This window comes from Erithacus rubecula (assembly GCF_903797595.1).
Source record: "Erithacus rubecula genome assembly, chromosome: 12".
In the NCBI taxonomy this organism is placed as follows: Eukaryota; Metazoa; Chordata; class Aves; order Passeriformes; family Muscicapidae; genus Erithacus; species Erithacus rubecula.
The window spans coordinates 12,146,200-12,434,557 of NC_136664.1; the positions used below are offsets into that span (position 1 = coordinate 12,146,200).

The 288,358-nt window shown below is 41.1% G+C and overlaps 6 protein-coding genes across 12 annotated transcripts in view; 2 read left to right on the plus strand and 4 right to left on the minus strand.

Annotated features, from left to right (window-relative positions):
- Window positions 1–17,921: 17,921 nt before the first annotated feature.
- BRD7 (bromodomain containing 7) lies at window positions 17,922–31,229 on the plus strand. Its single transcript, XM_079315805.1, has 17 exons — window positions 17,922–18,056; window positions 18,369–18,577; window positions 18,978–19,107; window positions 19,506–19,563; window positions 20,679–20,823; window positions 21,915–22,025; window positions 22,353–22,537; window positions 23,304–23,427; window positions 24,009–24,084; window positions 24,614–24,721; window positions 25,223–25,355; window positions 26,110–26,221; window positions 27,265–27,321; window positions 28,153–28,264; window positions 28,411–28,554; window positions 29,625–29,768; window positions 30,710–31,229. Exons 1-17 carry the CDS (start codon window positions 18,008–18,010, stop codon window positions 30,772–30,774), a joined length of 1,962 nt encoding a protein of 653 aa, XP_079171931.1. The 5' UTR covers window positions 17,922–18,007; the 3' UTR covers window positions 30,775–31,229.
- Window positions 31,230–34,605: 3,376 nt separating this feature from the next.
- On the minus strand, window positions 34,606–93,168 carry ADCY7 (adenylate cyclase 7). The gene is made up of 28 exons (XM_079315802.1): window positions 93,054–93,168; window positions 75,100–75,247; window positions 65,596–66,131; window positions 64,120–64,320; window positions 61,899–62,060; window positions 60,970–61,119; window positions 58,612–58,760; window positions 58,193–58,304; window positions 55,765–55,892; window positions 55,362–55,520; window positions 50,435–50,567; window positions 48,951–49,133; window positions 47,615–47,658; window positions 46,898–46,978; window positions 45,939–46,011; window positions 45,028–45,125; window positions 44,324–44,408; window positions 42,671–42,808; window positions 41,629–41,691; window positions 40,956–40,994; window positions 39,877–40,034; window positions 38,629–38,710; window positions 37,916–38,071; window positions 37,069–37,215; window positions 36,522–36,629; window positions 35,665–35,779; window positions 35,017–35,141; window positions 34,606–34,901 (listed from the first exon to the last, which is right to left on the minus strand). Exons 3-28 carry the CDS (start codon window positions 65,764–65,766, stop codon window positions 34,755–34,757), a joined length of 3,207 nt encoding a protein of 1,068 aa, XP_079171928.1. The 5' UTR covers window positions 65,767–66,131; window positions 75,100–75,247; window positions 93,054–93,168; the 3' UTR covers window positions 34,606–34,754.
- Window positions 93,169–105,304: 12,136 nt separating this feature from the next.
- Window positions 105,305–144,580, minus strand: TENT4B (terminal nucleotidyltransferase 4B). Its single transcript, XM_079316109.1, has 12 exons — window positions 143,867–144,580; window positions 123,422–123,545; window positions 118,249–118,295; window positions 115,676–115,796; window positions 114,545–114,652; window positions 112,457–112,585; window positions 110,962–111,175; window positions 110,524–110,650; window positions 110,324–110,427; window positions 108,509–108,696; window positions 107,765–107,929; window positions 105,305–106,546 (listed from the first exon to the last, which is right to left on the minus strand). Exons 1-12 carry the CDS (start codon window positions 144,415–144,417, stop codon window positions 106,367–106,369), a joined length of 2,058 nt encoding a protein of 685 aa, XP_079172235.1. The 5' UTR covers window positions 144,418–144,580; the 3' UTR covers window positions 105,305–106,366.
- Window positions 144,581–145,357: 777 nt separating this feature from the next.
- HEATR3 (HEAT repeat containing 3) lies at window positions 145,358–168,680 on the minus strand. Of its 4 annotated transcripts, XM_079316111.1 has the most exons (16): window positions 167,768–167,919; window positions 166,305–166,477; window positions 165,722–165,809; window positions 164,733–164,845; window positions 162,912–163,021; window positions 162,027–162,167; window positions 160,989–161,272; window positions 160,630–160,720; window positions 157,501–157,658; window positions 156,399–156,481; window positions 156,000–156,136; window positions 153,432–153,520; window positions 152,519–152,662; window positions 152,241–152,417; window positions 151,208–151,346; window positions 145,358–149,410 (listed from the first exon to the last, which is right to left on the minus strand). In XM_079316111.1, the coding sequence occupies exons 1-15, from the start codon at window positions 167,885–167,887 to the stop codon at window positions 151,227–151,229; spliced, it is 2,028 nt and encodes a 675-aa protein (XP_079172237.1). In that variant the 5' UTR covers window positions 167,888–167,919; the 3' UTR covers window positions 145,358–149,410; window positions 151,208–151,226. The 4 variants fall into 4 exon arrangements, with proteins under 4 accessions (XP_079172237.1, XP_079172239.1, XP_079172238.1 ...); XM_079316113.1 differs by lacking the exon at window positions 167,768–167,919 and adding an exon at window positions 168,515–168,680 and having other exon boundaries at window positions 145,358–151,346; XM_079316112.1 differs by lacking the exon at window positions 151,208–151,346.
- A 31-nt stretch (window positions 168,681–168,711) lies between these two features.
- Window positions 168,712–174,561, minus strand: CNEP1R1 (CTD nuclear envelope phosphatase 1 regulatory subunit 1). 2 transcript variants are annotated; one of them, XM_079316116.1, is made up of 6 exons: window positions 174,426–174,561; window positions 172,263–172,334; window positions 170,859–170,932; window positions 170,417–170,526; window positions 170,241–170,295; window positions 168,712–169,993 (listed from the first exon to the last, which is right to left on the minus strand). In XM_079316116.1, exons 1-6 carry the CDS (start codon window positions 174,448–174,450, stop codon window positions 169,952–169,954), a joined length of 378 nt encoding a protein of 125 aa, XP_079172242.1. In that variant the 5' UTR covers window positions 174,451–174,561; the 3' UTR covers window positions 168,712–169,951. The 2 variants fall into 2 exon arrangements, with proteins under 2 accessions (XP_079172242.1, XP_079172243.1); XM_079316117.1 differs by having other exon boundaries at window positions 174,246–174,522.
- A 55,332-nt stretch (window positions 174,562–229,893) lies between these two features.
- The window catches only part of ZNF423 (zinc finger protein 423), a 228,128-nt gene continuing 169,663 nt past the window's right edge, over window positions 229,894–288,358 (plus strand). The window contains exons 1-3 of one of the 3 annotated variants that reach the window (XM_079316105.1): window positions 229,894–230,032; window positions 230,619–230,872; window positions 270,100–270,159. In XM_079316105.1, the coding sequence (XP_079172231.1) occupies window positions 230,833–230,872; window positions 270,100–270,159 (100 nt within the window). In that variant the 5' untranslated portion in view covers window positions 229,894–230,032; window positions 230,619–230,832. Of the gene's footprint in view, window positions 230,033–230,618; window positions 230,873–249,098; window positions 249,117–270,099; window positions 270,160–288,358 lie in introns of those variants that run through there. The other 2 variants (XM_079316106.1, XM_079316107.1) reach the window with 2 other exon arrangements.

Here is a 288,358-nt window from a genome sequence, read left to right on the forward strand (position 1 = left end):
ATGAAATACCTATGACTATGAAATACCTATCACTATATAATCTCTCCAAGCAAATTGTGTAATTGACAAATGTATAGTTATTCACAACAGCTCTCAGAGAAAAAAAAACATGACTAAGAACAAGGAATGATCAAGTCAACTTTCTGTATCACCTCCTCCAGGTCATTAAGCTTGGTCCTGCTTCTAGGCCAAAGTCATGCTCCACTGGTCTTCTATTCCCAATTTCATTCCTGCTCTTGCTTCCTCTCATAAAACCCTTCCATTTAACTACTTCTTTCATTTCATTTCTGATAATGACAGTGTCATTATCTTTTGTCTTCTATCTTGTGCTTTTGGATTGCAAATCTTTTTTCTCTGCACTACCTCATTCTGATTTCATCAGAACCTTACTGCACTAAAAGTCATCCAGTGCAAACTAGCTGAAAGTCTGACCCTTCCTTTCGGATAGAAGGTTAATTTTCAATGATTCCATCATTCTTCCCAAACAGAAGATACACAGAAACCAGCAGATCACTTCATAAAACACCACTGTTTAAACTGAAACTTCATTTGTCATTTCTCCATGTCAGCAATCCACAGCCACCTGCATGTAAGTAGCTGGGGCAGCAATTGAAAACAGCAACTAAACAGGGCAGACATCAGGAAGAAAATAGGTAAATACCCCAGATTCAGTAAAAACAAAACTGCCATGGAAACCAGCTGCATCTGCATCCAGCATTTGCCTCTGCTAGAAAGATTTGAAATAGGAAGCTATTTCTGCTCCATTACTTTTAGAAATAAAACTTCTAAAAGGGACATGACCTTTAAGGATTTTATACAAGGAACTGCAGAGCTCAAGCTCATTTACAACCCAGGACTAAGTCTTTATAGTGGTATGGCAGTAACTCCACATATAAAAACATCAAAATACTTCATTTCTACAGCATTAATCATACTTTCCACTAGCCTTGAAACACAGCTTTCTTTCAACCAAAACAGCATCCCCAAAGTAATACTACATATTTTAACTTTGCTGCTATGATGAGAATAGCAATTACTAACTATGCACATAGTTTCCACTTATTTAGTAAAAATTACTCTCTCTTTTTAAAGCTAGTATTTTTTACTGGCTTGTATGACAGCAAATATACAAATGAGACCATATTCACTTCTCATGTACGTTAAATCACCCATTATGTTTATCTGAATTGCAACACTCTCTTGTCATTAAATATTCATATCTCACTAGACCTTCATTCTTTTCTTCACTACATTAAATAATTTTTCAATGACTGCTTCACAGTGCAGTGTATAATATCAGGATTAAAGCATCAATAATTAGCACTGAGTATAGAGAAAAAATTTCAACAAAAAGTCCAAAATAATGAAATAATTAAAATAAAGGTTCAAATTACCTCAAAGGAATCACATCCAAAAAAAGGCTGACATATGATATTCTAGAAGAATATAAACAATGCAAATAAAACACAGACACTATTTTGTTCTCCCAGAAATAGCTAAGAAAGGCAATCCCTAGTCATCGGCTGGTAAACACTATAATACCACCAGCTCAGTCCCACTCTGTCTCAACAAGGTTCTGCCCCATCACCCTCAACTCTTTAATTTTGTATAAGCACAAAATGAACATATTAAATGCTCCTCAGATATACTGGATCTGCTGGGCACAGTGACAGCCTCAGAGAACTGGTGGTCCCTGAAAGCACCTGTCTCACTGCACATAAACACAACAGGAACTCCATGCAGGGCTGCACTTCCTATTTACTCTATATTTCACTTATTTTTAACCCAGGCATATGTCAGATCACACAAGCACAAATCTATGGACAAATGAAGCCATCTAAATTAAAAGCTTTAGATTTCTACTGGGAGCTGATGCAATCACATTTTGAATAACTGAAAATACAAGTAGGTAAAGGTGCAGGAAAATATTCTGAGCAATAGCAACTCAAAATATAAAAATTTGAAGCCCCACTTTGGTTTGCATTTAGATGGCAAGGTATTTTGGAAAAGGACCATCTTTCTATGGGTAATTATAACACCTAGCACCATGAGCCCTTGATTTATATAGTGGCAAATCAGCTACCAGAGCACACATCAGACAGACAACCCTTTAATTGTTATACCCTTTGTTAACTGAAGCAAAACAATATAACTGGGGATATTAAAATCAACATGGAGATAAGATCCAACATGCTGTTAATTTGGTCCAACAATCACAAAGAACAAGAAATTGTGAATTCTAGATAATAGTGTGTGAATATAGATCCACAAAGTATATTTTCACAACTACTAAAAGAATGTGGATCTGACAGTGAACTAAGACAATGAAATATGGAACTTCAATTCCACTTAGAAGCAGTAGTTCCTATATTATGAAATTTAAAATCATGTCAGATATCCTTGCATTTATATCCAAATCTCAGCATTTCTGGAGAACCAATGCTCACCTAAATGTTGAATATTATTCTCAAATAAAATTAGTCTAAAGAAAGATAGCACAATCCTGACATTCCCTGTACACAAAAGCCTCCCAGTTATCTTCCCAAGGTCCTTAGGTACATGAACAGGCATTTGAGCTCTTCAGTGGCCTCATGGATAAGCTGTTGTTACACTGATGATCAGACAGCTCTCTAGGAGGGAAAATTGACCTAGTGGTGGTCTTCTAAGCTGTCTGCAGGCTGGCAGGTACTGGAGACACGGGACATTATGAGAGAAGCTCAATGGCCTTTTTTTATGGTAGCAGCCAAGAAAGGCAGCCACCCTTCCCAAGGGCCCAAAAGTTCTAGGAGCTGAGCCAGGTGGACTGAGGTTTTCCTTCACGTTTCAATGCTAAAATCAGCCTGAAGATTTTTGGCAGTCACATTCAACTATATAAAGGCAACTTGAGGCAGCCAGAGGCAAAAAAAAAGTAGGCAGCTGGAGAGTCAAGGGCACAGGAAGAAAGGCATGGTAATACATCCCTGCAAGAAAGTAGGAGAGCAAGTGCACTCTCTGAAACAAAGGACTAGGAACTACAAGCCAAGAAATTATTTGCTGTAGTTTGATCCCAGCTGTGTTTAGATATGCACTACTATAGGTATCTTCTGTGAATAAGGAACAGCTTTTATGTGTCCTCCCATATGAAAATTTCTTCTCTTAGCAGAAACAGTCCATAAAACTCTAAACAAGTAATGAAGCTCTTTGGCTATTAATAGCCTACATTTATGAAGTACCAGTTGTCATCAAGAATAGTCAGTGAGCCAGTCACTCCCAGAATCACAGACCCATCGTTAAATATCCAGCAAGTGGTCATGTGAATAGTAAAGGACAGTGAAACACAAATATACATTTGGCTAAAATAAATAGGGAAGAAGGAATATGACCAAATTCGTTATGGACACCAGAAATTTCTACATCTCTGTTTTAGAATATGTTCTTCCTAAGTACCCATGTAGATGGCACAATATCTATATGTTCTAATGCATTTAGGTAATCTATTTTAAAGGAGTGTGTGATTTGCCATAGCACCTGCAGTAGATGTAACACAGAATTCTGTAACACTGAGAGGTCACTTCAGCATTTTCTTTCAGGAAAACTCTTTAATCCAAAAGATATAATTTGTTCATTCTGATAAGTCAGATATTTTAGGGACTACTCACTAACAGTGGAATTTACCAGAATTTCCCTTTCCTGCAAACACTGCCCAGTCTTCTCTCCTGTGCCTTTACATTATGTTGAGCTCTAAAGCAAGAATTCTTCACAAAAACCCTTGTTTGGTGGATATCCTTATAGCCTCTGCATCAGGAAACATTTGGAGAACCTGGAACTGTTCTTTGAAACTAGAGTGCTATCTTGCATTTAGATAATTGTGTGAGTCTTTTGTATTCTTAGGGAATAACTTTCCCCTGGTCAAACAAACAAGATACATCACTTCCAGTTACATTGACCAGCTGAGTTCTACATAACCAGTCCTCACTAATAAATATTATTCTACCCAAAAGGATAATCAGTAGGACTAATCTGAGAAGGAAAGTTGATATTATTCAAATTATTAAGTAGAATCTGTGCTAAAACGAAAAGGAACACAACAACCCAGAAGTCCAATGTAGCTGCCAACATTTTTCTCTTTTGTATGTCCTCCAAAGAATGACCCAAAACTGAACCAGGAAACCAACATAACAGCATGAACTGATGTTTCTTTCATCTAAAATGACCCAGAATGCCCTCCTGAAAAAAAAAAAAAAAAAAAAAAAAAAAAAAAAAAAAAAAAAAAAAAAAAGTGGGGGGAGGAATTTGTCTTCCCACACTACTGCGAAATCTCTGGGTTAAAAATCCATGCAAATCTAATGCAATGAAGAAATGTGATGAAAATGAAATTAATGTACTTTTGTACATTTGAGGATTTGGAAGAATCCCCCTTTCTTTTGAACATATAAAATGAAAAGATCCACAACACCCAGAAGGCTGTGAATAATTATTTTTACTAACAGGACTGCCAGAAATTTTTAAACACTTACTAAGCACAAGATTTCAAGATTTAAAAAAAATTTAACTTTTAAGTTTTTTCCCCAGATTCCTTTCCTCAACAGACTTCACAAAAAGAACTTATTTCAATTTTCCCCTCTATTAAAAATAGATGACATTAATAAAGCCAAAGAGGAGTCATTTCTATTCATCTAAATTCTGCAAAGAAGCATATTTATGCAGATGGATTTGGAAGCGAACAGTACAAATCATTCAGAAGTGTGGCTGCAGTGCCTCAGGTTTGGCCTTCCTTGGATGTAAATAGTAAACTCAATTCTGATGTTAAGTTGCTGATTTCACAGATGCCACTCTAACAGCATATTCTCACAGCTGATACAAAATACATCTTCCTCTTATTTCTTGTGAGTTTTCAGTAGCTGAAGCTCTGTATCACTCAGTGGCAAACAGAAGGTTACAGCACAGAACTCAGAATTATTTATAATGAAAGCCAACACAAAGATCAAATTGTGTTGTTTGCATGAATCCTAAAGTAACTTCATTTCTAGAACAAAACTGAGTTTTGATTGAATTTTGTCTAAAATACTCAAGGAGTTGTGTTAACAATTAACTATAAAAGAGTGAAATTGTATTTTTCCCCTTGTGGGCTAAGCTATATTGTTCCAAGGAGGAGGTACTTAGCTGTTGATGAACTAGAGCGTTACTGAGGAGAAACAATCTATCCTGTTTCCATCTTCTTACATGCTGATAAGCAAGTATGTCTATCAACCTGTGATCTCTAGGACGTGTTGGTGTGGGCTGGGAAATCCCCAACCACAAAGACTGACAAGGATTCAAGTACTTTTACCTTTTGTAAAACCTGATCTCAGTTCTCTTACGTCGTAGCCACCATGGTGGTGTAACAGTAACAGAAGCTCATCCTGGCTGCAAAGTGCCTGGAATCTCACATCCACAACTTTCTTGGTATAAGGAAAATAAGATAAAGCTTATGGTCAAAGATGTTTCTAAAACAAAGAGGTTTTAGACTCTAATAGAGTCTTTCTGACTCTAACTGAACAAGTTTAATCAGCTGTCTGTTGGCTAAAAGAAGTCATGACATTTACACCATTGCTCCCTAATTTAGTCAAACCGAGCCAGGTGCTTTTTCTTTGGTTATAATTGTAAAAACTGTGGTTATCTAGTGGTCTGTACTGCAAGACAGGCAGAACTCTGTCAATGAACAGCGGTCAAAGAATTTAAGAAAAATTGTTGTCAATATTTAAGAACAGCCCATACAATTTCTTTGTTAAAAAATGAAATGTACTTGAAGCATATTCAAGGCAATTATTCACCTCTAAACTAGGTGAAAAGACTGGGACTGTCATCTGGATTTAAATTCCAAATTTACTCTAGAAAAACAACTATTCTGGTTTATTAAATTGGTTTGTGAGGTGTATAAACAAGCATCCTTGATAGAATGATAAAGTTCTGACAGTCTGCAATAGCCTGGGGAGACTATTGGTTACGTCACTGTGTTAAGGAAGTGTTGTACTTTTGTGAAACACTTTAATACAGTGATATTGACAGGACCAAGAGAGCCTAAGGTAAATATTGTCTCCCTTTTGAGAAAGCTGTTTACTTCATGGTATCTTCATCCTTAATAAATGCTTAGACTCACTTTATGAGTTACAGTTTTTTCACCAAATAAGGATTATTTTAATCACTTCAGTGAAATACACCATGACACCTCCAGGCAGGTAAAAAGGTGTTCAGGCATTGTTGAGTCAGGCATGAATAAGCAGCTGTAGAACATCTGTATGTTAGTTTTGAAGACCAGAGTCTTACATAATCTTTATATATTCAAACAACAGGATAAACCAAGAAATGGTGATTTATCTACCTAATAGTTTGTTTTTTTTCTGTATTATTTCTGTATTTGCCTACATGGGAAACTGTAGAAAAAGCAGAAGATAATTTCAAATCAAGTAGAATAAAGCTGTTCTACTTCACATCCTTCAGTTTTTAGCAGATAAAAACATTTCACAGAACAGGCTGTTACTTTTTGTTTTTATTTAGTGTTATATGTCTTTCAAGATCATGTACTGAGCAACAATCTAAAATAAATTAATACACTCAGCAAGAGATGAAAGAAAACAAAAATAATGAACAGGCAACATGGTGTAATACTTGTTATAAAATGAAGAGTTTGTGAGATCAGAGGGAGGAAAAAAATCAGGTTTAGGTGAGATTTGGGGTCAGAATTTACCTGTCCTTTGATTGTCTTTTCTCAACAGACCTGCAGCCCCAGCATATAATGTGTGCATAAGACAAGGCACCTGTATAACTGGAGATGTTCTATCCTGCCCTGGCTCCCTGTCCATAGTGGACCTCTGTGCCTTAGCTCTGACATTGACTCCTCATTGCACCACTCCTTGGAAAAGCTGATTAAATATGGAGCAGCTTAATGGGCTCAATGGACTACTGCATATACTAACTTCATCTTTATTGCATAGCATATAAAAATACAAATTAAAATAGTTAAGCTGTATGTAGGAAATACCATTAAATTTTGTCGTGTACTAAAACCATTAAGAATTTCATGCAAGAAATCTCAAAAATTGCACAACAAAATTGCACCAATTCCTTTCTGCTCCTACTCTTGCAATGTAAGAGCAAATATCACAGCCAACATTGCATATAGTTCTACATTTGAATTCTGAACCCTGATTCTTAAAGTCAGGCTTAACTGTTATCTTGAGCTGGGAGTAGAGTTTCTAAATTAATTCCTATTACTTTTGTCTGTACTCCTTCACTGTTTATTCCCAAGGTCCCATGGCAGTTTGTAGTTGACCACCAGGGGCCAAGGCAGAAAGCTGTTAAAACAGAAGCTTTTGTAAATCTTAGGTAGTGTCTCCTACTGCTGCTGTGGTAATAGAGCAAATCAAAAATATGACTGCAACACAGACCAAGAAAAAGTTCTTCAGAGATTGTGAGTTAATAATGTCTCATCATTTCTGTCTTCATTGCTGCTCTGTTAGATGCAGCAATACAGGACCAAAACACTACTTTGGTACAGATCTTTATAGATACTTAATACCATTCACCTTGTCTCATCTATGTGTACTCACATCAAGCACAAAGCTCCTGATTTTTGTTCTTTTTTGGCCATGAGGTTGGCTTAGCAATTGACCTCTGGAAAATGTTCTAGTTTTCACCATATTACCTACTGCTGTACCAGTATTATTCCCTCACAATGTTTTACATCACAAATTATGTCACAATAATAATGAATCAAATCAAAACACAGAATGACAATGTTTACCTGATGTGAACATGCTCTGAGAGTGAAATTAGACTTGCTAAAATGCACATGCATTAAACTCTCATCTTTTTTATACATCATCCAGTGTTCTTAAGAATACTTAAGTACATACTATGAACAAAGTGTCATTCAGCACAAAATGAAACCATGCTGCACCTGCTACAAGTTCAGTGTCCAACAAAAATTAACTTTTGCATGTTGTGGAAGAATCTCTTATATCATAGCTTAACCTTATGGATTTTTTTTTCTATTTTGTCATATATTCCTTCCTAATCAAACTTTTCTCAATGGTTTTCTCACAAATGTTAACAGAACTCCAACTTTTCCAATTATCTGTGTGTTCTGCCCCCATTTACCAGGGACATGGTTAGCTGTGGCCTTCTTCCTAAGCAATGTTTTCTTAAAACCTTGCTATTTTCATCCATTTCTTCCCTGAGTAAAGTAAGTCTGTGAAACAAAGTCATTTTAAGCATATTACCTGTCAGGTTTCAGTCATTGCTATATAAACATGCATTTGCCTTCTTATGGTTGCTCAAATGAGTGGTAAATTGAGTCAGGTAGAACTCAGATTCTAGCACTTTCTAAAAACTACAATTAGACTGAAAAGAATTTCATGATCTTGCAACCTGCTGGTGAAAACTCTCATTTAAATTACAGTCTTGTTAAATTCTCTTCCTTCACTCTTATAAAAGCCAAACATATAAATGGGGGGAAGGAAATGAAGTAATACAAATTATACAGAGATATGTTTAAATGGAATTCATCAGTACTTCAGTTAAATATCCCCAAATAATCAGAGTATTTTTGGATGTTAACATCTTTAATAATTTTGCACATCCAGAATAGATTCTATGACATATAAGCAACCTGACCAGCTAACAAAACATTAAGATTAAAAAAAACACTGTAAATTTTATCTTATTTCATCCTGTAATTCTTCTCAATAATGTTTGTTTATAGCAATAAAAAAGCTAGATAAGAACATTTTAGGATGATAAAATAAACCTAGTGCTATTTTATCTTTAGAAGGAGATCAGACTTGCAAAGAAATACTCATTAGTAATTTGAAAACCATGTTATGCTATACTTGCATTTAATAAGGTAACGATTTACATTTATGCAGTACCTTTTATCCCAAAGCAATTTACAATTTACAGCCAGAGATTATCACTTCATCTCCAGTGGAACTCAGCAACTGTGAAGTGTTGCTCTGTACAATTCTGGTAGGTAACAATAAATATAAGGTTTCAGTTGAATAACTGTGACTCTTACATTTATGCCTCCAATTAAACAAAAATATTAAAATATTTTTCTGAAGCTGCATTGCCCTTTTTACCTGCCATCCACTTGCAAAATGAGAAACAGGTTTACACGAAGCAGAAAAACATTTGCCCATTACAGATTATCTAAAATAAAATAATATTGCTGGTCCAGCAAGACATGGGTAGAACTTCTTCCTGAACTGTTTCCTATGAACAAGAGTATTTAGGAGTAGCTTGGGATCAGAAACCATATTTAGAAATACCTCTGATGCTCAGACATGTCAATATAGACAATGTTTAACAGAAAAAAAAAAAAAAAAAAGAAAAAAAGATAGATACACAAAGCATTCAAAGTGTAACAAGTTCTACTTTATCCACTAGAATAATCATATTACCTTAAAAGAAGTTGTATACTTCCATTTTCTCTTAATTTACTCTCTGGAATGCACTCTTTCACCTTATAGCCTGTATCAACAAGGTTGAAAAATTGCTCCTTTAAAAAACAAAGAAACAAAACAAAAAGCATTGAAGGCAAGAAATTATATGGCTAAAAATACATTGGTTTTAGGGTAAAAACACTGACTATCTTGCTCTAAGGTTAAACAAAATCAGATTTTGTTTTCCAAGAAAATTTGGCATGAGCATAACTATGACTGAAATTCAGGCTTTTCTGTACAGAAAAACAAGGATGTGAATGAAATGCACAGAAAATATAAAACACAGATTAATGTGAAAACACCTTCTTGTTCCATCAGCCTGTGGAACCACTTGACATGAGATATGGTGAAAAACAAAACATGAGCTTAAAATTTCAGACACCAGTGGATCATTTCATTCTCAGCACACAAGACAAAGTCCCTCAAGAAATACATGCCCAACGTTGGGATGTAACATCCGGACCTGAGAATGCCACCACACTTTTAAATTACCTAATGCAACTCCACATAAACGTTCATAAAATGTTAAGCAGTTTTTAGAATTTGTAGTCTCCTTTGGAGACGCAATGACCACAGAAGGGAAAGAAGAGTTTACAAAAACCTACATAAAAATCCATTCCAGTTCCAGGATCAGATTGTGATTCTTGCCCTGGGGCCTCCAGAGGGCTGTGGCTCAGTTGACCTTCTACCAGAGCAGGGAGAAGGAAGGCACTGCAACAAGAGGCAGCTCTCTAAGAACCTGTTGGTGACAGAACCAGAAAGATCACTGACCTGACTGATTTCATTTCACAGAGTACACAAAAGTCCTGCAAGAGTGGCCATATTGTCATTTCCATGTTTTAGATTAATAGAAAGAACAAGTAAGGCACTAATTGATCATCTACTGTGAAAAGATCTGGAGAGATACTTAAAGCTGCAATGTGAATACCCTGTCAGAATAAATCATAAAACATGCATTTCCATATATATCTCAGAGCAACTACTTCATGCAGTCTGACATGGCCATTTTGAATCGATCACACCCAGTTCTTCTCGGACACTCATGCATAAACACTTGCTACAACAACATTAACGAGCAATGACATAAGGAATTTTGGTCTAACCAAACAGACTCCATCTGAACAGCTCCATGCTTAAACCCTTAAACTCCTTTCCTATCTCCCTTAAGAAAAATGAAGGGTTTTTTTAATTTAAAGGTGAAAAATTTGATCATATAGCTGTCATTTCATACACTTTTTTCAGTAAACTCTCTCAATAGAAGTGCAGTATAATAAACAGAAACATAATTAGGCCACAGTGGAGCTATGTTCCTCCTCACAAACTGCATCCACCTCCCTTTTAATTTCACATCAGGCTAGTTAATTCGCAGACTGAAAGAACTACAGTTGCTTCAGAGTTTTAGCAAATCAACCTAGCCAGACAAATCTCTCACAGTTTTCACTTAATTTCATTTTCTCTGCCACTGTCACTTTTGGACCTCAGCCAAACTTTTCTAAAAAGTGTGCTCTACCATGTGGGTTTAGAATGAAACAAAAAAAAAAAACCAAAAAACAAAAAAAAAGGCAGGTGCTTAATCCAAAACTTCTTAGTAATTTCTAAGAGATTTATGGTTTGCACCAGGTCCTAAACATTTGCATATTGAAATAATATTATTTTGGTTACATATCATCTAAAGGTTCAAGTGACCTTACAGTACCTTCTTCTTATGCTGTTCTCCAAGTTTTCACTCAGAGAACAAAATTGCAGAGTATATCACAGGAGTTATAGATGCATGTTACAAATTGAGTTCCTATCCACACTACATCTTTGGGTGAAACTCCACTTGGATAAATATTCCACCTCTAATTTACACAAAAATTTGTGGACTGCAGAAGGTATTTCAGAAAAATGTGATCCAGGATGTCATTATCCTTAAGAAAAGGCATTATAAGCAGCCACCAGAGTACACCTGTACCAATTTAAAGAGTCAGCCTCTCCTTATAAACAACATGTGAAAGTCTCACTTCTACTACACATTCTGGATTGCCAGGAAGATGTAGCAAAAGCTAAGACAAGGTCCCAAGCACTTTAGTACCTACTGGGACACTACTCTGGTTGTTCTCAACACGAGCAGCTACTACTAAAGATGAGAACTGCTACTTCTTTTAGTACCTAAATATGGTACAGTCTTCAAGGAGAAGCTACATCAGATTTTCAGTTTATTCAGGCCAAGTTGAAGTTGTTCTTAAGTTTTATTTCTTTCTAGGTTGTAGACTAAAAAGACAAACCAAACTCAAGCCAAATACCAGTCAAAACATCTTTATTTTTTCCTTCCTCAATCTGAAAATAAAACTTTACTGTTAGCTTGATGTTTCTGTCAAACAGGAATGGAAATTTCTTTCATTTTCCCTCAATTTTTCTTTCCCCCAGAAAAGAAAATTCTGTTACCACTTCAGAACAATAGTTTGACTACCACTGACATTCCTTAGGGGACCCCATTTAGCAAAGAAACTGTTTACTTCTGCTAGAATTTGCAGAGTGGCACTATACTGATTCTTTAATCTTTATTTTTCTCCCTTGACATGAACACCAGTGCATACAATGTAAAATTTAGTCTTTGCACAAACTGTACTGTAGACCCCATGGCATCTTGTTGAGCTCAAACACTTTCCTTGAAGAAGTTTAAACTAAAGATGACAGAAAGCTGAACCTTTAATTCTTCTTACTACATGGAGAAATACAGATAGGCCCCACCAAAGTGCCCTTGCACACATCACCCTCCCCCCCCTTTGGTGCTCCCTGCACAAGTGTCCATGTGTCTCACCTGCATTTGCATGGGGCTCTTGGTGGCCATTCTGCTTCCTGGTCACAGCCTGTGCAGCTCAAGGCATCCCAAAGCTCCTGCCAGCTCCTCAGTCAGTGTACAAAATAAAAATACCTAGGGAGAAGCTGCTGCACCTCTTGGGAATGTGAAGGACACCAGACTCCAGCAGATGAAAACCAAAGCTGTTACACAGTGGGGGGACACTACAGATCCCATGTGGCTCTCTCCATTTTAAAATTATGCAATTTCCACAGAGAACTGTATCAGGATTTCTGAACCAACTAACAGACCATTAGTAGCTTGAATGCAAACACCTTCACAAAGAGCTGAGCTAAACCCAGAATTTATCCTACAAAATCTGCTTGACTACTTGCATGAAATTAAGTCTTTAAAACGCATCCACTCATGTAATGTCTTGTACAGTGCTTAATCAGATAATAAGCAAACAAAAATGGTCTATTATGTAAATTTCTTTCTCTTGAACATGACAAGTTGCTTTTCCTTTGCATATTACACCACCAAGTGGCCTAATGCTCTTATTTTTCATTCAATGTGTTTCCTCTAGAGATACCACAACATAAAACAAAATTCAATTTAAAAAGACAAACTGCTATCTAAACAAAAAAAAAAAAAAAAACCAAAAAAAAAACCAAAAAAAAACCAAAAAAAAACAACAACAAAAAAAACCCACCAAAAAATACAAAACCAAAAACCAAAAACCAAAACCTGGAGTTTCATCTAAGAGATTCAGCTAGACACTAGTTTTAAACTTTCTTCTATAGCTTACACGTGCAAATTTAATAGAAGTACAAATTTCATCATCTTTTTTCCTCTTACAGCAACTTAAAACTTACTAGAGAAAGTTTTCTCTCCATATTATTTAGGTAATACACATATCTAATGGAGCATTGTGATGTACCTGCTATGAGCACAGGCATTTTCAGATATTTTATTCAATTTAAAACACTACAAAAGAAATTAAAATACGTACTGAGGGAAAACAAACATTTAGGACTTGGACTAAAGTCTGGCCAAGTATGTGAATCAAGGAAGTTCAGAACTGGTAATATCTGAATTGAACAAGCAAATCTTGCATGTATTTGAAATGAGCAGAACTACACACATGAGTGGGGGCAATGGATCAGGCTTGGAATCATGAGTAAATACAACTTGGTAACATCTCAAAAATTATCAGGTTGGACCCATCAGTTCAACCCAGAGTCCATACCTTTCATCCTTAATTCCAATGCCCAGTCTTATGCTGCTACCAGATGGTGTGGTTTTAACTAGAAATCCACTCCATATTTTCACAGAAATATATATATAAATATACCTATAATCTACTGGTCTCTGCCAGTAACATCTCTCCTTCCTAAGGAAATTACCTGCTGCAATTGCTAAGACAGACTTCAGTTCCAACTTGCTCACTGCTCAGATTTCCTCAAAACTTCCATTTGACCAGGGAAAAGCAGGGATGATGGAAAAATCCCATTTGTCCATCAGGCTCCTCTCATGAGGATCCAGCTGAACCCTGTTTAATTTTCCCAACCTCTGCAGCAATAGCAGCCAAGAACCAAAGTCATAAATGTTTAAATTTCATGCAATTTCATGCATGTCTAGCAAAAATTTTGCTATTTTAGTCCAGAAGTGTGCAACAAGGTATTTTTTCAAGTGTACAAAATCACTTCAAAAGAGAGCTATTAGATGAGGTGCCAGCAGGATTTGGTTAAAGTCACAGGAAAGATATTTACAAAACACAGACTTGTACAAATATACACACACACAGATCTTAGAGCATAATCCTTATGAGTGCTATGTGGACAATAAGATAATCATCCCTGTGACTGAATTACAACCTTGTTATAAAGTTTATTACAGTCATAAGGATCTTGGGGTAGGAACAGATAATTGCCTGTTTTCATGAGTAAATGAATGAAACGCTTCAGTGTAAAACTGAAAAAAGAGAAAATGCATCCTAATGGTGAGACTGCCTATTGAAATCAAGGGAAAAAATTCAATCTGTCACAGTGGGTTTTGTCAGGACATGGAAAATGACAACGTTCCTTTAGTACTCACAGAATCAAGAAAATAGTCATATTGATCACATTTTCAGCTAATGAGTAACTGATTTAAAAGTCATATTAATAACTCAACAATCAAGAAAATATTGACTACATTCTTTACTTCAGCCATATGTGTTCAGGTATTTTTAGAATGGTGTGTTGGAGTAAAATACTGGTTTAAAAATTAATATTGTCACAAAAACTTTATTTCAATGTTTCCATGTGTCACAGATTAGAAACCAAACCCACTTATGAAAAACTCCCAGTGACTTTAGCATCCCAGGTTTCTATATGCTTGTGCAGTCACCTGATTCCAATGGCACACTCTCCTCCTGTGCCTTGCAGCATCTTTCTGCTCTGACCAGGATCTACCTCTTCCTCCTGAAGCAATGATTAAAGCAATTAGGTTTCACTAAGATTTTTATATCTCTGTTAACACATTAAATTATAATGTCTATACTAAAGACAAACCCACAAATGACCCTGCTTACTGCATCCTCCTTTTTTCATTTGGGGAAAAATGAAAAACAAAAACACAAACAAACTCAAATGAAAACAAAACAAAATAATCAAATTAAAAATGACTAATTTAAATAATTATGGTATTTGATGTCTAGCTAAATGAATATACATTAATATGATCTCATGCTTTCCATAGGTTTCAATAAAAGTCATTTACAAGATGGAAAATGTATATATGAAAGCACTTGGACATCTTGGAAGTGTTGAAGGCTACACTGGATGGAGCTCTGAAAGGTGTCCCTGTCCATGGCAGAGGGGGTGGAACAAGGTGGTCTTTAAGGCCTTTTCCAACCCAAACCATTAATGATTCAATGATCTATTTTAAAACATTTTCTCTGTTAGTGTCTCACAGTGATTGTTATGGGCTGATTACCCATTAGTGTCTCTCATTCTTAAATGCTAGCTGCTTTAGAAACTTGACACAAATTAAGAACATCACCCTCAGAAAATAAACAATGAATTTAAATTATTCATTCTGCACATTCGTCCAACAAAATGAGACCTTGCCTTTCTATTATCAAACAATGATAACTCTTCATTGGCTTACAAATGGTGTTTCAGACACTATGCCCAGCTGGGGTATGAGGGTTTTGGAGGGGGAAGAAATACTGATCTTCTAATGGGAAGGCAGAGCTAGGGACAAGGATGGCAAAGCCAGTGTGTATTCTAGATGTGTGTGAGGACTAACTGTTCAGAATTATCCTTCTCTGACCTAGAGGATGCTATTGAAGGACACACATAGCTGCTCTCAATATTGGCCAGATCTCACATTACTTGCCTGTGTGCAATTCTCTGAGATTTTATTAAATTCAGGACAAGATTAGTCAGGAAATTTCAGAATAACAATTGAACAAATTATCTTACCATATGACATCTGAAAGAAAAACCTTAGAAAGTCTGCCAATCTTCTTGTGGGAACAGAGGATATAGCAACATTTTTTTCATTCTATAAAACATGTCCTTTAAATATTTACTAGTCTTGTATTTTCTACATGTGGCCACAGCCCAAGCAAAAGCCCTCTACCTCTCACTAAAGTATGCTTAAGAACATTCACTGCATATGCAATAAGAGTTTTAAAGGATCCAGATGTGAATTAGAAAAACAACTGCATCCATTATAACTGAATTTCAAACTACTGGAGTAAGACCAAGCAGGAAAGCTGTGGTTTATTCCAGAGCACCACCCACACAATTCTCTGAGTAGGATACCAAATGACAGTAATGTAACCAGCAAAATGCAAAACAAAGCTGTCACATCTGATTACACTCCCAGTGACAGAATGGACAACAGACAAGAGATTATCTTGATCTTCACAAGCTCTCAAAATAAACCTTGTATTGCTGTACAGCCATACATATCATAAATTTCTAATTAACAACTTGTTTTTTTCTTTTTGGCTATAAAACATCACATATGATTCAACAAACTTGAGGAATACTTACAGGATTATTGTGTGGGAATAAATTAAAGCTTCTCTTTTGAAATAGAAACAGTTTATTTTTGCACTCCAAACTTCAGTGAGGTGAAATTTCAAGATGCACTATTGAATAGGTCTTGGCAGAAAATACCTATACAGTTCTGTTGAAACAGCTTAAGCAATAGCAACAAATACACTATTAACTTTGAAAGACTATACAATCAGAGTTGCATTTAATTTTGAAAACCAGTTGCTTGCTTTGGGAGCACTCCCAGGCAAGGCAAATGGGCAACTTCCAACATTTCTAGGAGGCCAGAATATCTAAGTTAATTTTGACCTGTCATGAACAATTATATATACTTTCCTTAGAGTTTCAACCTGATTATAAAGTGTTTGCTTTTGAAACTAATTTTTAGCAGTAGTTTAGGCACTCAGCAAGGCTGAGCCTGTCCCAAGGATAGGCAAGACAGGGAAACCATTGCTGCTGTTTGCCAGGGCACAGGAGAGACACATCCCTTGGATGGATACGGACTCTTCATACCTCTGCCAACCATTCCTCGGGTTGACACATCCTCTGCTCTAGTCACTGGTACAAATTGAGGCACAGGCTCTCAGACCCCAGGAACAGCAAGGCTCAGGGTCTGTGCTGAGCTGGAGCAGCGGCAGCAGCCGGGTCGGGGCCACATCACAGCCAAGAACCGGCAAACCTCGCAGGCCTGCGGCATCCAGGTGGGTGCAGAGCAAACCCTGCTGCCAGGACAGGCTGCCACTGCACCCCTCCTGCTGCTGTCACCTCCCCCTGGCACACACATCGTGACAGGGACATTCCGAGGTCTGCGAGCACAGCAGGACTCAGGCCGGGTACTCGGGCGATGGAGACACCGTCCCCGTGGACGCGCTCCCAGAGCCAGGGCTGACACGCTGGCGATCAGTCACAGTGACTCGATGGCCGCAGAGGTCTTTTCCAGCCTCAAGGATTCTGTGCCCCCGTGAATCCTGCTTGTTCCCAAGGGCGGGATGAGTGGACACAAGGGGCAGGGACAGGCCACAGCCCTTCAGGCCGGGAGCAAAGAGCACCGCGCTGCGTGAGGGGAGAGGGCGCGGAGGCTGCGGCAGGAGCGGGACAGGTGAGATTCAGATCAGATACTAGAAAAAAAAATAAATCACTATTCCAGTGGTCAAGCGTTGGAACAGGCTGCCCAGGTCAGCGGTGGAGCCACCAGCCCTAGAGGTGTTAAAGAGGTGCGTGGGGTGATGTGGTTCAGGAGTTATAATGGTAGCGCTGGCTTGACAGGGGGAACTTGATAACTTTAAAGGTCTCTTCGAGCCTTGAACAGTAGGATGCCTTGAGGGTTCTGGAGAGGCGCCGCTGCCCGGGGAGAGGAGGGGGCTACTCACAAGGGAAAGTGCCTCGAGCTCGCCTCTTAGAGGCGCGGAGAGGATCGCGGAGCGGGTTGGAGGGTCAGGGACAGCGGCTCGGGGATGGAGGCTCAGGGACAGCGGTTAGGGGATCGGGGTTGGAGGCTCAGGGGTCGCGGCTCGGGGATGGAGGCTCAGAGACAGCGGTTCGGGGATCGTGGCTCCGGGACGGCGGCTCCCGATCCCGCCGCTGCCCGCTGCGCCTGCGCGAGACCTCCAAAGCAGCAGGGGGCGCTGCCGGCTGCCGCCGCGGGCCGCGCGGGGCCGGGCCGGGCTCCGCCTCAACAGCGCGGCCTCTCCCGGGCGGGCCGCGCCGGGGCCATGGGGAAGAAGCACAAGAAGCACAAGTCGGACAAACATCCCTACGAGGGTGGGTCCCCAGGGGGGTGGGCGGGCAGAGGCCGCCGGGCAGCGCGGCCCGAAGCGGGCGCGGGCCCCCGAGCCCCCAGCGGCGGCCGCCCCGCCCCGCCGGGCCCAGCGCCGGGGCGGTCTGAAGGCTCCGCGCTGAGGCGGCGGGAGCGGGGCCGGGGTCGGGAGATCGCGGCGGGCTCGGCTCCGCGCGGGCGAGAGGCGGCTGCAGGGGCTGGAAAGGAGGAAGAGGAGCGGCGATCGCGCGGGGTTGTTGAGGACGGGAGTGTGTTCTGTTTGGTACTCACACAGCTTGTTTCCCTGCTGCTTTAAGAATACGTAGAAAAGCCACTGAAGCTGGTGCTGAAAGTTGGAGGAAATGAAGTTGCTGAGCTCTCTACTGGAAATTCAGGACTTGATTCCAGCCTCTATGACGACAAATCTGAACATGAAAAACACAAGGACAGAAAAAGAAAAAAGAGAAAGAAAGGAGAAAAGCAAATTCTTGGCGAAGAAAAGGAGAAAAGAAAGAGAAAAGTTAAGGTACGTGTTCATGCTACTGCATTGTAGCAGAAAAAATGTTTTGAGTTTCTCAAAGTTTCAAATCAAAAAGTCGGCAGATATAACTGTAACTTTTATCCTTAAACTGGAATACATTCAGACTTGGTGTGTGAGGCGTTACTGTCTCTTTTTTAAAGCATTCACATCAGGTAGCTGTCACATTTTCTAAAAAACTAATTCAGTGATACATTGCATTGTATGGCTGAATTATTTCCATGTCCAGCAGATGGAGACAGTACATAAAGAATACAGAATTTTTAAACACAAGCTGTTCTTGTTTTTTAAACGTTGTGAATTTGGTTTGAAAAATCTAGAGAGCGTTATGTGTGGTACTAATACAGGGTTTGCAGGTGCTCTTACATTTCCATAACAATTTTTCCAGGAGGATAAAAGGAGGCGAGATCGAGACCATGGAGACAGTGAGGGAGAACAGGAAATGAAATGTCAGACCCCCATCAGAATGGAATTGTCACCAGAGAAGCCACTGACGAGCACTTTATCAAAGCAGGAGGGTAGGGGGAAAAAAGAAATTTCTTTTGCTAATTCATGGTTTTTGCAATTGACTCACATTTCATTTTTCTTTGTTTCTGTAGTGAGTGACTTGATGTTTTGTTCCATCTCGGTGTTTTTCTCCATCTTGTGCAAAAGTTGGGAATTAGGTTGCTGTACATTCTTTTGCAGAGTGGTATCTAGTACTTCTGTCAGAGTGAGCAGAATGTCAAGTAAGGGCAATGAGAAAAGTAGATCCTCTGCAGGTATTGTGGGGTGTGCCATTGTATTATTTTCTTTATACTGAATTCTCAAGGTGCATCTGTTTTGTTTAGTTGTTTTCTAGTATCTTAGATGTTCCATACCTTGTGCAGTCAGTTCTGCCTCACACCTCTTCTCCCTTCCCTTGTTTTTGGTCTAGAGGTGGAGCAGACACCACTTCAGGAAGCTCTGAATCAACTCATGAGACAGCTGCAGAGGTAATGTCTGTGCTACAAGCTTGCAGAACTGTGAAGTGAAAATAACATCCAGTAAGGGAAGGGGTACACACAAGGCTGAGTGAAAATATTATTGCTAAATATATTGCTAAGAGTGCTATTCTAGGAGTTTAAGTGCTAGTTTAAGAAAATATACTTAGAACTCTTCAGCTTAGGCTTCTTGAGAACACCTCTAGTTTCAAGTTCATAGCACTTGTAAAAAGTTTACAAAACCAGGAAAATTTTCCAGTAAGGTGATGCTTTCTTTTGGGGAACATTTTGGAAGGAAGGCACAAGATATTATAATTAACTTGCCCAAGTTTATTCTACCTTGAGTTCTCCTATTCTAGCATTATTTTCTATAAAAAGGAAGTATGCACTTCTCTTACTGTTTTACTATCCAAATGTCTTTTGGTTAAAACAGTCAAGTCTGCAGTTCTTTCAAGTAGTCTCATTTTTATCTTTTTTTAGATAATCTTTCTTGATTTTAAGAGTATCTGCATATTGTGCAATAGTGGTTGAAAGATCTTTCCCTTTAGCTGTCTCACCAGGCTGAGCTTGAAACTTTGCTAGTTTTTTTTTTCTTATGGTAAATTTTCAAGACCTAGGTGTGGTGTCAGTTTCAAGAAACTGAAGCTATCAGAAAATGCCTGTGTTAGTTTTGGCTCCCTTCTTGTGCATTTAAAAAGCAACATTTTTGATTTTGAGCCCCATTTCTTCCCTTCTGATAATTTCTGAGTAAGCGATGAATGACAAGAATATTTTTATGACATATATTTCTTTTCTTTTTTAAGTATATAAATGGTATAAAATGTCTGTATTAAAATCTAAAACCTTAAAAAAGGTCTGAGTATTTTTCATCTTCTTTGGAAGACAGGTAGTTATCAAAATATAGAAATAACTTCTGAAATACATTTGTAGTACTTTTTTGGCATATGGGTTTGCATATGAGATCTTTTCAACCTTGAAAGGGAAAGATTATGCTGACACAAGCCATTTCTCTCTTTATAGTTCTGATTTCTTTTCAGCTTAGTTATTTCCTTTCTGTTTAATTCCAAACTCAGTATGTTCTTTGTTATAAGTTGAAACATAAAAAACTGTCTTTCATTTCTTAACAGAAAGGATCCAAGTTCTTTCTTTTCATTTCCTGTGACTGACTTTATTGCCCCTGGCTATTCCATGATCATTAAAAACCCAATGGATTTTAGTACCATGAAAGAGAAGATCAAGAACAATGGATACCAGTCCATAGAAGAATTAAAGGTAATGCTTTGAATTTTGTTTTTGACTACAAAGATGTATTAAGCTCAGTTGACTTGAAGGCTAGTATTTTATAGGAATAGAAAAATGCCAAAAAGAGCCAGTACTTCTGCCTGAAGAAATGTTTCTTGAATTTTTGTGAGCAAGTAAGTTCTGACAGTAAAATGTGCATCTCAGAAAGATGCAGAAGTTTTCAGGTTTTATGCAGGATTGCCTGGAATCTGTCAGTTTGTCCTTCAGCTGTTATTTTAGATTTATTACTTTTTCCAGGCCAGTCTGGTCATGGAGTGAAGGCACCATGAGCTTGGTCCTGTTGGCTGTCCTGGTGCTGTAGTGTACTTCAAGTGGCTTCAAGGGCCTGTTTTGAAAGCCTTCTAAAACTTTAAAACATGTGGAGCCCAGCTTTGTTTAGTTTTCTTCATCAGAAATACTCTAGTTTTTTACTGGGCTAGATGAGGACCTGAGAGGTGTAATTAACAATTAGGCAGATGCTAATTAACAGTACTGGTTGTATTTTCTTGCACATTCTTCTTTATATCTCCAAAACTTAAGAATGTAACAGCTGTTTCTGGTTAGTTTTAAATTTTAACTTTGTAAATAGATGAGAATGTGATAAAACATATTCACCTTTAGAGTCTGCAGCAGGTATGGAATGTGGTTTCTAGCTCACTTGAATTTCAAACAAGCATACATTTCTTCATTGTAACTAAAACTTTGGGATAGTCTTTGTAATAATTTAACTTTGAACTGCAGCTTTGCAGTGTTGCTTCACTTTGTTTTAGTGACTACTGATTGGCCAGGAGGTGGGTAGTTGTAGCTAAGAGGTCTTCCCTTAAAACTTTAAAAACTACAAACAATACTGAACACTTTAGAGTACTTCAAGGATATTTGTTGGGTTGGTAGATCCAAGTATGAAAACAAAGTTACATATTTATCCCTGTTTACATTTTTAATAGATTTCTTAAATTCATTCATTAAAAGTATGCTTCTAAGTTTTTTTCTCTAAAGCTCAAGACACCACATTTGCAACAAGAATATCAGTATAGTATGCTGTAAAATTAACTTTCATTCCAAAATTATTAATGTTTGAACAGGATAACTTCAAACTGATGTGTAATAATGCAATGATTTACAACAAACCAGACACCATTTACTACAAAGCTGCAAAAAAACTGCTGCACTCAGGGATGAAGATACTTAGCCAGGTAATAAAATCACCAACCAAAATATTAAAAAATATACTGCTTTTTTTGATCCCTGTTTATCCCCTTTTACAGGGATCTCTTGAAAATTAATAAAACCTTGCTCGGTATTTGTCAAATGTTTGTATATTGGAATTGTTTAGTACTGCTGTCAGATCAGTCATTGTAGAAATAGTTGCAGAATTGTAGAAATAGTTGTAGAATTAGTATTTCACCTTTTCTGTTTATATTTGCTAGTGTAAGAAAGAAAAAACTAAATTTGATTCTCTATGGGTAGGTTACAAAAAAATTCCTTGAAGCAGCAAGTAAAAGGATTTTGATGTTATTTAGGAGAGAATTCAGAGCCTGAAACAAAGTATAGAATTCATGGCTGACCTGCAGAAGACAAGGAAGCAGAAGGACAAGGCAGAACTGCAGCAAACTGGGGAAGAGGAAGGTGGTTCTGGGAAAGACAGAGGAGAACCTATGGATGGTGACACCAAAGCATTCAAAACACCCAGCAAAGAGCACAAAAAGTGAAGTATTATCTGAGTCATTATGGGATACACCTTTTAAATGCTACAGAAACAAGATGACTTAGTGGTTCAGTGGATGTGGATTTCTCTCCTTCTGGTACTGCTTAGACATTTTCATCTCAAGGGATCAACACTTACATCATCATCTACTAAAACCAAATAAGTTTAGAATAATTTATGATACAATAATTTTTGTGTGTAGGTAACCTTGTACTGCTCATCAACTCCATTCCTTCAATTATGTTTTATTTTATTGTCCATTTCATGGAAATTGTATAGTTATGGGGCAAGCTTGCAAACATGTTTTTAAACATTTTGGTACAAAAAGCCACATAGCCAATTTCAATTACTTTTTGTTTGTTTACATAGTAGTTGTATTTGAAACATGCAGCTGCCTACCTACAGAAAGTGTATTTTCTGATATAGCTTTTCATATTTAGAAATACTAGATATGAAGATGGTAAATAAATATTGGATACTAAAATTAGGAGTATCTAATATACCAAGAGTACCTTAGTTTTGTGGGAGACCTTTACAGAGATCTAACATAAGTTTACATCATTTTTACTAATGTAAACTTTTGTCACATGCCTTCCCCAGCTGTATTAAATACAGTCATATTCAATAGCACTTTTTTGTTTTTAGTTGTTTTGCCTACAAAACCAGGTGCAGAGTTGGCTAAAACAATGTTGTCACAGTACCCTGTTGTGTTATTTAGCCCATTGGTGTTCCAGCTAGTCCCTAAGTTGTGTGGCTGTATTCACAGGAAGGATAAAGATCTGCTTGAAGACAAATTACGGAGCAATAGCTTGGAAAGGGAACAAGAGCAGATTGATCGGATCGTCAGGGAGTCAGGAGGCAAGTTAACCAGGCGCCTTGCAAACAGCCAGGTAAGCACTGGGGGATTTGCTAACTCCTTTCACTGTCCATAAGCCAGGTTTCCTTGAAACCTCACATCTGCTTTTACTTTTATTGATCATTTATGTAACATCATAAGCTTAAAAAAAAAAAAGTACTATTTGAATGCATGCTGAATTTCATCAGCAGAGTAAGTTGAGGTAAAATTTTCAAATAAGTAATAGGATAAAGGATGAATAGAAGGCTCAAGAAAATAAATATGACCTGAAAAAATCTCATAGTTTTGAAACAGACACATACCTGATCAAAGGTTATTAATGTTGCAGGAGAAGGAACTCAGTTTGGTAATACTATGGCTGTTTCATTTTCTACATTTTTTTGTCTTTTGACCTCTGTAGAAACATTACTATTTATCATAATATCTTAATTATTTGTGCCTATATCAGTAATAAAGTTACCTAGTGAAAGTAAAAATTTAGAGCAGTACTCACTTCTGAGTGACTGATTTCTTCTTATTCCTGCAGATAGAACAGTTTCATTAAATGTTTTCATTAGTTTAAGGACCAGGAATTTCAAGTACTGTGTAAATTAAAATAGTCTAATCTTATTTCAGTGTGAATTTGAAAGAAGAAAACCAGATGGTACAACAACTCTGGGCCTTCTTAATCCTGTTGACCTTGCTGCAGGAGGTAAGTTGGCATGGTTCAGGTAACAAGCCACTTCACATACCTGGCCCTCTGCATCTTTGCAGAGGCAGATGAGCAAATCCTGGCCAAGAACTGAATGCCTCTTTCCAGTCTGATAAAGATCTGGATTGGAAAAGCTGCAGCTGAGGGATCACGTAGATGGGCCTCAGCTGTGGCTGTTGTTAGAACAGCTGGTGGGAGCCCTCAGTGCTGTTGCTTCTCTGGTTTTTGGAAGCTGCAAAAAAATGCTTTTGCTGCTGAAGAAGAAAAAACTTTGGCTGCTGGAGAATTTCCCAGGATCCTATTCTGGTCCATGTACAGAGCGCACTGTCTGCTGACCCAGAAGGTCACAGATGTTTTAGAATAAGGAACTGTCTGGGTCCCAGATCATTAGTATGAAGCTTTTGGATAGGAAAGCACACTTTGAGAACCATGTCCTGTTTATTTTGAGTTTTTAGCCATGGGTATTAAATGAGTTTAGTCATCTTCTTATGCCTTCTCTGTTTCTGTGTTTTGAAACCTCCTATTGCAGAACCAGGCTACTGCCCTGTAAAGCTGGGAATGACAGCAGGAAGGCTTCAATCAGGAGTTAATACATTACAGGGCTTCAAAGAAGATAAAAGAAACAAGGTTACTCCAGGTAAGTACTCATTAAAATAAAAACAAACAAATCTTTCTTCTTATATAAACAAAGTGCACAACTTTGGAAGGAAGGATTTCTAAAGATAAAGCACATTATGAGGTGTCCCTGCCCACAACAGGGGAGTTGGAACTGGATGATCTTTAAGGTCCCTTCCAACCCAAACCATTCTATGAGTCTTTTTATCTATTTTACAATTAGAGAGAGGTATTTGGTAGCTTTAAAAGAGAGGGGGAGGAGCCTAAGAACCTTTTTCCAGCATCAGATCATTCATGTTGTGCTAAAGCACAATGCTAATGACATATTTGCAAATTCAAATGCCTTTTGTTTAGATCTTATTAAAAGTTGTTACATTGTGAACAGGTGGTGTTCTGTGAAGGCTTGTTTTTACCTTAAGAAATACATTCCTTTAAAGTTTCTTCTTGAGGATTGTTTTTATCCTCTTCTCATTTCTGATGCATGCAAAGCAGGGTAATAATTAATACTATTGTTATTCATTAGTGACATACTTGAATTACGGGCCCTTCAGTTCCTATGCACCAACATACGATTCAACGTTTGCCAACATAAGCAAAGAAGATTCTGACTTAATCTACTCAACATATGGGGAGGACTCTAATCAAGGATCTTCCAGGTAATGCAGCAAGCAGGATGCACAGTACAGCTCCCATGGACAGGAGCAGTTATGTACAGCTCTGTGCAGGATGGGCTGGCTTTGCTGTGGAGTGACGGCCTCGCTGTCTTTAGGGCTCACAGGGGTTTGTTTGTATAAAAACAAATACTTCAGTACAAGAATCTGCCTCTAAAGTAAAATTAGCCAAGATGGAAGAATTTTGATGCTGCTGATTCCTAGGAGTACACTGTCTAAACCTGGATGCATTTATAACTGAAAGATTCATGTTCAAAGCCAGAAAAAATATTGAGTTGTACAAATGTTTGTACAAACTGGGTTTTTTTCACATTAATTACTGCCTTGAATGAGATGCAGCTTTGTAAAATTAGTTCTATTGATTTATTATTCTTGATTAGAAAAATTTCAAAACTCTTTTTTTAAAGAGAATTTCACAAGAAGCAGGCACAGTGATATAAATTTTTAGGAAAGGGAAGAATACTTTAGTATAAACGTGAAGGGCCTATGCAAGCTTATTTTTGTGTTGATGCAGCTGCCTGTGACACTACATTTTTCCAAGTGTCCCATTCAGGATGGATTCCTCAGCTACAGAAGGCAGGCATGATCAAACTAAAGCAATCCATTTTGATCAGACCCTGTGCTACTTTGTGTGTTTTTACTTTGTGCTGTACATATTGGCTTGACCTTACGTAATTTTTTTACATTAAATGTTTGATATGAATGTAGTTACCTTTAACTACCATCTTTATTCTTTCAGTATTCAAGATTTTTTTATGAAATCCCAGGATTATCCTCTCTTAATGGCTGATAGTTTGCTTGATGTTCTAACTAAAGGAGGACATTCTAGGGCTCTCAGAGAACTAGAAGTGGTAAGAGTGGATTTGTGTACTATCTGGTCTTTGGTTTTAGCACACAAGCTCTAAAGTCACAGAAAGATGATACTGATCTTATTGATGGGGAGTATGAACATAACATAGAGATATAATTACCCATTCTTTGTCCATTATCCTATACCCATTACATTACCACCTGTTTCAAGACTAATAAGCAGTTGTTTAAAAATGAGGTGATCATTGACAGGCTTTTTTTTCCATTAAAACTGTATCACATTCCTAGCTGCCACTGTTTAGTTCAGGTGAATTAGTATGTAGTTTTTCCCTTCATTTGGTAAGCGTGCTTTTATAAACTCAAACATGTGCTATGTAAAAATACTGAACAGTGACTCTTCAAATTCTTAGGAGATTCCAGTCCTGTCCATGCCAAACATAAAAGGAATCAAAGGGGCTCATTTGATAACCTTAACTTAATTGACAATCTAAGAATTATTTGAAAATCTCCTCAGAACAGTTCCTGTTTACTAAAAGTCTTGCTTTGAGTTTCAAATCAATGCTATTGAAATAAACAGATTGTAGCCTTTTACTAATGGGTCAAATATTACGTAAATTAATATCAGAAATAGTTCATGGACCTTTTTGCCTCAGTTCACAGTTTTCCTTAGCATTACAGGTTTAGCTCTTTTCTTGCACTCAGTAGTGGCACTGTCAGGGTTTGGCCACTTTCTCTTGGCAATATTAAGAAAAATATAGTTGCATACAGAACAGAAAACATTTTAGCCCCTAATAACCACCCTTCCTCTTCTTTCTATACCCCAGTAAATAGTCTCTGATGTGACTTCGCTGTGAATTTTGCAAAGAGCAATAAAACCTGAGCTGAAAAAATGTATTTCAGTAAATATTAATACCCCAAGAAAGACCCTAAAAAATTTATAAGCATTATAACTTGCTTTACAGTGAAAGCACATTATGACATTGCAAAGGTAGCTCCCTTTAGAAATACTGCATCTTGTAAGATTTTACTTTGAATTTAAAAGAATATTTTTAACACCTTCTTTAAAAATCATTTCTTTGTTCAGCCAGTGGAGGAGACTGAAGGCCCACAGGAAAGAAGTGATGCAATGAAAGATGTAAAGGTAAAATTTTTCTGTATTAATTAACTTCTCCAACCAACCTGTCCAAGCTCACAGATATAAAATGGTCTAAAACTTTCAGCCCTGTACAACAACACTGAGTCTTTGACAATCTGTCAATCTTGTGAAAATGGTGTGTCCCTTTGTAGGCATGAGGAGAATAAAGTTCTCTGAAACATTAACTTTTAACTGAATGTTAAGAGAACTGGAAGAAAATGATTATATATTTTTGTTTGTGATTGTTCAGAGCTATAGCTTTGTTTCTGTCTTAATCTGGTTTTGTTTAACATGAATTTGTAATGTAAATCTAAGATGCCACATGATATATAGCAGTCTGAGAAGTTCTCACTTTGAGCCCCTGTAGGCAATACATTACAGACCTCAATTCATTCCATTTAAACTTTGCTCAATTAGAGAAAGCAGTTCTTGGGCCAGGGCTGCTCTCCTGAAGCATCTCCTCGTCTGCAGCCCTGGCCCAGACTCCTTTTGAATTTTTGCCTCAGATCATTGATAAAATCTCCTTTATGTGAGCTGAAGGAATTTTTAAACTCTTTTTAAATTGGGATGCTGATATCAAGTTACTGCATCATTTCTGCATATCCCCAGTGGTTTTGGCAGATGCCATTTTCTATTTGTGTATGAAATAGAATAGTAAACATTAACTGTAGAACAGCAGGTTTTACAGTGTCTTCTCAGCTTTCCCTCTGTATGTACACTTATTTTTGTAGAGCAGACTAACCTTACATTTGTGTTCTGATCTTCCCCAGACAATTTTGTTGTTTCAAGGCTGAGCTAAGTATTATCTAAATTATTACTTGCTTAATTTTTTTCCAGATTATGGAAATTGATATTGCTGCCAGGTTGGACACTGCTAATAGTGACAGACTCACAGCTCTAAAAGCAGTTACAAACTTTGGCATGCCTATGGAAGAGTTTGATTCTGAGGGTGAGTCTTCTTGGTAGTCATAGTTCTGATATATGTCCTTAACTCCTTTAGTTTCTGAGTTCCTTACTATATTTCATATCATAAAATAAGTAAATAAACTTTACTTAGATCTTAATAGTCAGGACTTTGTTTTTCTCTTTAACCAGAGGCTGAAATCTTCCAGAGGAAACTTGATGAAACAACAAAGCTGCTCAGAGAACTCCAGGATGCTCAAAATGAACGACTGAGTACAAAACCACCCCCTAATATGATTTGTCTTCTGGGTCCATCTTACAGAGAAATGCACTTAGGTAAATACACTTTTTCTGATTATTCTTGCAGAACTGATGAAGTCCCAGCTGGTATCAACTCTAAGTAAAAAAAATCTCAAGGGCTGTAGGGCAGATTATGTGCCCTGTTAGGCCTAGAGAATGAATTTAAACTCTTTTGGATGTAAAGCCAGATTAAAATCTTGAACAGTAATTACATGTATTTCATCTTTATTCCTTAATGTCCCTAGAACTCATAGAAGCTTCTGTATGCCAAGGGGCAGACAATAGCCAGTAACTCCCTGAGTTTTGCAGTGTCTTTCAGTGGGGATAGCACAAGTATTACCAAGTTCTTATTGCAAGGGCAGCTTTGGTGCAGAATGGATCTGGTTATCAGTCTGTTGAGTTAGAGTAATTAATACCAGTCATACATTCTTTAGTTATTTGAGCAAACCTGCTTGTCTCACAGATCAGCTACACAGCCTGTGTTAATGGCAGCCCTCTGAGATAGGACTGTGAGCAGAGTGCCTGTTTGGCAAGCAAAACTGGCTTTTGCAATGCTATTCATGGTCTAAACTAAACCACACTGATGTGATTAGATAAATTCTCCATTATTGAAGAAATATGACCAAGTTCATACCACACCAAGTCTAAATTAGACCAAATACTGTCTTTTTTAAGTTTTGCTACTTACAGCTTCCTTCTTGAGGGAAAACTGCATTTGTAGCAGCAAGAGCAGTATCTATATCCAAAGCTTTGTGCTGAATCCCAAAATCCAGCTATTACTAACACCAGTGCTGTGTGGGTGCCACCAGCTCTCTCCCAGCTGTTGTGAGTGTGGCCCAAGTTTCATCAACTTACTTTTTAACTTCTGGTGTTTCCTGATGGCAGCAAGGCTTGGGCAGCAGCTGTTTCATTCCTCCTGTTCTTCTTAGCCGTCTCTTGGTTGTCCAGGATGCTTTGCTTGGCTGCACACAGCACAACACAGCTCTTCTGGTCTAGAAACATTATTTAACACAGTTCCCTTTGTACTAAATAATTAAACTGTTTGCAGGGTGATCCAGCAAGTTGGTGTCTATACATAGCACATAAACACATCTTATCTTTCCCAGCGGAGAGAGTAACCAATAACCTGAAAGAACTGGCCCAGCAAGTGACTCCAGGTGACATTGTCAGTACCTATGGAATCCGGAAAGCAATGGGAATCTCAGTTCATCTCCCTGAGACAGAAGACAGCTGGGTAGATTTGACAGAGGGTGAGTATACAAAAAACATCTTGTAGCATCTGTTCAGCTGGAACAAAACCACATCTGCAACTCCTTAGATTGGCTTATGGCAGAACTTGCAGTAGTGTGGTTCCAATTTTGAGTTCTTCCCTGCTTTTTAAATTCTGTTTCAAATGGAAAGTTGCTGCCTTTGGTGTCAGTCCAAAGCAAATCTTTTGTGTGTATGGAACTTTGGTTCAGCTACATGCTTTCTTTACAATCCATCTTAGAGCACTGCCAGATTTTAAAGCTCAGTTAATTCTTTCAATTTTAGTTTTTCCATTTTGTGTGAAGTTGCAAGAGAGGAGTTGAAATTCCTCACTTGCTAAAATGAGAACGTTGTGATTCCTCTTCTCCAGGCTTTTGGCTGTGCACTCCTTTTGCTTAGTTTGGCCAGCTGTTGTGCTTTGGAAGCTGACAGAGCGAGTTCAACACACATTGTCCAGCCAGAAGTAGTGGCTGTTTTTTGCTGGTTTAGAGGGTCAATAGAGTCTCAATGCCAGACCCTGTCCTCCTTCATTTATAACATGCAGCATGAGAGTGCCCAGAGTTGGGGTATAAGGCAGGAAGAATTTCCTGTCACAAAACGTAATTTACACAACAAATTTACTCAATCTGTGATATTGAAAGTTTTCATTCAATAATACTTTAACTGAAAGAGCATGATTATTTCAAGGAACTCATTCCTATTTTTAAGGAAATTGCTCAAGAAATTTCAGTTTCAAAATTATTGAGCCTTTTCTTTTCCATAACGTTACACAGAGGCTTTGTAGCATAACCAGCTGAAACAGAGGATTTTCTGGGACTGGGACTAGCTAACAAAGGGCTACCTGCATAACTATGAAATTACCTGAGGCATGCTCTGCTGTATATGCATGTCTTTACTTGAGCATTCTGTGGTCAGTGACCTGCTATCTGTTATAAACTTTCAGAGTTTGAAGAGCCTAAAAAGACCATCACTGTCCCTGAAAATGAGTGTGGTGCAGTTACAGGCTGAAGATTCTGTTCAGCTTACAGCTGTTTGTTTGATTCTGTTTAAGAACCAGGTAAACGTCCTTCAGGTGCATTCACCATGCGTGTTTGTGTGTTAAACTACTTTTGTTTATTAAATTTTGGAACTGATGGCTTTTGGAGGGTTTGTATTAGTTAATTCTGCTATGTAAATGCACTAAATTATTCTTTTTGCATTCTCTACTATTTTTAAGCTCCTCTGCCACATTTAAGTTTTCCTAAATTACCAAGTGTCTGGAAAAGTCAAGCTGTAATGAAAACGTGCCTCTATATGGTGCAGGGACTCAACCAAAAGTTTCTAGAAGCAATGTATAGACTTGTCTCTGAGTCTGGTTAGTGCAAATGTCATTAGTGTCTGAACATGCTATTTCCCCTTTTTAAAATTACTGTGCAACTCCCATGGACATGAGGAAGAGAAATAAACTTTTTGTATAAAACTGATGCAGTGTGATGAATTTAAAAAAGCTCAGCTTTGTGAGACTTGGAATGTGGATTAATCTCCTCTTAGAGAAACCTTGCTGTGTACTTACAGTATCCTAAAACTGGAGGGCAAGCTCAGACCCAAGACCAGAAGTGAGACTAACAAACCCACCTACTGTCAGCAAGTAAAAGTAGCCCTTCAGTCCATGATTCCAGTAAAACCCTGGAGTCAAGAGGAATGAGCTGTAGGGTTCCAGCCATCCCTGCTGTGTGCAGTGACAGGGAACTGAACTAAGGTAACTTACAGACCAAACAGCATTGTGAATTCCATCCTCTTCCCTCAGTCTTACAGCCACCATCATTCTTGCTTCCTTCCTCCCTTCCTTCCTCTCTAGCAATGCTGCAGAAAGATTTGTTTTTAATCTTTCAGAATTACTAAAATACATGGCAAAATTTTTAACTGTCAGCCTGGGTTTTCTACACTAGATTCAGTCATCCCAGAAGAATTAATAGTCACCACTGGAATTTTTTCAGTTCTAGGTAATAGCAGCTGAATTATTACTCCAGGGAATGATTTTTTTCCATTACTACATAAATCATTTTCAAGAATCAGAGAAGATTCAGGGCAAATGTGCCAGCCAAATCCTTACTGGCTCCTGCCATAGTGTCTCATTGCCCATCACTCACCTTTTAGATGGTGCAGAAGGTGGCTGCTAGGGACAGAAGTATTGATATTTCTCATCAGCTGTTGAACACTTGCCTGTCACTCTAAGCATTTTCTACTGACAACATTTTTTAAAAAGATAAATACCAAGTTTAGTTTATTAGTAAAAACAGTCCCCTTAAGTCTGCAGCACTATGAAAAATACACCTCCTTCTCATGGGTATCTCCATCAAAATAATTGCAAAACCAGACGTGTTTCAAGAAGTTTTTTATTTCATAGTAAAAACAAAAGTTTGTTCTTTGAAACAGATTCCTAGTTCCAGATGTTATTAGTTCTTCAAATCAGATACAGTGCCATTTTTTCCATTTAAGAAAAAAAAAAAAAATGCTGCAAGGAAGATTTTTCCACCAAGATTGTTTTCTCAATGTTAAATTTCACAGTTCACTCTCAGAAGGACTGCTGAAAACAATTATTTCAATACAGTTGCTTGTTAAATTGAACATTTTCTGCGGTTGAATACAGCTCTCATATTATACAGTTCCAGTTCTGGTGAGAAGTTAGTCATCCTCTTTTTCATTACACAAAGTTTCTAACTTCCCCAAGAAGACTGTGCACAGCACACCAAGTGAACATTCTTTTTAAACCTGCAACCAAACCCAACTCCTTCCCCTTTGGAAGCTGCAGCTCTTCCTGCCACTTCTGCAAATGAGGTTTGAGTTGAAGTTACACCCAAACAAGTTACCAGCCTGACAGGCAACATCATGTAAACAAAAGCATTTCAAAATGCTGTTACAGGCAGCAAATGTTGTTTCATAGATAACTTACATCTACAGTCTGCTAGTTCTGTGAATGGGAGCACTTCAGAGCCAGCTCTATTTATAGGCATAAAGCACATTTCAAAATAGATTCATGAGACAAATGGACACTTTACCTAACATGACATCAAAGACTGCTGAAAGGAGCCTTTGACACATACATGGTCCTGTAAAACAATAAATATCTCAAAACAAATGCTTGCTGAGCACCTGTAACTACAAATACATAACATACAAGAGTATCAAAAGCTGTTTGAAGGTTTTTTTCAACAACACTGACTTGCACTAACACAACAGCAAATATGACACATCCTTCAGCAGAGCCCATGTGTGAACCAGACAACCTCAAATTCAGGTTTTCTTACATGCTGTTTTCTGGTGGAGACCTACTACACACAGATAAGATCTACAAAATTGACAAAGACTACAAGCATGATTTTTAATCCACAGTTGGACAATATTTAGGTTTGTTTCTCTCTTGAAACATAGTCACTTCTTCTTCTAAAGAAATTACACAGTAATTAGAAAGCGGCAGTGATGCACAGGACTGTTTAAACACTTGTCCAGGATAAGTTGGTACTAAACCCAGAAGCATTAGGAAATGCAGTTTGTAGAGGAGTAAAGCTCAACCAAACAGGTGTTGTAATCACCATTCACTGTGCTGTCCAGCCCTAACATGTGGTATGTGGGGAAAGGGGGAATCCATCCTTGGTAATGGACATAACTGGGCACATGATGTTAGCTTTACAGACTACTATCATCTCCAACAGCAAAAAGACTAAGAGAAAGCAGTAGGTAAAAAATGCCAGTAGAGAAATTAGCAAAGGCCACTAACAGTTTAAAAACCTTACAAACTAAACTTATTTACACCATGTCCACAATGATCTTATGAATGCTCTGCTCATACTTCCAGTGTTGGGGCTCTGCTGAAATATTTCCATTGTGAATACATTTTTTCCATATATCCTTTTGTAACCTTCAAAACCTTATGCAAAAAACTGCATTGTCTTTAAAAGGCATAGAAACCAGCCAGTGGCTAGGCAAATTGCAAAATAAGAGCAGAAAAAAATTAAACAAATCCCATCACAGACACAGTTCTGTTTATACAGTATCTACTACTGTTTCTAATACTATCCTAGTAATTCTGTTCTTCAGCTTCCTAGCAATTCAGAACAGATTCTTTTTTCTTCCTTAAGTGCCCTCAAGAACACAGCACAGAATCAGAATTCCTGCTGGGATCAGCAGCAGCAGCTGCTCTCAGAGCCTGTACCCTGTGCTCCTCACCATCACTTGTACTTTTTGAAATTTAAAGTAAAAAATTTAAGATTTATCACGACAAACATAATGCACATGTAGATACTAATTACAGAGAAATACAAAGGAGAACATATAATGTAAACACGCTGAACTAGATGAAAGTTATTTCTGAGCAGCTCTTGGTCAAGAAAACATCTGCATAACACAAGGTACTGCTGTGGAGGAGGTGAGGGTGGTGGTGGCCCCATACTGTGCAATTCAGGTTTTTTCCCAAAAGAGCTCAGCACAGTTATCATGTGATACACTTGAGTGTCCTTGCATTCCTCTTCCCATTACTCAGCTGTGAAGTCTGTTCAGCATTAAAAGCAGGATAGGCAGTGCCCTCAGTATCACTGCACATGTCAGGACAAACACAATACTGTAAGCAGGTGTGTGTCAAGCAGGCAATGGAATGTTTTAACATGGGAATGAGTTCTACAGTCCATCCACACCTGTTGTCACCGGAGCTGTTAAGACTCCCAGTGCAGTAAGGAAAGCAACTAGCTGAAAATGCTTCATGGCAATTCCAGGTAAATCTTCAAATTACTTCAGGCAAAAGTAGTCTTTTTCAGACTGACAGTTGTGTATCTTCTAGGAACTTCTCAGAATTCTTTATTAAAAAAAAAAAATCTCTCATCTTGAGATGTAGAAGAGATACGAACAGTACATACATCTTTTTAGAATAAAGTCCTTCACATAAGGAGGGAAATTCTACGTCTTCACAGAAGGGAGACAGATCTAAGTCTATTTTGATTAACTTCATTGTAGCCTCAGTTCAGTCCCATGCCTTGGAATTTGGCTGTCTCAGTGCAAACAAAGTAAGTCCTCAGTTCTCCCTTGCCTTTGACATTAATGAGCCCCCTACATTCACACGAGTATCCCAGCTCCTGTAGTATTTTGCTTGTTTCTTCTGTGACCTTTGTGTGAAAAGAATTGGAAACTTGTGAAATTCTTCTGATTATTCACATTAAAGCAAAATTCCACAACCAATTAGAAATAAAGCCTTGGACATTGCAAGGCTCACAGTTTTACCTGGATCTTGCCAAGCTCCCCTGTGCTCTCCATTCGGCTGGCAACATTAACAGTGTTGCCCCAAATGTCATACTGAGGCTTCCGGGCTCCAATCACACCAGCAATCACTGGGCCATGATTGATCCCTGTACAAACAAGCAGGTTTCATTACTGAGGTAGAAAGGGATATGACTTCCAGCTTCACACTTAGCTGTAGCTTCAGGGGAAATAAAACATCCCAGAACTGAACTCTGCAGCACCTTTCTAGTGATCAGTATTAGTACTGTTCTATAAATATTCATACTGAGGCTCAGGAGATGTGAAGTGACTCACTCATTGCAAAATGGGAAGTCTAGAGCACAAAGCAAAATTCTTCCTCTTCTACTTTTAATATATAGAAATGAGCACTTGAATGAGAATACTGTCTTTAGTCAACAGTCACTAACAGGGTACTTCACTCTTCATCTGTATCTTTCATTTCCTCCAAAATCATCCAGCTGGACTCTTCCTGCTGCTCCCTCCAAATGATGAGAAAAAGCCCATGTGTGGAGGAGCTTGGCCTGTCAGAAAAGCTGACCAGACAATCCTGCCTGTGGCTATTCAGCACTTGGACCTACATCATTCTACCTCATTTGTCACTTGTCTGAGCTGTCCCCACACAGAACTCACCAACACGCAGGCGGAAGTTGTTGAAGGAATGTCGGTTGATGCCATCCAGTTTACTCATCAGGGCAATCCCATACTCCACCATAATCCCAATGTGAGCGTGCTGCCTTTCCCTGTCCTGTGCAAGTCGTAACACATATTCATTACAAATTACAACACAAAAGGCTGGGTCAGGCTGCTACTCCAAAGCAGTACTAGAAGTGATACAGTGTTAATAAGGAGAGCACTCATCCCTTTAAGTGTAGAACTGCAGAATTTCAAAACTCCATTAAATTCAGCTGCAATGGCTATGAGGTAAAAATCATGATATGATTAAATTTTATAACAAATTAATGTCTGTCCTTTGGGGTTTCAGCTTTAATTTTACATATTTTGGTTATATTATTATATGCATCTTAATGTCATACATAAACCTGCTATACTGAAAATGAGCCAGAGAAATCAGTGTTAATTCATCTGGCTGACAGCTTCAGACCTAATGTGGCACTTGAGGATTCTCTTTCTGTGCCTGTTCTCAGGTATCACAAACAGCCAGTTCTGAGATGGCCTTCTCTTTGGCTCCCTTCTTTGACTCCCCCATTATTAGAGTGCTTCTGTTATGCATCTAGGAATGTAAACTATTGAATCAAAGGTGAAAGATGTAATACGTATGCTGGGATTAGACTGAACACCTTAATTTGGAAATAAAATGGAACTAGGAGTTAAATAGTGAATTCAGCAGGACACAATACAATTTTATAATTTTTTCCATATTTTAGGAAGTCACCATGATTTACTTTTTCATATCATGTTACACTTTGTTACTTTGCACACACCTATGCACCCACAGAGTACTGAAGGCAGATTCAGAGCCAACATACCTGGTTGTTTTCCTGGCCTGGTGTAACACTGAGACCAGCTGCTGCCATATAAGTGCTTCCAATTGTTTTTATTTTTTCAACACCACTAAATTTAGGTTTTAACAAGAGCTGTTTGAATGGAAAGAAAACAAAATCTTGAGACTTTAATACCATATTTCAGTGTAGTATTTAACCAGAAATCTTATACTATCTACCAGAAGCATTAAACATTTCTAGCAGTACTGTCAATCACATGAAGATTACATTAAATACTGAGAATTGGTTTCACAGCTTTGCTCTACCCACTCACAGGAGAAATGAAAGCACTGAAGTGCTGAAATAAAGTCCTTAAATTCAGGACTTTCAAAGCATATTTCTAGTGGATTAGATGATGTACTTGAAAATCCCAACCAGATGTGAAAATAGGTTTCAGGATTGCAAGGCTGAAGTCAGAATACTAGTATAGCCTTGAAATGGTTTCCCCCCCTCAAATGCTCACAGATCTAGTGAAACGTATATTTTGCAGTAGATATGTAATCCAGTGCATTTTTGACAGAAGCTTAATTACCTCATCAAAATCAGCAATTATTTCATTTAAGAGCCTCAAGCATTCCAAGCCTTCTTTATTGACATCACATTCAGTGTAAAACACCTTAAAATCTGGTACTGATGCAAACATGACACAGACACAGTCGTAGGATTGATGGTACCAGTCCTAAAGGAAAGCAATAAACCCACACATGGTCAGCAGCCACATTTCCCCACAGGTACTCACACATAACTGTTTGTAACCAGTAATCAAATTACAGCTTTCTTAGGAGGTCAACCACATCTCTTACTCTACCAGAAACATTAACAAAGTGGATTTGCCTAAGACAAAGCTAAGATTCCTTAAAGATATCTTAAATATTTTCATCTACTTGGACATTGTCACTCTCTGAGACACACATTGTTCTCTCTGATGACATGCTGGCAGAATGAGATTTCTTTAAAAAACAAACAAACAAACAAACAAACCATTATCAATGAACTTCTCTCTAGGAGATACTATTTGCTCTACTACTAATTTCCCTAAAAACTGTGACCTAGCCTCTCTCATAAAATATAGTCTTTGGAAAGCAGTAAATCTCATTTAAAATTATGGAATTTAAATTAATTAAACTGTGCCAAACTTAAACTGTGTCCTGAAGTTGAACTAGTAATTCTGAGAACAGATTTCAGGGACTGACACTAAAAGTTTCCATTTTTTTTGAGGCCATCTGGTTAACAGGTTCTTGGGTTTGCAAAGGTTTTGGAATACAAACAAGAGGCAAAGATGGCAGAAGTTTACAGTCTGTGTTCTTTTTCACCTCATGTGTAATATATATCACAGAAATCCAATTTGCTGTCCTTCACACAGGAGAGACTCAACACACCTCATTTCGTTTTTCTCCAATGAAATATGCAGCAACGTGTGCTGGAAGTACATTTTCCAGCAAAAGCCTGTTAACATTCTCCATAGTTTCAAATTGTTCATGTTCTTTTTTAAACTTATTCTTCCACAGACAATCCAGTCGACAGTAATAATCAATCTGCAAAGAGATAAAATATTTCAAATTAAATCCATAAAATAACTCACAGAAAAATATTAGGCAATTTTCTCAAGAAGTGTAGTTGCAATAGCTTCTTCAGGGCCTTTTGAGTCTATATAGAAATGAAAAATGTCATTTGAGAGCAAAGGTCAGAAAAATATGAAGCAGCCCCTAAGACCAAATGTCATTTGGTACCATCAGGTGTATTTACCAAAATGACACTTTAGTGATATGATTATTTTTATCTTGAATTGCTATGTTGATTTAGAATTAATACTGTTATATAAATACAGATAGATCAAAACTGAAAGAACCAGGAAGTTCTCATGTCTGTGATGCAAACACTGTTGACATCTAGAAAAATGTTCCCATCCTTTCACAGAAATTTCTTTTCGCTACCAAAAATTAATTATGTTCTCCGTAAGACCAGAATATTAAAAAAAAATAAAAATAAATACTAACTTAAAGCAAAATTTCAAGGAACAACATTTCTGCATTTTATTTAAATGAACTTGCTGCAAGTTAAGGAACTCTGTGATTGTTTTTTAAATACATACCTGTTTTGCAAGTAAAACTAGGGTTATGTAAAACAGAACCAGATATAAATTAGTCATTATCCTTGGCTCTTTGATGAAAAACCTGAAAATAAGAGAGCAATACAAAGTCATCTGTATGCTTTAAGAAAATCTGCATGATGGAGGGCTGGGGTGGGAGGGGAGGAGAAGAGGGTGTCTGTCCAGGCTTGCCCCACAGTGTTCATTTGTGCCAGTGGCTGGCTGGGGACAGCTCCTGTCCTAGCAATGAGAAAGGATTATCAGCCAGCCCAACACATGGAATGATGCCTTTCACAGCACACACTGGATGTTGAAACCTTGTTCAGCAGCTCTTGTAGTGAGATGCTCAAGTAAACATGGCTTTATCTTAATGGAGCCATCTTAATTTCCACCAGACTGGGTTTCAGCTCCCGCCCCACACCACCTTACAAAAACACAGCCAACAAAACCTTGAGGCAGGAAAAGAAACTTTCTTATTTGTGGAAAGGAAGACAATAACAAATTAAAAACTTGAATTCCTAAGACAAAGACAGCAGTTAAATCATACCTGTATCTGAATCACCACTCATATTTCATAGTGAGATCAGTCTTACCACATCAATTACTTTCTACAAATGCAAATTAAATTCTCATCATATGAATGATTAAGTTCACTCAAGCTTTTTTAAGGTGTGCTGACAGGTTACAGCCCCTGCAAAATAAATTTGTTCTAATCTTCAGCTATAGGACTATGCTGAGGAACCTGAGTAATACTTAAAAACTAACAGTAAAGCCTTTGCATGTGATTTCAGTATTTTCAATTTCTGCAATTAGATCAGGTAAATTGTTGTTACTTTTCAAAATATCTGCACTTAGGTTAGTTCATGAAGAGTTCACCATCCTATTGCCTACCAAGGTCTCTCTAGCACAGCTTGAGCCTCAGGCTTTTAGCAAGGTTTTTCTTCATAACTTAAGATCAACCTTACTATGCCAATAATATTCTACTCTCTAGTCTTTAATATAATCGAAGGCTTCTAGGCATCTCAGAAGCCACATTACAGAAATTTTTCAGACAATATACACTTTTTTAAAAAAGAAAAGGTGACCTGGTCTAATAGGATTTCCATGTTGTTAACTTCACAGAAAGGTTTGCAGTGTTTGGCTTGCACGATTTTGATATTTCAGTATTCATATATTCAAAATATGTAAGTGCACAAAACTCTAGCACTTCCTTAAATGAAATATTAAAGGATGATAAACTTTCCAGTGCACCTGGTACTGTTGCTGTAGATGTCTTTGTGCTGCAGGGTATTAAAAATGATGAGGTAGACAGTCACAGCAATGGACAGGAGGAGGACTTTGAGTTCGAAGCTCATTTGAAGAAACACCGAGCAGGCAATGAACCCCAGTATACAGCAGTAAGCATAATACTGTAAGAGAGGAATGTAAAGAGCCTTCCATGATTCAGAACTTATGTCTAGGAGATGTTCATACCACAGCAAATGCTCTGAGTTCATGGTCACTCCAAGGAATTGCAATCACTTAAAGCTTTACTTTTAATGGTGTTAAAAGGATAAACTTAATATTAATCTTAGCTTACTTTTTAATTAGTTATGGGTAATCAAAAATATTTAAATGAAAAAAAAAATCAACATAAGTAAGCAATGCCAGATAAAACCTGAAGCATTGAGAATTTATCTCCTGAAGTTTCTTAATTAAAGCAATTACCTCAGCTTCTGCTGCTCAAGAATTCATGTCTCTCTATGCACAAAGCAGTTTTCCTACCTGTTTACCCATCTACCACAGAACTGTGAGATTCTTGGCTAAATAATTAACATTTCTGCTGAACTGAATGAAACCCGAACAATTTATGAGGCAACTCCTAATCAGAGCCCACATATAACACATTATACCAACTCTGTCATCCTAAAAGCATTGAGTCTACCTCCAAAAGACATCAAACACCCTCCCTCCCTCAAGCCAAACCTCTGTAAAAGGAACTATTATATAGAGAACACCAGCAGAGGTCTGTCAGCCACTTAAGCCCTTCTACTCTGTAAACACACTGGACAAGTACAGCTCTCATCTTTCAGACTCAAATATTATCACCACCCTGTTCTGCTGATTTTTTCCTTCGTTTTAGAGCTGCTTCTAAGTCTGAAATTTCTACAAACTCCAAAGCCATACTTTACTCAACACAGCAGCAGCAGTTAATAATCTTAATTTCATGAAGATTTTTTCTGCTGTCAGATATCTAAAAAGGCTGCCTTTTATACAGCAACAGAACCTGCCATTTGTCAGTAATACACACAACATTCAAAGATCAGGCTTAAGATGCATTCACTACTTACAGTTTCCTCTATGCAGGAATGAGTTGTGTTTCCAAAAGTCTGATTTACAAAGATGCAAAAACAAAAAATTGCCAGGTGAGTACAGCGTTCATTTCGTATGTGTAACTTATCATCTGTCATAAGCACCTGGATGAAAAGCTCCTCACACAACCTGCTGCACATAATTCAGAAATATGTCCATCATCTAATGGGATAGCCAGGTGACAAAGGAGCATCCCAAACATTTGGATCAACTCAAAATAGAACACAACTTTAGCATTAAAGACATAGAAAGTAAAATAATACTTTTGTGTCACTAGTAAGTGATGAATTTATCCTTTCAAATAAGCTGAGAGACCAAAATAAACCAAAACTTCTTTTTATACATGAATACTATAGACTTCTGAAAATCCCTAAAGGATGCACAAGAAAGCCATATGTAAAAATACAAAATATCCCTTAAAACTGTCTTGTGTGATGAGCAAGTATTCATGTACAGCAATTCAAAAAAATCCCAAACCCTATCTTTATAAATAAAAAGAAAAAAAATTAAAATGTTGCCATCCCTGTACATGACAGGGATTTTGATGATTCTTATAGGTCCCTTCCAATTCAGGATGTTCTATGATTCTATACCCACCACCCAAGACTCATTTCATTTTAATCCTAGAAATTAAGATAGTACTCTACTCACACAGGTGGTAGCATTCAGGTCATTTGATCCAGTAAAGTTGGCAGGCTTGTTCTTTTCAGTAGTCTTGATTTATTGGAGGGGAGGAAAAAGTTGTTGTATTAAACACATATGCATACACAAGCTGCAGTAAGGTTAAAATTTACTTATTTTCTAATTGGGGGTAAAGTTTTATGTTATGGCTATGTTAATTTAGCAGCTATCTGGCACAAACATGGTTTTGTCTCAGCCTCCAGTTTCACAGCAGCTGTTGATGTTTTCTTTCAGGCTGTCTCTGGTGGTGCTCACATGGCACCACTGTGAGTCAATTCAAGGACCTAAGCCACCAGAAATAAACACCTTACAGAAGGAAATTAAGCATTTTCTGCAGTATTGCTTTCAGAATGAACTCCCCATGGAATCAGAGGAATGGTAAGGCAAACAAACATATGGGATCAGAAGGACATCAGTTTTAGTAGTTAACTATCAGTTAGATGGAATTGTTAACACAGAGCTTGTTTAAATAAAAAACACAGCACAGTTATTCATATATACATACCCCAGGTGCAATATAATACTCAAACTAAATTTAAAAGCCAGATGCCATTTCCACCTTACTCCAGCAGTACCTATCCTCACTGCCTTTGCTTTTAAAAGAGAGCCAAGTTATATTCTTCTCTCCCTTATCCCCATTACTACAAATACTACTGAGTGCAAATACCACAGTGAACTGCTTAAAGTGCTCCCTGCCAGTGCCAAACATATAAAGCCACATTAAAAAACAGGAAACATCTTAGTGATGAGGGTTACAATCAAGAGTGGTTATAAGTGCCATCTTGAAAACAAGAAAAGGTGATGTAAACACGTGTATCACGTGTACTTTCAGTTCCACAAACTAGGAGCTTTTATTTTTAATGCTTTTAATTGCCCTCATGCACTATCAACTCATGTTGCAAATCAGGCATTAAAAAAAGCAGCAAAAACTGGTACTTGATGAAAAGAAATGCAGGAAGTTACTTAAACTGTGGATTTTACAATAAGTTGATCAATTAATGTGATTACTTACCAAATTAAAAATGGCTATAATGAGTAAGGCAGCTATAGTGATGACTGCTAAAGGCAGCCTAAGCAAAGGCATTGTTTCCACCTTTTCTGAGACAGCACACAGATGGTGCAGGAGAGGCCACTGCACTGAGCAGCACTTCTGAAAGCACAATTAATTCATTTCAGTAACAGGGATAACACTTTGATACAGGGGGAGAAATATTTCTAAAGATAAAGCTGACCTTTTTTCTGAAGGAGAGTGTCAAGAGCCTTCACCGGAATTCTAATTTAGAACTTTGAATCTTGTCATTCAGAGTCAATGTCTAACACCTTTCCCCAACTGAAAATAGAGACAATTCTTCCTTTTTTCAAAGGGGTTGAGTGCTAAAATTTTCTGAATTTGTGCTTTAATAATACAGAATTATGGTCTGCTTGAAAGTTCTAGAAAAAACGTTAATAAAAATGCAGTAAAAGTGTCCTATTTTTTGTATTTTTAGTTATAGAGCTATAATGTTATATTTGGAACTAAATTTTCAGATTACTAAATCAAAACCAACCCTAGATAGTTCCCATTCTTGCCATCCCTATATCCTCCAGTTGTTGCTATAGAGAAATACATCCAGTAAAACACATAATTTTAATGACTGCAAGCATTATTCCAGGATGCTGTACCAAAACACTCCCAGCAGTCTTGGAATTTTCTGTCTTCTCCATGTGTTTCTAAGTACATAGAAAAAACACACGAATGGATGTACACACCCCTCTCTCTCCACAGACATATATGCAAAAATCCATCTATAAACACCATACATACATAAATTCCATAAATCTGTCTAACCATACAATTAAATGAGTCATAAATCTTTATCCTATGTCCTGAGTGCAATTTTCTCCTATTTTTTTCTTTCCCCTTCACACAGCTTGACTGTGGCTCTCTAAGAGACTCCTCCTTTCCCTGGAGAGCTCCATCCCCTCACTGGGGTGCTGCAGTGCAGTGGTGCTCTGGCACAGTGCAGGTTTGATTCTAAAATCCCTTCTCTAAAATCCCTCCCTCTCCCTACCCTGCCCTCAGGCAGTTCTTGAACTGAGGACTTTTTTTTTTTTTTTTTTAACTCTGTATCATTGAACTCTCCATCACTATGGGCTCTCTCTATCACTCTATATTTTTAAACAGTAATCACATGTGTTTAATAATGCAAAGAAAAAGGAACTACAAGTGCAAAGTGTCCTAATTGATGTAATAGTGAATTTGGAATTCTAACAGCCATGAAATTGTTGCCAATAAATTATTCATGTTTGTAATTTTCATTACACTTCATAAATTATTATGAAAAGTGATCTTCGGTTCCAACTTGTTTCAATATTATTTCCAGCACAGAGGATAACAGTATTTCCAACCAAAATTACTATTAATGACAAACAAAAATAAAAACACATTTTAAAAACCAACCCCACGTCCTCCCTCCTACCCATCTATTCTTGCACCCAAATAATTCTGAATTACTGTGACAATTTTCAGACATGAAAGTCTGTCTGAAAGCAAATCCATTTTAGGCAATGGAATGTTCTCTTAACCTGAGGTTCAAGGCTTTCATCAGCCTAAAAGGCAGACAAAGTTGCTGAAATATTTCCATCCACTTTTGAAAATAGGAAGTGTTTTTTAAAAGTATCTTACCAGACATTTCTCAGCAAAGCACACAAACAAAACAAGCATAATGATGACTGCAACAACTCCAAAGGAAATTCCCAGTTCTGCAGTTCTAAAAGGAAGAAGAAAGCACTTACAAAACCAAGTTTAAATATGTTTTTTCTTCAAATAGCACTGAATAACCACAGCATCACACAGGTTATGACTGCTCTGTTGCACAATCACTGCTTTAAGAGATTCTGCTCCTGATGGCCTGAGCCACTGCCCAGGGCATAAACCACATGGAAACTGCACTACAACAGCCACAAGAAACAAATGTGCCATAAAATTCAGAATCATCACCTTTCTCAGAGATGCAGCAAGCACCCCAGAGCTTGTAGCTCTACAGAAAGGATCACTAAGCAGAGTTTAACCAGTTAAATCCTATTTTCCTACTGCCCAATATCCTTACAGGTAACTGTTCTTATAAAATAGTATTTCTTACTTAATTGACCACCTCCCTGTGTGAACTAAGCAAGCAAAATATTAAAGAAATATTTCTATTTTATTTTCATACTTGTATCTTGGTTTGTATGTGCCACCAATGTGAATGTACTCCTTCATCATGGAGTAAATAAATGTATGTTTCTTAAATTTAACCCCTCAGGAACCCCAAAAATTTTCATGCATACCAGGTTCACTTTAGCTGTTGCTTAATTTTACTTATAAAAAAATAAAATACCAGCACTTACTTTGGCATCATTAGCATCTGGATCACAAATATACAGAGGAACACAAAACTGGCACACACAAAGTAACTCTTGAGTTTTAGAATAGGAATGGTGCGATACTGAAACAGAGAACAAAGCATCAGGGTCATTTCAGGGGTGGTTTTTCTTAACTTTATTACATCCTTGAGATGACACATATATACAAGTATTGTATACAAGTATCCTGTATTATTAAAATTACACCCAGGACTGAAACAGAACAAAATAAGACCACCATAAAAAAAACAATCACTTGAACATCTTTCAAAAAGAAAAGCCCAGTCCATAGGTTAACTTCCAAATTTCCAACCAAGAGGGAAATCCAGGCAGCATTTACATCAGCATCACAGATGCCCGTGGTCAAAATCCTTCTCAAGAAAGGACACACACAGAAGTAAACCTGAAGTGTGTGTATAGAACCACACCAGTAACTACATCCACAGCATAGTGAATTTAACAGCAGTTATTCAAACAGAAAAACTACACTGCACCTAACAAATATCAGCATTATATCTACAATGAAACAGCCACAGAAAACAAAGTGTTTTCATTATGGATGCAGAATTCATTTTTCTTTCATTCTTTAAATCTCATTACTTTTGAGGGAAGTAGCTTATTTAGAAAAGTTATCAAACTCCCACTAACTTCCCTATGGCAAGAATCTGACCACAGATTAGAGATCAATCTCATTTAAACTCAGAATTTGTGTACTCAAGGAAGAATGACCAATTCAAACAACTCCTGAAATCTGCTTTCCAGTAGTTACCACAAACCTCTTAGGATGTGCAGTCACCTCCAGAATCCAATTTCAGAATGAAAAGTTTCAAATGTATTCTTACATTGCTCTGAAGAGCAAATCAAAGACCAAAAAGGTTATTTTGCATCTTACCAACCTCTTTTTCAAGACCAGGTTCTGCAAAGATCAATGAGAATCCACAGAAGTCATCTGATCTTCCACACCACGGACTGGAGAGAGAGACAGGGGTTATGAGGAGCACACAGAGCCAAGGACAGGACACAAAATCATCACTGCACTTGAGACCCCACAGCCACTCTCGACACACACCTGATGCTTCTGAAAGGTCTTTATGTTTCATAGCAGAACTAATCAGTGGTTATGTTCTTATTCATCTGACAGGCAGATCCACAATACTAACAGACAGCAACATCTGACAGCTACATGACAAATGGTAGCTCCAAACCTTCCCAAAGGCTTACGAATAGGAAAGTGTAACAGCAGATGTTAGAGCCTCCAAAAAATTCCCCTAAATAATATCAGACTCCTATTAGAAATATCTGAGGTACAGCCTCTCTAGAATTTAGATGAAATAAAGAGTTTTTCTTCTTGAATTCAGTGTTTTAGGAATTTTTTAAGAACTTATATATTGTATTTTAAATTAAAACAAACAAAACAAAAAAGAAAACCGAACCATCACCACTGCGTATGTTTGTCTGCTTTCAAATGCACATGTACTACCAAAGGAATTACCTGCCCCTGACAGACCATTTGCCTTCAGTAGACCAGACACTAAAGCAACTTTATTACCCACAGAATTGTTTCGAATTTATATGTAGATTTTTGTTCAGGATGGCACCCCATTTCATGAAACTTCTTTTTTTAATAAAGAAAATACTGAACAGCAAAACTGATCACTGACTTCTTGCTAAATAATGCAGTAACACTCTTATATTCAAATTAAATCCAAAAAGAAACTAAATAAAAAACAAAGACAAAAAATTGGCAAGGCAAAAATCCTGATAACTTTATACATAAATTTTATATCTAGACTTAAATTGAGAATGCAAGCTAATCTCAAAGAAAAGATGAAGAATAAATTAAAGTACTGCATACGTAGTTGAACTGAGGCCTTCAATGGTTGACATCATTTCATCATAAATATCTTCCTCTATCCTTCCCTTCTGAGATGAATTTCTGAGGATGAAATAAAGTCTGTGTGACAAATGCTACTCAGGAACAAGTAATGGATACAGAGCACACTTTCTCAGCACACAGTGGGGCAAGCTTACAGGGAAAAGTTAAACCAGAATACTCCAAACTAAATTTAAAAATATGCCTATGCACACTTTACTAAGCATTTCTCTAGTTACTCAAATCATGCATTTTTAAAGACTTGACAAACTGAGGGAATGTTCCACAACTGAAAATCAGCTCCTCATTTAACTCAGTGCTGCAGGTACCATCATACATAACAATTCTTTATCACACTCCAATGGCAAACATTAGCAACACTAACCAAACCCAAATCTTTAAACTGCTCTTTAGGGCTCTCCCTTCCCAATTCTCTCCCACTCTGCTGTAGTTCAGCAAGCAAAATGGAATCTGAATGACTGGGGGGACAGTAAGACAAGAAGCTCCTTGTAGAGTCTGCTAACAATAATAAACATGAGCTGAGAAATCTTCTAAAGGTCAAAGATTTAGCTTAACCTTCCTAAGGCAGGACCACCATACACATGGTGATTAATCACCTAAATGATCACATCCTTACAGCACACTGAACTGCAAGAGCAGCACAGGAGCACAAATAAAAAAGAAAAGAAGATACTTGACCTATCAGAAGTTCTCTGGCGTCCAGTAGAACACAAAGGTATTTCCTAAATAAAACAGGAATTAAGAGTAAGTTACACACTTTTTGATTAGCAAACAACTATGGCAAACAAGCATCAAGAGACTGCCATAACCACTTTTATTCAGAAATAAAAGAAATAAAGAACCATTCTCAAACAGAAATCAATCCTTTCCAGCAACATTTTCTGCTTTAACAAGTGAGAGGTGTTTTCTGAGAAAAAAAGATTGCTAGAAAGTAATTAAACAGATCTTCCCTCTCATTTTTTCTCTACACACCAAAATAACTAAGCAAGCACCAGCAGAGGCAAGCAGACTGAAAACCAATTCCACACAGCTGAATAGCTGTGGTTCCAGGACCACACCTGAAAGCATGCATATCTCCTACTTCCAGCTTTCAGGAAGCAGAGATGGAAGGAAAAATTAGTTTTCTTATACTTTAAAATCTTAAAAACCTTAAGAAATCTTGATCTTAAAAATTCTTTACTGATAAAATCCAGATGCAGAGCATCCAGAGCATATGGAGGGACAATTTATTTTCTATACATTTCAATTAAGTATTGAGTACATCTGTCTTTTTTTTTTTAAACCATGTGTACCAGGCAGCATCTCAAGATGAAAGAATAATAAGAAAAATAGACAGTTTTGCTTTGAAGATATGCTGTGATTATAGCATGGCAGAGAGACTGGCAGTCTGGGTCCGGTTAAGTTATGGCAGGAAGAGCTGCTGCACAGGCAGCCTGTCAGCTGCGTGTGCGCACAGACAGCAGGAGCAGCTGGCGAGAGCAGGCGGCCCGTGCCCCGCGCGGCTGACCTTGCAGCGCCGGCCCCGGGAGCCGCAGCCGCGGCTGACCTTGGAGCGCCGGCCCCGGGAGCCGCAGCCGCGGCTGACCTTGCAGCGCCGGCCCCGGGAGCCGCAGCCGCGGCTGACCTTGCTGCGCCGGCCCCGGGAGCCGCAGCCGCGGCTGACCTTGCAGCGCCGGCCCCGGGAGCCGCAGCCGCGGCTGACCTTGCAGCGCCGGCCCCGGGAGCCGCAGCCGCGGCTGACCTTGCAGCGCCGGCCCCGGGAGCCGCAGTCGCTGCTGACCTTGCTGCGCCGGCCCCGGGAGCCGCAGTCGCGGCTGACCTTGCAGCGCCGGCCCCGGGAGCCGCAGCCGCGGCTGACCTTGCAGCGCCGGCCCCGGGAGCCGCAGCCGCTGCTGACCTTGCAGCGCCGGGCCCGGGAGCCGCAGTCGCTGCTGACCTTGCTGCGCCGGGCCCGGGAGCCGCAGCCGCGGCTGACCTTGCAGCGCCGGCCCCGGGAGCCTCAGCCGCCGCTGACCTTGCTGCGCCGGGCCCGGGAGCCGCAGTCGCTGCTGACGCTCTCCCTGTGGCTCAGGTGCGCGAAGGGCCGCGCCGCTCCCCACGACTCCAGGTAGCGCGTCATCCGCACGGACGCGCGCATCTTCAGCCCGTCCGCCGCCCGCGTCTTCGGGAGGTGATTGCTTGACAGGCATTGCTTGGACTGACAGGAAGAAAACACGAGTGCAAAACAGAAATTCAGACAAATTGCAAAGTACTGGAACTCTGTATTGAGTAGTGTAAGACTACAAATCTCGCTGATTTGTGGGTTCTGAACATATCAGCAACATGTCAGCCAACCTCAATTCCTTTATCTCGTTTAATTAATGTGAGCTAAAGCAAATCACAGCACGCACAATGAATTGCTTCAGCTGCCTTTGCGCGACTTCAGTTGCAACACTGCAACAGTCAAACTTCCAGGTTTATTGACAGTGATGCAAGGGCTCACACGATCTTATGAGCAAACACAGTTTCCTTGCAGTCAGCAATACAGTGGGGAAAAAAGGTGCCAAATTCCTAAGATGGGGTGTATCAAAACAGTGGTTAGAAGATCCCACAAATTACAGACTCCACATTAGATTATATCCCTGTGTCACAGGTGCTGAGTCAGGCAGTACAGACAGGGTGTACAGCAATACCCTTGCAGAACTACAGGGAAGCTGAAACTGCAGAATAAACCAAGACATCGATGACTGATTATTCTCTAACATTTCACAAGTACCTTCAAGGCAGCAGAGACCATTTTAATAGACAAAGGTCCTCATTCTGAGAATAAGTGCTGTGCGCAACTGGGGGAGGGGGTTGCAGTTTTGAAAAATGTAACCAAGGTAAGATTGAATTCTTGCTAATCAAAAGTGGCTCTACGCTGTTCCTTCCTGTAGAGACATGCTATTTCCTGTAGGAAGGAAAGAAGTTTCTCATCTGCATTCTTTTTCCATTTGAAACATTTCACTCATTGACCACAAGCCAATTCAAAATAGCAATACTCCAAAATACTCCAAGCTTTAAAGGAGCAACCCATAGTTGCTAACTTCACACCCTGAAATGAAGGTTAATCTTACTTTTCAGATAGTGAGGAAGATGTCTGGTGCTATTTTACAGGAATGTTTTAGCTGAAAGTGATCACATAGTAGAGGAATTCTTTCATTCCTTCATCCTCATTTTTTGACCTGGGTTTTTGAGACACTTCACACAAATACATAGCCAAATATGTCTTTTTACTCTAAGTGAGTCACATGAGAGGTTTCAGCATAACACTTATTACCTTTAATGTAATAGGCATGTCATAAAAAAAGCAGGATGTGCTTTCAGAGCTGAACTCTCAAATCCAAACTACTCAAGTGACTCACATCATGCTTTAATTCTGTTCCTGAATGAAAAAGCTGCATGCACCACAGAAATCTATGTACTTATAATGTGTGTATATACATGAATAAACAGATATGTTTAATAACAAATACATACCCTTGGATCAACCACTAAGTAGGTTTTGATATTCATGGATTCAAGGTAAGGATCCCTCAGGTGTCCATTCCCTTCTTCTACTTCATAAGCTTTGCCTAGGTGATTTAATGTTGCTTCAGTGATGTGCACACGGCTGAGAATGGGAGAAAGAACAAGAGACCCAAACACTCACAGAAAGGTCACATTAAGCATTTCATTTACATTTCAATGGCCACTGCTGACATTTCTGCTTTTCAGACATCCCCTGCTTTGGCAGCCAACTGAAAAAAAATCTGCCAGTACTTAAAATTATATTTGCAATCTTTTATTACAGTACATCATTCATAGGAAGCATGCTAAAAAAAACCACTTCCCATAATGAGATAGTATTGGTATAAAATTAAATTGAAATAAGCAGGGAAATAAATGAAACAAGAAGAAATATGATCAAAGGAGATCTGATGACTCACAAGACAGGCAAGCTCACAGGCAGGTTGTGAGAGCTGCAGGGAAAATTCATGAACAAAACACAAGCAAGGACTGCTTTGTGCTAGAAATGCACCAGGGTGGGGGGAGACACAAAGTCTGGGAAAAGAAAACTGGGGAAGATTTTTTGGTAACTCTGAGGAGAATTCTGAAAGTCTGCCTTTGCTGACTTAAACAATCCAAGGAAAAGGCAGCACAGCAACAACAGCAACACACTTCTGAGGAGAGCAGCCAGTATTTTTCTGTACCTAGTCATATTTCCCCTTAAATGTTATTTCACTCAGTATCCCAAATCATGTATGTCCACATAAGTTATGAGTAACATCTTGCCATATAATTTCTCACCAAGAGACTGGAGAGAGTTGATAAAATAGCATTTCTTAAGTTCTACTTTCTCATTGTTCATCTTCCCATGCTTTTCTCACTTTTCTTTGGCACAGAGGGGTTAGACACTGTCCTACAATTCATTAGCTCACGGCTGGGAAAAGCCCAGTTCCAGAATGGAAACTGGCAGTGTGCAGCACTGCTGCTTAACTACAGAGAGCAAGGGAATCACTGTCCCATCCACCTCTCCTCCCTGAAGCTGACATAAGTTTGCATCAAGGTTATGTGTCCAAGACCTGAAAACTACTGGCTGTAGCTTCTAAGAAGGAGGAAAAAAAAAAACTTTGTCAGTACTTTTCTAGCCTACAGTAAGAGTTTAATTGGTGAGGGTACGTGTTTTTATTTGTTTACTGGTAATTCTCTCAAAAAAAAGAATTTTACTTGTTACCTTGACTACACACTTTTGCAATTAAGGTGAACCTTCAAGTCTGAAATTTTAAAGTTGGCTCTAAAGTATCATTTTCTTCCACAGAGACTGTGGCATTCTGGGTGATGTCTGTGCCCTGAGCCTGCAAACACAGCCACGTGCTGCAGCAAGTTTCCTGTGCTTTTCCACTTACTCCAAAAAGCAGCACATTTGTTCACTACCCACCATTTTGCATTTTACCAAGCTTCCTCTCCCTCAAATCACACACTGCTGTAGAATATTTCCCATCTTACTGCAAACTTCTCTTCAAATCAGATGCCAGTGATCTCTCAGCAGTCACTAATTCCTGACTGGATTCCAGGATAAGCACACAACCAAGAGCTGCTCTCCCAGGCAAGCTGGAGCACGCACTGCTGCCCTTGCCATGCCAGCACAGAGCACCCAGCACACTGCACCCAGTTTCCTGTGCTGAGAGAAGAATAACACATGCTGAGCTTTCAGGCATTTACACATTAGGCAGAATTGCTTGTAAGTGCATTTTTAGTTTTGGTTCTGCTCTCCTTTCTGCTTTAGTAGTGTATTACACTGTTATGAATGTAAGCAGTTTTTTATAATCAGAAGGAAGATGAACAAAGATACTCTGTCACTGGAAAGAAAATACTTCTAAAGCTAGAAGTTTTCCTGCATCCTTTCAAAAGTCTTTAGTATTCCTTCATTTACAGAAACTTAGATATTTTTCCTATTTTAAACATAACCTGTAGCTGGCTCATAAGGACAAAACTGCTTCCAAAGGAGCAGGACTAGCTAACATTGGAGTGAGGAATCCCCAAAAAATAATTTCCCTACAGAGCAGGGAAAAAATACAAGGTAACATTTGCATAGTGAATATTGCCCCCCTTCAACCCAGTCAGGCACAAGTGGAAGGTGTTTCCTCTGGCCAGTTTTTAAGCACAAGATGAGTGAGTACTACACAGCCATAGGTAGAAGAAATAATAAGGATAATGTTTCTGAATCAGCATGACAAGCTAAACCAGCTTAAGTCCTTACCAGCTTATCAACTATAAACCTGACAACCATAAGGGAATAATCAGAGTTTTCAAGATTAGGCAAAGGTCCTAAACGTGACTAACAAAGTGTGTTTTTGTGCCATATTCAGAGTCATGCTGTTTGCTTTACCTACAAAAGAAACTTTACAACTCTGTATTCTTGTTTAATCATGCTGAATCAACACATTAAACCCTTCAGCCTGGCTGGTGGTGTAACTGTTAACCTAGTTCCAAGTGGTTTTCTTTCTGTTTCAGTTACCAATGCAACAAAGTACTTTGATATACATAACCCCTTATCACTAGATAAATCACTTTAATTTTTAAGTTACAAACATATACCTAAAAGCTACCTGAGGTACAAAAATAATAAGAAAAGCTAGGATGTCATTGGTTAGAACCACGGAATAAAAGAAACCAATTTGCACAGAACTACCATGACACAAAAAAGCCCCACCATGGTCTGATTTGAGAATGAAAAAAGGAAAAGTCTTATAATGGCCTTTTTTACTGCAAACTACCAAAAGGAAAAAAAAAAGAGGGTTTTTGAGATGAATTCTAATCCTTAAATTTAACTTCGAAAACAGGAAAATAGTATATTTCTTAAACAAGGAAAATGCAAATGTTGGTGTTTCTGAAAAACATTTGTATTTGTTCTGCTCAATAAGCATCTTAAAAAGGCTAGAAGAGACCAACCTCAGACCCAATCCTTGTATCACTGAGGAGCACAGGTCGAGTTCTATTCCTGCTCTGCCTCAATCCTCCCATTCAGCACCATTCCCTCCCCTTCACTGTGCCCATGGCAAATGCACAACGAACAACAGCTCCAGACTCTCCTTGCTGGGATACTCCCCATCAGGATGCATTTTAATTTCTGAGTTGTTTGTGGGGTTTGAGTGGTAGGGGTGCTGAATATAGAACTGATACAAGTCAAGTGGGATTGATCAATGCATTAGCAGAAACACACGGTAAAGACAGCTTGGCCTTGTTGACCTAAGGAGCACAACTGCTCTTTAGCTAAACTCACAGATGTAGAATTATCCTTGTATACAGCATGGATTAACTAAGTCAACATATAATGCATGTGTTTCTCCCATGAAGGGAACGGCAAGAAGCAGTCACCTGCCTAAGAATAGAATTTTATAGCTCATTGAAAACGCCATCAGAAAATCCTGACATTTTACAGCTCTGCTAAGTACACATCTGCCCTGTTTCCGCCATCCATCCCTTGGGGAGGCTGTGTGTCCTGGCAGAGCTGCAGCCCCCAGCCCCGGCACTGCCCAGCTCACCCCAGCACTGCCCAGCTCACCCCGGCACTGCAGCACTGCCCAGCTCACCCCGGCACTGCCCAGCTCACCCGGCACTCACTGCCCGGCTCACCCCGGCACTCACTGCCCGGCTCACCCCGGCACTCACTGCCCGGCTCACCCCGGCACTGCCCAGCTCACCCCGGCACTGCCCAGCTCACCCCGGCACTGCAGCACTGCCCAGCTCACCCCGGCACTGCCCAGCTCACCCCGGCACTGCAGCACTGCCCGGCTCACCCCGGCACTCACTGCCCGGCTCACCCCGGCACTCACTGCCCGGCTCACCCCGGCACTGCAGCACTGCCCGGCTCACCCCGGCACTCACTGCCCGGCTCACCCCGGCACTGCACTGCCCGGCTCACCCCGGCACTGCCCGGCTCACCCCGGCACTGCCCGGCTCACCCGGCACTGCAGCACTGCCCGGCTCACCCCGGCACTCACTGCCCGGCTCACCCCGGCACTGCACTGCCCGGCTCACCCCGGCACTGCAGCACTGCCCGGCTCACCCCAGCACTGCCCGGCTCACCCCGGCACTGCAGCACTGCCCGGCTCACCCCGGCACTCAGTGCCCGGCTCACCCCGGCACTGCCCGGCTCACCCCGGCACTGCAGCACTGCCCGGCTCACCCCGGCACTCACTGCCCGGCTCACCCCGGCACTCACTGCCCGGCTCACCCGGCACTGCAGCACTGCCCGGCTCACCCCGGCACTCACTGCCCGGCTCACCCCGGCACTGCAGCACTGCCCGGCTCACCCCGGCACTCACTGCCCGGCTCACCCCGGCACTCACTGCCCGGCTCACCCCGGCACTCACTGCCCGGCTCACCCCGGCACTGCAGCACTGCCCGGCTCACCCCGGCACTGCAGCACTGCCCGGCTCACCCCGGCACTCACTGCCTGGCTCACCCCGGCACTGCAGCACTGCCCGGCTCACCCCAGCACTGCCCGGCTCACCCCGGCACTGCAGCACTGCCCGGCTCACCCCGGCACTCACTGCCCGGCTCACCCCGGCACTGCAGCACTGCCCGGCTCACCCCAGCACTGCCCGGCTCACCCCGGCACTGCAGCACTGCCCGGCTCACCCCGGCACTGCAGCACTGCCCGGCTCACCCCGGCACTCACTGCCCGGCTCACCCCGGCACTCACTGCCCGGCTCACCCCGGCACTGCAGCACTGCCCGGCTCACCCCGGCACTCACTGCCCGGCTCACCCCGGCACTCACTGCCCGGCTCACCCTGGCACTGCAGCACTGCCCGGCTCACCCCGGCACTCACTGCCCGGCTCACCCCGGCACTGCAGCACTGCCCGGCTCACCCCGGCACTCACTGCCCGGCTCACCCCGGCACTCACTGCCCGGCTCACCCCGGCACTCCGGCAGACTCCATGCGGTTGGCCAGCGACACATCGTGTGACCACACGTCGTACTGCCACTTCCTCAGGCCGATGACCCCGCACAGCACGTTCCCGGAGTGGATCCCAACCCTCATGTTGATGTCCACGCCCGTGGCTTCTCTCACCTGCCTGGGAAGGCAGCAGGGGAATAGAGATTTGTCATTTTCTCTCCTCATTCTGTTAAGGTCTAGTCTCATCATACACTTGGTGTAAAGACAAGACAAATTTATGACCATTATGAACTTATGATGAACTTCTGAACTATGCAACTACAGCTAATAAATACACTTTGAATGTTGACAAGAAAACAAATGACTTAATTCAATCTCTACACAGTATCTATATTTTAAACAGCCTTCTGTGTAATACTTACTTTATTGCTTCACACATGTCAAGCCCCATTTTAACGCAGTTCCTGGCATGAACTGGTAAGGACACAGGCAGGCCTGAGACACAGTAGTAACAGTCTCCCAGGATTTTTATTCTCATGCATTCATTCTCCTGCAAAATTACATCAAACGTTTTTAACAGGAAAAAATTTAACTGCAAAAAGGTTAACAGTTCCAAAGGCTCTGGTTTGAGAAAGTCAGGCTTTGTTCAATCCTTGTTGAAACAAAGCTTATTTCTTTTTCCCCACATCTGAATGCCTGGACACCGCTCATTGGAAGAACAAAAATGACCACTTAAAGCATTTCTGAAATAAAACCACCTTTTTAGTTTTTCTCACCCTTTTTTGGAACTGTGTGCAATTGAAGAAACTATAAATAAAATAAAACTGTCACAGAATTTACCATCTAAAGGATGAAATCCATTTACCTATCTTTTAATCTTCATCTGAATTATGGGCAGTTTCCCCTTTATTTTTAAATAGCTTCATAAGTAACAGTGTGAGGTGTCATAAAACTTCCCAGCACTGAGGGAAAACTTAGAAATTCAGATGTCCAAGCTGGTAGCTGTGCAAATACAAAATGGGGTATTTTTGTTATTTCAAACCTGACTGAAGAGGAAGCTGGCACATGCTCCAATTTCCTATTGCTAATAAAAAACCCACAAACACTAAATGGCAGCAAAAAAATTTCTTCCTAACTGTGCAACAGACGATACTGATGCCAATGACTGGCAGGAGAGAGCAAAAAGCCTCTGATACTGTCTTTTGTTAACAGTTTACTGAAGAATTTTAACTACAAAGGTTGCAAGAAAGCCAGGGCTAATTCTGCAAGGCTGTGTAGTGCTTGACCGACGAGCAGAGACAGCTTAATTTGGGCCAGCCAATAACTCCAGCTGTTCAACCCTACCTGCTGTTGGAACACAGTTCCTAAACCAACTCCAAAATCAGCCCAAATGTGTGGCAGTTTCCCAAACTGAGCTGTTCTCCCTCATCAGTTAAAGCCTTTAGAGAACATCCATCATTCTCTTAATCCATCTCAGTGGGTTCTGAGCAGTGCCACAAGTGACAAGCTCAGAGGGATCAGCAGGGAAATCCAGCCCTGGATTAGAGCTGCCGCACTTCAGCATCCAGCTCAGTGTCCAGCTTAGCCATCAATTTTTATTAGGTAAACTGGAGCTTGCAACATTTGTACATTATGGAAAAGATGACAGAATACCCTCTAGCAGAACAAAAATAGCACAAAAAGCAGGAACCTCTTCTCAAAGCTCAACCACAGAGTTGCAAAAGACCTTGACTCACTAAATCCAGACATTGCAATGCAATTTGCAGACAGGAGTGAGAAATTAAAATGCATCACTCAAAAGCCAGAATTTTTTCTATTTTTGTATTTGCAAAACAGTTACAAAAACCTGACCAAATGTGTCTAACCTCAGCTTCGACTTCAGCGTTAAAAGAAATTTTGCCATTTGGCAACTAAGGTGACATAACTTACTGTCTTTATGGCTACTTTATAACAATAACGTTGCAATAGATACAGTATAACTTTCATTTGCCGGTACTTAAATACTTATCAGCAATTGAATTCAGATAAATGCAAAGATAAGCCATGTCATTTAGTCAAAAATTATACTAGCATCTTAGGTTTTAATCAGTGGTGTATTAAAGAACTTATTCAATGATATTCACATGGGTTTAATTACAGCAATTTCACTCCTCCGCTACATTAATAATTTTAGAGCTTTCCAACTTTTTGAGACGAGTTTTTAGGATTTAACAAACACAGCACAAACATGTAGGTGACACAGTCACTATAATGTGAGAAATAAAAACCTGAGTTTGTGATTACAGATGCAAAAAATTGACCTCAAGCAGTACCTGCAAGTGGCAACAATGTCTATCAGGCTGAAGGGTCAGTACCGAGGGTATGCCTTAATAGGGACCATTTTAAACTACTCCCCATTTTTACACTTTTTTTAAGTATCCATTAGTAACAGGAAGCTTTCTGTAGCTCACTCCTGAGCTAAAGAACTCTTTGCCTGATGCCTCTGAATTTATGAGTTTAAATGTGTGTCTGAGAGTTCTCCATTTGTGGAGTCACACAAACCTTCGAGATGAACATCACAAAGCTCTTCAGTGGAGTTTGTACACAGAACCTGCTACAGCCCTGCTGCAATCACTTATCACCATCAGGTCATTTCCTAATTGAAACAGATGAACCTTCACATCCAAGAACCGGAATTACAGCAGTAACTTTGGTTTTACATTTTGTTTTAACGTGATTTTGCCAGTTAGCTTTAAAGCAAAAGCAGTCTTGCCTTCCTGACTTCAGGACTAACACTCAGCTGCCTCCTGTTGTGCAAAAGGACTTATTTTTCTGAAGGCCTTTATCCTACAACACAAACTGTAAACCTACCTTTGCAATCTGATCAAACTTTCCAAAGAGTTCATTCAGCATCACCACAAGTTCCTTAGGAGAGCAATCACTGGCAAGGCGAGTGAATCCTACAATGTCTGCATAAAGAATGCTAGAAAAGAGCAAAAGGAAAAAGCAGGAAAAGGGAAATATGAAGATACATCAATTCTACAGTCAGCATAACTATTGAAATGCATTTAACAGAAAACACTTCTCTCCTCTTTGGGAAACAACTCCAGGAAAAAGGGTTCAAGCATCTCTCCTGATTTAAAAGACAGCACACAAGTTCAACACATTATCTTCCCATAACAGGAAAGAAGTTCACTTCAGCCTGAAAGTCTGCCTTCAAATTTTAATTTCACTGGACCATATGTACTGAAGTTTATATTAATACAATTATTTCTAGGGTTTCCACTTACCTAACATTTTGGTGCCTTTTTACATATAGGCTGTGGAAGTTGTTGTCATGCATTTGCCTGTTATCATTAGTCTCCTTCAGTCGCTCAATAATTGCCAGCTTCATTTCCATAGAGATATGAGCAGGCAGGATGGACAAAAGCAAATTTTCCTTAAAAAGGGGAGGGAAGAATAATTATGCAAAATTATTAACACAGTAAGTTTGAAACTGCAGAATTCTACTGACTGCAAGAAGGCATTTAAAAAAACCAAAACAGAACAAAAATGCCTTTGTTCAAATAGCTTTTCAGTAATGCATGTCAGGTTTTCCAGAAGACATTTTTACATGCTGTTCTCCGAATTACTGATTTCACAATTATGTTGCTTTTTTTTTTTTTTTTTTGTTCCTTGTGTGAACATCAGGTCTAGGTGTGACATCCCTTTGTAACCAGGAAACAAAAACATAAAATATGCCAGTATTCAGTACTACATTTTCAGGATAAATTAAATTTTATTTTGTCCACTAATGTCAGTATTATGTTGGCATTGTCAAATAAAGCTTCTGTAAAAGCTCAGATTTTGTACCTAACAATCTATTCAGTATATTAAAAATATTTGTAAATCTCAAACATTGGAAAAGCAGCAACAGATACAAAAGTGTCAGAGACATTCTGCTATAGTTAAACTGAAGCAATGCCACTGAAATGAATTATTTTGAACTGAAGGAGAAAGAGACTCCTCCAAATCCACTTCCATTGTTCGACTATTCAGGGCACCATTATACACTGGCTCTCACTCAAAGATGACCCTGGGCAGAAGAGGATGGCAAAAAGAGAATACTTGGAGTGAGGATGGAAGAAGAAATGCTGTGTAGAGCAGCTACAAGGAGGAACTTTTCAGACAACATCAACAGCAAGATTAACACATTGTGCAGCCAAGTAAAATGCTAAATGCTGTTCCCTGGGACCAAGTCCTTGTCCCCTTTTCCTCAATACCCAATGCAGCCATGTGCAGGCAGCAGTGAGCTGCCAGGGTTATTTAACCAGTGCCTGCCCCCAGGAAGAAATACCATGGGATCACAGTGGGACAAGACTGTCCTTGAGCATCAAGTGCTCGTCTACAGAAGGCAAAGGCAGCAGTTTAGCTGGAGACTGACCCCAGAAATAGAAACGCCTCCTTTCCCTCAGCTACTGTTTTGGTACTAGGAGAGTCAACCCTGAAAGAACTTAAACCGACAGCAGAGTCCCAGGGGATATAGCACAGCCATTGGGAGGCTGACACATCACACAATGAGGAACCCTGAACTGCAGCTCTCCCATCTTTTCAACAGAGAAGTGGGTGGCAGAAAGGATACTCAGAATTGCCTAACAAATTGCAACATGGATGAAAAGAAAGCTGTCATAGACTTAAGCACATTTACACTCAAAAAGCAACCATTAAAAAAAACAATCCCAAAACCAAAATCCTGGACACCCATGGAAGTGAGCACATTGCCCAGGAAATGAGAGCACACTGCCTGTGTAAGGTGATCTGAGGCTTCCCTGGCGGCTTCGTGGGGAAATCCTGCCAGGGATTGCACATTTGTCCTCTCATCTCACAAGATTAGCATCAGAGAACAGACCGCATTAGCAGTGTGGCATTTTCTTCTTTCCAGTTTGATCAGGTCAGTCACTTTTCAGCCCCTTCTTTTTATCTAATAACTGGTGGGCAGAGAACATGATACACATCAGCCTTGTATAGCTCTTTTTAACCCTATTTATACCAGAAACAGTGCCCCAGTTTCAGCTTCGGTATCTCTCTACAATCCTTCCTCAGTAAGAAATTCATGTTCCTTGATTGCTCTTTGAATACCACTGGAGTTTATGGAAATAAGTATTTTAATCTATTATATTACTTTTTTCCCCTTCACATCCAATTTTCTCCTTCTAGCAAAAGAAAAATAGTCTGTGAGACAATAAAATGTAAGGGCAAATAGTACTTTAGAATTCAATGAAAAAAAAAGGTGACCAAGGGAAGCATAAAACTAACTGTTAAAGTTACCTTACAAGTAATTTCAGGGCATTAAGGGTATGTCTTTTTAAATTACCTTAGGCCACTCCCAGGAATAGTTTATTCTCAGAAAAAAAAGGAACTAAAATGACTGGCAGTTAAGTTCCCGTTACAAATACTGTGATTTTCATGTAGACAAGCCCCAGAAAAGAGCTTCCTCCCTTTAACTTCCTTCTTTTGTTACAAATGGCACAACCTTTATTTTTGACACTAGGTGGGTATCTCAAAGATTGGACCAAGCCTTTCAACATGGATTAGTCATCAACCTTGTGAATTTATAGAGACTTTGGATATGAAAACAAGAAATTCATAACATGAACTAGCTCACTCACTTGTTGCCTCTTTTCAATCTTCAGTTTCATTCGGACCTGAATGCACTTTAAGGTGTATCTGTACAAATCCCACGAAGCAACCTGCATTTGGCGTTTGTGAAAGGCACCCATGAAGTTGCCACAAAGGAAAATGACAGCATTGGCAAGGAGCTGCACAAGAAGAAAAATATTTACCTACTGCAGGGCATTGATACTTCCTAACACACTTACTAGTCCCACAACAAACCAATCAATTCCAGACCATACCTCATTTCCTCCTACCCCATTCCATAGCAAATCACTGTTGCTGTAACCCAGGATGGACCTGGCAGACATAATCTAACTTTCACAGTCACAGGCAGAATAATGAAACAGAAAATCCTATGATATCACTTAACATTTATTTGCAGGCACCAGTGTTTGGTTTGCGGCAAAGCAGTGCACAAACTCCTGCATCAGCACCCCGTGTGGAGTCTGGCACATGCCTGCACAGAATGAGCTGGGGTGCTCCTTTGAACACACCCAGCTAATGAGTGCTGGGAGCCCTGAACCAGCAAGCAGCACTGCCAGGCCCTGCTGACACCCCAGGGCAGCAGGGCCCTTTTGATCCACCCTCTGGCCAGTGCCTGGTGAAGGCAGGCAGACCCGCCCCAGAGAGCACAGATTGGGAAGAGTGACTGTGACTAAGCTGGCATGTTTTAACAACTTAGTTTAAAAATTAATATAACAACACTGCTTTTTCCACTTAGGTCAGAAAAATAAAATGCACTATAGACTTAAAAAAATTGCCATTTTACAAAAAGCCCAAGGGTTTTTGGGCCCAAGCTCTAAACTCACAGCTTGAAACATCAATGTGGAATTCTGGAACTTTTCTGAATAAAACAGTTATGCCAAAAGCAAAGGGTAACTTGACTACGGTATTTCATTGTGTAACCAAGATATTTCCTTACCTGAAATGGAATGGATTCCTCATTTTCTTGAGAAGTCAGACTTACCACAGTTAGAACAACAACATGGGAGAGAGCAGAAACAACACTAATTATGACAGCACCTCTCATCCCAAAAGGTAGCATGGTATAAACTGTGAAGATTATGAACAGAAAGAATGGCACCTTTGGAAAGAAAAAGAAAAAATAAAAAATAATCACATGTTATTAGATACATGTTATTAGGGGAATCCCAAAAATCGCTACAGAAACAGGAGCAAAGTAGTAGGATTCTTGCTCAACTTCAGGCTGAACAATTAGATATTGATGTTTCAAAATACAGTTAAAACCATAAGGACAGTGGTAGTTCTAAGAGTTTTGAGGGATTAACATCTATAGGTTCATAGACAAGATGGGTTAACATGACATATCACCTCTAATTTTTTACACTTGCCCTTGCCCTTTATCCTGAACTTATCCCTTACAGCTGGAGATACACTTTGGGTGCACTTTGTACTGACACATCAGGAACACTGTGTTGCAAAGCTTGCAATACTGAATAGATTCAGATTTCTCACCTGCTAGAAGATATTTTTCTAATTTTAACATCACCCAGTCACATGTGTAGGTTTGCTAAGTGTTTGATAAAACCCAAAAATCCAACCAATACTTCCTGGTCCTCCCACAAGAGAATAACCTTTATTACCACTAACCACGTATTTAGCTGCACAGATATTTTATAAAATGCAGAGCTAAACTGCTCCAGATTAGTGGAAAGGTGTGTAAAATTTACTTGTTACAACTGTTAGCTTACACATATATAGAAACTAACAACCCTGATCAGAGGAATATATTGAAGGATTCCCAGCTCATCTTCATCTCATCACAGCTACTAAATTTGTGCCATTCCAGACAAGACAAGACTTCCTTTGAGGAAGTCTCGAGGTCCAAGTCTTAAATATTTTCCCAGAATAGATCGTTTGACTGGGACAACAATAATCAGACAAACAGGCAAATAAAAGTTTTCATTCAACAAAAATATTTTTCTATGTATATCTTACTATTTTAGCTGGAGTAAAAACGTTTTTTTCTGCCATATTTGCAGCACCCATCACACAATGTTCAGAATGCTGTGTGATGGATTTATAAGCACAAGCAAAGGATGGATAAGCAAAGGCCATACCTGCATTTAAACAGTAGTTTTAATGAGAAACAAATTCATAACTTGAGGTGAAAGTCTGTAATAAATCCATTCACTTTTCAGAGTAGGGCGTTCTTATATTTCAGACTTAAAATCAATATGAATGAATTATTACCACATGATGTCACCATGTTGGCTTGCAGCACTGAAAGCAGCAAAACCAAATCTTGCTTTGTTACATATTTGCATTCATAGTTAAGAACAATACATTTGGGGTGGGGGGGGGTGTTCCAAGGTAATAGGCACTTTCTTAAGTCAAAAAAGACTGAACAGCTACTGTAAATGTACAGTTCTGGATCCAGGCCACAATGCAAATCAGATTTTGATTGTTTAACTGATAATTTATATCTTTCTTTATTCAAATAAAAAAGGGAAGGGGCAGAGTCTGTAAAACAAGATAAAAAGTCATTTTTATTTAATTAAAATTCTTCTGCTTACATTATGAGATCTTAGGAGGAGTTTCCTACAAATTATGATATTTTTGACTCCATGAAATCACCCATCTTCTGATCAGAGATAGCAAGCAATGAAGTTTAGCCACACCCAGCAACGCCAGGATGTGTCATTAATCCTTATTGTTCACTTCACCTCTCCCACTAACTTAAAAACCTGCTCCCTAGGGCACACCCAATTCTGGAGTCCTTTATACATTTCTTGAACACCTCTTTGACCCAAATAAATTAACAAAGTAAGTATTTTTAACAAAACAATTGCTCAGAGATGAATCACAGTAATTAAAATTTCGTAAAAATCCTAAATAAAAATCCAATCCAATTACAACTTAAAGATGCAATTCCCACATAAGTTGCTGCAATTATCCAATTTTTCCACTGAAGCGTATTTTCACTACAATATAGAATACCAACTAAAATTTACTGCAATAAATCAGTAAAGCCAATTTTAAAAGTTAACCTAAATCTCAGAAGAGTTATTACGCACTTACAACATACTGAAAGACTAAAGCACACAAACACATTCATACAAACACATCCACAACTGACCACCACGTCTGTGTAAGTACCTGAATGAACACAACATACACACCTGCTCCCACAGATGACAAACACTTCCTTTTTCAAAAAGGGAGACATATCCCACAGTGAGGAAGCAGATCCAAATCATCACTCCAAACAAGGACAGCCACCTCCGAAAGAGGGATTCCATGCACAGCAGTAAGTACATGACTGCAAACACAGCCAGGGCAGCACACACAGCAATGATGAAGGCAAGGTGGGACTGTGCTTCCTGCAGAACAAAACAAAGGGTTACAGCTGGTCCCAAAGCCCCCTTTAGAAAAATGCATCCACGCTGCCCTGGAAACAGTTTGGATACCTATGAAATAAGTTAAGCGGGGTTTTTAAGTAGACTAGCTGCAGCACCACAAACACTTTCTGATATTCACACATACAGAGATAATAGAATAAATACTATTATAGATACTCCTTCTACCCCAGTTCCACCATTATCATTTTCCAAACTAGCTCACAAACCCCAGACCACTAAGTTTTATCCACAGTGCAGATGCACCCAAAAAAATGTATTTTGAGTTTATACTTTGCTAAAGAGGAGCGCTCTAAGTTTTACAGAAGATAAATTGTTCAAAATAGTGTTGCTACTTTTTTCCCTTCCTAAGAAATAAAAGGTAAAAGGGATACAAGTGCAATTGGTAAGATTTGATTTGCTACTAAAGAGAGACTTGAAGACCCTTTATCATGAAGCACAGTGTTTGGAAAGAAAAGTTTGAAAATTTTGAAAGCAGTTTTAGAAGGCAATGAAGGATTATAACAGCTACTTTACTACTTTTTTACAACATTATCTTTAAATTAAGCTCCTCTTCTTACCAGCTGTCAGCTGGGCTTATACAACACCAAATTTCTTTAGAGAAAATCAAATTACACTACATAACAAAAAATCTTTAAGCTGCATCTTCTCTATACCTACACGATCACTGCTCTTTGCTAACTAAATATTGATTCCACTGATCAACTACTGCACTGGGAGGTTCATGTCATATTTTTATTAAGGAAAAAAAAAAAAAAAAAAGGAGAAAAAAATAAGGAAACTAGTACCTACAAATCTTTAAGAAAAAAATCACCTCAGGAATAACCTGATGAAAAAAAAAAACAAGTCACCACAATATTTTATATTTCTTAGATTACTCTTAAAAAAATATGAGAAATGTAGGACATTTTAGCATGTTCTTGTTCCTTCCTTGGCCCTTTTAGTACTTACTATCATAGCTAGCATTCAATACAGATTAGGATTTTTTCCTAATGTATAGAAAGGAAAAACAATCCTTATAGTAACTGTCCTTACAGCTGACAACCGTCTCGTCTCTTCCCATCCTTTCAAAAACATACACACAATTACATGCACAGTTACTTGATATCTTCCAGCACTGCAACTTTGATACCAAGTGGCTCAAAATAATATATATAGCCAAAAATGTTTAGCATGCTGTCAGTGCGACTCCTTATCATCTCTGAAAACACTGAACACACACAAAAGAAATTTACTCACAGCAGTTACAAAAAAGATGATAATCAGAGTGGTCCAGAAGAGGATGGCAATGAAGAGCAGCAGCAGCAGGAGGGGATGCTGCTGGCTGGTGTAGCGGTACTTCTCGTAGAGCGGGTCTGATATCCTGCAGTCATCGCTCTCGTTGAAGAAGTATTTCCCTTTAGCTGGCATCTTCTCCCAGGCTGGCTGCTATTTCTCTCAGTTCCCAGAGCACACAATGACACAGCTGAAGGCACTGCTTCAAAGAGAAGTTTTGTTGCTTCGCTGCTGCCTCTGTGATCTTCAGGCACACCGAGTAACCCACGTTCTCTGGTTTTACTTCTCATGAGCATTAACTTCAGATTCCCAATGCAATCAAAAGCAAGAATTAGCCTCCCTAAAACCACAGGCAATTCATCATCAGCCCTAAGCATGAAGCTCCAGATCAACTTGCATTGGTGCAGACAGACGTTTTCGGCATGAGGTTTTTTCAATTATTACTTTGCAAGCCTCTAACTCCTTTCCACAAGCTTGAATCTCACTTCCTGGGATGAATCCTACAGAGAGACAGGATCAGTAAATTCATAGTTAATCATACACAATGTTCTCCAAGAAGGAGGGAGTAAAAATAGTTGATTCCTTAAACTTTCCTTGAACTTTCTACCTGCATGCTCTGACCAGTGAGCAGAGGCAGTGTGCTGCACTGGCTGGGAGCCCTGAGCCTCGTGCGTGGGCAGTGGTGCCCAGTAGTGCTCGCCAAGAGCTGCTCTGCTCACCTGGCTCTGGCAGCTCAAACATTTTCATATACAAATCTACCACATGGGGTTTGTTTTCCTTTTGAGCAAACGACACAGCTCCTGTGAGAGTGCTGTGTAACTGCATGCTCTCAACTGTTTGGAAGTTGAGTGCATCTGTGTGTGTGTATATATAATCTTTAACCACAATACACATGGCATTCTTTCTCAAAACATGCATCTTAAAAATTAAGAAATCCTCTTTTATTCATTTCACACTTTATTACGGCATAGAAAAATGAGAAAAGAATACAGCTGTCTGAGCCAAAATTCATTAAACTTTTTTAAAAAAGATACTTAACACCTAGTTCTGTATATTTCATTCCACTCTAAGTAATACTGTTTCCAGGGCAATACATGTGTTCTGCTAACAATGAGCAGTAAGGAACAAACCATATCGTTCATTTCTAATGACCAGTGTTTTTCAAATAGGTTCAAGAATATAGCTCATTCAATGCCAAGAGCCATAAAAAAGAAGCACAGGGATGTGATGGAGGGAAGCATGATGAACAGGATTTCATAAGTCTTATTAAAACTTGATAACAGCACCACAGCTTCTTTGCCACTTGACTGCCGTCACCATGGTGCCCAAGGTCACTGCTCCAGGGAGAAAGAACCCACTAAAACCCACTTTTTTTTTTTTTTTTTTCCTCAGAAAAGCCAAATCCCAGCCAGTTACTTTCAAAAACCAAATGCTTAGCTGCATACATACATTCAGATTGCTTTCACACTAAAAGCATGAAAAATTTTCAGAAACCATACTGAGCAATTCTGCCTCTGGTAAATAGAGCCAAACCCTAAAAAATTATCAAATTATTAATGAGAAAGCAGGCAAAACCAGCTTTATCAACAGTGAGACTGGACAAAAAAAACAAAAAAGTACACTTTTGCAAAATGAGAAACTATAACTTCTTTGCCAGAACATATCACAGACTTGGGTTAATCACAAAAAAAGACCATACTGTATCACTCTTATCCAGTAATACTCAGAATAAACAGATACATATATTAACATATTAATATGCATATATGTATAATAAGCAAATAAAATTGAAGTTTTCCCATTTATATCTAATGGTATACCTAATATCTCACCTGTACTGGTTATTACTGAGCTTTTCATCATAATTCAAGTCATCCCATTTTTCACTTTAAAAAATTATTTTGGTGCTCCTACCATTTGCATGTGCATAATAATGTTCTTGAAAAGAAGTGTGAATCTCAGAAACCACTGACACTTAAAAAGGAGAGATGAAGAAGAAATTGAAACATTTGCATCATGTTTTACCGCATTTTCCAAGTCAAAGGTAACTGCACAATTACTTCACTTGGGCGAAGCCAGTTTTTTCCTGAAGAAGAAACCCTCAGAAGGTGTGCACAGGGGCAAGTATTTCAACATGATTTTGTCTTTCAGTAACAAAGACAACACGCTCCACACTGGAAAGGTTTGGCTTCTGATGCACCAGAAGGGCAGACAGCTTATGAAACAGCCTTAGGAATTCCTTTACCATGGGGCTGGGGGTGCAGGAGCCCACTGTGCCTGATGTGACTGACTGTGTGAAAGAGATGACAGGCTTGCTGTCCCAGTTCCTCCTAAAAGCATATTTCAGAACTAAGACAATGAAGTTCTTCTTTAATATATTGCAGAAATATGATTTTAATGGTAGTTTTTATGATATAGAGATATTTTGAGAGTGACCTTTATTTTTCCGATTAGCAAAATCAATTTTCAAAAAATAACTATTAATTGTTAAGCAGCAATACATTCACAATTATGTGGAACAAATTATTCTGTCTTGGGCTACTTAATATTAAAATCCAGGAAGAATTACTTCACAGCTTGCTTTCTGTAACTTCTCCTGGCTATGTCAATGAAAGAACAGTACCAAGGACAATTCTACAAGATTATACTCTGTGGCTGTGCTTCAGTTATCTGATGCTCAAAAAATGAAAAATGGGTGCAGTGTCAGCTTGGAACTATCTCTGAATATTACTGAAGAGTTTTACAGGACATCAAATTGAAGAAACATGTCTTTTCAATAGTCTAACCCATTTTAATAAAAAAGATTGCTATCGCATTGATTTGTTTCTTCCTGGCTGATCTTCCTAGATATCCACTGCAAGTAATTATGAACAACCCCTGGGTCATACAATTTTCTTCTCAAAACTCTACTAGGTAAAGAAACTCCCCAACAGTGCTTTATGGATTTACCAAGAATCTATAATGCACTGCATAAATGCTACTTCAAGATGAATGATTCAACTCCAAATTAGTTTCAATTTCATCTTGTGTGCCACTGCCTCTTTAAAAGTACCCACTTTTTGTGTCTTTCCTCCTTTGAATTTTTTTCAACAACCTTATGGAAAGGTAGAAGGTAGATATGAGAGGGAGAAAAAGATTCTGTCATGGATGGTATCACACACTGGAAAAAAGATCAACTCGGCATGCTCCTGTTTATATGTTTAAGGATCTTGTGAGCATTGTGCACCATAGCAACACTTTTACTCTTTTTGGTCATTGTTTCTTGAAGAGTTGATAGGACACAGCAAGAGAGGTGTAACCTTGAAACAGCAACAGGCCACAAAAACCAAAGAACACTCCCAGAAGCACCAGAGGCAAACACTGAGCCAAATGGGTACTGGATCTGGGCTGCTGCCATAAAGCCATGTACCTCTGATCAGCAGCTTATCAAGAAAAAGCCTAATTTCTTTAGAGGCCTTCATTGTGTTTGGATGAAAAAAAAGAAGCAATTGTCAATCAGGTCAGGATATACAAGAAACAACCCTGGCAGTGTGGGTTAGAACCTATGGGGACAGCCACCAAAGACACTAATATGATTTTGTCAAATCTGTGTGAGCTTCATAACTATTTGCAAGACAAGTAACATGAATAATTTTTGCCCAGTGAATATGTAAGAACACTGGACATGTGACAGGTATAAAAAAAACCCTGGACAATAGAATACTTCCCAGAACATGAATCAATATACCTATTACCTTCCAAATCTATTGTGTTTCAAGCCAGTGGGAACAAGGGTGTGCTCACATTCAGCACCAGAACCTCCTCTAGGTAAGTACTGGGCAAGATCTGACAAAAGCACAGCCACCTTGCTTGCACCTGCAAGCAAGAAAAGACATTTCTGTCTCCCACAAAGCTGGGTATTGCTCTATGCTTTCTTCCCCATAGATGGGAAGTTCCAAGCACTGCTAAACTCTCCAGGCCCTTACGTCATGACACATTAATAGAATTTTGTCACAAAAAATACGAAACCAAATACTTAATTAGTCTACTAGGCTTGGACCTGAAGCCCTTTCCTTCTCCCAGGCTAGTTAAAACTGCCCGTCATGCTTTGTGGCAATCCCCATGTTTTGTTAATACCTGACCTGGACTCCACAGCTGCAGAATAGCTATGGCCTGTACAGAGCCTGTAGAGCCTAAGTGTTTTAAAGAAACACACACAGCCCAAGGGTGTTGATGCATGGGGTAATTTCAGCCTCTTCCTCCCCCAGAAGTTGTCTGCATGGAGCAGTGTGAGGGCAGATGGGGAAGGGAAAAAGGAGAGAGCATCCAAGACATGGAAAGAGCAGAGCACAAAGTCACTCATGGCAGGGAGCTGTCTGGAGATCAGGCACAAAGAGCAGTCTCCCCCCAGCAATGCACACAACAGAAAGAATGATGGGCTATCTGATACAGAAGTCAGACTGATAACAACAAAACAGCTCTTGAGATGGCCTCCTTTACTCTCTGCATCTGCAGAGCACGAGAGTTTCCAGGTGCTAGCTCACCCACAGGCAGGGGAGTGGGCCTGGAAAACCTGCACCCTCCTGCCCACCTTCTCCCTCACACACCAGGATGGACAGACAGTTAGTGATAACATCCTATTCCCCCTCTCTTGGGAGAATTATTCACAGCAGCTCCGGACCAAGTTAAAGTCTTTCTAAACAGAATCCAAGTATGTTGTGGTTCTGTTCTTAATTTCAAAGCTCCTGATATACTCACAAGCAAACATAGTTATCCAGGTGGTTACTGTGGCTTTAGGTTATTTTTTCTCTTAGTTATTCATTTGCCAAGAACTCAAGACTTGATCACCCAGAGCTTCCTGGTTACCAAAGAGCAGTGTCTGAAATATTAAAACAAACCCTAATAGCAAGAACCAATATAAATTGCCTTATTCCTCTCAATAACTCCTGTATAAAAGTAAGCAGAACTACTTTTTTCATCTTTAACTACTACAGCACCAGACAGACAGTAGCTTTGATTTCCATTCCCTCTTTTGTTTCACACAAATAACAACAGTGTTTCTGAAATTACTTTAGCAATTTCCATGACAAGAATGATTGCTGGCTGTAATTACCCATTAGCAGATATTAAAAGGGAATCAGGAATCTATAAGCATGCAATAGAATAATTGAAGGAGATTAGTGGATGAATTATGAATCTCAAGCAAAAATAATCTCCAGTCTAGTGGACTCTGCAACTAATTCAGTCTAGGAAATGAACTTTAGCAATTCAAACATACACCACAGGAAATACCATTCATGTTAAAGACAACACTTCTTCCTTTTTAACTTTGCTTTCAAATGCTAGCCTGCAGTCACCTTAGATTCTTCTACTCATACAAAACTATTGAGTGGAGAATAGGTGAGGCTTTAATTATCTCTGCTAGCAGTGAGTTTCTTTACAAAGATGAACCTTTTTTTTTATACATATTTTGAAGTTTTTCATGTGAAATTTCACCTTTCTTAATTACATTTAATAATTAAATTGTTGAAGGGCTCCTTCTGCGATACAGAAAAAAAATCATACTGATATTCACCTTGTATTTTCTCACAAAAAGTGAGCACACCACCACATCAGCACTCAGAACTGTATATACATTTAAAAGCCAAATCAATAGAAAAAGTAGTCTGTCATTTGGAAAAAACCCACCCCTTGATGTGTGAGAGCAATCAGTGACACTACATCACTAAGCCATGGAAATGATAGTGCTAAATGTACTGCAAAGCAAGCATTGAAACTGAACTTTTCAATTTACATTCTTATTTCAGTAGATTGCTTCTTCTCATAATGCTTGCTCTCCAATGCTTTTTAAAGTAGGAATAAGTAACGAGTTGTTTAATTTGGAAACAGTTCTTCAGTCTCTTGTACAAATGGAAGATGTGAAATAACAGAGGCTGTGGTTTCATAAGCTCTGACCAGCCAAAGGAGAAGGTCTCACCCACTCAGAGCCTGCTGCACCAAGCTCCTGCTGGGCTCTCTGCAGAGTCCATTCACCCAATACAGGACAGACAGCCAGTCTGGGCAGGTCATTTCCCTGCCAGGGTGGGGAGTACTGCAGGTAGCAGAGGTGTAGATGAGCTCCGGAGCTGGCTCAGGGTTTGGAAAGGAAAAGTAAACCACAAGGAGGAAAGCAAGCACAGCACTGAGCTCTTAAACTGACTCATCATTTCTCACAGGTCCTCAGCCTAAGGAAAAGAATTTCAAGAATACTACTGCTAAAGCTGGGGACAGGGTGTTTGTTGCTCATTTTAAATGCCACTGTCATTATAGCATGTGCTTTGAAGAAACAGATTACAGTCACAGAAAGAAATCTCTGCACTACTGATCAGGTAGGATGGAAAATGGTGACAGAATATGGTTCAGAAAACCAACTGGTGATTTAAGACAAGCTCACAAACTAAGCCAATAAAAAAGAAAAAAGAGTCCATATAACCAGACTGATGCAACTGAACTACACAGGAAAGTTTGCTACTGTTCTAAGGCACTTTTTATTGTGAAAACACGTAATGGTTTAACCAACAAATCTATTAAGCCTTATAATTAAGTGCTAGGTCTGGCTCAGCAGGGCGGGGGAGGAAGCAGTCCTTTTATAACACTGGTTTTCATAAGCAGCAAACTCCAGGGTGTAAAAAGATACATCACACCAGAAGGGAATTGAACTGTGCTTTGCATCTTTCAAAACTAAGGTGTGTGATTATTTCTTGACTTCCCAACCCCATCACATCTTCCAGATAGATTTTCTGACTTTAGCTGATTTAAAATTGAACTTACCACTGCAAAAGTCAATATTCTCCTTACACTTCCAGTTTTCAGATCTATTTAAAATTCATGTCTTTGAACACAGTGTCCTCAGAAGCCAGGATAGCTTTTCACTGACTAAATTCAGTTTAGATATATCAAAAACAGAGAGCTTGTGCTGTTACTGAAACCACTAAAACCTGCAATATTATATAGAGCTATATAAACTGCAGAAAAAAAGCCCTGAAACACAGAAAATATTTTCAGCTAAGACAGGAATAGGGACAGAGTCTTCGTGTGTCTAAGCACCAATAATTTTGATGAGAATATCCCTGATTTTCACATAAAGTAAAACCCCTGACATTTTCAGAGCATCTTGCAGAGCATTTTTAAGAGAGAGAGGGGAAAAAAGGCATCACACTAGGTAATACTGAGCCTTTTGCTAATTTAAGTATAAAACAAAAATTCAAGAAAGGTGTGTTTGAACAGTCTTTTTTTCCCCCATGCATTATCTCATTTAGGTTACAGAATGACAGCAAATAGCAAACAAAAAGCTCAGGCTGACAAGTTCTCTAAGCTCAATATAATTAATTACACCTAGAATAAATTCTCTGTCACCTGTATTACCAGTATTTTGAATATGCTTCAGATAATCTATTTCAATAAAGCAGACAAGAAGCACAGATGTGGCAGAGTCAGAGTACCAGGGTGTAAACAGACTCTTCTATGACTAAGGACAACAAAAGATATGCAAAAAGTAAAACAAAATTACAAAAAATTTAAAACTCACTCTGAACAAGAGAGTAATGGGTATCACACATTGCTCTCAATTTTTCCTGCCTCACATAATTATTTAAGGGGAATGTACAGTTCAACATAGAAATGAGTCTTGCCCACCTCTAGGGTAAATAGTGTATTTGCACAGAGCAGGTACAATGACAATATGGCACGGACAAGGCAGGAAAGAGATAACACCTGCCCTGAGTAAGATAAGAAATCACTTCCCATTTCAGTCAAGTCCATCTAAAACCTGTAAAATGAAAAAGAAAGCTCCTCTCTCTCCTACCTACAATATCCCCACCCCACTGAAGTGAATAGGCATCTGAAGTGAAATTAGCATCTGAAATTCAAACAATGCATTGATAGCAACAACCGCTTCAGTTTCCTAGATTTTTTTGTCCCAGTCTCTAATTTTAACAGAGCCAAGTATTTTTTTTTTAATGGTTTTGCCAAACATGGTTGTTTCTTGCTGAATTTCAGCTTACTCAACTCTTCCCTAAACAATCTCACTTTGGAACTAAAACTCAGCCAAAGCCAAGACACATAAAGAATGTGACTGTGCATCAGTACCTGGAGCAGTGCACTGCAGGGTGGTATTGCAGCACAAATATTTTTGTTAATGCATAAAATGCCCTTTTCAAAAGCAAAATCTTTGTACTATTTGAGGAAGAAGGGGGAAGGCAATGAGACAGATTAAATCAAATCCCCCTTTATTTAAAGACTAGTACTTCAAGACTAATCAATTACCTGCTTTAAAAACCTTATTTCTCTACACTATTCATTACAGGGGAATTTTAACGTTCCCCAAACTAAGCATGCAACATTTGTTACACCACCACATCCGTACTTCACAGCCAAAAAAACTAAAACTAGCACTTGCAATAAGGAAGTTTCCTCCCTTGGAGGGTAAATATTAAAAGCACCACCAAAGAGACAGACATTTCTGATGGAAGACTGTTTCTAAATCATACCCTACCTCACGATACAAAGCTGTCAAACAGCCACAATTCTTTTTTAGAAGTTCTCCAAAATGTAATACCAGGTTTTGTGGAGTCATTCTGACTTCTTTATCATTGATAAAGGATTGAGAACCTCAGAAATCTTCTATTTTCAGTCTCACTTGATAGCAACACCCTAAAACTTGTTAGGAATTGTATACATATTTTCACAGATCCACACAAAGGGCCACAGGAGGCAACCATTCACAAGGACCTAGGTAAGGTGCTTGGCATCACAAAGAGGGAAGCATGCAGAAGCAGTGAGAGCTTTCCAGTGACAACTAACATGTCTCATGGAATTTTGTTTCCAGACTAAGGTTTGATTGTCTACTGAGATACTAAAACGTCTGAACACAGATCTAATCACTATCACTCTTCTTGTTTCATCTTATTTTTCATCTTACCATTTCCAAAGCTTTGTTTGACAGCCAGCCCTGTCAAACTGTTCCCAGTGCCAACAGGCCACTGGAAACTTGCACCATACAAAGCACTGACTCTCCGGGGGTAACGTGGATATCTCAACTGGCACAGCTAAAACAAAGCAGGCACTTTTAAATTCTCCTGAAGCAGCTCTGTCCTCTGGATTTGTTGATACTAAAGCCAGTTAACAAGTATTAAAGCAGAACTAGTTAATTCCAAACCTGAAATAATACCATAAGACACAGCAAATCTTCAGGATGTAGCAAAAGTCACTTCATAAAACAGCCTGCAGTTCCTGCCTCACAGCTGCATGAGGTTTACAGAAGAGCCTTCCAAACTGAGGCACACACTGCCCAGCACCCAGCCAGCCCCCAGGGCTGGGTGTGCACCCACCACAGCAGCACAGAGAGCATTTCTTACCTGGACTGCAGTGCTGAGCTGTGCACAGCACACTACTCCAGGCTTTTATTTACTGGGACCACTGATAAGACACACATGCTTTTCGTTTGCTTACCATTATAGGCCATAGGATTCATTGGCAAAATCTGCATTTCTCCACTCCACTCTGTTCAGTCATTTTGAAATTCCTGCAGGAGAGTGAGTACAATCCACTCAGGTTAAATCCTTGACACTAAATATTTTGAAATACCACACACAGGAATCTGCAAAAAGACAGGGAATCTTTACTCCAAGGACCACTCTGGGATTAACAATGCTTTATTTCTTCTCCTCATAGTTCTACTCAATCTCCATCATACATTTTATGAACCTCTACTCATACAATCAGTAAAAGAAAAAAGTATTTAATTGAACTTTGACATGCTGCAGCATGAATATGACCTGATTGAAACAATCATAGATGGAAATGTCTGAGAAGAAGGTTCAAGACTGATAAGAGGCATTGTCATTATGATAACTGATCCCAACACCTTTCAAGCAAGGCCTGCATGACAGCAGGGGTAAGATACAGGGTAAGAACGTTTTGCTAACTTTCACAGCATAATAGATAATGAAAGCCCAACCTTTTCAGTAAGTTTTGTTACAAATAAGACCAAATATCAGCAATTAAAAAAAAACCCACCCCAAGAAGAGTAACTTGAATTAAAAAATACATAATTTGAAACAACTTAGAATACTGAAGATAGACAAATATGACAATACAGCAGGAAAACAACTGGGGAAAAAAACCAAAAGCACACCAACAAAGTACTCCTTCCCTGGAACTTGTAACTCTGGATAAAGACTTATCTACTGCTAGCATGGTAATTAAGAGATTCTGACACTAAGTTTGCTTGTGTTGGAGTACAAAAGGGCAGAAGTGTACATTCCCAGGATATTGTGAACAGAAAATTGTGTCTCCAGTTAGGCAGATGATGACAAGATATGGTTAGGTATCATCCATGAACCCAGTGTACCAGCTATCTAGTAGGGGAATTCATATCACACATAACAGCTCCTGGCTTTGTCTCACTCTCCTCCTGCTTTATCCTCTTCCCATGCATTCTGGGAACAGCTCTTCAGATGTGAAAAGATGCCAAAGAAGTTCCACACCTCAGCACAGTACCAGGCACTGGCAGGAGCCCTGGCTCCTCACTGCTCCTTGTCAGAATGCAGTGCACACTCACCAGGGGCATGAGCCAAGAAGAGGAATAAATGGTTACAGGAATGCTGAAACAATGACCCAAACTGAGGCCCAGAGCAGGAAATCTGAATTAAGATGACAATGAGGAACCTGATGCAAGTTAAACAGCTGTCCTAGGAAGAGACAGTATCAGCATCTACTTTGCTGCTCACCCCAAAACTCTGTCACCAGGGACCCATTTTGGAAAGCAGAAGGCAAGGTAAACTGCCAAATAATCTGGCACAAAATCAGAGTGGATGCAAAGTATTTTACGACAACAAGAAATTTAAAGTAAATTTATTGCCATTTTCTGTTAATTTTTTTCTAAAATACACAAACTACTTGAGCCACCACTCAAAATAGACACTCCAATCTGTCACAGGGGGTTAAATGTCCAGTTCATATCTAAGTCCTGGGACAGCTGTGGCAGTTTTCATTAGATTTTGTCCACAAGTTAGCAATACCTAGCCAAGCCCTACATGCATCAGCACTCATAAAAGTTGGGTGAAAGCTGGAAAAGACTCTTATGAAAAAAGGTCGAAACCCTGAGAAAGGCTTTTGGCAGCCTTGGAGAGAGATGAGAGGAAAAGCCACAAGATATCTCAGAGAGTTCATCTGAAAAGCCAGATATGAATCTGCTGTGTCTGTGCATGCGTAAAAGCAGATAAAAATAAGACTTTGTTAAACCTGCTACATGTTCAATTTGGAATGTCTAAATAAGCTGCTGCTTTACTTTCACTGTGTTATGTACCCAGTATTAAGATAATCACAAGATATAATCACAAGAGATGGCTCATGTTCCTTCAAAATGAACCTGTGTCATGTGGAGAGCAGCACACGAAGAGGATGTTGAATAGTTAAAGCATCCCAGAAATACCATCATGCCTTTTAGAAAAATAAACTGTGGCAGTTTTTAAAAATCATCTCATGTTTATGAAGGTGCTTAGTTGTAGCAATTGATACTTGTAACCATTGTAATTAAAGAATTACAATGCAATGTAGAGAATTAATGTAATGACTACACCAAGGTAACAAAGTTTCACTGACTTGTAGGTTTTTTTATATTTTTTTAAAGCTATGCCTAAAAACATAATTTTGTTCAGAGTCCTTGATAAATTGTCATATGTAAGATTTCCTTTAGTTACAGAGGGATGAAGGTGCTGCTCCCTAAAAGTGTCCTGGGGACAGTATATTCCTGTCCTACATGGGGATTATAAACAAAGATAATGCACAGAAGTACTTCACATCAAAAAGTAAAGGGAAGAGAGTTAAAAAACAAAAAGGTTCTCTCTGTATTTGTAACTGAAGTTCCTCAGAGGCACAGAGACCAGCCTGCTGATAAGCAGCAAGTTTCCGGCAGTAAAGTGATACACGAAGTACTTGGAGCCAATTTTTGATCTGCAAGACAGACAAGCCTCTCTGCATTCAACACTAACCACAGGCGCCTATTTCCCTAGCAACAGCTTGTGGGGCGCTTTCATTTTGACTGAAGAACATTTAACCAGTTACATTATGAGCCCTGCACCTTGCTGCTACAGCAGCAGTAGCTTTTCACACCTACCAAATTGTTATTTGTGTGGTATTGAGCTGCTGGATCAATGCTGCACCTGCAGCACAGATTTGCTTTATCGTGTTTTGGTGGTTTTTCATTTTTTAAACTATCTGAACCTTATCAAGCTAAAACTGGTCAAAAGTGAAAAAAAAACCAAACCAAAACTTGGAAGTATTAAAAAAAAGGTAATAACTTTGTTACTTAGTAATACCCTTATTATTCTCCAGATGTTTCCTTTAAGTTTGGAGTATTAGAGTATAGGGAAGTACACAACGGTTGTGTATGCAACAAGTACAGTCCTTGATTAATTTTAGACTTAATTCAACCAAACAAGACAGAAAATGTACCAAACTAATGATGCAACATCAACTATTTACCGTTAGATCAAATGGCATAATGAGATTTTTTAAAAAAATAAAACACAAAAAAAGTGATAAAAAATGAGAAATTACAATCTAAGAAGTAACCATTCCAAGCCGAAAAAGCAATATCCTTCAATGAAAATGCAATTGAACTATACAACTTATCCATCCTGAGTTTATCTTCAGATGTTGAGAAAGGAAACAACAAATTTTCATGAATACTATGCTTTAACAAAATACAAACTACTAATGGACATAACCCATAGCCTGAAGACCCTACCTGCTGGTAGCTGCTTAAAGATAACCATGATTCAAAGACCTCACACTCTGTACAGAGCCCCAAGGAGAAAGCCAGCAAGGCTTTCTTGCAAGGTTTGTAAGCAAGGCTTACACCCAAGGAAAGTGTAAACCCATGCTATGAAGCACCTCAGGAGCAGATCTGGGAAGAGCAACCAAACTGAGTTCACTGGTCAACTCTTCCCTGGCTGATCAGGGAGCTCCTGTAGAAGCACAAATCACCCATTTAATTAGTGTCAGCTGTTCAAAATTCTGATTCCTTCTAACTCTCACTTAGTTGCTCAGCACAGTTTAAGAGCAGGCTTGAGAGTCAACTATTCCCAAAAGCCCAAGAATATTATTTCAATGACCACATCCTGTAGTTAACTCACAAGAAATTCCAGAGCTATTTTTCTCCCTTGTAATCCCGTATTTCCATCTTGTGAACATACAAATTCTCAAACCCTTCTGAAGCCCTTAGCCTCTGTATGAGAAGGACAACTAATGTGTTGAAAGGAAGAACTCAAATCAATTTCTTTTGTACCTCCTATGGATTTTTTGCTGACAGATTCCAAGTGTGTGGTGCCCCCTTTCCTTTCTCCTAAAGGAACTGACCTAATACAAATATCCACCCACAAAAGGTGCCAACAAAAGAAGTGAATACTCATAAGACATTTTAGGAATACAGTAGTCCCAAGCTTATTAGACACATAATTTTGGACTATAACAATTCATTACAGTAAACATCTTTGTTGGCACTTAAATCTTCTGCTGGATTTTATTCTCATACTTCCAGAAACATGTAATTCCTGGAGGAGAATGTCTGTTCAGCTGTGGCAGGAAGCATAATGCTGGGCTTTAAATATCCCATAAAATAATAATTAAGTTATTGTGTAATAGCATTATATTTTCAAAAATAAATATATAATTAGATAAGAATACATGATGTTAAGGATAGCAGAATGCCCGTGCTTCAGCTTCCACTGACAGACATGGTGGTTACAAAAACAACACAGCAATCAGTGCTGTAAATTCACTTACAAAATGAGGGGGGAGATCTTTTAACGCCAGTTTTTCAGTAGCAAATGGAATCAGCATCTCTGAGCAACGGCGTGACAATGAAATCATGGGGTTCCTTTCATTCCTTTCACATGGCTGAAGCAGCAGCAGTGTTTCTGAGGTGCAGTGGAAGCTGACACACTGCCATCACTTCCTTATTGCTGAGGTACAGCTCTGCACCTGCCTGAGCAGCAAACCTGCAGCCGGGGAGGGCCCACGTGCGGAACGGGAGGTGTCTGGGATGTGCTCAATCGCAAACATCTTCAGCAGCCAGTGCAAACTTACAAATCACCATCCTCCCTACACGCAGAGTTAGGTCAGTTTAATGAACAGAAACAGGAAGTTTTGCTCTTCCTTTTAGAGAAATAAACCCACAGATCCTGGCTCTGGCTCCACAACAGGGGCATCTACAGTAATTTTTGCTCAACAAGTTTCTCCTCCTCTTCCCTTTTCCTCCCCACCACTTATTCCTATCTTATTGCCACACCATTCTTTCAGTCACTGTTTCTAGGACTACAGATCAACTCAGAAATAACCACTTGTCATTCCTAGGTTTTGTTTCTCTTTGCCCAAGAGGCAGACAGGATCAGTGATGGTGTGCAGCAGCTCTGAGGGCAGCTCAGCCAGCACAGCTGCAGAGCAGAGGCAGAACAATGAGGTGACAGCAGGAACATGATCTTAACCTAAAAACGCTACTGCATCCGTCATAGGGAGGAACTGTGCTCCCACACGTGCCCCAAGAGGAGGAACAGCCCAGAGATATGCTAGGCAAGAGCCAGGAACAGAAGAGACCAGCTTCTCAGGGGAAAACAGACCTCTCAATGTCTTTAGCACCAAGAAAGTAGTCAGGGAGGTCTGAAATTCTCTATTTTAACATATGACAAAAGCCATTAACAGTTCAATTATGCACAATATATGACCTGCAGAAAATATTCAAGGCTGTAAAGAAAAAGAACTGATAAATACATGCAAGCACTCACTCAGTCGGATTGGCCCACCCCACCTTTGAAAACTGAATGAGGAGATCCAAGATGCTTTCCCAGAGCGGGGAGGAGAGCTGTAATTGCATCATTTTTCTAGATGAGCAGTGTCAGTGATTTTGGCTCTGAGTCAGTTCTGAGCCCGTCAATGCCCTGTGGAGGTCCCTGGGGCACTGTGCTATTAGAAGTGATGACTTTCACAACAGGCTGCTGAGCAGGATCCAAACACAAATACGCTTATGAAAGAAAGAACTGCTACTTTATTTTTCAGTAAGAGCAAGAACACACTGCCAGTACTTTGGGCAACTTCCAGCAGCCAAATTATTGTTAATGTCCAGAACACTTTCCACTTCTGTCTGGCAGCTCCCAGGATGAGTAAGACCTTATGTACTCTTATTTCTATCAACATTTCACAGAATGAAAAAGCCAGAAATAAATCAGACTTGCTAGAATCACCCTGTGAGCACCACTCACATCTTCTGACTGCCGGGTTTATGCTTCCACCAGTAAACACACTTCAAATTTGCTACCTAAAAATCCATTTCACATGGAGAAAAAAAAAAAGATGCTCTTCCCTTCCAACTTACAATTTTTGCATGGCAAGATATACACCAAAAGGATCTGTAAGAGCAGGAAATAGGGGAGGAAAAATTAAGAGACTTTACAGACAAAAATAACTATTTGAAAAGTTTAGCTCACTCTTTCAGATGGGAGTTATGCACACAAACTGAAAAAATATGAATCATTTGTGACCAATTTGAAGTTTCTAATATGTTTTTTATCTTGCATACCTTTCAGAAGCTAATCTCCAAACCAAGTATTTTTTGCATTTGATTACCAACTTCAAAAGACATATGAGTTCACAGTGAGAAAGAACAAGCCAAACATTTACATTTGTAGAGTGTTTCTGATGTAACACAATCTGCAAATATTAACAAATTCAAACCCCACACACTAACACTTCATTCATTTTTGTTGGTTTTCAATCAATTTCAACAAATAAAGCAGAAACCACTGAAATACAATATAATGCACAATATGACAAACACCATATTCATATTTATCACTGACTCAGCCCACTTCATCCAGGAACTGACATCCAAGTGTTTCAGGGTAAGGAAAATCATAAGCCATATGCAATCCTTTGGTGACCTTACCTGTGCATAAAACAGGCAAATCTACATTTCTAGGTACTCTATGTTTTACACACAGACATAAAAATGCTGTAACATCCATTTAAATCATAAATACTGGTTTAAACCCAAACTTCTATTGCTTTATCACCATGCTAAGCCTAAGCCTACAGACCTAGAATGAGGAAGGGAAGGAATAAAATGTAAGTGAAAATGTCTGGTAGGTATTTCTTTTTAAATCCACTCCTTAAAATGACTGTTAGCAATTACTGTGTTCAGGCACATACACATTGGTCTATACCAATAATTTCATCACTGTCTATTTGCTAAATATACCTATAAGCATACATAAGCACAAAGAAACCCCAGATGATGAAAAAAGTTGAAATTAACTATAAGCAGTCAAAACTTAGGTCTCAAAACACTCCAACTGTTCCACAGCATTTTTACAAAAAGACACTGAAAGTGTTTAGTGGCAAGTATAGAAAAAGGCTCTCTATGTCTTTCACACAAGCTCCCAGATGTAGGAGTGGCTCAAAAAAGGTGTGTGGGGGAGACAGCAGATCTGCAAGAAATGTGCAAAAGTTCAAGTGACGTTCAAAGAAAATCAGTGGGGTAAAAGAAAAAAGTGTCCCATTGGGAAACATATTGTACACTGTCAGCTGCAGACGTCAAGCACAAACTAAGAAAGCATTAAGACAAGCTTTCTTATTTAGTCACCAACTAGTGTCTAAATATGATGACCATGGAAAACAACATTCACTGAACTCTCCACCCAAACCGCTGACTTATGAAATGCTGATTTCCTAAACAGTATGACAAAGAAAAGAAGTAAAATGAAGTAAAATCAAAGCTGCATATCAAACAACCTACATATAAGAGGGATTTTACATGTATTATGAATACTAGATGTCCACTTTATCAACATCATGGCTGGAAATAAATCTGTACTGTGAACAGAAAGCAAGGACTTGAATCAACCACAATAAACAAAACTTAAAATTTTGCAGAAAAATATACTCATGACAGCAAATGCAATAAGTAATACATCAGCTTTTCTATGTGGTGTTAGATTTAATCAATTTCCTTTAACGTTTCCTCCTTTGGCTGAGATGAATCTGGACATTAGCACAAAACTGTGTTTCCCAGGGGATGCTGACAGGACCGTGGTGAGTGACCTCCCCAGAGCAGCCACAGACCAGACACGAGTGGGGCTCCCCCCATGCAGCCAGGGAGCAGCACTGGCTCCTCCTCTGAGCCCTAGAGTGATTCTCCCAGTTTGACCCGGTTTTATGACCCTACAGAAAGGATCAAGAGGAGGTCAGTCTGAGGAACAGAGATGATTCAGTGAATGACGCATCAAGAAACTCAGGCAGCGGGTCAAGAAATCCCAAAGAAGAAAAGACAGATTCTCACTCTGGCAGAAGTCAAACAAAAGAACAGCCAGGAAGCTCATCAATAAAGGCAGATATTTGTGTCAGGATTCTGACTTTGAACAAGTAGTAAATCTATTTCTGGCCAGAAATTAGTCTGTTGCACAAACAAGCTACAGTACAAACCCAAGGTAACTGCACCAATACAAAACCCTATGGCACAGTCCAGAAACAGAGCATATAATCTTCCCCATATATTTCTTCAACTAGTATGCTTGAAATTATTGCAAAACATGTAAGAAAGGTCCTAAGAAAGTGTTTAAAAGTTTGCTGACTTCTCCATTAAGACAGGAAGGAAGATATAAGAATGTTTAAGCCCACTGACACAGCATTAGCGTTTCATCAGAATATTAATGTTAGCAGACATTTTTAGTGGACCCTAAATCACAAAATTGTGTTTTAAACAAAGCTTGTAGCATTTGACTGCAGAGAAAAACTTGGGCCAAAAGATAATAAAAATTCATAGGAGAAGTGAGAAGGCAGCATACACTTCTGAAAGGCTTTTTTGTGTTTGTAAACAATTCATAACCAAAAGTTTGTTTACTAATACTGCAAGGAAGGTACAGTAACCCCTCAGGTTACTATCATGTTATTAAAAATAGGCTTTTTAAAAAAGAGAAAGGGCAGGTGAATAAAGCTCACTGTTGCCTATGTTCCATGCTGTTAGCTATATAGCAACATAGAAAGGAATTAACAATTAATGAATAGTTTATAGGAATACAAGCAATCATCCCAAGCAGGTCAGAACTAGAGAAAAAGACATCTTGAGATCATTCTGACTCAGGTTTTACTTCAAATAAAAAGGCACACAATATGGTTTGCATGCTACAAATGGTCTGTCCAAATTATCAAATTATCCATATTTTAAAGATTTTTTTAAAGGCTACCATGGCAAAGAAAACTATCTACCTAGTTACGCAAACAAATTATCAGCAGATCAATTAAAACATGAGGATTAATAGCACATAAAATTTCCCATGGTAACTGCCAATGTACAAACAGACAGCCTCCTGTAAAAAAAAGAAGCAGAATAATTTGTCTCACATTTACCTTGTGTTGGATAAGAGCATACACAGGTCATAACTAAGGTATTTTAACTTGCTCCCAACAACATTTTGTGCAGCCACCCTCTTAGTTTATTGTCTAAAAACTTGTGTGGCCATAATTACCATGTTGCTCCCCAAGCGTAAGAATATATATTTATGTTAGAAGATATTTGTGCAGCCTGTGTGGACTGCTGGGGAGGTAAGGAAGCTCTGCTATCATAAGCAGCCCTGGACATTACTAAAGCTCTTTAAACATAACAGCTCTTGATGTGACAAGGGGACACGGGAAGGGCTGGCTGGATGGCACTGCACCCAGGCAGGAGCAGCATTCAGCCTCCTCTGCTGAATAAGACACCAACAAATCTCATCCACAATCACCTGGCTGTTCCCTAGCAGAACAGGTGCTTGGTGCATTTAAAAACCAGTTTTTCAGGTCTGAACTCAAATTGTATGGTAACCATGCAACAGACCACCCAAGGGTCTGTGACTGGCCAGAGGGTCACACAGCAGCACAGGCAACAGGAATCAAAGGCTGCTTGGATCCTTCTCACAGAGCAAAGAAAAGCCTGTGCTGGGGGTGTCAAGTACAGGAACAGAGATATGGGAACCCTGGGAAGAACGGACCAAATCCTAAAGAACACTTCAAAGAAGAAAGATTCAGGGAACAGCATGCTGTATAGTTTGTTTTGCACTGACTAGCATCACCTAGAAAACTTTAAAAAAATTCCCCCACTACTAGCTCTATTTCTCTGTGACTGTCAGCTACCTCATGTCTCCAAGAGTTAGGTATTTCTAGCTCATGGGACTCCAGAAAAGTTTGTTTACTTCAAAAAGACAGTCAGAACTGATGTTTAAATGTCCAGGGCATCTGTTCTCAAGATCCAAGCTCAGTGAGTGGGTGCAGAGAGGCAGCACCCAGAACCCTGAGGTGCTTAAAGCACTTGCATGTAGGATGGACAAAAATACAGCTGGCTGGTGTCTTGCAAAGAAGGCACAAATCAGGTGATACCATCACTAACCTGAATACAAAACTTATTAAATTCAACCACAAGGCTGGAAAGAGCAGTAGAGTTGTTCCTGTCTCAGAACTGGCACACTTCCCCTGCCCATGGCCAGCCCACAGCTCTGACAGCACAGTTCAGGTTATAGCAATCAAAAAGTATTTCTGGACAACCTGATTAACCAATGTGTTAGGCAGCTGCTTCTGAATTGCTTTTAAAATACACCAGGTATCTAGAAGACATAGGCTGCCTTCTCCCTTCTGGTATCTCCAGAGTCCCCTCACATTGATGGCACTAATCCAAGCCTGACTCTGGATCAGGGCTAGTTTTTCCCAAGCCCACTGTACTATCATTATGCAATAATGACACATCATAATAAGGTCTCCTGTGCCTGAAACCCATCCCAATTCTGAGAGGGCAGTGCACAGTTAAAGAAATCCTCCTTCCCCTGACCTCACTTTTTTTGCCTCTTGAAAACCCTCCAGTTTCTAATGAAAACTTTTTTATAGAATGCAAAAAATCCAATAATTGATTCATGGCTTTCCAATTCCCAGAGTTCCCGTACTTTCTACAACCAATACTCCTCAGACCTACCAACAAGTAGTAAATTCAGGAGTTTTTTTGGCCACTGCTTCTTAAAAATTGGCTGTGTAAATGCACAATCCCAAAGAATGATGCCTGGGAAACTGACAAACAGAATATGATGAAGCTGCCATTCAGAAAGATAAAAAGAAACAAGAACAATATTTTGGATTCTGTGGCCTTCAGAACTGATGCTTTAGTTAGTTTTCTTCATTTATACCAAGAGATGTTTATGTGTCTTTACATATACACATTTTTATTGGCAGCAGAGAACTCCACAAAAAGCCTAACCATGAACAATGCAGTTTAAAACAAATACAGGAGAATCTATTTCCACATACAACTGCCTGTGTAAAAGTAGGACAGAAATTAATTCAACATGTAAAACAAGTGTTTAAATGCTACTCCGATAAACCAGTTTAGCTACAACTAGATCCAAATTCCCTGTGTAAACATGCTTGACAAATGGTTATGGAATACAGAATTAATAAAAGAGCAACTCTTATTTCTTGCTTAAATACGTCCAGAATTTTGAAAAGCAAAACTTCCTCCTTTATACTCCCAATATACTATTCATGAATGGCAATTTAATCTCTTTTCTCTAATAAGATTATTAAATAATTGGTCTGCACCTGACCAGAAGCAATTAACACCCACATGCAGCTCTGCTAAGACTGACAACCTGTGTCACTGAATCATGTTCTACAACTCCACAGGTGAGCTCTGAACATGCAAGCAATCAACACATCAGCTCACTGAGGAAAATAAAACAGCCTGTGTGGAATTTTGCCTTTTGTAGCACTGTTGTGTCAAACTGTGTGACACAAAATTGTGTCAAACTGTTTTTACCAAGTAACTACACTGGGTTTTCCCTATTTCTTTGAAAGCTAAACATGGTGTTCATACTGTTACCAAATCAAGTTCTCACTTTTTCAGAGCAACTCCTAGCTTTGAGTACCTTCCTATGTGAATTTTGTGCTATTACCTAATGTGTAACAACACTGCAAAGTCTCAAGAAAACCACAATATAATATCAACTCAACTGTTGCCGTAGTGCTGCAAAGCATCTTCTGCCTTACTTTAAAAGTGCAGCATCCTCAGGGGGGTAGGGAGTGGGGGGGCTTGTAATTGTTACAATTAGCAATCTAAAAATAAAAAGTGAAAACTATTAAATTCAAAACAGGATGCTTCTCAGGAACTTGACAAAAAAAATGACGATTTTTAAAAAGTACCACAGTGAAATATTTTTACGTTCATTTCCTGCTGTACAAGTAGAACAGAGCTCACTCTTAAATACTGAAATTGGGATAACAATTCAACTGGCAAAACCTGCAACCAAAACAGGGGTCACTTTTCCAGTATGTTTCAGAAGTATAACTCACTACTTGGATAACCAGGAACCAAATTTTACAGTACAGTCACCACTGATGAGGAGGGAATTGTCCCTGCCTCTCTAGAAATTCAATAATACATTCTGACCACTTCCTCTAGCCTGGTTGTTCTGTTCCTACAGAGGGGAAAAAAAAATCATACTTAAAAAATGCTTATCCTATGAAAAAACCTGTGTTTTGTCCATTTAGCTTCATGAATCATGTCTGCAGCAGGTCAGATGAGCACCAGTGCTGACTTCAGGGTGGGGTGGAAGCACAGGGGCAGGAAGTGAACAGAGCTGCTGGCTTTTAATGACAGCTGCTCCTTGAGCTTAGCTGCACCATAAAAATCACAGCCCTCAGTGCACTTGCTTCTGTGCTCATATCCTAAGTCATATATTTCTAGGAAAAAACCACCTTTTTTACCTAAATATCATTAGTCATTATTACATAACAAGTAGCAGAAAGGGATTTAAAGTTCCCAGGATGGTCCCAAAAGAGGCTGTGCCCTCCTGTATATACACAAGACCTCTCTGGGGAAAAAAGAAAAGTCCTTAAATTCATGAACAAGGTGGATACATCATAATAGAGAAACATAACAGGCCCAAAACCCTCAAAACTCAATCTGCTCACAAGAATACAAAATGACTAGTAGCTATGTAAAATCTGGAAGAAGATAAATTTTAACCTCAAAACTGAATTCCTGATTAAAATGTAGCAAAGCCTACATATGTTTAACACATTTTCTGTTAGGTTAGTTAATTCCAACAAACATGCATCTGACAAATATATAAATGTTTGTTTCCTTGGCATTGAAATACCTGTCATCTTCATGACTGAAACTTCCAGCAAAGGAGGAGCAGAAGGTCAGGCTGAGAGTTAGGGGAGAGAAAGTTCTGGTAGCGGTACCCCAACTTCCTTTCAAATGAGAAAATTGAAACCAAAATTCTCTTCTGATACTGTGATTTATTTTTTTTTAATTTATTCCCACATGCACTCGCTAGCAGTAACAGGGAATAAGAGAAAGGCACACAGAAAAGCTCCAGTACAAAGTCCATCCTCTCTCAACTTGACCCAGTCTGGGTTTTTCCCCACAGCCTGACTAAGTCTGAGCTTGTTTGAGCAAGCAGGTCCTGCCTGAAATACCGCAGCAGATGGGCTCAGGTTGACATCAGCCAGATGCTAAGAATATCTGGCATTTAAGTGATCAGAGTTTTATCATCTATTTCCATTAATTTCAGCTGAGCTTGAATAAACCTCAGTGAGCTCAGTCTGTCCCAATCCACCTTTATGAGCTCCTTCCCAGCTGCACTCCTTGCCCAGCCCTTCCACGTGCTCTGTCATCCTGCTGGAACGCTTCTTCCCTCACCATTTTGGTTACTTGGATGGAAAACAGTATTCAAGTAAGAATTAGTCACTGCTAGATGGTTAGATCAACTAGTTCTTTCAAAGAACCCCCACAATGAGTGTATTTTTTATATAAATAAAGCAGAAAATGCCCCAGACTGGACATTAAATAAGTAAATATTGATTAAAATCCAGGGTGTATTATAAATGAAGAGCATCCTACTGCAGTATTTTATTCTACTCATTGAAATGTTAACTTATGACTATTAGTCATAACAAAAACTCATGGAGTGAAAAATAACAATCCAAACCCAAAATTATAAAGTCACAGGTCAACTATTTCTACATTTGTCTACCTATAAAACACTTTCTGTGCTATCTCATTCCTTAAAATAAAGCACGCAGTCTCAAGACCTGCTTGACTTTATCAAAGCAGTTTAAAGCATTTTTGTATTGATTTTGAGACTACACTTGTGGCCATTTGCAAGGCAGCACTATTTAAAAAAAAAATCTACTGCTATTATTGCTGAACATGTCAAAAAAATAGCTTGCTTTTGTTGTGGGCTGAATGACAACTTGGATTGTCAAATGCAGTAGCTGTCTCTGCACCCCACAGAACAGGTGGTTATCACTATCCTGAAGTGATGCAGGACACTGGAGAATGAGGCTGAAAATCACCTCCTTCACTTGTCCAGAAGGCCCCAGCAGCAACCTGAGCAGAGCAAACACAGACCCTGCAGTGAACAGCACACATGCAGCACTCGAGGGAGAGCTGCCAGAAACAGGCAGCTCTGCTCAAAGAAACTTATCCTCTTTCTCTTACACCACTTGCAGCCTTGGTAATCTTTGTCATTTCTGTTTTTAACTAGAATAACTGCTTATTTAGTTTTGTGCCCTGAGACAGAAGTTAAGTGCACTCTGTTGGTTCCTTCTCTCTAATTACACACCAGAAGCTATTTTTAATGCTGAAAAGAGGATTACAGAACTGCTGTTAAGAGAGGAACGTTTTGGCCATTAGCTGTGAAGGAAGCTCTTAGGGTAAAAGATATAAAGCCCTGCTGTCACAGGAGAGCCAGCTTTAATTTTGTTTCTTCTTTAAAGCACCAATAGACCTGAAGCCTTGGCTTGGTTTCCACAGCAGCTTGGCTGCTAGAGAGGAGACGGTTTGCTTATTTTTTATAAAAGTGCTATTGAAAAGAGACTACACAAAACAAAGCAGTTTGAAGGGCACGTTTTGACACACATCATAATTCCAAGGTACTGGGGTAAAGCAATGCTTTGGTTAGAAAAGGAATAGCAGCCCCAGGTTCTACTTAAATTCGGCTGTTTATCTTTGAGTAACCTAGACAAAATCATTCCACTTTTTACATTTTCACACTGTCATTTCATTAATTGAAGAGGTAACGTTCAGCAGCAGACAGCCTACACGTGGTGTGCAGGAAATATCATTACAGCGTATCTGTGCTATCCTATGTTATTATTAAGCAAGGAAAAACACTTCCAAAGGAAAGATCCAATGTATGGCTGTCCCCCTGCCTGCTGCTGCTCAGCACCACAAGACAGAGCCTGGATCCTATTTGAGAAGCCTCGGGAAGACAGGATGGTGTTAGAGGTGAAACAACAACAGTTATTTAAAGTGATTTCCAAGTCTCTGGAGATAACAATGATAATTTTTATTATGAGATAAGAGTGTTGTAAAAATCCCAATTTTTTAAGACAGATTTTTTTCCAGATGAAAATGTTCTGGTTTTGTAAGAGTATTAAAAAAAAAAAATCTAAGATCTATGTCTTTACTACTCTCAAAATGAAAGACATAAAACTCATTATTTTTGCAAACACAAGACAGACTCTTCCAAGGTCAGCTGAAATGGCCTGAGGAAGAAGTTGCACTTCCTTATTGTAAAACAAGATGATTTAACTGCACAGTGCTTACAAACTATTTCACACTGTAACATCCTGTCAGTTTAGCAAATAATCATCTTGAAACTTCAGGTGCTAATTTAATAGATTATCTCCCTCTTTTGCGGTATGCCTTTGAAAGAACTGGTTAGCTTCCCAAATGGCGCTTTAGAGACTTCTCTTCACAACTAATATCGACCGGGTTTTATTGGGCAAGGGGAGAGATCTTTGGCTGAAGCAGGTCCCGGCTTTCACCCGAAAAGCCGTGTTGGTTTAAGGAAGGTCTGGAACTCTCTGACAGCGCCCGTGGCACCCACAGCACATCCCATTCCTGCCCAGCTGCTCCCACACACCTCAGCCCCAGCCTGACTCCCGAGGACAATGAAACACTCCTCGATTCACACGGAACAGCAGGTATTTCTATACAGAAAATTCCAAAATGACACTTGCAATGCGGCATTGCAACAGAAGCTTTGCAGATGCTGAGTGCAGTCTATTAATCTGAATCAAATTCAGGCAGTCTGGATCCTTTTTCAGAAAGATAAAATGTAGCTTCAACACACACTACAAGGCCGAGGGAACAATAATTAGGTGAAGTATTTCACCCTATATTTTATAGACTTCATAATGAGTTAAAGTAATTTTGATAAATTCTGTAACTTCAAACTCAAGGCAAAAGTGTAACATACGAATAACCTAAGATTTAAGTTTAGATATTTTATTGTAATTTCATGGGGAATACTGTCTTGTTTCTATTTTTTTTTTTAATCTAAGAGCAACTGGCAATTACACAAACATCCACCTTAACAGAAAACAGGGATCATCATCCCTTACACCTTAAACTAATTAGCTCTCAACCAGCACCTGCTCTTTCACTTAGCACAAGCCGTGAGGGCAGAAATACCCACATACATTAGGGAATGAAATCTCTCCATTGTTTACTCTTAATTGTGCTGACATTAGCTTCATTAAGAAAAAATTAAGAAGTTTAATGGCTTCTTTACAAGAACCTCCAATGACCCTAATTGCTGTCACTAATGGCTTCTGGAAGCAAAACTGATACTCTGTAATGGTCACTAGAAATCTGTATTGGCTCGCTGTTTTCAGAGACATGTTCCACTTACCCCTCAGTTTCTGTTCCACACTTCTGGATGGGGGGAAACTGTCAAGGTGTGGTGACTTTGGTAAATACTGTTTTTAATGTCACCCACTGTAATTTTTTCAGAAATATTTAATCCACTAGAAAAACAAACATACTATGAGTGCACGGTATCACAAGTTGTACCATACACCTCAACGCATTCTTTTTCTACCTACAGGGAATCATAAAAATCCTTCCAGATCAGGACCTAAGCATTTGAAGATCAGGATACCTAAAGAAACACAAAATTTATTTACTTTTGACCTAGACATAAGCATTAAACCCTCCTAGAATTTTTCTCTTGCTCTCCTGGAATCCTGAATGTTTAAAAATAGTACTGGAAATTATTCTTATTAGTCTTCAAAATGTATAATAGCTACAGATTTTCTTTATAGTAATTTTCCTTTTTAGACATAAAGACATAAAGTAAACAAGTTCATCTCTTTTATTTTCTTTTTTTTTTTTTTTTTTTTTTTTTTTTTTTTTTGAGGCAAGTTTCATTTAGAAGTTCCCAGGTCCTTCTTTTCTATTAAAAAACAAACAAAGAAACGAACAAACAAAAAACACCACTCCCCGAACCCCTCCATCATGAATCTCAGTAGAGAGCAGTAAGGTCACTAATGCAGATACACTTACAGCCTATTTCCCACTATGAAGAAATTTTCATATTGCAGTGCCCAGATGCTTTATTTCCTGTAATAAATCTCAGCCACTTCAGACTCAAATCCAAAGTTTTTAGGTACATTTGTGTGGATTTTCCCCACCTTGTATTTGCACAGCACTTAGCATGGTCTTGGGCCACAACCAAGCGTGTCAGGCTCTCAGAAATACAAATAAAATATAACACATCTGACGGGAGAAAAACAGTTCTATGCTGAACCAAATTCAAACATTGCACTGCATATTTACTTTGCGTGTCCAAAAAGGGTTTCAAAGTGTCTCTGCCCAGTTCTCAGCACTTGTGCTGACCACATCCTTACTGCTTATGACAGAAGTCTCAGGCTTAACAGCGCTGAGTACAGTCCTGGGTCTGGTGATGACATGCCCCTGTCCCAGGATATCCTTCACCTGCCAAACATTGGATCCCAGCAATAGTCATCCTGCTCTCTGCTATGTTTTAAAGTGTTTTAACCCCTTTATTAACACTCGTTAAAAAATGTCATATCCCATGGAGATTAGAAATAATTTACCTACTCAGCAGTAAATCAACATACAAACCAAACTTCTGCAAAAAGACACAGACCAAACCTGTGCCGATATTCCAAGCTCCCACTGGTATTTAAGTAACTCCTTCAGCAGTTTAAAGCCCTATTATGTTAAAAAAGTGCAATCCAAAAGGATCTGAAATACCCTCTACTAAAAAAGAGTCAGCTTTTGGCTTGTGAGCACAAAAGACACCCCCCAACTTCTCCATTCATGTGCCAATACTCAGGACTCGCAGCTTTACCAAATCCGCCTTTTCTGAGCAAAATAAACTTGGGAGAAAACGTTTACGGGGCCCAACATTCGTTCGCTGTTCCCAAGTGTATCAACCGGTGTCATATGAAGTAGTAAATAAGCGTTACACGGGAAACCTATCGCGCCTTCCACTCTCCTGTCGCGGTGCGCGCAGCGACCCCCGAGCCCTCCCCCTCCGGGGGCATCGCCCCTCCCGTGGCGGTCTCACCTGCGGCCGGCGGAGCGGCAGCGGCAGCGGCTCGGGGCTGGGGCTGGGACCCAGCTCTGCTCCTCCTCCTGCCGCCCGCGGTGTCTCTGGGGCCCGCGGAGCCTCCCCGGCGTGGCGAGGGCGGGACCGCGGCGCCATCGCCCCTCCTGCCTCTACTCCTGCTCCTGCATGGGGAACGCGGCCCGAGGGGCTCCCCCATCGTGAGGGGCTCCCCCTCAGCTCTGCCCCACCCCGGGTCTGAGGGCTCCGTGTGTCCCCCCAGCAGCGATCACGCTTACAGCGGTGGAAACAAATTTCTGCCCGGGGCTCTGAAATATACAAAAGTTTACAGACAGATTTTTTACATCTGGCTATTGCTGTGGTGCTTCTGGCAGAGCTCCCAACCTGGTCACCCGGGGTCAAGGGAACTGAGCAGGCTGCACCTGAGGGAGCCGACCGTGGCTGCAGCCCCCTCACAGCACGGGGCTGCCATTGCCCCACGGGCCGGGTTTCCATTGCCCCACGGCACCGGGCTGCCATTGCCCCACGGGCCGGGTTTCCATTGCCCCACGGCACCGGGCTGCCATTGCCCCACGGCACCAGGCTGCCATTGCCCCAGAGGCCAGGGTCCCATTGCCCCACAGCACGGGGCTGCCATTGCCCCAGAGGCCAGGGTCCCATAGCCCCACGGCACCGGGCTGCCATTGCCCCAGAGGCCAGGGTCCCATTGCCCCACAGCACCAGGCTGCCATTGCCCCGTGGGCTGGGGTTCCTTGGCTGCTCCCCGGGAGTCTCACTGGGCTGGGAGTGGTTCCTCTGAGCATCAAGCCTACAGCATATGGCCACTAATTCAGACAGAGCCTGGCTCTACCACACGTCAAGTACAGTGCAAAGCTCACTGGAGGCAGCAGAGAGAAATGCTGATTTCCATGGATTTTTGGATTAAGCTTATCTGGTGAGCTGTTAGTCACTGGCAACCACACACAGCCCATGGCGGGCAGGTGTGTGCCTGGCTACCTGCAGCTACAGCCACATTAGTCACCCATGGACGTAGCATTACTGCAATAACACCTTAGTAACTAAATACAATTTGTATTTGTGTTTGCAAGCCAGCTGGTGCTCTCCCCTCTCTGTAGGCCCGAGTGATGTGCTTCAATTGACTCTCAGAGGGAGCAGCAGCTCAGCACACATCACCAGCTCGACAGCTTTCTGTGACTCTCCGAGCTCCTGTTCCAACACAGCCAGGAAAATATAAAAGGCTGTGTTGTTTGAGACTGCCCAGCCATTAGGATGATTTCAGGCTGAATTTTGGAAAGGAATTTAAATCCAGTTTCAGCAATGTGGGGCAATAGATAAGGAATACAGCTGCAGAAGTGGTTACGTACCTGAGGCACAGGACTGTGCAGCAGGTGAGCTGGACTCTGCTCCTCTGAACCCTGCCCTGCAACACTTCTGCACTTCTATGGGCAGTCTTGGGCAAGGTACCTAATCTTGGCCTTCTGTTCCTGGTTTTTTGGACAGAGTGTCCAAAAGCACTCGGAATTATAGGAGCATTCAGATGGAAGCAGTGCACAGGCTGTTCATTTCTTAGGGTAGAGCAGAAAGATCTTCCAGTAAAATGATTGTTATAAAGGATTGTCTTCACTGGAAGTTGGATTAAATAACAAGATTTTTAAAAACTGCAGGAAATGGAAAATACATTGTTCTGCTGAGATCATAAATGGAGTCGTTTCAGAACAGATGGACTCAATTTATCACTTCATCAAAATTTTGTGGACCTTCCGAGTACACAGATTGCTTAACATCATTTCTGTATACCCACAGAAAGTATTTGCTATCCCAGAGTAAGATCTGAAATTCCTGCATGATTCAACATGACTGACATTGTAGGGGTTTTTCAATGGCAGCAGCTCCAAAGCATTCCAAGTGCTTTATATACACTGTTGTGCAGATTCCTTTTCAACCATCAGCAATTGCTGTAACACATTTTTAGGGGAAAAAAAATTTTTAATGGAAAAGAAAATGAAAAAAGGAAAAAGAAAAATATATGAAAATTAAAATCCAGTCCACTGCCTCCTGCATATGTTACAAACAGACTTCCCCCATTATTTTTTCTGCTGCTGAGGTTTCTGTCAGCGCCAGCAGCCCAAGCAGAGCCAGGGCTGGCTCTCACAAGGAGATGCTACCACCCCTTACTGGAGAGCACCTGGCACTGCTGGGAGCCTGCTCAATGTCACCACCCAAGCACAAGGCTCTGTCCTGGGGGAGGAAAGTGACAGCACCTCACCTGGGCTTTTAGTGGCTTATCTTTTTGCCCCTGTCAATTAATCCAAAATAAATTTCCTATGCATATGTGGTAGCCGCAAATATCAGATACTTGGAAACTCTGAAAGTTTTCTTCACAAGCAACCATTATTATTTTCAAACTCTTGCTTAGAAAAATATCCAACAGCTCTACAATGATATGTACATATTGCATGTATAAGTCAGAGTATTAAACACACAAATCTAATCTTTCTCAGGACTGAACTGGATAACTATATCAAATAATTTTCAAGATTTTGTTAAAATGCAACACATTTGCTGACAAAAATCTAATAAAATAAATCTGTAGTTTTCTGTGTAAGTTATTTGTAGATAGGGTGTGTAAAAAAAATGTAGTTGCAAAGTGAGTTATAGAGTATTACAGGAATCTGTTTTGTACAATTCAGATGTGTGCTTCAGTGTAAATTGCCACAGTACCCAGGACCATGAATCATTATGAGACAGAGAGAGATCATTCTTTTTAAAAGGAGCAGAGATAGAAAAACATAGTAAACTTCAAGAATAATTGTCATGTGAGGAGTTTACATTTTTCTCTTAGTAAGTCACCGTGGGTTGAACCTGCCTTCAGTTTGTGTGTGTTTGTACTATACATAAGTATAGTACATATAGTAAATGGGATGAGAGCATTTGGTTCTAAATAATTTTATTTGCAAAATGTTTCAACGCTCAGATTTTAAGTGGCTCCCATAAATGAGTCATTTAGGACTCATAGAGTGGCCGCTGACCAAATAAATATGTGACAAAAGCAAATCAGAAATATATTTGTAACTTCAGAAAATATTCTTTTAGACCTTTAGGAAAAATCTGAAAATTAATATAGACCAGACTCTTTTGTGGGTTAGACATTATATAAAGTATCACAATATGTTAAATTGTACTTTTAAAATTATCAGGTAGACTTTTAATATATTCACTCCTTTAAAATATTCCTTTGACATCCTACAACACCACATGCTGCCTTTTTGTATTTCCTCAAATACCCAGAAACAGTGACCAAGACAACCACAATTTCTGCTTTTCATCACTAGTTTCGTGATTCTGATTCAGAAAGACAGAAATAAAATGTTGTTTTTAATGAACTCTACAGTGAGAAGTATTTATTAGAATATTGTTTGTTTGTTTGCTTTGGATGAGATTTAGCATCTATTTACCAGTGTGCATCTGCACACACTCCACTCTCTTTGGCCACTGATCAATTTAGAGAATGAGACAAACAACTTGAATAAATTATTTGCTATTTCCTGTAAAGATATCTAATAATAGAACAATCCCAACGTGCTAGGCACGACGTGCTTAGGAAGTACGTGGTAAGACATTATTTTGAGCTGCTGCATTGCTGTCACCCTCATTTACAGGACAATATTAGAATCAATTGCTGAAGACCATCAGGTTGATGCTGCTAAATGCAGGAGCATCTCACTGCATCAGCCTGGCCAAGGAGGAGGCAGAGTTTCACTGCTGTTACGTGGTTTGCATTTTTGGCTCTGGGCTCAGTTGAACAAACTCTGAGGAATAATTTGCTGCTTTCTGTAAACAGAGCAATAGATGCCATACATGTTTCTTTGGGGACATGAAAAGCTATTCAGGTATCTTATCCAATTTGTTATTTGTTTTGAAGTTGTCAAATACTCTCAGCTGACTTGGAAAGACAATCATGCTTTCTTGCATTCCAGACTTCATTAAAGTTAGTGAGACAACAAAAATTTCTCCAAAGAGAACTTCAAGCTCACAGCACTGGGGAATGATAATTAGGGAAGGTACCAAGAGTGCATAAGTGTGGCTGAGGAGCTTATGCAGTTTCCTAGAGGAACTGTAGGAGTTAGAAATACAAGTCCCACCTCTTGCAGCTCCAGAACCTGGGCTAGGAAGTTTTGTTTGAGTTCTTAGATTAACAACCAAAACACCACCTGCACCTCCTCTCCTGTTCATGCTTAAGATTCTATTTCCAGAACAAGAAAATGCATTATTCCTTGAAAAATCAGTGCCTGGTTAATTGTTTAAACCTTTTTACCTGTACTTGCAGGTGTGATTTGTATTGGACCAAGGGCTATAGATCAGCCTGGGTTTTAAATCTTTCTATATACTTAGGTTGACCTCTTATAAAATGGAACATTTTCTTCTAGAAATTTAATTACTCTCAACAATGACAAATGATCTGGTCTTTGGCTTCCTAGAAAACTGTTAGATGGTCTTTGTTGAGGAGCAACTCTTTTTATTAATTGGTAAGTTACACAAGAAAGGAAAATAAATGAAAAAAAGGCCATTTCTCTATTAGGTGCCCTAACGCTTCAGGTGGAGTTTGTCACAAAATGGAAAATGTTATTGATTGAAAGAACACAGAAAAGAACAAATCGTTTTATGTTCACAGTAAATGATGAAACTATTTAGCTAACTGTTTTCAATTTGCACTTTCAGTATCTCTGCATTAGTATAACTTCTATACTGGAAAAAAAAGAAGAATACTTTGAAAAAATCAGTAAGGAACAAATGGACCATGTGTATTATTAGGAGAAAATGCTCTTATGTAAATTGGAATACAATTGTAGAACACAAAGTTCTAAAAAAATCTACTAGGAAACAAGGATTTACTGAAAAACAAAACAAAACAAAACAAAAAACCAACAAAACAAAACCCACACAACTCTGTTATAAATCAATTTTATAAGTGTGTGGACAAACTTCATCTGATTAAATCAATGTAGCCCTATTATAGTGAAACCAGGGAAGTAAAAATTATTTCTATTACCTGAGGATGTAGCCTTTCATATTATCTCACTGAGCTTATGGAAGTAGCTTACTGCTTGAAGATTAGTTTATTTAGATCACATTTTAAAAGAGAGAATACAAAGGAAAAACATAATCCTCCCTTTATTTTCCTTTATACTAAGAAACAGAGTGTGTTTTCCTCCAAGGAATTGGTTTTTTCAAACAAACCAATATAACTGCCCCAAAACTGATAGGGACTAAGGAGGAAAATACTTTATTTTCTCACTATCCTGAAATTTCAGAGTCCTGCTTGCTATCAGTGGAAGAATTCCCCTTAAATTCAACAAAACCAGGCTTTGGTAATTCTTAGACTAAGGTAAAAGAGTAACCTCAAATTTCCAACAGCAAAGGTTTCTCTTCTTTGCAATAAAATCTTAGAATTTATTGATATAGTAACATTAAAATGACATTCATACTGCATCTTCACTACATTTGTTTTAAGTACAACACATTATTAACTGAAATCAGCTGGGCAGAGATTAACTTCATGAGGTAAGGATTGTCTGGTGCTTTATCATGTGCACATGACAATTGGTTGTACTGGCATTACAATATATTTTCTTTAATGTGGATAGACTACTGAACTGGAAAAAAACCTGGCTAGCTTCTAACAGGGCTGTATCCAAAATGGATACACTCCGTCCTTTAAAAATGATCCATCCAGCTCATAAAATTTAATCTCCAGCAAGGCCAGCAGCCAGTTTGGGATACAGGACAGCTGTGATGAGCTATGCAGGCCAGATGAGGCACACGGTAGGAAAAGCCTCTAAAAACTGAGACACTGTTGAAGACAATAAAGAAGGAATGAAAACAAATAACTTTCTAATAATTTCTAATTTCTATTGTCTATTTCTAATAATGACATCCAAGAAATAAGCATCAGTCCTAATTTTAGTGTTCCACCAGCTCAGCTCAATTGTTTATTATAGTTTTCCCTCACTAAGCAGCACCACAAATACATTTGTATAAATGTACAAATACAGTAATTATAGTTCACAACTACTGGACAGGTTTTCATGATAATTAGAAAAATAATTACATAATACAAAAACTATAGAACTGCATTATTTCATGAGTTGTTATTGTTTTCTATACCTTTTACTTTAAAAATACTCCTCTGAGATTGTAACGTAAAATGTCACTTTATTCAACAGAAATAAAGTGCAGTAAAGCATTTGAAGATTTAGGTGCTGTTTTGGTTTGTTTTTTAAAAATCAGACTGTCCACACAAGGTAAAGCTACCAGACCAGTGCTCACTATAACTGCAAAGGTTGGTTTCCTTCTTTTTCACATTAATGCCTCAGCTTCCAGATTCCCAATGTCTGTATTTGCCTGTACTCTCCAAGAAGTTTGTCCTGCTTCTGACAGACCATCGTGGGACTTTGCTCTGCAGAGCTCAGCAGTGCTGACTTGTTAAAAGCCCTTGGAGTAGGAGAGCAGGTCCAGGGTGGTGTGGTCTCTGCCTGAGCCTGAGCTGCTGCCGTGCACAACAGGAGGAGGCCAGGGCAGCCTCTTCCTTGGAGCCAGGATTGCTCTTACCCCCTTGGCTTTTCACCCTACTAACATTGTGCCAATAATTTTTTGCAACACATTTAATTTTCTCAGTTCTACCCTTAGACTGGTGGGATTCTGTGGGTAGTTACCACGACCTGAAGGTGCTACTGTCTGCATACAAAAAACATTATAAAGAAAAGCCTTCAAAATACCTTCTGTGGTTGGAATTGGTGGCTTAGACACTGCACAGAAGCAATTCAGTAGGTGGCACACACTGCAGGTCAGACACACTTGAAACTGTCAGCAATTATACTTTATGACATTATCTTGATGGAAAAAAGTTGATATCATAACTTTGAGTTAGTAAGACACTTTGGGATGAAAAGAATCTTACAGAAATAAGAACATTATTTTATAAGTTTTTTCTACCATGCTCTGTGACAAATTTTGAAAAGGAAAAGCAAACATGCATTGAAGAAAGACAGTATGAAAGATTTTTACCTGCTGTTGGGTTAGCCATTGATTTTTCTGACTGAGAATGTCTTTTTGTAGTTACTGATTACCAGGCAATCACAAAGGAGCTTGATTCAAGATCCACTATAGTGAAGAGGGAAAAAACCCCAACCCAGCCTTAATCAGTCTCCTACTTATTGTAAGAATGAACAACAGTCCTGTTTGGAAATAGGTCACAGGAGGAGGGAAATGCAAACAGCAACCATTAATGCACATTTCACCTAAACCACATCATGTTATTTTTGTAAGAAAAATATTTCTTCACACTCCTGGCGCAATAATCTGTTGTGTACAGAACAGCAAGATGTATTTGTTTGGGGATTTATTTTTTTTTTTTTAAGATGGGAACTTTAAGTTCAGAACAGATATTTTTGTGCTACATTGCCAGGCAGCATAAATGAGCAATTTGAACCAGGATTATTTTCAGATTTCACTGTCACTGAATCAAGCACAACAAATGAACTTTAGACCTGGGAAAATGCAGCCGAGAGTGCAGATTAGTTCCCTAACAGCTATTCAGAAGCATTTGATTGCTTAATGATCTTTAAGCTCAAGAGTCAAACATTGCTTCATACATAAGCAAAAGTCATTTTATATACCCTCACAAGAGCATTTTATTTATTTTAAACAAGCAAAGCACTCACCGAATCTGCACTCACGATTCCTCAGATTTCTCTACCACCACACAAATGCATTCTTTACAAGCCAGCTCTTGCATACAGTCAAGTGTTTTTTTTCTGGCAGAGTTTAGCACTATGGGAAAGCAGGACTTCATTATACAGAAAGACTAAAAAAATCAGCCTCACATCCCAACAGTAGATTGTTGAATAATTTACACAGAAACTAGTTTCAAATATGGAAATGTCAGAGCTAAGGGGGACATATTCCTACTTCAGGCTGCTCAATCAAAGGGGTTTTAGTCTATTTTCTTTTAAAGAGCTGCTGCAACAGCAGGAAATATCCTTTTCAGAGCAGTAAAGATCTGCATCCCCTTTGTTCTTCACCTGTTGGACAGCATTTGATAAATGTCACATTTAGCACCAAAAAACAAATGGTGTGCTCAGAGTTGGAAAAGGATTAGGAAACTCAGTGCAGCAAGTTTTAAATGTCTATTTAGACCTGCTACAGAGCAAGGGCACCAAGAGATTCACTGCTGAGGTCATTGAGTATCCCACAGTAAATGCCTGAGCAAAGGGAGCCACCAGAAACCCTAGAGCACCTCACCCACCCTGGAGGCAGAAGGATGGCATTCCTCCTCCAAATGGCTTTTATGCATAGGGTACCCAAGATTCTTTGTCTTCCCTTACTTATAGGTGTACTTAAATTATTTTCAGGGTCCTATCAGCTTTTAACAATTAACTTACAGCAAAATAAAATTCACATTCTTTGTCTTGCCCAGTTTCATCCATTTCCTGCACTGCTACAGGAAGGAGCAAATGGGAGCAGGCATCTCTGAGCTGGCTATTGCCAAGAGAAAGGCTGAACAGCATGGCCAAGATGCCCAACAAAGGCACCACACTTCTCTCTTACAAGGTTTTATAGTCCACAGATTAATCAGATGATCATGGTGAGTCAACCCCTCAATATACAAAGAATTAAAATCACAGCTTTTCAAAAATAACTGATCTAAGTTTTAGAGTTATCTGAAATGCACATTAATTTGATGTAGCACCACCACGCCCAAGTAACAGCCATTTTCTGGCTCTTTCTATTTTCTTTTCAAGCAGGTGTTTGACAGAAACTTTGGGCTTGTAAAGACTCAATAAAGCCATTTCAATTTTAATTCCCATGTTACTCAGGACATTAAGTAAGGGTTCAATGTGTTGGATATTTCTTTCCCTGGGGTCAGCTCAAACATCATAGCAATCAACTTTGAAGGTTAGCTCATTAGGCTTCAGAGCAAATTACTACAGGGAAGAGCCTAAGAGTGCTTTGGCACAGGGAAATCTACAACCATCAAGAAATTAAGCACCACAAGAACAGCAAAGCTATTTTCAACCTTTAGATGAAATAATGAATAATGTATTTTTAGAAATGCTAGTAAATAACCCCTGGAAATACAGTCAAGACAAATTTTGGTCACTGCTCCCAGAAAACATTTTTGAGGAAAACTTTTGAAACCACTACAAATTAAGTAAATATAAAGCTCTCAAAATCTGCACTTTCAAGACAAACAGTTTTAAGACATACTGAACTTCATTCTTAGAAAAATATTTTGCATTGTTAAGCAAAATAATGAAGTTATAGGAATCAGCAGAATAATCACTTTTTGCCCTTTAACAGTAGCTGGAATAATTAATTTATTCTTTTGTTACAGCCTCTAAATAGGTAAATATACTCCCTTCTTGAGTAATTACACACTTTATCTCCTATGGCTTTTACTCTTTAGGAAATAAAGTTGGAGTCTAACATTCCATTTTAAGATCTATCATGAATTTTAACACCCATCAACATGTCAAATGGCTGACTGTATTTATTTACAATACTTTTTCCACGTAAGACTATTTTCTAACCAGCTGCTCACATTATATTTAGGATATACTCATGATGACTCCAGAACATAAAATGGAAAAAGTCTATATTGAAAGTATATTAAAAAAGTTGCCACCAGCTAGTGGACTACAATTATTTTCTGAAGATTTAGTTCTAGGAAAACAAGTTTGGTTTTAGTATTTAAAAACCTGAGCTGAAATTCTGACAAAACAGAATCAAGTTATGTCTCACAAAATTTACTCACATTCCAGTTTCTTTTCTGCCACAAGGGAGAATACTGTCAATTAACAAATACATAGATTTTTTAAACTATAATATAAACACCATTTGATAATTTTTTTTTTTTTCAGTTAAAAGATTCTCAGCAAATCAATTTAATGCCAAACAGGAAGATATATGAACATTTCAGCTTATTTATGTATTTCCAATGGTCTGTGGTGGACTACCAGAGGGAAAAGTACCAGAACTTGCAGTATGTGCACGTCTCCCAGGGAAGGACAAGAACATACTTCAGTAACATCAGGAACTGCTGAACATGGATTTTAGCTGGAAGGAAATCCAATTAACTCTTGTATAATTCTACACAACCCCCCCAGCACGGCAGCTTTGAGCAGCTGCTGCCCTGCAGCCGCACCACCACCCCAAACACTATTTCAGAAAACAAAAAAAAAACGGACCCTCCTATAAGTTTCCTATGTATTTAAGGACAAATATTAAACAAAAATCATACATTAATGTATCTTTACACATGTATTAACTTTCATTTATTCTCAGGCTTACAGATTTCTCCAGATTTCTTGAAAGGAAAACCACCAAACCAGAGCCACCTGAACACAATCAGCTTCCAAACTGCAGGCAGAGGGGCCCAGGACTCAGCTGGGAAGGACCCTGATACTGTGAAAAATGATACTAGAGAACTCTTTCCACAGTGCTGTGAAGGGGAAGACAGGTGTCAAGAATGGTGATAAACTGCAGTAGTTAGATTAAACATTTATTTTTTTCATATATTCACAAAATCTTCACAAAAGTATTGAAACTCAAAAAGGAATTAGACTTGAGTCAAATACAGAGATGAAATGTACAAGACAAATGAGCAGGCAAACTAAAAGGTCTTGAAAGTATTTTACTTCAGATTGAAAAACGAACAGTTCAACTGTTCCGTTTAAATAAAGTTTTGCAAGATATACAGTATTTTATGAATACAATGCTGGTCATTTGAGGCAATGTAAAATACCTCAATTTTTCCTTCATGCTTTTTTTTTTTTTTTCTTTTTTTTTTTCTTTTTTTTTTTTTTCTTTTAGAAAGATACTGTTTACCAAAAAGAAACTTGAGCAGTCCAGGAAAAGCTATTTTCCATTAAATTTATGAAAACCATAAATTGAGGCAAACCTAAGATTCCCAATGGAATCAAGATTATCTTCCCGCTACCACCACCTTAAAATTATCACATGCTTATTGGAACACTAATATCTGCACCCTAGGAGTACATTTGCTTTCAACAATGAGGGTGATTCTTTTAAAAACACTTCAGTGTGGTAAATGCGATACAGATCTTTGCAAGTATTAGGTTTTGGAACAGTTTTGCTAATAGCAGCTAACAATACTGGATTAATATAATTTATAAATAATTGTTCCCTAAGCGGTGAACATAAGTCTACACATTCACAATAATCTAAAACAAAATAAATAGTGACTATGCATAATGTGGTACAACTTTTACTAGTTTCTATGAAGAAAAGCTGAACATCTTGATAAAATTATCTGATCAAATTAAAATATGACTCTAAAAATTGATTTTTAAAATTGTCAAATTAACATCACTTAAGCTTAGTGTTGGAGTAAATGTTATGTCTTTCTGTAATTTTGGAATATATATATATATTTTCCTTTTTGAAGTAAAACACTTTGACACATTGAAAATGTTTATTCATTTAAGTGATGACATTGGTTCTGGTCTCATTTTACTTTAAAAATCATTGCACTCATTAGTGCCCATAAAGGTCAGGTTGGTCTGTAGTATTCTGTAATGTATATAAAAAGAGTTTCTCAAAGCTAACAGTACTTTTTATAAAAGCATCATCTCAGAACTGCTGCATTTAATACAGTCACGTACACCAAGTACAGACCTTCCTCTTGACAGAAACACGTGAAATAAATGCCACTTAACTCTCTACCACTGAAGTGTCCCAACTCCTGTTCCAAACTCTGCCTGTGAGTGCAATTTTCTATTCCATTTGCATTCATGGCATCAGAGGTACTGCAACCTACACTTGTGATGTGACTGAACCACACACACGTGGAGTTTCAATGAAATGAGAACTACATCAATAAAGAAATATTATGAGATATGACAGGTTTGGGTCTTTAAGGCAATATAAAGTATATTTCATTATTTGAAATTGTTTTGTTTTGTTTTTAATAATTAAGTGTAAATATAAAAATGCCTAAGAGGGGAGTGAGAAAAAAATACTTTAATTGCAAAATTTACTTAAAGCTTCAACAGTTATCGTCTCCTACAGGAGTTAGCAAAAATATAAAAGACAAAAAAACCCAGACCTGGAAGGGGGAGGAAAGGCACAAACAAGGAGGCATGGGATTAAAGCAGCCCAGGAATGCAAACGTCTGTAACAAACTGAGTTTTGTTGTTTTGTTTTTTTTTTTTTTAAAAAAAAAAAAAAAAAAAAAAAGAAAAAAGAAAACAATCACCACCATCAATCAAACAAAAAAAAAAAATACAACCCCGAGTGGCCTTTCGTTTTTTCTTTAAAAAAAGAAGGAAGGGTAGAGGAGAGACCACTAAGGGAAGGAAGAGAAGGATGCAACTAGAAAACCCCATTGCCTGAAATGATGGCACTCTAGAAAACAAGGTGAAGGTTACTTCTCAGAGATGACAAGCTCAGTGTCTACACAAAGTACATGTACACTTTATACAAATGAAAATCTTCATTTGCCACCAGAAACCTTTCTTTCAGAGGAACAGCTTTTGCAGATCCAAAGTTCTATGAGCTCTTCCAAATGCCAAGAAAAGAAATTCTGAGCAATATAACTAGAAATGTCTCTTTATATGGATGTTAAGATGACAATTCAGATTATTTTCCAAACTAATCCTGAGAAAAATTTATGTTTACAATTTAAACAGTAATGTTATGTAAAAAGTATTAACAAATCCACTATTACAAATGTCAGTTTTCCTATATGGTCATCTATATATACACAATAAAATGGTAAGTATATGCAAAAATAATTAAAAAATCATGCACAAATTACTTTCACCTTTAAAGGCTGGGTTTCCCTCAAAATACAATTTTTTTGCCTTTTTTTTCCTATTTTTTGTGTTTTATTTGTTTGTTACCACCCCCTAGACACACTGAGTACTATCTCTACAAGTCAGCATGAGCTGATGGGAAATACATTTATTTTACATTCAAGCTTTTATATCCTAAATGACCCTGTTGTAGCATATGACTTATCAAATGAGCAGCCTTTTTCCTCTTTTAAAAAAATTATTTTTTTTCCTTTTTTTGTCCATTTTTTTTTTTTTTTTTTTTTTTTTTTTTTTTTTTGTTATTTTGCAGTGATCAATCTTCATGTTCCGTTCCGTGGCGAGCTGGGAAAAAAAAAATGCAGTTGCTAATCTATGTCTGAACAGTCTGAAGCTCCAGAAGAGATCCAAGGAGTCACTATCAAACTATCCTGTAGCATGAGATCATTGCACACAGAAGAACAGTCATAAAGTAGGTAACTATCTACAAAGGTCTGACAGGGCTGCATCCCTCTTGTGTTTCCTCTTTTTGCCGTGGAAAAACTGATGGTGTGATTTGCTGCCTTGGTGCTGTTTGTTTGTGACTGAGGTACCATGGCTTGAGTTTGCTGGACCTTGGAAGCCTTTGTTGGACGAGCGAAATAACCGTGCAGATCCATGCTGTGGAGGAAAGAGAGCAGGGTAAATCCCTGTCATGGGAATAAAGCATGGCAATCACACATCCCTGCTTCTGGAGCACCAGCATGTGACTGCTGAGTCACTTCAACAGCTTGCCATGGCAGAAGAAACCTGGTCATTGCTGACAGCAGCACAGCATGCCAATCTCCCACTTGGGTGGCTGCAAATAAATGTTCACCTCTAGCCCCAAACAGGTGCAGAGAGAGGAGCAGAGCACTTGGAATTTTGGAAAGTATAAAGATATTTTACAGAAATGTCCATAATCCAAGACAACACAGGAAGATTTCTCAAATCCAGGACTAATCTTACATCACATCTTTTCAGAGCTGGGATATGTCAGATCATGGACAGCCACATTCCAGCCTGGAATTGATTCTGCCCAATAACACAAACACGTGCTCATGGCATAGCCAAGGCCAGGTGTGTGAATTGTCTCGTTAAAAGACAGATCACCAGCAAATAAGAAGAATGTCTTCAGAATTATTTTCAGGGAAAGTATTCCAGAAGGTTCTGGACTATGTTTCAAACATAAAACATCTAAAACATTTCTGAAAAAGTGTAAGAATTTAAAGTGCATATATCCAGGGTATACTGTATATACAGGCACAGAATATTTCCAGAATACTGAGTTGCCGTAGAAGCATTCCTCAGTGTGGGAAATCTCCTAAATGCACAAGCTCTGATAGCATCTGATCATAAGGATGTTTAGCTACAGGGAAAATGAGGGGGAATGTCATGTATCAGCAAAGAATCTTCACCTCCCTTAGTGGAAAACAGATCAACAAGTAGTAACAGCTAAAAGAGCAGACAGCCAGAGTTTTAAACACACATTTTTACTAACTGCTTTCACTAAGTGTAGGCATGCCTCGTTTCTCAAGTTTTGCAATCAAAACTGGACTGACATGCTTTTTGCAAAGGAGAAAATGGGTGCAACACAGCTCTGGCAAATCTGCCATCCCAGAATGAAGTCAGACCAATTTCATCTGTTCTAAAGCTGGGAAAGCCACGGTTGCAAATTCATCTATGCTTAACAGAGAATCAGGTGGCTGTAGATACAATCAGTGCTGGGAGCTTTTTAATGGAGCAAAAGGGAGGTAAAAAAATGCAGTGTTCCCTTTCCAGAACAAGTACCCTTCCATGGGGGATATGTGTAATATTCAAATAATCTACACAGTTGTTGTTTTCAAACATTTCACAAACCTGAGATTTGTTCGTGTTGCTGGATGTATTGGCTGTTTGGCTATTTTGTGTTTTCCCACTTGACTGGGAGGATTCCAGTGACACTTCTTGTGACCCCACTCTGTTTGTGGTAGACTGACGACAACTCAACTGTTTAGAGGTTTTGCAAGGTGTTCCATCAGAATCCTTCAGGAAAATGTAAAGGATTAGTGAGTTTTTCTTAAGAGTGAATATTTCTAAAGGTGAATTTTCCTTTAAAAATAAAGTTAAGAGGGGACAAAACTGAAAACTTTTTCATTTCACATACTAAAATTCTTTCAATCCAGAATTCTTATTGAGTAAAACAGGTTTAAAGATGTATTGATGTGTAATTCTGTTTTTGAGATTTGCCTTTTATTTTTTAAATGCAATTCCCAAACAGATTTTTTTCAAAGCTTTTGGCCTGTTTGATTTTTAAAGCACATGGCTTAGGATTAGGAATCTGTTTTATTTTTGAAATACATTTTTTCCAGAAAAAAAGAGGGCTGTGGAACTTTGTATCTACTATATTCACTTTCTACATGTATTGTGTCAAAACCAAACTGCAACTTATATGTGTGGAAATTGCATAAGAGTTAACATCTTATGCAAGTTAGGATTCTGGATGAATTAACTGACAAGGATTGTGAGCTCCCAAAATGTATTTTGTGACAATACAAATCATAAGGAAAAAAAAACAAAAACAAAGAAATTTTAAAGTGAAGTCAGAAAACCTCCAGTACTTACTACATCACTAGAGCTGGACAGTGTGGATGATGATGATGATAAAGGACCTGATGAAGAATTTGAAGAATGTTTACTAAGTGTTTCTGAGGTTTTATTTCTAGGTTTTCCCAGTGCTTCATTCTCTTCAGCAATATTATTGTTGCATTTGTCCAGCTGCTGAGTATCTACTATCAAGGTTACCCCATTACCTAGTAAAAACAAAACAGAAGCATCATCACACATTTAAATGCAAAAATATGTTGCCTTGGGGTTTTTTAATACAGCCTCTAAGATATAAAATATGTGTTATTTTGTTATCACAGGACATGCACAGATATCTGCACACATCCCCACCCTAAATCCATGCAGACACACATGGATGCATCCCTGTGTGTGCACTGTTGGCCAACACCTCCCAGAGGGGTGGTGGCTTCCTGACAGGATCCATTAATGCACTGAGCATTGCTCATGGTTTGAGATGGAAGTTAGGGACAGAAGACATGGAAGAAGGCAGTAACAAAACTCAGATGTGCTGCTGTAGATTCAACAGCACTCAAACATATAGGTTTAAATTCTGTTTCTATATCCCTGATACTCAGCAACTACAATTTTTCTTCTGCTAGGAAGCAGCTAAGATCAGAAGAAGTCCAAATAAGCCTCCTTGCATTGTAGGATTGCCTACATTGAAAATTCAGGATACAGAACTCTCATATGTCACTAAGCTCTGCCTTAAAATTATTGGAACTTAAATGTAAACTAAATCAACAAGATAACCACTGTTACTGTCACCATTAGTTTTCTAATATGGGGTTATTTTTCTTTTTTTGATTGCTGTTTGATCTCAAATATGACACTTAGGGAGTAGAGATTTACATAATGTCCATGCATGTAGACAGGTAAAGGGAGGTGATGGGAGCTCCTGGGACTGAGCACCAGACATTCCTGGGGACAGCAGGGCCACCAGGGCCTGCAGGCTGACAGCTCAAACAGCACAGAACACATTCAGCTGACAAATCACTAACATAAGTTCTAAAAGGAAGTAAACAAAATCCAGCCTAGCCAAAAGAATGGGTCCTTGCAACACTTTCTCTGATTAATGGCTAACAAGAGAGCACTTCTGATAGGGAACATTCTAAAATTAACTGGAGAGTATAAAAATTAATTCTGGTTTGAAAACTTCCAGACAGCAGATACACCTGCACCACAAGAGAGTGGCAATTGGCTGCTTCTGCCCCAGAAGATGGGCAATGGATTAAAGGTGATTCAAAAGGGCATTGTCACCGAGTTCTCTGGCTGGATTTTGTGTGTTCCCATTTGTTAAAAACAAGATCATGATTGATATTTCAGGAGTCTTCTATTTAAAAGATTTATTCCACTTACATAGTGAATCCTGGCTTAAGTATTGCTTCCTAACACACACGGTATGTTAGACTTTAAAATTAAAATAAAAATGCAGAATTTAAGGATTCAGATTTAAACTAGCATGCCCAGTAATTCTTGTTAAACCTTGTCCACATTTAAAGGACAAAGAAAGTGTGACACTGACTATGTGGCAATTTAAACTGGAAGGTTTTCCAAAGTCTCTTTTAGGAAGGCAGCACTCTTTACAGACCTCTCTACTGACCCAATCTATTGTAGCACAAAAAAGATGGGGACATTTTACTCCTGCACTAATCTGACTTTTCTGGATGAAGAGTCAGGAATACTGAAGGAAAAAAAGGAAATTGCTATTAAGATGCACACATTAACTTATGTGAGGCAAAACCAACAACAACATGTATACAAGTAAAATGTGCAGGAAGTTTTCCCCATCAGCCCTGCTGAGTCAAAACTCACCATTGCATGAAGATTCTGTTCTGCTTTGCATTCCCCACTGCTTGGATATCCAGTCTCTGTAGGTGGCCACTTCTTGTGTTACTCTAATTATTCTCCCTAATATACTGCAAACCAGGAAAAAAACAAAACCATCACCAAAATTAAACTTTAGACACAAATATAAGCACTGAATGTCAGAGATTTAGACTTGGAGACTTTACCTTTCTGTTTCGTTGTTAGGATAATATTTAGCTATGGGGGAAACTGCATGGCTCAGAACAACATAGGCATAATCAAAAGCCTGCTTCACTTGCATGGCACCATAGGAACTCCTCCCAACATCATTACCTTAAAATAAGAATATAAATAAATGAGTAAGATTTTAACTGTGGTTATCACCTTTCAGGCAAGAGACAATAATCTGTTTTAAAAATTGCCCTTAAGTTCCAACCAACTGCAGCTACTCCTTGTAGAACAGGATTAGCATAAAACATAAATATTTGAAAGAGCCTAAAAGATCTACAGATATTTAAATGTCAAGAAGTCCAAACCAGCAATTCTCTGGGTAACAGTACAATACATGAAGGAAAACAAAATGCTGCAGTGCATCTATTAAACATTTAACAGTTCTGTTATTCCATTTTGGTTTCTGAGGATACCTGGCTGTAATGGATCCTCGATGTACAGCATTGATGGTCTGTAGCCATCCAACATGCTTTTCTGCACTTCATCCTTGGCAACATAAGAGCCACCATCCTTTATTCGGATTCCAGTCTTCAGATAATTGAAGTGACGTCCATATAATTCAAAAAACTCTATTAAAAGAACACCATAGTTGGCATTGGGCATACAGGCATCTTCCCTGGGATGCAGCTATTAAGAAGAGAGAGAAAAAAATCATTCTTTTAAGACTTCAAATGCTTCTCTTTTTCACAGAAAACATGTCTAAATACAGTAATAAATAATAATAAAATAGATATGTCTAAATATAGTATTTTCCCTTGATAAAGCAGTTTTGCATCTTCAAAATAGGATGCTATGACAACTTGTATAAAATAATTACCTCTTAGGAAAAATCCAGGCTATCAAATACTAATCTTTTTGCATTTGAACTTTCAGTCCAATAAGCGAACTTCCAGCACTAATGGCAGGGTTCTTGTGAAAAAGGAGATATTTGCACCTCACAAACCTGGGTCTGTATTACAATACAGACTTCTCATGTGCACAGCTACATACAGGATCTCCTCTGCTGTTAAGTAAGCTGCCTGAGAGACTGTGAACAAAACCAACTCAGAATTGTAACAGATATTAAACCTGACTTTTTTTTTTTAAATTATATTTTTAAATGAGCAAATGGAAGTGCTGCTATTCAACATAAGAAAAAATTGGATTTGGAGAAATTTTGTTTTTAAACAATATGCATATTGCCCTTGTTTCTTTTGTGCTCAGCAGGGAACTGCAAAGGCACTCAGCAAATACCAAGCTGTACTTGCAGGCCCAGGTTTTAGAGTAATTACAGTCTAGAAAAATATGGACATACACTTGCAAACACAGTTATACGTAACATTTAGTTCAGGAAAAAGAACAGGGTTGATACAGCCAGAAATCAGCTACTTCATATCTCTCCAGTATTTCCCTCCCCAGGCACAACTATACAGATGTAGCTCGTGCATTTTGTTCTATTAGATTTAAGAGAAAGTTGTAAAACACATTTGTCTGATATCAGTTTAGAAACCCAGAGAACCAAGACTACAATTAATTTGTGAAAGTACACACAGGGTGTGTGACCAGGAGACCAAGTGTCATAAAAGACAGCTGCAGCTAGCACCAACATTATGGAACTTGTTCCAAGTGAGTTATACAATATTCAAGTTGTTTTACATGAATGAAACATCATATCATGTGTATCAAAATCATATCTATCAGTGCCTGGCATTGGTACAACAACAGATGTTCCAAATATCTTTTGTACCAAAAGTAGCAGCATCAGAGAAAGTACAGAAGACAGGTGGGACATATCTAATTTTAAATGAAAAGGAGGCGCAACCCCAAAAAAATGATAGCCTAAATGATTAAATTTAAGGGTTGATCAAATTCTTTCTTAAGGTGATGCCCTTTGATAGATTCCCCATTGATAGATTCCACTGAACTTACCTGAAGGAAACTGACAGCCATTAAAAAGAGACTATAAGAACCAATTCCACCTGTAAATACTTCATTAAGGTCCCGCTGCAACAGGAACTGTTTCAATACTAAAACTAGAAATGGTAACACAGGATATTTCTGAAAGAGAAAAACAAAGCTGTTACAATACTGTGATGCATGCATACAGTGGATGCAAAGAGAACATACTGAAACTATCTGGTTTATTATATTTTGTCTTAAAGCTAACTATAAATCCAACCTGTCATTTTTAGTAACAGTGGAGAAGCCAAAGCCCTACCTGTGATCAACATAGGTATTTTACCTATTTGACTCTGGTGGCAGACATTAACAACAGAAAAAAGTTATTACTTTGGTGGCAGACATTAACAACAGAAAAAAGTTATTACATCATAAAATCTGAAGTATTTGGGTCAAATATAAATATATAAATATATATACACACTTGCTTTTCTCATACAAGTGAAAAGTATTGCAAAGGAAGAACTGCAGCGATAGCCAGGTCTGTAACAAAACCTTCTTGCTACAAATAAGAGGTAGCTCAAAGAGCACTGAGATTTCTGTCCTTCAAGTACTTTGGATACCCAAAGCTAAAGAAAGCCCTTCAGAATTACTACACTCAGGTAACATTTTCAAACATGTGAAATATCTTTGGGTAATTGATCCTTCAATGGGTTTATGTGCGTGGAGAACACAGACCTTAGGGACAGCAGTGAAGGCTGGGCTATGCCTGCACTCTATACACCCCCCACAGGGCAAAGAGGTTCAATAATATCACTGCTTTTATCAACACAGAGCCAAAAAGTTCCTTAGTGTCACAGATGAAATATGGGTCATGATGTCCATGACTGCAAAAAGATAAAAGGGAAAGAATTTTGCTGAGAACTTCTCTGCATGAGGCTTGCAGTGAGTATTGGGAGTCCTATTTAACTGAAGACCCCTAACTATCCAACTGAAGATTTTGAACTATTAAGAACTTCCAGTCACAAGCTGAAGTGTTGAATGTGAGTACATACCAAAATTTAAAGATGTGATTTTTCTCACAAAACTGCCTGTCCTTAATAAAGGCTCCAACTCCCTCACACTTCCTAAATAACCTGGATGAAGAGCAAGAGGCATTTCCAAGCTTAATGTCAAATATGACATCTCAGTTAGGTATTGTTATGTGGGACAAAATAAGACCCAAGAGAATGCTCTGCATGTGTTTTATAAAGAGTGCCTCAGGAACACCACTGAACTCCAAGTCACACAAAGGACCCTCCACAGCAGCACAGCCGCCCGTGCCCAAGGCCAGCTGTGGCACAGCTGCACAGCCTTGCTCAGCCTGCTGGGAAAACAGCCCTGTGGGAAAGCACCGTGTGGGAAGCCTTGCTGGGAGTGCCTCCACTCTGCTGGAGAGCTGCTCCCCATCTCAGCTGTACCTGCACTGTCAGCCTGAGCCACTGCTGCTGATCCTGACCCTCATTCCTGACCCTCCCCACAGCCTCCACATCCTCCTGGCCACTGCTGTGCCAGGCACTGGCCAGTCTGGGAGCTGACCCCAGCTACTGGCACCAGACCTGCTCTGCTCTTTGGGCTGGGGGTGCCACAGGGCTGCAGCCCTGCTCCTGCTGCCACCCACAGCTCCTGCTCCATCCCCAGGGCACAGACCCCTCTCGCCCCCTGACCCAAGGCCGAAGGGCCACACGTAACCCAGGCAACTTGATTTTCTATGCTTTCACACACAAAAATTCCTTCAGGATTCCATGAGGAGACTATCTCCCATCTTGAAATTCTGAAGTGCATAGTTCAATGAACTGCAGCTAAAAGAGCAAAACACTTAAAATAGGGATTAGTGCATTTTCCTTAATCATTGTACCATTAAAACTACTCCATATTTTGTTCTTGTATTTCAGTATCTTCATGCCTTTTAAAACAATATATCTAAAACTTAGGAACATCCCTCAGCATTATCAGACAACAAAAAAACAACATAGTAGAAGTGCATATCTAATGAGGATGCAGTCTAAGTAAAATAGAAAATAAAATTAAGTTATCAAATACTCAGCATGTAGTTGTTCCATGAGAGAGTTGCCTAACCTTGATAAAATCTTTGATGAGCTGGGCTGCTTTAACCCCATTCTGTACATTAAAGCTTATATCAACTTTTACTTCAGTGAAAGAATCTGTCAGTTTAATAATAGGTACCTGCAAAAGAAAGATACAGTAAATCAATACAGATTACCAAGACACACTTGGTTTCATTTATAACTGATATGCACCAGTAAACCTGAAATTTTTCATGAATTTATAGAGAGGAAGTAGGCAGTGACATCAGGACTCCTATTTATGAACTCACTCGCCTTGCCAATCTGTATACATAAACTTTGCTTTTCTAACTCTTAAACACTATTTTCAATTTACTGTCCTGCTAAACAGAACTTAATGCTTCACCTCCCAGGTGATTTATTTGGGATTGCTTTGGGTGAGTTGCTGTTGCAGCAGCTCCAGCACTGGTGAGGACCACGGACACCAGAGGGAGACGAACACTGGAAACACAGAGAAATGATCCTGGAGACATCAGAAACGACAACCCATGTCACTGGGGTCTTCATTTCCTCACCAAAATGAACTTCCATCAAGAAGTACAAAATATGGAGAGTACTCTGATTTATCTCCACCTGAGTAATTGCCAAATTACCTCTCTCGACTAATAATAGCTATGAGTTAGATGCCCCAATACTCTTACATACTCTTACAATTAGCAAAAGGTAGGAAATTATAATGGAATTAATCTATTTTTTGCAAGACATACCACTACCTAATTTACATAAGGCTGTACTTAGTACTTCTTTGTGAAAACTGATTATATATATGCTTACTTGCAAAAAGAAAAAAGAAATTATTTACTTATTTAAAGACTCAGTCCAGAAATGTCCTAGTTTAATCACATCAATGCACAACACTGACCAGTCCAATCTCTCTTAAAATCAACATGTTGTGCATATGAAATATCAGACAATTTCCACAATAGAAAAAAATGCTTTTGTTATTGTACTATCAATTATTTTGTCAGTAAAAAGACATAATACTAAATAAAAAAGTTTAATATGTTCTATTGCAAATTTAATATACAAAATACTTTCTGCTTATGAAAATTCATAACTAACATCTTTCTTTGATTAGAAATTTAGCTTAGAACAAGGAAATACCCTCTTTCCCCAAACTTACAGTTGCTTTATCTAAAACTTTTACTGAGTTTTCATCTGCTACATTGTGCTTTCTAAGAGCTTCTTCCAGGGTCCAGAGAGGCAACGTCTCCCATTTTCCAAACACAACTAAATCAATATCACTGAAATGGAAAAAATAAAAAAAAATAATTATTAAAATTAAAAGACCAATACACATAAAATACAAACAACTGACATCTATATATAACTCAAAGCTGACAGAATATAGTTTAACTTAAATAATTAATTCTGATTTTTCTGAGGAAATGGTTGGAGATGAACTCTTACACTTGGGGAAATACAGACCATTTCAGGTTACCTAGAGGAGTGGACATATAAACATAAATCAATTAGGCTGCAAAGCCTGAGATTAGTCTCCTCAGGCCACACTGTGAGCAGAGAGGGATCAGCTCCTCTGGAGTGATTCAGAGCAAGAAATTAACTTGTTGTGAATCACCACCTTTGGGCTGTATTCACCAGGAATGTTGATTTAACAGCCTGACACTGAAAGGCAAAGTCCTGTTTCTCATCCTCTACCCCCAGAAGCATGACCCTGTCTCCTCCTTTGCTCCAGGTCTGGTGTTTGCCTAATCCACAGCAAGTCAGTTCAACCTTTAAATGGGTCTGGCAGAATCCTTCTTCACTCCCCTTTAAAAAACCCACAGAACATTCTGGGATAATTTCCTGCCTCTTTGGATCTCTAAGCTGGTTTTCTGGATGATCAGAGCACCAGAGGGCACAGGGTAAGCTGCTGGCCTATAGAGCCAAGAACAGGGAGAAAGAAAAGGGAGAAGAAAACATAGCAACTTGGACTTCAGGAAGCAATAAGCTATTAAATAAGATCAAGCCACCTCATTAACTTCACTGACTAACTCAGCTCCTTGAAGGGGTGTCTCCATTCCACTACACTTCCTGCCTGTGCACACACACAGTCATTTCACTACACAGGGAGCTGCTACCCTAACTCAATCCCTGAACTCAAATCCAAAGATGGCTGGTGGCACATCTCAAGCCAGTGAGGGCTACTGTGAGATGCTGAGCTTCTCCCTCTTTGCTCCCCAAGTCTTTTGATTTCCCTGCTTGCCCAGGAACACGAAGGAGGTGAGCATGTAACCCTATAGTTATGCCAGCAGGATGCTTCAGTGATATGGAAAACTGTAACAGAAAACACAGAAAAGTTTAGAAATACTTCCCCTGAAACAGATTCTATAGATCTCCTGATTGCCAAACAGCACAGCTTTAACAATCCCAAAGAAACTACATGTGCATGAGATGAGCTGTCTCCTGCCAAGCAGCAGCTCAGCCACAGACCATTGGGCTGACAAGGACAGGCAGCCCCAGGCCACTTTCAGAAATGTGTTCAAAACTGGCCTGGAGAGCAGGAAACACTGCTGGACATTTCTCTTCGAAACTAAATTAGTGTTAAATCCACTTCTGACAGATAAAAACAGGAGACATTTTTCTGATGCACACCAAGAGAGAAAAAGCAGCTCTGTTGCCACCTTGAGCACAGATAGTGCCTGCAAAGGGACACAGAGATCCAGCAGCAAAGCAACTGCGTGTCCAAACCTGCAACAGCAGCTTAAGTTGATGGATATAGAGCAAATCCCAACAAAGACACAGCATTAAAAACACACTTCAAGCCTTTCAGAATCCCAGAGCCTGAAATCTAAACAAACTGTTACTCAGAGGTAGGGAAAACCTAGGGCAAAGGGAAGCTTTGATAGAAGGCAACAGTGAATTAATGACCAACATACATATGATGACTATTTTGAAAATTTGGCAAGCACTGCCACAGGAAGGTTTTCTATGGATTCATATACTATATTTGAAGTTTCTGCATTTTTCTCCCCCAAAACCTCACTTCAAGAAAGGTGAAACACTCAAGAAAGGCAGTATATGACAAGAGAAAAACGTTTTTGTTACATCTGAAAACAATGAAACAAATATAGAAAAGCATCCATCAACTGGCCAGGAATATCTCTTTAGCATTACCAGCACTATTAAATTTAATTAAGCCTATTTAAAACAAATTTTTAAAAGGCCAGGAATGAGGCCAAATGTGAAAACAATGAGTATTTGTACACCTCACTTCTGGCTTTACAAACAAAAACTGAGAAATTAAATTCCTTTACAACTCCTGAAACTAAAGCAGGTACTAAAGCATCTGTCAGGCTCTTTCTTTTACAAATAAAGATGAAACAATTATGAGGATATCCCTCACCTGAAGTCAGTACTAGATGTCCTCCTGTTCCCAAACTATGGAACTCAGTTCAAAAGCAATCCTCAGATTTATGCTATTTAAATGTGCTTATCTCCTGCAGCCATTTAAGCCAGATCCTTCCACTGATACATTCAAGATCTATATAGTGTTACAGTCAATAGTCTTACTTATTGTATTTTTGTCACTTCATAGAGAACTAATAGCTTAACACTTTCTTAGCACAACATTTGACACAAGTATTGACACAAGTAACAGATCCTGGGAGAGGAGAGCAGATAAATAACCCCAGAGTTAGAGGCTGAACAAGTTACTTTTCTTTTGCATGGAATTTAAACTGAAAAAATACTAACCTTGTAGGTAAATATAAACCAGTTTTAAAACTTCCAAATATCTGCACCTGAAATAGAAGAAAAGGATATATAAGAAAATATATAGGAAGAAATAAGAAATTTTTCAGGCTTCAGAAGATAAAGAATTCTATTAAGCTTCTTGTAAAAGTTGGCTATTGCTACCCTCCATTGGTAGACTTTGGTATTGCTAACAGGCAACAATTCTGTTAAAGCATACTCATCTTCAATGTACTACAAACAGCTGATCCTCATTGTTTTTACTCATAAAACATTAATAATTTTGACTTTTCAAATAAAAAACTGCTTTGCAATGTAAAAATTGTTCCCATGACCAAATTTGTCAAATAAACAGAACCCAAGATTTTGAAATGCTTAACAATAACAGATCATTTAAGAAAAGCAATATCAGTTTAATATATTTTTTTGTTTTTACATCTCAAAGTATACCTCTCAGTATTTAAGTATTTTTGAAGTTCAACACATTTCCATTGCTTTGCATACTTTAAAAAAGAATCAATTCTATCATGACCCATTTTTTTCTGCATCACAAAGCAAGTAACACAACTGTCTATTTCTGCTTAAACAACAAACCAAAGTTTCATAAAGCCTCACATCCCACAGAATTACTTTATTAGCTGGATTTTTACTAGCACTGGAGGTGTAAATCATCAGGTTTCCCCTGTAAGCTGTCCAAAACCATGCTCTCATTGCATTGCAGGGAGGTCGGGCTCATGTGCTGACTCTCAAAGGGGGGTTGGGGAGACTTCAAAGGAAAAAATATCTACACATTTGGGCTAATTTTCAGCCATTCTTCTGATGTGTTTCCTGAAGCCATCTTATACAGACTTGAGTATTCTGCTTTAATGAGTCTCATACAGCAGTTTGATTGCCACCTATTTGTATGTCAAGTGACCCACTTTTTATGTTTTTCCCCTTCAGGATACATAAAAGGGGGAGACAGGAAAAGAGGATGCTTTGCAAGTGTCTTAATACTTTAGTAGACTAAGAAGCAGTTTGAGTGCTTCTTCCTGATTATTTTTTATGACTTCACTCCTCTTAGCCTCTTACCCCACGCCCAAGAAAAAGTACATAGACAATTTAATATTGAAAGTTCATAGCTTCTCAATCTGGCAAAGACTTTGAGAGGTGCCACAGCACTAGCACCAATACTGTACAAAAGCATAAAGGTATCACAAAGCTAAGAGTGTAATAATAATTATTATGACTATTTTTAACCCAGGATAGTAATAGAAGCACTCTCTATGAAACTGGGTTCAGTCAAATCAGGACTCATTTGGTCACCAAAAACACCAGAAAAATGCTTTTGCACAACAAAACAGCCACTGATGGGTTCGGAAAAAACTAAATGTGCTTTCACATTATCAAACAAAATAGTGTGTTCAGCTGAACAGCAAAGAGAGCCTTTACTGAATAAACAACCCTGAAAGTATTCATAAACTTACTGATACAACATATATGACCTTTACCAAAAGGAATGAGACAACATCTGCTCTTGTACAATAATTTGGAGCATGAGAAACACTGAACTATTAAAAAAGAAACCCACACCCGCACTTCAACCACTCTCTCACAGAAACTGGAAAGATAAAAGAGGAAGGGTTGGGAAATCAGAACACAAATTTTAAAGCATTTTGATTTATTATCAATTTGGAATTTAAACAGCTGAAGCTCTGTAGCCACGCATGTATTTAAAGCATCCCAAGCACAGAACACTATTATGGCTTGAGATGTGAGCATGATTAATTTGTGTGGTGTGCCAATGCTGCCAATCATGTTTTTATAGTTTGTGGATGGAGATCTGTGTTTGCACTCATAAGGTAACTACAGTGCTGCAATGATTCCTGCTCCTCTATGTTATTGTTACTGTTTATCCCACATTTCAGTGAACTTGTTCATATTAAATTCCACAGTTCCTGAAGGAGCTTTAATTACAGTATGTGTCCAAATACATGCTCACTGAGCAAAACAGAACTTGGAAACTCACAAAAGCTTGGTAAATTTCTGGAACCAAAATCCCTCTGTCAAAACAACAACAAAAAAAGCCATCCACAGCTAATTTAATTTCCCTTTCTTCTATATCTTTCAGTAGAATTTTCTGAAGTTTGTCAAACTAGATAGAGTTCATCTTTCAACTTTCATTCCCAATCATAGAATTTTCATAACTGAAGTATATGAAGTATGCAACATTTCCTCTTTTCAGATCTATGTGGTCACATGGACACAAAGCTGAGGATATTATGACAAATGTATCCTAAATTTGACTGTGTAAGTACCTATTTGTTTAGTAGCCAAATTTTCCTACTGAACCAGTCAAAAATCTTTGTCTTGAAAAGTTTTCATTTAAATGTTTTGGTTGTTTGGTTTCAGCGTAATTAAACTGTTTCTTATGGTCAGAGCCCTGCTGATGCCAAGAACAGTTCTCACTTACTAGGAATGTTTCCTTCTAAGCACATTCCCTTGAGTAAGACAGCAAATGACACAATTGCAAACTTCTATAAATAAAGTAACAGTTTAGGATACCCAGTTTTACCCCCCTCCATCTGCTTTTTCAGCCTTTTCCTAAGTGGAACAGGGGAGGGGGAAAAAAAAAAGGACGTGCTCATGCACATTCCACATGTACATTTTCAGTACATTTACATTTATGAAGCCTTATTTTCCTTTTCTTGGTATCTGATTTTTATGTATTTACATATTTTTAATGTCTTACCTATGTGCTTAGTGAGAAACTACAAGCTAAATGTGTATGTTTAACTTCCAAGTTTATTTTAGCTGGTTTGGCCACATCAACGACTCAAAATGAATGGCTTAAACATTAACCCATCACTTTACACTACAGCTAGAGCTGAGGACATTGGACCAGATAACACTCCACCTTCTCAAAGCATGTACTCAAAACTTGAATCTTACAAGTAGCTAAACCAACACAGATTTTCAAAAGGTTAGTGATTAACTCAAAGGACTGAAAAATTACAAGAAGCGACTGTCCAAGTCGAACACAGTTGAGTTCAGCAGTTCAGTACCCAAGCTGATCTGGCAAAGCAAGTTTTAGAAAAATAACATCACAGAAATGCTGCTGTCACCATTCAGTTTCCTTTTAGCCTCCAGAAAACGGAAGGACATACAAAAGGAGAATTCTTCCTCAATGTAACAACTGCAGACAAAATGCAGTTGGGCTTTGAAGAACAGTTACTGACTTGGGAAAAAGGAACTGGCCCACTCTCATTCTCTAATATTTTCAAGCACAGCAGAGAAAGACAGCCCTGGCAGTTTTAACTGGCACTAATTGAAAAGTGAACTTCAGATTTTCAACTACACAGTGTGTGCTTCTTCTCAGTCACGTTACAGCTAAGCCCAGTGGTCAGCTGTTGCTTGTGTAGGGCTTTAATTTGCTTCCCCTCCATTAATATCTGGTAGCTACAAAAAACTTTCAGCAGCTTAAAGAAGGACTATTTTCTCAAGGACACAAAGTTATATATACACACACATACACATATATGTATGGGAAAAGTTTTTTTTAAAATACAAAATACTTTTACAGATCAAGCTTGTCGTAGAGCGTATCTCTGGAAGCAGTATGTTCTTATGCTCTAGTCAAAGTGATAGTGGAGTGGTAATAGAGATCCCCTGATAATAAATCTATTCACCCTATTAGACAGTTAAATTTGCAGCATGCAAACTTGCCCAGGAAATAGTAACATCTCTAGGCTGAAGCAACCAGTGGTTTTGATGAAATCCTCTCCTCCAAGGCACTGGCAGGTTATAGCTCAACATAAACTGTTTCATACCCACACTGTTCTCTACACTATTGCCTGTCAGACCACTACTCCTGCTCTTGATTAGGGTCCACCTGACTGTTTCACTGGGTTAGAGGATAGCTGTGCAACACCTGTGACACATGCTGCTCTCTTACACAGCTCCCATGGAAAGGTTACTGTGTTTGCTCAAAGAGAAAATTGCCAGATACCTGGAGTAATGACTCAACCACCTCCCTCCAGCTGTGCACAGGCAGCAATCAGAGTGGAGAGTGCTCCTTCCCTACCATATTCACTGATACACTGTCCATAACAACAACCACTTTGAAAATGTGAGTATATTTTACACACTAACCCACACACCACATACACAGAACTTATACAGAATTCACATTCTGTCGTATTCTGCCAATTTCTAAAAAGGCACTCCAAAAAAACAGGTTAACAAGATTTGAAATGAGTGGTGGATTTAAGTCACTCATGTCAAAACACTGTCTTTTACTGTGGCAGGATCAAAGAGTATTCCTTATACTAGAGATTCTGCTATCTGAATCTGGTTTGCTATTCTGGCTAACAAGCCCTTATTTTCAGCTACTGTCACCTACAAATAGATGACTACAGCTAGAAATTTACATTCTGGAAACGAACACAATATTAGTAGGAGAATACAATTAGACTAGATTCAATTATGCCAGAAACCCAACTGTGTCCCCATAAAAACCACATTGACTTATAAACACAATCTCTCTGTCTTCTTTTTAATCTAACCTTTAACAAAAAACCCACAACTCAGCATAGGAGAAACTCTTGTTTTGAATCAGTATGTACTAGCAAAAACCCATCTTCAGTGGAAAGAGGCATTATACATTTTAAGCTCAGCAAACAGATCTGTAGATTTGTTTCTTCCTAAACACAGACTCCTGAGTTTTTTTAGATTTGCAACATATACCAGTTTAGTATAACTGCCCATTAAAAATACCATGGTCTATGTAATGTGACATTGCCAGTACACCACTTTAATAGATTTATTCAAGATCACAGATCTCTGGACTAAAATCCCTTCTACTAATGATAAGAGTTTCAGAAGATTGTTTTAAACACAATACATGCATAGAGGTCTGATATGTTCCCATTTATCTTACCAAATAAATATTCATGACACTGAACATTGCCACATCTTATGCCTTTGACTACAGCAGGACAAACTTGTCTTTATCCTATGTATGACAGAAAATGTTACCTTGCATTATTTGAGAAAGAACGATCACCTCTCTAATTTCAGTCTTTTTATGTTTAACATGGAAAAATAAACAGCATTTGCAATATTCAATATTCCATATAAGAAACAGGCACCAAATGTTGCTTTTATATATTAACAAATAAAACAGGGTCCTACTCACATCTGCGTTAGGCCAGAGCTCTTTGATAACATTTTCTATTCTGGTCACCACTTCCATCCGCATTCTCTCTTCTTCAGGTCTGGGAGACATATACTTATAAAAGTCAATGATTTCTTCATGAAGACTAAGAAAGAAAAAAATAAAGAAGAAAAAGTCAGAAAAAAACTACATGCAAATGAAATATCAACTACTCTAACCAAAAATGCTTTTTAAGCTTTTAGTTTCCCATTTTGTTAAGGGGCAATTTTAGAGCAGCATGTAATTAAAGAAAATCCACATTCCCAACACTTTCTAGCATTTAGTTCCACATTAGCTTCTTATGCCAACAGGTCAATATTGCACTTGACTTGCTAAAAGCATGGAAACAAATCTAAATCCAAGTGCCTTCAACTCACATTGAAAGTCACACTCAATTCTAATGCCAGCATAATACAGAAATGGTTCAGTCTTCAACTATGAACGCAGCTGTAGCTCTGAGTACATGCTTCACAAAAATTTAAACAGGAGGTTTTTAGCCAACACTTCCTAGTCAGCCCCTTGGCAGCAGGCAGGAAGTTTCAGGCTGCAGTCTGTATTCAGTACCATGCTTGCAAAAGTTGACAGTAATTGTGCCAGTACTAGAGCTAGAAAAACTGCTTCTTTTACTGCTTCTAGAAGTCACATAAACTAAAAATGTACTCTCCCCCCATAACCCAAGAAAATAAGTAGTATACATGCAGCAGCAGTTGCTCAGAAGAATAAGTGACTGACAGACAGTTAACCCATATATAATTTGCCATATTACATGTATTTTTCATTGTCAGTAAGTTATGTTTACCTTGCCTGTAATGAGAACTGAAATAAAAATGTCTTCATACAGTGCTACATATTTCTGTGCTTCTGTAATACAGAAGCACATCATCAACTTGACTAATAATGTAATTCCAGCCACAGAGTAACTAAATTAATTTCATTTGTTTCCTGCAGTGACCATTATAGTAATAGCTAGTTATCTTCCAAGAATGTATTGTTTCTAGTTACCAAGTACAACTGCATCTTTCATTAAAGCTCTGAGGCACCACCAGAAGAGGGCAATTTATTAAGACCAAGCCCTTAGCTGAAATGGGGAATCTAATACTTCCCTACTGCACACATGCTTAAATAAATCAAATGTTAATAACTGAAGCTGTATACAGGTGTCAACAAAACTGATTAAAATATCTGACAGTTGTGTTTAATAGAGTCAGAGCAGGCAAAGAAGTCAAACCACCTGTGTTAAGTTCTTCCAATACTGCAGTGTTATGAACAACACATGCTTCTCTCCCCCCATCCCCAAGTTAGGGGAAAAGTTATAAAATCCTGGCAGCTTGTGGTGGCGACCACTATGACTCTCCATATAGATAAGGCTAAGAGAAAAACTCCTCTGACAGAGGGAATCTCTTACCTCCTCCTACAGTTGCTTTCTCGCTTTTCCTTGGAAGCTCACATCCTGGAGTTCATGTGCACATTCCAAACCACCACTTACACTTTACACCACAGGCTACTCTGCCTTCTGCTTCTCAACCATCTCCTGTTCTTCTACTCTTCGCTGCTATTCCACATGTTGGCATTTAAACTATTTTACAGTTACCTTCTCAGTGCAAGTACTGGATTCAGGTGAGAAGTATGTGAAAAAGGACAAGCTGAGCACTCCAATGACCAAGTTCACTCTCTGGCCTCACTGCCAATCACATGTACTGAATCACTAGTTTAGTTTCCACATGATTGATAATTAATCTAGGTTTACAAACCAGACACAACAAGGACAATGGGCCAAACCCCAATAATTAAACTCCTGGAAATAAAAATAATTTTTTCAACTGCAATTTGGTGAACCAGCTTACAAGACAACCTGGGAGTCAGGTCTGTCTTTAGGGGGTAAATGATCAAGAAACACAGCCCCATTTCTGCCTCTGGTCCCCTGGACTAGCTGGAGCAGACTAGTTACATGCACAGGGCAGATGATTTACCCCAGAGCAGTGTTTTCAGCAAGAACTGAATGCCCACAAGCACTGTGAGCCATGAGGAGCAGCACCATGTTATCTGAGGGCACTGAATGGTGTGAGACATGCTGGGATGATACCAAGGGAGTATCCCTGGGGAGAAATTTATGCATGGTACAGCACAAATCCATACTGTCCATTATTAGTGGGCCCAGCTGCTCCTGGGCTCATGCTTTATGGGAGTTAATTATTGCCCCATCCCATCAGGGAACTTTGAAAGAACAAGGCAATCAGAAAAGAGGTCCCCAAAGTGCTGAGAGAGCCAAGCCATACAGACACTGCAGTTCTCAGGGCACTGCTCTTTATTAACTCCACTGACACTCTTAATCCAGATAATTATATCAATTGGTGCATTCTTTAAAAGCACATAAAATAATGATGCATTGTCAGAACCAGATGCATCTCTTTTTCTAAACACATAAATAACAGATGTCTGCATTTCTTTGAATGGGATCCTTCTTATTCTTCGGTAGTCATGAAAAGCTTTGTCACAAAACAAAAAGTTAAGCTACCTGCAAACACACAAATTCACATTACACATACACAGAATGTTAGCAAACACTGCACATGCAGAAAAAAATGAAACCTGAACTCTTTCAATGATAGAAGGAAGACTTAAAGACTTTACCAGAGAGAGTTCTCATCAGCACTCCAGTTGGAAGTAATACAGACACATCTGTGCTTCATCTGCTGCAAGACTGCCCACTGTCAGGACCTCCTGTGCTGCACAGAGCCATGGTGTGCAAAAGGCAGGCAGAAACTACAGGGGCTCAAGACTACACCTGGATCCCTATTTCCCTGCCCAAAAACAGGCTGCTGCCAAAAAATAGGGGAATGATTAATTAAAGCCAAGACAAACAGAAGTAAGCACACGTGGATTTCAGAGCAGAACAACATGACTTAGAGGTGTGACTCCAATTATTGTGGAGTTAACTCATGCTGTATTGAAAATGAAAACTCAAGGTTATTCACTGTCTTAATCAACATCTATTGTAGTCACTGTTTTTCAAAACAATTTGTTCGGATTAATGGAGTCTGTTTACAAAAGTCTCTAGTGAAATTTTCTATATTTAGCCAAAATGAAGATCAAAGAGACTAAGATGTTCTTCCTGGCATCATAACAGTATTTTATTATTTAATAACATTACATTCATCAGTAATTTCAGATAAAAGTTCTTAGAAGAAGACTTGTTTATAAAAGGAAATTACACTGTAATAAAACTGATTTCACTATTGAAAGATATTTCATTTGGCTTTATAGCCATACTGAAGCATACCCAAAACATACTCAAGATGCATGGAGACAATTCTCTGCCATGCATAAGAGCATTAGCTTGCCATTTTTGTTACAGCTAATAGGAGTAAACAAGTGGGTCTTTGTCCTGTACTGCAGGAAATCTTTATACGTGGGGAAAAGTAAAACAAAAAGTTCTCTTATGCTTTCTCTAAACAGGTTTTAAAACAAAGTTCTACCTGCATCATACCTGCTTCCAAGTCTGGTAAGCTGATTCCATCAGAATTTCACTGAGAAAACAGAATTATAGAGAAGCCACTTGATTTCATTTCATGTTCATCTGAGAGGGACAGTGATGCCTCATTAAAAAATCAACTATGGCTGCAGAAGTTGTAATCACAAGAATGACTTCCCATGGCAACATCACTGAATAACCCCACAAGGAACACAAGACTGTGAGACTCAAGTCTTTTAGGTGAAAAGTCACAGCTTTTGTGAGGTGTGAGTACCATGGAACACAGTGTATTACAATATTTCCTTAGTTTGATCACAACTTACTTTATTTTGCAGCACAACTTGTGGGCTATACATGTGCAACTCAGGAATTTCACCTCCTTTACGTAAGATGTTGTTCTGGAGTATGAATCTTGCTTCACATCTGACAATCAATTAAAAAATAATCACATATGTGGCCAAGCAGGTACACTTGATGTGTGCACTTCAGTTACCTGACACCTAGACCAGCACAACTCTCTCCTGCGAGTCCAGAATTCGAACCAGCACTGACCCTGGGAGGGACGTCACACTGTGAAACACAACTGGAGATACCACAAGTGCCACTCCCCTGCACTCAGATCCAGATGCAGAATAAATGAGCAGCCTGCTGTCCTCAGAAATTCTGGCAGCTTGGAGGAAGCCAGCCTGACCGAACCAGCACCGAGGGCTCAACAGCCACACCAGCAGCTGCCCTGGGTGGGACCATTCCCTCAGCACCCAGTGTCCCAAGCAGCTGAACTGCAGAGTCCAGTCCTAGTAAAGCAGAGCCCAGTCCTGCCTAAAGCATGGCCCAGTCCCACCTAGATCACAGCCTGGTACTGCCTAAAGCACAGCCCAGTCCTGCCTAAACATGGCCCAGTCCTGCCTAGAGCAGAGCAGCCAGCAAGGTCAATATCATCCTGACCCGTTTTGCTTAATCACAGCACAGCAGTTAAGTGTTGCTTTGTGTATCAACATGCCATATTATGCTAAACAGAATCATTGGTTTTAATTGAAAAAATTCTGCTTTGGTCACTCTGAAATTGTGTTAGACTTCCACTCTCCTCTGGCTCTTCTTCATTCTTCATTCCACAGGAGAAATTACACAGGCATGCATGTTCTAATTTCTCTCATCAGGGCGTTACCCATGGCTTCTGCTCCAACTGTTCAAAATTCTGCTCATCCATCCCAAAGAGCTTATCTGCCCTGGGCTAATATATTCCTTTGCACACAAAAGGCTATTTGCACCATCACTGAAGATAATTTAAAACAAAGGGTATCAGCTATCCTCAAAAAAATTATCTCATCCACTACAGTTTGGTTTTGGAAGGATTTCTGAAGGTTTGCATTTGCAGAATTATGAAAATCTAAATTATTTAGAAACTCTGCAGATGGTGGGCTGAAGCAAGCAATGAACACACAGATGACTTTCATCCTCCCAAACTTTAAGAGTTTAAGGTATATTTGCAACGTAGTCCTGCAGCACTAAATGAGCCTTCTGTATCTGAGTTTTCTTTGGATAAATAATTCCTAAAGGACAGCATTTAATTGCCCCTATTATTTGAAGCCTCCTCTAGACTAAAAAAAAAAAAAAAAACAATGAAGGAAGCAAGGAGAAATACTGTAGAATTTCAGGATTATACTTGTTTCTGGAGAAGAATGTGAAGGAGCAACCTGAGGTGTTTTAGCCACTGAAAGCATCAATACTTAAGAATTCAAACTGCATCCATCCCTCCACTCCCAAAAGGAAAGTGAGTATTGCACAGGAGAGAGATAACTTCAGTTTGAAGTGTCCAAAGGTATTTTACTAAGAAAAAGATGGCACTGGCAAAATCTGCCAAAATTTCCTAAGCTTCATGAACTAAACAAACCTTTTACACCCCTACCATTCAGGACCTACTTAAATTCTGAAATAGTTTTGAACAACAATTGTACTAAGGTAAAGGAAAGACACAGAAAGCCCAGTCTTCACTCTCCCCCTCACAACTGTATTGGGGAATTCAACACCTTCATAAATTAACTTTGAATTTTAACACTGATCTTCCACAAGCTTAATAAAATATTTTCTAGATTGCTATTACCATCTACATGTGTTGAATAATAAAGTAGGAGCAACAGTAGACATTGTAAAAATCATAAATTATTTTCCCACCTACAAACTCAGGCAAAACCAAACATGAGAGTCCTGATGGGAACTGTAAATACAAAGCATCTGCTGAGGTTCTTTCCCTACACCTGGGCCTCCACAGCAGACAAATCCTTTTAATATTTGCTGGCTTAAGCTACTGAAAAAAAAACCACTTAACTGCATTTGCAGGTGATTTAATAGGCACTTAAATTTCATGGTGACTGACACATCAGTCTTCATAAGAAAATAAAATTATGCATAATAAAGGAAACAATTTTCAAAAGCCTCAGAGACTTTGACCATCATTTTTTATATCCCTAGTTACTGAACCATATCAATATATTATAGGTCACATAGTAACCATATTTTGAGACACATATGCCCTACGGGAGCTTTAAAATCAAACCTCCCAAAACATGTCCATAATAGCAACTTGACAAAACCAGGGAAACTTAAGGAGCTGTTTTTTTTTTTTTTTTTTTGATTACAGCTTCACAGACTGTCTTTTCACAGTTTACCTAAAAACAGACATGCAGAAAAAAAAAAAGGTATTCCACTGCCATATGATTGCTAAACATCACTAAAAATCAGGATATCCACTGTATAAGCAGTTTCTTAAGGTGCAAATGGAGAGTTTCCCTTTGCAGACAGGCAAATGAGATTTGTATCTGTGCCTGTCCATTATAGCCCAGGTGCTTGTTACCACTGCCTGGCTTCCAGACACAGGGTCTGTTATAACAGGATTACACAAACCAACCTAATCCAGCCAGGGCAAAGTTAGCCAAGCTAAATCCCACCACCTTAATCAGCTCAGGTAGAGCAGCCACTTCTGAGAGCTGTGGGGAGCCCAAGGAGGAGCCCTCACCCCCTGAGCCCCCAGATGGCAAAGGGTGAAAAGATGCAAGCAGAACTCTTTCAAAGGGCACACCCAAAAAAATCACCTCTGGCAAACCTCTGGTAGTTTCCAGAGTTTACCCAACAGCAGATTGCCCTCTCTAGTATCTGTTGTCTGCTGAGAAATTCCCAGAATTGTCTTTTAGGACCAAGGGAGAAGAAAATTTTCACAAATACTCATATGATTTAGGAACTCTGATCTTGTTCTCAGAACAAAAGTCTTTTGGGATTAATCTGATCACACTGATACTGAGTTTTGAAAACACGTAGATAGTTTGTTCTCTTCCACCAATTAGGGTAAACTGATTATGCATGTTTCTTCAAAAGTTGGGGAGAAAAAAACAAACCAAAACCACCAAACGCACACTGCAAAACCTACACCTTCTATCCTGTGCAAATATCTGAAAGCCTATTTCTTCCTCCCAGTCAACACACACTGCCCCAAATCTCTCAAATTAGTGTTGCTTTTTTCACTTATGTTCTGTATTTTACATTAACTTATGGATTTAACTGCATTATAAAAGGCACTAAAATAGCACTGCTTTGTAGAAACAGCACAGGTGTAGTAGAGACATTAAAACATTGGACAAAGAAGAAATGTGGACAGTTCTTTTTAATTATTTAAACTTGTATCTCTATCTTTCTGGTTTTTTAATTTATTTTATAGACCCTTTATTTCAATCAGCATGAGTGCTCACTTTTTAAAATTAATTTGAGCTACTTCTAACTAAAAGTTCCAAGCATATTCTTTAGTCAAGAAGTAATGCAACAGACTCTTTTCCTACCAAGGTAAAAGTTAGCATCTTTTATCTGTTTATAAATTTCATTGTGTGCTTTGCCTTCCTAAAATACACTTGGATGTACTAGAATCTTTTTACAGAAATTTGTCTTTCAAGAGGGGGAAAAATCCTACTGAACTTTAATTATAAATCAGATGCTTGAATTAGTCCTACCAGTAAGTGATTTGAAGTGTAACTCGGCAACTAATCCACTGGCTTTTAAATCCGTGCCATATGCATGCTAAGTCTTCCTTTTTATTTTTGCAGTATTTCCAGCAAAACATCAAATGCCAACTGGAAAGACTGTGTTGAGAAATACCCTTACTTCCCACTGGCTTTTTTCTTTTTTTTTTTCCAAATCACACTGTACATAAAAACAATCTGGTTGAATCACTGCATGTGTGGGAATAACCTTCTATTTCTTCCCTGGAAAGTATCTACATGTCATCCCTCCTTCCCATCTCAGTAGCAAGTGCTGTGAGTCTGTTGTTTCTCTTGCCTCAGGTGATGGAAGATGCATTTTGCTGAAAGAGGATTGGAAAAAAAAAAAAAAAAAAAAAAAAAAAAAAGAGAGGAACTGCTACCTCAACTACCTGAAAAAAAAGTACTTACAAAATAAAAAGATGAAGCGGGAGAAAAAGGTTTTGTGCAGAAAAAACAAAGAGGGAAGAGCAGCAATGGGAAGAAGCTGATTTATTTCATAATGACGAAGAGTTCAAGTCTAGTAATATCTAATTATCTTGAAACACACTAGCAATTCTAACATCTCCTATAAAAGCCTGCCACACGGTTTTTCTTCAGCTCACTTGCAAAACAGTGTCTGCTGGAACAGTTGCACATACAGACTATGCAGTTTGCAACCTGATCATTCAAAATACAGATACACATATTTTCAAAGTCTTAAAGTGCAACTATTAGCATGCACTTTGTATATTCTGGAATTACAGCTTCAAGTAAATTTCCAAACATTTAAAACCGCAGAGAAATTGAAGGTATCTTTTTCCTACAGTGGAGAATTAGTAATTCCTCAGCCTGCCAATTCCCTTTGCTTAATAAAGCACTCAGAAAGACCAAGCAACAGTTTATAAATTTGCTTTAAAACAAGAACTTAACAAATAGAAGTAACGATCAGTGTCAACAGTAGAACAATGAATATTAGCTAAACTTTCCCAGTAAAATAGCAACATTTGGGTTTGTATTAGAGCTCTAATAAAAGCTACAGTTACTAAATTACTGAAAGACTCAACAGCACTTGCCCCCTCTGAACCAGCACAACAGGTATGAGCAGGGAGTTTTAAAACAAATAAAGGTCTATTACATCACTTTGCAAATCACACCACTGGTGTTAAACCAAACCAGAAGGAAAGAGCAGGTCAGGTAATCTGCCTTTCTGTCTGTCTCCATAAAGCCAGGCAGCACAGATCTTTATAGAGCTCTAGCATATTGCTCCTATTTTGCTAGTGCAGTAAATATCATCCCAAAAACAAACAATCTGTGACCTTCTGATAACTAGCACCACATGCTATCTGGGCAGAGGAGAGACTAACACACTCCCAGGAGACTGATGAGCACTGCTGGTGAATAACAGGCTTGGGAGAAATTCCCCACCTGAAAACTCTGATGGGAACAAAAATCCTGCAGCACAGACCTTTGCCACCATGTGCACAGCAGCAGGTCACCCAACAGGAAGCCTGGCAAGCCTTGCACAGGGTTTTCTCACACAGAACAATGTGAAGAAAGCCCTACTTCCACACACACAGTGGATTCTGCCTGGCAAATATTCTTGTTTATGACTTGATAAATTATTTGACTTGAAAGATTAGTTACATGAAAGAATGGAGAGCAATGTAATTATTAACTCCTGTCTCCTTCCATCAGAGCAGATTCACATTTTCAAATGTCCACTCCAAACAAGCTCACACCTGTCCCCAGGAAGGAAGGGACACTACCAGGCTTACCCTGCTCACCTCAAAACCAAGACAAAAGGGAGTCTGAGGTCCAGGTTTCACACTTGGCCACCAGATCAGTTATACACCCTGACCACTGTGCTCACTCCAGAAACCCTCTGCACGTCCATCTGTGCAGCAAACCTGCTTTGTAACTGCTCAGTAGGCAGGGTAATAACAGAATAGAACTCTGAACCCTTCTTCTTCAGGAACATGGAATCAAACTGAAAATAATTTGATATAAATATATTAAGTCCAATAACTAGCTACAGTTGCAGTTCATTAATAACATTCAGCTCCAGAACAAGAACATTTTCAAATTAAATCTGAAGTGCCAGAATGCCATCTGGAAAGTCAATGCAGAATCTCAAGCCTTTCCAGCATCTTCTTAAATTTACAGTCTTTTGGATAGTGGGGGTTTTGTTGGGATTTTTTAGAGGAGGGATTTTTGCACAGCATTTTGGAACATTTAAGGAATACAAAACTGAGTCCCAAGTTACTTTGCTACATTTCCCATACCAGAAGTATTCAAAACTTCTTACAGAAATATCTGAAGCTAGCAATTAAAATTAAAACCACAAAGTTGAGTTTGTAGGTTAAATTTCTATTCCCTGAGCAAAATGGAGAGTGATCCCAAGTTACCTGTTTTGAAACAAGTTTATCACCTGTTTATTACTTGTTATATTGGTAACACTCTGCTACAGTACTAATAAAAGTTTAGACACACTGCTGTGGTACCCAGGCAAAAAGAAAACAACAGATGTAGTTCCCCCTCTCACTTGCAAATGCTTAAAATCAACTGCAGTGGGTGCACTTTGAAGGAGGAAAAACAGTCACACCTACTATGGTAAAGGTACAAGGAACATTTCAGGTAACTTTTTACTTTGATGAATTGTTATCTTTACAGTAGGAATCTGCACAGTGAACTATGTTCAGATTAAACAATGCAGTATTCATTTTGGGATTCATGATGTAGTATTATGGTCCCTTAAAGATATATATTAAAACTATTTGTTCAAAATCTGATTTGTTCTCTTGTCCTCAGATAGTCTTACTTGCAAGGCAGGATGCACAGGTACCAGAAACACCATGGACTGGGAGCAGTAACACTGGGAAGTATTTTGGAGTCAACAGCTCCATTTGCTCTGCTTATCACCCCATCATAGAAAGCTACAAAAAATAACAATCAAAAAAGGGTCTGTCTAAGCAGATGACAGAAAAATGTTTCTTGTGGTCACCTCTATCAGCCCAGCAATAAAAATGCACACTTAAGAGCTTCCATGTAATGTAGTGCAAAAAATGCTTCTTCCTCTAACATAGGTGACAGATCTCATCCTTTCAAGTACCTGGAGAAGTTGGTCTCTGACTATGCCTGTGGAACAAGCCATGGGTTTTTTTCTTTTTTATTTCCCCTGAAGCTTCAGCTAGTATACCTGTGAGAAAACTACTGATATCAAAACGAGAAGAAAATACTAGAAAATATTGCACTGAAATACTTCCCATGAGTCCAAAATGTTAAAAGACCAATCCACACTGTAAGATGAATTAGTAAAGACTCCACACAGCTACCTCAATTGCTGGAGGTAATTTTGCTTGGACATAAAGACAGAAGAATCAGCACATGATGGAGAAAGGGGGACTTTTAATGGTCTGACCCAGACATAGTATCACAAAGGTGACTACTAGAACTCACTCCAGGATGGGGCATCCCTGGCATGGTACACCTGCTCACAACATCCACATGTGCATTAACACATCTGCCCACAGTCTTCCAAGAGAAGAAGCAAATGCAGAGTGAGAGGCTTTGCAGAGCTCTGAGAAACACCCTCAAGATTCTTCCAATTCACTTGCTGGAACCAGTCTCTAAAAATAATTTGAAGATTACTCAAAAGTGTCCTGCATACCTGAAAATGAGTAGAAGATGCAGCAGTGACCATTGTAAGAGAGGCATAAGAGAATTGCTATGAGCTCCACAAAGTGCAGAATCAATAGCAACTGAAAGAGCACATTTCAGTATGCCTGATGCAGGTTTGCTTCAGAGCAGCAAAGGCTGAAGTGAACCATTCCAGCATATAATGTTCAGTGACTTGCTGCCTACAGGCAAATACCACACAGTACAAAAAACAAGAGAGGAAGTTTGTTAATGCAGTTATTCTCTTCTTTACTCCCAGCTACTTCTGTGCCAGGAGCCGACACTGTTACTTACTGCCAGTGAAACTTTATCTTTTACCAACTGGATGTGCCCTGTCACATTTGTCCAGGCTGTAGTAACAGCAGCTTCAGAGGACCACTGCTTAGCTCAAATTTAGATAGAGAAACAATGTAAATTGTGTACAACATAATTACAAGAGAGCAAAAGAAGCAGGACTGTACTGTCCTTTCTGCCTCATCTCAGAAACCATCCCATAAGATGCAATCTAACAGCTTGAGGAAGCAAACTTCTCTTCCACTGGATGTTGGGAGCAGAGGTGCATGTAAAGAAGCTGCTTACCTCAATAACAAACTAGTTCTTCAAGGCAAATATCAACATGAAAACTTTCTCATGTGAGTACCTGCCAAGTCTGACTACTGCAGTAATCATTCCCCATGGATGAATAAGCGTAAGAGACTGAGTCTGAACCACAACCTGAGTATATAGAAGAGCCTCAAACATATGAGTTAAATCTCACAACTGCAGAGAGTGACAGAAAAAAAAGCAAAAATTAAATAAAATTAACCTTAGGACCTAATTTTTTCAGCCCAACTCAGTATTGTGACCTAAGACTGTGATCTGCAATCACAACCATTATTCAGATCCAGACAGTTCCTTCACCACACTATGTTTAACTCAATACTTTAACTGGCAGCTGTGGAAAGCTTGCCAACCAGGAGTGCCTCTGAATACAGAAGAGATAAAACTAGATGCAAGGCACGAGTCCTTCACACCACTTTCAGAAACGATATGCATACTTTAGATTAAAGCCAAAATCTTACTGAGGGATAAGGGGGAGGAATGCAAATGCTTAAAAAGGAGTATACTTTTTATAACCTCCCTGTTGAAACAAAAGACAATCTCAAAAACAGAACAAAAAACACTTGCTTTTTGTAGCACACAGGAAAATTTAGCTGTTCCTGAAGTAACATAGGAAGTGAACAGCTCTAAAATTAACAGTGAGAATTAAGAAAGCTTAAGAAAGTAAGTTATCACACTTCCTCAGTCTAGCTTAAACACAGCATCAAGAGGTCAGGCAGGGTCAACAAGCTTTGATTAAGGACTCCCTGTCTTCAGACTATATACACTGACTCATAACAGAAAGATCAACACCTTAGTCACCACTCAAACTACAGCACAATATTCCTGCATGCTGTATGTTAGAGGACATTTAAAGAAGGGCTTATCTATACTTAATATTTGTGACAGGTTAATGCAAGTTCTTTCAGATGTTACTGCATCCATAAACAAAGTAATTGAAAGAAATCACGGGATACTTTCAATGAGTGTACTTAAATGTAACTAAAAGTCAATCTACACTGAGTGAAGGTGATGAGCCAATGTTGCTACTCATCTATACACCTCCCACTTTATCCTAGAATACTACCCTCATTTCCCTGATTTGGAAGTTTCTAGAGGATTCTAATGTTTGAATTTATCCCTTATTATATTATATTACTTGTAGAATCACAATACTATCTCCTCCACACTGCCTTAACATCTTCCATATAGTGTTGGCTACTTCTCCCCTAAGAGATCACACTGACAAGACAGAAGAGTGGAGGTGCACAAACACTAACTTTGATTTTATGCCTCTGCAACCCTTGCTGTCCAATAAAAGTCCTAAAATACGCAATGTGAAACAAAAAATTGCACAACACAATGCACTATGGTGATGCAGAACACCATATCATAAAGCCTTCTCAAGCAATTGTAGCACGATGGTGCCTCTATCACTGAATATCACTTTTTAATAATTCAGATATAGATGTCATACCATGGAGGATATTATGAGACCATCAGAGAGGCTGATCTGGAATGAGGGCTGCCAAATAATCCTAATTGTCATCATGGGAGGAAGAAAATTAACAGATGTTGCATCCCAGCATAACAACCCCAGCCCCAGGCAGACAGTTCATCCTCACTCTGAGCTGCTGTGTAGAGCTGCCCTCCCACCAGTGAGCCACCCTGAGAGCTTGGCAGCCTCAAAGGACACAGTCAGGGTGGCACAGTCTTGCATAGATTTTGTGACACAGATTTAAGGGTCAGGAAGACAAGCATCAGGGACTGGCAGTAGCAGAAGACCTGTACTGAATATGTAGCAATACTGATACCTCGACTGCACGGCTGTGATACAACACACCAATATCACCAATACAAAGCTCCTGGGAAGATTTATACCAACTCTAGTGATCTGTAGGAGAGAGTTTTGTACAAATATATAAACAAGAGTTCTGCTCCCTTGATTTATGTCTGTCTCTTGTTTTGATATCCTAAGTTCATAGTATTGCCAGAAAAAAATCCTGCTGTTATCTATTGCTTAAAGTTACAAAATGATTAAAGTTCAAATTGCTCCTGCTATAGCTATTTGCAGCCTAGGAAAAACATCTGAAGTTCCTATCGAGTTCACCAGCTTTTCTCTCTTTTTCTTGCTTATAGAAATATTTCCCTTAGCCCCCATTTCTAGGCAAAGGCACAGAATACTCATAATATTTTGAGCACTCATCCAAAAAGATAATTCAAAAACTGAAACACTCATAATTTATTAATTCCTAGCATGATCAAATAATAAATTAACATTCCAACTGCCCAGTAAGAACAGCAATAGCATTCATTTGCTTATAATGTGTATTATGTAAGATTTCCACTGGTTGTGTTGCTCTATCACTACCAGCACAATTCCCTCCCTCAACACAACACCTAAGCTGGCTCCTGCTCCAACATCCAGCAAGGAGAGCATAGGAACCACTGCTTTACATCACATACAACATAAACAAAAAGCTTTGAAGCAACAGCATGCCCTGAAATGTTGCCATATGCATGATTTTGGGAGCGTGTAGAGCATACTGAAAAATGTGTTCAGAAAGATGCGATGATGAGATCAACAAAAAAGAAATATTAAGTATTCCTATTATTGCCTATTCTATCATTTTAATAGTAAAGTTATGCACACAACTCCTGAAAACCCCATTTAAATTTTCCAAAGTAAATCCCCAAAGTGAAAAACAGACTTTAATTCTAATTTTAGATAAATTATTAGAAAGGGCGAGGAACAAAGTATAGCATGGAGATAGCAGAAAAAAAATTGAAGGGGAGAAAAAAAGCAATAATGTGCTCTCATGATACAGGTCTCCATCTATGTCTGTTTGCTAGTATTAACAATATGACACCAAGCTTGCTGAAAATGACCTGAAGCTAACAGTTTGACAATTAAAATATAAGAGCTACAACCCAAAAATGGTTTAATATAATACTAAGACCCAGGGTGAACAGATCCTCCTTCTTCAATGCATACTGCTGCAAAAAACACACAGCAACTCTTGGGAATCAGCAAGCACACAAGAGGGAATGACACACTCTTCCTATTACTTAATATAGACATCTCCATCTCCCAAAAAAAGTCTGCCAAACTTCTGTTCCTTATATAGCCACTCCAAGGTATATAGGTATCCAAGTCCCAAAGAGAAGATATGAATTGGAGAAAACAGAACAGTTCACAAGAATACATCCACATGCTGTTTCCTTGCACATGCAGAAATCAGCAGCCTCTGAAGCCCTCCTTAAACTGTTTAAACAAAACATGCAGAAATGTTGGCCCTACTCCCAAATCCTGCAACCCCAAGTAATACTGTTATATAATATTCACCATATATTTCTCAAAAGGTTTCATCAAACTGCCTTTAGTCCACATCTTCATCCCTAGTAAAGCTGTTTCTCTCTCCCAGCCCTTCCAAAATAAGTCATTTCCATTTCTTACTATGGGAGGCTGTGGGGAAATATCCAGTTTCACTTCCATAAAACCCAGCAGACTGCCTCCAAGAGCTGCACAAGCTGTCACAAGGGGAGTGGCAGCACGGTGCTGTGGCATGACTCAGGACGAGACAGTGACAGTGGATCTCATCAGACGGGTGCAAGGAAAGGATCTGCACTCCAGTCACATCCCTGCACTTGTACCTCCCAGCCAGCACACACAGCCACAGACAGAACATAGAGCTCTGCTTTAGGAGGCTTTCTCAGGAAACAAGCACGTTTGTGTCTATGGATTCTTCCAAATAACTCCTTTTTACACATGATGTACACAGTGAATTCACCTGTAGCCTATGGTTCAATGTACATGAGTTCACCAAATCCAAAACACATGCAACTACTCTAACAGAGGATGTATGAAGTCATGTACACACCTCATTGTTTCATCAGAAGTCTGTGCACAAAGGTGTTTGTTTCACCTACACTAAGCTTTTGTGTCAAGTAACAGTAAATCAGGCAACAAGTCTGCATTTGATTTAAGCACTTAAGAGTATATGATGAAAACCAACACAAATTATTAGGATTTTATCAGATTTCCCTAAGTCAGGCATTCCAGCTGGTTTTACATTTTGTTGGAGGTTCACAGACTTGCTCTGCTCACACTACACTCAGCTCTTTCTGTTTGTGCTCCAGCCCACATGGAAATCATGTTCCCATGGCTGATACCATGCAAGGGCCTGAGCAAACAGAGCTAGGGATGTGCAGGGTAAGTTATCAGAGGCAGACAGAGCTTTAACGTGGCTCCATGTCCTCTGGTCAGCTCACACCTGGAACAACGGGTTTGTGTCTGTCTTAATGCACTTTGCTTCTTTCAAAAATGTGACAAATACCTGAGAAGCTGACAAACTTCATATGCAAAACTCATAATGGAATTTCTGTAGTGAAGACTTATGGCTTGAAGCTATTTTCTTTCCTCAAGTAGTTATGGTTTTATTTCATGGTACCCTCTGTAATCCTGGGAACCCTTCTATTTAACAAGCAGAGGTCTGCTCAAGTTTGTGCCACCCAGTTCAGCAGCATGGCAGAGTGTGCATGTCTGTGTGCAACCCCCTCCTATGGGGGTCAGGGGATTCTCTCCCTTTCATGGCCAAGTTTCCATCAGTACTTCAAAATGTGCAATCAATATTTCAAAATGCAGTTTTCTATCTAATCCATGTTTCTTCTCAGAAGTATACACCACAAATTTACCTCCTTAAACTCACACATTAACTGGGTTTTTGTCTTCAGTGCAGATTAGTGTGAAAACAGCTCCCTACAGAATCCCAAATACACCTCTCCTTCCTGGGAACTGTGTAGCAGTGGGCTCTTTCCTTTGGCACAAGAATCACAGAAACCTACAATAAATAGGCCAAACTTAAGTGCAAGTCTTTATTTTTAGGTTTTGTTGCACTTAAGGCTTCTTATTTCAGGAGGTTTTTTTGTCACATTTTAGCCAGGCTCAATCTAAACATAGTGAAAGCTGTAAAACAGCCATTTCAGTATCCCAAATACTTTTTCTTCCTAATTGTGACACTACTAACATTATTTACTGCTGCCCTTGAGAACACACACACACACAGAACCCCATCCAAAACCCCCAACCCACACATCCTCCTACATCCTTGAGTTTTGCTACTAACTGCCCTGCCAAGGTAACCAAATTTTACTCTTCAAAGGCATGCATTAAGTCAACAGTAACATCATTTTCACGCTGTGAAACTTTTCATTCATATTCTGCATTTTCAGAACTGCTGCCTGATGACAGTCCCCCCAGGATGGAAGACATGGAAGCTGATACTGACTGGTGCAAGGCAACTTGCAGGCAGCACTACACAATTGATTTACAGTGATATTTCACATGCCACCACGTTAAGAGTGCCACAACAAAGTAGAGTACCTGTCATGCCAACACCTGCATTATTAATAGAACTGTAAGTCTGAGGACTTAGACTAAGGAAAAATATTAAAGATGAGCAAGAATGCAATGTACACAACAGCACCATTAACTCTAAGGGAGCAAAAACTCCCTTGTGTTGAATGTACTTCAGTACAGGTAAATGTTAGGAAATATCATGCATATTTTGTAAATAATCTATCTAGAAACCAAACCAAATACTGTTGTGTGTTATTTTTTAATTATTTGATTATCTCTTTATATGTGCACATAGCATTAACTAAGAGTATATTTCTCAATAATAAAAAAAAACAACTTAGCAAAAAAAAAAAAAAAAAATCAAGATTTGACTGAACAGCTACTTAGCTTTTAAGCAAAATCTCTATTTCAACATGTTTACTTTATCTAAATCTTTAGACAGCTAGTTACACACTATTACATGTTTACATAATCTGTTCAACTTGCTAAAAATTATTGGACTGGTTTTCCAGACAGCTGATCAATAGAATTGCATATTCAGAGCTGGTTTTGCACAGCCATCCACACAAGTGTCATCCTTGCACTGGAAATATGAATGCCACATGTCAGCTTTCAACTGTGTTTGTCAGCAAATCTGGTCTCATCTTTCTGAAAGTGGGACTGTTCCACAACTCCGTTGTATTCCAAAGAGTTAAAAGTTTAAAGTGATTGATTTAACAAAATCACGGGATGGTATATAGGGAAATGTACTGAGAGCCATTATTACACTTTCACAATTTGCACAGTAACAATTAGGGAAGAAAAAGATACTCGTTATTACACAGGTAATGACATAATAGCAATGCTTGTATCTTTTTTTCCCCAATAACTTCCAGAACTACTGAACAAAGTTTTGGAAATTTGCATTGGAAACATGAATTTAAAGTATTTACTTTTGCAACAACCTTGTTTGCTAGCTTACAAACCCCTCTATCCATCCTTACTGCCCAGTGTCTCAAGGTGCAGCCTTAGAACAGACAGGTGATGAGGAGAAGCTTGCAGTGGGGAGAGAGGGCAGCACCTCAGGTCACACCACAGGCACAGGAGGCTTCACCCAGCCTTGCCAGCAGGTCACACTGCAACCCCCACAGCACCCAGGCATTGTCTAGGCTTTCCTAGGAAACTTCAGCTCCTTTCAGAAATTATTTCCACGATTTTTCAGTCAAGATTGTTAGCCAACAGCCTCTGAAACTTGTTCTAGCTTTTTAAAAAGGAAACTTCCATAATTTAGGAAAAGTAATGTAGGGGCGGACTTCAGAGACATTCTACCTTGCTCTGTTTGGAATAAAGGAAATAGCTAAAACAGAAGCTCAGCATCATGTAAATATATGCCACAAGCTAGACAGTCAACACACATGTAGACTAAGATATCAGAGTATGTCTTGATGCTGTTAAAAAAAACTGCACAAGTGCCTACCACTTGGAGTTTGAAACTGATTCCACCATAATTTAACTCCAGCAACACTTTGAATACTTCGGCAAAGTTATTGTTATTATTGTTATTATCTGTTGCTGAAACTCACTCTTTTTTCACCCCATTATTATTACTATTACTCTCTCGTTGAAATTTACCCTTTTCCACCCTATGCCTTCAATACAGACAAAGTGTACAAATTTACAAGACAGAGAGAGAGAGCAAAGCACTTCTAAAAATGTTCCTCAGCCTCCAAGTAAATAAGTTACAAGGCAGAATACAACCAGAGTCCAAAAACTAACTTAAAAAATTTAGTACTTAGTTCTATACACATCACTTTTAAGTTGAGTGAAGAAAGTTGCAGAAAGTTCCAAGGCACTTAAAACAGCATACTTCTGCTGTGCCATTTTTTGAATTATTATAACACTAGCAGTAAAGGTAATATTGGAGCTGGCAAGGAAATAGGGAGCCAGAGGTGGTAAGAACTTGTCTTCCAAAACAACCAGCAAATGTGAATATAGCAATTTTGACAAATCTTACAGAACAGCAATTTTGGAAGGCACAGACGTCGTTACTTTCCCGTGTGAGGGGGCTGAAGGACCCTCAGGTACAAGCTGAGCATACAACTCATGCAACTAAATCACTACTGATTTCTCAAATGAGCTCTGCCAGGCCTTCAACTCTCACCATATACCTCCGTCATCTAAACCATGGAGGGTTCAAGGCAAAGGTTATGTTTTGAAAAGCGTGAACTTTACAAAAAAGAAAAAAACACAGAAGTTACCAAATGGCCTTTATGCAGGGCATCACCCATATCAAAAGCCATCACTGTGTTCTAAAAAAGGGGAGGGCTCATGCCAGTTTCCAGATAAATAGAAGAAAGGCGATTGCCTGCCCTCAATCTCTGTGGGCTCGTGCAATGCCAACTGATGAGACCTAAGCTAACAGAAAAGCACTAATGACAAAATATTCAGATCAGCATATGCTGATCCATAGTCATGGATCCATGACAATAATTAATAACGCCACACTAAAACCCACCGCACACTATACATGCATGGAAGTTGTTTCTGAGAGCAGGTGCCTGCCTGTATGCATACCTTCTCTGTCAGGTCTCAGAAAACACACTCCCGGGAAATTACCCAGTCTGTGCGCTTTCTTTTGACACCAGCAGATGATTATTGTTTTTTTAAGTTCTAGTTCCTACCACGCATTTGTTCGCAGGCAGCACAAAGCGTTCGAGGCGAGCTTGACAGCGCTGCGGAGGGCAGGCGTGCCGGCCGTGTGCCTGCCCCTGTGCCGGCCCCGGCCTCTGTGCCCAGCCCGGCCTCGGCCCCGCCGCACGTGTGCGAGCAGCGAGGGCAGCCCCGGTGCGACCGCAGCGAGCGCAGCGCGAAGCGGCGCTGACAGCGGAACGCCGCGTCCGAGGAGCCCGGCGGCAGCTGTAACACGTGCACGGGCGGTGACAGCGGAGGGCCGGCGGGGCTCCGGTCCCTGCGGATAGGCGTGCCCGCCCCATCAGCATGCACACGGGCACCGCCGCCGCACGCGTGTGGCCCCGGCCCCGCGGAGCCGCCGCCCCGGCGGGCGGGACGCTCGGCGCAGGGGCTGCCCCGCACAGGCCGCTCGATCCCCGGCGGGGCGTAGCTGTCAGCCCGGCACCCACCGCCCGCCGCCCCTGCCCGACCCCGCGGACCCGGCCCGGCTCCTGCGCCACCCGCCGGGCCCGCGCCGCGCCCCAGGTGCCGCGGCCCAGCGGCCCCTCGGCGGCCGCTGCCCGGCCCCGGCGTGCGGCCCCGGGGCGGGGAAGGACCTCGGCCCCCGCCTCCTCTTTCTCAGCGCGGCCGGGCCCGGCGCCCCCCTCGCCCGCCCCGCGGACGCTCACCCCACGACTCCCTGGCTGTAGTTCCTCTTCTTCCAAGGGGTGCCGGTGTAGAGCGGCTCGGCCAGGCCGGGCTGGGCGCGGGCGGCCGGCTCGTCGGCCGGGGCGGGGGCGCGGCCCAGCAGCAGGCTGTAGTTGAGCCCGAAGGTGCTGGCCTTGTTGTCGCGCTTCCTCTTGTTGCTGGCGGCGGCGGCGGCGGCGGGCGGCGCCCCCCGCGCGGGCCGGGCCCAGGCGGCGGCCCCCGGGGGCGGCGAGGCCTGGCGGTGCCCGCGGCTGTGCGGGTTGTTGGCGCTCTCGAGCGGCAGGAAGTCGGGCGGGGGGTCGGCGCGGGGGGCGCGGTACATGCCGGGCGGGGAGGCCGGGCCGGCCGCGGCGGGGGCGCTCTGTTGCTGCTGCTGCTGCTGCTGCTGCTGCTGTTGCTGCTGCTGCTCCTGCTGCTGCTGCTGCTGGAAGTAGAGGTTGCGGACCCCCTGCGTGGTCTCCCAGATCTGCATCCACAGGCGGTTCGAGGGGCCGAGCTGCTCTGGCTGGAACCAGGCTATCCGGGGATCCATCAAACGGGGACCCACCCCGGCTGATCCGCTCCCCGCGCCGCGCCGGCCGCCGCCGCCGAGACCCTGTCAGCGGGTCCCAGCGCTAATGGCGGCTCCTATGGAAGGGCAGCTCCGCGCCTGCCTGCTCGCTGCTGCCGCCGTCGCTCCACAGCCCCCGCCCCTCCTGGCGAGCGCGGCGAGGCGGGGCCGGGCCGGGAGAGCCGCCGGCACGCGGGCCGCGCGCAGCACGGGGGGCGGCGGCGCCCCGGCCGCTCCTGGCCCGGCCGCTCCCCCGCGCTGCCCCCCGGGCCCGGCCCGGCCGCTCCTGGCCCGGCCGCTCCCCCGCGCTGCCCCCGGCCCGGCCCGGCCGCTCCCCCGCGCTGCCCCTGGGCCCGGCCCGGCCGCTCCTGGCCCGGCCGCCCCCCCGCGCTGCCCCTGGGCCCGGCCCGGCCGCTCCTGGCCCGGCCGCTCCCCCGCGCTGCCCCTGGGCCCGGCCGCTCCCCCGCGCTGCCCCCGGGCCCGGCCCGGCCGCTCCTGGCCCGGCCGCTCCCCCGCGCTGCCCCCTGGGCCCGGCCCGGCCGCTCTTGGCCCGGCCGCTCCCCCGCGCTGCCCCCGGGCCCGGCCCGGCCGCTCCTGGCCCGGCACAGCCGCTGCCGGCGCGCAGCGGCCCCGCGCCCCACGGGGCAGCAGCCGCGCTCTCAAGGCCGAGCGCTCGCTCCGGGCTGCGGCTCGGGCACACGGAGAGCTGCGGGCAGACCCGGGCCAGCGGTCCCTGTCCGCACACCGACAGCTGCCGCTGCCCCCCAAACTTGTGAGGACGCGTAGGGGTAGTGCAGGGTCTTGCTGCCTTTCATTCCGCACCAAAGGAGGGGCAAAGGCAACCTAGGTGCAGTCTTTTTTGTAGATGGAAAAATACATCACATACACAATACCTCAAACCAGCAACACTGAGTAGTACCAGTTCTTGTCAGACTCGGTTTTATTTTTAGTGGTTTCATACTACAGCCTTAAAACATGTTTAATATCAGCTACAAAGTTTCCAGCATTTTGCAGGAAGGGCCTTGTGCTTCCCCCACTTTCAGAATTGCATGGGAGATGATTTCTCTTTAGGGAGCTGGAGGTGGAGGGTTTAGAATTAAAAAGTCGCATTCCAATTTCAAGCATTCCGTGAAGTGAACAGTTTGCAAAGACGACTTAGCACCATATTCTGGTGACAACCAAAGGCTGAAGTTCTGGCGTCTCCCCACCATCCCAGAGCAGAAGATACTGTCCTCCACACTTCTCTGCTGTGTCACACCGTGTCTGATGTGCATTGCCCAAGAGAAACAGAATCAAATCAAGGTGAAATTTTTGACATTTAACTGCTTTGAAAATTAGGACCTGTACCTAAAACCACTACTGAAAGCCAAATGGAAACTGGTGGGACTTGAACACATCTTGGAATTGGGGAATAACCACTATGAATAACCCTACTTTTCAAACCCCACATTCTTCAGTTATTCTAAGAATTATAAGCATAGCAGGAAAAGGTAACAAGAAGAGTCTAAATTATGTACCCTGTATATCAAAATTTCAAATAACATTTCTATTAAACGTTTTAAAATGCAACCAAAAAAAAAAAAGGTGTAAGTCAAATAAAAGATTTCCCTAACAGGAAAAACTGATTTGTTGCCTTTTCTTTTTTAATAAAGTTAATTCCACAAAAATCCATTAGTCTGCACTCATAGCACATAAATGCCAACAAGTTTTGTTATGGGACTGAGGTTTATTAATTTACAGGATCCCTCAGTACCAACCATAGTCCCAAGCAAATATAGCCAGGATGCAATACAGGTGGTGTAGTAACACAAATGCTTTAGATCAGCAAGTATGCCATGGGGGACATAAAAAACAAAACCCACGCTTTAATATGGTCAAATTGAATGTTTTTGATTGTTGCTTTTTTAACTTTTGTTTACTAAAAAGGGAACTTCCCAGGAAAGGTTCTTTGGAAACATCATGCATTTACTAGCTGAATCAGCCATTCTTCCATGAAGTTCTGGAAGTGCTTTTCACTCTCCATTTGAAGGGGCAGAGAGGAGGGAAGAGGCTAATGCAATATTCCTTAAAGGTTAAAAAAAAAAAACAAACCACATCAGAGGAGAAAGAAAACAATTCTCAATGGGATTTTTATCATAGCAGGAACACAAAACCAGAAGCTTTACTGAAAGCCAAACACATCTTTTAGGATGGCACAGGGATTTATGTGAGCACTTCACAATGCCAGGGCTGCATCAGGACCCTCATTGTGCTGAGAACAGGCAGCAGCCACAATCCTCCAACAGCACACAGATTATTACAGTGGGATCTTACTTCAGTTCCCAAGTAGTTTGATTTAAACCCATAATGTAACAGTAATGCAAGGAGCTCCTCATACCCAGATTCAAAAGCAAAAAAGCATCTTCCTATATCCTCATGTGTTCAAGCCTCAAACTACAGTTTATGTGGTCACTGATTTATGTCTGTATGTTTGACAAAATGCCGCTCACAGAGACAAGAAGCTTACAAAAATTATACAGAAACAAAATTAAATTTAAGTTAAGAATTTACTTATATGCCTTTAATTTTTTCCCAGAAGGTACAAAATTAACAGTTTTAAATTATTGAAAATTAGACCAAAAAAAAAAACCAAACCCCACCACTCAAGTAAAAGCTTCTTCAAACAGAAAGGCTCACCATGTGTCAGCCCTGGTGGAAAAACTTCATGTTCCCTAATCTGGTGTCTGTCAGAGACCTCCGATTTTGCCAATTATCTTAAAGTTATATGTCTTAACAGCTTGTCCAGAACAAACTATATATAGATTGTTTGCTAAAGTCACTTGTGCCAGAAAGGAACAATTACATTATATTCAATTACCACCACCATTGCTTCAATTGGAATTTGCAACAGTAAATGGAAGGCTAGACATTTCTATCCAGCCCTTGAGAATGTTTTTATTGAAAATCTCTCACAAAGGAAACAGAACTTGAGTTTATGGGCATTTTTGGTTGGTTGTTTTATGTTAATATTTCACAAAATATGAATTTTATTTATAATACTTAAACTACAAACTACAAACGAATTTTAAATTCGTTTGTTCTCCAACGCAGTTCTCATTTTGTAATTTTACTGTGCTCTCATTCTTTTTCGTATTTGTCTCTCAAAATACAAACATCAAACTAAGCCAAGTGGTACTTGTTGAAGTTATTCTTGTTCCTCAAAGAAGACAATCTTGAAAAAAATAACAGCCCATACTGTGCAAAAAATTACCTTCACACACCATAACCCCCAAAAAGTTACACTGTTGACTCCACTGTGGTATACAGCCATCTGCTTGTGAATGTCAAAGCAAGATGTATAAACAACAAATGCACATTTAAATCTTGCCACTTGTTTCTTTTCATAGAGAGCAAGAATAAAACCACAGAAGTGATAATTCCTTATTTCTACAGCCAGGAATTCAACATTTTGCAGGCTGCAGAAACCAAGGCAGCAGAAAATACCACTGGTCCTGCTGCTTCTGAACAGGGCAAGGGAACCACAGCCTCCTTCACACTCTACTTGATACCACAGAGCAAGGTAAATTCAGCAGCTATTTTGGTATTACAGCTCAGCTCAGAGCCAGTCTGTTGTGCTCAGCATCAGACAGGGACACAAGCAGAGCACAATCCATACTTTCCAAGGACTGTTGTTTTCAGCTGAAGCAGACAGATGATGCCTTAGGGATCAGCATAAGCTACCCAATTCAGATACATGTTTTGATACCAGTCTTATCTGTATGATGAGATTAACTGATGAAAATCACTTACATCTATTTAGTACCTATTTATTTATGCTACACACGGTCTACATCAGTCCAGTTTCTGCCACCCTCAAAGTATCAGGATCTGTCTTTCCCTTTGTAGGCTGTAAAGGATCCTGGTCTTTGTCTGACGCTTACCCTAGATTTATTAAATAAACCAGTATTCAAAGAGGCCCCAAAACATTTAATTTGCACATTATCATCACTTCTGCTGCTGCCTTAATTTTCCTTAGTTGTGTCAGAACAACTTTTGTAGCCCCAATCTTGTAGCTTAGCTCTTTTGTGCCAGTGTATCTCATCTGGTTTTAGTCCCTGATTTGACACTTAAGTCATTCATAACTTGCCTTGTCTTCCATAGATGCATTAATATTCTTCTTTAAGTGATACAGTTTGTACTATGCACCATCTCATTGTGAAAATATTTTTTCAAGACATTCAGCTGATCACTGTATAGCAAAAAATAATCTATGCACTCCTATTGCCAGAATAGTCTAAGATGTAAATGTCAGTCTGGGTTTTTTTCACTTGAAGGAAAAAAAAACCAGGGTCTAATTGATTATATTAAGAAAACCATGTTTCCATTGGGTGCCCTATCTTCTGTATATTTACCTGCAACTTTCAGATTTATATTTATAGATGGAATGTTTCTTGCCATTATCAACCTAAAAGAAAAAACCCAAACCAAAAAATAACATACTTTGGTTTTCTAACATTCCCCAGGAAACATTCTGGCTGCTACACTAGTAAAATGCAAAGTCCTACATTTGTGACAGTGCTCTTGACTGAATGAGCACAGGACAGCTTTGGAGAGAAGGACCAAAGGGTCCTGGTGGACACTAAGTTGAAACCAGCAGTGGCAACACCTAACAAATAACAGGCTGCACTGGCAGGAGCACGGGCAGCAGGACAAGAAAACCAATTACTTCTCTCTATTCAGCACCTAGGAGATCACATCTGGAGAAGTGTGTTCAGGTTTGGGCCCTCAGTACAAGACACAGTAGAGCAGGTCAAGAAGGCCACTAAAAAGATTGGAGGATGAGAGGGCATATGAGGAACAGCTGAGGGAGCTGGGTTTCTTTGGCCTAGAGAAAACAGAAATACAATTGCTGTTTTCAGCTGCCAAGTGGGGGTTAGGAGATGGAGCCAGGCGTGCTGTCAGAGGACAAGAGGCACATTTTGCAGCAGGGGAAATCCTACAAGGCACAAGGGGAAAAAGGAAAAAAACATGTTTCCAGTGAGAACAGTCAAGCCCTGGAAAAGGCTGTCCAGATTTTCCATTCTGGGAGATGTTCAAGGCCTAATACAACCTGTCTCCCAAATCAGCACTGCTTTGATCAGAGGACTAGACTGAGACCTCCAGAGATCCCTTCCAATCTAGACCATCCTGCAATTCAAGGCAGCACTCAAAAAATGAGAGCAGGACTTTCCATGTGGAAGTCCTTTAAGTGCTCCAAACAAGTATTAATACCATTCATCAGGCTAACAGTATAGTGTGCTCAGTGTACAGCAAATATAACTAACACCAGGATTAAAATCCACACACTGTAGGGTATTATGCCATAATCCACCTTTCCTCAGCTGTTACACTCCAGACCTCTTCTCTGCCTGCCTTGCCAAATCCCTGGATAACCTCTCATCCACTCCATCCTCGACTTCTCCTGGTTTTTCTAGTCCAGCCTCAAAGGCCCTTGAGCCCCCCCAGTCCCACCCTCTTACTACTCCTTTGACTAGCAGGCATCACATCACACATTTCATCTGGTTCCTGTAAAGTAACAGCACTTCCAGCCAGTACAGCTGCTTAAACTCCTCTTTTTCTTCCTCTTGCAATTGACAAAATACCTTGTCAGGATTTTAGAAATTCAGTTATTTGCAAGTTACCAGTCAGTTCTCAAGTCTACTTTCCAATCTCAGAGAATGAAATCTAACAAACAGAGCAAATTTGGTATTTTTAAGTTCCATGCTTCTAATATGGGAAAAATTCCGTGAAAAACTGGATGCCTGAGCTAAGGCAGCACACTGAGAGAGGAGAAAAAACCTCCCATTTCAAAAACCAGCACAACAAAATGTTTCCATGTTTAGTTGTGGGGTTTCTTCTTGGGAAATGTGTATGAGAGGACCTCACTCAGAAACAAAACCAGAGTTTTGATATATAGAATATATCATGCAATTTGCATGGAACAACAGTATTTTTAAAAAATATTTTCTGTTTTTTACAGCTTAAAAATTTCCATCACAAATATTTGCAAAAGGTGTTTTAAGCAAATATAAATTTACTTCAGGTAATATCTCAGTATAAAAAATACTTTCTGCTAGGTTTACTACTTCCCTGATTCAAGTTCATCCTGATGCAGAATTACAAGGAAGACCATAAAATAGGAGACTTAATTTTCAGAAATACTAATCACAATGAAGACAGGGAGCTGTGTCTAAGTGTAGAATCTGCTTAAATGGATTTTCACAGCAAAAAGCTATCATATTGAATTTATCATAAATGATAAATCTACACATTTGTCACACACTCCTTTTGGGAAGTCTGCCATAAGTGCCTGTGCAATTCTAGGAACAGGTAAGAGAAAACAGCAAATATGAACATTCTCCCACTGCTCCATTCCCTGAAATAGATCTTGAACTTTTACTTTTTTCTTTTTTTTCCCCCCCAATCTGTCACATGACCAAGAATATTTTTGGAATTACTTTTTCACACAAGTGTAGTTTTCTGCCAGGGTACATGAAGATATCCAGCAATGACAGTGGTGCTATGTACAGATCTCAGGACCTAAAGAGCACCTTCTTATCACTCCAACAGTCGTAGGGCATGCTATGGGGTTTTTGATGCTCATATGTCTTTCATATTGCATCAACCCAAAAGTATAAAAATACTGAATGTTATAAAATGTTGCATTAACATCAAAGCAAAACTGCTCTGCTCAGTAAAGTTTGGAACTTCAAAACAGTTATATTTTTTGTAAACATTTCTTAGTAATGAAAACCTTAAAGTTCCTCAATGTTTCAAGTTGGGGTTTTCCCTAGTGTCTCCTGATATGCAATGAATCTTCTCAAATTCATCTTCACATTGTCAAGAACACACAGTTGATCTGTACTATATTGTCCTTTGCCTTCTTTTCGCATCTGTAAAACCAAAAGAATATAAGGTTTAGTAATGGAGAAGTTTCTCCTGCTAGATCACCTCAAGTTTACTGTAATTCTGCACAAAGGTGTTCTATCAAGAAATGTTACCCGTGTCTTGTGAGAACTCCAAGGTGTTCCCATGTGCACATGAGCAGATCAGCAATTATTTCTGCAAATCAATTTACTATAATACATTTCTGCCTAAAACTAGACTAATAGCACATTATTTCACCCAAAAATCTGAGACACACACTGTTTTCCTGTGGCTTTTTATATGGAAAGCCTTGTACATTCAACCTAACAACTGAAGCACCATCAGGTATGTACTTTGTGTGAACAGTGCTTGGCCTTTAGACTATGGAAGTCACACCTCAGGCTGCATCTGACCAAAGAAACAAAGTGTATGAGGTCATTCTCTGTTTAAGTTTAGGATGCACCTAAAACTACAGTTTAGAATATCAGCCTTGCTATTGTTGAAAATACAGGATACATGAACTGTTTTAATTAACCAAGAATGGAACAAAAACATCCAACTGCAACTACAAGTTGAAAACCAAAGATGTCAATGTAACTTCAGGAAGAACTTTTCTCTCACCTCCAGAGACATCTGCAGGATTTGTTGTACAACTGTCTCAGAACAATACAGTTAGCTGGACATTAGTAATACTGAGGGTGTAATGCAGATGTTGCAATGCAGGTGCTGCACTGTTACATTGACACTTCCATGTACTTTTAAGGTAAGTGTATTTGCTTTCCTCTAAAGTGGTGCATCAGAAAATCAAACACTTTTTTTCTGTCATCTTATAAATTAATCACCTCTTCCAGGAGCCCAAAATTCAACCCTTAACCCACACTGTGTGTTGAGACCCTGAGTTGGCTGCCCTTGATGCCTACCCTCATTCTGAACACTGGCTGAAACTCCTTCAGTGTTGGAAGCAACTTGATCTGCAAGGCTGCCTTTTCTGCTTCTTTACCATCTGCAAATACATCAAAAAGTGCATCCAAGGCTTCACCTGCTACCACAAGAGAAGATTCCTTCATAGCAACCTCAAGAAGAAATTTTCCAATCATCTGTAATAAGAAAGAAGAATTTATTTTTGTAGCAATGCTAAAGAAAATTGAAAGAAACATCAAAATTCTTTTAAGCTTGTAATGCAAAGTTTGCTTTTCACCTTCAGTGTTTCAGCTGTATCTTGTCCTTTTGCCAGGACACTGCCAGAAATTCCAAGGATGCTCACCACATTCACTCTAACACTGGCATTGCTGCTTTGAATACCAGCCTCACACAAAGCCAATAGCTGCTCAGGAGTCATACACTGGTCAGCAAGAGGAAAGGAGGGGAAGAAGGAAGACAGATACAATTACATTTTCATGAAATTTTGAAATACGACATTTAGACACCGTACTTTTACCGAACATAGGCAAATTCTTCACAGAGAAACAGAGTCCTAAGTTTCAAAAACTGTATGAATTGTGAAAATGCAATTACCAAGAAATTAAAATTCCCTTTCAACTTGTCTCTTACAGAACATAACCAAGGCTGACAGGAAGTTGAAGGAAAAGCTGAGATTTTTCACAAATTTATCTAGCTCAATAGCTGCTTCAATTCATTACAACTTACAGTATAGAAGCTAAGTTTTCAGTTTAAGGCCAGAAAGGACTAGTAAACTATCTAATATTGTGTCCTGTATAACAAATCATTATGATTCATTCCTGCATTCAACTCACTAATTCATATCCAACCATCTTCAACTAGGTGACATCAGGAAATAAAGAATCCACATTTCTAGGTGCTAGTTTTCTAAATATTGGTAATTATAACTATCTTTAAAAGATACCTGTGGCTTATTGCTATTCTGATTTCAAAATACCATTCATCTGTTTACATGTTGATGAGGTGATGTATTAAAAAAAATACTCCTGTAAGGTCCATGAAAAACAGTTAATGCTATTAAATCTGTTCTTCCAGTACTCACAGTTGCTGAAATTTGGAACTAAATTTATATTGTTTTGTTTCAGAAACTTTCCAGCCCAATCTCACAGGGATTTGAACCTACCAGAGCATTTGAGTTCAAAAGCTTTTACCTGGGAGATGTTCTTTGATGCCATTGTTTGTAGGAGAGCCCTCAAAGCACTGGTTACAGCTTCCAGGAATTCTGTGTCTGTAGGGAGTTCTGTCAAAGAATAGAACCCAGAGCCAGAAGTTAAACAGTAATATGAGGGACACACAAAGCAAAGAAATACAAATTCCTTAATCCCTTAATTGTTCCTCCAGGTACTACAACAGGAAAAGCTAGATTTTCAGAGACTGGTCTCTGTAGGTTGTAACCACAGTGATTTGCTTGAATTCAGTATTGACTGCATCTGGAGGTTAGAATGCAGCTGGGACTCCTTTTCAGGCACATCCCTGGTTGAGACACTTGTGTGACCCAATCAACAGAGAGTGCCAGCCACTGTCACCAGAACAGCAGCTGAGAACTGGTATCACATGGAGGCCATAACACAGGAACTGAGAAAACTGCAGAAGCTGACTGCTTTACCTCCTTTTTTTCTGCCTCCTTAAGCAAGCTTTTCAGACACTCAAACACTGGGGTTCTTTCCAATTCATATAAAGAACATGTTTTCTGGTGGTTTAATAACATTCCAGGAATGTATGACTCAAGCTCTGCATTATTCTTGTTTAACTACAAACTCATTGGCAGCAGCCATCACCTTCAATCTATGTTCTGCATTTCTTGAGGCTTTTCCTTTTCCTCTAATGTGTTTATTTTCTGGACCACTCCAGATGCAGGACTTCTTGATTTATGCGCATCTCCTCCCTTTTCATGTAAACAATCAGATCTCTATTCCTCTTTTTTTACCCTGCAAACCACAGAATTCCTTCTGACCACATGTTGGTATGTTATCAGCTCCATCTGGCAGTTTTCATTACACAGCAGTTAAACATCAAAAAATGGGCCTGTGCCATTAAATTAATTTTAGCATCCTTAGCTGTCTTCAGATAGCAGCTTCTCCAGCTTCATCTAACAACTTTCTATTACAAAGCATTACATGTAGACCCAAAATCTTTGGAAGTTCTCTCTTCAAGCATGAGACATATTTTATGTGAATTTCCTTGCACATGTTTTCAGAGGTATTTTCATTTCTGCATTTTAATTTTCTACACACTGCACTCTCAGTAATGTTCCCATAGACTGATCACATATCTTTAAAGACATTGAGAAAAAGTGTGTTTTGCAGGCAGATGCATTTTCAAGCACTAATGCAGTGTCATTTTATACAGCAGATCACTACATAAGCTACATCTGTGGCTATAAATGGAGACACTTGAAGGAAGGGAAGGAAACTGAGTTTCTTGAGCTTCTAAAATATGAGAAATGACAAAGCCACACATATGCCAGACTTCAACAGAACTGTCCTAGGGAAAACGCTTTCTGACACTTTGGAGAACTGGCAGCTTTTCCAGGCTCTAAGAATATTTCTTATTTTTTGAAAACCCATCACCACTGACCTTAAAACAAAGATTATTAGAATAATCTGAAGGAAACAGCCTGTTAGGGACCCACATCTTCAGTTTGGAAACAGGTGGAGTTTTCTTAAACCTTTTTTCTTTTTTTTTTTTTTTTTTTTCCAGTTTTAGTTTAGCTTCTCTCATGTCAGTAACAGAAAGATCACAGCATAAATGATCCAACAGGATTGTGGAAACTATGCTGCTCTCATACATAGGATCACAGAAAGCAGCTGGAAATGCTACCTGCTGTACAGATGATCCAATAACACTGTACTAGCAGATGTATGGGGAAACCTTCACAGTATGTCTATGAAATAATGCACCTTGGAGTAACTACAGTGAAGCCATTCCAGTGTTTACCAGGATGTATCACAGAATCTGTGAGGCTGGGAAGGACCTCTGAGATCAGTCCCACCTGTCACCAATCACCACCCTGTCAACCAGACCCTGTCCCAAACATCTCCAGGGATGGTGACTCCACAGCCTCCCTAGGCAGCCCATTCCAATGTCTAAACACAGATCTAATATATATTCTAAAATAGTATTTTTAGAAGAATTAAATTTATTACCTTCTCTGTTGAAATCGAACCACAACCAGAACAGGAAACTGAGCAGCTTTAACATTTAGTCATAACAACTTTGCACATTTTCTTACTACAAACATAATTCCAATAAAGCTAAGCCATCATAAGCACAAAGCATGTCCTGGGGACAAGGTGGCTGCTCTCTTTCCTACTGTAATAAGCACAGACAATCTTGAGATTTTTGCACCAACTGCTTTTGCCATAATTTGGTAAGATTACTAGAAAAAAAAATTATGTGAAAGACTGTGCTAGACATGTTTTGTTTTCACATCTCCTTAGACTAGCTAGTACATTTAAAAAGAAAACACCCCATCTTCTTCATGCTTGCCTGATTGCTGAAAAACTTATTACTATAAATACAATCAAGCAAACAGTTCTGGTCTTCCAACAAGGCAGTGTTAATCCACTAAGACTTTCTGCATAGACCCAAACATGAAGCACATTCTTGCACTATGAGCAGACTTGCTCAAGGTGCAGTTTGGATAAACATTTCTTAACATCTTCTATCTAGATGATCAGCAAAGGCAGTCAACAAGGCCCCTTTAAAGAACATCTTACCTGGTTTAGAAAAGATCAGCTGTGAGAGATGCTGTGCAAGGGACTGAAGTGCTGGAGCTCCCCCAAGACAATCCACATCTGATACCAACAAAATGCTCTGAAGACATGTTAAAGCTCTACACTGCACTGCATTCAGTCTGAAAAAAACCAAAAAACACTCTGAGCATGTATTTCTGAAAATATCTGTCATAATATAAAGAGGAATCTTGAATTTAGTTAGGATGTGATCCAGTATGCAGTTCACAAAAACATTTGTATCTCTTTATTCAAAATCATATATCAGATTGCCAGTTTCCAGATCTTAAGAGCAGCCCAATGATGGACAATCCTTCCAAAAGTTCTAAAACAATTCAATATACTGAAAATGAAAAATAGAAAGAGAGACAATGAAATGCCTACTTTTTAATTAATGGTTTCCAAGACGGATTGTGCATACAGATGTCTAGAGCAACAGTGTTCGGAAAAGCAGTTTTTTCAAGAATCTGAGGAGAAAAAGAAGGTTTAGCAACAAAGCCCTTTTTTTCCTTTTTGTTATTTCTTTTTAATTATAGTTTGTTCAGAGGGAGACTGAAATGTTAGTTTAATGTCAAACAGATACTTCAAACCACGTATTTCAAAGTTTTCCAGATAGCAAATACCTTGCCTGTTAAAAATGCCAAAATTTTCCTCAATCATTTAAATGGTGCAGTTACACACTGGGTTTAGCATAGTGTATTTGAAGTGTTCAACTGTACTAACAACAGATTTTCTATGTTTCTGCTATTCTTTCTTATTAGCTCTTTCTTCTTACAGATTCTGGTATAGAATTTTCAGATGGCTGCAAGTCTGGAAGGCCTTGCCATGAAACTCTGGCTATTAAGTCCAAAAAGCCTTCAAAGTTTTCACCTTGCACCTTGATGTCTTAGCTCAGAATTCTACAGTGCTGCTGAACTGACACAGTAACTGATCCAAATAATAAACTTCACCTTTACAAACCCAAATAAAAATGAGCAAAACAACTCTGAAACAAAAACATCTAACTTCCTGTCAGTGCCAAAAACTGTATTTCAGACACTTTGTATAAGACAGGGAGAGAGGAACTTGCACTTTTTCAGTGCTGACTGTTGCCATTCATTAATATTACTTCCACCTCATTTAGCTAGTACAGAAATCTGGCTGTCATGCTTCAGCCAAGTTTCCTTCCTTTTTGCGGGTAGTCTTTTTTCATAACCAAATCAAGGAATAACAACCTTTGTATTTTGGGAAAAACACAAAAAAAAAAAAATTAAAAAACCCTACCAGATTTCTGAAATACATGACCCCTCTATTCTCACTTACATGAGGAAATCATTTAGGTCATGCAATGATGCACCACCTCTAGGCCAAAAACGTGAGGCCAAACTCATTTAAAAAAATATTCCCTTCAGGTGGATTGGGATGATTTGTTTGCCTAACCTGGGATACAAAGCAGGAACAAGGGAAAGACTGTACCATGAGTAGGAAATAATACAGAAGACAATACCTTCTTTGGAATGAGGTTGTTCAGAAATGCTGAGTTAACCTCATCAGAGAGGCACAGGGGTGACAGCAGCAGCCCACTCCCCTCGTTGTACGAGTTTTCCATGAACAAGTCACTCTCATCACTGCTGGAGAGTTCTTCCCACTCATCATCAGAGGGATCTGAGAACAAGACAGACTTGTAAATTTAACAGCCCACATGCAACAGGTATCCTACTTCCCAACTGAAATTAGCTCCTCCAAACTTATTGGTTTAGGAATCTTTAAGCTCTTGGGCTTTAACAAACTCCTCACAAACCAAGCACCATTAAGCCACAGTTCTAAATATTTTATTTAAAAATATTTTATACTCACTGAGGCACAAATATTTTTATGAGAGATGTTCTTCATACATGGGCATGTTAATCTCTACTACTAACAATGTGCTGTTTAAAAATATCAAAAAAAGGTATAGAAGAAAAATTTCATAAAAATTTACTGATATTTTGACTGAGGTCGATTCAAGCATTCAAATACACCAGTTTAACTTAACTTTTCTACACTAATTGCAGTCAGTTTAAGGCAATTCAGTACTGAAGCCACAGGCAGATGCTCTCTGCCTGGGCAGTAACTGGGCTGGATGAAGATGTTACTGTCTCCACAGCAAGGTCAGTTAAAACAAAATGATGGCAGCAAAGAAAGACAAATAATCTCTGATAGTCATTTCAGGCAACATATTTCACATAAATTAAACTAGGTTTATAATCTTAAACCTAAACTAGACCATACTTACATGACTTATTCTACTAGCAGATCTTTAAGGGCAGATATGGTGAGAGGAGTCAAAGTCCTATTACCAACAGGCTACTGTGTGAATAATCTGTCCACAGCTGCAGGGGGACACGGGCTGACAAGCACAAACTAAAATCATCCTCATTTATATTTAAACTCATATCTACATCCACTGAGTTCACACTCATTTAGCTGAAGTTTCTTTCAATCTGGTTACATTTTAACTAGTGTTTACCCAAGTCCTAAGTCTACAGGTTGGACTGATCCTCCTTTCCAATAGATGAAAGCTCTGTGTACATAGGTCAGGACATTTAACTATTGTGACAAAAAAATTACCATATTCACCCCCATGTAATCTTGTTTGACAACACAGATTCTCATAAGAGTAGGTCCTGTAGCAACTACAGGAACAGCCATGCATTTCTGTGGCAAAAGGTAAATTCACAACAATACAGCAAGAAAGATCCATATGAAAGCATTTCACTTGTACTGTGCAAGTTTAAGAATGTATTTGAAGGTGATGGTTATGGTTTATCTGATGTAAAGTAACTCATCAAGGTGAGGCAGCTTGATCACACAGGCAACTTATGGTAATATCCAATTAATTCTACAGCCATAAGGTGCTGGTGTTAACAGCCTTTGCTTGAGAAAATGGTTGTCTTTCATGCTTTACCAAAATATGGCAGTAAGAAACATGAAAATAAAGCAGACATACCCCTTTCAGTCTCTTGCCTCTTCTAAAAAATTCATTTTGCATCTTTAGAAAACAAAGAAAGCAAAAAATATCCCCAGAAAACTTTCTGATAATACAAGCAGACAATGCAATTGAGTAATAACAAAGACAGCAGTTGTCATAAACTGACAGCAAGGGACCACAGCAGAGCAGGAACTGGGATCTAGGACACTGGCCCATAACTCTGACCAGGTTTCTCATAATGTCCTGGGAAACACAGAGGCATTTCCAGCAGTAACCCCATCTTACCTAGCACTGGTTACCCAAGAACTACAGACTGGACAGCAGTGCTGGAGGCTCTTGGCTTCTTGCCCAGGTGCCATCCAAAGGGAGCACCCTGCAGCTTCCAAACACTGGCCAGTGCTCAGTAAAACATCTCTCACCAGCCTGGGTATTTCTCTCAGTTCTGTTGCAAGCTGAGTGCTTTTATGAACTCAGCATAATGGCTAAAGCTATTTTAGTCCTCAATAATTTGAAAATTAAATGAACAGCTGCCTCTGGATTCCTCTTAATTTCTAGAGACTGTCTGCCCATGAATGGGTAAAGTACTGTAGCGAAATACAACACAATCAATCTGACATTACACTGAGTGAATGGCAGAGTATGCAGCTTATCCACAAGAGATTTTCCAATTAAAGGGGAAATCTTATGAATTACAGCTCTTTAGATGTGAAATGCAGTTATGAAAGGAGCTTCATATACTAGGTGCAGAATTTCCTTGTGCTGTAAGAGGAAAAAAAAGTCACCATTGGGAATAACTGGGTATTACTGTGGATTTTGTTAGAACCTAAAAGTTTTACTCAGTTACTTTCTACACAATTACTCCTGCATCAAGCTAAAACTACAACAGCAGTCAAAGTTTTCAGGTTTTGGAGGGTTTAGTGGATTAGTTTTGTTTGTTGGTTTTTTAAAAGAGAATTCTATAATCTCTCATTTGTTTTCCTGAAGATTAGAAGATAAACTATCAAAGTGGAGTTTCACAGTTCATAAAAGATACAGAATATCCTACCCCTCTCCAAATAACATCCTCTCTTTCTCATCCTCAAGGCATAAAGACAGAACTCTGGAAGTTGAGACCTACATTGTTGCCAGAGTTATACAAAGCCGGCCCCACTCCTAATTTTGCAGTATCAAAACTAAATCAAACTGAGCTACAAGATTAAGCTACTTTTAAAAAATGGATGTCCCCACCCTGCAATGAGATTCACACACATCTTGCATCAAAAGAACAGTCAGACCATACTCTAACTGAACAAAGATTTTGCTGTAACACTTTTGGAAGTATCTCTCTGGTGCGAGTGATATTTTATTTGTTCTTAAATGTTGGCACATGCAGGATCAAGCAAAAAAAAACCAAAACAAAACAAAAAACTTCCAAAAAACCAAAAAAAAAAATCAAACAAACAAACAAAAAACAACTTAAGCAGCATAAGTCACTTAAATAAAGAAAAAGCATTTAAATTTGTAATAGAAATGACAACCTATTTTATCCCAGATGAGGATACCACGGACAATATGCCCACAGATGTTTGCCCTTAAAAACACAGATGACCAAACATCAAATTAAATGTGACCAATTCAGAAACAAAACACATCATAACACTTGCAATGAATGAGAGTCCTACAAACCTTCACTGCAGCACATATTAACAATGATTTCCAGAGCAGTCTGCTGAGCCGTCAGTAAAGCTGTCACTTCTTTCAGTTCCCACTTATCAGACTAGAAAATTAAAAACACGAACCAAATTTGATTTTGGAAAAAAAACATTTAAGTGCCATTTAAAGTATCCAAGCTGTCAGTTAAAAATACAGCCCAGCCATTTTCTCTTCTCAGTCTACACCCAAACTTGAAAAAAAAAAACAAACCCAAAACACAAACCCAAGCAGAGCTATCTACCATCTTTTTGTTGGATGTTCCAGAGAAAATTTTATTCAAAAGGAATGCCACTTGCACTAAAGCTGTCCAGAAGTCAGTCAGCCACACTTACTGGAAGTAAATCTGAAATATCATTTTCTCTTCTGAGTTGTCCTTTTGGTATTTCTTCCATGTTTTCATCTTCACTCAAAACACAGTTTTCTGCAGTATCACTCATGTTTTCCTCAGTTTCTGCTTCCACAGCAAGTTTTAACCTATTTTTTTCAGCTTCATTCATACGAATAATTGTTTCACCAGCATCTATTGCCAATGATTCTGAAAATATCTTCAGGATTGCATTAACTGTGCTTCCCAGACTGCCTGGTGGAATGGTATCCTTTATATTCCAGATGGTGCCTAAACATGAGGTAACCAAATTACATAAATTATTAAAGTGCTCGATTCCCAGCTCTGTAATGGCCATTTTGCAAGGACTTAGCCTCCACTACTTAAAATACTCCATGCTTATATTCACTATAAATGTTCAAGTATTTTCTCTACAGATTTTTGTGGGGTTTTTTTTGTATAACATTTCATATACTCATCTGTAATAACTGTTATGCCCACATCTTAAGCTCAAGTAAATTTCAGCATGTAAGTATTTACAGAATATTCATGTGGAGTAACCTTGGTGTTACTCTATACCCAAGATAGTAAATCCACATGCAAGAATCATTTTCTAAGGAGTTTCAAAATTAACTTATTACACTCCAGTATCAAAAATCATCATGGTTAAGCATTTGAGGTAACAAGAATTCAAGGTAGACAATCTGAGGTTAAAAAAATCTACAGCTAGTAAGATCAAAACAACTCCTGTACCAGTTATTATTGACTAATTTAACTGTTAAAAACTAAATGAGCAGTTAAAGTGGGCTATCATACTGAGCAGGGGCTGAATTCAGAATCAAGCATTTAAGCTAGTTTTAAAACTAGTTGCAAATATCTCCTTGCAGCTCCAAAAGGCAGATAGAACCTCACAAACCATCTGTACAGGCCTTGACAATAAAATGTCCAGGCCACAGCAGAGAAGACTAAGCCTTCTGTCCTTTCCAGCCTCCTTCACCTGCCACACTCCCCATCCCAAAGCAATGAACCCCCCTGAGCAGTGTACCTGATATCAGTGTTCTCAGAAGGATGTGCTTCATGGTGCTCTCTGGACACAACATCACTGTTTCCAGTATTTGTTGTGCAGAAGCATTAAATGAAGAGAGAAGATCTGGATTATCTTCTGTCACTGCCTGCAAGCAGTTTGCTGCAGCAAACAAGAGCAAATAATTAACAAACCCAGAGGTAGCTTTTGCTCTGCTAATGAGAAAGCATTATCTTCCTGAAAGCTGGAGTAATGAAATGCTGACACAGGAAAAAAAATTCATGCAGCATCATGTTGTAATGGTCTGACACTGTCCTTCACAATCTGTGTTTTGGGTTAAAAGACATTTTGTGGCAAACCCATACATAAACCAGGTGAGGACAATACTATATCAGCCATGGAATTGGTCGTATTAGTTTCAGCTACTCAAAATTAAATTTATCCACCATATACTGACAATGGACAACATAAAAACATGATGGAAGCACACGATTATGAAACTAAAATAACAATAATACTGATAAAATCAGACTGAAAGTGACTGGAATTGTTTGGGTTTCTTTTTAGAAGGACTATCTCCTCTGCTTAACAAATTATACCCTCCATTTTCAGAACACAAAAACAAAAAGCATAACACAGCCTTCCTCTAAAGCTCTCTCCCCACAACATTTTTCTTCCCAGGTAACCACCAACAAGTCATTCACTTTTGGACTGAAAACAAGCACAACAGATGTCAACTTCTTTATTATGTGCTGTTAAAAAATGAATTTACAGTCTTACACTCAGTGCAAAGTTAAGCAATGCTAAAGTGGGTCCATTATGCAATAAATGGATTATCAGTGTTACATTCATGGAGTTAAAAAAAAAAAAATCTTTAAACCCTTATCTTCTCTTTTTACCACTTACCTACTGAAATAGCCAGATCCACATTCGTGGCAAATTTCTTCATGTAATGCAACACAGCCTCCAGACATCCTTCTTTATTGAATATATATAGGGCAGTATTGTTGCATTCACTAATGTATGGAAAAGATCAGTCAAACATTTTTCCAGGAAAAAAAAAAAAAAAAAAAAAAAAGAACTTTAGCAATATCTTAAGCACCCCATACCTGTTATTACTCACATTTTTACAAGATACCTAAGAACTGTGCACTAGTCAAAGACCTATCCTTCTTTATTGAGGTTATTATCAACTCGATACTGCTGAAAGAGAAGCTGCAAAATCCTGGACACTCTTGAGGAAAGCTGGCTGTGCCAGTTACTTCCTCACACAGTGTTTGGAGTTTATTTGGGAGCCTGACCACAGGCTCCTGCTGGAGTGGAAGGCAGCTCAGAGCTGTGGGCTGCAAGCCAGCCCAGAGCTTCCCACAGCCACAGGAGACTTCACCCACAAACCCACTGCCAGCAGAGCAGGCTGCTGCCCTGCACATCAGTACTCACTCACTCCCTCCACAAAAGGACTGCTCTTACCATTCAGAAATGCATTTACTTTCATTATCCAACAGTGGGATTTGTGTTTCTTCCCACAGCTACTCTCCCTTTTAAACTGATATATTGATACAAGACTAATTCAAACTAAAAAAAAGCACAGGAGTTAACTAGTTACAAGGGTCTTCAAAAATTTAATTTTGAAAACATTATGTTTCAGCATCAATGCCAGCCCTAATGTTACCAGTATCAAACTTAGCAATGAAATGAGCAGTTCACACTCATTGCCACAAAGTTCAAAATACAGAAGTGATTTGCATCACACTTAATGATCATACTTCCTGTTCCCAAGCACTGACTAAAAAGAAAAAAAATGAACACACAACATTGCTGAGTCAGAGTTACAAAGGGTCATGTATTCTGTGCAAGATGCTGAACAAGGAGTTCATCCAATTGTTCTAGATTCCAATTCCTAAAATATAAATATCCCAGTTCAAAAATAGGGCCTCAAGCCAGCAGCCATATCACACAGACAGGCATACAGGCAGGTCCACTGAGGCACTGCACAGCACTAAACAAACTCCTGTATGCAAGTCTACAATGTGAGATAAAATTAAGAGAAACAACACAAAGTTCAAGGAGAACTTTTGGAACAGATTTGTATCACTTCAATGTTTATAGTAATTTCTGTATTAATACTGCTGCCATTTGTCTTCCTTCACTGGTATTTTGAATGCAAACTACTGATAGAACAATGTACATTATTTTCTCACATAATAAATTTTAACCAGTGTCTCAGTAACTAAGGAATAGTTGCCCCAAACAGTTAACACAAATCTTTGGGATGACCTGCAGAGGGAGAAAGTAGTATAAAAACTCCTCATATTCCTAGAGCACTGATCACCAATCAGAATTTCATTTTCTCTGTTTCTTGTACCATGATATGGATTGACAAATTGTACAACAGATGATGTTCAGAAAACAGGATCAGAATTCAGGATGAAGAACCAGTAGAAAAATAATTTGTTACTCTTCTAAATCTAATGATCAACTTTGTGCACTTTCAGAATTCTTCACTTAAAAAAAGTAATCTATACTAGAAAATAAACTTTTATTTCAGATGAGATGAGGGCTCATCATTATTAAGGCAAGGTACATGTAGGAGCAACACAATCAGAATCAGCAAATGAATGCATATTCCCATGCCAGGACAGCAATTTCTTTTCTGCCTCAATGACCACGCTCTTTTTCAGGAACAATTTAATTTAGCTAAAATACCAGGGGTTACACAATACTTACCATATATTCCACAGCAAATTAATAGCTTCATTGGCTATGTCTTCAACATAATTTTTGTTTGTGCCTCTGCATTTCTTTGGAGAGAGCTGGTTAGCATCCAGTCCAGTGCTGCACTACAAACAAACAAAAGAATCAGGGTTGGGAAACAATCATGCCACAAAGAGAAGTAAAACTTTGAAGTATTGTCAGCACTGAGCAGAGAGATCCTCTCATGGTATTTCCTTTCTTTATGAAAACTTGAACCATTGACAACTTTTCTCTTGTTGACAAACTCTTGTTTTGCAGTTAGTCTTTAGAAGCACTTTCTAATTTAAAAAAAAAAAGTTGGGAATTTTAGAACCTGAAATGCTGTTTCTTGCTAATAGAGTGTGTGCAGTTGTCAACAGCTGTTTCTAACCACAAAGATTAACTCAGCTAGTACCTTACTGTGGTTTATAGTAATGCTATTATTCATATTTTAAAATGGGGAAGAAACATACAGAAAATGATGGTATTGCTCAAGGTTACTCATAAAAGACTGCAGGTAAGAGAAATCAATGCAATTTCCAAACTGCAGTATAACACCTGGACCAAACAAAGAATACAAATTCAATACAGGTAACTACCCAAGTGTATATCCAGACACACATTTAGACAAAATTGCTCACCAAAAAAACCTCACTAGAATAATGCTGCAACATAAATTAAGTACCTGGATTCTCAGTGACAAAACAAACTTGTCTTAACTCACATTACAGACCCAAAATCACCAGACCTTTCACTCAAAAATCATCCTAGGCAGCAAACCTCACCATGGACACAAATTAGCCAGAAGTAGTGGCTAGAAATCTCTGGAATAACTTTTGTATCAGTAAACCTATGAAAATATTCTTTTAAAATATCTTTCAAGTATCTTATTGTAACAGTAGCTACAAAAATAGAACTGTTTTTGTATATGGAACAATTCAAAGCCTAGGTCAAGTTTAAAATCAAAATAAAAATAAACACACCTCTTTCAGAAGTGCAACCAGGGGTGTCATGATGTCATTTGTCACCATGTCATCACAGACATCAAATCCTCCACAAGCACTCAGATTTCTGGGGAAAAAAAATTAATGCTTTGGATGAGACACAATACTTTCCTAGAATGTTTCAAAAACCCCCATGCCTTTGATATTCTTCTCTAAAGATTAAGGTATTTTTTGTGTTCACTTCCATTTGCTTAAACAGTAGCTTTAGTTCTCTACCTCACTAACACAAGAAAATAACTTCGGTGTTAGAAAAACATATGATTTTCATTTATTCATCAAGCATAATTAGAAATCTTATCTGTACAAAAACATCACAACACAAAATGCCATACAAACTACTCAAGTTCTCTCTGTAAAGCCATACATTTCTAGCATAAAGCTCCTGACATTAAAGTCTGACAGAGCAAGAAAAGCCCCTCTCTCACAGGCCTCAGCTGACGCAGGCACAGCTCCTCAGACCAGAATGAAAGTGAGAGGCTGCACTCAAGTTCACAGCTGTGCCCTGCAGAGCCCCAGAGTGCCAGGGTGCCCCGATTCCCCCTGAGCAGTGGCAGGAGCTCACCGCAGAGCGCCTGCAGCCGTTTCCCGCACCGCCAGGCTGTGATCCATCAGCAGGGGCCCCAGGCAGCGCACCACGTCCCTCTGCACGAAGGCTGGGATCACCTGCTTCTGCTGCAACAGCTTGGAAATACTGGCACACGCATACTCCCTCACCTCAGCACTCGGATGCTGCAGCTGCAGAGACACAGGGCACACCACAGTGAGGGAAAAGGGAGCTGGAAGGTTTTATTGAGTGAAAAGATTGATCAGGGCCAGCACTGTGGCTCCTATTTTATTTCAGGAGCCACATGGATGCAGGAGCTTTTAACTTCCATGAAAGCTTATAAATCCTTGTCTGGGTTATGTGTGTTAACTTTATGGCTAGATAAATGCTATTCTGGATATTTGACAAGACAGCCATAGTCCAGACACAGACTTGACACTAGCTGGCACTGGTGAGACCTCAATTACCATGTATTAAAAAAAAAACTGAAGTGGAGGAGAAAAATATCATCAATTCAGTATAACAGACATAACATATATCACCATAAAGAAAAAGAGAAGAAATAGAAAAAACCCAAAAAATTTTCAGCCTGTAAATTAAAAGCATCTGCATAGTATAAAGAAACAAGTGTTCCCTACATTCCCCAAGACAATGTTGACTTGAGCTGTAACAGAGTTTTAGATGAGATACAAGAATTGCAAAAATAATAACATAGTAGAAGTGCATATCCTAGCAGGTCACAGAGTCTGTTGAGAACCTGGCAGATAAACATCTGCTGAAGAGCAGAACAGAACAGTGGTAACATCAGATCCTACCTCCATTGAAAAAGGTATCTCGGATCATCCTCACCTGTGCCTTTATTAACTCTCTCTTCCCCTCTCTCTCCTAAACAGTTTAGTCCAGGAGAATAATCAATCAGTGATCGGCTAAATGAATTAAGTCAGGTGATGTGAATAAAGGGGATTTAATTACTTAAAGGACAACGGATTTTTGCTCCTGATTCTAAAGTCACACCTGCAGAAGCAGATTTACATCACTTTTCATCTGCAATATTTAAGCCAGGACTACGGCATACAAGTGGCCCAACTGAGTCTTTTTCAGCATTTTCTATCCGTCGCTCATTACGCGTGGCTCTGGCACTCTTGGCTCTGGCCACCTGCAGCAGTCTCGGGCCGGGAGGCCGAAGGAGCTCCGCAGGGCCGAGGGGCACGGCGCTCCCGCCCCGCCGCAGCAGCGCTCGGGAGCGCGGCCGGGGCCGGGGCCGGGGCCGCGCGGCCGTGACGCCGGGGGAGCGGCAGCAGGGAGGAGCGGCCCCGCGCGGCCGCTCGGCTCCTTCCCGGGGGGCGGGACCGCGCCCGGGCCCTCGCCCGGCACCGCCGCGGGGGAAGCGGAGGCCCCGCCCCCCACGCCCGGCCCGCAGCCCCCGCCGATGTCCCGGCCCGGCCCGGGGTAGCGCCGAGCCCGCCCGCCCCCGGCCGCACCTTCTCCAGCAGCTCCGCCGCCGCCTCCTCCTCGGGGCCGCGCTCGCCGTCGCCCTGCGGCGCGGGCTCGGCGGCGGCTCGGGGCGCCCTGCGGAACCGCCGCGCCCGGCTCTTGCCCATGGCTGCTCAGCGCCGGCGCGCCCACGTGTGCGGCCCCGCGCAGGCGCCGCGCCCGCCCCGCTCGCACACCCCGCCCTGCCGCACTCCGCGCCCCGACCCGCCCGGCCGCGCAGCATCCGCACCGAGCGGGACACCGCGCCCCGACCCGCAGCATCCGCGCCGAGCGGGACACCGCGCCCCGACCCGCAGCATCCGCACCGAGCGGGACACCGCGCCCCGACCCGCAGCATCCGCACCGAGCGGGACACCGCGCCCCGACCCGCAGCATCCGCACCGAGCGGGACACCGCGCCCCGACCCGCCCCGCCGCGCAGCATCCGCACCGAGCGGGACACCGCGCCCCGACCCGCCCCGCCGCGCAGCATCCGCACCGGGCGGGACACCGCGCCCCGACCCGCAGCATCCGCACCGGGCGGGACACCGCGCCCCGACCCGCAGCATCCGCACCGGGCGGGACACCGCGCCCCGACCCGCAGCATCCGCACCGGGCGGGACACCGCGCCCCGACCCGCAGCATCCGCACCGGGCGGGACACCGCGCCCCGACCCGCAGCATCCGCACCGAGCGGGACACGGCGCCGTGCGCTCAAACAACAGCGACAGAAACGGTTTCCTCTAAGGGCACTTACAGAGGCAGGATTGACCTGGAGCATGGAAACCTGGAAGGGGTTTCCTCTCTGCTGTCAGTATCTTAGATTATAAGAACCACATCAAATACAGGAAATGTTGCTCCGGTATGAAAATTACAGAATGCAGCTATAAATTTTCTGAAGTTCTTCTGTGTTCAGTGGAGATCTGTATTTGTACAGTACAAAAGAAGATAACACCTGTTTATACAAAGATTTTATTTTATACACATTTACCTACAAAATATACAGCAGTTAAAAATAATGGATGGGCAGAGGACTCACTGGAAAAAAAATCCAGAAAACAACTCTTAAAGTTTCAACTGACAAAGTTACATCAATAGGCTGCCTTTTAAAGCCAGTCTACCCTGTACTAGGGATTACTGAAGTTGCAAGAGCTTTGCAGTTAGAATCAATTTAAAGAGTTCAAAACATTTAAAAAGGCACCTTGAACAACTTAAACTCTTAAACTTGACAGTTTTAGCTATTCAAAAGTTACACTTTATGCATATATCATCCACACCTTGCTGTTAACACTCTGAATAACAAATTTTCTTATTTTATTGTGGCACTCTTTAGATTTTCTTCACCAAATCGGAAGTTACGCATTTGCAATACGAGTTTCACATTCCAACTATACAGCATAAAAATCCACTCAGAATGGTCAAGTGGATTTAGATACAGTACAATCTTACAACTGGGAAGATACAAGCATATTTAAGACAATTTTAAAAAAATTAAAATCTTAAAATAAGTTTTGAACCAGATCAAACAAGGAACTATGTATGACCACGAGGAAAGTGGCTGGTGCACTATATACAAAACTTGACAAATATGATCCTTGATATATTTGCGAAGTTCTTAAACAGTAAGACCAGTTTGCTCCGGCATAAACAGTCAGTCTTCCTGCAAGCCTTTAAACCAGTTCCAAAAAGAGTGACCAGGAGACAAGGACAGCTGTAATGAGGAAGTGTGCTAATAAAACATCAGGAGAATGGCAAACGTTCCTTTGAATACTCTCCATGAGAACAGGAAAATCCATACACCAGATATTACTTTTTTCCTGAACATTGGCATCGATCTGCTATTTACAATAGCTTACAAAGACAACACAAATGAGGTTTCGTTTTCAAGTTCAACTTCATTGCCAATTAACATACTTCACCTGTATGTTCTGTTCTAGCTGAAGTAAAAAAGTGACACTAATACTGAAAAAGAGGTAATCAGAAGTAGCAAAAGCACTGATAACGTGATAACAAAGAATTTGGATAAATACTCAAGAAAGTAATATTGCACACTTTCACTGTCAACTGTGTTAAGACTTTTACTCCCAGGCAGTGACAACCAGTCCCATTTGATTTTTTGCTATCATACTACCTTAAAAAAAAGGTCATTTTTGGTTTCCATGGCAGTGGAAAAAAAAATGAAGGAAGACAGCCCTTATTGAACATGAGGCCTAGGTTTCAAAATTAATTTTCCAGTCTGAAAGAGAGAAAAAAGTAAAGTTTAAACCCTAGAAGTTGAACCCAACAATTACACTTCAATGTTACAAGGAGAGTTTAAAACAACACACAAAATGGTACTAAGTACTCCACATTCCAGTTTTACAGACACACAGAATTTGCTAAGATATATACAAGTGCTGTTCAGAAAAACAAAGTATGTGTCTTTGAATTTTTTTTTTTTTTTTTAACAAACAAGGTTTAGGCAACGAAGCACTAACACTTACATCATCACAGGACATATTATATTCTGCCAAAACAGTTCGACATCGGGCTGCTATACTGTGTGGATTGTGTCAAGGAAAGCAGCTAACACTTGTACACACAAGTAAGTAGAAACTAAAAAAGCAGCATAGGCTTCAACAACTGCAATTTTAACATGACAAACATTATCAAAGGATACATTGATGGTGCCACCACTCTTTTATGTATTCCAGCAAAAAACAAGCCTATTAGGGTAATACAGCTAATTGTGAAAAATGGGTGATTCCAAAGTGATGTGAAAAATGATACCTAGGAAAGATTAGTCCAGAAAATCAGATTAGTCCAACTGCATACTTTCTAAAACACACAAAGTCACTGCCTAGATGCTTAACTAAAAATAAAATATGCTCCTAGCCATTTCCAAGTACTTGTGAACAATTCTTTAGATAAGCATTCCGGGTAAAGTATTTTGGCAGGCATTGTCCCAGGACACATTCCACAACAATTCAGACAGCTTGACAGCTTTACTAAAAATCACCTTCCAGTTTCATGTGAAAATATGTTTAGCCTTTCAGTTTTCAATACACCACTGCAGCACCAAGTTATGGAACACAGCATATTTGGCATTAGCCTGATCTTACCTTTTGTGTCTCTGGGTCTATTAACCAGTTCCAAGCCCCAGTTGCTGTGCAGACTGACACCACTATCAAAATCACTGATGAAGAAAAGAAGGAGAGTCAGAAACAGTATACACTATACTTCACTCATATTTAAATGCATTTATTTTTCAGCAGCAACTCTTAAACACTTATTTCTTTTCTCACTTCTGAGAGAGGAAAAGCTCCTAACTGGAAAGCAGAAATGCAAATAAGCAAAGAAACTTCTAATATGTGAAACCCTAAGGGACAGAACAAGTACATCTGAAAATCTAAATTCCATGAAATAAAACCAGCTTGAAAGATGAAACCAAAGTTAAGTTTTCAAAAGAAAGTTGAAAAATAACTATCAAAAGCATAGAACTTCTTCTCTCCATCATATAAATACTTTCTTCTCAGGGTAACAGGAAGAAAAGTTAACATGGGTTACACACCCCATTATAATTAAAACAGAAAGTCCCTCTTTTATGTGAAATACAAAACAAGCAATTTGGGAAAAAAACATGAGCCACTGAATACAATACTAGTCATGCAAACTTCATTTAAATATGCTTAAAAGTTTCCAGTATTTTATTTTAAATTATAACTGACAAAAAAATGATTTTGGAAGCCAAATGCATTCCTAAAGTAGGTGTGTGTAAACTCAGCAGAACTACATATAAATATCTGATTGCTCTGAAACAAGTGGGTTTGAGGTGGTGGTAGTGGTGTTTGATTTTGCTTTCTAAGTAGTCATTCCTTCAGTTCCTTCATTCACCTCTCAGGAGAAAAGATATACAATTTTATGTGTTCTAAAAAAAAAAAACCTGTATTCTCTGAGTAGGAAAACTTCAGCAGAGTCTCAAAAACAAAACAAAGTTGTGCAATTCCACAACAGACCACTGATCCCAAAGCTGGCAGCATATCTGTGGAATTTTTTGTCTTCCTCCCTCCTTCAAACCTTCCTGTCATAACAAAGCAGCCTTTATGGTACACTGCTATAACTTTTTCATCTTCAGTTTCACAGGGACTATCTCACCTGATCATATTTCATTTAAGAGACTACAGCAAGTGTCTGGGAAGTCTGAGTCTTGAAAAAACAAAACTTCAGTAATATAATAAAAACCAAATAAAACAGAAACAAACACAACTTAGTGTTTCAGATATTTCCAGAATAATTCAGCCTTGAGCCAATTCAATACTAACATCATTTTTCTAACTCTGGCTAAAATACCAGTTTATTATCCTGTATTAACTTGTTGCAGAGTGTTTGAATGTATGCCACAAATTTTAAAGCAAGTCTAAATACAAATTCTTCTTTGGACAAACCTTAAAAAAAGGATACACAGTGGTAAATCTAACATGCTTGAAAGACAGATTCCTATTTATTCCTTGGAACATCAAACTTACTTCTCCAACGTCCTGTAGCTGGTTGCAAACATGCAATGTATTCAGTAAGTCTTCTCTCAAAAGCTTTGAGATCTGGGGAAGATGCATATCAAGCATAGTTAGATCTTCATCTGCTTAGTCATATTTTAAAGTAGAAGATAAAAAGAATTCACTTCTCCCCCATGCACACCCAGTTCTTAATTAGGCAGAGAAAACCAATCCTTGATAGGCAGTAAAAGTCCAGTCATAGCAGCTTTAGTCAACTTCAGGCAGAAAGTACAGTGGTGGAGTAAATCTAAAAGCAAAAAACATTCCCCCTTACAAAAAAAAAAAAAAAAAAATACAGCTGAGAAACCACACTATTTCAGACACCCTTGGAAATAGTGACTTAGATTTATAGTAATTTAAATTGCCTCTCAAAATAGTAAAAAGTATCACATTTTTAAGTACTAAGTATATCATTAAACCATTACATTCTGTTATCAATACAATGGCAATTTTTTTTTAAAAAGTTGGTTATTTGCCAGTGTTCAAGTGATTATTTGTAGCAGTGTGGCTTTGATGACCTTATTTTGTAGAAACTTTGAGTGTCATGATATATATACACATATATACAAAAAATTCACACAGCAAACACTACTCCAGTGATCTTATTTCAATCACTATTTTTTAAAAATAAATCTTTCTTCTTATTGCAATGAAATTGCTCTTTAATCCATTTCAATTTGATACTCCTAATTGTCTCCAAAGGGCTGTTTTACTTTAAGCCCAGGTTAGACTTCTGTTCAACAAGGTCAATATTTGATAACATTCCAGTTAAACCTAGAATTATATGTGAAGTTAAATTTTAATTAAGATCAACTTAAGTTTCAGCTGAAGTCTCTGTCAGCATAAACGTGGAACTTCTACTTCCAACTATTGCTGTATTAGTTATCACACCAAAGCAGTTAAAGAATAAGCTTAGAAAACATAAGCTTATGAAAGCAGTTTTTTACACTGTGAATTTACTCCTGAGCGGCTTGCAGGTGAATTTAAAGGAGAAGAATACAGTATCTTGATTTCTGCCACAGAACAGCTAACTAGTTTTAATTACTGCCAAGAACACAGTAGTTAATGGCCTGTCCTCCACTTCCCTTCTGGGGAAGTTAAAAGCACTGCCAGCAATTACAGCTAATTAACTGTTCCCTGACTGGCACAAATCCCTCCAACTAGTCACTGATGCGAGAGGGGGAACACAAGGCACCACATGAGAACCTGCTATTTGAGAAACAGCAGCCTGAAGGCATAAAAACACGCTACTGACAACAAAGCTCTCAAGAAAAACACAGAATGCAAACATCACTGAAACAAAATATTAAGAAAAAACTTTTTCAGAGAAAAAGAAAATGTAAGTTTGAACTTATTTTAAACTATGCACGTTCAAAGAACCTTCTCTGAGTGGATCCCTTTGGCAGCTGTGACTAGCAGGGCACACTTCTGGGAACTCTCAGCTTGCACAAGCATAGCAACAAAGCCCTGACAACGCCGGACTATCGGCATCTGTCGAGACTTCTAGCGCTAATTCCGGAACACTGGTCCATTTTAAAAATCTCTACCAGTCCTTGGACACTATAAACTCCTTTCAGGGTTTTGACGTCCTGTCACTTGGAGGAACCTGTAACCCAAGCCACCGAGTGTCCTAGACAAGAAGGGGCTATTCGAGGTCGCGTTCTTCAAATGCAAAAGGAGCCTTGGCTCAGGGTAGCGCCTAGTGGGGCTCAAGAGCTGAAAGAAAAGCGAAAGCCGTGAGCGGGCAGGGAGCTCCCACGGCTCAAGAGGATTTCCATCCGCCACAGCCGAGCGGCGGCAGCGCAGGGGAACCGCGGGCACTCCCTCCTCCCCAGCAGGCAGCAGCCCCTCAGCGCAGGCCCTCCCGCGGCCCTGCTGCGCGGGCCGGCCGCGAGCAGCACAGCCCGCCCCGAGCGCAGGACGCCGAGGAGGCCCCGGAACCCCGCCCTAGCTCGCCTGTCTGGGCCGAGGAGGAGCGCCGGGAGCGCGGTGCAGAGGGAGCCGAGGCCTCCCGCGGCCGCTTCGTCCCGCTCCGCAGGGACGGGGCAGCGCGCTCGGGCAGCCCGGGCGCAGAGCCGGCAGCTCCCGGCGCGCCGAAGAAGCAGCTCCGGGCTCGCTCCGAGCGGCCGCACTCACCCTCAGCCTGGTCCAGGGAGTTCATGGCGGGCGGAGCGGCGCGCACCGGGCGGAGCACCGAGCTCGGGCCGTTCCCCGCGGCCCCCGCCCCGCCGGCCCGGCCCCGCAACAACGCCCCGCGCTACTCGCCCGCCGCGCCGCCCGCAGCAAGCGCGCCTCGCATTGGCCACGGCGCGAAGGGGCGCGGCTCGGCCGGCTCGGGGGTGTTACCGAGCGGCTGCGCTGAACTTTGTTTATTAAACTACAGCACCGCGGCTCTTTCCATTTATTTTGGCGCCTCATAATATCCTCACATAACTTGAGATGGCTGTTCCATATGTGTCTCTGCAGAAAACAAAAGCTAGAAAAGAAGATACAATGTTCTTCCTTTAAGACAGCCCAGGGCCAGCCTCTGCTCTTGTTCATTCGGGGGATTTTCTGCACCCTCCCACGGGCATGGCCGGGCTGCTCGCCCCGGCGTTGGGAGAGCCATGGCAGTGCCCACATTCAAAGGCTGCTTGTGAAAACTCATCCAGCAACACTGGCCTGGGCTCTCCTCAGTAGGGCCGGCAAAGCTCTTGCAAGCTACAAGCTCGAGCAATAGGCTGAATATCCTGCACACACGATCTCAATTCATCAGGGTTTCTGTGCAGGAGGATGGCACTGGAGCACGAAGAACATCTGTCTGTCTGTCTGTCTCTGGGTGTGTAGCTCTGTCAGAAGGGGTGTGAGGTGTTGCCACACATCCCCTGGGTCCATTGCTGCAGGAGCGGTGGCTCCAGGGGGGTGGCCTTTGTGACAGGGACAGCAGCAGTGCTGTGTCCTGCCGTGCTGCCCGGCCAGCCCGGCTGTGCTCCAGCGGTGGCAATCGCAGACTGGATGGCAGCAGCCGAAATAATGGTCACCCAAAAGTAGTGCTGAAGGGTTGGGTTTCTTTGCCAGGTGTGTCCCATGGGACATAGAGGGATCAGCCTTCGTGATCCCCCAGCCCTGCCTGCTGCTAGCCCAGCTGGGCTACAGAGGTAGCTGAACTGGTCTGTTTGCTAATGGAAGCTTTCTGAGTTACTGAGTGACTCGATTAGTGAGCTCTCCGGGGACCCGGGCTCTCTGCACTGCCATCTGTTTTCAGCTAGCTGGTACTGGAGCATGGGTTGTATTTTGTAGTCCAGTAAGAATTTTGTGTTGCTTGTAGCAGAGGCACTGCAGTGCTCTCGGGGTTGAGTTGTAGTTTCTCTATTTCTGTTTCTTAAAAGGAAGCTGGAAAATAATGAAAATATGATTTTGGTCTCATGGATTTAAGCATAATTACAGAAAAAAAATTATATTCTAGAAATTCATACATTAGTTTTGCTTTCGTGATGGTGCACTGAATATAAACTATGGCCTATTATTGTCTTAAGAGTGCTTGAGTCCAGTTTATTATAGTTTTGTCTAGTTAGTTTACACCAGTTTTGCTAGTTTAAAAAACAGAAGAAACAAGATACTGGTGGTGGTTGGAACTATGTCTTCCACGTGGAAAGGCAGAACACCTCAGAGGTGTTTTTTCCTGGCTGTTGACAAAGACTGTTTCAGATATTAGCACTGGAATTTGACTGAATCAAAGACTGCAGTATGGGAAGTAGATGTTTTCTTTCTTTCTACAACTATCGTCTTGCAGTTTGTAGCACCTTAAATTAATCAGACCCCAGAAAACTGGATGCTGTTCTGAAAAAGTGAGTTCTCTGCGTAGCCCCTGAAGATTTCCAGCATCCTAAAAGGATCCGAAAGTTGTCATTTGCATTAAGCTATTTATATTTATGTGAGCTCGCTGGTGTGCAGATCTCCTCTGGTCCTTTCTGTTGCTCCAGCTATTAGGTTTATGTCTGAACAGATACAGATATCATAAAGCTGGTTTTTTTTAATTAAACTGCAACAATTTGGGCTGAACCTCCCTTAGAGGCTGAACATCAGGAAAAAAATTCCAAGAGCTATAACCCTTGAGATCATTAAGTAAATTATAATCCCTTCATTGTTTCTAAACTGTAAAACTTCTTGGACTGTTAAAAATGTTTTAAGGGGTTTTTTTCCCCCCAATGTCTTTTACTGTCTGCTGTACAACTCTGTTGACTAGCTAAGATAAATGAGGCAAGGCAGTGTGACTGTCATCACACTACAGCTGTGACTTAAATAAACTGTTTCTTAGAGTTAGTGCATCTGTTCATAACCCTTGATATCTTTTTCTGCCAACACCTGTAAAAGTTTGAAAATTAACAGCCTAAGCAAAAGGGCATGTACACTTGGATTGCTTCACAAGGCAGAGGTGGTGGGAAGAACCATGCTTTGTCAGTTTAGAGTGCTGTCTCAAAGATCTCTTCTCAAGGTGCAAGGGATGCATCTTTCTGAGTTTAACGTCTTTGGTATCTATTTCTGGTTCTCACAGCTGTACTTGGAGCATAATGTGAGAGCATCTGTTGGCAGCATCTGCTATCAGAGATAATTAGGATGGGTCACTTGTTTCTTAGTTTGATTGCTTTTCCAGCCTTCTGCATTTTTTAGTCTACATATCCTTTCATCCTACTCATTTTCCTCTGAACAATCCCTCCCTCTTGAGGCAATATGTTACTTCAGAGATACTGTGGTAATGTTTAAGGCTGTCACATATTCAGTCTTTTTGAATTTACTAATCCTTTATTTTTATAAATCTATTTACTGTAGTAAGTTTGAAGAGTATAATCCCAACTTGCATTTAGTGATACAAGGATGGTGTTTACATGCTTTATATTTTTTTTAATAGATTTTGGAAGCTTAAAGCTTAAATCTTATCAAGAGACTGTCTTTTTTTTTTCATTATATCTCATTTTCCCTGAGAAGTCTTTTACTTATCTGCAGTAGTGCTGGGATTTTTTTCTGTAAGGGAACCTGTAATCAAGATTTCTTGGTTTAGATAGCAGAAAAATCTGATCAGAAAACTCCATAACCTTTTTTTTTTTTTTTTTTTTTTTTTTTTTTAGTAGCAGGCCTATAGAAAATATTTTAGTTAATTCTGGAAAATGAGCTTCATCAAGTAGATGCATATTCTGTACAGAAAATAATGTCTTTTGTTAAACATCTGAACAAAAACCAGAGGATCATCTCTACACAATGTAAGTATAGTGCAGAAATATGGATTTTGTGTGTATGTGGCTTGATGAAATAGAAGATTCATTTTCACTTCTTAGAAGTGTAGTATGAAACTTGTCCTGTCACAATGAACATGATAAATTATGGCTTGAGATGCTATAATGGTTTGAATTTTGGTAGACTATAAAACTAATTTGTGTTCCTCTGCCCTTTTTCTGCAACTGGAATAAGATTTATTTATAATTTTAGATACTTGTAGCAGGTGTGGTAAAACTTCACCATTATATTGCATATAACACTTCAGAAGACAGGCTTCTTTTATTCAGGATAACTTAATTCCTTATTTAGCTTGTTGTTCTTTTATTGTTCTTCTTTACACATTTGTCACACAAGAGGCACATCAGTTTCTGAGCAAGAAATCGAATCACTGCCAGCAATCCAATAAGTATCTGCATTTCTGGTGCTTCAATAATTTGCTATTTGTGAATCAGGCTGTGATAGTTGTTATGGAAGGTGACTGAACTTGTAGTGTTGAACTGGCTCTGCATTTACTTGATTACTTACTACGCTGAATTGGCTTTTAGTCAGAAATTAAGCCCAGCCACTCCCAACCCCTCTGATCACTGAGGACCAGCTGGAATGCAAGGGGATTTATTATCTTCCAAATTTACTTACACTTAGCACAAGAAACTCCCTGATCATCTTCTTGTTCACTTTTGTGTCACTTTTTAAAAATAGGATATGGATTATTGCTCATTCTTGAACCATATGTATTCAGCTTTTCCATTTTCAAGTCCTTCCCATTTAATTCCCCAGTAGTCTTCTCGGCCTCTTAATCCTCATATTCTCCTACACATTGTATTTGGTTTTCTAAAAGCTGTCAGGGAACAGATGTATTCACCTGATTTTGCCTTGTTTTCAGGGCTGCTTTAGTCCTTCAAATGTCACTCCTGGTATGATAATAGAATGACAATGTTGTCTTCTTTTACTGACTTTCAGATTAAAAGTTAAGTGTTTAAAACAAGGACATTTTTCTTTGAAATCTTAGATTTATGCCAAAGACATTGCACCATAACAATACAGGAAAACCAAACTGTTTGTTACTAACAATGTAGAGGAGCCAAGACTGGAGGCTGGATTTGTTTCATTTCTTTGGGAGGTAGTGGTGTGGAATCTGTGCTGTGGGCAGGCATACCTGGAGAGGTGCTGGGGCCACCTGTGTGCCTGGTCATTGCTCGTGGGGATGTCCCCATTTCCCTCCCTGGCTGGCAGTGCCACCTCTGAGTGGGGTAGCCCTTAGGTGTTCTCACCAGCTGTGATGGGTGCAGAGCTCAGTGGGACTGGTTGTGGTGCTGAAACAGCTGCACTCCTGTGGCAGCTTCCTGAGAGCTGCCATCTAATCCCTTCTTTGAACTGCTCTGCTCACAGCCTGCTTTGTGCCAGACACAGGAGTCAGAGGTTTGCTGGCTTTTGAAATGATGAGCCATTATACTGCTGGCTTGCCAGGATATGCTGCATTTCTTGCTGTATTTCTTGCTGTATTTCTTCTTCTTTCCACCCATTGTTCTGGACGTTTGTTTGTTCAGCCTGAGATCCTATTCACAGCAGCTGCTGTGAGGGTTGTTTGCATTCAGTTGTCTTCTTGTCCTGTAGGATTAAAGTTGATACTACTTTTGCACAACAAGGATTCCTTTCAGCCTAGTAAGTGCTTCTTATGAAAAACAAACAAAATAACCACAAACATACAAATCTGGTTATAGCTTTTTTCTCACATAGCTCCATCCTATGCCTACTTCCAGAAGGGCATATCCTGAAATAATATGGCAATCCCTCTGTTAAGTAAACTTCTCTTGCTTTTTTTCTCAGTAGTATTGCAGCTACACCAGAGAAGTGGGAGATAATTTCTCTTGAGGTTTTTGGTTAATCATCTTCTGAGGAAAAACACAGTTTCTAGATAAATACAGAATTTAAATGGATTCTTTATATTTGATTATTCATACACAGGTTATCAGTACCTTTAAAAAACAAAATCCATTGTTAATGCCCTTATAACTGGCAATCCTGGACCTGCTTTCCTGTTGCTTCAATAAACTGCACTCTTTATGAACCTGTAATTATGAAAGTTGTTATTGAATTTGACCAGACTTATAATGCTGAACTGATTCTAATCAGAAATCAAGCCTGGTCACACCCAGCCCCTCTGATCTCTGAGGACCAGCTGGAATGCAAAGGGGGCATTTTTTCTGCTAAATTTCTGTTCCCTTAATGCAAAAGTAGCTTCTAGCTGCTGATACTTAATGAAGGCACTTGCTGCTGTACACTTTTCAGTACCTCTTTACTTAGGAGAAAAATGGATGATGCAAAAGCATTAGAAGCATCTTGTGTAAGCAGAAAGTTTAGCTTAAAATGTCCCACTGTGGCTGCAAATTCTTGCTGTGACTGTTGTGATGTCAGTGTACTTCTTTAGGTTTTATTTAAGCAATGTCACGAAGAGCTGACTGAGCTGCTCTAAGTGTGTTATAAGGCATCCAGTAATTTAGGCAAACCCAAAGAAGGAAATCTGACCTTTTCCCATCTCCCTAGAGTTTGTTAATGAAGAGTGGTGAAGGAAAAATAGTACATCACTTCTAGTTGATATGGCACTCTTTGCAAAACAAATGTAGTGTGAAAGTCTATTAAACATATTTATTTTATCTTTTTAACACTTTGGATTAGTCTACCTTATAAAAGTCTTTTTTGGTAACAATTACCTAAACTCATATTCTTGCATTTTTTAGTAGAAATCTTTATAAAATGCACTGTACCTTTAAATCAAGGTGAAAGAAACTTAAGCAAATAATCATATTTAATAGTATCTAATAATAATAGTAGCTTGACCAAGTAGTGATGTAGATTCATTATGCAAATATTGTCTGAACAGAACTGTGTAAATATTCTTGTACTTTTGGTGTTTGGTATACTGTGTGTATATTTTGCAGATCCTCAAAAAATTGGAAGGTGGCTTCTCTTGGAGATAAGCAAACAAGGTCATTTCTGCTGACTCCTGCATTGGTGTATGTCTATTGTGGGTATTTTTTCAACATGACTTTAAATATATTTAAGAAAGATGTTTTGTAACATCAGTGAATGATGTTCCTGGGTAGTCTCTAGTGTCTGGCTGTAGTCTGGTGGCTTTTCCTAGTCACACTGCTGTCCCTTGGAGTGAGATTTGAGTCCCAGCACCAAAAGGGAAGAAGGTTCAGGAGAGAATGCTACAAAAGTAATGCTCTGTGAGTTAGAATAGATGAATGGGCTGCTCTCAGTAGAATAATTCTGAGAAGTTTGCAGCCCAGTTTAACTAGCCATGTTTCTTATGCATTTTTTACATGTCTAACAAATATCCTCAGGGAAAATGGAAAGTGTGGGGTGTACCCCTTGCTTTAAGGAAATGGTTTTATAATTTTTAGCAGTATTGTTGAGCAGTAAAGTAATGAAACTTGGTGATGTTCTAATACAGTTTAGCTGTCTGTGCTGTTCCTTAATTGATTTTCCAGTTGGTTGCAGATGACTACACCAGGGATGATTGTAGAGAGAAGCTACACACACAGTTTTACCAACAGATGCAGAAAGAATGAGACACCTTCTGACTGTCACTTGCTGCCACCAGCAAGGAGGAAGAGTAGGTTTCTATTAAAGGTAGGTGGGTTTTTGGGCTAATTCTGTTACAGAGATGGTAATTACATAGGTACGTGTAACCCAGTTCAGAAATGTGACCCTGCAAATATGGAGATAGTGTTTGAAGGTCATGCCTATTTAGTGTTTCTGGATCACCTTAAAACTTCTGGTTAGTTTTAAAATTTCTTATGGATCTAAGCAATATTTTTTGCAATATTTAATTTCCTTCCTCCTCACTGACTTCCAAATTTGACATATCTCCCTCTGACAGTCATATGACTGGAACTACTGCAGAGATTCTCTCTTTTGGTACATGGAGTCTTGCACTTGTGTAGCAGCACATAACTTCTTCAAATGAGGTTTAGAAATTCTCTGCCACTATCACAGTTTAGTGACCTATTGAAATGTTTAGGCACAGGAATCCAGACAGAACTACAGCTGCTTCAGCTGGGGTAGTTAATGTGTCTGAAATGCAAAGATCATGTGGGATAATTGGAGTAGGTCGTAAATTGACTTATCTTTTTTTAAAAAAACAATTGAATAGCAAATCTGAGAAATTAGTTTCTTTTCAGTTGTTTTAAACCAAATAAGTGGCTTTATTATGTAGATGAAACACTTTTAGAACTGCTTGAAAAAGGTGTAGTCCAATATATAAAAAATTAGTTCTTCCTTGACTATCTACTGTTCCATTTGTAATTTCAGGATCAGTATTAACAAACATTTTTGTTGGTAAATCAACTTTGGAATTTGTGACTCATCTCTCCACATTGCTAAGAAATGTAATCTTCCAAGTTAAATGACTCAAATCAAGTTATCAGCAAAATTCTCAACATCAATCCTTAGAACATATATATTGCTAGTCTTAGTTTTTGTGCAATCTTCAGTATTTTTGCAAAAAACCAGGCTCCTAACAAAATTACAGTCATGTCAGTGTAATAGTTCATAATAGTAGATAATTTTCAGCTGAATATTTCTTAGTATGCTAGGATGGTGAGATAAAATCAGATTATAAATATAAATTTTAATAGTTTTTTACTCTAGCACTAAAATATGACCAAGCTGGAATCATTGACTGAAAATCGTCCTCATATATTACAGCTTCCTACTATAACAAATAATTTCAGATTTTTCTGCAAAGCTTAAAACAGAGATCACAGATACTTCCCATTTCTTTAGATGATGTTTCTGACCAAAGAACACATGGTTCTGTGGGTTTCTCACAGCTCAGCACTGGACTCCATACTTGTGGCTTCTCGCACATACAAGATGGCAACAGCACAGCAATGGGAAACAGTGGCACAGACTTTTAGTTTCATATAACCAGCTTCTCTTTTCTTCAGGGGATCATTCTATAATTATAGGCAATCACTTACAAGAACCTGAACATGAGGTGAAAATAACATACCTCACTTAAGTCAGATCTCACACCTGCACTCCAAGAAGTTAAATGACTGTTTTGTATTCTTGAACAGCTCAATGTAGCATTTTCCTCTTGCCCTGTAATCAGACTTTATTATTCTATCTAGAGAAAGTTTAGGTTGTTTGAGAGATGTTGCTTAAAATATTCTCCATTCAGAACTGCCATTTAAATTTCTTTCTACCAGTTTAAATTTTAAACACAGATTCATTGCACTTCTGGGTAACAGAATTTGACCTAGTTAAAATGAGACAGCTTTGAAATAGTTCACTGAATTAATTTCTAATAATGCATAATACATGTAGTGATTAAATGTCTGTCCTGGATTGCTGCTTACATGGCATGAAATGCACTTAACAAGCTCACATATAGCAATGAAATTATAGGAAGCTATATAGCAATTGCCTAATTATAATTTGGCTTCTTGTGTTGATTCTATGTAAATAAATAAAAATGCTTTAAAATATTTATGTCTGTTTCAGAACTTTTTATTGCAAATTTACTAATTTCACATATTTTCATGTATCAGGAACACAGTAACAAAAATTCTGTTTCTCTTGGGGCAAAAGGAACTGCCCTGTTCTTCAGTTAAAAATATTCTGAAATTAAGAAAAACTGTACAAATCCTATTATTTTGTGTGTAGATGTTTGTGAAAGTCTTTGTGTAGAATTGGGAATCTTTATCTTGTTCATAATCTAAAGTTAAAACTGTCCAATAATGGTTTGACAAGGGGAAGGAGAACTTACAGCTTTTCATTTATATTTTGAATTAAGTTCACGTACTTGTTCTAAATCAAAACTAACCTCTGCAGCTACAGGAGGGCTGTGTCAATACAGAACTGAAGGCTTTAAACATCTCACTCTGATATATTGCACAGGCTTAACAGCTGTATTTTTCTATCTGTCTGGAGAAGTGCAAAGTCAATGAAAACAGTGCTTTGATAAAGCCATCTCTCTCTTCTCTGTAGTACATCATAATGTGCCTGTGCAGGATGCACTGACTCTCACAGCTAAAGCTCTTGGGAACAGATTGCTGAGTGTACCAGGGTTTCACACAAGACAGCTGATCTGGCAGGTGACTGCCTAGCATGGGAGCTGTGAGATGTGCAGTGTGCCTCTGACATGAGACTTATTTCTGTTACAAGCAGGAAAATACATGGACTGGTTGGAATTGAAACCCTGCAACTACCAAAAGACAGATAATTTAAGGTATTAATATTTTTTCCCTCTGAAATACAACTTCAAGCCTCTTTTAAATCTGATATAAGCTTGTTTATACATAAGAAATAATCTGTAAATAAATGACAGGCACCAGAGAGCAAAGGTTTATGTATAAAATGCTGGCATGTCTATTAATGGGCATGTGAATCCTGCACTATGTGCAGATATTCTTCACAAATTAGACATGTTCAAAAGACATACACACATGTCCCTAATGAGGAATTGCTCTCTCACAGGTTACAGTTGCAAAGTGTTTGATCATCTGCTGATGCTGTTGAGAATTTAAGTTGTAATAGCACTGTACACAGAAATGCATTTAAGTTAGTGATATCCATCAAAATAAAATGCAACTCTTAGTTTAACAGAATTCAGTAATATAATGGGGTATAAACTTATTTTAATTAAAAAGTTTAAAATTCAGCAGAATACCTTAAAAAAAAGCCCTCACCCAACTACATATGTAAATTACAGACTTGGAATATTGGTATCATTTTGTCTGTAGAACTATTCTATAGAAAATTCTTGGATGCCCTTGTGATAAAGAGCATAGTGAAATTCTCTACTAGTGCTCCTAATTTCTTTTAAAGAGTTCCTCACCACTTCTGTTTATTTAGACTCAGACTTATTGAGCAAACTCATCCTTCACCTGAAGACACAGTCTCATGAGGATGTAAGGCCATGGACAGGCACTGCCATCCACACCTTAAACACACCTTCACCTCCTCTGCTGCCGAGCAGTATTGCTGTCTTAGTCATCCTTTCCTAAGGTTAAACCTTAATTTGGGTGAAAGGCTGTCAGGGGCTTTTCTTCCAGCACTCTTTCAATTTCATATTTCAAAGTAATTCTGTTTCCATGACTGACTTGATCACTTACCACAGTACATTTATTCATAGAACAAAACATAGTAGATACTACATGAACTGCAATCAAGTAGATGGGTGAGATGTGGAAAAATCTGAACTTGCAAATATTTGGCAGTGATCAAATAATAGTTGAAAGAGTGGAACTCAGCCATGCTATTTTCAGAGCAAATTTTATGTGAAAGAATTGGAGAGTAGGGGAGTATACTATTCTTTATCTAAAAGTGAATTCGTTCTAATGTTATAAAAGCATAAGAACATAAAACTCATCTTTCATGTCCTTAGTCTGAATCAGATTCAGCTACTGTCCTTGCATCTGTTTGAAGTTGGTATGTGTTGAGGTGAACACCTGGCTATTTTAGAATGCTTTTTTTCCTCCCCTGTTGTGAACTTTTCCCATTCCACAAAGCTTTCTTTTTTAGTTACCAAGTTGGTTGCAATTCTTTTGAGTTACTGAAGCTCATGGGGAAACCAGAAGGGCAGCAGAAACGGTGAGGGCGGTTCAGGTTTTAAACATGAATATTCTTGGATGCATAGGATTAGAGTATAGGGTTTTGTTGTAAATTAAATACTGCTTTAATGATTGAAAATTATGGGGAAGTCAGCAAAAAAAAAAAATGTAACATCTGCTTAATTGGATTATTTTCTTTTATTAAATGCTGGTGTAAAAAGAAACTATATGGAGACTCTTGACGGCTATTGATGTACTGAGTCTGATTCCTTGGATGAATACTAGGCACAAACTCTATCAAACTAGTGACCTACATTATGGTCATGGATTAAATCCTTGCTTAGAACCAGCCTCAGATGACGTCTGTTTGTCATGAAATAAAATCTGGCTTTAACTTTTCATACCAATTGCACTTCATTTGTCAGTTTGTTTTAATTTGTGTGCAGGTTAGCATTAATATCAGAGAGTTAGGCTGTGTAGTGTGCTCATGATCAGTAACAGTGAGGTCAGCATGCTCTGTTGTTAATACCTACAGGACTGGTAGCTCAGTGCCTGTACATCTTTTAAAGCAGGGCACTGAATGGGAGAGGCCAAGGCGTTTGTAGCTGTTGGGGTGTGGTGCCACTGCTTTGGCTGCAGTGCTCATTGCTCTATCCACTGTCAGTTACCTGTTTTCAGGCATTTCTTAGGCCTGATAGTTTTAGACCTTCACAGTTTAAGGAGTGTCCTGTACAAACAAAGGCATGTTTTACTATTTGTTTTAACACAGTTGACAATAAAACACAAAAAGTATTTCCAAACAGAACTCTCAATGCAAAGGATAATCCTTGACCTCTCTTTTTAGCACCTGTTAAAAGGTTTGGACTTCTGGGATGTTCTTGACATCAGCCTGCAAAATGGCCACAGCTTGGAGAGACACCTGGCCTTTTGCCACCAGGTGAGTGACAAAGCCCTGTAGCTGTTTGATTTAATAATTGTAAATCATTTCTGGCTAGAACCTGATGCTGACACCTTCCTAACTATTATAGCTGGACAACTTAAATCATTTAAATAATGGTTTAAATAATGAAAACAGCAGCCATTTTTCTTCAAGCCCTTGTCAGCCTGAAAGGTATTGTTTCTGTATTGAAAATAATTCCTTTCTTTCTTCCTTCCTCCCTTCCTCCCTTCCTCCATCCCTTCCTCTCCTTACTCAAAAATCCACCACCATATGCTTATACTAGAAGGGACTAAATAACCAGTTTTTCATGCCAAATGTTAAATTTACTAATAAAACTTTGTGAGTTTTGTGGCACTTCTGACTTCTGTCATTCCTATCAAGACATGGACATCTATCCTACTGCCTGATTCTTTCCCTTTCAGAGTGGGACACCACAAGGACATGGAACACACAAAAGTATATATCAAATTATTAGGTTTGATAATACAATAAAATGAAACATCAAGGTGGCAATTAGCCTTTCACTAATAAAAGAAGGGATTGATTTTTAGGTGTAAGCAGATGTGGAAAGGATGGCCAAATAGAGAAACTACAACTCTCTTAGGGTATTTGCTATATTTTATCACAGCCATTCGTGTTAAACCAGCACAGCACCAATGGGGAGCTTTAGCTAACAAGACACTGCTGACAGCACTGAGAATAGTGGAAGAGCCACCATCACACCCTCTGTCACCAGTGAGAAATGAAAAATTTAAGAAGGCTTCCCATTAAAACAAATACTCATGAATCTCACTGCTGCACCTTTGTGATTTTAAATTAATAAAGTCATAAACAGTCACAGAATAAAGTTGTGTGTTTTACACAGTTGCCACCAGTTTCAGCTTGTGTTTGAACTTCATCAGATTATTCAGATTCGAATAGGCAGGTGTCATCAGACCTGGGTTTCTCTGCATGTTGGGAAGGATGGATGGAAGGATGGATGGATGGATGGATGGATGGATGGATGGATGGATGGATGGATGGATGGATGGATGGATGGATGGAATTTTTCTTAATTAATGGAAAGTCTTAGAGAGATGAAGGTGAAGACACTGACCAAGAGTCATTGGTGTGAATTGCTGGTCTGTTAACTGACAGAGTATTGTATCATTCTCTTGAATGCTGAATTTGCTTGGGATTAGGTGTTTTTAATTTCCATCTGCTTTAACTTTTGTTATAAATTGAAATTATAACAGTGGGGAAATTAAAGAAAAAAATGAAATAATTATAATTAGAAAAGCAGTGAAGTAAACTAATGTGAAGAACTGCCTTAATTTGTAGTTACATACATTCCAATCAAATACTAAATTTAAACCTTTTTAACATCCATTCTACAAAAATACCGATGATACTTGGATTTAATACATGCAAAATAAATGGCAGATACTCTGCCAAAATAGTTAATATTAGGATTAAAATATCACTTATAGATTGAACATAAAAAAAAGTGCCAACAATGTTGATATTGAAATTTTATGTGGATTTTTCCAACTTCTGAGAGAAGCAAATGTTTTCTTACAGAAGATAGTTTAGAAGTTTGTGAAGTATATGTCAAGTTACTGAAAGTAACTTTTGTAATGCATTAAATACATCCTTACCTACAACCATAATAGGCACAGCACCTTTGCAAAAATAAGTGAAATTTTAAAATTATTGCCATGTCTTTAAAAATGTGACATAGCTTTTGCTTTATATTTCTGATGTGTGACAGCTGTTTTTCATAATAGTGGGAGCAAATTTCCATTATTTAGTGAACAACAAAGAACATGACTAGTATGTGTTCTTACAGTATATCAGAGTAATTAAATAGTTTTGTTCTTTTTGCAAGACAGTCTAATATCATTACTGTGCATTGTGTAGTGCAGCACTTCACTGTCTAGAAGGTTACACAGTGACTTCAGTATTATGTTTTTCTGATAGTGCTTGTTGGATTTTCTCTATCACAATTCATTGTCAGATTAATTTTCATTATTAAATTCATTCATTCTAATAATTAGATCAATTCATAAATTTATTTTTAGTCAAGAAACAATACCAGCTATGAATCTTAATGGAACAAAATTTCTCTGCAGTGCAAACCATAGAAAAAAAATCTGTGCTTCAGAGCTAAGTGGTGTCTTTCTGTAAGACCTGCCAATTTATTTTTATCTTGCAGCTTTTTTTGTTCATTCATCATTTTCATTAATACATTAACTAAACCCTTAGGAACTACCTGTCAGCCCAGGGGTAAGTAATAATGTAGCTCACTATTTTTCAAGAATCTAATATCAATTTTTAAGAATGATTTGTGATAAGTGATAGTGTAATGGTAGTGCCCTTATTGAATAGATAACTAGTCCTCAAAATTATTGAACCTCACCTAACTCTGAATTTATTTAGCTGTTGGTACTACAATGTCTGAGGGCTGCACACACTTACAAATTGCCCTGCTGGTGTCCATGTGAGATAGGAGATTGCATAGGCTTTCCCAGGGGAAGCTGGAAGCTTGTTTCAGAGTCAGGAATTGAACTAATTCTCTTGAGCCCCACAGTAGGTCCTTAATCACAAAATCATTCCCCACTTCCCCCAAAGGGATTAAATGTAATAACTTGTATCATTTAAGGGCTTTTCTTTTTTAACACTTGAGGTTGAGGGTTTGAGGTGAACTTTGTAAAGAGTTGGCTGTCATGGTGTAGAATTTCTCTTTCCAAAGGCAGGGAGTGGAAGTCGAGCTGCTGCTCTGGCACATGGGGATTGATCCAACCCAGCTCTGAGTGGCACCTTGGCAAACACCAGTCCCTTTGTGTCCTGGGGAAGGTGCTGGAACCAGCTATCCCAAGGAAACAGAGTGAAAAACGTGCATAGCTGCACTGTGAAGAATGGAAATGAACGTGTAAAAGGGAAAAGGAATTAATATGTTGCCAGTTTAGGAGTCAGCTTGGGCCTCAGATTTCACATACAAACAGGAAATTTAAGGGAGCTAAAGCATGCAAAACCCATTTATACCTGCATTTGGACACAAGTGGAGCACTTCTGGGGATCCTTACTTTTCAAGTGAATTAGATAAAAGTTACTAAGTGTTTTGACATGAAATTAGCGTAAAACTAAATTCAGCATGCCTGTGCACAAAGGAAATAATGTTTGAAACTTCAGTAATTTAAATACAGGGGAAAAACCTACACAAACCAACCAAGCCAAACAAACAAACCCAAGTCTTGCAGAATGTTGTCATCTAAGTGAATTGTAATTTATTTTTCCGAGGAAACCTCTGAGTAGTGTATGTACTTCTTACATTTTTCTGCTATTTTCAGATTCTCATAAGTGGTCTTAATCACTATTAGGCAAATAAAAATGCTTGTTGCTCCTTCAGTTAGGTGTTTGGGTGAGGTATACTCTTGTAAAATTTGTTTTAAAGGCCAGTGGTCCTTAAACATTCACAGTGCTGAGAAGTGTGGATGAAGAAAGCATGAAGCACTGTACAGGTGAGTGAAGAGAAAGAAGAGGTGAAGTGGGCTGTGGCCAGCCCCCCGTCCTGCTGCACTTTGGAGGAGTTGGCAGTGCCTCCTTGGGGAAGGAGTGTCCCCGCGGCTGAGGCGTGAGGGAGGGGACAGCCAGCAGGGCCCAGCATGGAGCATCTCCTGCACCCAGCAGCGTGAGGGCTGCAGCACAAACTGCCCCACAGCCCTGCTGGTGCAAAGCCGGGGGAGACACCAAATCCCCTCCTGGCTGCTCTTGCTGTTCTGGAGTCTCCTGTGAGCTCCTGGAGGTGCCCATGCTGCCCTCAGAGCTGGCGGCCGTGTGGGGCTGGGGAGCAGCCGCCTGAGGCCAGGGTGAGCACCAACCTGCTCCACTGCCTGTCTTCAAACCTTTGTGTTACACCTGAGGATGGGAATAAACCCCACGTTTGACCAGCATCAGTGCCCACAGGAAGGAGAAAATGGCTCTCAGCACGTCCTTTGATCAATCTGCTGCTTGTTTTCCGAACTGCTTTGCTGCGCAGGAGTCACTTGAGGCCTACATCGTGTTTTACGAAAAAGAAAACTTATCAGATGAGGTTTTAACCAGAACTCTGCTCCAGTGATCAAGTAGAAAAAGGAACGATAGCTTTCATCTATAGTTAAGGCTGACATATGGCCCAGAGTGCTTGAATTATTGACTGCTCTTCATATCGTCAGTACTGCTCTTGATTTTCACTTCCTCAGGTCTCATGTGGTGATATATTTTAAAGGTACTGTATTTCTCATCTCGCCCTCTTACATCTTTAGCTGAATTTACTTTTCTGACAGAAAACTTGTAATTAAAATATTTTTCAAATACCAGTACTATTCTGACCTGCTTTTGACCTCAAGTATTGGAGTAAATGAAAATGTTGTCCTGTAGTGCCTCCACAGAGGCCTGGTAAATTTTGAGTAACCAAGGCAGGAGAAAGTGACTTCCTTGTTTAAAATGTGTATTTCGGGGCATAGAACTTTTCTGCAGTGTATTAACATCCTGGCTGTGTCTCAGGCTGATGCTTGCCCCACTGCCATTCACCTGAGATGACAGAGGCAGGACAAGGAGTGAAGGGAGTGGGAGGCTGCCTATGTCCCCAGCTGGCAGCTGTGCTGCACCTTTATGGGCAGAGCTGCCAAGGAGGAACACAGCTCTCACTACTAGCCCTTCACCAGCAGCCTGGGAATAGAGCACAAATCGTGGAGGGCAACGAGGCATCTGAAGCTGGTCTCCTGCTGGAACAGATCAAAGAGACACAGAGAGCCTTGTAGCTGCTGCAACCCAACCAAGAGGGAAGAACCAGTGCCCTTGCTTTGCCTTTCATTTCCATGGACAAAATGCAGGTGGGCATGCTCTCTACCCCCCACAGAAATTGGGGGAAAGCATACTGCTCCAGATGCCTGTATTTTCTTTTATCCTGTTGCTTCACCAGCTGGCAGCTAGTGACAGGCAGGTGAGCATTGTGGGCAGCTCTCCCACTCCACCTTGAAGGCTGCCTGCTGCTGCAGTGTGTCAGGAGAAGGACCCTGCTGCAGGTAAGAACTTCTTCATGATACATTTGTCTGAAGTAATTTGCAAGCTGTGGAAGAAAGCTTCAGTCAATGCAGTTTTTGCTTATGCTTGTTGCAAAGCTCCATGTAAAACCTCAGCACGGTTGGTTTAGTGGTTTCTGTGCCTTGTGGTGCCCAGGCACAGTATGAATCCTGGGTGGGCTGTGGGAAAACCTGTCAGTTTAGTCCCTCTTAAACACTCACATGAGCTGTGGGACTGAAAAAGAAGAGTTACTGGTTTATGAAGGTGATTTCTCATGTTTTCCATGTGCAGAGCTTGAGTAGGGGGATTGTGGCAGGGCAGCAGTAAACTGTCTTTAACTGTCTAAACAGTCTTTGCAACAGATGTGTTGAAAAATACAAATAGTGGTTAGCTTGTTAATTGCTGAGTGATGAGGGCTGTTGCTTTAGTCTGAGTGCACTGATGATTACAATAATTAATCATCAGGTTTCCATCATCATGCACTTGTCTGAGTGTATGATGATGGAATCTTGATGATTAAATATTTTAATACCTTTAGATACTGTTCTTTTAAGCATTTCCTAATTCTGCATTTTTTTTCTCAAATTAGATTGGCTTTTTTTTAGTTACCTGTGCTACATAGTGTTGAGCATAAGTTCTTTATTGTTTTTAGTTTGCTTTTTTGGTTTAATGAGTTTTACTAAAGATGAGAGTGTTCTGTGGGTACCAGGCAGGATGCAGTTTCCTCCTGAGTTAAGAAATTTTCATGTGTGCTTGATTTTTCTTGGTTTGTGGGCTGAATAAATGGTGTGAGCCTAAGGCTCTTATCTTTTCTTTTGGGCTCATTTGTGTGTTGTAAACTTCCTACTGATATTTGCAAAAGTACATATTTTATTTGATATTTTCCTCTTTGGTACTTTTTTCCTTATAATCCTTTTATAGTGTTTAATGGACTGTAACGTTGGGGAGGTAAGTAGAACATGTAGAGGGAAGAAAATTTCCATTCTCAAGTCTGTTATGAATGAAATTATGTACAGTGTTGGCTTGACTGTACTTAAACTACTTTGATGTCTTAGCAGCTTCTTAATATCCCTTCAGTGAGAGCTAATTGTTCAGAAATGTTCCCTGGCAAATTCTGGCATCAGTAATTATAATTCCTGATTTCCTGGGTAGATCATAGACTCAAGTCTAAGTCAGAAACTGAGAACTGTGGAGTTCTGATTCATTTAAGGTATGTTCAGTGCTGGTTCATGTATAAGGGCTACATTAACAACACTGAAGCTGCAATATCAAGTGTCTAGAAGACAATGAACTGAGTCTCCAACCCCATCCCAGGTGTGAATGTGATATTGCTGTATTCCTTAGTTATGTGTGTGACAATTGTTCCTTATTTGTGCAGCATGTTTGTCTCAATATACCTGGGGTATTTTAAAGTCAAAACTTCCTTATGTAAAAAAGGCAGAGCGTGTTGCTGAAATTGGAAGGCCCCTCATGGATAAAAGTCAGCAACACACTGTAATTTTCTAAGGCTGTGATAAGCCTGAGAGCTGAGATATCACAAAAATCATTATGTTCTTCCTGGACTTTGTTGCCTATCACAGCATTTCTGTGTAACTTTGGACAAACCAAGTGTCTGTAACTGGATCCTGTTTGTGTAAGGATTTCTTTATTTTGAGTACCCAGGTTGGTATGCTGTCAGTGGATATCCCAAATTCTTTTGTCTTCTGTGACAAGGGACAAAGAAAAACAGGACGCTGCGTCCAGTGTGTGCTAAATGCTGGGTGATAATAGAAAGTACTCCTATAGTTATACTCCCTATAATAAAAAACCCCAAAGTTGATGATAAATAAAATGATGCTTTGTTGCTTACAAAATAGACAGTCACTCAATTAAAGTGGTGCATCTTTATTGAAATATGCAATCTTGCACTCAAGAGAATGTCCACACTTTACACAGATATTGGAAACACCTTCAACTTGGACACATTCTGACACCTGAGCACTTTGTTTTGCACCTGTAAAGCTTCAAGAGGCTTCCTAGGGTATGAAATGCAAACAGAAGCATCACTGTATTGCTTTATTTAGAGTCAGTTTTGCTTTACTGTATGGCTTTGCTTTATTTATATCAATTTCCTGCACATTTCGGTGCAAACCAGCTGTGGAATATTTTAGTGATATCTGCTTGGGTCCTTCTTTCTGACTCTTGAAGGGAAGAGTGCTGGATTGTGTAATTTGTGTAAACTAATGAGCTGTACTGAAGTAAGACACATATTGCAGATGGCATGAAAGGAAGTAGAAACTTCTTGGAAATGTATCTGCTGCCTCTTGTGAGCTACTCTGAAATTGCAACAGGAGGTGTACTTGTTTCACATGAAAGCTGTGAGGCTTCAAGCCTCTTCATCCTTTGCTGTAAGTATTAGGCTCTTGGGCTAAGTCTTTCTGAAATTCCAGCTATTGACACCTCTGTGGAAAGGCTGGAGGCAGAGACAGGATGTGGCAGGCTGAGTTGGTTTCTCAAGCCAAGCACAGCCTCTATGCCTTAGATCCAGTTCGAAGTGATGGGAACCTTTTCGTGGCAAAACGTTCAAACAGCAAAGCAGCAAGGTAGTAAATAACCAAGTTTTTGTTTCTGGGTGACTAATTTAGCTAAGTGGACTTAGTCAGCGAATACAGGCACAGGCCAGAGCTGGCTTTTGCACATCTGGGCACAAAGAAAGCAAGTTGTGTTTCAGCTGGGGGACTGTGCTTTGCAGCTGTTGCTGTAAAGTGCTGTACTGCACTGAAACACATAAGCCAAATCCTTGCATGGATTTTTCTTTTTCCATTAGCAGAAGGGAGAACACTTTTACGAATGCTGTTTTCAGAGGAAAAAGTACTGGAATTGCCTGGTTTGAGTCCGTATTTTGGGGGGGATTTGGAGATACACCAGTAAGCTATTAGAGACCACAGAAATGAGCCATGTGTGAAAACATGTGTGTGAAAACACACATCATGTTGTTAAAGAGATTGATTTTTCTCAAAGAAAAAAAAAAAAAAAAAGACAAAAAAAGAAAGAAAGAAGTTTTTGGATGTGATAAGAGTGTCCAGGTACCTCAGCAGAGAAAAGACATCAAATAACTGGGAGGCTTCTTACCCTTCCTGACAATGAAATCGTGTGCCTCAAGTTCCAGGGCTGAACCCATTAAATCAGGGACTTCTCTTTTTACTATTTATTTGTTTGTTTGTTTGTTTGTTTGTTTCTTGTCCTCCTTAGATCTTGCTGAAACCACTGTTAATGCGATGTTTCTCTGATGCTTTTTCCACAGTTTTTAGCTCCAAGGGGTTAAGTTCTTTCGGGAAGTCACCTGGCTGAATGGGCAGAGTATGTATCAGATAATCGAAGGCTGCTGAGCTCCAGACCCTGGCAATAGCCGGAGGGATTATCAGTGCCTCCCGCCCGTCCAGCCGGGGTTGTCGCACATCGCACATTTCCTGAGCTCGCTGAACGGTCCCTTCGGTGCTTTTGTTTTCTGCAGCCCCAATCTGTGCTTCAAAGGGATGCCGTAAGCCTGGAGTCCTCCAGCAGTGACGTAAGGGGGAGGGAAGGGGAAAACAGTTCTATACATAAACTGCTCTCCGACTTCTTAAGTTGTTCGCACACAAGTATACCTGTGCGCTCTGCTTCCTCGGACCCCCTGCTCGCAGGGGCCCCGGTACCACCTCTCCGACTTTGTGGGAAAAGTTGGGCTTTAAAGCGAGTGGAAGATGGGAGCGGGTCGTTAGGACAAGAAGCTGGAGGGCTGCATAGAAAGTTTTTGATAGGCATTGCCAGGCGGTAGCAGCGCTCGGTGGACCCCGCTTTATCTCGGGGCTTTGGCAGAGCCCGAAAATGTGGAGTTGCAGGTTAAGATAAAACCCACAGGAAACCCAGAGGCTGCTCGTGCCCGCGGGGCGTCCTGGCTCTGCAGAGCCCAAGGATGCCGCCCCGGGGAGGGGAAGTGTCCCTGCAGCAGGACGCAGCGGAGAGCCGCGCTCCTCGAGCCTCCCTCCCGGGCAGGGTCGGTGTCCGCAGGGCCCGCGCCTGGGTCCCCTCGCTGCGCTGCCGCCCGTGCCCGCCAGGGGGCAGCGGCGCACCGGGCAGCGGGCGGGGCGGGGGATCCCCGGCCCGGGCTGGAATCGCGCCGTGGCCTGGGCCGTTCCCGGCCGGAATGCCCGCGGGGACCACGGCCCGCGCCGTTCCCGGCTGGAATGTTCGCCGGGAGCCCTGTCCTTTCCCGGCTGGAATGTTCGCAGGGCCCGCCGTTTCCCGGCTGGAATGTTCACAGGGAGCCCCGTCCTTTCCCGGCTAGCATATTCACAGGGGCCTGTCCTTTCCTGGCTGGAATGTTGACAGGGAGCCCGGTCCTTTCCCGGCTGGAATGCTCCCGGGGGCCCGTCGTTTCCCGGCTGCAATGCCCGCAGGGAGCCCGCGCCGCGGGGGATGGCCGGCTCGGCACGGGGCGCGGGCAGGGCAGGCTCAGCACGGCTCCTGCCGAGGGGCGGGGGAGCGGCAGCGGGATCCTGGCGCTGCTGGACACATTTGGCTTCTGGAAGCCATCGGAAAAGAAAGGAGCTGGGGAAAAGCAGGAAGGGGAATTAAAATAATGCGTCTGAGCATTGTTCGGCTCGGTTGGGATGTTTCTCTTATAGGTCGGGATGCTTATGTCAGTAGAACATGATGGAAGGGCTATATTGTTTCCCTGCTATCCGTCTATACCAGTACCGTATCCTATCGTATTTTTAACCATTCAGTATGGAGCCTGCTCTGGCTGATGATTACAGAAAGAACAGAAAGGAAAAATAGATCTGCATGACAGAGGACTTCCTTCCCCGGGCTGAGAGGTTTCCCGTATCCTGAAAGCATCAATCAGAGCAGCTGGGGCAGTGTGTGGCGGGTCAGGGGGCGATGGGCGGGAGCTGCAGCCCCGGGGCCGGGCGCAGGCAGCGCCTTTGTGCCGCTGCACTCCCGGGCCGGCCCGCGCCCCGGCGCAAGGGCCGCGGGAAGGCTCATAGTACCACGAGGCTGAGGAAATCACCAGCCCTCACTTGATTGAACTGCAGTTTTGATTTAAAGTTGCTTTCTTCGGGGAAAATCAAAGGTGGTCTTCTGTTTCTACATCTGTGCTCCAACTGGTATGCCACTGAGAACTTGCGGAGATGAGCTTGGAAGCAGAGGGCCAGAAAGTTGTTTTTGGGTTGCAGTTTCTTTGTTCGACTTCCTACCTGGAGGATTTATATAAGAGCATGTAACGAAATTGAAACCTTGATTTAAAAGATGGGAATTTCTATTTAAACATTGGCTTCAATTTGTGTGAGAAATGGATATTTTTTGTTAGCTACCTCTGACTTTTAAAAACAAGCAAACAAAACTGCCTAAAAATTAGAAACAAACTCCCCTGGCTCTGCCCACCACCCCCGCCTGTCCCAGAGGGGTGACTTCAGTGTTTAGGGGCAGTGGGAGTGACGGAGCACTCCACCTCCTGTGCACCCACCTAAACTATACACATCAGGTAGAAAATTGTGTCTTGCTTTGATTTTCTATGACAGTATATAGCAAATGCAGACTAGCTCATGTATTAGCAGTTTCCTCAACATGCTATTGAAAGACTTGATAAATGCAACAGCACTTAAACAGCAGTTTTTGTGTAAAATTCCCCAAGTTAGAAACCCCACTTTGGCACACTGGGTTCTCTCCTGTCTTCCCACAGTGGCAAAGCAGGCTTGAGACCTCTTCACTCATGAGCCCCAAATGGGACTCTGAAGGAAACAGTTTAATTTCATTTTTTTGATGTAGGAAGTTAACAAAATTAGCATAACTGGGCTCTGCAGGGTACGTGCTGTGCAGGCCGGCCAGCTACACAGTGCTAAGCTCTGTGCAGCAGAGCAAGGTGTCCTGGCTGCTGCTATTTTGTACACCTCTCCAATTATTCTTGCTGATTTTTAGAATGAAACTGATTCCCTTTAATAATATCTTTGTGGACAACTGAGAAGTATTGAGAAAAACATACTTGCTCCTTTTTCCACATGGCTGTGTTGAGGACGTCACTTGGCTCAGGGGTACACTGGGGCTGCTGGGGACATTAACACATCCAGCAACCCCTTAGCAAAGGGCCTGGAGCTGCACCACAGTCCCATGGATGCAGGACCCTCCTGTGCTGCTAATGTACCATGTGCTGGCCTGGGCAGGGCAGGGGGGCTCATGCCAGTGTCCTGGACCTGTCTGCCATGGAAAAAGGCATCCCCTCAGAAGTGGAATCGTTTTTCACTGTGGAAAACAACCCTTCATCACACTGGTGTGCAAAGGTCACCTCCAGTGCTTAGGCACAAACTGAATTACCTGATGAATGTTAGTCTTCGCCTGTACTTCCAGACTGGGCTAATTTCAGAGCTTGGAATAAGGTGGATAATGGATTTGGCTGGTCAGAAATGGCTATTCTGCTTTGAATACACCGAGCTGGATGGAGATGAATTTCCCCACAGAGGCAAGTTGTTGAAGCTAAGTGGGTTTTGCCCATGTAATTAGCCGTCAGGGTAGAGCCCCTTTCAGAGGTGGGCCCTGGGCTCAGCTGGGCTCCTCAGCACCCATGAGGGCCCCATTCCATCCAGAAAGAAACAGGGGGCTCCTGCAGTCATCCCAACCTGCCTGCCAGTCCCAGCCTTTCCCTGTGGGATGGGGTACCTCCACCCCCCAATGGCAGAACTACAAGCTCCTTGGAGGCACAGGCTGGTTTTGGTACTGTTTATTTATGGTTCCTTGCAGGTGACACTTCACTGTCTGTTTTGTGGGTTTCTGTTTAAAAATAAATGTTGTGTCAAAAAATTGTTGCAGATATCTGGAATGTTTTGGAGAAGGACAAAGTTTGGGGTGCACATTTGTCTATGAATAAAAGTGGATAGAAGTTCCCTTACAATCTTCCCCCAGTACATTATCATTTGTGAGCCCCTTCTACATCTTCCTGTCCCCACTGCAGTGCTGTGGGTCGTAGTTATGCTGCCATTACACAAGCCTGTGACAGTGCAGTGTCACTGGGAAGGTACCACAGCCACCTGAGCCAGCACACAGGGATGTGTGGAGATGTTGGTATTTCAGGGAAGTCTTGAAAATAATTAAAGTTCCATTTGGTCTCTTCTTTAAGAAAAATACTGCTAAAGAGACATGGGATGCCAATATGCCTTCTCAAGTTTGATAACCCTCTCTGTGGGGACCTCCTTTCATACTGCAAAGCACTTGCCCAGTGGAGATGTAGCTGTGCTGGGTATGCCCACCACACTGTGTGCCCCTTTCCCATGCTCACTCTGACTCCCAGGCTGATGGAAACATTGGAGGTGAGATTTCAATATTGAGGTTCAATACGAGTGAAACATGGCAGAGATATTGTTTCATGAAGAAATTGTTTGAGAGCAAATTGCCATGGATCAATGTAATCTAATTCCTTTGCTTCTGTGATCTAAATACATGCTTTAATAATTTATTAAGGGGGAGCGTCTAACAGACAGGAGGGAAATTATAAAGGGTGGTTTAACAGAAAGTGGTATAGGGCAATAAAATATTGAAGTCAATCATTAAAAGGTGGGTGATGTTGAAGTAGTTAAAGGTGGGAGGAGAGAGAAAGTAAAACAGGCTTCATGTGTTGGGCAAGAAGCCCTTCAGGACCATTAGAAAAATCCAGTGTGTGTGAGGTTTGTTCTGTGCCTTTCCCTAGAGATCCTACAGGCATGGGCTAGACTAAAGGGTCTTTTATCTCTGAATTAGATTTAACCTTAAAACTGAAGAGATACTGTAGGAGATTTCTGGTTCCCAAAATTCACCACTCTTTTCTCCTCTGCTATTAGCTTAATTCACAGAAAGGGTTTGTTGTGGCTTGAGCTGCTGGGCTTGGGGCAGAGCACCCCTAAAGCAGCCTTGCAGGCAACTTGGTGCTGTTGGAGGACTCAGGTGCACAGAGCCATCCAGGTGTCATTGTGTCAGCCATCATCCCTTTCCTCTTGTTGTATGGCCCATTTATGGAAGAAAGTAAAAGCAGACAAAAGCTGTTCTGAGGTGCTTTTAAAGGGAAACATCCTCACTGCTGACACTGTCTGTCCACAGAGAGTGAGAGGGCTGAAGCTGCACAGCAATGACAGTATTTGGGGCAAAAATAGCACCAGGAGGTACCAGGAGGATTTAATTGTACTGAAAGTTCAGCAGATCTTGTTCAGATGTTTGAATGTAAGGATTCAGCTGAGTCTCACCAGGATCATAGAGAATGGTACATTCTGCTTCTTCCTGGATATTATTTTCTGCACTTGTGGGGGTCTTCATACAAATTGACACACAGGGAATGTGGATCCTGTTCACACTGTCTTTGCATTTGCTTGTGCAAAAGACGTTAGTATGGACACAACATGGATATCATCTGGTAAACAGAAAGAATGGAGGCTTGGCGGGGGTGATGGGGTGGATTTTTTTGCCTTATTATGTCTTTAAATACCTTCTAATGTGTTGTTTAAATTTCTGGATGTAATTCCATATTAAATAGAATGAAATAGGAAGGACTTACCTGAGACTTGCTCTGCCTTTCAGACAAGGACTTGTATAAGACATCAGTTTGATTTTCTGCCACACTGAAAATTCTTCCTTACAGCTCTGAAGATGTTTCTGAACTGCAGGGTCCTGGTGATAGGACAGTCCTCAGGCTTGTGAGGGCACAATGCTCCATGTGTCCTTGATTTTGCACCCAATAATTAGTAATCATAGGAAATTGTAATTTGCATTGATTTTCTATATATTTGATGTTTTTTAAAGTTTAGTCTGCAGAAAAGCATCATTGATCTCTTATACAATTCTGGATCCTGGCTGTACTCTGTGATCTCTTCATGTATTCATTTTGCTATTAATAGTACTTACTGATTTGTATGTAGTAAGTGATTTAGTCAAAACTATTTGGAGGCCAAATGTTCTAGGGACTTCTTGAGGTTTTACAATATAATTACTAATGGCATGAATTTCAAATACATTCAAATTTGTTTAATATTTAGCAACCTGAAGTCTATGTAAGTGTTGCTTCTGGCATGCCTGCTCTAAAAGGCCAGTGTGCATTAGGAAAGGTTTGTATCCATAACATTGCTTCAAAACTAAAGCACCAAAATAAATAAATGCAACGGTAACACTTTGCCAAACTGCGTTCCAGACAAAATCCTTCCCCCCACTTTCATTCACCTCTAATTATGACTAGCCCCTCCCCTCTCCCCCCTCTTGCCAGGCTTTCATTCCTGCATTTATGTGGTGCTCCGGAGCTGTTGGTTGGTGGAGCTCCACAATGGGGACAGGAGTTGGGACAGAGAGGCTGACAGGAGTAATGGCTTTGCTTTGTAAGTCTGTCATCTAATGCTTAACTAATGCAGAATTACTGTCAGCCTCCCGTGGAGCTCACTTTCCTCTCCACCTGAATGCATAATGACTCCGTGGCAAGGAATTTGAAATAAACACTTAATGGCTGGTCATTCAGAAAATTAGGAAAGTAGCCGAATTTTGTCAGGTTATTGTCTCTCCAGCTCTCTCTGCCCCGTGACAGGTGTGGGACAGGAGCTACTGCAAACCTGCCCCTCCCTGGGCACCGACCTCACTGGGATGCAGCGCTGCCTGAAACACCAGCAGCCACTGCGCCTGAGGCTTTCTGGTTGAGCTGGGGCCGACTTCCCCTGACGGGGTGCTCTGCATGCAGGAATCTGTCCCCGGTGCCAAGCCCCTTGCTGGCAGCTCTGTCCCACAGCAGTGCTGGTGCGTGGGACTTCTCCTGGGCTGCACTGCACCCTGGAGCCACCGCGATGCTTCGCCCCAGAGAGCAGAGCAGTCCCTGCTGAGCTCTTGTCGCTCAGTTTGCAAACCCCTCTGGAACCATGTGGGAGGAAATATGTTTTCTAAATGGCAGTCATTACCAGCTAATGGGAATGTTAGCAAACGGGGAGAGCTTGGAGACGCGGGGGTGGTCGAGTGGGGGCCAGCAGGAGAGCTGTGCTGCCACAGGAGCTTGGCAGGATGTGGAGGCTTGCTATGGGCAGAAAAAGACAGCCAGTGCCTCCAAAAATGGACCTGGTGAACCATGGTTTGGTAGGATGGACGCAAACCCAGGTGACCTCTCCTTGTGGTCAGGATTATGTTCCCACTCCTTAATGTCTGTTCCCTCCCACAGAAGGGCCCAATGATGTATGGGAACATATGAGTGTTTCCATGATGCTTTCAGACAAAGTGGCCTGGGTTACTTTTCATCAGTTTTGGCTCAACCCTGCATGGACTGTAGTGGCCTGCAGCCTGCCTCAGCAACACTGTGACAGCTGAAGCCAGCTGTGCTTCCTAGAGATACTGCTGGGATCAGAGGCAGTTCTTTTTCCAAGGTCCAGTCCTCCTGAGGTCTCCCTGGAATCTGCACCAAAATCATTCTAGGTTGTGCATTTCTACCCGGCTTGTCTCTCATCAGACACATTTGGAAAACAGCCTTGACCTCCCTGCTTTGGGCAGGAAGCGTTGATGTGCACAGAAAAATTTTGGAGGTGGAAACATTTCCATTGATGCTGTTAAAAAAGTTATACATCACCTTCTTCAGTGAACTGAGTGTCCTGCTTTCACATGTGGTGCAATAGCTGTGCTAGATCGCAACTGAAGAAAATTGGCTGGGCTGAAATACCTGCTGTGAGTGGACAGTTGTGGGCTGCTCAACACAAGGATGGGACCACCCTGCCGTGTGGGAGGATGTTTTCTGGCCTCAGTGATCAAATTTGAATTTGTTATTGTTGGTTTTTCCCCCCATATACTACTTTTCAGCTAGCAGAAAACATTCAGGAGAATAATTGGGTTGAAAAAATCAAAATCTACCATAACTTCTCAGTACAACTACCAGGGAAAATACTTGGTACATACAAAACAGTGTCAGAGGTGATTGGTGTCTAGTCTTTGAAATACTGAATCTTGTATTTGAAAACCCAAACACGAGCCAAAAGCACAGAGCAAAGGCTGGAGCTGCTGGGCTGTTGTGCTGAAGTGGGTGATGGCAGGAGGCCACAGCGTGGGCTGGTGCCTGGCTTCTTGGCCAGCCTCATCACGGGCACAGAGTTTCAGGAGGAGGTACCTGCATACAGCTGTGGAAGAGGCTGGCAGTGACCTTGGGAGCACTGGCGTGCCCTGCCCTGTGACCATGCCCTGCCCTGTGCTTCCACAGGTCACAGGTGCCTTTGATCCACATGCACTGTGTTATGTCCATGCTGCCTGTTGAAGGGTATGGCTGTAAGATCATGTAAGCCCTCGGGAGGAGATTCCTGAGCTGGCTCCTGTTCCCAGCAGTGCCCTGGGGCTCTGGCAGAACTTCCCACTTTCCCATGTAACTTGTTAATAACCAGACGTGGAGCAAGTCCTTGATGCTGGGATTTAATATGGGCTGTAGTTATTAATGCATCTGAAAAACAGAAACCACAAGTGAGATGCCATCTCCAAGGTGCACTAATGGAAGGATTGTTCCATTTTACTTAACACAAGCCATTAAAACAGCTTTCAACAAGTAGCCTGTGCATAAAGAAATCTAGGAAGTAACTAGAACCTTGCTGTTTGTGCACTCACTTGTTTGCTAAGAGAATAAAAAATATGCTTAATTAATTAGAATCATTAATTTAATAAGGATTTGCCGCTTTTGAAAACAGGTTTGAAAGATACTTGTGGAGGCTGTGTCTTTCAAGAATGTGTTGCATATATTATCTGCCCAGAGTGCCTTGAGGCTGGTACCAGACAGGCTGGTCTGCATACCTAAACTCACACCATTGCTGTAATTGCAAAGCCATTAATCTGTCATGCACTTCTGGTTTGCTTCTCTCCACTGTGTCTAATCCAGGCTCTCTGATGTGAGCTGATGTCTCAAGGCTCCTTTGCAGATCATGGCACCTCCAGCAACTGCTTGCTGTGCCCACACCTGTTAATGTGTCCAAAGCAGGGTGAGCATTTTGGATTGCAATGAGTGCTGTTTGTGTATCTTTTTTCCTTAGGCCACACCACTATTCTTATGACTGATGCTTAAACTGAGTAAAAAAACAAGCAAAAAACCTAGGAGATAAGGAAGGGGTTAGCAAGAGTTCTGTACTTCCATAACTGTCCCAGAAACTGACTTAGCTTCTGGAAATCAGCATATTTGCCACCCGCTTCCCAAGACTCTACCAGTGCTTGGTGATCTGGTAGACCTTTGCCATGTGGCATATTTTTGTCTTCATGTGTTTCCAAAGAAGGTAACTCAAATTGCTTTGGGAAAGCATCCTAGGTCCCAATGCAGACAAATTTGCACAAAGTTCCCATGGCCCAACTACTTCATGGGTCCAAACCACCAAATTTCCCAGCTTTAGAGCCTTGTCTCCTGTAACCTGCCAGTGCACCAGAAACAGGAAGTCTCTCCCAGCATATTCCTCCTGCCAAGTGAGATGCCCTGGAAATCCTCAAAGTACTGTAGAAACAGTATTTTGGGAACCTGGGTTATTGTATCCTGTTGATTCCAAATCCAGTTTAGCCCCTTTACTGGTAAAGGATGTTTTTTCCTAACTGCAGCTGTTGCGAGCCAGCCTGACAGTCAGGCTGGAGCAGGTCCTTTTCAGAGATTACCATTGGTAGCTGGGCCTTCAGAGGCAGCTATAACAATGCAGCTGAGACATGTGCATGTCTGCACCAAGGTCAGTGTGGCCACAAAGACTCTGGTCCCCAACATTTCTGCATGACCAACTCACTCGTATCGCTGGGTCAAGTCACACAAGGTCTGTTGGTGGGTAGGACAAGTACACAATCGCTATGTATTGGTCAGTCACACCCTGTACCAGATTCTACCATTTCCCAATAATGGGAAATTTGCCTAATGTTTAGACAATGTCCTTAGAAAAACTTATTTGCAGCTCATAGCAGACAAAGTGACCCCCCAGGCTTCCACTCTTGGGTCTTCCAAAGCTGTACAAAATAAAGGAGCATTTGCTCAGCTCTTCCAGGGCTCCTGCACTACTCGCAAGAAGTGACAAACATGGTATGCTTACCTAGATCCATGTGGGCCAAATGTTAGCTACAGCCACACCCAGCAGTCAAATGACTTGACTGGACTGGACACCCCCATCCCTTGCAGGATTTAGATCTCTCCTTCAAACAGCCACTTCCTCATTCCATCAATGTGTTCCCCACAGCACCATCGCCTAACAGGCATAGCTCTAATTGTTTTATTAAATTTGATGAGCAGTTTGTAGAATCCATTATCTCTTTTACATAACCCCTTTTGTAGGGGAGGCTCCATGCAGGCTCATTCATGTAGTTCCAGCAGACCTAAAAAGTCAGTCTGCACCTCTTCTTGGTACAGCTCCATCTGCTGAAATCAGAGCATAAACGCAGAGTGAGAAAGGGCAGCAACAACAAGAGCAGAAGAAAGCAGCGTGCCTGGGAGAGGGATATGAGGAGTAAAAGAGAGAATTGTCTTTGATGTATTCGTTTCCTCTTATTAGTATCCATCTAGTGGTGCTCAGGCTGAGATAGCTGACCTGTCCAAAAGTTAGTGATCCACACACAATCCACTCCCAATAGTGCAAAAGTACAGACTTCACAGAATGAAAATAGCAGAAGTCAAGATGAAGGAGGAAACCACGGGCTGCCAGATATGAGTGGGAATAACCTAAGTTCACCCAAGTGGCAGAGGTACTATCTTAGTTTGTGGAGAGTGAGGGGAAAAAATGTCTTAACAATCTCATTCTCCCACCTATAAGCACATCTCTTCTGTTTTCTATGCTGCTACTGATAAAGACTGCCCATGCTTGAAAGGACCTGGCAGGGTACAAGGTCAACCTTACACAATTTCCTCTAATTGTGTGGGTCTGGCTGACCTCCTTATTCCAGTGCAAGGAGGGATAACAGCAGGCAGAGACGACAAGGGAAAAAGACAGCCAAAACTTTTCCTGTCCCTGTGTCCTACCATCACAGAGTGCAATTTCCATAAAACAGGCTCTGGATGTGCGGGTGGCTGGCTCCTCCCATGGCCTGCCAGGGACCACAGCCTGTCCACAGCCTGATCACAGCCTGTGCAAAGCACACGGCAGGAGGCACAGGGCATTGCACACCCAAATTAGCCCAGCCTGCCTGGAGTACATGGCAAGATAAGGTTTGCCCCACTCTTGGCTTTCTGTTTCTCTGCCAAGGCATTAGGCTGTTCTACAGAATAGAAGAAGGGGGGAAATACACCTGTGTGTGTTTTTACCTGTGTGCTGTGAATGAGCCCTGCATTCTGCTGCATAATTGCCTCCTTCAGCTGCAGGTCCTGGACATGCTATGTATTCCTTTCTTAATTCAGAGGATGGAGAGTTGCAGAGAGTGTTTTGCTATTTGCAGGAGATTTGCATCATCTGCATGGGTGAAAGTGGTAACTCACCCCCTGGGTGACCCACCACCCAGACATTGTGTGATGGCCCCCAGAGCATCAGCCACACCAAATCAGAGGGAAATGCATCTCACAGCTCTCCACAGCAGCACTTGGACAGCTCTTCCCAGTGAGTTTCTGTAAGTCTTGCCTGTCTTGGAAGGAGGTCTGTTGGACATTGGTGCTAGCTTAAAAGTTTATTTGAATTGCTCCCTGGGGACATGGCCAGCTCTGTGTTCAGCTCCATTGAAAAGAGTTGAGAAGAAATTTCACAGAGACAGTAAGTCAACAGGTTTCACTTATAAGCTCATAGGTATCGCTTCATAATAATCTCTTTTGATAAATGGATGTCAGTTCTCCAGAAATTTAGCTCAAGAAAGCAGAAAATGAAACCTTGCTACATGTTTTTATTGCCAATGCTTCATGTCCAATCACAGGGAGCCTGCACAGTCTCCTTTCTCAGCAGTTGTGTTCCTGAGGAAATGAAAATCTAATAGATGGACAGCAGTAAAATATATCACTGGCTCCTAAAACTATGGGAAATAGCATCACAGGGAATAATTATTCAGAACCACTAAAGAGTTCTGTAAAGAGGAAATGTGTTTTTAGAACAGATCTGGCACTGCTAGAAGAAGCTGCAGGGTGTGCCCAGGAGCTCTGTGGCTGTGCTGGCCCAAGGCTGGGTTGCACAACAGCAACCTGACATGCCATGAGAAATATTTGTTCAAGAGGGGGCATGCAGTCCACTCCTGCAGCAGGACTGCTGGAGTTCTCTCTATCTGCTACTTGTCCATCAGGTTGCAGATGCACTTTGGGTGGTGTAAGGACTATTGTCTTGGTTTTCTTGCTAATGTCTAATCATAGTTAGAGAAAAGGTACCAGCAACTGCCATTGACTCTTGTGGGACCTTCAGATGCTCAGCTCATTTGCAGTGGCCCTCCCCAAAACACAGGTTCATTTAAATTATATGTGCTCATGGTTTTCACTGTGCTTTTCTGGACTTTCTGCAGCTCATGGTGGGCAGCCACTTGTACTGGTGCCTGGAGTTGCTGCTGCTGTTGCCTGAACCACAGTGCTGATTTCTCTACTGTCATTGCTTAGCAGAGATGGGGCAGTGTCTGGGGTTTTTCTCACCTCCTTCAAGCTCCTTTTCAAAGGTCTCACCTCACTCCTGCTGTAGGAAACACCAGTAGTTGAACTGGGAGTGTGGCAGGCCCTGGAAATGCACCCAGGTGCTCCCTGGGCACTTGCTGCTGCCACCCAGCACTGCTAGGGCTCAGGAAACCAATCTTGTCTGTGGCTGGTGTTAATGCCATCAGTGCTGGCCTTCCAGAGCTGCTGGTGAAATGGAGCTGCTGGAGGTGAAATGAATCCAGTCCCCCACACAGGAAGTGAATGTGGCTAGAAAGCCTGGCAACTGCATCCACCTCCAGCTCCTGCACTCTTCGTGCTCCAGTGCCATCCTCCTGCACAGAAACCCTGATGAATTGAGATCGTGTGTGCAGGATATTCAGCCTATTGCTCGAGCTTGTAGCTTGCAAGAGCTTTGCCCGGCCCTACTGAGGAGAGCCCAGGCCAGTGTTGCTGGATGAGTTTTCACAAGCAGCCTTTGAATGTGGGCACTGCCATGGCTCTCCCAACGCCGGGGCGAGCAGCCCGGCCGTGCCCGTGGGAGGGTGCAGAAAATCCCCCGAATGAACAAGAGCAGAGGCTGGCCCTGGGCTGTCTTGAAGGAAGAACATGGTATCTTCTTTTCTAGCTTTTGTTTTCTGCAGAGACACATATGGAACAGCCATCTCAAGTTATGTGAGGATGTTAGGATGTGCAAAAGAGAAAAAAAATGGGAAGATACCATTTAATAAATAAAGTTATTTGTAACTTTATATATATATAAAGGGTTGACATGCCAGCATGGTGATGATACAGCAACTCTATGTGCCCAAGACACCACATGACCACAGACCCTTTGGGGTGATATATTAGGGCCAGATCTGCACCCTTCAACACTGGCTCCCTCCAGTGCTTGCAAGCCACCCCAAATAAGCACAATCCCCTGGTTTTTACTCCAAAGGCTCAGTGCTCATCTGCTGTTAGCTGCAGCTAACAACTCATGGTCCATGGAGAGCTCTCTAGTTGCACTGTTAAACCCGTAGATATGCACTTCAATCTTATGTTAACAATAAAATGTGAAAATGTGCATATCCAGGTAAAGGCTTCATGGAGAACGGAAGCATGAGGCTCAAAAATATCTTGACTATGTAAATATTTCATTTATTAAAAGGATAATGCTACATATATAATTTTCCAAGGAATTTCTAGCTGCCTGTTTTCCTAAGTGTCATGGTTATATCTTGGAATAATTAATAAGTAGACAGACAGATAGATTTAGCCTTTAATATAACAGAGCTTTTTAAAGTTGGATGTAGTTTGTTACTCCCCATGCTGTGCAATCATACTTGGCCCATCATGTAGGGCTTCCTGGGACACTGGGATCAGATGATGGTATGGCACTTTGAAGGTCTATCCATGCTATGGATACCATTAAATAGTCTTACCTCAGGCTTGGCAGGGTCCAGGAGTGTGAAGTTGTAGAGAATTGTGGGTATAACTGTATGAGGAAAAAGAAGAACTAATGCTGTGGGATAAATGCATACCCAAATATTTTTAATTTTAAAAACCAACTTATGCCTAGAAATGTTCAAGATGAGAGCCACCATCCTTTTACACTTTTGGCCAACAATGATATAGGCTGCAGGAAATAATAGCCTATGGAAAATATAATTTAATTCAAAAACTACTGCATAAAACTACAGCTGTCTATAAATCAAAAAAAATTAACCTCACATCCTAACTGTCCTACATTTTCCAGCACTGCTTTTATTTTTCAGTCTTACATTTACCATTCTGAAGGTTACCAGAAATTAACATGAAACCCAATGTGGTCATTTTAGTTTCTATGTGTGCGCCGCCTGAAACAGCACATCAGTGATTGCTCTACCTCTATAACCACAATTTACCAGCTGACATGAAAGTTATGGTTACACAGAAAGTGATTTTATTTAATTCTGAGTGTACTGACTGAGACTTGTTCTCTATTTTGGGGAGGACAAGCCAAGAGTGAGGCAAGGTTTCATGTAAGATGGGGCTCCAGAAGGCGGGATAGATGCTGAAACAGTCACCCTTGTTCTACTCTTCTACTCTAGGCTGTTTTGCCACAGAGACCCTGGATTTGTTTGACATAGAAATTCCAGATCACACAGGTGATTTCTGCCACAGGAAGCATCTGATGCTTTTATTTGGGGTAGCCACTATGGCAAGTACTATTTTCTCCAGTTATTTTATACATCAAGAAAACCTAATTCCTTGGGGTTGCTCCTGGTGCTGCAGCCTGAGAAAGCGCAGCACCGTGTTGGTGATCTCTTTTCCACTGGGGCTGCCGTGATGTGCTGCTCCAAAAGAACTGGGGCTGCTGTAATTAACATAGCAAAACCTTGCTTCTGGTGCTAGTCAATTCTTTATGTTTATATGGTGAAATGTGATGAAGAATGGAACTAAAATATTCAGTGTTGGAAAAAGGAAGAAGAAAGGCAAAACCAATAAAAGGTCATGGGGATGAAACCAACTCCTGTGCACAGAGAATTAGGCTGAATTGGCAGGCCCGAGGTGTGGTGCAGTGGCTGGGAAGGGCTTGGAGAGAGCAAGGTGTGCACTCTGGCTGTGGAGACCTCCCATCATCCATTTTGCTTGAAACAAAGACAACCGTGGCAAAAATTTTGCAGTTACATTTGCAGGGTGATGAAGGGCAAGAAATCTGCTAACTGAGTAGGACCCCCACAGTCTCACCTCCCAGTTAGTTAACTGGTGTCTAAATGAGACCTGTGGGTGTCAAAAGCAGGGAGCAGAAAGGGTTGGTGCTCTTCAAAACAGGTCAGTCTTAAAATACACATTTCACTATCCAGACAGAATTGAACAATTTGCATATTTTACCTAGAATATTACAGTGCAGCTCCTGCTGCTAGACTTTTGCTGACTGCTGGTATAAGGTTTCAGACTTATTTCTGGATTTTCACATTCCTCTCCACATGGAGCTGCACCTTTTCAGAATCCCCCAGTAACAGCACTGATGTTTTTGCACTTGTATTAAATTCATCAGGACCTTCAAGTCTCAAAACTGGACCTGAAAAAAAAAAAATAGTTGAAGGTAAGCTAACTGCTGTCAGAAGCAACACCTGCTATTTGTGCTTGACGGACATGAAGACTGGGACTCTCTGAAGCTCAAGCAGGAGAGGCAGCATGGCCCCAGTGTCACAGGAAGCTTATCAATAGAGGAATAATTGTAGATTTCTCTTTGTGGGGATAAACCAAGGAGTCAGTTACACTTAAATGAGGATATGCTTAAGTTAATTTGATTTTCATACTAGATAAAGCATGATGATCATTCACCAAAGCAGTTGATCTCAGAAGAAAGCTCTTTGCAGCCTGAGGAAGGCACACACAGAGACCATTTAAGCTTTAGCTTCCCCTGTCCATGGACAGCATCCTCCTCTGGAATCAGCTGGTCTTTTGGGGGATTGATTCCACTCACATGGGTGTTTTCTAATTCTCTTCAGCCCAAATGGGTCACATTAGGGCAGATCACCCATCTGCCTGTGAGCTGGTGCAGGAACCCCAGAAGGGTTCCTGGCAGCCATGTGGACGGGGAGGACACTGGACATTGGTGTGTTCATGCCCTAATTCAGTTTCCAAACACCATTTTGCATTTAGGTTATGCTGACAGGGAGTACCCTGCAGCTAAGCAGGAAAAAAATCCCCAGATTTGCATGCTTGGAGGTTTGCACCAGTTTCTCTTCAGCCATATATAAGCAGTGCAAGTGAAACTGGGCTGCAGGCTCTGCAGGCAGACAAAGCTCAAACGATTTGCTGGGCCAGTCGTGTCACTGCAGCAGAGCCACAGCTGAACCCAGGCATCCCCTGCCTCGTGGGCAGCTGCTACCCACAGCCTGGCTCCACACAAACATCCTTGTGATGTGTTCCCTCTGATGGGTGCTTGCCTTCCTCGCTGCCGGGGTCGGCTCATTTTTCTGGGAAGGAGGAATGCTGCAGACAGCAGAGCTGCTCTCCTGTGTGCTACTTAGGAGGACCTCCCATGCCCCAGATACATCAAAGTGTGTAACATTATCTCCTCACGGAAGCGCTGGGATTCTGCTTCAGGAGTTTGCAATGTTGGGGCGGTTTCTCACCGGGAGATCAAGACTCCCAGGTGCTGGTGGTGTGGGCAGTGGCAGCAGGCAGCTCAAGGATGTGGCACCTGCAGGAAGCAGAGACCTGCCAGGAGTTTAAATTGGATATTCCTGCCAGGAGCCCCGTGTCACCGGGCACCCGGAGGTCTCTGCTGGTGTTGACCTCACTCACATCTCCCTGCTGCACTCCCTCCAGGGATGTGCTTGTAATGGGGTTGGAGGGTGCCAGCAGTGCAGAAGAGTGACAGACAAGCTGTTACATTGTTATATTTTGCTACCTATCATTTTAATGTCACTTTTAATGTATGAATTATACCCCCATTGTGTGTAATTATATTTCTCCTCCCAGCCCTGCTCAAGGAACAATGAAAAGATGGAGCTGTTAATATTAAAAACAGCACATCTCTCTTGAAAAAGTTAGAGGTCACACCTTAATTCCTAGTGCATAAGGATAGTTAATCAAAAGATGATGGGACTAGAATGAGTATGGGGAAAAAAATATCCTGCACAATATATTGTGGAATTTAATTAGAAAGGAAGTATTAATAGCATCTGTATGTGCAACTCTATTTTGTCTTGCAATGTGAGTAGCCTTACCTGGAGCCAGACTGTTGAAAAGCACATTGAACTTCTTTTTCTTTCCTCTTCTTTTGTTTTTATCATTAGGTTTTTCCCCCCTTCTTTTAATAAAGAAAAATAATGAGCCAAAATCAATAATAATAATAATAATAATGCTTAATATCAACAAACCCCAGCAGGAATCAACCTCCTATCATCTCTCTTTAGAATTTCTCTTTTAGGTCAAGAGATGATGCTAATCAGTGAGGCATTTTGCAAAAGTTCGTGCTCTACTTGTCCCAGTAATGAACCCTCAACCTTTAATTCTCTTAGTAGCACGTAGTTCCTCGATGGGAAAGTCACTGTGGGGGCCTTCATGTTGAAAAGCCAATTATTTATGCTAACTGGGGACTTGGTATTGTTTGCCTTTAGTCCCTGGTTGCTTGGGCAGGCCTGTTCCAGGCCACCCCGACACTGTGGGATGAGAGCTGGCTGCAGATCAGAGCTTCCAGGCCGCTTTCTTCCCAAATGAGGGACTCTGCTCCCAGGGCAGGGACCTCTTTCTGCCTTCAGATTCACAGAGTATGCCTGCTGGATGGCATGACTGCAGAATGTTTTAGCAGAAATATAGATAGTTCATTATAACAAAGAAGTGGATTTTTTTCCCTTCCCACTTAAAACAGGCTCAGGTTTTTAATACTCTTTTTTATTAATTTTCTCACAAGATGATAAAAAATTGAATTTAGTTAGTGTCTTGAAACTTGATTTCAATTACAAGATCATAAAGCAGATACTGTTTTTTAATGCATTAAGAAATTAAGGCTTTGTTAACTAAATTCACCATGGCTTGTAAAATGCTTCGTTCAGATGAAAACTGGAACTAAAATGCAAAGCATTTTTTTATGGTTATTTTGTTTGCTTTCCCTTTGTGGTTGCCACAACGGTGGGCCAACGGCTGGCTGGGGGCAATGAGCAGAGCATGACCTATCTGTGCCTGGTGCTGGGGTGCAGGTTTGAAGCTCTGCTGGGATGTAATGGGAGCTGTGGACCACGGGGAGGTGAGAGACTGTGAGGAGGAAGCCAACACTAAATAGGATGGGTCATCCCTTGTGATCATACATCTGTTCCCAGCTGTGCTCCAATGAATACTGTATGTGAGGCAAACAGTCCATTCTTCAAATGCCTCTTTCTTTTTTAATTATTTTTTTCTTTTTAGCAATCCTGATGCTAAAGGAGATCAGGCACACAAGCCAAATTAAATTTCATCCTTAGTCCCCAAGCACACTCTGTTGCTGGTGCCAGAGACCTGAGTGAAGCCAGCCACACTTGTGCCATTTCCTTTAGCTGGGGCCAGGAACTTTTCCAGCGGTTTCAAAACAACAGGAAGTGTGCTCAGGTGTCCCCTAGGACACCTCTGCCCAACATAAATGCTTTAAATTGCCCTTCTGCTTCTTCAGGTCATTGTTATATTTTCAGAAATATGCTTTTGCTTAGGACAATGACCTGCACAGACCATCGGTAATGTGGGAGCCTTCCCATGGCAGTGCCTGTCCCTCAAGGAGCACAAACCAGACAGCCATGTGGAGCAGCAACTGCAGGGAGACAAGGTGTCTCTCACAGTGGCATGAAGAAAGACCATTGCCAACCAAATCCCTTGGCAAAGCCAAGCCCTTGCCCTGACATGGGGCTGTTTGCCCACTGAGGTTTTATGGCAGCACAGATAGAAAAGAAGCCAAGATTTTTGCTGAGCTGTACCGTAAAGTGACGATGTTTCAGCAAGAGCTGCCTCCTTAGTAGTGGTGTCAGGAGTCAAGATTCCCAGAGCAGCAGCAGTGGGATTAGCCCCACAGCAGGAATAGACAGAGTAGGGAGCAGTGGGAATGGCCAGAGGGGGAGCACAGCAGACTGCTCTATTGGCAGATATCTATTAGGAAGGGGGTGCACTTGGCTGCCTCTTAGCTCAGGTTTCTACTTCCCTAGGCAAAAAAGTGTGTTATGCAAGGGAGGTTTGCATTGACCTTTAAAGACAATCTCTGCTAAGCATTCAGGCTGTTATTTTGTAGTAATACCCTGTTTTCCTGAAGATTCTTCACTGTGGGCTTCCAAGGAAAACTGAGATCTTATTTTATATATGACATATACAGGATGATCTCTCATCATGTCTGGCAAAGATTTAAAAAGTGTATGTGGGAGCAAGTGTCATCTGGGCATGAATGTTTAAGCACAGACCTTCTGGGATAATTTGAGTCCCTGGGCTGAGGGCCTACACCTAGATCACTGACTCAGATGAGTGATTTTTATGATTATATGGAGCCAGGCAACATGCTAAGGGCTGAGCACCTATGTGAATAATAAATAAATAATCTTACCATTTGCATTCTTCCAGCATGCTGTTTTTCTAACCAATGGCCCTGTCTACCTTTTGGAGGTGGTGGAAGTCAGTGTTTATTTTATGTCTCATCAAATGGTCGTACAAAACCAGTGAGTGCATCTACCTGAGATGCTGTGCTGCAGAGCAAGCTGTGCCTGCCATGGAACCACTGTGCTCATGCAGCCACAGTGGCTTGTCCAGCCAGCCAGGCACAGGAGAAGGGGATCACGGCTGGAGTGGGAGTCCACTGCCAGCAATGCAGCAGAGTGACATTTCTGTGGCAAGGAACATATGTTCCCAAAAGATTGTGATAGGATGAGCTTATGGTTTCTTCTGCTGCTGTAAGGAAGGTGGAAACCTGGATGGGCCTGGGCATTCTTCCTTTGCAAAACCCTTTATTCTGGAAGGGAACAAGTGACAGCAGCATGAGTGGAGAAGAGGATGGGTATAATCTCTGTGCAAGGGCACAGGCATGTTCAGGCACTGGGGCCGCTGGCAACTGTCGAGGATTTCCAGCAACTTCTAACTCTCAGGCTCATGCAGGCACTTGGGCTCCAATTATAGTGATATCTTGCTCTCAGTCCAATTAAAATTTCATAATCTCTCTACCAGCTGGGGTGGACAGAGTGTACACCAGGTCAGGAAATACCTTCTAGCTACAATACTTCTCTGGGAAGTTTTTGGCTCCATGAGGAATAGTACCTATACAGATCTGATGGAGAAGGGCTGTAAAACCGCAGAACTTGCAGCTTCCTTGCAGCTCTTTTTGCAAGCTGTTTTATTCTACATTTGGGGGCAGGAAAATTAGGCTTTGAAATACGAGTTGTAGATAAGGCTGTGAGGAAGCTTAGGATCACAGCCTTAGGTGAAAATAAAACTGTAATACATAAAGCATTAAAAAGGTGAAGTATAATGGCAGCCTCCAAAGACTTGTGAACAGCTTCAAGGCAGTCTGCCTTATTGCTGCGATTTTAACATGAATTATATGACACTAGGAAAGACCTGCTCCTGATCAGAGAAATGGCTACATGGCTGTTTGCTGCAATACACCGAGGGCTCTATTTTAATCAGAGGTAGCTGCCATTCGGCCACCTTTTTGTTAATGGTATTATTGATTATTCGGAGCTGCTCACAAGCCTCAAAGCACTTTACAGAATTAGGGGAAGCCTCTGGAGCAGAGTTGTTGTTTGTTAGTTTGTTTTTCTTCTGCAGAGCAGTTTCGCTGCAGACCAAATCCTGAGCTCTGTAGTTAGCTCCATCTTAATGAGACCTTGCTTAGCCAAAGCCCCCTCTGGCTTTGATGCTCACCCAGCAAATACAGTGAGTGCCTCAGACCCCATCCAGTGCAAGTGGCCAGTGTAACTAGTGGCACAAAATTCTTGGAATTTTTTCTAATAATGCCTAAGAATTCAATTTGTAAATAATACATGAATTAAGTAATTTGGATCTTGCAGATGCCCATCTTTGAGCTGAGTGTTGGTCGCAGTTTGGGAACTGCTTGTGGGCAAAGCCAGCTAGGATGCACTGCTGCAGTCCCACACAGAACAGGAGGTTTGAGGCATCCAGCCCAGGCATTGCTGGTCACTTGAGCGTGTTTTGATTCACCAGCCTCAGTGAACAGAAATTCAACCCCAACAACTGTGCATGTCCCTCTGTAGAGCTTTGAATTGAGAATATGATGTGCTGGGATATAATTTGTTCTCTGAACTTGCACTGGGAATGCAGCTAATGCGGGGCAAGGAGATGGGCAAACATGACTTTTCATCAAGTAGGAAAAGTTTCCTGAGCAGAAGTCATTGCCTGCTGCGAGCAGCTTTGGGCCTGGCATGACAGCAGCAGTGCTGCTACCATCTGTTGGTGAACAGCAGAAAAGGAGCAACAATAAACCCTCAATAAATCACAGCCCAGACATGCAGGTACACATGGAACACATTGGCCATCCCTCAGAGAGCACAGGAGGGTGTGCTGTGCTGCAAAGACCCTCAGAAAAGTTGGGTCAGAAGCTGCCCTGGGGACAGTGCCGGCTGTGCTGGCACAGGTGAGCAGCAGGTGACACAGCTTGGGGCAGAGAGGAAGGCGGGCAGTGGAAACGCAGGCAGAGCACTGCAGCAGGCTGGCAAGCAGCAGTGGCCTCCCACCTTGTTTTCCTCCAAAATCCCATCCCTGGTGGCTGTCCTTTCGGGGGAGTGGCAGGGATGGCAATGTCAGGGGGACAGCACAGCTCCTGGGCTACAGCTTTGCCAAGGCCACCCCTTGTGCTGTGAAGAACAGACTCTGCAGGCACAGCAGGTGCAGGGGCCAGAAGCCCTGCAGGCTGGCTTCTCCAGGGCACAGCAGCTGTGTGGAGCAGCCCTGGCACGGTGGGAATCTCCTGGTGAGTTAATTCTGTATTCCCAGGCCCCTTTAGCAGAATGTCCTAGTGTGAGGGAGCCTGGCAGAGCTGCAAAGAGAGTGGGCTGAGTCACTGCAAACAATGGCTTTAAGAAAGTGATGGTATGTCTTAACATCCAAGAAATGCTTGCAGAGATCTGAACCTGCCCTTGAAGGTGCTACTAACCCCTGGCAGAAGGGCTATGGCTCCAGAGGTTTATTTTTTGGTTTAGAGGACACTTTATTTATCATTTTAAAGTGCTCTCTAAGATGGCAACCAGCCTTGACCACAGCTCATCTTCCCAGCTCCCTGTGGAGCAGGGCTCCCGCAGCTCCCACAGAGGTTTTCTGTAAATGTTGTAAAGCTCTTTTTGTATTTTTAATAACAAGGTGGACAATAACTCTATTTATAGGGAAATCTTCCTTTGCAGGAGTATCATGTATACCTCCTTATTTGTTGCTCTCTGTTTCTACAACCCTCTTGCAAATGGGTAATCCTTGTTCTGATTTTTTTTTTCTAGCAGGGATGTTTTGTTTTCCTGTTGGCTGATGCTGTCTGTTCAGTCTGTGGAGGATTAACCTATGTGCTGTTGCTAGGTGGCCTTAAGCAAAGAAATAACGCAGATCACAGATTCCTGCATTCCTACAGCATGTAACTCCCTTGTTCAGCAAGATTTTTCTTTCTCTGTCCCTCTCATGTTTTGTGCTTATGATTGCAGAGGTATTTATTAGAAGATGCACATATAATTTGAACAAAAATAATGGACCAGAGCCCTCTAAAACATCAGGTTTATTTGATCTTAAAATATTTAGTAGCACTCTTTGCCAGCTCTTTCCATGGCTTGTCTTCTGACAGTGTCTGAGCCTCTTCCATAATTTTTAGATTTTTCTCTTCCTCATGGGCTCCTGAGGGATACCCAGCTCATCGTCACAGCCCACAGGCACTGGGAGAAGGGGGTTCCAGTGGGGCTGGGGATTGCACCTCTCTGAGACCACCCAGGTGTGTCAGGGTCTCATCAGAGTCAGAGCATGATGGGTCTGGGCATCCCATTTTGTACCAAAAAAATACCTAGAGCAAGGAAGAGTTCAAGGAAGAGCTGCAAAAATGATTGCAGGTCTGATAGAATCATCTGGGGAGGGAAGATTAGAATTTTGTAGCTCAGGCATGCCTTACTGCCAGGGCGCTGTCTACCAGCGCCTGTCATATTTTGCAGCACTTTAATGCTTTTGCTCAAAGGACCTTTGAAGTCTCTTATGACCCAAATACAGCCTAAATCATGGAGCATTCCCCAGAGAGACATAGCAGTTATTGGCTCAGTTTGCTCCTGGTGAAACTGAGGCAGAATGATTCAAGAGCATTGTTTTCCTCATGGCATATGCTCAAATGTGCAGTTCTCAGAGGTAACTGCCCTTCTCACTTCTCATGGACTCAGCGCCAGAAAGGCACTGCCCCAAGGCCATAGAATACTCACCAAAAACCCAGCCACACTTCTGTTGACTCCAGAACCTAACTTCTGTCTCTGCTCCAGCTCCTGGCCCTTCCAGTATTGCTCTGGTGCTCTGTGCCATTCCTTCACAGGCATATTTTCTGCTAACAAAAATAGTGAGAGGGATTTGTGGTGTGGTTTCATAGTAAAATAGGATTCTGCAGCCTTCTTTTGTGTGTGCATATCTGTACCAACTTCTGACAGCATCAGAAAGGCAGTGAAGTCAAAGGCACCCTGTATCTTCAGGTGGGCAGTGAAAGAGCAGCCCCTGTGAGGGCAGGTGGATGCTCTCTGTTGTGTGTCCCTGGAGAGAGCACCTGGAGTTCCAGCTCCTCCTGGGAGTTGGTTTCTGCATGCAGAGATAGTCATCGGAATGAGCCCATTGTATTTATCTGGGAAAGTCTTTTATCCTAACCTTTTTTTATCCTGTTGTTGGACAAGTAATTCCCTCTACTGACTGCTAATATCTTGGGATTTAACTTTCTTTTTTACTTTAACCCATCCTGCTATTTGAACTGCTTGTAAGCAGCATTTATCAGCCTTCTTCAGACACTGATTAGAGCTGAGCAAATATATCACTGTGAATATTTAATGACTTGATGTTTAAATTCTTCACATCTTTTCTTGAAAGTTCATTTTACAGACATTTTCTGATATTCAGTTACTCTTAAATTGTTTGAAATCTCCTGAAATTGCACACTGGACTCCTAAATGAATATTTCACACTGATGCCACACAGGGCAGATAACATCTGACTGTGTAAAGCCCACAGTGCTGCAGACAGGTCCAGCCAGCCCCATCCATGGCCTCATGCAGCTGTGTTCTGAGTCTGCATGCTCAGGTGTGCAAATGTAGGCAGCATTTGGCACAAATATTTTCCATATCCAAAATGTGTTTGCTGTTGCTGTTTTGTCCATGAATGCTCAGGTCATTTGACAGTAAGGAAAAGGCAGGTACAGTATAGCCCCAGGCAGAGTTGGCAAAACCCACACCAAATTATAGAGATCTTTGTTTTGCATCACTATCAGTGGCCTGCCTCTATTTCTGATTCCCAGCTAGGAGTGATGTGACTGACGGGCCTGCCAAGTTCTTACCATGGATACATTCCTCATTCTCAGCCTCTTGTTTTCCAGGCTGGCTCACATGTTGAATCTGGCAGTTTGCATTAATAAAATAGATAGGTCTGAAATGCCCACAGGACTTTTTTCTCCTAGCACAGCAAGGTGGGGTCTTTTGTATATACAAAGGACACCAATGTAAAAATACATATTTCTACAAAGCTCTTCTGTTCTTCCCCCTCCTGTAGCTCTTTAGTTTGGCAGCCCCAGCCTGGCCTGGTGCTCAGTGCTGGGGTGGCCATCTGCACCCTGCAAGCTCAGCACTGCAGCCAGGATGGGCTGATGTGGGTACAGCTGCACGGGGGGCCTCACACACACAGTGCTGAAGCTCACTGCAGTGGGGAAGGGTGAGCTGGAAGCAGGGCAATGGCCTGGGGTTTAGGAACAGTCTAGGCCATGGCAAGTTCTGATGCTTGGTAAGCCTTGGTTCGTTACCAAGAGTCACTGTGTCTCAGTGACCTGTTCTCATCCATCTAGGCTGCCTTTATTTTGTGGTCTTTGAGCAGGAGACTGCTAAAAATACCCTGAAAAGGCAAACTTCCTTGTTCACACTGATGTTAGTAGATGCCAGGAGCTGGAGGAGCTGCAGAAAGTGCCTGAGAACAACCCCTGTCCCAATGCCACCCTGACTGTGACAGGAGCCCTGTGGTGGTAGTGGACAGGGTGCACCTGAACAGACAGAACTCCCAGGGCAGAGCAAGGGCTTGAGGACCCTTGGACCCACAGGCAGGACCCATCCCAGGGCTGGTGCCACTGACCCCTGGACATACAAGCCATCTTTTTCCTCCTGCCATGGCAGTGTCTGAGACAGCAGCCAACATTGCTTCCTCCTAGGGACTGGCTCCAGTCCCCACATGCTTGTGGCCACCCAGGGCAGTGATAAAAGTGACCTGGGATGAACAACACCATGTCTCATCCTGTAGGGGACTAACCTCCCTCTCCAAATTGCTGGAGAAGAAACAAACTGCTGTGTGTTGGGAACTATTTTAACTCCTGAGGAAATCAGGACAGTTGTTGCTACCTTCTGAAATGACTCAGCCCTGCGGTAGCCTCCAGCTGAGAGCTCTGCCAGGTGCAGATGTCTGCAAATGCCAGAAGAGAAATTGTGATGCTTTTGTCAATTTTATATACAAACTTTTGTACACTTTGTACAAATAGTCAGTCTTTTGCAGGTTGTCTTTTTTTTTTCTTTTCCCTTTCTTACATAGGAGAGGACCCTGCTCCCAGTTAAAATTAGGAAAGTGGTAAAAACCTGGCGCTATTGATGTGTAACTTTCAAAATATGAAGGCTAAGGTTTTGAAAAGGCCTGAGCTTACTTGCTGGGAATTTGTTTCCACTGAAAGTGAAGAGAAGGTTGGTATTTAGCTTCCCTAAATTCATGGGAAACCCCAGCCTATATGCCTGTTAGATATACAGGACCCTTCAGGAGCATTTCACAAACTAAAAGCAGAACCGTTGATGTAATCGAAACTTCCTGAAGTTTCTGCTGGCCTATGGTATCGGGAGTGCTTAGTTGTTGGTTATTAATGATCACACAACAAAGAGAAGGCTCATACAAATGTTATGTCTTATTGCAATTGATTGGTTGTATGGGTATATTTGACCAGAGTATGGTGAAATTGATTAACTTTTTAAATTATTTATTGCGCAGTAACTAGATATTTAATGTATCTGTCCAGCTACTGTGTCTCCTCTGCATTTTGATTAACATTTCCTTCATGCAGAAGAACAAACCCGTGCAGTAAAACACCCTTTCTGACACGAAATCCAGCGGCTGCGCGGTGCCTGCCCCCGGCGAGGCTGGTTCCCCTCTGGAGCTGGACCCTGTGCGGAGCAGCCACGGCCGCCCCGAGCCGTGCCGGGCCGCCCCGGGGCACGGCCCTTCCAAAGCCGCCCGCGGCCCGGGAGCGATGCCGTTCCGCAGCCTCGGCCGAGCCAGCGGCGCGGTGACAGGCGCAGCCCGTGCTGGAGGGGGCACTCGGTGCGGGCCCCGGCTGCCAGCGCGGGGAGCAGCAGAGCCTGGGCAGGCGGGCAGGAACCGGAGCGGCCGCAGACCGGCGGCTTTGGGTGGCGTACGGCTGGCCCGGAGAGGAGCCGTGCCCGGCGGGAGGGCCCGGGCCGCCCCTGCCGCCGTCCCCTCCTCCTCCTCCGCGCCCCCTCTCCGCGCCCCCGCCTCGCCCCGCGGCGCCGCTCGCTTTCTCACAGCTCCCGCTGCTTCCCGTTCCTCCCCCGGCTCCCGTTGCTATGCCCCGCCGGGCCGGCCGCCGGCAGGAATTCGTGGCCTGTCCAGCTGCTCCCAGCGTGGCCCCGCGCCCCGGCTGTGCCGCCGTGAGCCGCTCCGAGCTGCGAGCCCGAGCTGGGCACGGCACCAGAGCTGCGGGCTCCCAAGTGGTGCGCCGGGCTCCTTTCCCACGGCGTGGCTACACGGAGCTGCGTTTTTACTCTCGAGGAGACATGTCAGGAGCTGACATTATATCGTTCCCCGAGTGGCGATGGCTTCCGAGAGTGGCCATCACTTCGGGGTCACATTCCCCCGGGATGTGCGGGCAGGAACACTCAGCCCTGCAGCCGCCACTGTGGCCGGCCAGCGCCAGCCTCGCAGCGCCCACCGTGCCCGGCGGCTGCGTGGCGATGTTGGAGCAGCCCCGCTGCTCCGGGGCTGTGCCGTGCCTTTCCAGCTGGACCCTCATGGCAGTGCCGACCTGGGAAATCCCCTGCCAGTTCACGGGACTCTGGTAGCCCAGACAGCAGTGGTGGTTGCCCGCAGAAGTGTGCAAGCTTCTGAGTAGGAGTTTTTCATCTGCTGCCCTCGTGGATGTTTGTGGCCGCCTCTGGGAAATTCCACGCACTGGGACCCTGGGCATTCGGTGCCTGATTGGAGGACACAACAATAGTACTGAGCAACGTAGCAAGATAACCAAATAAACAGCAGGGCAATTTTTTAAAGTTGATACCGTTATAAGTATTTTAAGAATTTGCACGAATGCGTTTAAAAGTGTGCCTTATGACTTAAAAATAAAACCCTGGAAATAAATGTAAACTAATCCAGTTTTCTTTAAACCCTGTGGGTCTCCTATTTTGTCCAGCTGGCTGTAAGCCTCATTGCCGATAAGACTTATTCCTTTCTATCTACGAAAAAAGCCCTAATAAGAGAAAAATAAACACTGTCAATCATAGGATTTAAACAGAACATCAATCGGGCTGATAATAGGGAAATATGCTGCGACCCTTCCAAAACCCTCTGGAGAGATGAAACTGAGAAAGGTCTGAAGAAACCCATGCACATTTTATAGAAACTACTTGACAAATCTTACTGAATTTAATAGAAAATGAGATCTTTTCCCTGGGTTTTTGGCATCATAATTCAATACCAACTAGATGATTTTCTATTCAATAATTTTCTATTCAATAGCGAAGAGATAACATTCTTGTAAAGTTTTTTACAGGAATAAAAACTGCATGTTCTCACACTGCCACCTGCTCCCCACGACAAGTTCATCCATGTTATCACACCAAATCAGAAGAGGGACCTAAATATCTTGGTATTAAAGAACAAACTTTCTTTAAAATGCCTCATTCAAAACTGCCTGCGGGTCTGCCTGTGCAGCTGTGGGGTTTGCTAGTCAATAGCACCATGCAGTACGTTGTGTCTTTTTGTGTAATTACAGAATGAAAGCGGGCACAGAAAAGAAACAAGTGGAAACTATTAATTTTGTAGAATGGCACTTGATTTGTGTTTCAGTTTTCTTCTCTTCACTGGGAAGGAGCTGGAAGAGGAGGTGACAGCAGCAGTTCGGCTGCCTGTCCTCAAGCTGCTTGGTTCAATGTGAAGCCGCTGTTTGGAATTTGCTTTTCTGGACCTGTGAGCAGCTCTGAGGCTAGAGAGGCAGCATCTCCCGGGACAGGGATATCAGGCAGGGACAGGCTGAGCTGGGACACATTGTACTGTATTTGTGAGCTCTGGCTTCGTACCACTACTTGCCGAAGCAGCCAGTGATGTTTTCAAGGCAGAGACAATCTCGAGGGTGAGAAGTTTTGGTGCAAGCCATCTTTACTTGGTGCACACTTTTTTAAGACACAGCAGCTGTGCAGCAGTAGTAGATGTCTGGGTACTGCTGGCAGGATTGGAAATGTGCTCAAGGACTATTATTTTTGCTTGTTTTATGAGGAAACAGAGGTGGGGAGAGAACACTTCTTCCTGTTGTTTTATTGGGAAAATACCAGTGGACTGGAAGCCTTAGGAAATGTAGGAATTTTTAGACAAGTTGTGCTTACTCACGTAAAATGTTTCTAAGAGTTCAGACCCTGGGGACAGGTTGCTCTGTGACTCTTGATAGGTGCTGGTCCATACGGCAGCTGCCTGGTTGTGTTTGGCAGTCTTTGAAATCACATTTTGAGAATTTCCACGGCGTGGGTGCCGCCAGGTCCAGTTTCCCGGGTGAGTTTGCACCGAGGCATCACAGCACTTCCTAACCCCTGCTGGGACCGGGCTTAATGGCTGAGAAAATCCACCATCCACCTCGAGAGATGATCTCGGACTAGTGTGAATGGGACTTTTTGACTGCAAGGTTGAAGGAAAAATGATGTGCCTACTATTAGTTATTAACATTGCTAAACCTTTTCTCTGGGTAGAGAAATCTTATGTCTCTGGAGTGTAACTCTGAACATCTCATAAACATTACACAGATACATGGCAGAGAAATTTATAATAAAAGAAAAGAAACAAGGATGCCTGAATATATGTGGGACATGAATCACTCGTAATGCTGGAGGTCGATCCATAATACCTTAAACAAGTACTCAGAGTCCAAGTGCTAATTATCTGCTAATGGGGTATTTGTTCTCCTTCAGTTATGTAAAAGCACACAACATTCAACTTAAAGAGTGCACTTAAATGGCTTTGTACTGGTGGAGAAAGAAGAGCTTTGAAGGCTGCTGCCGTGCTTTGCCCTGGAGCTCCTGGAGCCCCTTGCTGAGCTCCTGGTGCTACCCTCGTTGTGCCTCGCCGGCTTTTTCACTTGTCACTCCAACTGACTTTCGCTCTCCGTATCTCAACATTATCCTAGCCAGCAATGCTGGCGAAGATGTGAATAAAACCACGAATCCTATATCGTGGCTTTTGCCCCCGCTGCTGGCCAGAGAGCAGTGAAGATACCTGTTGAGTACAAGGGGAGCTTCTACCCGAGTAACAAAGCCCGGTAAAGTGAATGAGCTCTTTGATCACAACCCTGGTAAGAAAGGGTCTCACTGGGTACAGCGAACTACTCTCACAGGGAAAAAGATGCAGTGACCCATCCTCATTGCAGAAATGCCTTGTCGGAGCTTGCAGAGCTGAGCTGAGATCAAGGAGAGGGTGAGAGATAAGGGCCCGTGCTGGAGCCAGCAGCTGGAGAACCTGTAACACGCCTCCACTAGCCAGCTCACTCCAGAGCCACCGAGCACCTTTCCTTCACCAGGGCTTCACCCACTTTTAACTAATTCAAATACTTTTAATTCTTTATGTCCTTTGAGCAACAGTACAGACCAATGGGAATGAAAAGATCCCCACAGAATATGTAGTTCACTGCGAGAGACTTTTCTCTGAGCTGTGATAAAAAATACGGAAACATAAAATTTTCTTTTACTAAACATCCTGTTATTAAGTAGCATTATAATGCTCTAAGTTATCATTACAGGAATATTCAAAAGGCAGATGCAGAGCCTAGAAAATTCTTTGTGCTAAAGGTGGTTTTCATGTGTCATGAAGTACAGATCTCCTGCCTGACTCCCTTACCTAATTGGAACAGAGGCCAAAATGAATACTTTGCTTAGTCAACTATAGAATGCTTGGTTGTATTTGTAGGGCATTGCATGATCCATGTCTTTAGCACTGTTAACAGTAATGACTTTTGCTGTAACTGTGGATGGGGATGCATATTTGATTCATCTACAGATGCGTATTTTGTGATATTTGAGCTAAACAGCTCCAGTGTATGATAGTTTTTCAAATCTGTCACTAACTACACCACTTACTCTATCTTGATTTCAGACTATTGTATCTTCTTTAACTGAAAAAAATACTGATAGAAGTAAGAGCCATACACTAGTGAAAAAGAATTTTAAATCACTGTGCTTATTACAAATGTATGAATACCAATATTGGTCCACATGGCATGTGCGCATGAAACAGGCTCCTAATCCTATTCTTACTAAAATGTGTTTCACAGTGAAACTTCCTCTTTGTTTTTCACTGTCCTTGATAACATCTCAATCGCTTTTCACTGTAACTTGCCCAAGTGTAAACTCAAGCACTCGGGCTGGATGCTGCCTGCAGACACGCCACCGATTCTTCATGAGAAGCCTCTCCTGTCTGTGCACTTTCTCCTTCTGGATGGACCTACTTTCTGCTGATCTGTAGCCCAAATTTAAGGCTATGTCAGTCCTTGCTTATGACTAAAATGTGGGATGCCAGTTATTTATTTATATAAAGTGTTTGGAGGCTTTAACTCAAGAGCACCATAGAAACTGGGCTGGTATTGTAGTCGGGGCTTTTATTCAGATTGTCTGATGCGCTGCGGATGCCGCCTGCCTTTGTGTGCTCCAGCCCCATGTTTATCCCGACGCTGCCTTTGTGTTCCCTATTTGACATATTTTACTGTAAATAAAGAGAGACACTGTCTTGCAGCTGTATTCACTGTGACATTTGACTCTCTGCTGAATGATTGCATTGTGCTGTGTGCTTTGAAAACATTATCTCTTTTAAGAAATAATCTAGTCCTTTAATAGTTTCCTGCATGTGCCTGTATCCTTTGCACATCCAGAGAGCTCAGGTGTTGGCTCACCTCTGTCAAACCTCAGCCAGAGTGGCTCCTGCTGTACCCGTGAGGGTAAAAGTGCCTTGGATACCAGGTCTTGTCACTGCTCAATTCCAATTTTGCTTGGTCTTTTTAGCTGCACACTCTGATCAGATTGTGCAGTGTGGCTTTTTCTGGGACATGAGCCTTTTGCCACATTTCTTAGATATTATGCAGCATCTCTTAATTAGGTCTATACATATTATATATTCTTTATTTTAGGTTGACTCTTACTGGCTGCTTGACAATTATGGTGATCTTCCCTTTGCTGCCTGGTAATGGGTGGTCCTATAAGGGGTTTTTTTGTGTTGAAGATGCTCCTCTTTTTGATTTCAGAAAGTTTAAATCCTTACTGAGGTTGGCTTTCTCAAAGCAGGCCTGATTAATTGGGTGTCTAACGCCCACAGTCTTTATTTAACATCCCTTTTATGAAGTTTGTACTTTTGCCTTTACACAACTGTGCCATTTTTGTGTAACTTGTAATTTCAAACTGATTCTGAAACACTTTCAAAATAATTCACTATATTTAGAAATTTATAGGGGTTTGCTCTAAGTATTGAATGCAAATAAATCTATAACTGTTGGCTGGTAGTCCTGCCTGCATTTTCCAGAGAATGGCCAATCAGTTTCCTATAAAGCTGCCAGGGTGGGACTATCTCAGATGTCACTATTGCTGTGGATAGCATCTTCCTGAAAGTCATCAAACTTTAAAAATTATGTTCACTGTGCATGCACGTGGCAGAAGACAGCAGAGCAAAATGAAATTAACATCTTGAGTTAGCCGGCAGGAAAAGCAAGTGTATCGGTTTTCCCCAGAAAAGGAGCTCAGTGAAACCAGCACTGGTGTGTTTGAGCAGAAGCGTGGCAGAGAGTGCAGGGCAGGGACCACCACAGATCAGACAGAGCTCGGTGCCTCCCTGTCAGCCTCGTGGGGCTTGGATGGCAAATCTGATGGAGGAGGTGGTGGATGCCTCCACCAGCAAAGCCTGTTTTAGACAAGCCAGGCTGAGCTCAGGGGGCTCCTCTGCATCTCAGGACTGGTTCCCTCTCACCAGCAGCTGTGTTGTGTATAGTATAGGATCTGTGTCATGCATAATATAGAACAATGACATTCCCAAAAGGGGTTACAAGCAGAGAATCCAGCATCCAAATTGTCCCAGCGACCTGATGAGACATGGACGTCATTCGGAGCTGCGGGAGGGCTCTTGGTTCTCTCCTGGAGAGAACAGCTCTGCACTCCGGCAGTCTTGGCTTTGTGCTTTTATTAAAATTCCCCAGAATAAAAAGAAAAAGCATCTGTGAGGGAACAAGATTGATAAGAGATTCAAAATATATTTTTATTGCATTCTTAAATTACCATAATTAAATTAAATTATTAAATGTATTTTTATTAAATTAGCACACAAGCTGGTGTCACTTGTCTTAAATATTTTAATAAAGCCTGTGAAGTCTTCCCTTGTTATTAGCACTCCTAGAATGTATCTATTTTAATGAAAATATGACTTTGAGTTCTGGTATTGGGAAGAGAACCTGGATGGGTGAACTCTGGATTTCTCTGGGGCCCCAGCATGGTTATGCGGTTTTCTTTGCTCAAGAGTGGCTGCACATAAACTCCATGTACATATATCTGTATGTACATGGAGGAGATGCACAAATGATGTGTTGTGACAATAGAGCAGTAAAGCATTTAGGCACATGCTGGAAAACTCTCTGGAGCAGAGATGTACTTACAGAGCAGGGCCTAGAGGAGATCTGTGTATTGCAGGGTTTGAAGATCACAGAGAGGGATGAATTAATAATTATATATGTGTGTGCTACGTTTAAAGAAAGATTTTCGTATGTGATTCATTTTATTCTGTCAAACCTACCTTCCCACTTTCTTTAGCTATAAACTGGGTATTTCTCAACACATGCCACCATGGAAGGTGGTGGTTTTAAGAATGCTGCTGCTTTTGCAGCAGCTGTACGAGTGAACTTGAACTACTTTCATGGGAGGGGCTGGGGATGCTCAGGCCAGGGCTCCTCACCTTGCACTGAATCGGTAGAGCCTTGCCAATAACCTTCTCACTGACTCTCTGGCAACAGAAAAGGTAAATTAAAATTAAAATTAAAATTAATAGATATCTTGGTGAATTTAAGAAATTAGGAAATGTTGATTCATTTTAATTGTGTGATTTAGAGTTATTTTTTTTAAATGTAGAAAATGTGGGAATAGAGGGCTGGATGGAAAAGGGGCTTGGGGTGGCAATGAGGCTTGGGAATCACTTGCCAAGTGGAAAGTATAAAACTAAGATTGAAATCCCCTCTTTGCTTGATTGCATAGGGATTTGAATTTGGGTCTCTGAACTCCTCTGAGAGTGCCCAACCGCCAGCACATTCTGGGATAAGAATCTGTCCTGCTGAAGCTGTTCTGCTTTGTAAGAATAATTAAATATTCATTGGGCCAGTGAGAGAAGAGAAACAAGTTGATAGCCTGGGGATTAAGCCTCTCCAATAAGACAAGGATACAGAAGTAATTCAGTTCCTGATCCTACTCTGATGCTGAATGGATATGAATCTAGGGTCACACTGACCAAATTTACCATGATCCTGTGTTTTTCAATATATCGGTGTCACAACATTTTTCTCTCCTTGTCAACCTTCCTTATTTCTTTATAGAAACTGTTACCACATTGGCTTTTATAGTGGTGAATCTATGTTCAACTGGAGTTACCCCGTTTTTATTGGAATCAGAATTGGGGTCACGGTCTCCCTAGCAATCTGTCCTTGTTCCAGGATGCCTTTTTGAACCCCCAGTTTGCTACTTAATGCAATAGGGTGGAGAAAGTATATTTTAATTATAGGGGTGTTGCAGGAAACACTTTTTACGGTGTGTCCAGTATGTGGTGGTAATCTGGAATCGAACAGTAGGAGGGAACTGTAAACCTTTAATATTACATTAATAAACCAAATAGTTACTGTCAAACCCTGAGAAAACAGAAAATCAGCACTAAATATCTATTCAAATGTGATGCTGCATTAAGAGAAATTTTTACAGTTCTATACTGAACTCACCTGATTAAATGACAAACTCGTTCCTGAATTGCTTGGGTTTCTTTTATTGAGGGGAAAAAAGAAAAAAGGAAGATGTTTTCCAGATGGAGCTTACTAGCAAGAAAGCAGTGCCTATACCCAGCCCCCTGCACCCCCGTTTGATGCGAGCCCGCAGGCTGGGCACAGCGCTGCATCTTCACCACTGCCCTGGGGCCGGGCTTCAGCACCTTCCTCTGACAGGGCTATCTTCACAGGATTTTAGCAAAACCCATTCCTTTCATTCAGGACACCTTCTCTTTTGATGTCCAGATGTATAAATGGGCTCGCCTGATGGCCCATCACGTGTAGGGGTGAGGATGCTTGGAGACACAGCTCCTCGTGTGCTGCTTGGGGCAGAGTAAATGAAGTGCTGGGTGCACCTTGTTCCTGCACAGCAGTAAAGGCTCCGTGACACGAACAAACCCTGTCTAAATGGGAGAGGAAACTAGATGGAGTGTTTATCTTGAGTAATTTCATTCATAACTTGGCACCAAGTGCTCCGTGAGATGCCACGTTCAGATTTTTCTAGAAGCTGCCTTCCCAACGGAGAGGTGTGGGCGACTCTAGGTCCTGCTAAATTTAGCACCTTGGGAGAGGCAGAGTAAAGTAACTCTCCCTCCCTGCTCTGCACAAACAGGCAGCGGAGGGGTGTGTGTGTGCGTGTTAAAAACAGCCCGCGACTTTTCCCGCGGCCGCTGAGCCCTGCGCGCTCGGGGGGGGATGTCAGTGCCCCCGCCCCGGTGCAGACCAAGCCCGGCCCGGCCCGGCCCGTGTGCGCGGGCGCTGCGCTCTGCGGGCCCGGCCGCGGGCCCGGCGCTGTTCGGGCCGGGCCGGAGCCGGCGGGGCGGGGGGGGCAGGGGGGGCGGCGGCTCCGCGCGGCCGCGAGTCCGGTCCGCGGCGGCGGTCCGCGTTTTGCGGGCGGCCGCTGTATTTCCCGGGCCGTCCATGGCTCGGTGCTGTTGGCTCTCTCTCCGTCTGATCGGCGCAGGCTGCGCGGGGCTCCCTACGGGATCAGAGCGCTCCCCCGCCGGGACTCCACTCCTCACATCCTCCTGCTGGGACTCAGCTACATTTCCAGCCAAGCCTGGCTTTATTATGTGTGTCTGCACTGCAGCCCCAGCAGCAAGATCAGGAGGAGGAAAAGGAGCCAGGACAAAGAAAAGAGAGGGAGGCTGGCGAGAGCTAAAGAAAATAAAAACCCAGGGCAGCAGCGGCAGCAGCGGCAGCAATGAAGGCAGGAGCGGTGCCACCTTCCAGCGAATAACCCATGGAGGCAGCTAGCGGCCCCGGCATCGATGCAAAGAAGCACTTACCTTGTTCCGCGAAGTGCGTGCGTGCAGGGGAAGGCGGCGGCGAGCGCGGCCGGCCGCGGGGAGCCCACCCGCCCGCCCGCCCAGCTCCAGCTCCGCGCCGCGCACGGCCGGCCGCGCCGCGCCGGGGACACGGGGCGGCCGCCCCTCGGCCCCCGCCGCCAGCATAAAAAAGGACTCGTCGCCCTCCCCGGTCAGCGGCGGGGGCGAGGAAGGGAGAGGCAGCCGGGCGCGAGCGGGCAGAGAGGGAGGGAGGGGGCCGAGCGCGGCCGAGGGAGGATTTAGGAAAATCGCAACAAGGTCGCACCCCCGGAGCGCCCCGGATTGCCGGGGCCGGAGCTCCTCGTGGGTTTAGGCACAGAGTTTCGCCGCGCGCCCTCCCCCACCCCACAGCCAGGGACCCCGCACAGGGCTCTGCTGCTTGCTTCTTTTTTATTTTTTTTCTTTTTTGAAAAAAAATTATTTTTTTGAAAGTGCGAGCCGGACTGAGCCGCAGGGCGCCTGCAAACTTTAAAGAGAACAAAAAGGCGGGTGGGGGCGCGGGCCAGACTCGCTTTGCGTCGGTAGAATTTGCACATCCAAGCGGGGGGAGGGAAGGAAGGAACAAAAAAAAGCCCCAAAACCCCAAACCAACAAAAAAAAGAAAAAAAAAAAAAAGAAGGAAAAAAAAATTGCAACTGTTGCTCCCGCGATTTTTCTTTTTTTTTTTTTTCCCATTTTTGTTTTTTCTTTCTTTTTTTTTTTTTTATTTTTTAATTTTTTTTTTTCCCCGGGGGAAGGTGCCCGAGGGGGTGGAAAGAGAAGTTGAACTTGCCGCATTGCAACAGGCGAAAGAAGTGAGAAAATCAAATAATCGATCCCGCTGCTGCCGCTTCGCCTCACAAAGTTTGGAGGTGCGGGGGGCGGGGGGTCGAGAGAGAAGGCAGAGAGAGGAAGAGAAGGAAGGGACAGGAGGAAGACGAGGAGGAGGAGGACGAGCCACGGCGCCCGGACATGTCCAGGAGGAAGCAAGCCAAGCCCCGCTCGGTGAAAGGTAAGGCATCCTCCGCCGGCCCCCGCCGCCGCCGCCCGGCCCCGGACAGCCGCCGCCGCCTCCGCCGCCTCGACGCGGCCAATCAGGGCTGGGGCCCGGCTTGGCGGGGATTGCGAATCCCCCCCCCGGTACGGGCTGCTGGTGGCGGAGACCCCCCCGGAACCGACGGCGTCTCCCCGCGCGGGGCATCCGCCCGCCCGCCGTCCGTTCCGGGGCTGCGTGGGTACCGCGGTGCCGGCCGAGACTCGCCGGCGACACGTGTCGCGATAATTGATGAAAGAAGCCGGTGGCATCGTTGAGGCGGGGAGGGAGGAAAGTTTCGCGGTGATGCTCGGGTGCGGTGGCGCATCTGCGGGCAGGGGAAGGGAGAAATGAGCTCACTCGTGTTTTAGCCGGTTAGCCCGAAATTAATGTTCCTTTATGATTGGGAATAGTAGCGCCGTCTGTTTGCTCCTTCTGTCCAATGCGCGTAAGGGTGGTGAAAGAAGGGGAGAATTAAACCCGATTTGATAGATAGGGGTTGAGAATTTGCTTAGGCTTGAAGAAACAATGGCCAAATTTAGTAAGGGCTTTATGAATAAAGGTTACACATTAAACTACGTGCATCCTTCTCCATGCCCAGCGGAGTGGTGTTTAAAATCTCCTGTTTACCTCCATAAGAAAACAGCTGCTGGAGAAACGTAAAGGGAGGGCCGGGACCAACCCTGCGCCGTACTGCACGCCTTGCCAGCTTTTTGACTTTTAAGTGAATTGGTGCGAGAGAGAAGGCGTGATTCCCGAAGCCTTTCGCTTCCAGCCACGAGGAGGTTAGCTGATGTTGGGGAAGGTTTTATTGTCCTCTGCACAAAGCAGAAGTCGCAAACTCAGTGGACCGGAGGCTTTGTTGTAGAAGCACAAAAGGATCAGAACTTTGGATGCCCAGAAGATGAAACAAAAAGTCCAAAGCTTTTGTAATTAAATAACTCGTGAGTGGACAAAATTAACATGCAGTTAATCGATTAGCTAAAGAACAAATTGAAACCCCATCCAGGCCCTTTTTATATCTTTTGCAAAATATCCATTCTTTAATAGATGATTGAAATGTAAGTTGTATGTGCTTCAAATGTTTATCAAGTTTTTGTAAAGTCGGTCCTTCATCTTTGTAACAACATTTTTGTAACAATCATTTTTCCCCAAACTAAGAGCACCTTTTAGCACTGTGCTGTGGGGCAGGTTTGTAACATGGCATTGTGACTCTCTGCAATCCCGGACAATCTGCTAAAAGAGCTACTTCAGTAATTGGTTACAGTCTCTGGGCAGAAGAAAGGGCAGAGATAGAGCTATTTCTAGGGGATGCTCTGAAATACATTGTTTGAAACTGAAAGAATCACAGTTTGAGAACAGTGGAGCAGGCCTTGGGTCATGACTTCTCTCGGATAAGGGAATCACATTTAGTGGCCAGGCCTCTGGAGTTTAAAATATTTTCCTGTGCTAAAGTGTCACATTTAACATTCAGGAAATAGTTCTATGCCAGTGCAAACAGTGTTTGCTCTAGAAGCTCATTTAGTAAACCTTGACATATTGTGACATACAATGTTAGATATTTACCATTTATTGCTCTTTTGTTTTCTTTCTCATTACTTTTAGGCATCAATATTTCTTGAAATTGCTTGATACGTTATAATGAAATTTTGACTCTAATTCTGATATAGGACTAATCACTGTTCACATGATGACTTTTATGAATTAAAGCAGGTTGCTTACTGGCAAGTCATAGCTGAGCAACATTATCCCTGTAATGCAGAAATATCTAGAAGGTCTTTGCAACAGTGAACTGGATGAAGCCCAGTTTTAAAGATTCTAAATATTTCTGAGGTCTCTAGGCACAAAAAATGTTGTTTCAAGCTTCAGCATAAACTGGATGTAAATTACAGGTCTTAGCTTGAGCTGCCTAATGGGGAGCCTAAGAATGAGCTGAATCTAGGTGAAATTCTGGATAATAGGAGGCAGCTCATATGTGCATGTAGGATAAAGAAATTCTTAATTTCTTTCTATTCACCCATATCTTCTGCTTGTAAAAAGTCCGTTGTATACATTTTGTGGTCTAGGGAGCTGGCAACCCAGTAGATTGCCACAGTACACGTTTCCATGGAAATAATTGAGATGTAATAAATAAAGGCATTCTGAGGTCATAGGTTTCCCAATTCAACTGAGAAGAAAACAAGCATAAATTACGTGGATATATGTGTGGTATTTAGGACTTTAAATAATTTTAAATTTTTCTTTTTTCCATCTTTTATTTCATTTTATGTAGCAACTTTGCTATTTACTAACCACTATGAGATTTGTGTATCCTTTTTCATTCAGAAAGATTATGCACTAAAATAGGATCGGTCTGTGACTGTGATGAAAGGGATTATTCTGCATGCAAAAAGGAAGTTGCCTGCACTTTAGGTGGGAGCAAATCTGACTTTAAAGAAGTGATTGACTTTGACAGAAGTATCGAAGGTTGACAAATCTTAGATGTGTGTTATTGAAAATGATGTGATAGCAAACCCAAAGTGGATGCCAGCACAGCTGCAGGTCAGGTGGCCCCTGTGCTGTATTGTCAGGTCTCAGGTTCAGCCTGGCAGAAACTTAGAGTAATTCCTGCAGTTGTAACTCCAGCAGCAGCCCTGGGCTTCCCCCTGACATGAGGTTTATGATTTGCAATACAATTCACAAATTCATTTGGACCATTAGTTTGTGCAAACTTGAAGATACTAATCTTATAGCTGGTGGTTAGGGACAATGTTGGCTTAAAGGAAGGTGGTTTCACATCAGTGAGAATGGAATAAAAGTGTGAGTATTAAGTCTTTGCTGGTTAACAAAATAAACGCTTAGGGGAGAGTGTGGTGGTAGTAGTGATGGAGTAAAATACTTTCTGAAATTTTACTTCATATCACAGATGAAGCCCATGAAAGTAATTTTTCTCAGCACAGGCTCTTGCCCTGTTGCCAGTAACCTCAACTGCTGAGAGGTTTTTCAGTTCTCTGTAAGGAAGAGTTATACCTTACTCAGTGTTGTTAAAACCACGTGGACCTGAACCCCAGAACATAACAGCTGTCACCGTCAAAGCACTCTGTCTTGTCCCCCATTGCAGCTGAGGGCACTGATATTAACACCGGTGTCCTTAAAAGTTCCTTTGGTGCTGGCTGCTGTAGGGAGTGAGGGGCACCCAGCCCCCTCAGGGCGCTGAAGGGGGCAGGTCTTCCTTCTTCCCCTTGGTCAAACTGCAGATTCTCGTGCTTGGAGGTGGTTCTGGGAGGGGCAGTGCTGAGATGCGGGTAACAGCAACCCGGGGATTTCCAGTCCCATGTAATGGTAATTGAGGCATTACTGGACTGCCATTTGTGGGACTGGGCTCACATTGGCACAAGGTTTTGAGCATCAGATGCACTTTGGCTGCTGAATTTGACAGTTCTGCAAATTGCTGTCAGCTTGCGGGGGTATTTTGTGCATAAACATGCTAGTTGATAATCAAACTGTTTTGCAAAAGAATGCACTAATTAACTCTAGATTTGTTATACTACTTGAAGTTGCAGAATTGCTGTCATATTTTTTTGCCTTCTGTTGGCAAAAAATGCTGATAGAAACTTTTGATTCACACCCTACCTGCCTCATTTGTGTCAGTCAAGAAGAGAAAAGGGGGGTTGCTCATTACTTCGTTATCTGCAAAGTAAATAAAAATACTTCAACCATTTGCTGAGTTCCAATTAGTTGATTGCTATGAATGATCTTCTTTAAAGGAATGCTGTTTTACCTATCTGCTCATACAAAGGTTTGATTTTGAATGTCTTGTGAAAAGGATTCTCTTTGTCTTGATTGATGTCAAGAATAAAAGCATGATGGTAATATCCCTTTGAAAGCTATTGTATTGTCAGCTCTGGCTGACAGCAGGAGGCCCTCCTAGTGCTATAGATTAGCGCTGTGAAAACACTGACATTTTCTTTGTTATATTGCTGTTGTTCTGCTTGCAAAGTCAATTATACAATGTCGGAGCTCAGTTACAGAGTTGACTGTGGAAGTAACAATGTCTTTCATACTTGTCTTAAAGATATAATTTTCCTTTTTCCCAGTTGATAAAGAAGAACCTGAAGGTACTGGAACAGTACATTCTACAAATTAAATTTTGACAAGTATAATCATAATTGCCAAATACAAGAGACTTGTGCGATTATCCTTTAATTTTACAGTTCATTCAAGTTTCGGTGGAATTTTATTGATACAGTGAAAGCAGCAGCTAAAATTGATAAAACTCATATCAAATAAGATTACGCTCTTGATTGTTCTTTATCAAGTGTAGCTTTTGGGGGATTAGGAATAATTGGAGATGTTGGTGTTTCATTGTGGGGCTGGTGCCCTGAGAGTGTTTGAATCCATGCAGTATTCCGAGCACTGCCTTCAGGGATTAGCCTGCAGTTTTTAATTTTTGCCTGTGTATTTTGCTACAAGCCTAGCAGCATTCTCCTCTGAACTCCACAAGTCCCATTTTCCTGCCTTTCTCTCCCTCTGGTATGCTCTCCTGGACGGGATCTGGGTGGTATTTAACTGGTTTTACTGATTGAAACTCCTGCCTGTGTGCAAACACCTTTTAATTGCGGCCTGTTCCCATTGGTCTCAGGGAATATAACGAATAAACGTGGCCAAAAATTGAAAAGAGTGGGAGAGGTAATACAAAACGCTTAAATGTAAATGGGAAGAAAATAAAAATCTCGTATTTTTTTAGAGATGCTGTGTCTAAAGCCAAAAGAAGAGGAACAACTACCGTTATACAGTTCTTTGATAATTTTTCCTATATTTTTATTCAAAAATATTTGTGTACAATCAGTGCAAGTTAAAGAATATCATTCACTGCTGAATTGCTTCGGATGACACATGCAAAAAAAATAATCAGAGACCTCTTGTAGGACGTTAATTGTAGGATTTCTAAATTACTATTATAAACTAATAGAGTAACAAAAGATTCTACAGTTACCAGTAATTTGTCAGGATTTATTTTGTTTTTCTTCAATAATTGAAAATTAATGTCTTGAAGTGAAAGCAGATGTTCATGCCATCCACTGAATTGGATATAAAAATGATGTTTTGTAGATGCGTTAAGCTTGTGTAAATACAGATTGTCTTATCATAGATGTGGCTTTGGCTTGGTTTTATCTATTGTTTGGTGCCAAATTAACTTCTAGGTTAAACGTGGGTAAGTGGTTTAAGCTTGGTTAAATTAACTAAATTGAATGCTTGAGGTGGTACTCAGTGATCAATTACTATAAGTAATGATTTTAAAAACCCTACTTCACCTGCTGACTTTGTGAATGAGACTTTCTCATACTGTAGAATTAATATTTATTTCTGTTTGATAAGTGCACTTGTAATTGTTTACTTGGTTATTTTTATTGAATTGGTTAATTTTTATCTTGCTTCCCAATTCCAATTTGTGAAATCAGTTTTAGATGATTACAACATTTGAAAAACACAAACCACAGTTTTTTGGAGAAAGAAATAATCTCCCGGTCTTATGCGTCATATATATAATAATATTCTCTTACACAAAAGATTATTAATTACCCACAATAATTGGTCTGTCTTATAAAATGCCTTTATCAGGTCCTCATCACTCCATCAGTGTTCTCTGTAAATGCCTCTGAAAACGCATGGCTATTATATTCCCTTGTATCCTAGTAAATGTGCTGGAGAAATGAAATATTGCTAATATAAAACCTATTAGAGACTCCTGCTAAATCTTGACTGACAAATGGTGGCGGAGGGGAGGGCCTGGCTTTGGTGTGTGCGTTGGTGGACACGGACTCAGAGAGTGTGAGTGGGAGCTGGAGCCAAGTGAGGACCAGCTCCGAGCTCTCTGCGCATTTATTCCACATACTTTTAGACCCCAGAAGTAGATTCTCATGCAATTTCTTTCCTGATGTCCACTACTAAATGGAGAGAAGCTAGTTCCTTTTTGTTTTAGACAAATAAGGTGATGTGAGTTTAAGCACTACATCTTCTTGACAACACCCAGATGTATGTATATGTGCAGCAGTGAATTTTGGTGGCTCGTTGGAGTCACATTGTTCTGGGGAGTCGAAGGGTGTGCAGGGACTAAAAGGTCTCTTGTGACATTTCTAGCTACAGAAGGCTCAGGCTTCAACCTCTTGCAAGTTTTCAAAAATGTAAACAAAGGAACCCAATGATGTTGGAAACTGGGTGCTGCCATTTGGAAGGGGCTCACACATCTCCATGTGGTAGTGTGGGATGGCATTACCTTTCCACAGAACGACTTTGGGTAGCACTGCAGTACCCATCTAAATCTATCCATAAGCACCTTCATTATATTGTTTGCATTTGTTTAGAAAGAAAACCTTTTCCTTTCTAGCCACAGATTAGGCAACAGAAAGACCAATTTGTAGAGCTTGTAAATGCCACTTGTTAATCATATGCAGTACAATTAATTTTTTCCCTCTTCCCCCTTGAATGTATTAAGTCAACTTTTTAGCTTTTTTATGTAATTGAAATATGCCCTTTTGTTACCTGGGCATGAATTATTTTTGAAATGTTGTCATTACCCACCCTGCTGTGAGGTTTATCTCTTCTGTTCATCCTAATTAAATAAAACATACTGTTGTTCGCTGGTCTCATGTTGAAGTGAATTACCTGCCTGAAGGCTCGAGCTGGTGTTGGGGCTCACTTCTTGTTGCAGCAGCAGCCGTTGACTAACACATTTACTTTTAGATTTTCATTTCAAAGGGCTCGGTTTGTGCAGTGTGACAGGTGAATGGTGAATGCTTTACAGGACTTTCAAGAGCTGAACAAACAGCAAAGGACTTATTGCTACTGCAGCTTCGTGGCAAGTACAAATGTAAGGCAGCCTTTGTGGCAGAGAAGTGTTTCCTTTGCTGGATAGAGGCCACTCAGGAGACCTGAAGGGCTCACTTGGGTGTGCTGGAGGTGAAATAATCTCAGTCGTGATCTCATTTAAACCCACCCTACCTGCGTGTTCTCATGGGCAATTTCTAGTAGGGTTGATCTCGTCTCTCTTTGTAGCATCACCCGCAGTCATGTTCTCCTTGAGTCTGGCACTGATAATGAAAGCTGCTTCAGAAGTGTAACAGTTGGAGTTTCTTTACACAGAAGTTATTTCTAGTTCATATTAGAGAACGTAAACAATGCATTCAGGTTTTAAAGTGAAGCAGAAGGAAAGATCCCTGCTTGTAGAGAAACAGTTTGTTTAAGCCTCTGATAGCACTGCAGAAAATATCTTGCTCACTAGTGAAATCCTGTTATGAGTAAAAGTACAAGAATTAACAAGTCGCTGTACTCTAGTCTCTGTTGGCTTGTGCTAGGCTCTGGAGGTTTGGTCAAATGTGGCCTAATTCTGCTTTCCAAATATTAAAAAAAATTACACAGAGGGCAAAAAGACAAGTTCTTAATATGCATATCCTGGGAAAATCCTAAACCAGTATTTTTACCCCCTCCAGTCCCAAGGCTAATCAAAATTCCTTAGTTTCCACATCTACCATTAAAATATATGCCTCCCTTGGTTGCCTGCTGACTGTACAAGTTTAACCACTCAATCGATTGGACTCACAAAAGCTGTTACTGGCTTTACGTAGTATTTGCCTACAGGTAATTTAGAGACTGGGGTGAGGGTCCAGGCACCATTCACCAGGACTGCTACTTAAATCTGTGGCTCTGTTCATTTCTTGATGATCCTCACCTGGCTGAAATGAGATTTTTCTGGGTTACTACCGAGGCAGGTTAGCCAAGCATCCACCTGCTGATTGCTGGAACTTGCTTCACATAGTGGGCAGCTGAGTGGTAATGAGGATAATGTTAATGAAGACAGACTTGTCATGTGCTTTAAAAAGGGAGTGGTGCAATGTAGTGGTGAAGTGCTTTGCTGGATGGCATCTGTCTTTACAATGGATTTTTTTTTTTCTCTTTGACAGCAATTGGGGCTGGATTGTATGTTTAAGTGCAAGTCTAAGCTCTCTGAGTTAGCTCTGTTAATTGGGATTTGTGTTGGAAGACAGTGGGTAGGCTTCTATCAGCTATAGGGTGGAGGCTCTGTCTTGTGTTTGTGGTAGGGTTTCTTACAGGCCTTGGTAGGGATTGGATTTTAGTCTTACTTTTTGCACTGCAATTGTAAGAGGAAAAGCAGCAGAGATTTGATGAGAGTAGTCATTCAGTATCTAATGCTGGAGAGCATCTCCTGGCCTTCTGCTGACTCTGAGATTGCTGCTGGGAGGATTTCCAGGGGAGCACTGGGAAGGTTTAAGGTGCAGAAGATGCAGTAGGGCTGTGGGAATTCCTAGGCACTGGGGAAACCCACGAGACCTGGGTTGTGTTTAACACCTGTCACTGCAAGCAGGTACAGATTTATGTGAGAGAAAGTGACTGTGATCCTGCATTCTTTCAATTTCCTGTCTGAAAAAATGGGAAACTAAAAGAAGGTAGAGCAAAAACATGGTAGAAGGCTGAATTTCATAATTTGGGAAGTGGAAATGCTAAACAGAGAGAGAAATAAAATAGGGAAGGTAGGAAATTTGTTGTTGCTGTTTGGCTGTGGAGGGTGCCTGATGATTAGGCACAAAGCTCTGGCACAGAGGTTGACTTACCCAAAGCCATATCTATATTATTTGTAAATTTAAATCTAAAGACTAAGAGATGGAACAGATCTGAAAAATTACTCTAGCTCTATAGAAAAGTGTGTGACTATACATAAGCAGAAAAAAAAAAACCCAAGACATACAAATGACCTAAACAAAATAGCTTTTCTGCTCTTACTAGACAGTGACAGCGCTTTTCCTGCCTGGAGGAGTGCATTTGTTGTGGTACATAGTTATTTTCTGCTTAATAGGGAGATATTTGAGGACAAGTGTGATTGCAGTTATTAGTTCTTGGCATTTTAACTATCTTAGGATCATGACAGATCTGAACTTGGCCTGTGAGGACTCACAATTGTTCAGGGTTTTACAGGGAAGGGGAGATCAGGTTGGTAACTGGAAAAATAGGCTTTCAACACTTACTGTGTGACTATACACAAATACATACAGTATATAATGTGGGTTCATATGTAAATGAAAGCTTAGAGTAATAGGCAATATCTTCTGTTAGGCCAGCTAACATGGTTGCAAAATGCAAGAAAGTTTTTTCTGATGAACAAGTCTGGCTGCTGTACTGAAAAAAGCAGCAGCATTCTGGCTCTTTTGCTTGATAGGTAAATGAGACTTTGTTTTAATTTACTTATTCAAGCTATTACTCAGCTTTCTGTTGCTTCATTAGATTACTCACATGAGTAAAGAGATACTGGATTACATAGTAATGCCAAGCTTGTGTATTATTTATTGCTGAATTCTGTGGATGCATTTAGGTCAGGTAATTTGCTCACGGCCTCCTTTATTTCTAGGAAAATGGCATGCCTTGCCCTTCATAATTTCTTTGCTTTTACTGACCAGCCTGTTCCCCCAGAGGGCATGTGGGATGTGGCAGAGTGTTGAAAATACTGGGATGGGGAAGCAGAGAAGGAGGGCTGTGTTATTGCACCTTATTTATGTTTATACTAGACCTAAATAGAAAAAGATGGTGTGTTTTTGGCAGAGATACTTTGTGGAAGATGTAATAGGCAACTCTGGGTACCAAAGCTGTTGCCTCAAAGATTTATTTTCTTTTTTTTTTTTCCTTTTAAAAAGATAAGGAAGTACTTTGGTCTGACTCTGAGCATACTTGAAGAGGATGGTACAATGCATTATGAGCCATTTTATAATGAAACTGACTGCTTGCATTTGGATCATGAACTGAGTTTTGTCCACTGACCTGATTCCTATAATTTCAAGGGTGTTTTCTTTACTAATCTCTTTCCTGCTTGATAACAGATAAGGGAGATTTGTTTCAGAACTCCTATTTGATTTATTTTGATTACTATTTTTGGTCTCAAATAAACATTTAACAGAGCTTCTTTTTTCATTTTTCTCAATATAAGCAAATTCGGTAATAAGCCTCAAGTTGAAGGTGAGGGTCTGAAAAAGCCCCTCCCTCCCCAGAGATGCTTGGCAGAGGCATGGTGTGCCTGGTTTGCAGTGCCCCGAGGGTGCTGTGGAGGGGGAGCTGCTGGCCCTGCCTGCAGAGCTGCCAGGCTGCACAGCCGGGTGTCCCTGGCTGCAGCAGGAGCTGCTGCTCAGGGGCCTGGGGGGACAAACCCCCGCCATTGGCAGAAAGATGCTGCTTTGATGGTGGGGCTGTTGGTGTTACACAGGCAGATCGCTCACAAATGGCTGCTCTGACATGCACCAGGAATTCTCCCAAAGACAAAATGCATATTTTCATAAAGAGCTATATGAGCTATGATTTTCTTCCTTACCAGTGAGTCTGTATTCAAAATGTGGCTCCAAAGAAAGTGCGTAGAAAAATGAGCTTTTAATTTGTCACCTGCTGCTGTACCACCCTGTCTTTCTTGAGATGCCAAGTTGTAAATGAGATTTTTGTATCCCTGCACACGGCCATCCAAGAAATGTTCTGTCTGTCGTAGCAGTCAGTGGCACAGCTGAAGACATCAGACTAGTGGCTTAAAACCTGCTGCTGTCTGATTGGTGTGAGCAAAACCAATGTGGTGCAAAACTTGAGCAAACAAAAAGGCAAGGGAGAGAAATTGCTGTCTTCAGTGGCTTTGGAGGTTCTGGATGCCTCCAGAGCAGGGCCCGCTGAAACCTTTCTGTCCCACAGTGTCAAGGTAAAAGGAAGCAAAATTGTTTCTTTATGCTGTCCCTTTGAGTGCCCTTGGAAAACTCCTTTTAAATGAACTTTAGAAAATGCAGTACTGTTTTTGCAGATCTTATTTGTAAGAATAGGGTCTTGCCTGGCTGCACATGGTTTCTTCCACCCTGCCTGTTTGTCCAAGCACTGGGGGTGGTGCACATGCCAGCTGTAAATTCTTGTCTCCCAGCAAACCTCAAACCACCTAATAAAAACATTTCTTGAGGTAGCCACCAAGAACTTGATTTTTAATTTATGCACAGATGATGTTGGTTTCAAGGGAAAATAGCCCCACTATGGGACAGGCAGGGAGGCTGCCATGATGATGGCTACATATCTGTAGCCTAAGAAAATATCCATCAAGTCCCGCTCACAGTTTTGTTTCCCTTCCCATAGTGGAGCTTGGGAAGCTTGAGATTGTTTTGCTTTCAGGGAATACTTACAGGTAGGATTTCCTCCCCAGGTTGAAGCCCCTTTGCTTCCTCCTTTGAATCTTTGCTGGTTTTGCTCCTTGCAGTTAGGGAGAACATGATCGCAACCCTGGAGGTACCTTCAGGGAAGGAAGCAGGCAGGGAAGGATGGGGCAGGACGAGCTTGCCCACTGGGTAGTGAGCCCAGAGTCCAGCCTCAGCCACTGCTTAGCCCATGGTGGGAGCTGCTGAGGCCCTGGCAGACAGGGGACGCAATAATTCTGCTCTTTATGGGATGCTGAAGGCAGCTGGCCCCTTTAATAGGGGGAGTTTATCTGCTTCTCTTTCTTTCTTACTGTCTGCTGGCTTGACTTGATTTTCTTTTATTGGCACATCCCAACAAGTTCTTCTGAAGATTTTCTTGATTTGATGTTGCCATGTTGGAAAAACACACTCACCAGCCCCTGGATTAAATGCAGTTTGCAAATTTGCATATGTTAAACACATTGTTCTGGAAGGTAGCATGGGGATGAATCCTGATTTGTTGGAGGCTGACATTACCTTACACTTGGGCTGTGAAACTGCTTTTTGCCTCTTGGCTGCCTGACCAAGTCCCATGGCTGTACCCACTGCTGCTCCAGGTGAGGGCAGATCTGATTAGGTTATTTCTCCTTTTTTGGATCCTTGCCCTGCTGCCTTCTTAGTTTCCTTTAGAGCTGATTTTACCCACCAGTCCACCAGAAAAATAACCCTGTAGCTGTCTGCTGGCCAAGCACAAGTTAGGGCAGGGCAAGCCTCTTTATCAGTATCTGAGTTCCATTGCTTTAGGTCAAACCTTCGTGGAAAGAACCTCAGCTGGGGAGGCTGGGCTGTGGCCCCTTGTGTGGGAAGTGGGTGTTCATCTGTGTCTGCAGTGGTGTGATAGGCAGGTTGTGAACCCCCTGAAAACGTGTCCCAAATGGCAGATGAATCAAGTTTTCAAATCTGTAGTGAAGCACAGGGTGCAAAGCCACAAGTACAGCATGGAGAAGTTCACTGAAAGTTATGAAGAATAGACTCAAGTTGCACAAGTGCTCTCTGCCATTCCTGGCACAATTGTATGTCCCAGCAGAGGTGTGAGCTGTGGAGTGCTTGGTCCTGTGCCCCTGCAGTGGCTGGATGCTGCTCCTCATCCCTCTCTGGCTGGAGACTCCCAGCCAAGCAGGCTGCTGTGCTCTGAAAGGAATGCAAAGCAGAGAGGGAGAGAGTTCTCTCTGTGAGGAAGGGAGAAGCACCCGGAGCACAATTTGGCTGGCACCTTTCACTGCTCCTGTGCTGGTGGAAGTTGCTGGCAGCAGCCTTGCATGAGGCAGCATTGCTGGAGAACAATTTTCTTCTCTATTCTAACATAGTAGAAATAATACCACTAAGAAATTAGGTTATGTATCTCAAGGGAAAGGGAGATTTGTTATTCTGCTTTTAGCTTGCACCACAGGCTGTGTCACCATGGGGCCTGCACCACCAAGTGGGTGCTTGTGTTAATCCTGGCACTTAAATGCCAGAGAGTTCTTTGTCACAGGCTGGTCTGTTTCCTGTGTTGGGGTGACAGGAGATACTATGGTAAATGCCAGCTTTTTTGGCTACTTTAGCCTGTTTTCTTAGGGGCAAATTTGATTGACTGAAATAGTACTGTGTCCCATGAACATCATTCCTGGGCTTATAATGCCACAGTGGCTTTGTGGAGGACAAAGCCTCTGCTGCCCAAAGCACCCAGTCTTTTTGGGCCCATGAAGCTGGTGGCCAGCCTGGCCTCTCGAGTTGCAGAAGTGTCTTGTGCTTATTTGTGTTCTTACTAGAATAATTCTGATACAGCAAATTTTGATGGCTTTCCCTGTTAGGAAGGGTCCCCCTCCCCCTAGCTCCCTCCCCCTTTCTACCCCATTTGCTTATTTTTAGTCACATGAAGTAAAAGAATTGGTTGTTTGCCAAGAAGAAAAACCAACAAACAAAAATCCCAAAGCAACCACAACATTGTACCTTTCCTTGCTTTTAAAAAACATTTCCTTGTAAGTGTAACTAATGATGTGGGTTTTTAGTAGAAGCCTGTGATTCAGTGTTAAAGCAATAGCACATCAAAGAATAAAAGAGACTGGTTTATTGTGTGTTTTCCTATTTAATATTAATCTTGTTCAGATTTCAGAAAACTTTATGGTGTGAAAAGATGAAGAAATGTTGTCCCTTATAAAGGAATACAGAAGAATAAGGTCATGTTTGTGCAATAGCATTGGTTGGGCTGCAGTCTGGGTTCTCAAACAACCTTACTTTAAAAATGTTTATATTTTATAAATATTTCTGCCTCTCTTTCTCTTTCTTTTGCAATACCTAATGTACACTGTCTGTTCTGCTGTTAACTCCCTGATGCTGAATTCCTAAGTTTGGGCTAATAGAAAATTTGGAGGATTCTTCATTATCTGAACCTCTTGAGAAATACCAAATATGTTCCAGTAATTGTGGTGTAGTACAACAGGGAGTCACACTGGCAGTTTGTTGGAAAGGGTTTTTCCTGTAGTTATGAAAACCATACAACTATTAAAATCCCCAAAACTGAAACCGCTGGGATTACTCATATACTTACAGTTAAGCGCATGCCTAAAGGTAGATATATTCAGCATGGCATTTTTGACTGGCATTTGATTCCTAGCTTGAGAATATAAGAAAAAAAACCAAACCATTCCTCAGTTGCTTCAGTTCTGTGCAGCCTTTTCATTCTGTGCTCACATGCTGTAGTACGCTGGGCTCTGGTTTATGACAGAAGCACCTGGGTTTGCTAGAAAGCAAATTATTGATAATAAAGAAAAGTTTGCAAAATAGTAAGATACTCCAGGCTACTAGAAGAGACATAAAGTCAGATTTTTCCCTTCCTGCCTTCTCTTCTGCCTCCTCTGCTATGGCTCTTAAAAGAATGAGCATGTGTAATTTTTTTTTTTTATGTAAATGTTTTTTATCTCAGTTGTATGCAAAGAGGATATAACATTTGTGCTTTGGAGGGTAGAGTGAATTTATTAAACACTGAGAGATGCTGGATAGGTGAAAGTGAAATATAACACCAATGTTATAGTTCAGGTCATAATATTTGGATTTGCTTTGTGATTATTTCATTTTCCCTATTATAGATGATGTTTTTCTTGTTAACTCTCTTGTATCAAATGGAAAGTGATGCTTGATTTCTAGTTCCAGTACAGAGACTTCTTTCCTTGCTGTGCAGTCTCTTACTGAGAAGGTGTTGGTTGCCTTGTTCTTCTGTCCACAAGGTAGCAATAGTATCAGCTCTCTGTATTTCTCAGTTTCTCTCTTAAAAACTTCCTTTTATGAAACATTTTGAATCTTCTATGTGACTTTCTCTAGGAAAGCATTGGTGTGTACTACAAGTGTACTGATATATATCACCTTAAGTAGTTAGCACACCAATTCTTCTTATGAGACTAAATGCATTTTGCACCTATGAAACTGTCTAAACAATTTGCTTTGAGCCAAAATTTGGAAATATGAAGGTTGTGGAGGGTAACTAATGAAAAAAATGTTTTTGTTACACTTCTTTAAAGAAGATTCATTTACACTAGTATCAATATGTGGGGGAATTTAATTTTAAAACCAGCCCCAGCCACTTTGTGGAAAAATATAATGCAGTACATAAACTCATTTTAGACACTACTTATTCTACTGTGTCCCATTAGTTGATGTTTACACAGTGCTTTGAAAATGTAAAGCGCTATATAAGTGCTTATTATTACTACATTATTATTATTCTCCCTCTTGAAAAAAGACCCTCTAGGGAGAGAGAGACTTTCTCTGCATTTCTTCCGTAGTGCAGATCCCACAAGAAGTATACCCACTTGTTTTGGTTTGTACATTCTTCCCTCTCCATTTCCATGCTTTTGGAAAAAAAGTACTGTGTTTTAGAGATTAGACCTTTTATTTAGTTTATGCTGGGTAGCTACAGAAATGAGAACATTATTTGAAGGCATATAAAAATCTTAAAATAGCTTTTTATTACACTGTGCAACAAAGTGAATCACCACCCTGGCACCGGCCTCTGTGGTTTGTGGGTGCTGGGGCCCCTCTCCCAGCCTGGGCACTAAGGGATAAGCAGGAGCAGGTGATGATGCCCTTTGCTGGGCTCCTTGTGATGTTCCCTCTTCTAGTGTGGGCCCAAGGACAAAACTAGTGAGTGAAGGGAGTGCAGGATCAGTCCTAACAAAGCCTGAGAAGAATTTCCCTCCTGCAGAGAGGAAGCACTACAAGTTTTTCTTCCGTATCAGAACTATGTTTTTTCCTTGTAACCTGTATCACTACAGGAGGACAGGATTTCAGTTTAACTTACTTTAATCCCCTTTATTCCCAGACTCATTATAATGTGAATGGCTCTTAGTGGGCAATATTAACCATTTGCATCCTGAGACTTGAGAGCAATTCTCTTTGCCTCTGTGTTATATATACTGTGCCATCCCATGGTGGGGGCTGTAATCATGGCAGATGAAATTTGGAGTTATTTTTGCCCAGGTACACCTAGGTTTGCTTTGTCATAAAATGGAGTAGCAGTAACCATAACCTTCCTTCAAGTATTGTGTGAAGCTTTCTACTCCACTCCTACTTCTACCTTTGTTCCATTGTTGTTGGGTGCTCTGGCCCCTGCCTGGCCTCCTGTTGGGTTCCTTGCAGTGCAGCTGCTCTGCTTCCAGCATTCCCAGCCCATCTTTACAGTCAGCTCCATCTTGGGAAAAGGAACAGAGGAAAGGGAAAGATGCCTTGAAAATGTGAAGGAGGGGGATAGTCTGAGGATATTGTTTATTACACAGCATGACCCGACTTAGGCTTGTTGCTGAATTTGGCCCTTAGTTATGTCACATATGGCCACTGAAAAATGAGGTCACATGCAACATTTCTGCCTGGTTTCCACCAGAAATGGGGTTTTATGTACCCTATGCTGATGGTCCAGTCTGAGCTGTTGTCTCCAGGCAATAGGAGGGGGTGCTGGTCAATGGTAGCTGTGGTCCCAAACTTCTACAAACAACAACAGGGTGAAGGAGGGAAGCCCTCTAAACCTGCTGAGAGCTTCAGCAAATGGTGAGTAGCTCATACAAGCAAATGCAGTGTGGGAGAGGCTGCAGCATGTGGGAGAGGGGATGTGATTACAGTCTGGGCCAGTCTTGGCCATGTTCAGAGCTCCCTTTCCTTTATTCACTTTGAGACAAACAGTTCAGCTGTGACTGACAACAGTTCCAGGCATTGTCTAAATTAAAGCTGAAGTGTAAGTGTGATCTGATAACTCACACTCACATATTGTGTTAGTACTTCTTAATGGGCTCATCAGCCTTGTCTCTGCAGGTCTTATGCTTTAACTTTGGAGAGAGAAGCACTAGGTGCAGGGGTGGGATGGGGCTGGCATTGGTTGGGGGGAGCAAGGGATGGGGGAAACATTTTGTCCCTTAGTTTGGATCCTTCCTGAAGCTGCCAGCCCTGAAATAATGGCCCAGGAAATTGGCCATGGGCAAGTTTTGCTGTGCTCAGTGCCCGGGGACTTGTCAGTGGTGGGGAAGTGGTGAGATGGATTGGCACAGCCTTGCATCCCTCTCTACATAATTTCTTTCTGAATAGCAATTAATTTTGGAGTGGGAAAGTATAAATTTTTAGTCTGAAAGCTCAAATTCAGAATGAAACCCACTTGGACAGTAGATTGTGTTCAGTTCATTGCAGATGAATGCTCAGAGACTGAGCCTGAGGCAGCAATAGGTATATATGGACTTGATATGGTTAAAAAGGACAAAAAAATTCTACAATTTCTCTTGTCTCTTTCCATCTGAACCTGACAAGTTGTAGAAGCCTTGTCAGTAAGAGCAGACTTGTTACTGAAACCTGGCTCCAGGTGATACCCAGTGCAACCCCTGGGTGATGAAGAGCACTTCCCATACCCCCAGAGTGGACATGGTGTAACTGGGAAAACTCCAGAAAGATCCAAATACCTGCTGTGGCTTAGCAAAAGTAGCTACCTGCAATGGGAGTGGTAGTCCTCAGAACAGCATTCTTGTCAAGTTTCCTTGAGAGAGCTCATCCCTTTCCTTCTGGTGTCATTTTCTACTTGCGTTTTATTGACATAGAAATGACAAAATGTAAATGAAGGCAGTCATCACTGTGGCATAAGTCATGAGGTACAGGGTTGGGGCCCAACCCTGGAGCAGCTCTGTGGGATGGGGTGGCTATCACTGGTTCTTCAGTGTCCCCACAGCTCCCTGAAGGACAGGGCATGTCCCAGTCCACCCCCACGCACACCGCGTAAACGCTAAACACAAGCAGGTACAAAGATGCTCCAAACCCACAACCGGTTTGTGCGGTGGCATGGGAGAGCAAGCAAATCCCGCGCAGAAAACGCAGCGCAGCTGCCCAGTGATTCCGGCCAGGAGCCCCGGGCAGCCCCGGCCCCCGGGAGCGTGTCCGTGCCCGCGCAGCGCTGGCTCCCGGGCCGGGCCCGCGGCGGGCGGCACCAACAGCCCGGGGCCGGGCAGATGGCTCCTCCGGGCCGCGGGGCCCCGCTCTTCTGGGAGCGAGCCCCGCTGAGACTGCAACAACAGCAACCCGGGAGCCGGGCAGATGGTCTGCTGCCGGCCGCCAGCATAATTGCATCAGCTGGTTACTCCTGCAGCCAGCGGAGCCTCCTATTTGTACCGCTCTGAAATGATCCTGATTTGTTTTCCTTCTTCCCCCCGCCCCCCTTTCCCTGCCTTGTTTAAGTTTCTGTAATTTTTGTGAGGGATGGGCTGGGGCCGGGGGCGGCCATCTGCCAGAGGTGTCGATGGAGGGGTCCCTGCAGCAGCCAGACCCCTGAGCGGGCGGGGGCACTGCTGCGGCCCCCTGCGCCCGCGCCGCGTGTCGCTCGGGGCTCGAGCGAGGTTGCGAAGAGAAGAGCTGGACCAGCACGACCCTTTCCAGCCTTGGTGGTGCACTGCAGTCTCAGTCCCTGTGCAATACGTCTGCCAGCTCCACCTAAATTGCTCCACATAGCCGAGCTGCCGCTCCCTGGAGCACGCCAGCCCGAGGTCTGAATACTGCAGCAAACCCCCTCGGGTCCCGGCGCGCTGCCTCCCCCTCCCTGGGTCGGCACCTCGGCGCTGCTGCGGCAGGAGCGCTGCCGAGATGTCCGCTGGCGCTGCTGGGGCTGCTCTGCAGCCCTGCTCGCTCGCCTGCCACCCTCGCTCCTCCTTTTGGGCTCTTGCTTCACAGACAAAAGATCTGCCTCTTCCAAATGGGGACTCTTCTGTTTATGGGGATTGCTGAGCTGCGCTGACTTTCTAAGACACAAAATATTTTTAGAGGGTAGGCAAAAGGTCCCTGGGGATGGCTGATGTCCCTCTGTTGTGTCGCCAAGTGTCTCGGTGCTTCTGTGCATCTTGCTCTGGGTTCGGTGGGGTAGAGGCCAGGAACGATGAAGTGGCGCCTGCTGTTTACTGTGGTTTCAGCTCTCAGCATGGCACAGGTAGTTGCAGTAGTGCTGATCTCAAGTTGCTGCTGACCCAGAGGTCCTGTAATCCCTAATAGTAGTAGGATTAGATTTTTGTCCAGCCAACTCCTCTTTTACTTACGCTTTTTATTTTTTTCTGCTTTAGCAATACTTTATGCCCCAGCTGACATACATTCTGCCTCCTCCATTGACCTTTGCCTGGGCACTCCAACTCCTAGGAAAGACTGCCCTCCTTTTGGGACAAGCTTGTCAACCTGGGCCTCCCCTCTATTCTGCCCCTACCTGCCCCTTTGTCCTTTTTTGTGTGCCAGATTGATTTTTGTTGGTCTGAGCCTATGTCTCCCCCCCCCAACCCCTCCCCATTCTCATTAAGCAGACAAAATCTCTCACTTCACTTTCTGGGTACATGACTGATTTCTATGGGGGTAATTTTAAGATTTTGGTTTGTACCCATCTGTTAGACTTTTCCACTGGCATTAAATGCGTGAAACTTGCTGAGTTCAACTGGCTGATGTGTAACATTGCTAGTGCTGAGTTTCTCATTGGTGTTTCAGAGAGGGATGGGACATATGGATGCACTAAGGGCTCTTAAAGCACCTGATAATGTCCATCTTTATGAACAGAGAGGGACTGGCCAAACTACACAGCTTCAGCTTCTGCAGCACTGTGGTGGGTTCACTCAGCAATGGGGTGGTACCAGTATAAAAATGCTATGTTGCCCAATTCTGTAAAAGTCCTTTACCTGCCATGAACTCCAAATATACAGCTGCTGGTGTTAAACCAAAACTTTGCAAATCTCCTGTTGCGCTCTTCAGGATCAGTTCTTGTTTCTTATTTTTTCCTTGGAGTCTGTAGGTGTGCATAATTATATGTATTTTTGAAAGCTCCAACTATGCCTCATTTAAACTTCTGCAAGCATCTTTGTAAGGTCAATTAAATGACTACAGAAGAAAATTATCAAAAAATGAAATGAGGGAAATGTGCATTTACCCAGATGGGGCTTGCAAGCCAAGCAAAATGTTGTGTTAGCCCAACAAATGGGTTATTTAAGCAAAGTCCTACCAAGACAAATATAGGAGAGTCAAGGCTAAGTGAGTTTTGAAGCAATACAGGATGTGACCCTCTCAAGTTCAGTTATCAGGATTTCACAGATTGAGAAGATGGGCCTGATTTTAAGATCCACTTGAAAATGGCATTGGAAGAACCCTGATAAAAGCACTCTGAGCTGGGTTTTTCAGATACTCCCCCCAAAATTCATTTTGGGGTCTGAATAACTGCACCACTGAATTCCTTTATTTGCACAATTTACCTAAGTAGTTGCCAAAGAAGCCAGTAACAATGAGGCTGGTACAGCTCTACAAGAGGGAGGATGTGGTGATGTACCTTGAAGAAGGCACAGGGGAGGGTGTTTTCTCCTGTTTTCTCACTGTGTCCAGCTGTCTCCAGCTCTGGGGAGGAGCCAGCCGTGAGTGGCTCTGCTCACCCCTATGCCTTGCAGGGCTGTGACCCTGTTCCTGGCACAGTGTGGAGCAGCATCCGCCCTGGGACAGGGACAGGCCCCAGTGCTGAGCCAGCATCGGGGGCTTGGGGAGGCACACAGGGCTTCAGACAGGAAAAGCACAGATGCACTCACAGGCTTAATGTTGTAACTGCATTTCAAGGAACTGATTCTGCTGCACTGAATTAAATTCCCATTTAATTTTCATCAAAGTTAAAAGCAAAAATCTTGTAAGTTACTGGATTTGGCCTGGTGTGCTCACAGTCCCTGTGTTGCTAATTTGAGAAGATTTTTTTTTTTTTTTTAAAGTAGCTTAAAACAAGAGGAAACTGTCACATCCTGAGTGATATCCTGTGTGCTACAGCAGTGTTCTTGCTGCTCAGTGATCAGAATATCAGCTTAAGGGAATGAAATCCAATCCGTGTAAAAACGCGTTTTCTTTGTGGAGATCTTGTCCTATTGCACAAGGTATTTTCTGATGGTAAAATGCAAATCTAAAATCTATATCTGAGTGAACAAAAAGATTAATTAAATTAGCTGACTGGAGGAAATTCAGAGTATACTGAGTTATTGATTTGATTTTAGTAAATTCATTTTAATATATGAGATTACATTTTTAATACTTGAAATTATCACAGTGTTTCACAGTGTAGTTAATTATTTCTCAAATTGTATATGTTCAAGACAGCTAATTTGGTATCAAGTGCTGCCTGAGTGCTGATGTGCTCTCTGCCATCAAGTGCCCCCACTTGCAGGGAGTTGCAATGCCCAGGCTGTCCAGTCCTGCCAGGCAGCTTTGAGGGCTGCTACTTTTGATTTACATTTTTTGGCTTAGTGCTGTTCTTAGAGGATTTGGGCAAATGTCTGTCCTGCAGCACCGTTCCTGCCTGAGCAGTGGCAGGGAGCTCAACACTGAGCCACAGCAGGAGATCTGAGCATCTTCTAGGGGATGGCAGCAAAATTCCTGCCTGTGCTGCCCAGGAGCTGGGTGATTGTTTTTCTTGTCTTTCTTTTCCTTCTATTTTTGTTTAGGGTTTTTTTGTTGTTGTTGTTTTTTGGCAGCCATCTGCTGTGCCCAGTTTCCTTGGCTTGTGGAGATGAGACTGCTGATTCTCAAAGTGGCCAGGAGGCAAAAAAGTCAACAACTTGGTCCCCTGCCTGCCTGCAAGGGCGGTGGGGCTGGCAGGGTGGCTGGCCAGGTGGGCGCTGGTGGCACATGGTGCCTTCTAGCTCTGTACACCACAGGGAGAAAATCTGCCCAGCACTCTTGTTTGCTCATTCTTATGTGGTGTGAGTGGCCAAACGACAGAAAGAGAACAAATGGGAGTTTTGATATCTTGGCAAAATGCTCTGCAACCTAGCAAACGTGCCCTCCTTGCATACCCAGAGCCAGAGAGAGGTGATCAGCCTGCCCTGCTCCCATCCCACAACAATTCTGGGTGCAAAGCACAGCAGACCTTGGGATTATTTCCTTAACACAAATGAGAATGTGAAATCAAAGGTGTTGGTAAAAAAAATGCTGACCTAGCAGGTTTTAATATGAGAGTTAGTATTTTTCACCACTATTGTTTTACCCCTTAGTTGTGCTCAGAGCTGCTGGAGATCACTGTGCTGACTTTGGCTATGACACTTCTGTGTGTCCATGGGCCTGTGAGTCAGACTTCAGCATCTCTGAGTGAGCCTTGCCTGTGGAGAGAGAGGCAACAGCTACAATTAATTTGGCTCTGCCCACAGCATCAGGGGGTGATTTACTCCCATCTTTAGTATTTGAAGTCAAACTTAATGAAGATAGATATGCTGACTCCTCTCCTAAGTTATTTTATTGGCTTTTTAACCTGAATATATCTGTTAAGGTGTATATTTGCATTGCTACTGGGAAGTTGGAAGTATAGTTAATTTTTCTGTTTTAAACTTGATATTATTCTGCTTCATTTTTAAAACACCTGGAGAGCACAAATCAATATTTTAGAAATATGCTAAACAACATTTTTTATTAAGATAAAGAGAGCATTAAAAGGGAAGAGGAAGGTGCTGCCCATGTTGATACAGATATGGGTGAGTGTGTTAGCCCACAATAAGCAGTGCTGTCCATTAGCCTGGGTCCAGACATGGGTAGATCTGGGGGCTGCTGAGAATGTGGAGGAGGATGAGCAGCCTGGCTGCCTGCTGGCTGTCCCCTGGCACCCCTGCCCATGCAGGCAGGGCCATAGGGCTGTTCCTGCATGGCACCACAGAGCTGGGCTCTTCTTCCAGCAGTTTGATTCCAGCATAGCAGGGACTACCTGCTGGGGAGCAGGGCAAGGGGATTTCTGCGAGGTTACAAACAGGGCTGTGTGTTTGGGCACTTTGGTACTTTTTTATTATTATTTTTTTCTTCCTGTCTATTAAGTAGAAAGTGTAAATGTTTAGCAATGATAGGGTGGGGAACCACTTGAAACACTGTTGCAGCTCTTGAAGGACAGTATTTCTGATTTTGAAGCCTTCAGCTGTTGAAGCAGGGCAGAAATGTAAGAAAATTCATCTGCCACAGGTGACTATCCTGCTTTGCCATCCCAGCTGTAAATTGGGGTGAAAATGATCCTTTGTCCATTTAAAACTTGTGCCTGGCAGGACCAATTGTGATCTATAAATCATTTTATTGGAAAAGCTGACTGCAGCCAGGAAATTACTTTTAAATTTTGAAAAGTATTTGCTGACAGTGTGAAACCTGATTGTTACATAAAAAGTTCTAAATCGATCCCCAAATCAGATGCTCTTGCTAAAAAAATAAAAGAGGTTGCAGGTATGTGTGCAAACATACATAAACACCTAGATATATTTATGCTGTGAATCTGTGATACCTCCTAAACCAAACCCCAAACAAGTACATCCTGGTTGGTGACACCACTGAGCTGATACATATTAACAAAATAATATTCTGGATGGTTAGCACAAGAAGTATCCATGTTTGGGATAGATTTAGCTGTCTTCTTAAAATATGGTGAAAATTATTGGTGAATGCTTTGACATCGAATAATGGCACACCCTTCCATGCAGGCATACTCATTTTAGCTCTCAAACATCTGTCCTTTTCTCACCTCATGTTGGACACACAGACAAAGGTTGAGGGTGCTGTCCAGGAGTGATAATGTCCCATGGGGTTGGGTAGAGGATGCTTTTAACAATGTTTTTCTCTTTGGGTTTGTGTGTTTACAGGTAGATCACCAACAGCTCTCTTCAAAAGTACAGTTGTTCTCACTTGTGGTTCTCCCCCCTCATAGTGCAGCCACTGTGCTCTGGATAAGTGAGGCTGGGTGGTCAGAAAGGGTATTTATAGCCAGTGTTTCATGTTCTTGTCCAACATGCAAATGTTAGATTTAATTAAATGAGAAATAATTTTTATTCAGAATTGTCTAAGCCTCCAGAAACAGAAGGCCTTCAGGATTAAGCTCATGATAAAGCATGAATGATGGAGAGATTATTGTACTGGGGCTTTATTTGTTTATTTATTTTATTTAGAAATGAATCTTATGTTAGACTGAGAACTCAGAGTTGTGTTTTCCGCTTCCCTGCTCACTGGGCTCCCTGGGCAGGACCTGCTCCTGCAGAGGAGCTGAGTGTCCCCAGGTAGTGATCAGTAGTGTCCTATGGGGCAGTGGCACCTGCAGAGCCAGCACCCTCTGCAAGCAGGAGGGCAGCACCAGCCCTGCCAAAGATGTGCTGCCTCCTCTTCCTCACGGGTGCTTAGGAGAAGCTGAAATTGGCCTAATGAGGGTGAACAACCAGGAACTGCTTCTGGGAAGCAGTGAGAAGATCCAGACTGATAAATGATTTCAACAGGGTAAACACATCACTTTCTATCAGCCTCTTCTCATTTGGGACTAGGTCCATCTTTTCTGCCCTCAGTTAAGCTCAATTAAGTGTAGAAAGACAAGATCCATCCTTTTCATCTTAAAAGTTGCAGAATAAAAATTAGGCAGATAGGTAGGCTCTTATTTTTCCTGTCTGCCCTGTGGGATGTTTTCAGAAAATGTTCCTAATATATGTGTAAGCTACTTTCCAATTTGCTGGTAAATGATTTTACTATTCCAGCTCTCAGATTTTATTAAATTTGAATTTTTGTTCTCATTTCAGTCCATAAAAGTGCAAAAGACTTTTTTGAAACCATGTGCTTTTTAAATAAATTATTTCCAATCCCTATTAGGTTAAAAATAAAATAATCTGACTTACATATGTGAATCAGACTCTAAGGTTTAGGAAAAAGAAAGAGTGGCAGGAGGCAATGGCATAAATTGTTGGAGACTAATTCCATGCTATGTATTTAATGTTAAATATTTTGTGAGCATGTAGATCCTATAGCTTGATCAAAGCTATACATTATACTCTGTGAATGAAGAGTTAATGTTAATAGCTGGAGTAAAACATGTTTCTAGCTTTGCTTTTTTTCAACAGTCAAGTTAAAATTCTCCTAATGTTTTATTACAACACGAGTTGTATAATATTTTTTCTTTCTTGTTAAATTTCTGTGCTGTTTCCGCCCTCTCCCCCAGTGGCAATGTTGAATCTTGTTTTATAAGAGAGGAATCATTACATATAATCAAGTAATTTAAACAAATGATCTCTTAGCTCAAGGAGACATATACTGTAATATAAACTTGCTGAAATGAAAAGCTGCTGTTCCAAACCATCGCGCTGTATTTTTGAGTCATTAAAAGCTCTCTCATTTTGGTTTTGCAGCCCTGGCTGCCAGAAGTTTGGGGATTTTCACTTATCTCTAACCTATTGGTGCTTTGATGACAGCACAACAGTGATGGGGGTATTAATCTGTCTTGTTTCCAGTTAAAGTGTAAAGGATGTTAACTTGCTGTCTGTGAATAATGTGGTACTACAACCCCAGCTATGGTACTATTGCCTACAAATCCAGTTGTGGGTGCTTCTTTTCACCTGAAACAGATATACAGGCCTGTGGAAGGTGCACTGCTGGAGTAAAAGGGCTTTTTGAAAGGTATCTCTTAAGTTACAGATTTAGAAACATGAAAGGTTGGTTTCTTCCCATGTACCTGTTGTTGGAGGGAGGAAAAAAAAGTGACAAAAATGCAGCTGGCTTCAGCAATTCATTGCTGCTTCTCTTCATGGGGCTGACTGGTGGGACATCCAAGGTGTGGGGAAGCAAGGGTGAAGCTGGAAAGGGGATACTGGGAGTGAGTGATGTGTTTCCTGCCCACTCTGGAGTTGCTTTCCAAATTGCCCCCTCCCCTCTTGGTCATTTCAGAGTGAGTGTCACATTTCTGAGGGTACCCATTAAGCAGTTGGGCTGTATATCATTACCCTGCTGCCTCTTTTATGATCTTGTTACTTCCACCTAAATAAGTGATGAATCTGGTTAGAAGAGAAGGCTTCACTCCTAATTCCACTGATGCCAATAGCCCCAAACCAGACTTTTTAAAGCAATCTCCAGGTTCAGCTGAGTTGGGGTAAGTGTTTCTTTTTAGGAGAGTGATTTGTGGTCTTGAACAGCATTTATTATATATGCACAGATGTGTGCAATATTTTTTAATCAAAAGTGTACTAACTTATTTAAAATGCAAGTGTGAGTGAATGTCTGTAGATGATTATTTGAAAAGCAGAATATTTTTTTCCTCAAAGTTTAAGGAGTTAGAACAAGTGTTAGCTCTGAACAAAAATGACCAGGCTCAGTTCCTGCTTGAACAGGAGCCACTCACATGTCCTATTTTTTTAAAGTTGGTTAGTAATTCTGTTGCCAAAATACCGAATCCTGACTTTTAAGTAGGACTTAAGATGCTGTATAATGTTAAATACTGCAAGCTTTCTAGTCTTTTATATGTTGGAGCTGTTGCTGAGCAGGCATGGAGAATGTGCTATTGCTCTGAGCACGCAGAAACCAACATGCCCACCTTGGTGCCAGGCTGTTGAAGTGAGAAGTGTGCAAGTACAATGTTGTAATTTGAAGTAAATTTGAAGTAAAATGTTCCAAGCTCATCTGAAAAGATGTATAAGAACACACTCCATTGCCCTGAATTTGAATCCAGGAGATTTTAGTAGTCTGCATTTAGGGAACTGCAGGCTGAGGTGTGCTCAGGCTGCTCAGAAGCAGTGCAGTGAGTTAAGCCATGACAAAGAGCTCACCAACAAGGTACCAGCACTAACCAGTACACAAGGCAGCCTCTGGCATGGGCAGGGAGGGCTGATGCCAAAGGACTGTCATGGAAGAGCTGGGGTCAGGGGCATGGCCAAGCCTCCCTGAGTGTAATAGTACTACAATGACTCTTGCATGCATTTAGAAGAAACCTTTTGTCTGCTTCTCCCAGACAATCACAAAACCTTGGCTTACAAAAACAATGATTTCACTTTTTTAGACAGATTGCCTGCATGATGGAGGAGAAAGGACGTCCGTGCCTTTATCGATTTCCAGGGCTGGCTTTGTGATCAATAGGAAGTTTTATATGCACTTGAGTGGCGCTCACCTTAAGAGCCCATCCCTGAAGGCAGTCAGCAGTAACCCAGCAGTAACCCAGCAGTAACCCAGCAGTAACCCAGAGGGTGGGTTCCAGCACGTGCTGTGCCCGTACCTGGCTCAGGGCGAGCTCTCCAGGCGCTCCATTCGCCACTGGGGCTCTGTACGGATACAGGCATGGCCAAAGCAAGGCTGCACCACGAAACACGAGTCAGCACGGGCCAAGTATGAACACAGCTTTCATTTACCATACCGTTTCTATAAGATTCTACCAGGAAATAATAAAAAAACCAAAAAACCCAGCAAAATCTCATTAAGAGAGAAAAATAGAAGTGGAGGTAGGAAATACATTCAGCTGTCATAAAAATTTGTAGAAGAACTCTACTTCACTGACCCTTTGGCTATGGATGAATTTTGCCTGGGAAGACAAACAAGAGTTCAGCTAAGTGGCCCTGTTTTTCTTGACTGTAAATTAATTATCTCAGCCTTTTCCATAGCACTTAAGTTGGAAGGAAGTTCTTTGTTTTAAAAGGTAGGTATTTTTGTGCTGGTGTTTTTTTTTTCATCTCAGCTTGGCTTTTATTTAGGGAAGTAGGGCTATTTTCTCTCTTCTTTCAAGCCCCATTCATTTAGTCCACTGAAATTTAAATGTAAAACTTTATGCGCAAATTGTATTTCTTAAGTAAACTTCTATCAACATAGAGACTTGAGCCATGTGTGGAAATCCCCACACCCTGTTTCCAAGGCTTAGCAGCACTTGTAGGAGACAGGACTTAGGGTTTTTGGCAGTCTTCCTCAGGACAGAAGACCAGAAATCAAAACAAGCAAATAAATATGACAAGGAAATGTTGCAGAACACAAAGCCCTGACAGGAACACTTGTAGTAGAGGAGCAGACACAATAATACTATTTGCCTCAAGAAAAGATGTTTTGAGTTAATGTTATTCCTCATGGTCTCTGCCTGTAGGAGAGCATTTTAGCAGCTCTGGAGGCAGAGGCTGAAAGGGCTGGTGGCTTTATGAAAGGGCATGGGATGGTTGCTTGTGCCTTCTCTTTTTCTGCAGCTGCATTGGGAATCACTGTCCCAAGCATTGCATTTACTCTTAAAATGGGCCTTTCCTTTTTACGTCACAGCTGCACATTTTGCTGGTTCGTTCTGTCCTGACTCCCCCAAAATTGTAAAAATTAGTACTAATGAGACTGCTCCAAAGTACTCACTTGACACCTGCCTTGCATTTCTGCATGGTGGTATTAGCACAAGCATGTAGCCAGGAGCAAACATGCATTGGCACAAACATGTCAGGGCAGGGAACATTTGCAGAAGGGACCTGACCATGCAGTGAAAGCAGCTAAACCCCCCTCCATGGCTGGCTGGAAAGCTCTGGAGGAGAGCTTTGCTCAGGCTTGGGTTTAGTTTTGCTTTGGTTGCATCATGCCTGAATATTCACTCTTGGTGGAGAGCAAGATAAGTACGTGTCCCTTCAGCATTTTATGAAACAAAGTAATGCAGATATCTATAAGTGAGACATGACATGAAGCATACAGATAGTAAGTTTGGAATAGTTCTGGGAGTTAAGAATTTACATGTCTTTATTAATTATTAGATGTTATTAGTGAGTGACTAAGGAACTGGGAAGCTCTAAGCGTTCTTTTGAAGTGGTGTACCCAAATTAGGCTAAATAAATAAATAAATCTAAAAATGTTGGGGAATGTCTGCTCTAATGAATTTTCTAAATACACAAATCACACTTATTAAATCAGTGGATCTTTTAACTGTAAAAATATTATTACTGTTACACCAGGGAAATCCATTCAGAATTATAAAATATTTGGAAACTCTTTCTATGTTTCATTTCAGTGGAAGGGTTATATGTTTAATAGGAATGAAAGGAAAAAGGTATGCTTTGGGATAAAGTTTTAAAAGCCAGTTTTCCCCCTTTGTGTATGTGCCAATTTTCAATAAGAACTGTGTTATCCTTTTAGTGTTGTTTAAAATAAACTACATATAACAAGATGTTGAAATTTCTTTATGGTATTTTAGCACTAAGGACAGGTTAAGGAGGTTGTAAAAAAAATATTAGTTTTCACTTTATGGTGATTGTGTTGATTTTTCTGCAAATTAAATTTGGTGCTACAAAGGGCTATATGTGATATATACAATTTTCTCTCCCTCATTGTAATTTTTATCACCTTAATGGAGCCAACAAAGCCTGTCTTGCTAGTAGAAGAATCTCAGCTAGAGAATACCCCTCAATGTGTGTAATAAAATTCTGCAGTAGAAAAGTGTGGGGCATCCACTCACATAAATCAAAAGGAGGAGACAGGATTCTCCATGTATTAGCTTTACTCCTGCTTTTACCATTTTATCTATATTTCACTTTGCATTTTATACCATTTTTGTGTCCCTTCATCAAAACATTTAAGTTCACATACAAATAAGACAGACTTTTCTGTAGTGGTTAAGAGGCAGTACAGAAGAATATATTGTTTTATTATTAAAATACAATTTATGAACCAGAAATGATCATAGATGCAAATTTATACTTTGCACATTTTTTTTCCTTAATAAGAATATGTATATTTCCATCTGGGGAGAAAGCAGCATTAAAATGAGCGAGCCTGGGGAGTATTGCCACACACACAGGCACACACACACGCATACGCTTGCATACACAAAAGAGCCACAGTGAGGGATTGCTGGAGAAACGAATTCCTACCAATGCCTGGTGAAACCCAGCTCTCTCCAGGAAAGCTGGAGCTGGGATAGCAGGGCCTGGGATGGCACAGAGTGGGAGCACTGACAGCTCTTCAAAACTTGGCCTTTCTGAGAGGAGGGGAAAAGTGGGAAATAACACCACTCACCAGATGGGTTTTCTCAAGCTCTCATAGCTCTAATTAAAATGGCTGGTCAGGAAAAGCCTCCTCTCTTTTCCTTTTTCTGTGCTACCTATTCTGCAAACATAGTTTGCTAGTGAAGCAACTTCCAAGTTTGAAGGATTTGCAGTAAAAATTGGTGTATTTTTTTTAGGCTAAGGTGTGGAAATCTGGTCAAAGACTTCTTTTCAGCTGTGATTAATAGCCCTGCATGCTGAATGGGGTGTTTGTGGAGGGGAGTGTGATGCTAAACAAAGTGTTGGGTACAGCAGCTCTGTTCCTGCTGGAGCTCGCTGCAGCTGGGATGAGGGCTTTAGGCATAGTGTAGTAAAACCTGCTTTGAAGAATTATGAAGTAACAGTCTAAAACTTGTGTAAGACTAGAGTTGGTTGTGTGCTTTACTGTTTCATTAGTGTCCCTCAAGGTAGTTGCTTGCTGTTGAAGTAATTTTCTGGGTTTTTTTAATCGTATTTGCAAGTGTGAATTTTTCATTGGTATTAAACCCTCTACCTCAAACTTAAGTCTGCAAATTGGGGCTCCCTGCCATCTGGAACTGCTCAAATCCTGTGAAATGGGAGATGTTTCATTGGCTTCTGTTGGGTCTGGATGAAACCAATAGTGGAAAAATAGCTGTGAAGTGGAACTTGATTTATGGTGATGACGAGCTGGAGAGCTGACATCAGCTCCTTGTCAAAGGGAAGGGAAAAGGCTCCTTGCTGTCCATGGCAGTAGGGTCTGAAGAGATGTGGCTCTTAGTCTAATCACAGCAGGTGGGACAGTGTTGTTTTTGTGAGTTTTTTATTGCAGAACTGCATGTGTTTGGATAGATTTGATAAGCAGAATGTGGAAGGGCAATCCCCATCAGGAGCAATGGGGATCAGTGTGCAGTTTGAGGCAGGGTGTACTCAGTCTGCTGGTGTACCTAAATCTCTGTGCTTCACCAGAACAAGAGGTAATGTAAGGAGTTGTGGCTCCACTGCTCATCTGCAGATCCTAGTTACCTGCTTCCATTCTTCCTGGGTTTGATTCCTGTTTCCATATGTGTAAATTATTTTCAGAATGTTCTGCTTTCTTTGTGTCATTAGCCTGTATTAGGTGTTAACCTTTCAGCATTCTAGTTAGGTGTCTGAATGCAGGGCCAGCACAGGTATATTTATTAGGTGTCCTGCTTATAGAGAAACTTTACAGCTCTAATGTAAAAATAGTGCTCTTCCCCATCTTTCCCTTGTGTGTGTTTTTTTATATTTTTTCTTTATTATTCCCCAGAGAAGCAAAGTTTGTGATAAATTTGGCTTGGTGAGACCCTGCATTCTCTGTGCAAAGCCCAGTATTTCAATTTCATGGTGCTTTGACTTGGTTTTGAAACTTCATTTCATTGCAGCCCTTTTGTTATGTTCAGGAAACAGTCAAGGCCTTTCTGGCATCCCTTTGGCCTGTGCCATCCCTTCCAGCTGAACTCTGCCATGTGTACCTTGTCTCTGCCAGCTGCAAGTCTTGGGTATGCTGTCTTCCAGCACGCAGCCCCATGTGTTTGCAAACATTGTTTTGGGTGGTACCTGACATTTGTGTATCTTCATTCAATATCTGTGCTCAGAAGTACGTGGGGGTAGCAGAGGCATCACAGCACAACTTCTAAACCCAAAGTTTGGAGGAAGGTATAAGATATTGCAATTATTTGAGTAACACCTTTGTTATTGCACTTGCTGACCCACATCTGGTCTGTTACTTGCATCATCATTATCTTGTCTGGATAAGCTCAGCCTGTTTTTGGCATTTGTAACAGGTCAAAGGGTCACTTAACAACTTGCTAATTCAACTCATGGATTTGAAATCCTGCCCATGAATTGAAGAGGTGGTAATCTTCCTTTTCTCTACTTTCCTTGCTTTGGATTGGTAGGGTTTCAACATGTAAATGTTTCTGTCATCCAGTGGCATTACAAATGGAACAAGAGTATTTAAACCCTTGGTTGCTGAAGTAAAATATGTGATTTTTATGAGCAATGTGGAGAATGCTGGATTCACCTGTTTTGTTTCACTTGGGCTTTAAAGTGCCTGCTTACTCACAGTAGTTCTATTTTTGCAGGAAGGTGCAGACACTATGGTGACAGTTGCCTTAGAAATGCATATAACAATGCAGAGACAAGGGTGTCCACAGGCAGCTGGTTCTTGCTATCCTCTGTCCCTTTGCACAGGAACTGCCCACCCTGCACCTCATCTCCTCATGTGTCTCCACCTCCCTCCCCACCCTGCCTGTGTGTGGGGTGGCTGGGGCTCAGCCCAGCTGGGGCAGGTGAGGGCAGGGACTCTGGGTGCTCCCATCCATTTCCAGTGGAGCTCATGGCAGACGATGGGTCTGGGGGTGCAGGATGTCAGTGGGAGATCTGTCATCAGCAGGATGGGTTGCTTGAGCTGGATGGGTGCACTCTGCCAGTCTCATGGCCAGGCAAACTCCAGGCAGAAACAGCAGAAGAAACCTCTAAATTCCTGAATGTTTCATAGATTAAATACCATGTATTGCAATTAAAAGAAAAAACAATCCACTCTGCCCTTTGGCAATTAACATTTGATAACAAGCTATAGGAACCATCAGTGTGAGTATTGGTCCCAAACGTATCATGGGGTGTCTGTGGGCCCAGTTTTAAGAACTGCAAGCTTAATGTATTGCATGTATAAGATGTTGATCTTGATGGCAACCTGAAACATTGACTGCATTTTATTACATATTACCCTCGTATTCATTTACATAATAGATTTGGATGGGAAATATCTGTCTCCAGTGAAGTATGTGAATTAGAAACACAAAAACTAAATATGAGCACTGGGAATAAATACACCCTGGCTTGTGAGTCAGGTGTGCAGTCTGTGGGAAGGGCTGTGATTAGCCATGATGTATGTCCTACAGTATTTCTTGTCTTACTGAGATGAGATTTTTATTTACAAGGCTCCCTTTCTCTGGCTGCAGTTCCATTAAGTTTTGCTGTAGTGTTGGAAGAGGCAGGCCCGTTAGCTGCACACAGATTTACTGTGCGAGTTTAAGCTAATGGATACTTATCAGGCAGGCTGTATTTGGTGATCGTCCATCATTTGCTCATTAAACAGTGTATCTAAGTGATTCTCATTTCCTCCCTGCCATGTCTGGAAAGGAGGAAACTAGACACATTACGATGGAATATTAATGTCCTGGAGGATTTAGCCACCCATAATTAGATCTCCTTTGCATAAACCTGCTAGTGCTACCTTATTTTGTTGTTTATCTTGTTCTCCTTAATCACCTTCACATCTTTTTCTGTTCCTAACGATCTTTTTTCAGTTTCCCCTTGTAATTCTGTCCCATTTGTCTCATCCTTCTTCCTTTTTTCCCCCTTTTTCTTTCTATTTTTTTTTTTTTTCCTTTTCCTTGACCTACTGAGCACAGCAGTCTGGGTTTCCCCACTCCTCCCTCCTTCACACAAAAAGGCTGACTTTGCCAGCAAAACCCACAGTCTCTGCCAAGCCCTATTACTGACTTTGGAGAAAAGCAGCTAGAGAACTTGTGCAAATTTAGGCTCTGAACTAGCTAAATAAGCCATGTCAGTAAACCCTCTTGTCTTATTCCCTGGCCTGCTGGCTCATGAAAGGACTAATACATAACGGTCCTATTTAAGGTGGAAAAAACCCTTTCTGGCCGAGGGCCACCAATGGCTGGATCAGCTGCTCACTCAGGAGAGAACGGGGAGGTGGCTCTGGAGCTGCGAGCGATTGTGCTGAGGACCATGCACGGTTCCCATGGGGGATCCCGGGGTTAGGGCATGGGCAAGGAATATACCATCGCCTCTCTGGGGATGCCCTGGTGTCCCAGTGCTCCTTCCCACCAACCACCAGGGCCAAGTGTTACTAAAGCTGGATGCAAATGATCACACAAACAAGCAAAATGCCGTGTAAACATGGGGAGACCTGAGAGGAATCCTCTGGTGAAGTTCATTTTCCAAGGGGAGTAAATGGGCTCCAGTGGCTGATATAAAACACACCCAGCAGCTTCTGTCAGGTATCTTTGTGCTCCCCTGAATATTGGTACGAAGGCACCAGGGGGATCTCCCTTTCCTTTCTAGCTGCAAGGTACTGTAAATGCGTCGGGATGCACTCACAGGCATCTATTCTCAGCTGTCTGACAAAACCCCTCAAAACTTCCTATTTTGCTGCTGAATGGGAAGGTTTCTGTGTGCACAGTGGCGGGAGAAAGCCCCAGCTGCTGACAAAGAGGGGCAGCCTGGCTCCTGGAGGAGGCGATGCCTGGCTCGGGGCCGGCTCTGCGCCCTGCAGCGCTCCCGGGCAGCGGCTGCAGCTCTGCCGCAGCGCCGCTGCATTTCATAACAAACGGGGCTGCTTCTCACGCTGCTGCTTCCCTCCTGCTGCAGATTTTTGTGCTTTGCGGACTCTTGTCTCACCGATATGATGGAGAATCTTATCAGGCAGCATCTAAGGCGGAGAGTGGGAAAGCCTTACAGCAAACTGGGAGGTCTGAACGAGAGGGTTTGGCTGGCTTCTGCTCAGAGTAGCCATTTCCAATTCTTTACCACTGCTAGTTGTGGTGGCAGCTCCCGGGGCTGTGCAGGGCTGATCCTCTCTGGGCAGGCTCCGTGGAGCAGAGATGTTCTTTCAGTTTGAGGTATCAGCCCTCTGCACCTCTCCAAAGGATGGGCTCTAGATGGACAAGGAAAATATCAGGCTATTTAAAGTGTAAAGGTTGTTAACACCCTTTGTGCTCTGCCATGCCAAGCAGCTGGAAAGTGACTGCTCTACAATCCCTAATCCACAAAGTTTTGAGCATCCTCAGCTCCCTTTGACTTTGTGGAAATGGAAGCTGCTCTGCATTTTGCAGGATTAAGAGCACTGTACCAAATCTCAGGCTGCCAGTGCTGTGGGATGAGTCGTGGCACATGAATGGGGGTCGGATGGGACTATTCTGTGTCCTATGCTGATTTGGGAGCATGTAATTGCATATGATGGGAGGGATGGAGCAAAGGCTGGGTAGGACAGCACAGTTGTGTGTCTGAAAGTGGCAAAGGAGCCTGAAGATTAGAGAAGATCACGGAGCTCCTGCGTGCAAGTACCAATAGCTAGGGCAGGAAAAGATGTGATTAATGTGTGACTGGCTTACAATGCAGCTTGGTGCTGGAGTATTTCTCTAGAGGGAAAGCTGTGAGCCTTGACACGTACATTACAGCTAATACACAGGCATCGGTGAGACTTCCCTGCATTTATCTGAGTGTTCTGTCACCAACAGAATCTAACAAAATCCTCCAAACTAAAACAGTGGCACCAGTTTGTGCACTTTTGTGCCTGGTGTTTTCTAAGGCTGCTGGCAGTTGAGGGGTTGGCCCTGATCCTGAATGCAGTGCTTGATAACAGCCCTGATTGAGGAAAGTTCCCCCCATCAGCTGTGGGACATGCTTCTAACCCATTAGATTTCTCAGTAGTTCCTCACACTCTCATGGTTCCTGACATTTTCATTAACGAACTATGGTGTTTTTTTTTTTTATTATGGGAAGTGTTAAACTGGTTCTTGTGGTCCTTGAAGCCTGTGTAATAGAATAAGGGAGCATACATATGCCATCTGAATTACTGAGGGGCTGCTGCTCACTTGTAAAGCTTGATTGCATCTAGAAATCAACATTTGGTGTAGAAGCATCTTACTTTGATAAGGTTAACTTCTTTCCTGGGAGTGATAAAGTGTTAAATAAGCACTGTGACTGTGAATGGAGTTCAGGTAATGGTAGCCCCATAAATAGATGTACTCACTCTTAGGGGAATGGATACTGAATCCTTTCAGAAGTTTCTCTGAGCACAAAGAACTGAAATCTTTGAGCCTGCAGCACTCGTGACCTAGCAATTAAATAAGCATCCTTGGAGAACATCTGAGACGAGCAGGCAAAATGCAAATATTTGGCATGTGCAGGAATGCTGTATTGTGATGTTGCCATTGCCCACAGTTCTTCCCTATGTTAGCTGTGTTCTTGTTCTGGCTCTTGCATTTGGGCCCCACAGTCAGCTGGAGCAGAACTGAGGTCTTCTCCAGGCATGACAGCAGAGAGCCCTCCTGTGCTGGGGCAGAACAGGGAGGAGAGGCAGATGCATCCTTCTGCTGCCAGCAATGACCTCTGTGCCGAGCCTCAGGTGGGCAGTCCACAAACTTTACCATGTTTTGAGCTGACTAACAATAAGAATTTCTATGCTGCCAGACCAAGGCTATTTTCAAGTCCCATCCAGCCTTCCTGAAGGGTGTCAGCTTGATAGATGCAAATATGAAATGCCTCCACAATTTCAGGAAATGCTGAGCCTTCACCATCTTGCCACCAGGATTCTTGTAAAGGAGTTAGAATTGATACAAGATCTCTAGTTGCTCTGGATGCTGCTTTTTCCTGTGGTTTTCCCAAGCTGCAGAGTGTTTCAGGTACCTGGGTGGCTCCTGCCCATGCTGAACATCAGCCTTGTGCACTTGGGTGTCCACACATTGATAGTGATTAACCAGCACAGATGGAAGTGTCTAGTCCTTGACTTTGGTAGTTATGAATATGTCTAGCTGTCTCAGAAAATGTATTTTCCTGCTAATGAAATGGGAATTATTCTTAATTGGCAGTGTATTTTGAGAGTGATTGTGTTGAATGTTTTGTGCTTCTTTCCTGGCTTTGTTTTGCCCATTACCACAAGTTAAATAACACCATCTACACAGTGAATATTGACACGTGGTAACCTGAGCCAACCTAGGTTTGAGCTGCAAATCCTTGGCTGTTGAAGTTGCCTTTAGGAGGAAGAAAATGTTATATTTCCTTCTGACTTCCATGGCTTCTGCTCACTGCTGAGGTTGAGGAAAAGCCAGCAGTGATACCACTTCAAATGCTGGCTCCTTAAATACTCATTTCTATCCAGAAGATTAGGCAGCCACAGAGGAACCTCACAGCTCTTGGATTTATGCCCATTATGGAGAGGGAGCAGAAGAACATGGAGTTTAGTGTCTCCCTACAATTACACATGCTGTCTGTGACAAAGCCTGATCACCTATTCTTTGCTTCAGCTTTGTAGATGCCATTTCTCATCAAACCTTTGGGGCTCCTTAATGGGTGTATAGACACAGTCTTTTGGTGTTTCTTGTCTGGATATGGCTGCCTTTGCTCCTTGTTTCTCTCTGCCCACTGTCTAGCTGGGTGGATGGATGGATGGGCAGGTGAGAATAAAGTGCATGTGTCAGTTGATACTGCAATTCCTCTTGGAATAGACTTGGCTGTTACATTTTATTATGATTTAGCCTCTGAAAGATGATGTTTGCTTAAAAGAGTTAAAGGAAAAATGGAAAAGCAAAGGGAAAGGTGGTGGCAGTGTTGTGAGCAGCAGCTGCAGGGCGATGTGTCTGTGCCTAAGCTCAGGAGGCTCCATCCCACTGGCCTCCTCTTTCCATGGATATTCAACACTGTCAGCTCTGTGGTGGGTCTGTGCAAATAGAGGGGCAGAACCTGAAACCATGACTGCAATAATATAAAATGAATTTCAGTGCCGTTGCCTCCACGTGAATGTTCTCTGTCCCCTTTTCAGTCATTAGGGAACAAAGCAAATTAATGCCAACAGAGGCTGATTCAAACCTTTGCCCTCATTTAAGGGATTCCAAAAACTGTGGTTTTGTTACGTGCTGGAGCCAGCTGCCCTAGAGCAGCTCAAGGACTGGAGCAGTCTTTGGTGTTTAACCAACATAAAAGTCAGTGTGTTCCTAAAATTGTCAATGACCAGTGCAGATCCATATACTACTCCTTGGCTAGGACCGAATTTCTCTCTTTTATGTATTTTTAGCAGACTGGGTTTTTTTAATCTTTCTTTCCAAGACAAAATGTAAAGAAATTAAAAAAAAAAAAAAACCACCTCAGCATAAAAGTAGTAATATAAAAAAAACTCTCCAAGCAAAACAACCAAAAGCAGTCAAGGATAAAATAAAATTAAACATTCCCCTTGTCTGTTTTGAGTAAGGTACATGAATTTCCAACTTGGTTTATTTAGTTTTGGAGCAAAAACCCTCCCAGATGTATATAGATTTTGATGTTAAAATGAGACATGCATTTGTGTAAGACTGAAATGGTATTTCAGATAACTGCATCCAGAGTTTTTCTATTAAGAGATGGGTCAAAATGGGAACGAGCTGGTGACTTCCTGAGCACAAAATGGTAGGTGAGCCCTCAGGAGGGAGCACACACCAGCCAAGCCTGCTCTGCCATCGTCAGGGAATAGGGCCAATAATGGCTTCAATAAGCTTCTAGCTTTGCCTCTTGTTTTCCCTCTGTCATTCTGGAATTTAATATTATGTGACATGGCCTTTATGCTAACATAGACTCTGAAAAAGTAGAGCCAAGTCTCAAGTATGATTTCTCCAAAGAAATTGCTAAATTTCATGCTTCTCCTTAGTAAACACACAGATTTAAGAAAACCAGAGTGGTGTTCTTCTGTGGAGCACACATTTTTCTATGGTTTGGACATAAAATTACATTTCTCAAAGTACTGCCTATTTCAATTATATTCTCTATTCCTAATGCCATATAATGTTACCACTAGCATCAACCTGATGCCAGAATTCTGCACTGAACTGGGGGGAAAAATGTGAGGAAAGCATAAAATCAAGGCTCTTGTGATGCCAATGTCAGTGTAAATATTCACTGAATCAGGTTGGCCTGAGCATATAGGGCTGGTCAACAGGGGCTGTGCTTGTAGCTTTGCAATATGGCTTGGATTCCAGTTGCAGAATTCTATGGAATGTGCATTTGAATCCAGCATAACTCAGATAAGAGTGAGTGATTGTTCAGTGCATGGAGTAAATTATGTTAATCGGAAAATAAAGACCTATAATTTAAATTTGTTTAGTGTCAGGGTGACAGAGTGGGCAGGTTATGATGATAAACTTTTGCAATTCAAAGGAAGAATTTCTGCAGTTGCTGCTTTCAAATGCCCAGTCTGACATTAGTGTAACCAGTGTTGATTTCAGTAACAGCAGGATCAGGCACTTTTTTGCCTGGCTTGTTGTTGGCTGTTCTTAGTTATTTTAAAGAATGTAAGAATCAAGTGGCATTTTCATAATGCTTAACAGGTAGAAGGTTTTAGCTATGTCACTTGCAAGTGCTGAGTACTGGCTCTGACAGTCTTCACAGCAACAACAAATTTAAAAGCAGTTATTTGTGGCTGCTATATCACAGAACATGGTTATACATCAAAATAGTATTTTTTAATTCTGAAAAATCCCTGAAGATATTACTGGATTTTGAATATGGCAGATGTGTTAGTATGCTAGGGTGACATAAGTCAGGCAATTTTTCCTTCACATAGTTCTTTACTATGATCTATTGAAACATCCATTTCAAAAACAAACTCTATATTTACAATGGCAATTTTGCACATGCAGTTTGTGAATGTACAACATTTCAAATATTAATACTTACCATGAAGTAATGCTTAAACATCTATTAAAATTTCACATGAACTTACTGCCACCCATTCATGAAGAAACTGCAAACACAAATCCCATATTTATATTAAAAAGTAGGAAAAAAATCTCTTTACTAAATTTCCACTTTATTAATTATTTTATAGAAAGCAGTGAGTTTTTTTTCAGCAGTGGAGAAGTCTGTTTTAATACTTAATGTCATAGTGGACCTAGTTTTCTGATGACTTTGATTTCCAGTTCATTTGTTTTAGCAATCACAACTTATTTTTGTTCTTTTTCAGTTGAAGAGGGTGAATCTTCAGATTTTGCTTTGACCTGGGACTCGTCAGTGACTCAATCAGGTAAATATTTTAGGTTCTTCTGATTGCAAAAACTGCCAGAAAGCTGCCAGGCTTTTTACAGGAACTGTATTTTGTATGTCACATTCCTGTCTCAAATCCAAGACTACCCACTGCAACACAATTTTTATATCAGTTCCATATGGTCAATAAAATCTATTACACACAGAGACTAATATACTCTTATCCTCCAGAGAGCCATTCTTTCTTCTTGTGGGCACACTGAAACGGGTTGTGATTTCTCCAGTATAACCACTTTGAAGTTTTCTGCAATGGGCACTGTTACACATTCATTCCAATCTAATTACATAAAAGCTGCTTTAATAGGAATTTTAAGCCTTGGTCTCAACTGGAATGTGTGTATTTCTCCTCTTGGAGGAAATTGGAAAGTACTGTCAGGGCTGAAGAATAAAAGTGGTGCATCGCAATGGCAGAAAGATTTAAAATTTGAATGAGCTTTTGGTCTGCTTGACAGTAATAAACATGTGTCTGAGGTTCGTTCATCCATGTTAGGTCAATAATTTGAATTAAAAGATGCTCAAGAAACTGAATAGGATAAATCAAGTTTGTCTGAGTAATACGTATTGATAACACAAGTGTGAGGGTAAATGTCAGATTAGTTTGTGCTAAAAGTAACTAGCCACATCTCAGTCACCATGCCCCATGTAAAGGTATTTTACTGTCTGTTTTTAACAGCTATGAGATGCTGAGAATATTTTTGATTTTGAAGCCAGTAAGTCTGTTTCTGTGCTCTCTCTTAAAAGCTCACCAATGATATGAAAACAGCTGAGAAACTGAGCAGTAATATGAAAACCAACAATGGTGCTGCATTCCTGGTTAGCTGGGTTTTGTGAGAGTCACGGGGAGCCTGGCTCCCAGGAGACTCTTTCTGAAGTGAGTGTCTGTCTGGTCTCGAAGGCACAAGCTGCCTTTGCATGGCACTTTGTGGCCTTTCACTTTGCACCCACTGTGCCTCAGATGCATCTTCTGGGGCACTGGGTGCATCTTCTCTGGGCACTCTGGCTCTTTGGAGGGGTTTGTGCTTTCACTAGTCTTTGATAGCAAATATTGCTGCTGCTGCTGCTGCAAACCCCCAGCTGTGATGTCGAAGGCCCCTTTGTGCCTGGAGCTAACGGTGCATGAAAAGAGCTCTCGCCAGCTCTCTTGCTTGACCTTCATCTCAAACAGCACTGCAGCGGAGTTACCCGTGCTATCTATCACAACTCTGGGAGCCTATTAAATTCAAAATAGGCTATGGTTCAAAACAATGACAAAAAAAAATCTGTGCACAGCAGAGTTAATTTGGGGTTGGTGTTGGTGACTATGCCTTAAGTAAAAGACAGTCTATGAAAGGCTTATATAAATTAGTTGAGTCTCCATTTTTCTTCATTTACTCCCACAATTACAGCTCTCATTCAAGACGTCGGATGTGGGAGAAAATGTATTGTATGCATGATTTATGGCAGCTTTAGGAAAATATGTTAATTAGGGATTTTCTTCTTAATGCATTTAGTAGCTACAGATTTCAATCTTCTATGTGTATAAAGATGTAGTACCTTATCCTGTCAAGTTGGGATGCAGTACATGGGACATAAGTTACAGGCTGCAATATGATTGAGGAACTACACAGAAAAAGTTTAAGCAGCCCAAGTTTGTAGTGGTGTGGCTGCGTGGAGTCACTGGCTCTTGTGTGGTGTGGCTCCACAGCTATATTCAGTAACTGAAACCAGTCCCTCAGTCCCAGTGTGCGAGACTTTCATTATGTTCTTTTATGATCTTCCTGTTTGCATTAGCTTCAGTAGTGTGATGTTGAAGTTCAATAAAGGGTGAAAAAACATGATTCAATTTCTTGTTTCATGCCCCTTCCTTCCTTGGCCCAAAATGACAAAATTGCCTCCCCTTCCTTAACTCCCCCAAAAGGAAAAAAAAACTCAAAGGCCAAACCTGGGACTTGTTAACTCTGAAACATTTGCCAGATGTTTCAAATTAACATATTTCTCTCCCTCTTTCTCCTGTATGTGTTTGTACATCTCTCTGTGTGTGCAAACACATACAAAATGACTTCTGAAAAATTCTTTTGGCACTCTGCACAGCTGCTGTGGGCTGGGGGAGTCATGGTCCCAGGGTTGGGTGGTATGTAGGAACAGAAGAGCTGTTACAGGTAGAATGTAAACTTTAAACTTTTAGAAACATATATATATTTTTTTCTACTAGCAAAATAATTATATAGGTGCATCTGTGGGGAAAAAAGGAGCTTTTGCTGCTTTATTTTTGTTCATCTAACCAGTGGAAGCTATTCTGGAAACTTTTTTTGCAAGCATGAGTTGAGTCTGCAGTCATGGGTCATGTCTAGGTGACTCTGATGATATTCTGTCCTTGGTGTGCCAAACATGGGGCTCCAAGCTCAGTGTCTCCTGGGGGGGCTTCTCTGCCCCTGACATGTGCTGAGGGTCCACAGCCTGTGCATTCCTGACCACACCATGGTACTGGGCAGGGGCTGCTTATGCAGCCCATGGAAGTTTGGCCATGAACACCTTGGCAACAGAAATCCTGTGCTCAGATGGGTCTGTTTGGTATGGCTTGGTACAGGACCATTCTTTCTCCTCTGGCAGAGTGTTTGCACAAATTGTTGTCTGCTCTGGTGTAGTTGCTTATTCCTGGTAAATCTGCCAAGGCAAAATGCTTTGCAAGAATCCAACCTATGGTGTAGTTGCACTGAAGAGTTTATTCCAGTACTTCAAATACATCTAGAAATAGTTAATTTTTTTAATAACAACTTAAAGGCTGCACATAATAACTTAGACCATCAAAAAAACATAGAAGAGGCAGAGGCTGCCCTTGCACCAGGGTGAATAATCTGAGTGTCCACCAGTACTGTTTAACAATGGGCATATAGCAAATTTCCTTCCTCTTCAGGTTTTGTAAACATCTTTTCCTTAATGTAATAGGAAGGAAAAGAAAAAAGCTTTTCCTTTCCTCTCTAAATCCAAGGACTTAATTTGTTGTTAAATAGCTGGTCAGGGGTGTTTTGCTGCTTAAGAGGCAGAGATGTTTTCTGTTCCAGAGGAACAGGGTAGCTGAGTACTTCTTCCCCCTGCTTTCCCCCCTTCCCCTTAACAGCACGTGCAGCCCATGCAGCCTGTCTGTCCTATTCCAAAAATGTCACTGGGGGTGGACTGGACAGGGCTGCTGGGACCAGGCAAGTGCCCACCTTTGCTGTGCAAAAGGGGTTCTGGCTTCTCAGAGGCCAAGATGAAAATAAGGTTCAATACTTGCAAACAAAGGTCTGGTCAGACAATGCTGCATTTCTCTTGCAATACATCACGAGGGTATTATCTTGAGGAGCAACAAGGGACATTTTAAAGAAGTAAAAAGTCTTACTAAATATATAGAGAATTTAAGGCATTTTAAAGACCTATGAAAGCATTTTATATGGGAGTTGCTGGGGAGTTTCTCATTAGCCTGACTGTGAGGCCCCAGGGAATCTTGGCTGAATTGTCTGGGGCAAACAGAGCAGATTCTGTCTTCTCCTCAGGAGCCTGCAGACCTAAAAGCCTAATTTTTTTGTGTCTGCTTTTGAGGTAGCTGAAGGTATCTTGTTTTTCTCTGCAGCTACATGATACAGTACTGATCAAGACAGAGTTTTGGAAATAGGGAACTGTGGGCCACGTGCTGAGTGCTGGGGTATGACACTGGGAATGTCTCGGTGCACAAGTGTTTGCAGAGCGTGGGGATCCTTTGCAGTGTTTGCAGCAGGAAAGGCCTCTCAGTGCCCAACCACCCATTAGCACATAACATTAGTGTAATTCAATTATAACATTCCAGAAATCATAAAAATAAATTACAGGTTGGTATTCCCTGCTTTCCCCATTAGCTCCAAATTTCCTGTCCCTGCTACCAAGCTCACAGCAGCAGCTGGGCACACGTGTGAGGGACATGTTAACACAGCACAGCATGGGGAAGAAAACAAAACACAGCATTTTAGGACACAGATATTTGATGTTTTTCTGTTAAGATTTCTCCCCCGTGTTTTTTTAATGCAGTACACTACTTTAGATTTTTAATTGCCTTCTGCAATTTCTTTTAAAGTTTCCCTCCTTTCAGAGGAAAGAAAAGGGGAAGCAGTAGCTTTTCAAAAATGAACCACAAAATAAAGGAAAACCACCCTGTGGTCACACTTTTCCCTCTCTCTTATGCTTTGCATGGCATCTCCCAGCTATGTAAATCAAAATCTTCAGTTGGTATCTCTAGAGGAGTAACATCTTGACACAATTTGGAGACTTATTTTTTCTGCAGGGCTACCAGAGCCCATGCTGGGGTGTTTTTAATGCTGTTTCTGCTGCTTGGGGCTCGCATTGCCTCTTCCCTCCTGGCTGTTCCCTCTGTTCTCCTCTTTCAGTCTTCTGATCCTGGTGCTTCATTGTCTGCTCCCAGTGTTGAGGGTTTCTGTTCTGTAGAGTTGGGTATAATTTTGACTTCTTGGGAAAGCTGGGGTCTCATGAAACAGAGACTTGCTGCTGCAAGTGTTCTTGCCTTAACTTCTTCCCATTTTCTGTTTATTGAGATAAGTAACAGAAAATGTGTCCTCCCTCCTGGATGCCTGTTTTGACTACACAGCTGCTCATCCCCTCAGCTTTTCTCCAGCACCCTGGGCTTGCACAGTCCACTGCCTGGTGCCCAAGAGCAAGAGCACCACCCTCCCAGGGCCCTGTCCCTTGTGGTGTCCCTGTACCCAGAGCTGTCCTTGCCCTCTGCCTGTGGGCATGGGCTGGGTCAGGAACATTCAGTAAGCTCGGGTGAGGGAGATTCCACAGACACCAAATCCCTTTTCTCTATTCCTACGTGCTTTGGATTTTTTCTCATTTAACTTCTAAATGCAGAATGCAGAAAAACAGAACATGAAATTCTGGGATCTCTGCTGCAGGGCACTGGATAGGTCAGTCACAATTCAGAGGGCATTGGGAACCTGTTATTTGGCAAGTCCTCTGAAATTACCTGTCCTGAGTCCCTTCACAAGCTCAGATATCTTGTAGAAGCTGATTTCATTAGTGAATCAATTTGAGAAGATTCGATTACAGTGGGTAAGGATTTCCAAAGAATTAAAATCTTTGAATTTAGCAAAGAACTTAAGAGACTCTGGTAACTTTTTTAGTTGAGTACTGTTTCAGTATACTGTAAGATCTCAACTGGCTTTCTTATGTTGGTTTTAATAAATGGTGTCCTTGTCCCTGCGTTGACCTGTGGGATGCAGACCAGTCAGTGTAGTCTCAGGTTCTCAAAATTTTAAACATCTGCTCTGGAAGCATCCAGAACCCAGAAAAATTCAAACAAGAAATAAAGCTTGGAATGTTTGCAGCTCGGGTTACTGCATTCCCTGCTTATTGAAAGTTGAAATTTTATTTTCCTTGGTAATGTATGGATTTTTACAATGTCACATTGTAATGTGTTCTTTTAGAAGAGAAAATAAAAATAATTCTCACTTCCTAATTATATATTTTTAGCTTTAATATTTTACAAATAAATACTGACTTATATATATTTATATATATATTTAAAGAAAGTACTTTTGATAGTTTTTTATCAAATGGAAGATGAAGTAATAGAAAGTACCTGATACTCAGATAATGTGGTGGGTGAACATCTTGAACAGATGTAAGATTTTTGTAGCTGGATAACACAAGAAGAAACAATACATGTAATTATAAACCCTTCCCAGATTCCTCCGTTTATAGGAGTCTCCAGCACAACTCTCTCTGCAGGCACGAGGGCTTCCTGCGAGCAAGCCTCTGCTCCCGGCACTCCCGGGCTCCTGGGACGTGGCGCTGCAGGAGGAAGCTCCTGGCTGGAGCGACAGGGAGGTTCCTGAGGGTCCCTGAAGTCCAGGCAACATCCTGCAGCTGTAGCACCTCCAGGGCAAGGAGAAGTGTAAAAATGGGATTTGTCGGTGCGCGACACGCGCGCGCCATGGAAACAGCCAAGCTGCCGAGGCGGCGCGGCTGGAGCGGCACCGTAGGTGTTCCCCTCTTGTTTGGGGAGGGAATCTCCGGCAAGAAGGAGCGATCTTCAGATGTGAACACAGCATGGGTGTCAGTATTTAAATTAGAAGTACACACCTGTGTATTACGGCGTTTCCTAGAAAATACTTACTATTAAAAATGTTAATTGGGAAAATTATAGCGATAGCACAGAGGAGGAGAATTAATTTCCATGGTACGAGAGGCGAGGAAAGGAAAGCTCATTTCAAAGTGAGCTGTCGAGTTCTCCCCCTACCCCATCACCCACCCCTTCCCAGGCTTCTCAAAGACCATGTAGGCTGGAAAGCTGATCTGCTTAAAGGAAGCTGAGCAAGTGCAGTGCATTGCAGTATGTCATTGGTGCTCAGCTTCCCAGTGCCTGAAGCCAGCCCTCCTGATTCTACAGGCTACATCCATGAAAGGGAGGATTTCTGCAGGGTCACAGCCCTGCCTGGCCTTGTGGACTGGTGTGCACTGGGATGCCAGCAGTGCATGAGGACTGGTAATGAGCAGCAAGGTTTCAGTCAAGTCTAGAAATATCTCTGGGGTCATCAGGATAACCTCATCTGAAATCTTGTGAGCTTGGTGTACATGCTGGTGTGGGGCTGCTGTGGATCTGGGGATGCTCCCATAGGGAGCCAGAGACACAGACATGCCACCAGCATGGATGGTTGTATACTGATGTTCTGGGGTGGGCAGGGGCCAACCTCCCCAGGGTTGCATCCCTGTCTTACCAGCATTTTTCTCCCTGTGACAAGTGTGCTTTTTATTTAAAGGTGTGCCTCTTGGCACTTATTCTGCTAGGAGATTGTAACACTGTTATTTCCTAGCACAGACTGAAGGTAGGCAATTGCTTTCATGGGTGGACCATCAAGAGTGACCTTCCTGGCTCTCCTGGGCTTGCTTGGTCTCCTCCAGGTGTGAAAATCCTGGTACAGGATCTGCCATTGAGCTGAAGTGAATGCTGGAGAAGAGGAAGGCACAGGATAGCACCTTCCCATCTTCCCTTCCTGTGTTCCTTTCAGTGGGGCTACCTTGTTCTCTCTTGCTGCCTGAGTGAAGGGCTATGATTAGATAAAAGGGTTTTTTTTGTTTTTAAACAGAAGTTATGTCTGTTGTCTATGGTAGCTTTCAGGGGCACTAGGAGTAATGGGCTAAGGTAGAGCAAAGGAGATGCTAGGCTGAATATCAGGAAACATTTCCAGTAGTGGTACCTAATAGCCTGATATTATCTTCCATTACTTTGGTAATTTACAAACTGGACTGGACAAAACACTTGAAAATACACTGTAGGAATGGTCTTACATTAGCAGGGGGATGGATAAGATCACCTGATAAATCCTTCTCATCTCTAATTGATCCAATTCTGCTGCACTCTGGTTTTGCTAATCTTAGATTTGAGCAGACAGAATGGTCAGGCGAATTGTGCTTTCTAGAGCTAATTTCAGTAAATATTTTTATGTAGGATCTCAAAGCACTTTGCAGATGCTAATTAAGCCTCCCAACTAAGTAGGAAGTCTTCCTTGTGCCACATACCCACACCACTTTGCATTATGCAGCATGCACATTGCTGCAGGTTGACCTTTCCCAAAGGGCTCTGGCTTCAGGACTGATGGGCACTTGCCAGCCCATCCTGCTTTGAGTCATTTCTGCAGGTCAGTGGCTTTTTCCAAATCTGTCTTGTCTGGCTGGTAGGAGGGGGGAAAGCTGAAACCATGCTGCCGTAAGAAGTGGCTGCAGTGGGTTTTACCTTTGTTAAAACAGACAGCTGGAGAGTTGAACAAAAGTCTCCTGGTGAACAATTTCATTGGTTTTCACAGAAACTTGTTCTCCTTTGACTGGTTTATACTTTGCAGTTGTAACTGGTAGCTCAAAGCTCCCAGCCTGAATTAATGTAGAACAAGAATAGTAGAATATATTATGTTGGCCTGTTGCTTAAACAAGAAAAATCAATAAAATATAATGCCACAGTGGTGGATCCTCAGTAAACATTCTTCTTAAGAAAAAAACAAATTGTGGCAGTCATGAGAATGGGATTTTATAAACAAGGTTGTAAAAGAAGGAAAAAAAAATGGAATGAACAAGCTGCACTGCCTTGGGTTCTGCGCTGAATAAGAACATTGATATGAAACTCTGCAATGAAGAAATGCCTGTAATTCATGATGATTCGCCCAAAAAATCTTTGCTTGTTCAGTACAGGAAACAAGGATAATTTGGGTTGGAAGGGACCTCTAGTGGGTCTTGCTCAACATTGACCTGACTTGTAAAAGTTTTGTAGCCTTTACTAGATATTTTTTGGTTATATTCTCTTAAGCTGTTTAGCTTATCATGGACCAAGAGTCCAAGTATTGTTACTGTAGTATAAAAATGTGTAGCAAACAAAAATTAAGGCCATAATAGAAGATATGTTTGCATTTCTGTCATTTGGTATCTAAAGTAGCCTTTTTCCAGTCTCACTTCAAGGAATTACAATGTCACTGTCAAAATAAACCAAGCTCATCTCATAACCTTGTATTTGTTGTGTATAAATTCAAATGAGAAAACTGTTAGATGGGACCATTTATAATGAGGTTTGAGATACCCTATAGCTCTCACTTGGAGACAAGTGACCTTTGTCATCTTTGGGGCTGAGTAACAGCATGATGAAGATTTAATAGATGTGTGCAGAGACCTGGCAGTAGACTGAGGTGTGTGCCGAAGAGGTGCTCAATGTGTTTTGTTCTACATATTTCCATATTTTTAAATTCCTTGCACTTGGAACTGGAGTGCTGCCTCTTGGTGTGTGCCATTACCTGTGCTTCCTTTCTCCCATGGATGGCTTTGGTGCTCGTTAGTAGAAATTATTAGACAGTCACAAAACACTAAAGAGAAAGGAATAAACCCACACACTTTGCTTGGAATCAGTCTGGGTTGCATAAAGCTCTGACAAGATCAAGCCTCTAATTAAATTATCTGGCACGTGGGCAATTCTGTTCTGAGATCCGCTGAGCTAATGTGTAGCCATTAGCTCATACAGCCACCAAATCAGAAGTACCAAAGAGACAATTTACATAGGGCCACAGCGTGTTTTAAAAAATTCTGGTGAGTTGTGAAGCCTGTAATGTTAATTGCCAGTTAGCACATTGTAATTGCTGTAATTATTTGCAAGTAAAATGATGTAAGGGACTTAACATTGTACTTTTCTTTAACACTTCACATGTTGGTGATCCACTAAATCTCCCACTTAAGACTTTTGCTGGTTATCTAAGAGCTTGACAGTCACTTGCTGAAGTCTGATCTCATCCACAGCCTTTCCATTCTGCCTGTTGGCTTTAATACTGAGCGGTGGCTCTCTGAAGTCTATATTAAAACCAAAAAAAAGCAATAAAATAATAAATGCAAATGTCTGCTGCTGACCAGTGAGAGCATAGCCAGCCCTGCAGCCGGCCGTGCTGGAGCCCAGCTGGGAGAGAGCCCTCAGCACAAATTGCCAAGTCTATTGCCTCCCACCGCCACGCCACGGAAGTGGGCCAAAAGCTCCTCCGTATGGGATTAAAGGGATGTGTAATAGATTAAAGATCAAAAATGTTAATTAAGAAATGGTCTTTTCTAATAAGATGCCTTCAAGGGCATGGTACCAAAAATGAGGCAATATCTCATTTTGGCAACAGCTCAGGGTTGTAATGAAGCTGGAGAGGGGGGGTAAGGGGAGAAAGAAGGGACGCCTCCTGTTCAAGGCAACTCCTTCAGAAGGGGTAAATCAATTAGCAGTAAAAATGTGAGGCTCCTCTGAATGCTGCTGAACAGGCTAGGTTTGAGGTACATGTTTTAGCTTAGCCTTTCCTTGAGGATAAGCTGGTAGTTTGTGACAAATAAACAAAGATTCCTTCAGTTTACTGCTATTTAAACAGCCTGGTAGTTTGGCAGAAAATAGCCAGTCTTGTTGAATGCTTTGAAGCACTTGCAGTGAATCTGTTCAATATATTTTAGTGATGTAATCATCTAGATATTCACCATCTTTGTTGCTGGTTGAAATTTCTAGGTGTAATGTTTGGGTAAAGGCTTATTTCTCCTCAGAAAAGGGGAGAGCCTCCACTCTGTGCACTCCTGTTTCAGGCTCCTGCAGCAGTGGAAGTTTATGTTTTACAAATAAACTTATGTGCAAGTGTTACTTATGTGTTTCAAACACAAAAAGTGCTTTTAAGAGCTGTGAAATATTATTGCATCCTTATGACCAAAGAAAACATGCTTTTCCTTAAACTTGAGTGTTCTAGTTAGTGAGGCCACTTAGCATACTCATCAAAGGTCCAAAAGGAAAACTGATGTTTAACAGTGCTTTTTCCTTGTGGCAGAATGATGGGATTACACATTACTTCACCCCACAGTTTCCCCTCCAAGTGTCTTGATATACTGCAAGCTGCAGCATTTCTGAAGGAAGTTATTTGCAAGCATAAAATGGAGGGACCCTGTAGGCAAATTTCTTCCCTGTTGGTTGGAAGTTTTTGCTTGGATAAAGAAAACCACTGACATGGTGAGACCTCCATGTAGTGTGTGTATGTGTTTTAAGGCTCTGACTGTTTGAACCAAAGCCAGAAAGAATTTTCAATTTGAGAGAAATACAGTGGGAAAGTGCTTGCTGGTTGTGTCCCTCTGTGTGTGTGGTGAGCTGGGGCTGACTGAAGCACCTTGGCAGAAAAAGTCCTCTGAGAAGGTTTTGAAATGTAGATTTGTTGGTCTGACTGTGTATATTTTATTTTATTATATTGTGCTCTGTTTGAGAGGAGGAGTGATGGTTTTCCCCATTCAGACCCCTTGAGCTGGGCATGGTGTAGACTTGTGCTTATTGGTATTATTTAGCTTGGATAGGGGCTATAGGTGACTTAAATGACACTAAATTCCTGTGCCCTGATTTTGTCAGATGAGTAAATACAAATGGAGATAGTGGTTATTTCCATTCACAGAGTGCAAATCAGAGAACTATTTCTTTCTTATTCAAATAAGATGTTTTTGTGGTTTGTAAATGTATCGTTTTGACAGACTGATTAGTTCCATCTTGATTTCACTTATGGTTTTTGTTAAAAGAAATGTGTAACTTGGACTTGAATTAGCATTCCCCCAAGAAGGGCTATGTCAGGCCATTCCTGCTGACACATCAAGGAGATGGAACTGTAGCAACAAAAAGATCAGTGCTGTTTCTTGACTATGAAGCTTGCTTAAAAGTCTGTAAGGCAGTGTTTTGAATTGAAGTGTTCCTCTACATAATTTTGACAATATTAAAGGCAGATAACTATAGTCTGTCCTTCTTCTTTCAGTGACAAAAGGGAAGATTTCAATTTTGCACTGTTCATTTAATCAAATATTTGCAGAAAAATGGTTGGTTTGTAATGCTGTCATTACTTTCTACAGAATGTGTGTCCATTATTGAAACTGAGAAAAAGTGGGCTTAAACCTTGATAGCAGTTCACACCAGACTCTCTGCAATTAGCACAGAAGTCCAAAGACCATTTATTCTGCTAAATGAATGAGAAATGTTCTGTGTAAAAAGCATTTGGCTTCTCTTCCTGGTTTGTATTAAACAAAATACATTTATTGCCAAATTTCCACAGTGACATCCAAGAAGCATAAAGAAAATCAACAGGACTAGCGAGGTATAACTGAGAACAGCATTTGGTCTACAATCTAATGAAAGAAAGGTTGTGCAGCAAAAATATACTTTTTCTGATTAAGGTGAATTTCAGACAGAAATCTTGCACAAGTTTGGAATAGTTGGATAGGTAAAACAATTTCCAGACACGATGTTTGCAAAATCAGTTTTAAATTATTTTTTTCCCATTTTTGTCTTATGTGCAAACAGCCATGGTGATGAAGACATGAGGGATATCAGTTCTGCAAATGCTCTTTGAATCTTGGGGTTTGTGTTGTGGTGAAAAAGCATGGGTGTTTCTGTATAACAGAACTAAGTAATGTTTTATTTTTCACCCTTAATTCCAAAAGGTGGTGCTTACTGTTCATGGTGGTGTGTGTGTGAAATTAAGTAAGAATTGGTGTTTCTCTTCCTCAAAAATAGTTTTTAAAAACTGGAGACTTTTCGGTGTATTTTTTATGTTCTGAGGTTGTAAGCCTGTTGTATTTTAAATAGTTGCAAACAGCTCAGAAAAGCTACACCACAGGCACTGGAAGAGCAGTAGAGCCAGCAGTGAACTATTAAATAAGACATCCTAAGAGTTAAGTGATTTTTAGCTTGATCCTGTAATGAAATGAATTAAAACCATATCTGGTTAATGAACTCTGTGGCCAGACAGCAAAACTGGTCAAGGATGTAGGCAGTGGAAGAGGTTTGGAAACAGACTCCTGGCTGTAAGAGCAGAGGAGGGACCCAAATCAAACCCCAACCCTTTTTGTCCACACCCATAAAAAAGCCATAGGAGTAGGATAAGGTTGTCAACTCTGCATCTTCCTGCCAGTCAGCAACTAAAACACATATTCCATAATGTAAAGAAAAAAAGTTGGGACTAGGTTCCTCCCAAAAAAGTGTCTTTTAAAAAAAGGGTAATTTTGTTATGGTTACTAATTTTTACCTTGACAAAGTACACAGGGAATGGGGCTGCTAAAGAGCGCATCAACTAAATTAGGGTTAATTAGAAGTTCTCCCAGATAGCTGGTGCTTCATCAGCAACAAAGCAGCATGTAAATAAATCTAATTTCTCTCCAAATAAACTCTTCACAAGCTTAATTACAACAGCAACAATATCTCCCCCTAGCCCCCCCGTTTTCATTAGTGGGAGCAGCTCATTATGAGCAGTATCTGGTGAAGGCTATCATGAGCAGGCCAGAGCTGCCCCTCTCACAAGTGTCCTTTGAGGCCAGGAAGAAGTGAAGGAACTTCCAGCCTACCTGGAAGAGCCCAATTAAGGTAATTCATGAGAAATTTGAGAAGCAGAAAGCACTGATGGAAAAAAAAAAATCCAAATAACAGCACTACTATGTTCTAGAGAGACTTTATTAATTACTTAAAGTGTTTCCAGTATTTGGATTATTTGCCATCTTAATTTCTTCACCTTTATTACTCATTTGCCAGCAAAAAAAGATGAACTTCAGGCTTAATCCATCCCTTTTTATTCTTTTTTGCCATCCATCATTCTCATGGTAGATCCAAGTGCTCTTTCAGTTCCTGGTGCTGTGTACATGCTACTGTCTCTTGCTCTGACACTTGGGACCTGCTGAATGAGAAGAGGGGCTGAGGGAAACCCAACTTTAAAGTTGTTCTAGCTTTAAGCTTTCTAGGTTTTTTTTTGTTTTTTTTTAATGTCTTTTCACACTTTCTTTACCACATAGGGCTAGAAGAAAAAATGTAGGAAGATATTAGGGAAAAAAGTGTTATCATTGCTAAAAGGATCGCCACACTGAAGGACTAGTGCAGCTCATTGCTTATTCCAAGGATAAACAGCTGAAAACCTCTATCCAGAAGTTAGTTATCACAGGGAAAGTGCAAACCTGGGTGCCAGTTTCAGCTGGGTGCAGAAGTGCTCTGCTGAGGGCTCATTCAAAGGAATTAATTTATTTCATTTGGTGCTTGATACATTGTCCTCTGTGTTTTTTAGAATTTTATTTTTGTATCTAATACTGTTGAAACCAGTGAATTCCTTATTACACAGTGTCACGTTTCAGCCGATCCTAAATTAATAAATGAGCAGCAGCAGAATAGCATGCAGCACAATTCTAACAGCATGAGCTGCACAGAAGTATATTTCACTTAGCTCCAATTTAAATACTCTGCTTTGCTCAATTTAATTATGTGAAATTACTGAATTAATGGCTTTGTCAAGTGAAACGTGTAGGACTTCAGAGTTTGGTATTAAGGAAAGAAATTAGAAAGGAAATCTGAGGTACATTAATTTTTGCGTGTGGGCTTGTTTTAAACACAAACTGAAATTTAACTGAGCCCACAGCCCAAAAACACTCGTTTTAAGCCCAGGGAAGAGAGAAAGAGCAAGAAGTGGTAGGAAACTTCCTGAGCCTTGTTGGCTTGTGGTGATCTGCTGGGCAGGTTTGGTGTGTGTTTGTGAAGGAGGAGCTGACCAGGGGCACATGGGTGGGAAAAATGCAACATCTGCTTCTCTAGTACCTTGGCCACCTGTGAAATACCCTTTCCTCTGCTGAACATGATTTTCTTATCTCTTTTCTGGTTGAGAATTTTGTTATAACAATTGCCTTCTTTCATGTTCATTAACTGAATTCTTTTGCTGTGTTTTGAATCCCTGCACCAAGACACAGTGCCCAGCCTGGTGCTTGGTTGTGCAAAGATGCACAACAAGACCTGAGGGTAACATTTCTGAAAGCTTGCAAGCCCTGCCCTGCAGAAGCTGTTTGGACACGTAGGTGCCTCACTCCTATTAATTTCCAATTTCATGGGTTTTTACTACAGTCTGTTGCCACTTGTGAGTATTAGCCCCCCTAAATCACTTGGGCTACCTACAGATGTCCCTCCCAGCCATAGCTGGAGCAGTGTAAGGGTACTGGTTTTTTGTTTTGCAGTTTCTGCTCTCTGTGCTGGTAGTGCCCAGCTTGGAGGCTCCCCTTGAGCAGCAGCGTGAGCCTCTGCCAGCAGTAACTGGCTGCAGAGAGACTTGAACATGCATTTGGGAAAACGTGGCCTTTTCCTCAGGTGCATTTGAAACACTTTTTTTTTCTTTTTTTTCACCCCCCCATAGCAAGCCAGATTTGTAGAGAGAAAGTCAGTGAGGGTTTTTTCCTCCAAATATGATGTGGGCTATTTGATCAGGCTATAAAACCCACAGCTAAGTTGTGGTCCGGGTTCAACCCTCTGGACCCTGGATAGAAACAAGAGTTTTACCCCAAAAGCTAACTCCACAAACCTGGCCCCACTGAAGCCTCTCAAGTCTTTAATCACAGTTTTGAAGACTTCCAGGCACAGTTATTGCAGAAGTGGGTCCCTTCTTTGCTCCTTCAGCTGCACATTTGTCATTCCCGATGGAAAATGATCCAGGCAGGTTCTAAGCAAACCAAGACCCATGAGAAGGTCAGTGAAATAATTATTGCTTTCTCTAATTTGCCTGCATTTTTCTTCTTACCCCAATACATTTTTTGCTCTTGTTCCACTTTTTCCCTCTGTATTGATCCACCCCTTGGTTCCTGACAGTATGCAGAGGTCTCTCTTGCTCTCTCAGTCCTAATGTTCTGGGGTTTTTATAGGTATAAAAGTAGGAATGTAAATGCTATCTGTAAATGCTACCAGTTTGTTTCCAGCAAAACCTTTAAACAAATTCGTATTTCAAGAATGTGAAAAGTGCATTTTGAAAGGAAATATATTCAGAGGGTATTTTTGTATGGAGTCCTTGCTCTGCTTACATCTTGCTCCTGTGTGCATACACTTAGGGCTGTACACTGAAGACACAAATTCTCCAGGACCAGAACTTCCTGCAGAAAGGGCAATTCAAAATCCTGGACCTTATAGAGGAACAATAAAGGAATCTGCATTTTGAATTAGGCAAAGGGACATCTAAATGCATAGTAGCATTTATTGCTTATGGTAAATTACATCATCTCTAATTTTTCTCTCTTTGAAAATCAACAGAGTTCCAGCAGCTGCTATTTTGAGCAGAACCAGTCAATACCTTATTTTTGCATTTGATATGCAGCTGCAATAACAAGCCACATGTGAGTTTTATTAAGCCTTCTGAATATTCTGCCTGTTCAGGGAGCTATAGATTTAACTTTTGCAGATATCTGCCTTTACCTTGAAGTAAAAAAGTGCCAAACAACCCAAAAGCCACAAAAAGAAAAAACAACAAAAAAAGAAAATTGTTCACACCATTTCCTCAAAGAGAGGAAAGAGTTTGACATGCCTATGTATTAAAATGTGATTAAGAAGTCCCATGTTAGCTGTGAGTGGAATTCCATAGAACTGCTGGAAACAGAACACTTTTCTTCAACAAAGACTTGAAAATCCAGTAAGTTGAGTTTTATTAAAATATTCATATACCTAAATAAAATTTAAGTTCCATTTTTTTTCTGAAAAGTTACATGTATTTATTAGAGTACGATGGTCGATATTATTTAGCAGTTGTATGTGAGAGAGGGAAAAGCACATTTTTATGAATAAGTGCACTTCTCTTTGAAGTTAACACTTGCTGCATTCTAATTTCTTTGTGCATATAAATGAACTTTATATCTAAAATGCATGCATTTAGAATGCATTTTAGATCTGGTTTGATTTGAACCTCATTATTAGAATTGAAGGTGGCAGTTACTGCCATTCAGATGCACCTTTGGAATCTGGAAGTGGATAGCAGCATCTTTTTTCAGAGGCAGATAATGTGTTCCATGGCAATCACACACCTTGAGCAAGTGGATAGAGTCTTCTGCAGATGACTGTGGAGCAGTTTGGGTGCAAACACGTTTTCTGATTTGGATGCCACAGAGGTGCACAAAGCAGATCTTCAGGGTTTTAAGCCTTTTCCAAGGAGGAGGCCCCAGTGTAACAGGGGGTGCTGCTCTCCTGGCAGCCCAGTGTCTGTCCCTGTCCTTGGAGAACACCCTGAGGTGAGTGACCAGTAGCTGGACAGTGTCCCACAGTCAGGTGCTTCTCCAACAAAACACTCTGGAACACCCTGGACTGCTCTGCTCTCTGCCTTCCATTGCATTCCCTAAAATTCACTTACAATGCTTTTTGTGTCAGGAAAGTGTTTACATCCCATATTTATCCTGTTAAACTGGCTGCCAAACACTGAAGAGCTGATAAACGCTGTGCTGTTAACACTATAAAGTACAATCCCACTGCTGCTTGCATGCAAATAAATAATAATAACTCAGCTCTTTGTCCGCTTTTTGGTGTGTAAGTGCATTTGTCACATAGCATAGTAACATCTAAATCATTTTAGTAAAAGCACTAGAAAGGCTGAAACATTACCTGCAGCTACGATTAAGAGGAATTTTACTCTTTGGTGGTGTTTATATGATTTGCTTATTTGATTTTTTTAAAAAAACACTTCTAAAATGATATGATACTTAATCACTGTTGTTGGGTTTCACTTTTTAAAAACCTTTCACAGTGTTGTTTCACCTTCCTAAGGACTGAGGGATTGGTCTGTAGGCTAAAAGTTACTGTGATATACTCATTAAATCTTTTCTTGCAGCTATTACAGACACAGATATCTTTTTAATGTGCTTGGTCAGTTTTGAGGCCACTATTTCTGTTACTACCCATAAATCAGTAGCAAGTATTTTTAGTGTCGTCGGTGAAAGGTTAATAGAAGTCCATAATTTTCAGACATCTCTTTCGATTAGCTGCTCAGAAATTTCCTTAAAAAGGAGGTGTAAATTGTTCCACTACAAAAACTGGAGACTGTGTCCAATTTGTGCATAAATTGAAATTGTCTTTCTAATAGACTCTTTGGAAGGTGTGGGGCTGCCTTCAAGGTAATGATTTAAACATAAACTGACCCTTGATGAGGGAGCTGAAGTTTCAGTTTAATGTGTTTCTGCAATTTTCCTTTGCCTTCAGTGCCTTCAAATTCCACACAAATAATTCCTTCATAACAAGTGCCTTTTCAGAAGATGTATGCTGCTGACAGTTAATATAAAATTATTGCCCCTGAATGCATTTTCGTAATTACTTCCCAGAGAACTGTCTTTGTGTTAGAAGACATTTCACACTTTAGTAACATAAGTGTTTGGGGAGAACATGAGTAATAATTACAGGCGGTCTTTCAGTGAAAATAAACCTAAAAAAATTACAAAAAAAAGCTAATGTTAAAGTTGGTTAGAGACAGTGAGGAATTTATTCATCACATTATGCCTGTCTGTATATTTTCCAAGTTTAATAACCCTTCAGTAACTAAACTTAAAAAAGCCATAAAGAACAGAGAAACTGCTTTCTAATTTTTAAGCAATAATGAAAAGTGACATGCTTCTAGAGACAGAATAAAGAAACTCAATCTGAATGCTCCTATAGGAGATTTCTGCTATAATGGAAAATGAAATGGCTCACAGTTTGATCAATAAAAAAATTAACAGCATTTATTTAAAGGTTGCTCTAGTATGTTGACTAATGGATATTCTGGAAGTCTTGTTCCAAGAAAACTGGAGTTGTAGGGTGAGTTTGTGTATGTGAGTGTGATGTGTAAGAATCATTGACTGAGCAAAGCCAATGGGTTCCAGGCTAGATGCTGGATATATACGGTATGCTG

Coding starts and splice junctions, on each gene's coding strand:
- ADCY7 (XM_079315802.1), bottom strand. CDS start 65,766: ATGCCAGCTAAAGGGAAATACTTCTTCAACGAGAGCGATGACTGCAGG. Junction 36,630..37,068: donor TAATTGCTGATTTTGATGAG/GTAATTAAGCTT, acceptor CCATTCAAACAG/CTCTTGTTAAAACCTAAATT. Junction 35,780..36,521: donor CAGGCCAGGAAAACAACCAG/GTATGTTGGCTC, acceptor CGACTTGCACAG/GACAGGGAAAGGCAGCACGC.
- BRD7 (XM_079315805.1), top strand. CDS start 18,008: ATGGGGAAGAAGCACAAGAAGCACAAGTCGGACAAACATCCCTACGAG. Junction 18,578..18,977: donor AAAGAAAGAGAAAAGTTAAG/GTACGTGTTCAT, acceptor CAATTTTTCCAG/GAGGATAAAAGGAGGCGAGA. Junction 19,108..19,505: donor CACTTTATCAAAGCAGGAGG/GTAGGGGGAAAA, acceptor TTTTTGGTCTAG/AGGTGGAGCAGACACCACTT.
- HEATR3 (XM_079316111.1), bottom strand. CDS start 167,887: ATGGGCAAGAGCCGGGCGCGGCGGTTCCGCAGGGCGCCCCGAGCCGCC. Junction 160,721..160,988: donor ATATTTCAGATTTACTTCCA/GTAAGTGTGGCT, acceptor TTAATTTTCTAG/TCTGATAAGTGGGAACTGAA. Junction 156,482..157,500: donor ACAACCTCATTCCAAAGAAG/GTATTGTCTTCT, acceptor TTTTCTCCTCAG/ATTCTTGAAAAAACTGCTTT.
- CNEP1R1 (XM_079316117.1), bottom strand. CDS start 174,450: ATGAACTCCCTGGACCAGGCTGAGGGTGAGTGCGGCCGCTCGGAGCGA. Junction 170,527..170,858: donor TAGACCCAGAGACACAAAAG/GTAAGATCAGGC, acceptor AATCTTTCCTAG/GTATCATTTTTCACATCACT. Junction 170,296..170,416: donor AGAGTGGTGGCACCATCAAT/GTATCCTTTGAT, acceptor CAATCCACACAG/TATAGCAGCCCGATGTCGAA.
- TENT4B (XM_079316109.1), bottom strand. CDS start 144,417: ATGGATCCCCGGATAGCCTGGTTCCAGCCAGAGCAGCTCGGCCCCTCG. Junction 108,697..110,323: donor AACAGAATCTTCATGCAATG/GTGAGTTTTGAC, acceptor TGTTTTTACTAG/GTAATGGGGTAACCTTGATA. Junction 107,930..108,508: donor TGTCCAGCTCTAGTGATGTA/GTAAGTACTGGA, acceptor ATTTTCCTGAAG/GATTCTGATGGAACACCTTG.